The sequence below is a fragment of the Phyllostomus hastatus genome, unplaced genomic scaffold (genome assembly GCF_019186645.2).
Source record: "Phyllostomus hastatus isolate PE091 unplaced genomic scaffold, TTU_PhHast_1.1 phas_contig_209, whole genome shotgun sequence".
Taxonomy (NCBI): domain Eukaryota; kingdom Metazoa; phylum Chordata; class Mammalia; order Chiroptera; family Phyllostomidae; genus Phyllostomus; species Phyllostomus hastatus.
Window position 1 is genome coordinate 20,390,778 of NW_025333735.1, and position 226,723 is coordinate 20,617,500.

At 41.2% G+C, this 226,723-nt stretch overlaps 1 protein-coding gene across 3 annotated transcripts; it reads right to left on the reverse strand.

The window, feature by feature from the left end:
* Positions 1 to 2,519: 2,519 nt before the first annotated feature.
* On the reverse strand, positions 2,520 to 209,614 carry CACHD1 (cache domain containing 1). Of its 3 annotated transcripts, none has more exons than XM_045835535.1 (27): positions 208,758 to 209,614; positions 135,488 to 135,550; positions 96,656 to 96,804; positions 71,292 to 71,398; positions 57,376 to 57,502; positions 55,019 to 55,163; positions 53,953 to 54,169; positions 48,257 to 48,406; positions 43,587 to 43,820; positions 40,505 to 40,594; positions 39,742 to 39,865; positions 38,812 to 38,929; positions 34,452 to 34,620; positions 32,559 to 32,701; positions 31,735 to 31,916; positions 30,457 to 30,567; positions 25,126 to 25,248; positions 23,866 to 23,965; positions 23,661 to 23,777; positions 20,737 to 20,897; positions 20,455 to 20,541; positions 19,003 to 19,119; positions 17,692 to 17,843; positions 16,231 to 16,392; positions 14,917 to 14,994; positions 14,172 to 14,273; positions 2,520 to 4,273 (listed from the first exon to the last, which is right to left on the reverse strand). In XM_045835535.1, the coding sequence occupies exons 1-27, from the start codon at positions 209,001 to 209,003 to the stop codon at positions 4,035 to 4,037; spliced, it is 3,813 nt and encodes a 1,270-aa protein (XP_045691491.1). In that variant the 5' UTR covers positions 209,004 to 209,614; the 3' UTR covers positions 2,520 to 4,034. The 3 variants fall into 3 exon arrangements, with proteins under 3 accessions (XP_045691491.1, XP_045691490.1, XP_045691492.1); XM_045835534.1 differs by having other exon boundaries at positions 40,505 to 40,654; XM_045835536.1 differs by lacking the exon at positions 43,587 to 43,820 and having other exon boundaries at positions 40,505 to 40,654.
* Between the last annotated feature and the right edge of the window lie 17,109 nt (positions 209,615 to 226,723).

Sequence of the window (226,723 nt, forward strand, 5' to 3'; positions counted from 1 at the left end):
AAAATGCCAACTCAAAAAGTCTTACACAAATAAGGACCTTTTATTATCTGCCTAGTGGAAATCCAGAGTTAGGGTGGGGTTCAGATTAGGTCACATGTTCTCCCAGTCATCGGGAAGAATGCCTTATGGTGGTTGCCTTGACTCTGAACTCAAGACCAAGTAAATAGGATGAGTTTACGAAGACTGTGGTAGGACTAATGAGAAATACACCTCTGGGCATGAGGTTAACTCCTGGGATCACATTCACTGCTACACAGTGAAGAGCGGGGCAAACACTGTTATCCATGTACATCTCCACATTCAGGGAGAGAAGGGATTGCTCTGCTTAACTCATTCCCATGTACTCACAAGTCTGACATGTAGTAAGAGCTCAGTGAGTATTTGCTGAATAAATGAAGAACTGGAGAAAAGAGTCTGGAACCACCTGGATGTCACTGATTCAGTGGAAGATACAGACAGCTTACAACCCAGTCCCCCAAATGGAAAGGGACAGACAAATGCAAGGATACTGTCTACTCAAGGACTTTGGACTTGGCCACAGGCCAGATGTGAAACGAGGAAAGGAGATGAAGAAGTTCAAGGTAGTTCTGAGCCTGGGATCAGAGGCTTTGGTTTTAGCTCCTGGCCTCATTTTTAACTCAGTGCTCTAGCACCCCAAGCAAGTACTAAAAAGGGGGCTGAGGACAGAATACATTCTCAAATCGGGGAGATACTGACCACAAGAGGTGAAAATGGATTCTTGGCGGAGCAAAGAAATCAGATATTACAATGGTGTGTAGTCTTCCTCCAAAACTCCACCCTCTCCAACAAAATCTTATCTCCTACTATTTAATTTCTCTTGTTAGGATGAATTTAAATTAAATAAAAATTTTCTCCTTAGGAGGGGACAATACTGAATTGCAAAAAGGGTTAAGAAATACTGAATTCAAGGATGAAGAAGATGCTTTAAGAGCAGTGTAGGACTGAGGAGGGAGGCTGTGGGGAAGAGAAACAGAACAATCTCAAATGTACACACATCTATATGTATTGACACACACCTTAGCTATTAAACAGACCATATTATACAGTTATAAATAATAGCCATAGAAATATATCTTTCAACTTGATTCATTTTTACTGAAAATTTACAAAAAAATTCTGAATATGGCATTGTATTTCAGCCAGGAAAATCTGCACTCCTCCACTGAGAAACAGACCAAAAAGGACACAGATGGGACTGGGCTGGTCTGTTTTGATTATTCTACCAGACATACATTTAAAAAATGTAACCATTAGAGCGGGCCATTGCCAAAGGGAAGTGAGCTTAAGTAATCTTCCAGGATTTCTTCCCACACCTACCAGTTACTCTGACATACAAAATAAACCTGTCTGAGTAAATCTGACAAGGGCTTTCAAATAAAAATATTAATGAAGTTTAGTTGAGCATTCAAATTCAATTGAGATAGAGGAAGAAAAGAGACATTGCCCAAAAGGTCTAAAATAAACACATCTGGAAAGCAGATAAATACAGACCACGAGAACCAATATGGGTCGGAATCCTGTTTGGGCCACAGGCAGGAAATTTCCTTCTCCAGCTATGTAAAGCGACCTGGAACACCTTTAGCTCTCGGTGCTTACCAACAGTGACAAGTAGTGCAGGTTACAGGCATCGTGAGGCCTCAGCAAATGACAGGCAGGGATGGGTCCTCCCTCCAGGGTTTCAGGGAAGATTCCTGCTTCACAAAGCCCGGTATCAGGGGAGCAAAGGGGAACAATACTGGTCACCATGATAAAAAGGTGCAAAAACATATTTTTCCTTTTAAATAACAACAACAATACAAAACCAAATGTTTAAACATTATATGCAATCTTAGGGAAGAAGACAAAAGGTCATTTAGAAGATCAGAATTTCAATCCAAATGTCACAAACCTGTATGTCCTATTCTACAGGAACTGTAAAACATAGGTTTTCTTATTCAGGTGTAAGAATTCAATTGTTTGCCTCTAAAGTTCAAGATAAGTGAGTTACTTATCACAAAAGACATTTCTGTTGCTATAGTTGAGCAGGCTGTAACGTTTTTCATTTTTAAGCTATAAGTTTTGTGATTATTTTCTTCAAAGCACCAGGTCCCCCCTCATCCCCCATCAAGAAGCTAGCATTATAACACAAAGGTTCTGATGAACTTTAGAAAAAACCTACACGGAAAAGTCTGATTTTCTGGGAAGACAGGAAAGTCACCCATTCTCTCCAGCAGTTAGAGAATAACCATTTATTCATCATTAACGACACAACTTTAGATGTTCAGGAAGGGGAGCTACGTCCCACACACTTTAAAATATTTGCTTTTAATTTTTCCCATTATAATTTTAAGTTTCTTTGCATGTTCAAGATGGTCAAGAAGCCCCTGAAGTTGATGCCAGCCTTAGAAGGAGGTCTCCTTTCCGTGTGGCAGCCGATCTGCCAGGTGACAAAGTGAATGTTATCTGTTCTGAGGCACAAGCAGCGGCACATGAACAAATCACTATAACCACCAACACTGTCCATTCATACAGTTTATTCCACTAGACTGCAACTTTATACACAGTACGAAGGGGTGTCCTGATAGCACACATAGTTTACTTCCTGTGCTGCTGAGGAACCATTAATTTTTTTACATGATATCATAATACCCTATCATTAAAACATTATTCAGTGAATTTTTGCCAACTACATATAAATGGAGATTTACCACACACACGGTGCAAGAATATCTTTGTAACATATTGGAATCACAACATGTGAATCTAAAATACATCACTGTCATTAGAACACTACTTTAAAATTACAATGCCATGTTATATTAGCCCAATTTGATTAATCTCTGTATACATCACAAAGCAGTTTGGTGGATAACTTCTTGGATGACTGGCAGTAGCTTCGAACTATGATTTCAAAAGAAATCTTTAACACACAATCGAAATTTTGGATTTTAAAAACTTCTTCTTTTGGGTATTCAATATTCTTAGACTCAAAATGGGATATTTTCAAATTTCTAGTCTCTGAAACATGGAGAATAAATGCAGCCCTCCCTTAGCTGAAAGGCTGGGGTTGTAATATTAGGTTTCGTAGAAACCTAAGAAAAGCATTGTATGGGGAGTGGGAAAGTGTTAAAAAGAAACACAATTTCTTTAAGAACTTGTTGGATTTCTCTGCCTCTCCCATCTCTGTGAAACACAGGGAAAGAATACTGCCTGCAATACGAATAAAGGCGTGTGTCCACGAAATCATGTTCCAAAGACAATGTTTGTAAACAAGTCAGAGAGAAACATTTCTTCATTTTCCCATTTTGTGGAGTGGGGCAGTGGGATGATATCAGTTAAATAAGAAAGAGAACTCCTCAGTCAAAGAACCACTTCATTACACACAAAATAGCTAGGAATAATTGCTGAAAATTTCTCATGTTTCCTCTTCTTTCCCCCAAAGTTTGAGAATGTTTGAAAGTTCAATAAATAGTAGAAAAATAATCCTTTACTTAGAAATATTGAGATGCATCACTCAGAGCTGAACATGAGTTCCATACAGCAATTGTGGTCTCTAGGTACCGCTAAGAAACAAAGTGAAATCTTCCAAGCACACACTTGCCTCCGGCGTGCCGCGCTCCCAGTCTATCTCTAGTTCAGCACATTTCTCTCTCTTCCAGTTAAGGAGAGCTGGATGTTTCTGGCTCCTCGGGACATTCCTCTGGCTCAGTGTAACGAAGGTTCCCAATGTTTCATTTATAGGTTTTGTCTCTATGTTTGGAGGTTTGCCTTCTGTTCCGTTCCGTTAGGATCATGGCAGGTTCATTTATCAGGCTAATTTCCCCTCCATTCCAGAACCAGCCTGCCACCTTCCCAAGTGCGGTTTTGTTGTTTCTCCTGTTGTCAAACATACTAACAGGCAGGACGGAGTTAAGCCGCCCCGGACAAAGCCCAAACACAAGGGGTTTCTTGCTGTGGATTTCATGCCGATTCTTCTTCCTCTAGAATATTCTGTATCTCCCAGATCCCGTCTTCTCACAGAGGGAAGGGGACTGTTAGCACTCCGCATCCACGGTGTGAACTGTCACGGCCGCCTGTAGGTGGTGGCTGTGATGGAGCGTGGGGTGGTGTAAGCGGTAGTGGTGGAACTTGTTACTTAGTAAGGCTGCGGTCTGAGGCGGGGCATCCAGGTCCAAGTCCTCGTCGTGGTTCCCCACATCCACCCCTGCTGACAAGGGGTCGTTGTTGCACGGAGGGTTTTCGCTGTCCTCCTGCGGGCTCATGGTGCTGTAGCCTGGAAAGGAACACAACGAACACATCGCTGAGAACGTCCCATGCTGGGAGAGGTCGGTTAGGACTTCTGGGGCACCAGCAGGTGTTCCTGCCTTTGCGCCACACAGATGTGAACGCTTGAGGCTCTCATCAGACGGTGAAGTGCATATTTTTAAAGACATCTTTTGTTGACTGTTTCATTCTTAAAACAATTACATGAGAAACACCTAATCATTTCAGACAATGGAGAAGTCTAGATAAGAAAAAAAATATATACAAGAACCCTTTCCCTAAAGGAACAAAATAAAAACTAAAATTACCTCATGTCCCATCTAATCCATACATAACCACCAGGGACATTTGGGGAACTCTCTGCCTATACTTTTCCCTGAGATAAGATTAAGATTATTTTTTATTTTAAAGAAAAAAAAAAAGACAAAAAAGGCAGGTTCGAGAAGAAGACCCTGACTGGAGTCAGATCAGTTGGGGGCTGGTGGGCAAAGCTGGGCTTCAAAACGCCAGGATGTGATGCGACCGTGAGAAGAAACTGCCGTGGTGACCACCACATGCTCTGCGGCAGGCGCTGGTGGCACATGTTCTTGCATGCCGAAGGTGGCAGTGTAGGTGAACACGGCTCACCTCTGCGCACAACCACACCAAATCACAACTAAACTAGAGAACAACCATCACTCAGAACTGTCAGAAAGTGAGCTGAATGAGAGTCCTACAAGTACAGAATTAAAGAAGAGACTACAATGTGGCTGATAGGAGGGTTGGAGACATGGAATGGGCTGGTCCCACACCCACCTGTGGCAGATAAAAATCAGGAGTGAAGGGTCCCAGCCCCACACCAGGCCCCCAGCCGTGGGTTCCAGTGCCAGGAGGAGAAGCCACCATAACTTCCGGTGGTGAAAACCAGTGGGGATTCAGGTTGTGGAAGACAGAAACTGCTGGACTCCTTGGCAGTTCCTTATAAAAAGCCTATGCACAGACTTGGTCAGATTCACTCAGACTCACTCCCTCTGAGCTCCAGTGTGGGGGAGCAGCAGACTGAGAGGCATCAGAGATGTACAGGGAGGAACTGAATTGTCTGGCATTAGAGCAAGAGCTGGGTGGCAGCTTTCTCTAAGACAGAAGTGCTGGCAGAGGCTGCCATTCCTTTTCTGAGTCCTCCTCCCACAGAGCCACAGAGCCAGCAGGTGGGTGCTGCATCTGAGATTCCATCAACATGGCTCACACTGTTTGCCTTGTCCTGGTGATTCCCTGAGGCCCTGCCCCACCTAAGCTATTTCCAGTGATTTTTCCATAGGAATGACCTGTCTTGGTTCATGCTTTAGATATTCTTAAATGATCTCAAACAACCAGCATATGGCTTCAGCAGGTCCTGTACCTCTAAGTTGCCCCAAGCCTGGCACTAACAGCAGTGGGCCTTGGTTCACAGCTTGGCTCCACCCAGGCACCTGCCAGCCCCCCCCAAGTAGCAGCCATCTGCTGATTGCTTTGTAGCTCATACTGTGTGGCCCTGGACAGAACACAGGCCGACCTTGGATGTGCCAACAGCAATAAGGGCTCAATTAAACAGGAGGGTGCACAAAGCCCACAGAGCAGGTGTGCCTTGAGTACTCAGCTTGGGTAATAGAGGAGGCTATACTACTGGACCCTACAAGACACCTACTACATTAGGCCACACTACCAAGCCTGGGGGATGTAGTGGCTCTACCTAATACATAGAAACGTACACAGGGAGGATACCAAAATGAGGAGACAAAGAAACATGGCCCAAAAGAAAGAATACAACAAAACTCCAGAAAAAGAACTAATCAAAATGGAGAAAAGCAATCTATCAGATGCAGAAAAGCAATCTATCAGAGGCAGAGTTCAAAATGCTGGTTATAAGATGCTCAAGGAAGTTAGTGAGGCCCTCGACAACATAAAAAAGATCCAGTCAGACATAAAGGATACACTAACTTAAATAAAGAACCATGTACAGGGAAACAACAGTAGCATAGATAAAGCTGCAAATCAAACCAGTGATTTGAAATATAAGGAAGCAAAATATACCCAAACAGAATAGCAAGAAGAAAAAAGAATCCAAAAAATACAAGGACAGTGTAATCAGCCTCTGTGACAACTTCAAGCATACCAACATTTGTATCATGGGGGTGCTAGAAGGAGGAGAGAGAGCCAAAAATTGGAAACTTATTTGAAAACATAATGAAAAGAAAACTTCCCTAACCTGGTGAAGGAAATAGACATACAACGCTAAGAAGTGCAGAGAGTCCCAAACAAGATGAACTCAAAGAGGCCCACCTCAAGACACATCATAATTAAAATGCCAAAGGTTAAAAACAATGAATTTTAAAAGCAGCAAGGAAAAAGCAGATAGTTACCTACAAGGGAGCCCCCATAAGACTATCTGCTGATTTTTCAAAACAAACTTTGCAGGACAGAATGGATTGGCAAGAAATAATCAAAGCAATGAATAGCAAGGACCTACAACCAAGATTACTCTACCCAACAAAGCTGTCATGTAGAATCAAAGGACAGATAAACAGTTTCCCAGACAAGAAAAATCTAAAGGAGTACATCACCACCAAATCAACAGTATATGAAATGTTAAAGGATCTTCTTTAAGAAGATGATCCAAAATATGAACAATTAAATGGCAACAAATACATATCTACCGACAACAGAATCTAAAAAACAAAATAAGGAAGAAGAACAGAAGCAGAATCATAGATACAAGGAATGTTTTGGTGGTTGCCAGATGGGAGGGGTGTGGGGGAATGGGTGAAGAGGTGAGGAGATTAAAAAGCACAAACTGGTTGTCACAGAACAGTCATGGGGATGTAAAGTGCAGCATAGGAAATGGAGTAGCCAAGGAACACACATGCATGACCCATGGACATGGACAACAGTGTGGGGACTGCCTGAGGGGGTGGGTGGGGGTGCTAAGTGGAGGGGGACTAAGGAGGAAAAACTGGGAAAACTGTAATAGCATAATCAATAAAATGTAATTTAAAAAATTCCTGCATACCAACATCACATTATTTTAATATCCATTTTACAGGTGAGAGAAGTAATGCTCAGAGAGCTTAATGAACCTGCCTAAAGGTCCCATACCTAATGAAATACCAACCCCACATATACCCATAGCAACTAGCAAAGGAATCACCTATTCTCTGAGGAAGCTGCCTCACTGTATTTAAAGATTAATTTCTTTTGGTATTCTAAGTAATACATGTTTCAAGAGAAAATGTCCCCATTGATCAAAGGATTCCATTCCAAGAACCTTGGCATGTTTTTAAATATTGCAAAAATCCCCTTTAACATTTTTGAGAAGTGACAGCTCATTAATATTTCCGCTGCATCTACAGTTAGCATCAATCAGCACTCACCCGTGGGTAGTGCATGTCACATTTGTGGCTGCGAAACTGACGTGCTTGCATACAGCCAAGCAGGAATAGCTGGTGGTGGAAAATGTGTGCTTTGTGCAAAAATGATAAAGGTGATTCTGTTCTCGCCTTAACCACTTGGCTACCTCGTCCCAAGGTGATTCTGTTCTCAATGAAACTTTTCCCAACTGAGAATTAGTTAAGCCAGTCCAATGCAAGAAATATTTATTGGGCAGCCTACCTACTACGTATAAGACACCATGCTGGTTACTGCAGGAGGTGCCGAGATGAAAACCTGGACCTTGCACAAGGAGCTCAAAAGCCAGTGCTTGAGAAATATGCAAAGGTATAAAGATGGCTAAATTCAAGTATTCACTTATTGAAGTCCACTATGGGGCTGGAGGGGAGACTATAAAACATGAGTAAGAGATGTCTCTTTTCTTTAAGGATTTCATAACCAAGTATGAGACAGATAGTCATGAAGCTAGGCTTATTCTAACGCAGATAATGGTAAATGTTATAATTGAGGTATAATTAAAATTCAAAGCAGGGAATCCCTACTTCTGGCTGGGGTAATGAGGAAGCATCACAGAACAACTCATATTTAATTGGTCTTAACTGGAAGAGTAGGAGTTTGGTAAGTGGATATGAGCAAAAGCACAAGTGAGCACAGAGGGTGGCGACCTAAGGCCACTCCTGTACCACGGGGCCAGGACGAGTGCTGGCAGGTAGCTGGAGAACCGGGCTGGTAGAGGGTGGAAAGGTGAGTTAAAGTCAGCCTATAAAGACCATGCCAAAGCACAGAAACGAGGAGGTAATGCAAGATTCTGTAAAGACCCCTGCCCTGAAATATGACCTAATCATTTCTGTGTTTTAAAGAGTTCTGATGGCAGCCTGAATGATGAATATAAAAAGGGAGAGGGGCACTTAGAAGGTTATTGCAACAGCCAGATGGGAGATGAAGAACTGAAAGTAGGGGTATGGAATTGGGCAGATTTAAAATGTATCTTTGGGGTGGAAACAATAGAAGTCGGTAAATAATTACACATGGGACATTGCAGGGTGAGGGAACTGTGACTTTGAGTCAGGGTGATTAGAAAGGGTGAACCAAAGATTCTGAGTTTTGGGGAAGAAGATGAATTTGGTTTTTGTTTCCCTTGATTGTGAGTCTGTGGGTCACAAATGTGGGGACGTCGGAGCAAACGAGATCACTGATATATGTGCCTGCTATCAGTGAGTGGCTTTCGGGAGCCAGGTGCCAGGCAAGGGGCTCAACCGGAAAAGGACTGAGGTGAGCACCAGACTCTGAGAAGTCCACAGCCAAGAAGAGAAACACAGGTGCTAACACAGAGATTGACCAGAAAGTACACCAAGGAAGGATACTTGAGGAAGGGACACTTGCGGTGGCCCTCACAGGACAGGAGGAATTCATTAGGAGAAGGAAGGGGTGGAGGAAAGGTGCCGCAGGCAGGGAGATGAGCACATGCATGGACAGAGCAGCCCAACAGGCTCCAGTGGATTGGTGCACGGTGAAAAGCTTGGTGTGTGGGAAGGAAGGACATGGGAGACATGGCTGGACAACGAGGCTGGGCCAGATCAACAAGGCCGGTCAAAGCTATTGTACAAGTTAGGATTTAGGAATGGCCGAGGGCAGGCAAATGGCAAAGACATACTGTGTATTTTGAGGTGCTCCCTTGTGGCAGTGAGGAGGCTGGGAAGAAGGAAAGAGGGATCAGGGGCTCAGAAGACAGGGCTGGCGCATCCCCTGGAGGAGATGGTGAGGATGCAGGTGGGACAGCAGCAGTGTCTCCGTGGGGCAGCTGTGGTGACTCAATGGCGCACACTGACCAGAGAGTTGACGTCCTGGGATCAGGTCAGTGTTTCTAGGTTCAGAGGCTGAGGAAACTGTGACGCCTTCACACCAGACTAGGAGATCAGGCATGGCAGTGCTAAGTCTAGGATGTAAGAGTGGCCGCTAGGCTCTAAGACCTCAGTCACAAAGTGCCACACACACTCAAACCACCGCTGGCCTACCTGTAAGGGGCTGAAGCCACTTAGTAGTTTTAGTAAAAGTTCAGTGTGTGTTAATTATTTCTGGACAACTGTCAGAGCTAGGCTGTCTTTATCTTTCCTCCAAATACTCCTGGGCAGCCTCCTGTCTCTGCTCATTTACACACACACACACACACACACACACACACACACACACACACACACAGTAGCTGATCATTCACTTTCACATCCCTGATATAAAATTCACGGTGGGCCATCTGCCTGGCTCACCTTCCCACCTCTCCTTATCTTGCTGTTGTGCTCCATGCTTCAGTCTGAGGGTCTTCTCCTGGAAGTATTCCCACCCCAGCCCCCAACCCCCACCAGTGTCCCCTCTGTGAGTTTAAACAGCATTCTGTGCACATCTCTATCTTAGATTTTACCATATTATAATAAAATATAGGGCTATCTTGTCCATTACCAAATTCTTTCTAAAAAAAAAAAAAAACAACAAAAAACAAAAGGACTTATTTATCTCTGTACTCCTAATATTCAATGCAATGACTCACACAAGTCAGGCACTTAAAAAAATCATATAATATATGCCCAAAGCAAAGGTACCAGTGATTTTTTTTTAAGTTATCTATGGTGGGATTCACCAGCTTCATCTAAAAATGAAGACAATCTGAGGTTCACTGGGCCTGCCCAGGGACTCTGACGTAGGGTCCAGGGAAGCTCTGAACCAGACTGGCTACAGACCCAGGGCGGCCGTGATAGTACAGCTGTCCCAAGGCAACCGGGGGTGGAGGCACCCCCAATTTCCTGGTGCTTTCTGATGAGAACCCCAGCAGAGGCCCCTCCAAAGTGAACCCCACACTGCGGGGCCATTCAATTTAATTTGCTCAATCCTTCTGTAACTTACTCAGACCTCCTTCTATCCCAGGAATTAACGGAAATCTGAAGGAAGGGAGCAAGATGTGGAGAAGCAGGAGCAAGCCAAACACACACTCCCACTGAACATGTTAATTGTTTACTCAGTGCCATGCAATTCGGTTGGGCACCAGGAACAGCGATGAATAAGACAGACTCCATCTCTGACTCATGGAGGAGGAAGCATTGTTTAAAACACAAAGGGTATTTGCAAATACCTTCAAAGGCAAAAATTCTTTACTATCCAAAAGTGTATGCAGAAAAATCTCTGCAAAAACTATCTCACCAAGACAAAGGCTTCAGGGAGGAGGTCAGGTGTCTATTAATAGAAGAGTCGAGATTAATTAAGCTTCGGATCTATGGAAGTCTGCTTCTCTTCAGCTGATGGTTTCCAAGACACTTCTCTTGATGGTTGGGGATGTCAGGTCTCTCTGGGGACTACTCACCACCTTGTGGTCACAGAGAGTAACTGCAGGATAACATCTGCACCTCTAGAAAATGGTCTCCTGCTGCACCGTGCAGTTTTTGATCAGGGTTTCAAGGTTCGATATTGGCCTGTTGAATCTTTTGGAATCTGATTCACTAGTGAAAATTGGCCTGTTACCAAGAAATATATTGCTTCATATACCTATGCATAAAGTCTCTAATAAGATGGTAACCAAAACAGACTCATAACGAACAAATATATATTGGTAGTTTTTAAGTTAAAAATAAACCAGTAGATGATTAGATGGAACATGGTATTTTCACGAGGAATCATGGGCAAAGGCAGATATCTAATGGAAAGCACAGCTAGGTAGTAACTGTTTTTAACCTCCCGTGACAGTGAGAATTGACAGTGACAGTTGACAGCTGAGTGCTGACAACAATTATTTTATGTGGCCCTAGCATACTGACAAAGATCACCCTACTTTTGAAAAACCACTTCGAATACAGTTTTTTTAAGATACAAAAATTAGATTATTTTGAACTACAAAATTCTCTTGGCCACATTAAATATTTCTAAATAAAAAAATGCAGCCTGGTAACATTTAATTTTAATTCTAGGAATATTACAAGTCTGAACCAACCCACAAAAGTCTAGTGTGTGTGGTATTCATATATTTATCTATGCTGCTCTTTTGACTTTCCTTCTGTGAATCAGATCCCAAAACTCTGTGCAAATACGCTCACCAAGTAGCAAAGAACCACAGACCTCTGATTCTACCAGCTCCAGGGCCCGTGGATGACAATTCCCCCCAGGGTCTCCCACATCTTCCCACCTTCTTTGTTCCATTCTTTTAAGAAAGCTGTCATATTCAGCCTTTTATCCGTCTTAGGAAGACACTTTCGGTTTCCTCCTGGACTGTAAATTCCTTGAGGGCAGAGTGGGGATGGAGGCGGGGAGGTCCACCCTGAGCTCCCGTCTGCCATACATTATTGCATTTAATCCTCACAACAACACTACTGAGGAGGAGTTTCTAATCGTGTTGTAAGAACTGGGAAATGGAGGTCCAAAGCAGCCGCGCTAAGGCCTCACAGCCTGTAAATAGGAAGAGAGGTGAGATGCCAAGTGAGCTCTGCTTGACCCTCTCCTATAAGCCCTTTTGCACCATGGCTGCCTCCCATAAATGACACCTTCCTTTTCTGTGACTCCCTGCCCTGTGCCTACCAAAGGGCAGATGCCAATAGTCACCACATAGGAAAGCACACAGATGAGTAAGAAGCGTGCTGACAAAACAATCAGATTAGCTCCTTTCTTTAATGTGTACACACATACAGCTCATCCTCTGGGCATGACAAGGACATTCACTCGATGCCACCAATTTGAGTGACCCACCATAAGGATTCAGGGATATGAAAACATGCAGTTAAGTGCTATTGATTTTGTAGTGCATCTGGAATCACGTGGAATGTTAATATCTCCCACTTCTTTTAATGTTGCACTCTGTCTGCACAAGAAACTATTTTTTTATTCCTTGGGGATAACAGGGATCCAATTATTGTGAAAAATGAAAGAAACCAAGCCCTCAGCTAGATTCCTTGGCTTTCAGATACTGACACTGCACTATTCCTTTTATCTAAGCTGTTGCTTCACATGCCATTTTACTAAGACAATGGGAGAGCTAATGGAACATCGTCACCGTCACTCAGAATTGCAGTGGCACTCAGAGTTCCAATTTCATATTGAAGCAGTTTCTACTGGGGGAGAAAAAGGGGGAGGTGGAGGGAAAGGGTGAGGAAGAGAGAGGCAGAGGGAGGAAGGGAGTGGGGGAGAGACAGAAAGGACTCAGTATTTCTGCTGAATAAGAAATTATTTCTGTTGAACTTTAGTAGCCTCAAATCTGTTTTATTATTCAAAGGAGAAGAGGCACAGAACTGCCTGGCAGAATGCATTTATGAATGTTCAAAGGTTTTTAGTGAAAAAAGGCAGAAAGTCAAAGAAACTGGGAAAAAATTTTTGACTCTCCATAGAAATCCAACGTTTCTATTTAGTTGGTGGGAACAATGTCATTCAGAGCTCAAATTAACAGTCTCCAGTTTACACTCAGAGCTTTAGCTTCTATGTTCCAAAGGGAGTCAGAATACCTGGCTGGCTTGTGAAAGGCCGCATTGGTTGCTTTGACGAATATCCACACCTGCATTTTTTAGCACAGGTGTGGGAGCACCGTTTGAAGACGTGTTTTTTTCCCCCCCTCTCCAGGGTATATGTGGAGAAAGCAGAATTGAAGGCATGAATGCATTATTTATGGATTAAAAAGAAACAACCCGGGTTCTGAGAAGAAAATATTTCTTGAAAATTAAACAGTTATATGAAAAATAAAAGGATTTTACAATTACAGGAGAAGTCTGAACCCCCCGATTCTGTTTCTGTGCACCTGCGGCAGTGCTGTGACTGCTGTTCTCCTCGACGACAAGCTGTGTGGACCTAGGGGGTGGGGAGCAGCTGAGGGGTGGCCGGTCTCTGGTACAACATGTGGACTTTATAATCCACAGTTGGCTTGGTCCTCAGCACCTTTCCACAGTTCAGCCTGCAGCCCCCCTGAGCATCCTACAGGTGCTGTGTACAACTCGGTGACTGTATGCACTGGCCCTTTCGCCCTGACTTTCTTTCCTTCCTCATCCTTCAAGGCCCCGTGCCAATGCCTCTTCAATGAAACTTTCCCTGAGTCTCCCAGGCAAGGCTGGAAGGCAGGGAGGGGAATGTCAGAGTCCCCAAAAGTACGCACCTGGTAGAACCCTTGATGTTGTTGGGAAAAAATTTCTGAGTCTCCATAGAAATTCAACGTTGGACAGTAGGACCTATGAGGCTGCTGATCTACCGAGAATCAAGTGGGCTGGTAAGCAGGTGTCACTTAGACAATCTGAATCCCCATTCATGGAGAAAACCTAGGAAGCCCTCTGTGTGTCGAGGTCGTCTCACCTACATCCAGGAGTGCTGAGACACATGCGAAACCACCCCTGGGCTCTTTATAAAAGGGTCATGTGTGTTTTAGGAAAACCATGTCAAAATAATTTGTTTGAGCACAGTACAGGAAAGAGAGAGAAGAGAGGGTATGAGCACTGGTCCACAAGAGTCCATGGGTTCCTCAGGCCCCTCCTGTACAGGGAGCTGGACCTTACCGTGGTCACTTTCTGTTCCCGATCGGCCCCAGTAGCGACGCCTCCTTTCCGGACTGTGGGCATGCCGTTCGATGACCGCGGCTATGAACCGAGTATTGCTGACTGTGGAAGGCAAGGATGGTTAGTTACTCTCATGCCAGCACCCCTGTCGGATCAAGTACGTTTTCTCGGAGCAGGCTCACTCACACGCTGGGGTTATACTGTGGAGAGCCAGAATATGTAATTTTTAGAGAACCCTGAGGATTAAGGGAGTTGCTTTTAGAACTGGGGCAGGGAGAGGTCCCTAATTACCTGTCTCTGACATGCATCAACAAGATATGTTCCAAGTAGTTGAAGGCCAAACTATCTCAACATTAATGGAACTCTCTTTTGATAAAGAAATGCTCCTTTGCCCCTGACTTGTATCCATTAGTTTAGGGACTAAAAAATGCATACTTGAGGATTCCCTTCCTAAAATACTATGCGGGAAAGTAAGGAGGAGGAGGAAAAAATGGAAGAGTGAGGTGTCTTAGGCCAGAGCACTGAATTTAAAAAAGAACATCATGAAATCTTTTGAGATTTTCTAGAACAAATCAAACACCTACACTTATTCCTAATGAAAACGGCAGGGTGTGTGTGTGGGGGGGAAGGCCCCATCATGTCACATCTCCTTAAACTTTAATATAAGCCAACAGGATATAACCAGGAATACTGATTCTGGATTAGCCTCCTGCTGACACCTGCGCGGCGTGGCATGCATACTCACTGATGCCTCTGTCTTCATGGCTGTCATCATCCCTTTCATCTCTGTCGTTCTCCAGGTTGGACATACGCACTGACATTTCTGCCCATCGTTAGAAAGAGAGAAACATAACTATTTCATCACACAAAATCAACCACTTCAACACCCCGGGGAGTCTCATCGGATGGCTGAGTGACAGCTTCCCATCGAGAATGAGTCCAGTCTTGGAAAAGAATGAACAGATACCCCATCCTTTTTTCTTTTCCTTTCTTTCTTCTTCTTTTCTAATGGAGGGGAGAGCAGGACTCACAAGAGAGAGAATAGGGGGTCAGTCAAACCTGACACTGATTTCTGAAGAAACAGCAGAAGAGAAGTTGATAGACTGACAATTCTACTAAAGTGCCCGAAACAGGAGGAAGGGGCTGCACACCACAGCTGGCTGTGCTGATGAGATGGCGTCACATAATCTTATAAAAGGTCAGGCATCAGTGAACACTGGCTGGCAGCCGTCCTCAGTCTAACAGAACCTTATCAAGGGGAAAGAGCTTCGTGATTAGCCCTGCTGTTAAATCAGGCTGCATTATCCCATGATCCCCCATCAGGACCACGGCCAGAGCGAAACATGCCGACATCACCTGTCTTCACTGCTGCAGAGTGAGCTCAGTGCTGCTGGCCCAGTGCAGCAGGAAGGCTGAGTGAGCTCACACCAGAGAGCTCAGGTCGGCATCTGCCCAGGGGCTTTGAGAAAGGAGGGCGGTTTTGTGCCTCACAAAGGAACACATGCACCACATTCAACTTTTGGTGTGGAAGCCATGATTACAGATTAATCATCTTGTACCTGGCTTCATTTACCTGTCCTGTTCTAAGAGAGGTGATCATTCCTTTGAATGTGTATCCATTCACAATATATAATAAAATACAATAACAGCTGCGGTAAGAATAATTCATGTTCTTGCCAATAGTGCCTTGGGGTATCTTTGGTCTGCCAGTGTCTTTGGCGCAGCAAAGGCAATGCATCTGAGTCGAGGGAAGAAGAAAATTTCCCACTCAGTGTTCCAGCTCCCCAGCCGGCCTGCTCCAGAGGCAGCCTGTGGTGGGGGAATGCTATGTAAGAAAAGGGAGGACCCAGGAATTTCCTAGGGAATCAAAAGGGGCTGAGGGAGGAAAGCAGGCTTTGGGGGCTTCTGCATCCACTCCGGAGAGGCTGAAAATGCAGCACGGCTCTCATAACGGCGCAGAGACTCACCCAACTGGCCACTGTCCTCTGGCCCAGGAGCCACCTACAACAAGGACGGCTGCTGCCTGCTGGGGCAGCTCTGAGATTTGTTCTGAGCTCACCTTGGGCAGCCAGAGGAGACATGTGCTGATGGCTGCGGCGGTGGATCTGGTGGCGGTAGGCGTACACGGCGAGGACCAGGACCATGATGCATCCCATGATGCCTCCAGCCACGGGGCCCACAGGGGCGCTTTTAATCATGTTCAGGGTGACCACCTCGTCGCCTTCAGGAAAGCAAACAGACAGATGTCCTGTGTAAGGGTTTCCCAAGTGCAGTGGCAGGAGCAGGGATGGTGGTAAAATGGGAAGGAACAGAGCATGGCAGGGGTTTGGTGAAGATAAGAGGAGCTGCTTTAAGCTTTGACTTCCTCAAAATGCACCAGAATTCAGGAGCAGTGATTTCATTTAATTCCTGGTTCACAGAAGAAATGCTAATTGCTCAGCAGAGCGAGAGCATAATTAGCAAGACCTGGAAAAACCAGTGAGTAGATGAGAATCAGAAATAGGTGGTGGCCAGTGTTGGGAGCCCAAATCCCTGGGCGGGGTGTGGGGGGGGGGAGCGCCAGGGGAGGCTGCACTTGGAAGAGAAGTACAGAGGGGAGAACAAGGGGACCAATCTCACAGAAATAAATGGCACCAGGCTTATTCAATATGTGCTCAAAAGATTGCATTTCAAAGCTTATGGGTTCCCTTTAAAACACCACGTGCACTTTTTAGACAGAAAACTGCAGGTGGGCATATAAAGTGACTTTCTCGAGCAAGGTCACTTCCTCCATGTGCTAACCTGGCTCAGCAGTAACACGTGAGCTCAGAGCCCTGCCTCACACAGGGGCTCTGCTGCTGCAGACAGGCTCCTGTGGGGAGACGTTAATAACCGAGGTATTAACTGAGGGCTTAAATATTTGCCTCATGGGCCAGCTAAGCTTTAGGAGTTTGTGCTAACCCTGGGAAGACGCTGAGAAAATCTGACCATGGGGTACAGGTGGTACTTTTGAGGTCCTGGGGCCTGACCCCAGAGGCTTTCTTCCCTACAGTGTCCCCACATCCTCAGGCACTCCAGCTACACTGGGTAGCTCTGGCTTCTGTGGACCCCGAGGCCTTAAACAATGATTTGCAGCCACAAGACTTCGAGCTCTGCAGAAGTTGTGAGGGACAGTGGCAGCAGGAAATGGGTGTGCAGTGGTCCCTCCGCCCATCACGGGCCCTGTACTCTGACAGCTGGAACTCGCATTCAAACAGACTCTAGGGTTCAGCTACACAGAGATCAGGCCTGATATTTCTCAGAACAAGCTTTATAGGAATGAATTCCAGGCTTGCAAAATTTGGCAGGACAGAAGGCTGTTCAGTCTGCTGAGAATATCTAGCCAGCTTTGAAGGTAATCATCTGCCTTGGTTTTGTAACGAAAAACTGTTGGCAAAGGGATCAGGGAAGGAGAGGGTCAGTTTAAGACTTCTGTCTGAGCATTCAGACAGAAAAATGTGTATTCAAGAATCACATTACAATGGGTTCTCAACAGACATACCTATTGCTCCCATGTCATCGACGTAGGGACTTTTGGCTCCCACAATCCCCCCAAAGCATTCTTTCTGGGGCGCACAGTAGGATTTGTCCAGGTGAGTCTTTCCGTCACTGTCCACCATGCACCACTCACAGTCCAGCACGCCAAAACAGTCCCTGCCAGAGAGACGACGAGGAGAGTTCCAGGAAGCAGTGTCAGGCGGGGGGCACGCGGGCTGGGGCCTCAGACAGCACTCAAGAGATCCATTACCTATTCGTGCTGTAGCTCCCTGAGCATTCGTTTCCTTTCCTTGTAAAGTGAGAACAGCAGTGATCTGCTAGGGGAGAGCTGCTCTATGTCCCTCAACAACTGGGAAATGAGAGCTGAAGCTGCTGTCTCTGAGTCAGACCAGGAAATACACACAGCACGGGTGAGTGCAGGAATACTCAAAATCATCTTAAAAGACCAAATGGCCACAAGGTTTGTTAGACTCTGAACTAACATCCCCCAAGTGTACGGTCATTTAAAAGAAAAAAAAGAAAGGAAGGAAGAAAAAAAAGATCAAATGATTTTGGGAAATACCTGGGAAGTTAAACATTTTATTACTGTCAATTTCTTAGAACTTTTAATAAGCTAAGAGAACTATGACTCTCCAGAGAGTATGTGCAGTGTTTCTCAAACTTAATTCACTTTGGCTTATTGTATAACATCTCAATTTATCTGATGCCCTACCATTCCTTTGCCAAAATCTACACCAAAAGGAGAACTGGCTGCCCTTCCTACCTATTAATTCTGTCTCATCAAATGGTAACCTGCAGCTGTATACATAATAAAGAAATCACCCACTGCCACCCCTAGGGAGGAGAGGGAGGGAGCAGGAGACATGAAGTTTGTCATTCTTTAAACAAGCTGCTTTTCCAGGAAGAATACCGATCAGTTTCAGTGTACGCCAAACACAGTCTTCACTGCTGGGCTCTGGTTCTGGAGCCTTTGAGTTGCTGCTCCTTGCCCTTGCTTCTTCATGCCACGTTCCCTCACTCATTTACCTTCCTATTTTACCTCAAGAATAACTTTCTCACCTATTTGTAACATGGTACAAATGCCAAGTTGCAGTAACAAGTGAAAACCGGACAAGCTTAAACCTGGTGGATAAAGGACTTATGGGTATCAGTTTTGGATCTGGAAAAAAATAGATACTACCTTTTAAAACATCAAGAATGGGAGTGATAAATACCAGCTGGGAAAGCTCAGTGAGGATGCCAGTCACTGGACTTTACTAGGTTCTGCTCCCAGAACCATCATGCTGACATACAATAAGTGCTGGATGCAGCTTACCCACTTTCCATCCTTTGACTGCACCTGCTGTTGACACATTGGTGAAGAGCATCTTGCAGGCCAGGGTCCGTGGCTGTGTACGTCACTGGCTCCTGATGCACCTCGCAGCTTGGGTTTCTATTTGGGAATAAGTCTAGAGGTTAGGACCACATATATTCCAAACTCTTGTGCCCCTGGCCCCTGTGGTGTCAGGCAGATCTGGGTTTGAATCCTGGCTTTGCCACTTAGATATATAAAGTCTTAGGAGAGTCACTTAACTACTCTGAGCTTCGACATGTTCATCTTTATGTACAAAATAAATAAGTAAATAAATGAGGAAGTCATAGGTATTTAACAAAATAGGAAAACATACAGTCTAAAGCAGCTGCTACCTTCCCTCACTCGCCATTCTAAAGCTTACTTTTCAGAGGTGACCACTGTTAATAATTTAATGGAGTCCTTTTAGATATTTTTATATGCCTAAATAAACATATACAGTTGACCCTTGAACAACATAGGTTTGAACTATGAGAGCCCACTTAAATACACTTTTTTTTTTCCCAGTAAATTCCTGTCTTGTTTTTGATCTGAGGCTGGGAGTATGCAGATGCAGAGGGCTGACTCTACACATTATTCAATGCCATTTTACAGAGTAGCATCTGCGGATTCTGGTATCCACGGAGGGTCCTGGGACCAATTCCCTGCATATACTGAGGGGCAATTAAACTTCTGGGGAGCCAAAAGTTTTCCACATATTTCAACTGTGTGGGGCATCGCATCCCCTAACCCCCACTTTGTTCAAGGCTCAACTGTACTAGTATGCATGCACACACTTTAAGTTCTGGACAAGAGACTTATCATAATTTATTTAACTGGTCTTAAAATTTTCCACTAACATCAATAATGCTATGTTATGTGTGAGCATGTGTGTGTATGAAAGATACCTACATATTTATCACAGGTGTAATTTGAAAACTAAGTTGCTTAATGTGCATAAAATATCTGGCACATGTTAATGCCTGTAACAGTCTCATATCTTTTGTATATAGCACATTACTGTTAATTCTTCCACAGCATTTAAATTTAAACCAGGAAGTGGACTTCATTTTAAGGCACTACTGAGCTTGAAATATGGCTCACTGAACAGTTATATCAGTAGAATGAATTATCGCCTTATGTCTCTACCCAAAACAAACCTATAAACAAGACTCAAGATGCACCGGACTGTAAGACATGTAGGTTTTAGAGGAGGAAAATAGGAAAAAAATTTTGAAGCAAAAACTGTGGTAAAATATTTAATAATCTGTGTGACCTTGCTCCACTGCTGCCCCGCCACAGTGAGCCAGGTAAGCTACATTCAGACTATAAGACGCACCCCCCTCATTTCCATCCAAATTTGGGGGAAAAGTGCATCTTATAGTCTGAAAAATATGGTATATATTCTCGTACATAGTACATAATTTTTTTTTTTACCGGTTCTCTGCATTAGTGAGGTTGCCAGTACACTCATTGACCTCTAGAGGGCACTCACAGGGACATTCACATTCATTTTGTTCCATTCTGAAAAGCAAGAAGAAAGTTACTATGTAGAGGGTGAATAACAAATTATAAATGCTTCTGTAACCAGGGTTTTCCTTTTCTCCAGGACATACCCAGCATTTTGTTTATTTTGCAGATGCTACTTCAGAATGACTGGCATCAGATAAAATATTCAATGGCATGGTAAATAGAGAATATGACCCATTGCATTTTTACCGGTGACAGTTGAGACAGAGCCGGTCCACCATGCTACAAGCACAGAAGGCAAGAGAGTCGCACGTCTCATTGACGATGCCGACAAACGCATTGGTTCCCGGGATCCTCGCCAGTCTGTATTTGGAACAGTGGCTGCCATGCACAAGGTTCGTCAAATCCCCCTGTAGACAGCGGAGGTGTCAAAAGTGATAAGACAACAATGCAAGACTCAGCCTCACCATGGTGAACGCACCCCTCAGTCATGTGCTGAAAATAGCTTATAACAAAACTTAATTTCTGATTACAATAGTAGTACTGTTAAAAACCTAGAAGGTAAAATTCATTTATAATCCCATCATAGATAATTCTCATTGAACTACTGTGTACGTATCATTTATTCATTTATCTATGCTTATAAAAATAAAATTTTCATAAATGTTTTTGTAATCTCTTTTCTCCTTAACACCTAACAATAATCATAAAGTGGAAAAAATGCAACAAATCAATGAAAGACAGCTTTCTGATACGGAATAGTTTGAAATTTATTCAAAGGCAAACCTAAATAACCAGAAAACATGCATTTCCCTCTCCCCAAATAAAAACAACTGTTCTTTTACAATAATAAAATTATTTAAAAACCAAAGTCTCTTTAAGAGGCCAGTGTCCCGCTTCTAGAATATTTTAAAAAATCCAAGGAAAGCATTCTGTAACAAGAAAATGTGATAGCCAGTTTCCTGAATTGCCAAATTTGCCACCACACTAGAAAATCAGAGATTCAAAAGCGACATTGCAACACTCAGCACAGCCATTTTTAACTCCATGTGGGTCATATGTAGTAAGTAGGCCAGTTATTTAAACACATGCTTGTTTCCAAACCAGTACCCCCTAGATGTCCTTGGTTCAAATAAGCCCATCTCTGAGAATCACAGCTCTGAGTGGGTGCTGGAGGTCTGGATGAATTTCCCACTGCCTAGCCAATGCCTGCCTCTACAATATAAGCAACGATATGGGCTTTGCATTTTGTTAGCTCCAAGACCCAGGAATAGGAATGCTCCACTTCCATGTTGGGATAACTTACACCGCTAAGACATTATTCTAGTTCATATGGAGGTGGGCAGAAGTAGGTTTACAGTTGTGAGCACACGAGACAGTTTCTTGTATTATTTACTAATTACTGTATTATTTTCCCTATGAATAACCGTAAACCTACTTTTGCCCACCACTGTATTTCACTAATATTTGTGTTTCTGAAAAATTTCTGCTGGAGTATCCTGGTGTCGTCTCAGGAAATCATTGTACAAGTAGATCAGACACAGAGTAATTGAGACTTTCCGATGACAGACTTCCTGGCAGCCTCCCTCTGCCTATACTCGGGTCTCGCAGTGTGCTCTTTAAAGAGGACGTGGGGTCTGAACAGAGTAATGATGACTTTCCTTGCTTTGAACACACTATCATTTTAATATATTCATTTTTAAAATTATCCCCCCCCCAAACAACTTTTTTGCAATTACTTTTTTTTGGGAGGAGGGGGGTCACTAAGTTTAGATTTTCATTTAACCTATCATATCTTCAGAATTAATATTTAGTTATATATTTAGTGATACAAATACCTGTTTTTAAATAAAAAGCTTAGTTCTTTTTTTCTTTTTTTAAAATTTTAATCGTTGTTCAAATAGTTTTCTCCTTTTTACTCCCAATCCAGTCACCCCTCCAACCCTCCCCATTTCCCTCCCATTATCACCCTCCCCTTAGTTTATGACCGTGTGTCCTTTAAGTTTGTTCCTGTGAACCCTTCCCACTGTCTCCTTAAATTCCCTCTACTCTCTTCTGTGGGCACTGTCAGCCTGGCCTCTATTTCAGTGTCTTTGGTTATATTTTTGCTTGTTTCTTTGTTTTGTTATTTAGGTTCCTGTTAAAGGTGAGATCATATGGTATTTGTCTTTCACTGCCTGGCTTGTTTCGCTTAGCATAATGTTTTCCAGCTCCATCCACGCTGTTGCAAAGGGTAGGAGCTCCTTCTTTCTTTCTGCTGCATAGAATTCCATTGTGTAAATGTACCATAGTTTTTTGATCCATTCATTTACTGATGGGCATCTTGGTTGCTTCCAGCATCTAGCTATTGTAAATTGTGCTGCTATGAACATTGGGATGCATAGGTTCTTTTGAATTGGTGTTTTAGTATTCTTAGGATAGAGTCCCGGCAGTGGAATTGCAGGGTCAAAAGACAGATCCATTTTTAGTTTTCTGAGGAAGTTCCATACTGCTTTCCATAGTGGTTGTACCAGTCTGCAGTCCCACCAGCAGTGTACAAGGGTCCCCTTGTCTCCACAACCTCTCCAACACTTGTTGTTTGTAAAAGCTTAGTTCTTTTAAATAACCTTTGGCTTTGAATGTTGGTTCTGACATTACCCATTTCTGTAGTCTCCGATGTAGGATTATTTACAAATCATCCTAACGATCTTAAGAAAATCCTTAAGATCTTTAACCACACCCAGGTAAGTTTGCAGTCCCTCAAATCACACAGTGTTCGGCTGAGGCAAAGACAGTACTTTTGGAAGGTGTACATAAGAACTCCTGTCTTACATGGTGGATGACCAAGAACTGACTGAGGGTGGCTTTAGGAAATCCAGGAGACCGAGTGAGTTCTAGAAGATGAGAAGGCAGAAACCCACGGTGCCACATACATTTATACAAGAGAGTGGGAACAGACTTCAGCAGACATTTCGTGCCTGTGAACAAACAAAACTAAAAAATGCCATGTGTGAGAACTCGGGCTTTATATTCCACAACTGTCATACTGCGGAGCTGGACTAAGGTCCTGCCCTGTCCTATCGTTCTATAATTCTAATTCAAGGAAACAGCCAAGAGTAAAATAGACATTAACATTATTCTATTTTACATTCCACAGTGGGAAGGGATAGGAGAGGGGTAAGGAATCAACTTACCACAAGGCTCGTGTTGAATTTATAAAACCTCTGGACTGTCCTGTCACTGAAGCTGTTGCACAAGTTTTTCTTCACAAAGTTGGGGTGGTTCAGGATATCATTTGCCACCAGGGGCTCCTAACAAGGCCAAGCAGAAGACAAATGCCACGTCACCAGTGAGCTGCAGGCTGCTGGAGAACGGAGCCACCAGCTTCGCAACACATACCTTGTGGGTTATGTGCTGTTGTTCCACAGGTGCGTGTCCTTTGGGGTCAATGAGGGTGGGGTGTGCCACCAGATAACCCCTGTCCTCCATTATGAAGCACCTGCACCAGAACAAGTGACAACACGCAGTCACTGGAGCTCTTTTTCTGTGCTTTCAGACAGCATTTATCTTGTAAGCCCCAAAACAAACTGCGTTTATCTCAAGTTCTTAATAAATATTCATTGATAAAGTGAAGCATGACTGACAGGTAGACCGATACACTGTTCTTTAAGTAGTGGATCACCTGGTGGTACAAAGTTTCAGGTGAGAGAGTCACACTTGCCTCTGAAGTCACCTACATAGCTCATACACAATGGGGCCACCCTGTCCAAGTAGGTTGGACTTGAAGGTCTTTGGCAACGAAGTATAAGCACGAAGTTTATTCTTTATTTTGAGGAGGGAGATTCTCAAAAGAGTGGCCTTGAATATTTATGGGCACAAAGTTTAAGTAAACCATACAATTTCTCCTTTCAATGATAAATGTATCACATCAATTAGGACATTCAGGATATAAACAAAAATATAGTTGATGGAAATACGAAATAAGTAAAGTCAGAACTGCTCAAATCAAGACTACATTTTGCTCTATTTTACTCTACATTCTTCATAACAATTTGCCATGAATCCTGTTATTTCCCCTTTAAGGCCCAAAGTGAAATTTAGCTGTGATGTGAAACATGGGGCATGAGAGTGAAACAAGAAAGCTGTTTCTAAAAGGGGCCTGCATTAAATCAAGAGAATGTCCTTGCTTTCATCAGACATGCTCTTTTGAAATTCAGGCAAAGACTTTAGTCACACGAGCCTCTTTCTGGGGAAATGTAAGAGGGAAGTGTAAGTGCCTGAAACGCCTCAGAGAGACTTTGGTTTGATAACGAAGTTAACATCAAAAGTACTATCCAAGAGTACCCTCTGGTCCTTCTGGCACCCCAAATACAGGAAACCTCTGATTACTGACTTCTACAGAAACAAGAACTTTCAGAGAATTCTGTGCCACTGTTACTCTCCTGCTTATGAGCCAAGTCTGTTTATCTAAATTACAACTGGTAAGCAACTGAGAAAAAGATAAAAGCCTCAAAAACCTTCTTAATAGAACACCTAGAACAGAGACTCAATTTTTGGTCCCGACCTCCACAATGTGGCTGCCATTCGACTAGAGATATCCGGTGCTGTTTCCCTGGCATTTCTCAGCTAGAGAGGAAACGGTGCCACCGAAGGGCTCACCTTATTTTGTTGCCGCCATCCTGGTTACAAACTGGTAACAAGTCCATGAGAACTTTGTAGAAGTACCTGAGCGTGAAATCAATGCCCATCACGGCCACAGTGTGCCCAGACGACATCTGTGTGCTTCACGTGAAAAAGATCAAAGAGAAGAAGAGGCATGTTTATCTAAAGGTAAAGGTATGTTCAATAGTAAGAAGAGTGTATGGTATGAGACATACATGCCTAGAGTTTCCACTCCTATAAAAATGAACAACTAAATAACTGAGCTAGCATAACATGAGGATATGATGAGAGAAAAATTTAAGACTAAAGGTAGCACTTTCTTAAATTGAGCAGCCCATCTAGTGGGCAGGGATTTGGCTAGTTCTGACTATGGATGTTCAGACAATGACTGGATTACTCGTTAGCAAGAATATGGGGGCGGGAGGGAACAGGCATCAGGTAGGAGGTGGGATGCATAGCTACTATGGTTCCTTACAAGGAACCTTTAGACAAGGAGCCCGAGCGAGCCCCTTAATTATTTCCTTCATTTTACAGGTAAAGAAACTGAGATGTCCCCAAGGTTAACTGTCTAGTGTAAGGTCACAGAAAAATTTAGTAAAAATGTCTAGTTCTTTTTATAATACTAATGTTGGTTGCACCCATAACAGAGCTCATATTTTAGAACAACACTCTCCTGGTTCATAGGCCATTTCTTTCCTCATTCTACAATGCTGCTCTCAGAAACAGGAGCACCAAGGAAGACACAGTTGGGCAGTGCGACATGGTGCTTACCCTTTTAGCTCTGGAATCAAGTAGATCTGGGATCAAATCCTGGCCCTGTTGGTTTCTATCTATGTGGCTCCTGGGATAATACTTAACCTTTTTAAGCTTCCGTTTTCTTATCTGAAAATGGGGATAATAACAGTATCTACTTCATAATGCTGTTATTGGGATGAAATGAGATAGTGTGTGCTTAGCAAGCTGCCAAACATCAAAAACACCAGATAAGGTGTTATATAATGAGAGTTATTCTGAAGAGAACTAAATAGAGCTTAAAGTTCAGTCCTAGACAGAGAGGGAATCCATTATTCTTTTAGAGAAATTGCTAGATATAGCAGAAGCACTGACTTCTCACTTGGAATTGAGGTTCTTTTTAATCTATGTTCATGAGCAGCTGAAAGGGGTTGGTTACTTGGCCACTTTTGTGGCTGGGAATTTCAACGTTTATCTACCATGGCACGTTCCAAGAGCTCATCATCATCATCATCATTATCATCCACCCAAATGATCGCTTTATAAAGAAAATACCAAAAGAAAAATGACATTGTTATTGACCAACCCCCCCCCCCCCAAAACCTTAAAAAACTAATTGGAAAGTTCAGAAGTAATTTCCCCAAGTAAAACCCTATTTTGGAAAATCACAACTTGGGAGTAAAATTAGCTTTGCCATGTAGACAACTGGCCCTGTCCGGTCACTGCCAACACTGACACTAGCTTATATCACCGCAAACCCCAGCCTCATTCCACCACCCCCTCCAAACAAACAACCACTAGAGAAAGGGACCATGGCCCATACAAACATTTCTATCAGAGCTTTGCTGTCAGAACTGTGTTTGGTATGGCATGGGGGAAGGACTATGTTGTAGGATTATCTTTGAGAGGCTGTTGCCTCAATACGAGCCCCGTTTTTACTGAAGTAACTTAAATTCTACCATAGAAGAAATTCAAGACTTTATCACTTTACATTATGGTATTAGAACAGCTTCTATTTACTGAATGTTCACAATTTATAGACACTCTGGTAGGCATTTGTATATATCATTTCCATTATTTCTTCACAAAAAATATGGGTAATATCATTCCTAGAAAATTGAAGCTTGAGAAGATTAAGTACTTAGAGAAGAAAGTCACATAGTGAATAACTAGTGGAAGCAAAAAGCTAAACTCAGTGTCTTCATCTCCAGAGTTTATACTGCTCCTCATCATCAGGCTACACTGTCTCCTTCCATTTAATTCCCTGCAGAGACATCAGAAAGGAATTATAGTCACTACTTAAAAAAATAAAAACTTAGGTTTGGAATGGTTAAAAGACTTAAACAAGATTGATCACCTTTTATTTATGGTATATAGTCCAACATGCAAATTTGGCTCTTTCTACAATACTTCAGCTGCCTCCATTAAAAAACACAATTCTAGTTTTTGGGGACGAGTTAATTTGTTTCTAAACTTCCCCTGTTTGATTGCCATCTGTTCCAATATGATCAACAAGCTGAAGTAAAAGCATGCATATTGACCCTGTAAGTCTAATGTTCATATTTTACCTGCATTTCAAAAATGTACACTGTTACCATAACAACCCACAAAGATTATCATAAAAAATCAAACCAACCCTACATTTCTAAGTACAATAAACCATACTGTTTGTGAGATTTGCTCTCTGTTGAAGACTCATCTGATTAGTCCCTTAATCAATGACCAAACTTTATAATCCTTATCAGCATTATCACCCTCCCAAGAACGCACACCTGGATTCGCAGGCCGCTTATAATGCTTATGGAAGAACCACAGCTCTGTTACTATGAGTAACTGGTGGGTGCACAACGAACCAGAAAAACTCCTCCCCAGGCTATCAGCCAAACCACATATAAACCAGGGGTGAATGAGAATGCCTCCTGATATGGTGAACATCAGCTAAAGTTCCCTCTTCTCTCCGATTAAAATGTCAGAAATCGAAAGCAGGAATAGAATGATAATGAAAATAACTGTCATTTATTTGGGATTTGATATTGTTAAGCACAGCGCTAAGCATTTTATACACATCATCACTAATTCTCTTATCATTTGATATAGGGATTCTTATCTCTGCCCGGCACTGTTCTAAGGGTTTCGCATACACTATTTAATGTAGCCATGAAATAATCATTTGAGATAGACCCTAATATCCCTCTTTCATAGGTGAGGAAACCACAGCAAAAAGGAACTTGTTTATAGTCATACAAATAGTAAATGGCAAATCAAAATTTTCAGAGTAGAATCACATTTTAGGAGATTAGGTTCACAAGTTGGCACACAAGGCCAAAATCACTAGTAATTATTTGAAAAAACTATCTTTGCAGAGAGCCCGTCTACTAATACATCCATTAAAGCTGTGGATGCTTTGGTTGAGAACCAGAAGTGATGGCTGCCTTGCATTCTAAACTGTGTTGAATGAAAAATACATGGCTTTAAAATAATAAAAGCATGCTCAGCTAAGGAAATGTTCAAATGATCAAGTCCATGATGCTGTACATTAATCAAGGCATGAACAGATACTTATTCTTGGAATACACTCTCCCTGAGTGACTGGTGGACAGAATCCAGGATTTAAATGGCAACTGAACTCTTGTTAAACTTAACCAAACTTGTTTGTGTTAAACACACTATAAAAACTACCCAAATAAGGAAGCTGAATCTAGGTATTGTATTTTGCCATGTATAATGTGCACCCATGTTTTTGGCCCAAACTTTCAGGAAAAAAATCTTTCATTTTAATTTTTTAATTTGATTTTTTATTTATTTGTATTTAGAAACAAAACCAGTGATCATATTCTAGGGTATTATTTTGCATATGGATATCATTATTGCTTTCTTGCATTTTTAAGAGTTACACTTTTAACACATAAGCATAAATAAAAGAATTTAAAACATTTAAATAGATATGGAATTAGTACTACCCATGCATAATGCATATCCTTATTTTTCCCTAAAAATTTTGGTATCATACATTGCAAAATGCGCTATTTCTAATTTGAAAGCCCATCATATTTCCATCACAATATTTCATATTCCATCATGAAATATTTCCATATTTCATTTGGACTGATATCATAAATATTTATAAATAGGCTCAATGAAAATTCTCCCACCCATTCAAATTCCCAAAAACATGTACATGTACTGATGAATATGAGCATTAAAATCTGTACCTCCCAGTGGCGACCCTACTGCACCAATGAAAAAGAACACTGTATAGAAGGGAGGGGGAAAAGCTAATGGATACGGATGACGAGTGGCAGGTGGGAGAAGCCTGGAACACCAGAGACCAAGTAAGAAACACATGGTCATTGTTTTCAACCTGCTTCCCTATGATACCTTTAAGAGCCTGTTCCATTGTCATCAAAGTCCAAGGTAACTGCTGTCCCCTCAAAGAAATCACCTTTGTTTATTTTTCTCAACTGACTAGAATACAAGTGATGACAAATCTTGCCATTCAGACAATAGTAGGCGTATGCCTGGCAGATGGTCTGTTAATGAAAACATTGAAAAAGTCTGTTTGAAATGAGTATTTCCTTGTTTATATATGAAATATTACAGTGTGGGAGCAGCTGACAGAACCAAATAGATACAGTGCCCTGCAAAGGAATCAAAACTTGGCTGGTGGCAGGGCTCTGCTTTCTGCAGAGACACAGGTCACGATGAAATGCCACACAGCCCTGCTTCCCAATTCTTACTCCCAATGAACCTGCATTAGAAGAATTCTACTGAATGTCAATCACTCGATACATAATAAGCACCAGTGGAAATCATAAAGTTAAGCAAGGAAACTTGTCTCCCACAAATTTTAAGGCAGCATTACATGTACCAGTTAAAATATGGTCTTTCTTGGTTGCTAGAGAAAAAAATAACTATTTGTAAAATGAAGGGGTTAAAAATGTGTTCAAGGTGTTTGACTTGCCTCTCCACCCAACACTTCACTGACATTTGCTGATTAAATATGGAAACTTCAAAAACAGGAAATATAAAGCACTCTCTATCTACAGTTGACAGTGACATTTTGTAGCATTCCTGGAAAGTCAATTTTCAAAATGCCCTTTTATTTTTCAGGAGGCAGTGAGAAGACAAAGTAAAAACAACAAACTCCTATATAATTCTAAAGAGACCCCAATACAAGAGGTCATAAATTTGGTATCTTGATTCTTCTTTCCCTCCACCAAATATGTTCCTTTCCTTTGGAAAATACTCTAGTGATGATAATTGCCAGGATCCTATTGCTGTTTCTTGGATTGGTTTAAGACTGATATTTCTACAACATGCTCTACTGAGTCTAGTATCTTTCCTTTTCTTCCTCCTAAGCACCATCCTGACTGCCAAGAACAGGGCTATGAGCTCTTCATGACTCAACCCTGTGAGGTAGTATTATGCCCATTTTACAGATGGCAGAAGGAAGCATGGGGAAGCCAAGGTGACACAGCTGAAGAAAATATACCTCAACTTGCCTCACTTCAAAGGTCATGCTTTTGCCATCAGTCTATTCAAATTTTCAAAATACCCTTGCTATGTTCAAGAAAGGACTAAAGATTAAAGCATTACCTGGATGAATGGATTGTGTGACTGATGGTCACCACATATCCAGCTCCTCCAACGTCCAAGTAAGGGCCAGTCAGAGAAATCAGCCCTGGGTTAGCTACTGCATGGAGATACCTAATGGAGACCAAAGAGAGCCATGCTGTTTTAGGGTCTGAACAACTCTGTAAGTTTTAAAGAAAAGACAGCTTGCAACTCAAAACAATATTTATGGGGGACTGAGTGAAGAAAGTGAAAGGATTGAGAAGTACAGATAGGCAGTTAAAAATAATCATGGGGATGTAAAGTGCGGCACAGGAAATACAGTGAATAATCATGTAATCATGGGCCGGATGGCTACTGGAAATATCGGGGGGAGCACTCTGTAATGTCTGCAATGGTCTAGCCACTACGCGGTACACCTGAAACTAACACAATGTAATACTGAATGCAAACTCTGAATGACAAAGTTTTTAAAAAGGTCAAAAATATTTATTATAAATAGTGCCTATTTACAATAAAATTTGAAATAGCTCATATCTTTAATGTCTGACCATAGCATCAACACAGGAGGTCAGAAAATATAAGATGCTCCTTTAAAAACGATATTCAACTAAGGATATAACTGAACTTTTAATAGAATCTATTCTATAGGTGTCTTACAGGCTAAAATAAAGAGAAATGAATGAATGAAATAGAAACAAATACAATTCGGCACATAGAAACGCGTCCTGGGTTGGTAAGTGGGGAGGAACAGGCAGTAAAATGGATAGCTGACTCAGTAGTGACTTGGTTACCAAGTAGCACAAGACTAGAAATTTTGTTTTCATGCCCAAGTTGCTCCCCTGCTATAGCACCTGACCAGCATTTGTTTTTTGAAAGCCAGAGTACAAAGAAAGCCCAGAAGTAAAAAAAAAGTCTTTGAATTGATACATGCTCATTTTTCATAGGTCGTACATGAGCTGTAATTTGATGCCATAATGACGTGCAATGATGACACTAAGGAAACTCCCTGCAGACACCTTGCACACGAGGCAGGAACCAAGCAAATCGCTAGCAACTGAAATGGCTGAGCATAAAGCATTTCAGTTTCAAAATTTCAATGAAAAGATAAAACACTGTACACAGAGGAAACCCACAAAGCTGTTGTTAATACATTTTAAAAAACTATTAAAAAATGTGTTTTCAGTGCCATGAAGGTATCTTCTTTAATGTGACTGCCTGAAGTTGCTTTATAGTATTTACTTATCATGTCTCTCCAGGATTTGGGGGGAACCTTTGATAATGCAAGCCCCGACAACTCACCATTGTCTCCTAGTGGGATCAAATGCTTTGTCCATGAGGGAACCAGGATAAATTCTGAGGACACCATTGGGTGTTGCTATGTAACGGCGGACAATGTACGTGTTCAGGCTACTCATTTCCATTTGTGTCATCCATTCATCTGTGACGTGGCTGGTAGCCATTACTTCATTTCTGACAGAGAACTGGGCAACAAAGGAAGACATAGCAGGGATCCTTTAAGACGCACATGAAAAGAGAGCGGACTGCTGGCAGGGCTTCCCAAAGCTCTCTTGCAGAGAAGCCAAGCCCAATTACTTCTTAAAAATCTTTCCACAGCAGATGGATATAGCCAAACTTGGTGAAAACAAAAGCTTACTGAAATACAGCCAGTGGATGTGTGAATGTGTGATTTACTCCATTGTTCATCCTACTGAGGCAAGATCCTACAGTGAAGCAACACACACACACACACAGCCCAGCTAACTCTCTGATCCTTAAACTTCATCACATTTATCTAGACAGACAAGAGGGGCACTTTACTTTTTTCTCCTGGGAAAAATGGATCTGGGAAAGTTTTACTGATCTCCAAAGCACACGCCCCACCTAGAAAACCCCTAGTGCATCTAAGGTCCCCCCAAAAGTCTTCATCTGGCTCACAGGGCTTCTTAATCCATCAGAAGGGTCATCACCAACCAACCTCCCCAGGGCCACACACTGTCTTTCTGGCTCTGCAGCCAAAAAGGAAAGATCCAGAGCTGGGCTCCCACTTTGAAGATTCCCTGCCAGCATGCCCTCCCAGGCCTGAGGAGGGGCACACCAGAAATGGGCCCTACACCAGGGCTCACCTTGAGCCCTGGGTTAGCGATGAGGCGGGTGTTGTCACTGAGATAGGCTGTGTAGTGCTCCACCATACGCTTTGTCTCTGGCTGGCTGAGGTGCTCGTAGGGGGAGGAAAAACTGCCAGCAGACAGCATGACGGTTGGACTTTCTGAAAGAGAGCAGACAAAGCAGGCCTGAGAACGATGAGATTTCATCTCAGGTCCAAACAGAAGCATCCCTAAGGCTCTGCCAAACCATCAGCCGTGGTGGCACAGAGTCTCCCATAAGGAGAGCAAAGAACTTGACACTGAGCTACAAAGGAAAAATGCCACATTTCTCTCCCTTCAGGGAGCTTACAGTCATGAGTGAACCAGAAGAGAAACATGTACAAACACGTACAAGTGCCTGAAATGGCCAATGTTCAAGATACCTCAGACCTGCACATAACATACTTAATAGGACTAAGGAGGCAGCATGTGATGTGGAGTCAGATGGAGTTGAATCTGGGCTCTGCTGTGTCCTGGCTGGAATGCGTCCTACTTAGTCTGTCCTGGTCTTCTGATCTCATATCGAGAGAGAATCTGTAGGACAGTATTTAACCAGGGAAACCAAGCACAGGCTCTCATATGTCAGCACTGGTGGCTTCTATCCTTGATCCCCTTCCAGTCTGTGGCCCCTCTAATTCAGTTTGCCAGCTGTCTAATGACTTAGTTATGATTTTCAAACCCTCAGTATTTCAACAGTGGAAAAGAGAATACCTATTTTAGGGTACTGTGAGTGTACTGTGTTGTTTTGACAACATACACCACAAATGCCTAGCACGGGCCTGGAGCACGGCAGCAGGCACTACAAGAGGTGGCACTGTGGCCCGGGAGGGCCATTGAGTGACAGCCCAGCCTTGCTGCTTTCTGTGTTACCTTGGGAGCGGTCTGTACTTCCAACAAACCCAATGTCCTCATCTGTAACAGGTCAACTCCGAGGAGGAATGTAACATATGACAAATATAAATTCCCTTTTACTTTTTAAAAATCATTTGCCTATTTCCTAAACTTGTTTGAAGACAGGGACCTACAGTAGATACAGAATGCTATACAGATACATAGGTATGCCATTCTGGGACTCCTTTCACTATTTCTCCACTCCTACCCTGTATACCCCCCAGTCCCCATATCCCCTGACCCCCACATTTGAGTGCTTGCCTCTTACCGAGCCATATCTACAACTCTCTCTGATGGACTGTCTTTGGGCTACTAAAGCCTCTTCTGCAAGCACTAGCTGAAAGCCGAAAGTGACTATGGAATATGGAAGTCCAGCACCTTTCTTGAGTCCGGGCAAACTCTGCAGTATAATTAAACTCCAAAGCCCCCCTACTAGATTAGGTGAGGCTGCAACTTTACCTAAAATTAAACTCTTGCTTGCTTTCTCCTCCTTCCCTATCCTGTTTCCCTTACTTTGTTGCTGCTTTTTTCCAAGAGCCCATCCTTAATAAATCAACACACAAATCTTCACCGCAGTGTTTGCTGGAGAAACAGTTCCAAGGCAAGGTCTTAATTGTTTTCACGTTGGCATCCCCAAACTGGCAATGCAGACGTGCAACGTCTTTTTTTTTAAAAAGATTTTATTTATTTATTTTTAGAGAGGGAAGGGGGGGGAGAGAGAGAGAGAGAGAGAGAGAGAGAGAGAGAGAGAGAGAGAGAGAGAGAGAAACATCAGTGTGAGGTTGCTGGGGGTCAGGGCCTGCAACCCAGGCATGTACCCTGACGGGGAATCAAACCTGCAACACTTTGGTTTGCAGCCCGCACTCAATCCACTGAGCTATGCCAGCCAGGATCTTTTTTTTTTTTTTTAATTCAAACTGACATTTATGGTGAGCTGTTATGAGTAAGACCATAACGAAGCAGAGAAGTGCAAGGCCTTACCTAGAGTGGCCAGCTGCTTAAAGTGGAGGCACGCACTAGGCTGGCCCAGGAGGTCCAGCCGGTGGTAGAGCAGCTTGCTGCTCGGGACAGTGTTGAGGTTCTTCAGTTGTCTGACAGGTATTTCTGGTTGTATCACCACAATGCAGAGAATAAAGGAAGTGTCTTGTACCTGGAAAAAAAATCAATAATGAACTTCTAACACAGAAGACGAGGGTTCCTGGGAATAGTGACCTTGCCCTGCATTATATTCTGCTGTCTTTGTCCTCTGTCCCACATGGAAAAATATTTGATGAGTTGATGAGTGAAAGAAAAAAATGAAGATGGCACGACAGACAATATCTCTGGCAAAGATGACATTTTATGTTTTCTATTTTCCTTTCTGATAGAGGAAAATTCATGTGTGTAATAGAAAATCATGAAGCTAATGAAGGGATTAGAAAATCTAGTTCCTTTGAATAGCGACCCCAACCTCCTTTTGCTTATTTAAACTGGAACATGGCATGAGAATACAACTGTTATTTCCTATGGGGTTTGAAATGCAATTTAAAATACAGGGTCCAGCAGAAGTAACCCCTGCTTGGGTGTGGTTGGTAGGGTAATAATACGGGTGCAATAATTTATATTTTTAATTTGAAAAATTCACCCAAATGTCATATGGTGTGCTTGACTGTGATATTGTGATGTTACAGAATGCATGCTTATGATTTTGTAATAAAATATGGGACATTATTTGTGCTAGAGCCTGTATATAGTTGGTTTTGCAAAGAGGGTTTCAAGAAATGCCTATTTTAAAAGCAAATTATGAATCCACATATACAGCCCATACAGAATCTGGTTTATTCATTCTATCCAACCTTCTCTCTTCCTAGTTGGACATGACCAGGATTTGCCTGCCTGATGCATCCCTTTAGACCAGGACATGTGAAGTGCTGTAGCTGAGCCTAAATTGTTCAGCTCATATGTGGGAGTACTTTCAAACTCACTTTGCTCCTAAAAATGAATCCTTGTATAAAATTTAGTGAAAAAAAAAATGCCCACCAAAGTATCAAAAACCAAGCTGAGCCACTTAGTTCTAGCTCCTTGACTTAAAAACATAAGAGTGCCAATCTCCTTAAGTCCATTGTGTTAGGAGACGGACAGAATCTATTTAAAAGATAGTATGTAAATAAATGAAGAGTGATGACCAGCTGAATCAGAATTAAAGCAGCTCAAAGGATTTACTTAATGATCAAGAAGAAAATTTTAACTAGGCAGAGGTTAGAGTTAAGTGAAATTTTGGGTTTATGAGGATGGTGGCAGAATCTTTTTAAACACAGGAGAAATTTGCATCTTTTTGAAACTTCTTTCAAGAATTGCTACTGAGGATATTCAATTAGATTAGCAAATTTAATGCCCTTCCTCCACCCACCAACTGAGACAATGACAGGGAGCTGCCAAGTGGCCTTCGCTGTTTCCTTTCTTCCCAACTCACTGATTCATCCTTCCTCTTACTTTCCTGTGCTGCGTGTTCCAAGGAACCAAAAGATAAAAACTTTACCAGAATGACCAGAATATAAGTTTGTGATTGTGTCTATTTAGTAAGACAAAAATGAAGTTACCCCAAGTCCTGGACCTATAGGGGTTATCACTTAGTGAGGTATATAAATGTCTAATCATTATGTTGTTATACCTGAAACTAGTATAATATTGTACACCAACTGTCATTTAAAAATTTCAAACAATTAAAAACAAAGTTACCCTAGAATACTTTATAAATATTTATATTTATGAATAGTTCTTAGCTACAAGGAACCCAGATTTCAGTATAGGTCTCTCTATCATGTTCTTCCCGGAAAACCAGTTTGCTTTTGGACTATAGTGTCTCCAGAAGGGCTCTCTTGTGACTGAGGAGCGGATTTGTCACCGACTGCCCATGGGATCCATGTTCTGAAGTGAAGCATGGCTGTGTAATACAGCAACATCATAATGCCTTCTAAGAGTCCATACTTCCTTCCCTCAGAGCATGCAGCCTCCTCAAATGCTTGAAAATGGACTTGGATTACATAGTGATAGAGCAGTAATCTCTTCGGGCTCCTAACAGAATCCCTCACATTATATTTAAATTAATTCAGTGAAATAACCCATCAATATATGTTACATGTAAAGATGCTAAGCCGTTTAACCAATTATTCTCAAAATAGGCTAAGTCTATTTGGATTATTTAGTAGAGGAACCTATTTTATTCCTAAAAACAACTTGAGTACCTTCCCCTAAAGTAACTCAAGAAGGCTTAAAAATATTTACTCTCAAGGCCAGGCAACCAGGCCAGCCTTTTATTTAAAACTCCAATCTCATTACTTATTACTCTTTCATTTTTCACTTGATAGTGATGTTCTTGATAATTTCAGAACTCTGAGCAAGCTAATGCTTCTTCCTCAACTGATTAAATGATTATACCCATTTGGTGGAACAGAGCGGCCAGAATTTACCGGCATCACTAAACAGACAAACAGATAAACAAACAAAACCCCTATCTTAATAAGATAATACTTCTTTCTAAAATGTTAACATTGGGTTTATTTCTATACAAAGAAGGTCTTAAAAATGGCTACATTCCCTTCTTTCTCTTTTAATTCCAGCACATATTAAGGTAGATATTTTCCCAGGATGTAACTGAGTTGGCTTCAATCGGGATAGACTGGAGGTAACAAACCTCCAATTTCAAGTGCAAAAGTATTGGTTCAATCAAGTATTCTGGTTTCTGGCTCAAACTTTCTGATGTAAGAATTAAGCACTTCATCTTCATTTAAAAAACTGTTTAAATATATAAAAATAAAGGAAGATGATTCAATCATTCTAAAAAAATCCTGAAAATGAACTGACTCAGAGAATTTCAAAAAGACTTTGACCTTCCTCAAATGTGTATTATTGAACAATAAAATATCAGTAGAATTTAGCTTATAAATATAAGTTTCTCAAAAAGTTTCATTTATTATTTTGTTTTTGTTTGTTTTTGTTTTCATTGTAGCTATTGCTATTGTCATAAGATGCTTTAAGAACCAAATAACAAGGTCAGAGGAGGGAGAGTCATGTCTAAATCATCCTGGCTACTTCTAACTCTTGTGACTCCTATGCCAGACACGGGCACTGCACGAAGCTTTTTAATGGTCTGCATCCACCACTTGGCTGGATGCTCTATGAAGGCCGAGAGAGTATTATTCTTTTTAGCTCATAATAAATGTTCAATAAGTAGTTCATAAAGGGATGAATACATAGACCCAATTGGAGTTAACAGGTTAAACACCTGATATGGCCATCCAAGGAAAGCTCAAGTGTGACTGCATTTGAACATTAGTAATTAAAATTATATGATAAAAATGAAAGTCCACTCTTCTTTTGGTCAATTACAATACCAAGGGCCCCATAACAGCATGCATGGTGTACCTGGAAGAGGGAGTTAAGGACAGAAGCAGAAGTAGTGTGGATGGTGTGCGTTAGGCTGTGTTTCCCTGCGGCCCACTGTCTGAAGGAGGCTAGTAGGAAAAGCTGTAGTGGGCGCCACCAGTTATGCCTAAACTGCCAACCCACTTGTGGTGATTCTGAATTATCTAAATTTTAACGTAAAAGTTTCTTTTCTTGGGGATATGTTAGCAGAGGGCATTTATGCTTTCATATCTCTTTCTTAAATTCCCTACTTCCAAAATTTGAGTTTAAAATGATAAAAACTAACTGGGCAATACCTAAATGTGTATGAACAGGGAACTGTTACAGAAATTTGGTCCATCTATGTAATACCACGCAGCCATTAAACATGCATGCACATGAACATACACACATACACTGATACACATGCCTGTGTGTAGATAAGAAAATTTTAAATGACTTTGGGAAGGGAGAAAGAGAAGGAGAGAAACATCAGTGTGAGGGAGAAATATCGACTATCTCTTATATGAGTCCCAACCAGGGACCGAACCCGCAACGAGGCATATACCCTGACCAGAAATCGAACCCACAACCTTTTGCTTTGCAGGACAACACCCAACCCACTGAGCCACACCAGTCAGGGCTGGATAAAAAGTTTCTGAAAATTGACCAAAGTGGTTACTTCTGGGGAACAAGAGGTCAAAGCCAGGGTGGAGGGAAGAGTACAGTTTACTGTCTACTTTCTATCCTTTTATATGGTTTGGCTTATTCATCATGAACAATACCTGGTTTTATAAATAGAAAAGGGAAGAAGTTCTAAAACATCTGAAGCATCTCTTCTTTTTCCAACCACTTTAAAACCGATGAGTAACCTCACCTGACCTAAGGTCCCCAGAATCTCTGCGTGATGGAGTGCACTGCGCCCACAGCAGCCCGCCCAGGCGCCGCCCTCACTCACCATCTTCCAGGCGTAGCTGACGTTGTACGCCTCCTTCCCTGTTTCTCGCAGCTTGTTGATGTGCCAGGACAGGGATGAGTTCACAGGCACTGCGATAATCTGGCTGCCCAGAGGGAGGCTGCGTTGGCAAACAGGACGGAATATTTCAGGTGGAAGATAAAAATTAAGCACTTAATTAAAGGCTGGGGAGAAGCTGAGAGTCAATGACCACCTCCAGATTTTCAAAAGCAGTGAAGCTCATCACTTTTTAAAGAGATAATGCAAGATTTTCAATTTTCTAAAAGCATTACATCAGCTCTGCACTAAAAACATTCTTTACTCTCCACCTCGGTACCCCCCAATTCTAATTCTTTCCAGAAACTACGTTGTCTCAAATCACTCAGTTATTACTTGAAAACCAATGAGCACAAAGACCCATTTCTCTATAGGTTACCATCTGCCAAAACAATGTATCATGGTTGGAAAAAATCCAATCTGTTTTTTATTTCAAGAGAACATGTTGTATATGATTGCACTGTCAACTTGGAATGGACACTACCTTGCCAAGCGATTTTCTGGCATGCTACAGAGCTGGTCCTCCACTTAACCTTTTATTTCGCCAACATTTTTCAACTCAGTACAATGGGAGTATTCTTTTTTAAATGAGATAACATATATCTGATTTTACAATTAAAGGCAATGTAAACACAGACTTTGACTTACCAGACATTTCTCCCAAATAACAGTTCTGAGAGACCTTACCTATTATTCAAAGTAAACATGTTTTGGGCTATTATTAGTCTTAGGAAATAAATTAGTGAGTATACTATTGATAACATTAAAACAATTTATACACTTGCTTTGTATCCTGTAATAAACACTCACGCTTGACCTCAAAGGATCCTATTCTCAGAGAAAAACAAAATGCTACAACCCCCACCTTTTCCTTACCTGAGAATATTTTGCCGAACCAACTCAAATTTGGGGATATTTTCATAGTGAATGATGTCAGTATGAAGAGGGGGTTCTGACAGTAAATATGGCCTGGTGAGTGACGGGTGCATAAGTGTATACCCTGAAATAAGAAAACAGAAACACAGGCCATGGAAAACGGCTGCAGGCAGAAGGGGATGTAATCAAGGGAACCGTGGAACTCTCTGGGATGGCTGCCCAGCGCTCCGCTTCTCAGGACGGACTCACCGGCCCGACAAAAACTGAATGTGGTTCATGTGTTTTTGCACAAAACCCCTGAAGTGTGGAAAGATGTCTTAAATTATCAAACATCTGTCTAGTCAAGAATATGTTGGAGGTACTGGGTGCTTGGTCTTGTCTTCGTTTTATGCAATGTTATAATCCATCATATAAACCTTCATGCCAGTGAATCCAAAGACAATAATAGAGACCAAAAATGCAAAAAAAAAAAAATATCTACCCAAAGTTTCACATCCTATGTGTCATTCAACCCTCAAGTCCAATTTCCTGATGCTACAAATAGCTATTACCTAACCCTCAACACAACATAGGAACAAATGCATAATTTTAGATTCATTCTGTCATTTTTATAGTGTTGTACTATAAATAGTAGTCCTAGTCACACCATGTTTGTAAAAATACTATCATTTTCTACTTGGCTAGGATCAGAATATCTACAGGTTATTTTTTTCAGGTTGCTGAAGAAATGACTATTTCCCATGCTTAATTTTTAGCAGATTACCTTTGTCATCTATGAGAAAAGTATAGGAAGCCAAAGAGTCTTGGTAATACGTCACATCTTCAAGGATGTAAGCCAGGTTCACGTCCACACCTACAATTCCCAGAAGCAGGTTTCCAAAATAACAGGGTTTACTCACAGTCATTATCAAACCTACGGGTTAAAAAAAGAAAAATCCGAACACTAGCAGAGAAGGATGAGGACTGGAGCCGCACGCTAGTGAGCCATAAAGGCTGCTACCACCCATCTCAAGTTCGCCGGGAAGAAAAGTTTCCGGTGTGATCCAGTAACCAATCACTGCGTTTCCCGACAGCATGAGAGTACTAGGGAAATAGAGACTTTTGGGAGCTCAGGTAGCTCAGTTAAATTGAGGCAATGTGTATATTTTCCATTACTTTTCACCTTAATGGACATGATATTCCAGATCAATGCCAAGCATCATCAGCACTTCATACATCACTCTACTTCCTGGGGTAGGGAACATTCAGCTGAACTTGAAAGACACAAGGTATCAAAGTATCCGGGTTCTACCCAGCAGTGCCCCTTGTGTATCATGCATATTTCATTGGACGTAACTTCTCTGAGGCCTGATTTCCATGTGTGTTTAATGGACATAATAGTAACTGCTGTACTGATTTCTAGGGGCTGTGAGATGAAAAGACATTACGGATAAAGGAAAGCTTATAAGGCACTATGCTTCATTAATGTATCCTATCCAAAAGAACAGGAAGATGGAGAGAAAAACTTAGGTAGAGAATCTTGTTTTCTGACCACTTAGAACTCTGAGTAGCTAAAGGAGACACTACATTTCCAAAGAAACATATTTCTTGTCACTTGAATGAGGAATTTACAAACTTATGTAAAGAACTAGATAGTATTTTAGGCTTTGTGGGTTATACAGTCTGTTACGTATACTTTTTTTAAAATAAGGATTTGAATATAAAAAAACAGTTTTTGGATCTTAGGCCATATAAACACACTAGGACAGCTAGGGAAAGAGAAAAGCAAAGGGGAGGAAAATGTGTAGGCGAGAGCGTGACAGCAGGCCAATGCAGGCCCTGAGCATCAGGACAGCTGTGCTTCCCTGCTGGTTCCACTGCTGCGTTGGGTTCAGTTGTGCCACCTCTCAGAATGAGACTTTTTGTGTATCAGATGGAGAGCTGAAACAAAATGATCTCTAAGATCCCATACAATTCTACAATGCTATTGTTCTAAATAAAGCTCAAAACAAAAAAAGATGAACAGCTTCTCTCCATCTTCCTCTTGTATTTTCCTGGGCTTGATGGCACATTCATGCCTTAGCAGCACATCAGAAAGCCATCCTTCAATAAATATGCGGGAAAGGGCTTTGGACCCTCTTAAGGTTTTCTACAAGGCACGGGCTTCTATACAGAGAATTGGGTATGAGGTCCACTTGGTAATATCAACAAAATATTGCTGAGTTGCCATGACTGTCAAGGCCAATCACATGCATATCACAGGAGGAGGAAGTGGGCACAACATGCAAAACTTATGAAAAGTTATGCCCAGTTATAAAATGAGTATGTTTTGAGGATGTAATGTATAGCAGGTTGACTACTGTTAACAATACTGTACTGTATATTTCTAAGTTGCTAAGAGAGACCTTAAAAGTCTTCATTACAAGAAAAAAATATGTAACTATGTGAGATGATGGACATTAACTAAGCCTATTGACCTCTCTTTCTCTTATCAGACTTAAATGTTTGTTGTGGGGGGATGTTTGCTTTACCCACCACTGCCTGATATGACGCTTAGCTGGCACGCAGTAATACTGGTTAAATGAATAAAAGGTCACCCACATTTGAGGCTTGACATTCCCTATAAAAGAAAGTAACCTTTTCTAAAGGTGGGTGTTTTTACCCTATACATTTCCGTGGGGCCTGCCAGAAATAGGAAGCATAAAAAAAATCAGGGTGTACCAGCAACTACCATATTTCTTCCTTATAGGAAAAAACATGTCTACCTAATTCTAGAAAACACGCTCTCTAGAGGCTGTTACTTTTTATACACGAGTTTCCTCTGAATACCTGTATTTGTGAGCATCCCTAGTTAATGGAACATGAAAATCAAATCTTATGTGGTGATTTTGTCTGTTTGGCTAGTAATTAACTGCCTCTTCAATCTTTTCTGTCAAGGAAGAAGAGAGGGAAGGATGTGGGAAAAAGAATACGCAAGAGTATAAGAAGGAAAAGAAAAAGGTGGTATTTTTACTGAGCATCTACTATTGGCCTGGCATTTTCCTAGATGCTTTACAAATATTAGTGCAATTAATCTTCACAACTGCATTGAGGGAAATATTATCTTACCCATTTTATAGACCAATAAATTTAATCATGTGAAGATTAAACACTTCACCCAACATTAGGGTGACGTTAGGGTGATGATGATGATAATAATAGTAATAATAACAAAAACAAAATAATAAATTATGGGTAAATTGTGACATTAGGATGATAATGATAATAGCAATAATAACAAAGGTAAAATAAATAAATAAAACAAGAGCAGTAATTACTATTGAGAAGAATGCCAGGCACTAATAAATCTTATAATCTTGATAACCTCAAAAATTAATTACATGAAAAATGTTATTACACTTTTAACAGGTGACCAAATGGGAATTAAGAAGACTAAGTTACCAAGAACAGCAACTCAGCTGCAGAGTGGGACTCGAGATCCTCCCTTATGCCACGCCGGTATTTGTTGACTACACTGTGTTGCTTTGCCTTTGAGGCTGAATTCTAAGCACTGTTGAGCTTTATTTACCACCAGCTATGCAAAGGTACCCTTTAGTTCCAATTCACTAACTTTTAGATATGGGAGAAGCCTCACAATTAGATATTCCTGCTCATTGTGTGGACTGAGCTGGGGCCATGAGGAAGAAATAGGATGCCGTGGGGTCAGGCAACCCTCTGACCAGAGAAAGAAATGTTCACTCCCTCACCTGCCCAGACCCTCCAATGCTCACAGGCAGGTATTGAACAACATTTAAAATTATGCTCCTCGTGGACTCACATCCACTCCCTTTCCCTTTCTTTTAGCAGGAAGTTTCCTCCAAACTCACCATCTCCCATCTCATCAGAGAAGGGGAGGCTAAAGACAGCTTCGTCAATCATTCGGTTGGGAAGGTTGGTGTAGAACCTGCCGACTGTGGTCTCCAGGTTACTCAGCTGGTTCAGCACCATCATGCTTCCCTTAATCACAGGCAAGGCTGACCGGTCCGGCACGCCATACTTCCCTGAGTTCTGTTCAGCCAGATCTCTTAGAAAAGCCAGCTCTTTCAAACCAGTCACCCCATCTGAAATGGGAAGACAAGGAAAGACAATGTAAGGCAACATGGCACATATTTCTATAATAACTTTGCCATTTAGAGCTCATATTAGGGCGTGGCTGAGGTCTTGTAATGCCTCTGCCAAATGATGACCCCTCCACCAAAGAGGTCTTTGCAGAGACAATCTGGACTCAGGACACGGATACCAGCTCTTGCTGAGGAACAAAGCCTGATGTGTAGTCTTTCCTCAAATAGCCAAGACTGCAAAAGGGTTCTTTAAAAAGCAACAATGATGCCCTGACTGGTGTGGCTCAGTGGATTGAGTGCCAGCCTACAAAATGAAAGGTCACTGGTTTGATTCCCAGTCAGGGCACATGCCTGGGTTGCAGGCCAGGTCCCCAGTTGGGGGCACATGAGAGGCAACTGGTCAATGTCTCTCCCTCTTGTTCTCCCTCCCTTCCTATCTCTATAAAAATAATAAATAAAATATTTTTAAAAAGGCAACAATGAAAAACACATGAGTAAATAAAGAAGCCCCATTTAGCAAAGATATTCTTCCCTAAAAGTTTAATTATATGTAAAGTATTTTTTTTGCTTTTAACATTTGAAAGCCAAAGTCATGACTAAGAAGTCTGCATTTAATTTAAATTAGTAGATGAAGTTGTAAGAGTTTAAAGGACAGAGGTTTACCATTTCATTTCTTACCTCCTTGCCTATTAAATGCTCGCCAAAGTCTTGTGCAACTGAATGCAAGAATTATGGACTGCATTCAGGATGCCTCCAAACACTGTGTCTTTAAGCTCATTTTAATTACAAATGTTTTCATGCAAGATATTGTCAGGGTAACACTGGATTTGATGTATTTTATGTGCATTTTTTAAGTTTAGACAGTTTTAAAGCTTGTAAAAGATTCAGGCATATTGGGATGTACTGTTCTGCAACATCTGTAATCTATAGCACAAAATTCAATAAACCTTTAAAAATTTTGGTTTGCTATTGTTGGAACACAGTCAAGAGGATTAGTAACTGATCCCATATGGGTACCACTGTAAACAAATTCAAATGATTTCAATCACTACTGAGATCCTACCAATGAGTTTTCAAAAGGCTTTGCCTCATGTTCTTGAACTATTTAGTCATTAAAAAAAATCCAAAGAGTTTACGGCTCACCTACCTCATGTGACATTAGCACTGTGTAACGGGGGGTGTATACACTCTAAGCCTTGTGAGTTTATTTCTAAAGTCACAGCAGTATCTAATGGATATCATTTTTTTCTTAACATATTGTATTTTAATAACTTGGCTTTTGTTCCCCTCATGCAATGCTTAAGGAAAGTCAGAACCAGATTATTGTTCCCTATGTGTGACATAAAGTTGAGATGGAGGGGGGTGGTAAGTGGTACCTTTAGGAGTAAAAGGCAACACAAAACACACGAATGATCCCTGATCCCTGACCTTCCACACTTGAGAAGCTCAGATGCTCCCAGAGGTGAATGATAAAAGGAGACAAGTTAAGGCAATAAATACATTTTCTTTCTTTGTCATGTACTGCTCGGTGCTCTCAAAATGTAAAAGAAAAGTAATTAATAGGAATATCCTCTAGCTAAGGAAGAAAAGTGTGGGATGCAAGGCTATCAAAGATTGGAAATTTTATATCAGTCTATCAAGAAATGTTGTTATACAGGGCTGGCAGTAGAGGTGCCGACTGGTTTAAGTATGCTGGATGAGTCTATTATCAACACAGTCATGCTAGGAACTACATTTCCCAGAATCTCCTTCCCTTTATGCTTCCAGGTTAAAGGTGAACAGAAGTGAAGTACATGAGATTAAGGGGAGAAGTGAGAGATGGTGACAGATGCAGAAGGGCCAGAATGTCCTAGTTTGTCTCACTCGCTCTGATCCGATCCAGTTTCCTTCCCCAGCTGCTGGCTGGCTCACCGAGGGTGATCCCACTCCAGACGCTTCACTCGGAGTTCACAGAGGCAGCAGCCACGAAGAGCCAACAGCCTCCCATCGACTTCCACACCAGGCCTCCTAACCGTCTTCAGTTTGTCTAGGTTCTGGAGATTCTTACAGGCTCTAACTCCTTCACCCATACCAGAGCTGGATGCTAAACTTTGAATTGCCAACTTTTCTTTACTTTCCCAGTTTTCCCCGTCATTTTGTACACTGGAATCCTGATAATAAATCTGTTATACCAGAATTCTCAGAGTGGTCCTGCTTCTTTACTTGAAGCCTAACTGACAGAGCAAGGGAGCGGGTCAGTGCCCGTGAACGTGTGCAGAGACGGCACTCGTGAGGGGCACAGACGGCAGCGGGGCTGTGGGTCTGGCTAGGTTAAAGGGAGCAAGGAGAGACGGGTGGTTGGAAGGAAGTAGCCAGGGGTTTCCCAGAAGGAAACTATCAGGGGCAGAACAGGTACAGAAGATACTCTGGTGGGGAGATTTAGGAGCAGTGAAGAGATGGGTGAGAGCAAGGAAGCCTCTGTATTCAGCATCTGCCTGAGCAGACCTTCAGATCCAGCGGGAAAGACGCGATCACTTCCTTTTATGTTTCCTTACTCCTGTACTATTGCATTCAATGTATCTGCCTTGTCTGTCTATCTTTCTCACTAGGTTATAAGCTTCCCGAGGTCAGGGACTTTGTATGATACAGTTCTAAAACCTCAGTGCACTAGGTTACATTGTAGGCTTGATAAATTTTACCTCCCCTCCCCTCTCTTCCCCATTCTGACCCCTCCCCCTTTACCCTCTCTCCTTCCTTTCTTCCACACACCCTTCCTTATCTCTATCCCTTCCTTCCTCTTAAGAGTAAAAGAAGCTAGCCATATGAAAAAAGAGAGACTGGCACTCAGAGTAACACTGAAAGTATGTGTCCCAGGCAAAAAACAGGCCATCCCTACCTACCTTGGCTGTGCTCAGAATACACAGGAAACTAAAGCATTGCTCCTGTCTGAGAAGCTCAAGTTCGGTGGAAAGAGGAGGGAAGAGACACCAGTATGTATGTGAGCACAATACTGCAGTTAACAGGCAACATTCACACAGCACTATGCACACACCCTGGGGAGCGACCCAGAGTCGGGGAGAAGCACCTCTGCCTCGGAGCCGTCCTGGGACGGAAATCACAGAGTCTTTCATTCTTTCCTTCACCTGCTCTGAGGGACTGGTTGCTTACCAGGTGCTGTGTCAGGAACCTTAAACGCATCTTATCATGTTCACTTATCATCATGGCAACCCTATGTATATTTTATTCCTTCATTTTATAGACAAAATTGCGGCCTAAAGCAATGACGTAACTTGCAATAAGCCCCACGGCTAACAGATGAAGACTGGAAGCCGGAACCTCTAGACGGCACACCTGGTGCTCTGCCACGTGCAGTCCACAAAATACCTGGGGGAGGACCATGTGGCCCCAAACTCACATTCCAGGACCCCACCCAAGAGGGCCTGAAAGAAAATCGGAGGGCATTGCCTGGGAGTCTTCTTTTCACAAAAATAACTCCAAGTAATCCTCAGCACGTTAAAATATGAGAACCACTGTCCCTAAAGCCAAGTGGTTCTACATGGAACTCTGGAAGTGGATCAGAGAAATAAAGGCTATAGGCAGGAAAGGGGTGCTGGATTGAGACATGGCGTCTTCGAAAAAGGAGCCTACACCCACCTGGAACAGAGAACAAAGGGCCTGAAGATGTTTTGAGAGAGGGCAACACATTAACAGGCAGGGAGACCAGACACAGCAGAGAGGCCTGAACACTGAGCTGCAGTCGGACTGGAGGACAGGTTGGGACAGAAGGAAAGGTATTGAGCATTTCCTCAGATCTGCCAATGGACTAAATCCTTTCATATAATTAATGTCCGATTTAACAGCAAAAACAAAAAACACCACAAGAACTTTAACAAGTTTCTTGCAGGTGTCAGGCCACTATCCTGGGTGTTTAATACGTAGGGCAAATCTCCACAACAACCCTGCCAAGTAGACAGTACTTGTCTCTATCATACAGCTAAGATAGGAGGAGGAACAAGTAGCAGAAGAGGCTTCAGGGTGTGAGTCTATGGGGAAACGTAATATTCACAGTCTTGCAGAAGAATGCAGGTCAATGCCTTGACTTCCTTAAGTCAGAGAAAACTTAGTTGCCTCCATGCAGTATGGAATTCCAAGAATATGAAGGAGAAATAGGAAAAAAAAAAAGGAGTTGTGCAGACTACTCTGCAAGACCACATAACTAGAGAAGGTTTAGGAACGAGCAGTTGGCTGGAGAGACGAAGAGAAAGGACCGTCTAACACACATCCTGAATGCCCACATTAGACAGAGAAAGCCGGGCTCAGGAAGGAAGCTGCCTAGGTGCCCTCTCCTTACACCCTTCATCAAAGCACACCGTGAGGGTTCTTTTCTATTTTTATGAAAGCAGCATACACTTAGAGAGAACTTTCATCTGAAAGGAAAATCTCGAAACACTACCTACCGTTCATGAGGGCATAGGTGAGAATCATCACGGAGTTGTTTAGAAAGCTATTTTCTTCATTGATGATGCGGAGAGTCCCCTTTTTATCTTCTTCTGAAGAGTCCTTTGATGTAATGCCAGCTGACAGGTAAATTATGACCATGTCTGTATCTAAACAAAAACATACAAATTGTTACATTGGATTCTGGCTACAGGCAGCAGTTCCATTTCTTTGTCAAGTCCCCTGGACTTTCCCGCCTCGAGGACCCGCCTGGCCCACTGCTCTTGCTCCTTCGCATTTGATGTTGGGCTTTCATCTCCCCGCCTCTGCTTCTCATCCCTGCTGCCCTTTGTGGACAACGAGGCCTCATTCATCTGCTGTCAGGTAAAGAAGTGTTCCTAATAAATTTACCAGATAAAAGGAGATTTCCTTTAGGCACCCATGGTTCAGGTAATTTAGCTATCCGAAATGGAAGTCTCTTCTACCTTCTGCAAATGAGGCTTCAGAACCTGATTTAATCTTTTCCTTAGTGACTCAGGGTTCTTGCCAAGAATGCACATTTTCTTTTTCTTGTTGGGGGAGGGATTAGCCTTTAAAAATGGTGGTTTTTCCAGGGGCTCTTGAGATGTGTGCCGTTATTTTCCCCATACTAAGTAGTTCCAAACCATTTTTATTTTAAAAACTCGCCAGAGTAGAAGAGCAATAAAACATAGACATAGGAGCCAGGTTGCCTGTGTTCAACTCCCGGCTCTGGTACCTATAAGCTGTGTCTGGGTGATGCAGGCAGATTTTTGAACCTCCCTACACATCCTTGTCCACAACATGGGGATGACAGAACTTCACAGGGGTGCTGGGAGAACTGATCAGTTAATTTAAGAAAAGACTGAAAACAGAGGGGTGATGGCCAATAGAGGGCAAAAGACAAAAGAAGAAACCATAACATACACCCAAACACAAAACAAAACTCGTGTAGTGGTGTCAAGTAGCATCTATGACTCAAGATTAAAACTACTCCTACTAAGGCTAGTGGGTACAGTTAATTGAGAAGTCATTTTAGCTCAGTGTGAAGAACTCCTTTCAAGTGGATTTACTCAAAAACAAAAAGGATAGATTTCCTGCATTACAGACCCAGAGACCGAGGCTGAATTATGGCTTTAATGGAGGGAAGGAAGGAAGAGAAGTTGATTTTTACATTTTCTTTCTAATCTGAGATTCTTTGATTCAATACAGATTTGTAAGACATCCTGCATATCAGTTTGCATTTTTTATTGAGAAATACATATTTATACAATATGTGAAATGCTTATTTCTTCAGGCCCTAATTGCTGTCATCATTAGAGGTTGCTGCAGAGTTGCTGTGGCAGGTGATCCCCAAGCTGGTCCCCCAGTGATCCTACCACTGGACATTAGCATCCATGGGCAGTAGTCTCCCTGGGCGTGTGGGCTGGAGTTAACGACTCACAGCAGAGGGGATGGGAGAGGTTAGGTTATAAGAAGACAGTGGCTTCTACCTCCGGTGCTCTCTCACCCTGACAGAAGTCAGATGGCATCTAGTGAGCTGTTCTGTGGAGAGGCATGGAATCAAGACCCTGAAAATCAAATCCCACCAGCACCCATTTGAGTGAACCCAGAAGCAAATCCTCTCTGGGTTGAACTTCAAGAAAACAGCAACACTGGCCAATAGTTTGACTGCAACCTCATGGGACACCTTTAACCACAGGTACCCAGCTAGGCTGTGCCCCAATTCCTGACCTACAGTTGCCAAAATAATAAATGCTTATTATTTTAAGTCACTGAGATTTGGGGTAATTGGTCAACCAGCAAAGGATAATGTATACAGTTACTCTTTTAAAAAATTATCCTCACAATGTTGAGGATACCATGCTTAAAGTTCTTGCAATTTAAAGATTTCCAAATTAGACTTGGAAAGTATCCTTTATTATGCAGCACTGAATAGATCATTTATGTTGAATCAATGCTGCAGGCAAATGAACTGATTTAATACAATTTGACTCAAAGAAGTAAATCCATTCAAAGTTGCTATCCCTTAGTTACTACTAAGATTTAGCATATAAGCATGTCTTAAAGCCCATTTTGATGCTTGAATAATTCTCTAATAAACACTAACTTCAAACTTATATCACACTATTTATCAGAAATTAGGAAGTGAATACTGATGAAAGACACACAAAATACCCATAAGCTTAGGAATATCCCTGTCTTAAACTAGGTGATATTTTTCCAATGTTGCAAATACACACCTGCAAACATCTCACTTAAAGTTTCAGACTGTTCTAATGTTATGAGAAAATCCATTGCTCTATGGCAAACGTACCGTGTGATAAATTCCTGGATGCACCGGTAACACTGACTTAAAAGAAACCCCACTGAGTTTCTTACTTAGCTTTATGATTCTAAGTACGTTGTCACTGAGACTTGGTTTCAGGGCACAGACCCGTATTTGGAAAGCTAGGAGGCCTACAGCCCACAGCTTCCTTCAGCAGCCAGGGCATTTTCTCTCTATCCCCACAGTAAGATACACATTTGATGAGCATCCTCACTGCCTCGGCCTTATCCCTGACTCCATTCCTGTGCTGTCTTCAATCAAAATTGAGTTATTTTTCTATTCTTAGACACCACACCTGCAAATTTTGGTCTGATTTACGTATTAGAATATTCTGTCTAGTCACTCAGTAGAACTTTAAACCCTGTGATTAGTAATATCAGGGCTGAGTAATTATAGAGACTTGGGGCAGAGCAACAACATAGCATGTACCTAGAAGACAATGCAATGGACTCTCCACTTGGCAAGCCGCTATCTAGGCTGTCTGCATGTCTTAGGGTCAACATCAAAAATAAAGTGACCCACCAACCAATCATGCCAATAACCAACCCAGGACAAACAACCAAAATGTATTGATGGTATCAGTTAAAGATCTATTATATGACTGAAAAAGACCCAGCACTAGATAAAAGTTTTAGATTTTTCTTATTAGTGCAAAGCTACAATATTTTATGACATGTATCTTTTGTTTATATGGCTACTAGTACGGGGTCAATATTTCACTTTCACGCAAATTAATCCTCACAACAATCCTACTGGGTAGGTCTGACTCATTAGAATAATCCCACCCCATGGACTTAAAGCAGTGCCAGGAACAGAGTAGGTGCTAAATGATTTTCTGTGGAATGACCAGGAATGATATACAGTGTAAGCTCCTAGGAGGAGCACACAGACGCCTCACTGTGTTGCAGCCAAGGCTACTCATGGGCCTTGGTCACAGTTAGGCTTGAGGTCAATTTAGGATGCTTGGGGTATCTGCTCTAGGTTAGCTGGAAGTCTTGGAGGAAACTGAATATCATAATAACCACAGCTACATTTATTTAATATTTATGATGGAATCCTGGATCTTATTATCACCCCGTTTGTGGATGAGGAAATCAGTCCTGGAGAGATCAAATAATTTACTCAAGTTCACAAGGTTAGAAAAATTTCAAAGTAGGAATTTGAAACCACATTGGTTGAAATCCAAAACCCGCATGTTTAACCACTACGCTATACTGCTTGAGAGCACCTCAAATCTCTCCTGAATAAACTGGACAATGCTAATTCCTGAAGTATTTGTTTATGCAACCCCATGGGCTTTTTTTCCCCTCTCCAATCTGTCAGGAGAAGCTTTAAGTGGAGGCCTGTGAGCTAAACCTGAGAAACATGTTACTTGGCCTAAAAAAGACTACTCTATGCATTAAAAACAAACAAAACACATAGAAGACAAATGCTTCCCATTAAAGTAGCCTTCTGCTAATGTGCCGTGTAGGAAGATTTGTAAGAAGAGTATTTAATGAGCTCTCTACTCACAGTTTTAGAGCTGGAACAAATGCTAAAATTTGAAAATCAAGGGATTTCACATAAAAATCCAGATTTCTGGCTTCTCTTGAAACAGAAGATCTGGCAGCACTGGGCAGAAATTCCTTTCCGGAAACACAGGCTAAACAGAAGAGCAGCTGCCCTCCTGGCGGAGCAGGCGCTCCCGAGCTGATGATGCCCTGCAAACAGTCTTTGTCACCCTACCCCGGGCTCACTAGACTCACCACCTGGTCACTGCCAGGCTGACATTTCTCTCCATGATTTAAACAGTGTACTCATCAAAATTGGACTTAAACTCCAAAGCTGGTTTGATGGCCAAAGAATCAAGTAGAAAGAACAATTCCACTGAGGAATGCCAGCAGGTAGACGGCACCTGGAAGATGACACCTACAGGTAAATGGCATTGACCAACTAGCCAATCATGAATCTTGAATATTTAAGAGGTCAGCCTTATCCACTAGTCTTATTGAACCGTGGGGAACTTTATGCTTGGCCATCCTGTCATATTGGTCATCAGTAGCTGGCACTTTTCGGGGCTGGTTGGGGAAATTCTAAGATGAGCCCGAAGACCAACACTCTTGCATAGTCCCCTCCCTTCCTGAGTGTGGGCATGACCAAGTAATTTGCTTCTAAGCAAAAGACTGTGGCAAAGGTGATGGAGTGATTTTGCAGATGGAATTAAGGTCTCTAATAAGTCGATCACAAGGGAGCTCAACCTCATTAAATTGAAAGGGAGGGTGGGTCTGATTGATCTACAGACCAGACCTTTAAAAATTTAAAGCCCTCCCTGACGTGAGGAGCTAGAAGAGGAGACACTCTCCTGCTGGCCTTGAAGAAGCACGCGGACATGGATTTTACAGTTGCGGGGAAATTAATGATGTCAACAACTGAGCTCGGAAGAGGACTCTAACCCTCCAGCAAGACCACAGACCTGGCTGACAGCTGGACTGCGACCTTGTGTGATCCCAAACAGAGAGCCAGCCCGCTAAGCTCTACCTGGACTCCTGACTCATGGAAACTGTGAGATGATAATACTCGGACACACAGAACTCATGCGCCATCTACCATCACTAGTCACAATAATTAGAACAGCTTCCTTCTTTCAAGGGTCCCCCATGTGCCAGGCACTGTGCTTTGCATTTATCCATGCTGCCTTCCTTTTAATGCACACACAATTAAGAGCTTACAAAGATACTCTTTAAATTTATTTCATGGAGACATTCATTTAAAGAGAAACCCTACAAATAGATTTTCAAATACAAAAGGGAAAATTATGTACAGATTTCTTTCAGCAGTTTCAAAGCATGTGTCTTATTTCAAATATCCTTTCTTTTAGTATGCATCCTAATTCCAGATTTTCTTTGATACATAAAATTAAATTAGAGTACCTTTGTACATATGGAGGGCAATGCCCATCTAAAAGACAGCTGGGTAGAAGACGGAAGGATCTCCCTCTTCCAGGACTCCTGCTGCCCCGGTTATGTGCACTGGGCATAAGCAAGCATCCACTCTAAGTCAATGAGGAGGCAAGGCTGACAACCAGCATGAAAAAGGAAGTGGGTGTTCCCCTGGGAAATACATGGGGATATGTTCTTAATAAAGGGGCAGAAAGAGGAGGCTCTGGGAGTGAAGAAATTGTACAGATTGAGTAGCTTTGATAGGAAAAGAAGAGAAAATCTAGCAAAGACCCTAGCATGAGATGACCACTATGACAACACACGAACATTTTTTCCTAAGTCAATTTAAAAAGAAATCCCCCTAGACATTGTGGTGTGATCCATTTAGAATGTATTCCTATCGCCATCCTTTATCCGTTAGTTTATAAGTCCTCTGAGAAAATGCACTTACTCGCTTGGAACTTGGTGTTATTGTTTGTGCTTCGAATCAGCTGGAACGCCTTTTGAAACCCCACTGCGTGCTGCGTGGGGCTGTCCGAGGACTTGACGCTGCTCACGAAGGTGGACATTTTCCTTTTTGTCTCACTGGTGGCGGGAGACAGGAACGTCTTGTAGCACTGGTCCAGCGAGCAGGCTCTGACAGTGTCGGCCACAGTCAGCACCGAGATCTGGGGGAAAGAAAAAGAAACTTGTCATCCTACCACGTAAAGGTGTTTTTTGTTTTTTTTTTTTAATTTCAAAAGAGCCTAAGGAATGAGAATGCCTACAGATTTCTGAGAGTTTAAAAATAAATGCCTGGAGGCACACATCTATCAAATCTGAGAAGGATTAGTTAAGGATTGGTAAGAGGGAGGGATCCTAGAGGTTGATTTTGTTCCAAGATGAAGTCAGCGGCATGGTGTTCACATACAACGTTAAAAAAAAGTATTTCATGCAGGAAAAAATCTTAGGAAGTACTAACTATCTTGATTTTCCAACTGGAGGTTGGGGGAAAGATGTGGGGGGTGTCTTTTGAACAACTACACTAGTGAGTAAAACCTTAGGAGTTGGAAAAGTCAAAATGATGAAGCAGAAAATGTCCACAGGCAATAGATTACCATTAGCTATGAACACACCTGTCTCTGAGGTGTCCTAGAGATTTGTAAACCTCCAGCAGTCTTCCCTGCTCCCTTCCCTCCCACCCACCTTCAGATAAAGTCCAGCCAGCCACCAACATCCAAGCCCTCCCTTTTGCTCCTTAGCATAACTCCCAGTGTGAAAGTCACAGCTAATTAGAAGTCTTAACAGGCTGCATAAAGGAAGTGCAAGCCTTGGCTGGGTGGGGGTGGTTTGAAAAGAGACTTGGAATCAGAGTTGGGAGCTGCTTCCTCAAATACTAGAGTGAAAACCAAGCCATTCTCTTTCCCCAATGTCATTTTAAAGATGGATTTAAAAATATACGTCATAAGACATAAGTGCTTTTACAAATGTGCTCAAGGCCGAGCCAATGCCAGGTGGGTCACTGGGATAACGGTCACCTTATCATGTTCGTCAATGGCGCTGAGGATGACCTGGGCGGCGTCCTTGGCGATCTGAAGCTGGGTGTCCGTGACGGAGGCCCCGTGGTCCAGGATCACTACTATGTGCTTTGACTGCGGCCGGACTGTAGAGACGTAGATAGGTCTGGAAGGAGCAGAAGCTCTCTGCAGTCAGTCCCGGTTTAAGTAAAAGGCCCCAACCTAACACAGCTGTGAGCATGGCAGATGTGTGGGCACACTGATGAGTATGTGTTTTTCCACCGGGCACACAAACATGGAGAGACGGGCATAGGACGGGGAACTACACAGACGTACTGGAAACAACACCCCAAGACAACAGTGTGTGTCTGCAGACTGGGGATTGGTAATGTATGTCTTCTAAAGATTCAAGCAACCAGGAGAAGGTTTTAAGAAGCAAATCTTTTGAAAGGCTAGCTTTTCCTCAAAAGTCAACCATCTCAGCTGCTCCTGACAATGCTGCCACCATTACCTAACATCCTGCTACAAGGAAATAGACTGGGGGGGGGGGCCTTCAAGCTGCAGAGAGAGCATCAGAGGGAGAAAAAGGTCCGCTTGCCAGTGCAGGGTCTTCCTTGGCAGACTGACAGAGTGGGACTCAGGCAGCCCATAATCTGGGGGCATGCTGGGCTGCTTTGAATAGCAGGTTTGGTTTCTCTCCCCTCAAGACAAAGGCTAGTGCTAAGAGGGCCCTTTCCTTTCAGCACTGAAGCCATTCACATAGGTCAGCCACCAAAAGGCCCCTTATCTAAGCATTTAAAACCGTGCCATCAAATTTGTCCAAGCCTGTGATAGCCACTCTTCTTGCCAGGTTTTTGTTTGCTAACAGTAAGAAAAGGGGGGTGGGTGGAGCTCCAAAGGAGAAATGCCCCCCATCAAAGCAGTACAGGACTGTTTGTGCGAAGAGGTTTAATGAGGTCTCTATTCACGGTTTTAAAGCTGGAACAAATTAGGGGGAGCTTAAGAAAGCAAATCAGCCTCAAGAGAATGCTCTCCTTTACTGACACCCCTTGAACACTAGATTTTTCTGTGAAATGTTAGATGCCAGCTGAGTCACAAAAGCCTGGGCACAAATTAAGAAATGCAGTCTAAGTCCCAAACACCCTCAACATGTGGCCAAGTGGACACTGCCGTTCTCAAGCCCGAAGTCCTGCATTAATACTAAAGGGCCACTAGTCGCTACCATTGAGCCAGCAGGGAAATGGGATAAAAGAATCCAGGAGAAGTGGCTACAGAAATGAAAGAGGGAACCGAAAAGAAGAAAATCTAACTATCCCAACACTGACAATCATGTGAAATATTGAACTTTTTAGGTCCTCCAAGCTACGTGAACAGATTTTTAAAAAAGGACACACCTTCCTCTTTCTAACTCAACTCACATAACTATAAGTAGAACATGTGTTCAAGGTGCCACAGCAAGTTGGTGAAAAATGCGTCAGTGGGGTATATAAATCACAACTTCTTTAGAGCTGGGATGCATGAAACCTCCCAAGTGTAGGTGAATGCTGATTTGTGACAAGGTCCAGCTTTGCTTTTGGACTATCCCTCACAGGTGATTCATTAAAAACAGCATGCCATCTAATTTCTCTTCTGAGAAGCAAATGAAAATTTGATGAAGAGAAGCTCCAGTTAATTTAGACTCCCGAAAAGGGGGCGTGTTGCACTGACTGCACAAGTTCTGGATCAAACACCTGGCACTGCAAACGGAAGACCGTGGGGATTCCCAGGGAGCATATCTTTACCCAAGGGGTTTGTTCTGTAAATTGATGAGTCTCGTCATACAAACGGTATCTCCATCACTGCCCTTCTGGCTAAGTCGTAAAACCTCAAGTCATTTCCGTGTTAACAATGGATCTTCAATCCAATGTTTTCTAACAACCTTCACCCTTCTCGTAGCTAAGATTTAAGTGCACATTTCAAAAGGCTGGCCAAGTGTATCACAGAAAGGCAAGCTGGGCATCACACACTCTACTCTGAGACAGGCTATCAAGTCTTCGAGGGCTGTACTTTAGGAGAAGGTACAGTATCACCATTTCTGTCTCACCAAAGATGTCAGAAGCTCAGAACAGTTTGGGTGCTTGGATCAATTCAATTTCTTTTAGTAAACATCTTGTTTGACTTGGCTTGTTTGGTAGTTCTAGAAAAGCTCTAGACTCTATCATTTGCTCTTCCCTAACACTTCCGCATTTGACCTGTGTTCACAGGTGAAATCACTGCAGAACAAGCACAAGTCTCTAAAACCACAGCACAGCAGCAGAGCCATGTATGTAAATGAAGAACCTATATTTCATACAGATCAGTCTTACGCAATTAAAACTTTAGCAAGTAAGTGAACATACCTACTGCGATGCTCATAGCTGCCCTTACACCGGAACTTGTGTGCTGGGAAAACAGTGAAAATTCCTTCTTCGGAACTGAAATACTGCCACTTAATTCCAGGGTTGGATTTCAGGTTGTCTGCAAGAACTGGAGGAGGGGGTAGCATGAAATATAACTGTCAAGTCCACAGGTGCATGCTGGCACCACTCCGCAGGCATCTGTTTTGCATAAACTGCTTGTAGTATGAAGAGATCCCACTAGATATAAGGCTGTAAATTTTCTACTAAACATTTTCTTTGTGTCCCTTAAAAAATTATCCCATCTTAGAAAATGTAGAATGTTTCAAGTCAAGCGAAGCAATTACTCTCAATATTGAATGGTGACACTATATGTCCTGGATTATTTTTTCCAACATGAATGGCCCATTTGCATGAATCCCTCCCCTTGCTGGACTGGTCCCTGGCGGGCCAGCATATACTTACTGGCTTGTGGTATGTTCTCCAACTGTGGAAAACAGTGATGTTAATAGGCCTCGTCTCCAGAGGGACTAGATGTATGACCTTGGCCATGCTCACTCCATAATGAGGGAAACAGCACTGACAGTACTTGAAAGGCCAGACCCATAACCATTCAATAATAGCTTATGGAACGATTCTAATGTGCCAGCACGTGGAGAGAGGCTTCCTTTCTGTTATCTCATTTAACCCACACAGCAATGTTAGGATCATCATGCCCTACTCTTTCTTTCTTTTTCAAGTATTTTTTATCAATTATGCTATTACCGTTTTCCCAATTTCCCCTCCTTTATTCCCCCCCAACCCTCCAGCATCTTCCCGCCTTAGTTCATGTCCATGGGTCGTAAGAGTTGAGAAAATCTGCATGGAGAGCTTAAGGCTTCCTCAACAAATAGTTGAGTTGGAATTCGAGCCTGGGTCTCCAGGTTCCTGTCTTCTTTACCTCACACAGCGTTGCCTCCTTTCCTGTGTATACTGCACCCCTGTCACTGACCTGCAGCTGGAGTGACAGCCACCTTACTGTGTGCAATACTGTCCCCAAACCTCTATGAAGTCTTTCTTACCTTCTCTCCCTGGAATCGGAGCTGTCTCCCTTCTCTGACACAATTTATTCTGTTCCACACCAAACTCAGTGATGTGTTACACACTTACTATGTGTGGGGTACAGATTCACATGTTGCAAAATATACCAAGATGACCAAAAAACAAACCCTATTGTATTACCCAATATACTGGAAGAACTGTATACAGGGAAATAGAATAGAAGGCAATTCAACAGAGGAGGAGTCTAAGCAAAGTCAAAAAGAAAGAAAAGTGTGAGATGCCTTTGAGAAAAAACACATATAGAGCTCTGAATACCACATGGCTATCCTCTGGTCTGGCTCAGCAGTCGGCAAACTTCTGTAAAGGGCTAGTTTATCAATGATTCTGGCTTTGCCCATCACGTGGTCTCAGTTGCAATTATTCAGCTCTGCCACTATACTGTGTAAGCAGCCACGTACAGCCATAAATGAATGTGGACGTGTGCCAGTAAGAGCTTATTTACAAACATCAGTGGCAAGCTGGACTTGTTGAAGCATGTTCGGTGCCTCACACCTTCAGCAATTACCCTGCCCCCCACACACCAAGGAGTTGCAGCACATTTCGCCCTCATGAAAATCCTAGTAGTAACAAAATTATCATCCCCAAGGTACAGATATGAAGCCATGACCAGAGAGGTTTCTGACCTGCTTGAGGTTTCAGTGGACAAGAAAGAAGTCAACCCAGTGTGTGTCCACAACGCCTGTCCCCTCTCCGCTCTGCCAGGCGACGACCATCAAGGTCATCACCTGGACTCAGGCGACCACCATCAAGGTCATCACCTGGACTCAGGCGACCACGGTCTCTCCTGAGAGGGAAGGCAGATGTGAGTGTGTGTTCACATGGAAGAGGTTTTCCCTCTGCCTCTTCTCCTGGGGGTCCGGAGCCTTAACCTCGATCTCATATTAGCGCTGTTCTCCAGGCGGCCCTGCCAACCCAGCAATAAAAAGGCAAACATTGCCTTTGGAAGTAAAGGAAAGCTCAATGACCTCATTTAAAAATAACATCTGTAACAATAAACAGGCTACAATGAGACTATTAAAAGGGGAGCCATTGAGAGCAAGAATGTTTTAAAAATAAATCACAATTCATACAGTGCATGATACATTTGGTCTCACCACACACAAAAACTGCCACTCTGGTTCCCTATAATCACTGCAGCACGAGAGCTTAAGTATCAGGCTAGGTTCTGCAAATCCTCCCGCTGAGAACTTCTTTGGCATCTGATTGAATTTCATCCATTATTTGGTACTAGCAGAAGATGATGGATATGATGGTAATAAGGACCCCAGAGCCCAGAAGCAATCTTTCATCGTGGCATGCACCCCAGGTGGGCCCCTCACTGACCTAGATGTGAAGGTGAATGAGAGCCCTATTATCCACACAGGCAACCCAGAGGGGGCTTCTCCATTCACATGAGTCAGTTAGGTGTTCTGGCCAATGGAAAACTTGGCCTGGGGTCCTGCGTACTCCCTTTCTTCAGGAACGCTGGACACTATCCAGGAAAAAGCTGGGCAGATGCCCAGCCCGTCAGCCCATGATGCACAGCGTTAGCCCCTCAGCTCTCAATGGGCAGGTCCCGTATCTGTCAAAACTGCTCTGCACACCTACCTCAGACAGACACACGCGCAGGAGGCAATGAATGGTTTTTTCCTTGCTGGAGTTTATTCCCAAGACAGAAGTTATTGCACGCTCTGAATTCCTCCAGTATTTTACCTTTTCCCACCTTCTAGTTAGTATTATTGTTGTTCTGGGTAACTTTTCACTTCATCCCTAGATACTACGATCCTCCAGGGCAGGGTCTCTGCCTGAGTTGTCTCTGTACCCCTGAGGCAAAGCCCCCAGTTCTTTCCCCATCAAGTCTCTGTACCCCTGAAGCAAAGCCCCCAGTTCTGGCACACACTCCATGAGAGCAGCAGTGTTGACGGCTGCAGCATGCAGGCTGTGGACGGACAGTCTGCACAGTACTATTTCTCAACCGTTTTTCTAATACTGTTGTCTGATAAATCCTACAATCTTACTTGCCTCTAATGCTGAGTCCAATAAACAATAAATACCATGACTAATGCAATACAGAGCAATGATCATTCTAAATGTTTTGAAGGGAAAAAAAACTCCCTTCTCCCAACAGCACCACTACAACAGGTACAGACCAGACAGGTAAATGGAGGGATAAAAAGCCCGATCGTCTAAAGATATCCTAGGGCTAAACGTGTCAAAATGTGTCAACAGTATATTTTAAGCATGTAAGTTTACTGGATGTCAATGACAACCTCAGTAAAGCTGATGTGATAATAAAATTGTGAAAATTTATTGGGCAGTTTTATGTATGGTGTACTGCTTTTTAAAATGACTCTATGAGTTTATTATACCCATTTTACAGACGCAGAGCTTGCTCAGAGCCACCGGGGAAGAGTGATGATTTGATCTAGGCACATCTGTCCAAAGCCCTGCTGTTCCCAGAATACCGCGCTGCTTCCACATGTCACTGAATACACGCTGAAATGAGTTAGCAATCATCAGATAGAAAGCACACTGAGTATCTCTTGAGAGGCAGGATAAATATATTTGAACATGCTGGTGTTCCTCAATCAAAATAATCAGTTGCATTACTCTGTAAATAGACAATGTAAACAAATTAAGGAGACACGATGAAAAGGAATGATTCCACAATGTCACAAATAAGATGTAAGGCTAAAGTAGCATTTAATCTTGGGAGAAAAAACAAACTGCTGAATTGCTAAAAGTGGCACGCACCAGCTGGGAGTCCGACGTCATGGGGTTTGCCATTGACCCCACAAGCTGGTGTAACTAGAAAATGGCACAGACACAAGCTACAGCTTAGAGGGCAGAATCAACAGTAATTACAGCGCCCGTGACTCTGAGTGACAGCTAACAGACAACACATTTGGGATAATAGAAGGGGTTTTTGTTGAACTGAGACTATATAGCTGAGACCTCTTAATTACTTTCTAGGTTTCTTTTTTTTCCCCCGTTCCATTGGAGCAAGCATAAGTAAGCCATTTGGACATAAGCCCAATGCTATTTTGCACTTTCTACTTAATTCAGGTTGGTACTTAGGAACTAGAAGGAAGACCTGATTAATCAGAATGGGCTGGGAATAAGAAGCCATGTGCTGAAGTCTCATCTCTAACACTGATAAGCCCTCTGACCTTAAATTTACTTTTTATATGGCATGTAAATCAAAATGAAAATCAAATTCCACCATAGATATGCTTAAAACCCTTCAAGGGTTTCCCACTCTACCACCCCCAGTACTAAACCCAAACTCTGGGAGGCTCTATACGATCTAGCCCCTTCCTATTCCCTAACCTCACCTTTGTCTTCTTCAACTCACTATATGGTATACATTAAGAGCCTTTTCTTTCAGTTTTGCAAACGTGCCAAGCTGTTTGCACAAGATGATCCTTTGGTCTGGAGTAACTGTGGTCACATTCTCAGAGAGACTTTCCCTCAATTATCATCCTCTCTCAGAGCACCCAGTGCTTTCCTTCACAGTAAATGTGGGCAATGTTTGTTGTGTTTACCTTTGAAACAATGTGATATATGGCTCATGCAGAGGAGCTGTAAGCCTCATGAAGGCAGGAGCCCGGTCAGGTTTGTTCATCCCATTACTAGTCTCCTGGCACACGCCTGGTTTGCAGGAGGCAGTCAGCCAGTGTGTGCTGAGTGACCAAGTAAATGATGATCTTGCTCTTCACCTACATCCCCTCAACTTCCTCATCTGTACAGTAATGCATTTGGACAATGTGTTCCCCAAAACCCTCTTTAGCAACCAAAAGAGAACAGTGTTAAGACAGCAAAGAATGAAGACGAATAGGAGGGAAGTACACAGATTTACAACCAGAAAGAGTACACTTACAACTGGGTAGGTTTGGTCCAGTTTATGCAGAAAAACACAAAAAGGAAAAAAGAGCATCTTTACTCCCTACTGACTTGGGAGCTATAGGTCAGCACCACGAGATGCTAACACTGATCCAAGACTAAACAACACGTCCAAACAGGGCCAAGAAGCACTTAGGTGAGGATGATGGAGAAACTCGATACTGGAGTTTAAAGAATGAAGAACTACCTGTGACGGCACCTCGTTCTTTGAAGGCCAGCTTGACCCCTCCATCCCCCTCTGCACAGCCTTCAACAAACTATTTGTCTTTCTTACAGTTTCTATGTTAAATCTAAGCAAAGACAAATAACTTTGCAAAACACATTGGCTTATTTTTCTTCAACTACAACACACAGACTGCTATCACAAAATTACCTAAAAATGTGCCTTTCCCCTTTTCAGGCATTTATTTATTTTTTACAACTCCTACTTACTGAGTCTCAAAATCTGCCTGCATACACAGTAATTCTAAATTATAGGCCCCAGATTCCATGGCCCCTAAGTATTCACCTTCCAAGTTCACCATCTACATCTGACCTATTCTAAAGCCATTAACCTCATCAGTAAAAACAAAACCAACAACGTTCCCAAAGTCTTGCCCACCCTCTTCAGTGCTTAAATCGCCAGGCTGATGAGAAAGAGATGGATGACAAACTAACTGAGTGAAGCTGTGCCGACACTTCTGTTTTCCTCACTACTGTCCACCAGGGGCAGGAACAACAACAAAAAATGCTCTGTAATAGGCGTGTTGCCTCCCACCTCAAGGAACTCTGGACTTTCTGATGCCCAGTCCAACACCACCAAGCAAAACACCCAGAGCTATCTACCTCCCACAGCTTACCAAATACAAAATATAAAAGCTGTCCTAAATACACAAAGTTGCAGACATATAAAAACACACCTACTTCCCTAACAGACCCCAAATTACATAGTACCTTTCAGTAATATTCTGTGCAATAGCCATCATTTTGGAGGGGAATGAAATAAAATAACATTCTGATGGTTCCTCACAAAAGTTCTGGCACTATACCCTATCATAGCCTTCCAATCCCTGCTCCTTGCTCACATCCTGAGGATCACTTTACCGTGTATTCAGGAGAGACTCTATTTCATGGACCCCCAGGTAATGTTTACACTGCTCCAGAAGTGCTAAACATATTGAGCATTTAACCATGTCCCAAGCACATTACTAAGGTTTTCAGATATATTAGCTCAGATCATTTTCACAACAGTCCTATGCAGTTTTATCTACTATTCAGGCAGCTAACAAGAGCCAGAATGTGGAGGTTCACTGAAGAGATATTACTGTTCCTGTGATAATAGTTAAAGGCATTCTGACTCAGAAAGGGAAGAGTGACTTGAGTTCTGAGCTGAATGAATCCAGAGCATGTAGCCCAGTGATTCATCCATCACACTGCTTATATTAGCTGAAACCCACTGCCAAAGTAATACTAATGACCGCTGACCCACCTATCCCACTGTATTTATCTTAGTGGAATACTAAGTAGAGGACATCCTTAAATCTCTGGTTCTGTTCCAAGCCTGTCATGTCTCTTCTAGGCTAATTCTATAATGCAAAATAACCAGTCCTGTCCCTGATTCAGTTGAGAGACCCTGGTCAGGGGCTCAGAGTCCAGATAACTTCCTGGGGCCAGCAGTATAGGATCTACTGTTCTACCCTCTTCCTTTCTAGTAGGCTGCTCCCAAAGGACCCAAAGATGCAGGTGATCTTCCAACATTCATGGACGGAGTAAGAGAATAACAGGGAGGAGTTTTCAAGCCTGGCTGAGCATCTCAACTGGCTTTGAAACCTGCAGATTCCCAGGCTTTGCCCAGCCAATATCCTGGTTCACTTGGTTTGAGCTGGGGACCAAAAAGTGGTTATTTTTGACAAAGCACTCAGGTGACTCTGATGATCACTGAGATTTGGAACAACTGCACCAAGACACTAAACTTCATTGTCCCATTTTCTTAGTTTCACTTCTTTCTATACAGTCTGTCTTCAGTATATATATAGTCCCAAGTGTTCCTAACTTAAAAACTATCAGTGGCAGTAATAACAATAAAAGCCTTCCCCTGTCTGACCTCTACATCTTCAGCAACCTTTCTCCTTTTCTCAGCCAAGCCAACTTAAGTGTGGTGCACACCAATTCTCCACTTCTTGCTATCCCACTCCTCACCTGGCCACAACCTCCCCCCGGCCCCGCCCACTCCTGGATGACCTTTAATAGTCCGCCGCATTTTCTCCTTCCAGGCTGACGACACTTCCATCCATTCTCCACAGAACTCTCTTGTCTCCCCTGCTTAAAGTCTGTTGGTTGGTTGACATTAACCTAAAAACAAGTCAAAACAGAAACCAACCCCCAAACAAAACTCTTTTGACTGATATACAAATGGCCCATTAAATTCAGGTTTAGCACTGTCTTCATTTTCTGTTACTTATGCCCTCTTACACAGAGATCTGTGTGGTCTGCACTTTCTGCAGATTCTGAAATGGGAGAGGTGTTTGCCACCAGCATATCACCAGGATGATCCCTGCTGTCCTGTAAGACACAGCTCAGCCTCACAAGCCTCGAAGCCCTGGGTCGAGTGCCAGGGCTTAACTTACCACGATGGCACTTAGCACTGCATGGTAACTGCACTTGTTGATTTTTCTCCTCCTCTTCCTCACTGCCCCAACACACACACACACTCTCACATCACTTGGTTGTGAACTGTCTGAGGGTTGGAACTTGGTCTTCATTACCTTGGTGTCTGCCCTATCACACAGTTGTCACCTGAGAGAAGTCAGTTATGAGGGAGTGCAAGGAAGGAGTTAGGGTTCATTCTGGGTCTCAAGCTTCAGTGAAAAATAAAACAGAGCTGCTATGAAGTGACACATAAAACATGAGCTGAGGCGGAGATTTGGGTAGGAAGAGAGAAGACCGTAAGTTTGGCTTTAGACATAAGGGTTTGAAGTGTCAGGAGGCAGTGGTGGAGATGTACCTCTTTATCTTAAGCAGCCTGTTGGAGGGAGGCCACTGAGCTAGGAGTCAAGACACTATGTTTAGTCATGTCAAACTAACTGTTGTTTAACTTTAGACAGATTGGTTACCTTCTCTGGGCCTGTTTCTCATCTACAAGACAGAGTGGATACTCTTTGGTATCCAAGGTAAGGAAAAGACAAAAGGTTAATGAGGTACTAAGAAGTGATGGATTGATTTTCGTGTGCACATTGTATGTTTGGACTCAGTGTAGTTAGCTTCATGTGACTAATTTATCCACCTGCACAGTCTGGGCCACTCTACATACCTGAGACATTCACATGTGCCGACACGCTGCTAAGTGAAGGAGACCCATGCTACCTCACAGCAAATCACAACCACATTTCTTTCTTCACTAAGGTACTTCAAAAGTCTTGGTTATTCCATTACAAAAATGAGGTAACACAATTACAGAAAAAAATTCCTAGTTTCATTCATTCATTCACTTACTCACCAAGCATTTACTGCGTACCTACCTGCTATGGGCAAGGCATTGGATTAAGCAGTAAGCACACAAAAGCAAATTAAGTGGAGCAGAGGGTCAAATATATGTCAAATATAAGACACTAAAATTCTACAATAAGAATGAGTCATCCAGTAAAGTAATAAACTCAGCTGGGCCACCACAACTCGGATGGGCCAGCACAGCAGCGGCTCTCCTGGTGGCCCCCGAGGACTCTGCGGAGACTGTATCTCAGCCCGTTTCTCCCACTGCTCAGTCCCGCTTCTTTCCCTCTCCCCACAGGCTGCCGGTCCCCAGCTCCGAGTCTGCCTCCTGGTAAACCCAACAAGCTACAACAGACAAGGAATTCTTACCTACGGGAGTCAGAGAAAAATGGGAAAGAAGTTGGGCCCCAAGGAATGAGCAATATTTTATAAGTTGGAGAAGGCAGGTACTGATTCCATCACAGAATAAACCAATAATATGAATGAAAATATGAAAGAATGACGGAGACTGGTGATTTGAAGAAATGAGAGTGAGTCCCTGAGGGCAGAGCTCAGGACAATAAAGAAAGAGAAAGAGGAGCAGACAGATGAAGTTGAATGAAGTTGAAAGGCCTCCACCTTTATTGCCAAGGGAAAGGGGAGCCACCAGAGGTTTTTGAAAAGTGGATTTACAGAGCAGGCGTTTTCAAAATACCTACAGTATGTGGGATATATTGAAAAAAAAAACACCAAACAAACAGAAGAGAAGCAGGGTAACCTTTGGGGGCATCTCTACATTAATTATTTTTCTAGAAAGGCAATGAAGATCTAAGTTTGTGGCATTTGCAACAGAGAAGACAAAGGAGACTCAGGACACATCTGGGAACAACAAGCTCTGAGCCAAGTTTCCCCTTGCAATGAAGAGAGGACGATGAGACTTTCGGCACAATCAGTGTGACAAGCAAGAAAAGGAACACAGGTAAGTGCCTAGTGATGTACCTTTTACACAGTAACACCTGACACATATTCACCCACTCACACTTTCATTTGCTCACTAAAACCTGGAGCAGCATTGGGGGGAAAAGGTGAGGAGAAGTTCCCAGTGTAAGCAGGACAGGAAGTAAATTTAGAGGAAAGTTTATGTTTTTGATAGTTTTATTTCTGAGAGATGTGTGCCCTGAAGTTGGTTACCTATTAACTAAGCTCAGAAAGAGGGCCTGGACGAAGATAACAATCTGGAATTCAGCAGCACGTGGTGGGAGCTAAGGTGCTGGCTAAGTTGAGAAGGTTCAGGGAGATACCACGTAGTGAGGTAAGGAGAGACATCTACCCTTTGGAACCGAACAACGGAAAAGGAGGTCAAGGAGAAAAGGAAAAGGACTGAGCAGAGAAGAGGATAAATGGAAACCAAAGGATGGCAGTGAGAAGTTCACCCACCAACTGCCACGCAGCGGTCCAGTAAAAGTGTGGAAGGGTCATTTGAAATCTCCCAAGGGAGCAATGATGTAGTGAACAGTTGGAACTTTCTAGATGTTGAAGTAGAGCAGATTCATTAACTCAATACTATTATTTAGTCACTACTACAATGTTATAAAAGTATATTTATTTATGTATGTGCAAAAGAAATGTTCAGATACATTTGCCAAAGTAAAAAACAACAGGCTGTATCCATTGTGATTGTGTATGTGATGACAGAGTACAGATGAGGATGTATGTGGCCAAAACCTTGTGCAATCATTGTAACAGGGCTGTGAGAACTGTAAGATTAGACTGTGGAGTAGTTTGTAGTGCAGGAACACAGGCTGAAGGGGAGTCAAGGTGAAGAAAAGGACCCTCTGTGTTCTTAATTTTGTATATGTGTGTGTATATCACACACACCTACAGAAACTGAATCACACAACCTTGAGACATCTGGACTGCTAAGCGACTGAACAGTTTTTAGATATTACATAAATAATTACCACATCTTCTATGGCATTAATGCAGTCATGGAGCTGGGGTAAGTAGGCATAACAACAAACTAGAAATTCCTAGTTTGATTGATTTTTATTCTCGTTTTTAGGTAGAAGGTAGCTTTTCACTGCATTAGTGTTAGCATAGTTAACAGAATTTTCACAGCATTTTAGATAAAAGAGAAGAACCTATGGCACACAGCAAGTCTTTGCCATTCACAGAAGGAAGTGATGAAGCCACTAAAATAAGCAGCGCAGCCTCCAGCGCCCACCTGTACCTCCTGCACATTTACTGTTGTAACGTGACTTACACATGCCCCTGACACCCCATGAATCCCATTTCTCAATGAAGACTGCAATGCTACCAAGATCGAAGTTTGCAACTTCAAATGCTCTTTAAATCAAACACCATAAAGAAAGTCCAGACACTTTTTCTTTTGGTGAGAAAGACGAACTCCCAGTTCCACTCTCACCTCAATTGCGTAACTCAAGAGAGCAAGAGGCAACTTTCCTTGGACTCTTCAAATAAACTCTCTTTAGGGATCAGGTTACGCACAAGAAAATAGCTCAGCAGGAATTTTGAAGGAAAAAAAAAAGAAAGAGTGAGCAACTCGGGATAAAAGCAAGAAAGAACCTGAACAAAACATTACCAGCACCATAATATAACACATGCACTGTCAAACATTAGTTATTTGAATGGAATCAGGGACAAGGAGTCAATTTAGAAAGTAGAGATCTGGCAGCAGTGGTTTTAAGAAAAAGAATACACATGTGTGTTGGATGGATGGACACATGACCTAGTTTTGGATAAACGAACTTAAGAAATCATTTACAATTTATGTGAGTCTGTTTCCAGCTAGCCTTAAAGGCAACCTGAAACTGTTATCAATTAGGGACTCATTGATGGATTATACACAGTCTGAAAGAGCCTAAGGCTGGACATCTTACAGATGTAAATATCAGACATGCGATAGCCAGTGAAGTACATTAATTTTGCTCTGAAAAGGGGGCATGAGCTAGAGAGGAGGAGAGAAGGAGCTCTGAGGTCACCTTTCACCCTCTACCACTCCACTCCTATTACAAATGATTGCTCAAGAATGTGGACTTTGGGATGCAGCCACTGCCTGGTGGAATGTCACAAACTTGACATGTAAGCAAGTCAGTTCTCAAATACCTGAATATTGCCAAAAGCTGCTTGTAAATCTAGCTACGTCAACCGTGCTGAGAACAGCTCTTGTTAGGTAGTATGTTCTACTTGAGACGTGCTCTTAGAAACAGCAAAATTCAACATCTGATCTTTAACTATATACCTCCACCCTCACCACACTCTTCCTTATCAAATCCAAGGGAGAATGTTTACCACATTGAAGATGCTTAACATATATTTGTTGAATGAATTTTTATTGTACTTTTTCATTCTAGTTAGTAAGTGGGAGACCATTACCTGGCAGAATAAATGGCTTTTGCATTCACTAAGAAAAAGGCACAATAATATGACTATTAATGATGGAGATAGATATCAACAATGTGCTCCTTATTATACACAAACATAAAATAAGGCAGTGAGGATATAGCCATATCTGCAGTAGGTTCCAGATATTCTAAGATGTGGCCCATTAAGGTGAGTGACCATGGCAGGGGAGCATCGCTCTGGCTCCCAAGCGAGCGTGCCCCAGCCTCCGTCTGCCCCAGCCCACCCTTCTTACTGCCCCCGTCACATAGCCAGAAGGGTGACGGCAAGTCATCTAGAACCTCAACACTGAACAAGATATAGTACCAGAGACTTGTTAGTAAAGGTATTGTCTACCAGAAAAAGGTGAAAATACATTGGAAAGTAGTCTATAATTTCTTCTTGCTTATCCCGCCCCCCCTCCCCGGTTACAAAGAAATGCATGCTTAGTTTAAAATTAAGAAAATTAGGAGTAAAAATAGACCACTGTTCCACCACTAAACATTAACATTTATTATGAGTAAGTCCTTCTGGACTATATCTATATATCTATCTATAACTGGAACACACTGATTTTTTCTTATTAATTCAACTTGAAAAAATAAAAGAATGTAAAAAAATAAATGACAACAACAAAATAACCAAATAGCCCACAAGGTAACATGTACTGTAAAAATTTTAACTACACATATTGTTGGATTAAATTGTGTAGTCCTGCAGCACATTCAAATCTGATCCTGCTCAAGGACTGCTATTTCCACCTCACGTCTTCAGACCCAGCAACATGTGCTGTGTTACTGCGCACATTTGAAGGAAGAAGGATGAGTACTGAATTTGGGAACCAGGAGACTCAAGTTCCAGCTATGCACCTCCCATAATTCATTTCCTCTGTCCGTTCTATGCCCTGCTGTAGTCCCTCTGGTTATGTTTCTTATGAAAGTCATTTTCATTTAGCATCCTTTCTAGTAGTAAACCTCACCTGCTCCAGAAGGTTTCCAGATTTTCAGACCAATAAAAAAATAACTGAGGCCATTATATGAGTTGTTCTAGACAACATATGCCTGGCTGACTTGGGTTGGATCCCTTAGCTAGCAGCTATAGTTTTATGATCTTTAAGCAACATAAAGCTAACAGTTCTACCTTTTCAGATCTAATAGATTACCTAGCTTGTATATACAATTCCCAAAGACTGCATTCTTCCCCTGGACCAAGACTGGATGAGCCTCTAACAACAAATGTTCTGGTCCTCTGGCTTTTCTCTTGGGTTTTACATGTCTGCAAGAGACCTGGAATTTGGGAGATACAGTTCTTCATATTTAAGGATCAGATCCTTCATCTCTCTGGCAATACAAGAAGTCTTAGGACCCTTCTGAGCCTTTGATTTTTCCTTAGTAGAATCCGAGGATTGAGGATGGTAGGTGATTTCTAAAGCCCCTTCTGGCTCTGAAATGGTGAAGGCTTTAGGTTCTGAGGTTCATCAATCAGTAAGTGTGTATAACAAGACAGAGGGGTGAGACACATAAACTGAAACTCTGGGGCAAAAAAGTAGAGACACTAAGTCACTTTGGAGTTACGTGTACACAGGTACCCCAGGAGTTCTCTATATAACAGTTCCACTGAGACCAGTTCAAACCAAAGTTCAAACTCAATCTAAAGCACTATGACACTGTTTATTAGTTAGAAAAGCTCCCTCACCATTCTTCCAAAACACCCCCGACACAAATTAAAAATTATACATAGAAATACAAATGAAATTCAACACCTTCTATTGCAAAGATAACTGGGTCTCTAAAGTAACCTTTACAATAACAAACGTAAAACTCCTAACAATGAGATGATGGATAAAGAGCCAAGCAAGGTGCTTGGCACGTGCTAAAAACAGCTCGAGAGAAAGTGCTCAACGCATGTGGCTGATTTTCTCCATCCTTTCCTTCTTATGAATGTCAACTTTCCAGCAAGAAACATCCTATTTTAAGCATATATTTTTCTTCAAAATTAAAAGGAAAATGTCTAAAGCAATACATTCATTCATATACTTGAATGTGGTGCAATATAGTTTACTTTTATAAAGCTGAAAGAGCACTGACCTGAATTCAAGTCTCGTCCTGGATTGAAGGCCCGGCTGTTAACAGTGGTAGAAAGTCGGTCACAGCTAATTGTTCTAGATACATTGGTATTGAAGTTCCCATCGAATCTAGAAGAATAGGAGAAAATTAGTAGTATTTATTTGGTGGTTATTCAGTCTGGAAAAACAAACTAACAAAAATAAGAGTTTATACTATATATAAAATAGATCAGCTCATAACCGTAAACTTATGATTTAGATTTTAAATATTTAAAAAATCACTACAGAATACTTTGGGGGGAAAATTTGCATCTAGAAGGTCTTAGAAATCAAGCTCAATTCTCAGAAGATACATAAATAACCACCCTACAAACCAACTTTTTTTCATGAATCTGAGTCAGATAAAATCATGAGGAAAGTAAATTCAGACTAGAACTTAAAAAATTCAGACTTGAGCTCTAATGTTACATATGAAACAATTCTTTAAATTGCCCTATCTGAAAATCAACAACCAAGAACAAAAATAGATAGCAGTGAAGGATAAAGAATGCCTACAGAGCAGGACAGATCTAGATTGGAATCTCTGCTAGGTCACTTTTAAATGTTTGTCCTTGGACAAACTGTTTAATTTTTCTGAGTCTCCGTTTTCTTATCTAGGAAAAAAAAAGAAATAATAAAACTCATTCTCCAAAGCAGTACAAAATATTATAAATAATGTACACAAGTTCCTTTCATTCTACATGACACAGCTTGCACTGTCTAGATTGTAATGTAAACAAAGTCTTTTCTGCTTTCTGGAGTTAGCACAGTGCTAGTCCTAGAGCTAGAACAATGTTAGCTCCTTGGCTATACTGGCTGACCAATAAATACCACTACAATCAATGAGTCCTTTGCTAGAGCTAACAACAATCTTCAAGAAAGTAACAGTAAAAGGTACCAGCTCATTAGTCAATAAGAGTATTTTTAAAAGTGAATTTAATCCAGAAGTTAACAAAAGAGATTAAAGATTTAAACTTTTAAGTAACCTTTTCAGAATTTCAGGTACTAGGAGAACTCATGACATTTCTAAGAGTTTCCCCCTCCCCCCAAAGCTAAATTCAATCTGAAACCAGGTTTTTTAAAACTTGTGTTCAAATGCATACCTCAGATGATAAATGCCATTAATGAAATTCCATTAACACAGGCAGAGAGGCTGTATCCCCTGTATCACCCAGGAGAAACAATCCCAAAGCTCAAAACCCAACTCACTTACTCACATGAACTTTGATGATCTGTCGATTGGACCTCATAAGACCTACAAAACTGAACAGGCTGTATAGCAAGGGGGCTAGGTTTGCGCAGTGTGTGTTGGGCTCCAAGCAAAAGTTAAACATTCTGTTTTGAAACACAATCATCATTAAGAAGGTGGTAACTGGATTTTAAGAGACCTTTAGTCCAGCCTCTCACCCACTACAGAATTCCATCGACACTGTCAACTGTGCCTCCAAGGACACAGTTGCTTCACCACGTGGTCACTCCTCTCGGACCTGCTCCAATTTGTTTAGATGAGAAGACTGCTGCCTCGAAAGCCACAGATGGAGAGAAGAGAGGAGATTAATACATCAGCAGCTGGCTGTGTGCGTGCTGGCCATGCAGTGTCATCTCACAGTCCCTCTCTTGTTTTAGCCCTTGAACTTCTATTGAGCAACAGCAGCATTATACAAGTGACCCACTTGCTCTCCATGCTCCAGATGCCACGTTAAATCCATTCCCTCATGTACTTTTTAATAAGGCCAGACCATACGTACGCTTTTGTGGGTCTGCCTGCAATTCATACCTGGACTTCGCTGGTCAAATTACAAATCCCTTTTAGACCTCTGCACTTCATAGTTGGGAAACGCGACACCAAGGATCACAAAGAAAGTTGAGGACCTAAAACGAACTTGAATCCCATCACATGACTCCCCAGTCCAAGGATGAGCCACGTGCCACATGGCTCAATTGAGGTGACACATAAGGAAGAACCTGTTGAAAGGGTCAACTCAAGTGTTTCTAAAAAAATTTTCTAGATAAAGTGTTAAGTTTGGGGAGAGCCCCCTTTTTCCCAAATGGAAGTCTCCACAGCCAGGACCTGTGTTATCAGCCCCACCCCGCAGGAAGGCCCATGTCTAGTACTAGGCTCGCACGGATCCCCTGGGCCTTTGCAAAAGGAACGCTTGCTCCTGCAGACTGGGAAGATCAGGTAGTTATTTTTATAGATTGTTTTCTTTTCTGTATGAAAAAGATCAACTTTAAGAGCATTAAAGAAAACATCCTTGTAACATAAAAAATGACTCATTAACAAAAGTAGGCGCTCAGTAAATATTTGTCATCATAAAAAGGCTTCACGATGTGGAGCCTGTTATCTATCATCTACCCAACCTTCTTTCCCACCATCTCCCAACCCACCGTGCTAACCAGACCTGTCCTTCAACTGTTGGAGCCCAGCTGTGATGCTCTCCGGGGTCTACTGCCCCCGTGCAGAGCCCAGCTCTTGCCGTCCTCCTCCCTGAACATCCTGCTGTCGTTTCCAGCCTGCGATGGCCCTTCTTCCTCCAAACTGACCGGTGTCATTCTGTGTCTTAATCTGTGCTTGTGTCTTTTTCCTGTTTTTTATATTGTCTTGAAATCAGGTTTAACATAGTGTCGTCATGATTGATGTCCACAGATCAACCCGTTTTAGATTCCATTGATACCAACAAAATACTAATCAACAACAATTTAAAAATAAGATTTTTATAAACAAGGAACAAATTATCTTACTTATTTTGCCTTCTCTGATTTTGTTATGGAAGCCTTATGGTCTAAACCCTACCGCCAGCACCGGGACTCCCAGTGCTCTCCGACACCTGTCACATGTTTGAGAGGCCTCATTCCCCTGATGGGACTGTAAGTTTCTTGAGGGTTTATATTTCCCTCTCAGGTCTAGTACATTGCTGGGAAGTGTGCTCCATCAGTTCTCATCAGTGACTGACTAATGTGGAAGGGCAGAGAGCTAAGTCACTGGAAAGGGCTGGTGTTTTAGTCAATCAAAGCTGTATGATGAACACTTCTGGCCAAGATGGAGGTGTAGGCAGACACACTGTACCTCCTCACACAACCAAAGAAAGGACAACAACAATTAAAAAAAAAAAAGCAGAACTGACAAAAAATCGAACTGTATAGAAGTCTGACAACCAAGGAGTTAAAGAAGAAACATTCATCCAGACCAGTAGGAGGGGCGGAGAAGGGCAACCAGGTGGAGAGGACTCATGGCAAGGCTGTGGCTGGTAGGCAGACAAGGCGGCAGCAGGTGGACCCAGCAAGAAGGAGGCTGGTGGAGTGGGCAGTCCCATTTGTGCGCAGATAAACTGGGAAAAACAACTGGGGAGCGGACGGACCTCACAACCCAGGGTCCCAGCACAGGGAAATAAAGTCTCAAACCACTGATTGAAAACACCTGTGGGGGTTGAGGTGCCAGGAGAGACTCCCAGCCTCACAGGAGAGTTTGTTGGAGAGACCCACTGGGTCCAAAATGTACACAAAACCATCCACATGGGAATCAGCATCAGAAGGGCTCAATTTGCTTGTGAGAAGCAGGGGAAGTAACTGAAATCCAGCAGAGAGCAGAGCAAGTGCCACTGTTCCCTCTCGGATCCCTGCTCCACATATAGTGTCACAACCCAGCAACCTGGGTTGCCCCACCCAGGTGAACACCTAAGGCTCCGCTCCTCACTAAGAAATGGGCGTGTCAAGACAAAAAAAAAAAAAAAAAAGGCCCCAATGAAAGAACAGATCAAAGCTCCAGAACAAATACAACTAAGTGACAAAGAGGCAGACAACTTATCAGATGCACAATTCAAAACACTGGTAATCAGGATGCTCACAGAACTGGTTGAATTTGGTCACAAATTAGATGAAAAAATGAAGGCTATGCTAAGCGAAATAAAGGAAAATGTACAAGGAACCAGTAGTGATGGGAAAGAAACTGGGACTCAAACCAACGGTGTGGACCAGAAGGAAGAAAGAAACATCCAGCCAGCAAAAAAATGAAGAAACAAGAATTCAAAAAAATGAAGAAACAAGAATTCAAAAAAATGAGGAGAGGCTTAGGAACCTCCAGGACATCTTTAAACATTCCAACATCTGAATTATAGGGGTGCCAGAAGGAGAAGAAGAAGAGCAACAAGTGGAAAAGTTATTTGAACAAATAATAAAGGAGAACTTCCCCATTCTGGCAAAGGAAATAAGACTTCCAGGAAGTCCAGGAAGCTCAGAGAGTCCCAAAGAAGTTGGATCCAAGGAGGAACACACCAAGGCACATCATAATTACATTACCCAAGATTAAAATGAAGGAGAGAATGCTAGAAGCAGCACGAGAAAAGGCAACAGTTACCTATAAAGGAGTTCCCATAAGACTATCAGCTGATTTCTCAAAAGAGACCTTACAGGCAAGAAGGGGCTGGAAAGAAGTATTCCAAGTCATGGAAGGCAAAGACCTACATCCCAGATAGCTCTATCCAGCAAAGCTTTTATTTAGAATGGAAGAGCAGATAAAGTGCTTCTCAGATAAGGTCAAGTTAAAGGAGTTCATCATCACAAGCCCTTATTATAAGAAATGTTAAAGGGACTTATCTAAGATAAAGATGATAAAAAATATGAACAGTAATGACAGCAAACTCACAATTATGAACAACCACACCTAAAACAAAAACAAAAACAAACTAAGCAAACAACTAGAACAGGAACAGAACCACAGAAATGGAGATCACATGGAGGGTTAGCAACAGGGAAGTGGGAGGAGGAGAGAGGGGGAAAAAGTACAGAGAATAAGTAGCATATATGGTAGGTAGAAAATAGACAGGGGGAGGGCAAGAACAGTATGGGAAATGTAGAAGCTGAAGAACTTATAAGTATGACACATGGACATGAACTAAAGGGGGGGAGTGTGGGTAAGAGAGAGTGTGTAGGGTGGAGGGGAGTAAAAGGGGGAATAGGACAACTGTAATAGCATAATCAGTAAAATATACTTTTTAAAAAGCTACATGATGAGTAAGGCACTGCCATCCTGACAAAGCATGCTGATGTCACTGCAGGAGCATGGGCTTGAGAGATACACAGACCTGGACTGGAGAGTTTGGGTTTAAGTTGCTTACTGATATATATATATGTGTGTGTACACACACATGTATGTATATGTACACATATACATATATACATATATATATCAATAGCAATATATATATCACATGACATACATTTTCTAAGCCTCTCTTTTCTTCATCTATAAAATGGTACTAATAATAGTACCTATTTCATAAAGTGTTAAGAATTAAATCAGAAAATGGTTAAGAGCCTAGTACATAATAAGTATTTAATAAATAATAATAACCAGTATTAAAGGTATTACTAGTGATAACAGTTAACAGCTACTAAATGCTTATCATATGTCAAGTATATTTCAAGTGCTTTACATGGATTAACTCATCCAATCTTCTCAACCCTGAGGGAAATACTATTATCTCCTTTTAAAGAGCAGGAAACTGAGGCACAAAAATTTTAAATTAAGAAGCCCCAGGTTCACAGCTGGGGATTAGCTGAACCAAGATGTGAAGATACTATATTGGCGCTCTCATTCATAATGAATACATTACACTGTATCTCAATAAATCAACCAATAAATCATCACCAACATTATCTGAAACAGCAGAAGTAGAAGTCAGTTCTTTCAAAGGAACGGATTATGCTGAAAGACTGTATAGCTTAGGGGAAATCTTTGCTTTTTACTAAATAGAAAATGACAGTAGCTAAATATAAGGCTTCACAGTAGATAGCTAGACAGAGAACTCTATGGATAAAGATGTGGATGGGGAGGAAGAAGAAGACAACATTAAAGACAGGTGTTCTCTATTAAGTATAGACAACTTAGATTTTAAAGAATGTTCACCACTGGGATAGCTATGGAATTGGCCAATTTGAGTTACTTTGTTATTTCATTCTAGAAAAGCCCCCAGCTCCCTTCCCATTCACCACTGAAATCCGCCAGGCTTAAGTAAGAGACAAAAGAGCTGACACATATTCACTGTCTGCACGGGACAGAGATGCACGGCAGACCCGGGACCAGTTCACCCCTGTTCCTGCTTTTCCTGGTGCCAGCTTTCTCCTAGGAGAAGGAAACCCTGCCGTTCCGGTAATCTGAGGATCCTCAACAAATGGCTTATGTACAACAAAGATAATATAAAGTGTAAGTAAGAAAAGACCAGGGAAGAGAAAAACTGCACTAAATTCTGAAAAATTCTCACATGGGACAAGGCATACAGAATGCTGAGTGACGTAACAGACACTGGCCACAGTTTAAGTTTTATGTCAATGTGGGCAATACACAGGTCAGGGAAACGCCAGCTGATGTGGTGCCGTCCAGAGATCAGACTTGATAAAAAAAAAAACCCAAAAAAACAAAAAACCCAAAACCCCACCAAAAAAAAAAAAGCCCAAACAAACCATAAAATGCCAGAAGTTCTTTTTCTGAAGGAATCCATAGGATTTTCCCAATGTTTTAGAGATAATCAGTAAGCACCTTGCAAGAGAACCTCAGCCAGAGGGCAACTTGACCCCTCTGCTCTTTAGCTCAAGGACATCTGGGTTTCAAAAGTTTACTAGTAAGAGGTGAAACAGATTACTTAGTTTCAGAATATGATTTATTTTAATCCTTGCTTCCAGAGTAACCTGCATGTAGTAAATGCTGGTGGTTTTAAGTTAATGTACTCCTTTCAGTGCCCCCCACCCCACACTCTGACATTTCAAGAATTCAGAAACATGCCAACCACTCTCCTTCATCCTGCTCCTTGCTAGACGCTATTAAGTGGCAACAGACTCACTGTGGTCTCAATTGTCTGAGTTCCCTCACGTGCTGAGTCTTAGCCCTGGAGCCTGCACACCCCAGCTGAGTGAACATGAAAAGCCTAGGAATGAACCTCTGCTGCTATCCCTACCTATGCCACGTGCTGGTCAGGTATGGGAAGCAGGTGTTAACAGGGGGCTTAAGATACACAGGAGAACAGTGTGTCCCAAGCTGGTGAGCCAGCCAGGAGAAAAAATTACAGGAGCCAAAACCCTGTGATTATCTCTTCACCTACACTCACTAGTGCCTGCTTTTCTTCTGGACTCCAAAGATAGGAGGAAAACTTGCTTAGCCATTTTGTTACCTTAGCTACCTCTGGGCCCCCGAGGGGTTGCCTTGCCTAAGACAGGAACGCATTTTATAAATGTGTGCCATTTATAAAAAGAAACATGCCATTCACCCTGATTTGGAGACTCTGAGAAATATAAAATTCATGCTTATGATACTTTATCAAAACACATCACATACTTTTAGGGGTTACCTAAAAGATTTTTCATTGAGAAGTATATTAGCTGCCAGTCTCATTTATATAATTCTAGGTTTATGGAAAGGTCAGGAGCTGGTATAATAATATATTTTCACATAAAATGTGCAGGCAATTCAAATGATCTTTATATCTGTGCTTTAGAAAAGTATTAACAATAAGAGAATAATCCTTTCTAAATCTCCTGTAGATCCTCTCTGAAAAAAAAAGGAGATGCTGGATTATGATTGCTTTCTATGCTTATTTTTATAAGATAAAACCAGTGCCTGAAATTCAGTTTCAAGAGAAATAACTCCATCTTTCCTACCCCCTTAAGTTAAAAGAAAAACTTCCTTCTGGATTTACTTTCATGAACAACTGATCGAAACTGCATCCCGAGGGAGAAAACAGAACTGTGACTCCCACTTTGATCTCTTCCCCATGGAGAAATTCACTCCCTGCCTGGCTTGCAAGATGTTCATTTGATTGACGTTTGCTCTGATGTGCAAACTGCTTTGAACTTCAGACATTTAATTCCCATCAGGCTGCAGTCATTTTTATTCTCCTTCAACAGGATTTACAAGCAGGAGATCAGCAAATGTAGAAGATAAAATAAATTTGCAGAAGCTTTGAATCTTACATCAAAACTGTTCAAGTGAGTTCCAATTGGATTTCATTCAGCCTCGATTCACAGTGCAAATCAACTTTTCGGTGGAGTCCCAGTTTAGAAAGAAAAAGATATAAAAGGAAAGAGACACACGCACCAGTTGGGGTTTACTTCCTGAATATCTTTCTTGGTCTTTGTTTAAATTTCCTGTGGAAAGTGATTTGCCTGGCAAAAACCACACCCACGGCTCCGAGGGCGGTGGTGAAATGTGATGTTATTCATGGGCACATTTTTATGGTACTATTTCAAAAAGCAAATCCCTGTGGATATCTCAGAAGAGCAAGGCTTAAAACTGATAAGGGAGTCCATAAACAAAGCCAGTATGATGACAGCAAATAGGGTAGTGGATATTTTTCACTTGTTTGTGGCTTGTTTTGAATCACTGCTAAAATGCTGAGACAGGTGCAAAAGGTTAAAAAAAAATTCCACCACTTCTGGAAGCAAAACCTGATATCAGATCAGAAGCTGGTGTGGAGCAGATGTTCACAGAGCAAGGCAGGCTCTTGCTTCCAGGGTGAGCGCCTGCCTTGCCCTGGAAGCAAGAGCCTGCTTACTGCTTAAAATGGAAAATGGAACCTGAATGGTCAGGTTCCATTTTATGAGCACCACACATTTTCCTGGGAAGCCAAAGAGGCAAAGCCCCTTGACCAATAGCTGCAGGAGCCTTTAAAAGACGATTAAGACACAGAAACATCCATGCCTACCAGACCCTCCAGGCCCAGTAACAGCCCAACACAGTGTCTAGTTTTCTATGATATGAAGGAGATGTATCACTTCACCTCCATTCAACCAGGTTCCTGCTCATTCTTTCTGGGAAGTGTCTGCTCTCCAAATATTTGAGCAACACCCACTGAAAAGAATTAAACAAGAACGCCCTTATCTTCCACTTAACCACCCATGAGAATAAAGTTAAACAAAGAAAGAGCTAAGATAAAAATCAAACATCTGTACTGGCAAATATTTAAACTCTGTTTGAATGGTGGAGGAAGGGGTAAGAGTGGGATCACTTCAAAAAAGAACTATCACATTCATAAAGTAAATGATACTTGAACCCCCCCAACTGCGTTTACTTATTCAAACACCTAAATTAATGGGCAAACTGAAAAGCTGTCAAATAACGGCGTTCCAAGAACCCTGTTTCCTTCCATCTCTGCAGAGATTGGAGAGATAAGTCACATTCTTTTTGTTCTTATCAGCAATAAGGATTAAACCTTCAGGGTTCAGCAACTCAGCCAGAGTGGAAACAAGGGCTGCTTTCAAATACCCTTGGAAGGTAAGGCTTTCAGAGCAATATAGCATCTCTCTCTCCATTCAAGTCTAAGTATCACACGAAGCAGCCATCTTCCTTTTTCACTGCTTCCCCACCAAAACAGATCACTGAGGGGAGGGCCTGCTGTGATCTTGGATCTCACTCTAGATTCCAAGTATTATCCACTTAATCCGCTTTCTCACACAAGCTTGGGAGATTGTACAGGTGAACGGAAGGGGGATTGGAAGTGGATCTGAAACCACATTAAGCATTTATCCTTATCTTCCTCATCACCAGGTTGGGGCAGGGTGCAGGAACAAGAAAGAAGGGTATCTGGAAAAATAAAGGGGGAACAGGCAGGTGGGCAAAGGCCTGGGGAGGGTGGGATCCATAGGCACTGTCTGTGCTCCTCAGTAGCTCTTGTCCACCCTGCCACTTACCCTCGAAAAAGGACTTAACAGACTTTAAAATAATCTATTTATATACTTTTTCCCCTTGCTAGTTAATACACACACACACACACACACACACACACACACACACACACACACATATCCTTTCCTGTGTTTATCTCCAGGGCATAGCCCTGTAAAGTGCACAGATTTTTAAATGTCTACTGAATGAGTAAATGCAGAAAACCTAAGAGGCTGAGACTTCTAGGACTAAAGACAAGAGATTGCAAATTCACATGTTTTCTTCTTGCATAGTTAGTAAACAGCACACAACTGTGAGTGGTAGGACAGAGACATCAAAGAGACGCACTAACAATCTCAGAGGTAGCAGATGACCTTAAAGATGAACTGGCTCAATCTCTCAGCTCATTACCTCCTGAGGGAAGAGGCCTGTCCAGATATCCCTCTTCTCTAGAAGAAACATAAAACATAAGATATGAAATACTTATATCCAACAGGTCCTCAAAAGAAATTACTGACCCAGTATTAAAAAGTTAATAAAGCATTCCAGCTGGTGTGGCTCAGTTGGTTGGTCATCATCCCACAAACCCAAAGGTTGCTGGTTTGATTCCTGGTCAGGGCATATGCCTCGGTTGAAGGTTTGGTCAAAGGTCAGCATGTGTACGGAAGGCAACCAATTGATGTGGCTCTCTTATATCAATGTTTCTCTCCCTCTCTTTTTCCCTCTCTAAAAATAAGTTAATAAAGCTATGAGTGTGAAGGTAGATTTTTACATCATCATACCAAACAAGCCACACCCCCTGAAAGACATTATAGACAGCTTTTAAAATTTTGGCCTTCTTTGAAAACATTTTGAATTTTTGTACAACACAAAAATCCCAAAGGAAGTTTCTGGTCCTTTGCTACAATAGGGTCTATTTCTTAATGCTGGCAATTTCTTTTAGAGACCGTATTTTTGGGGATGAAGAGAGAGAGGGCAAGGGAGAGGAAAGATGGAGTGAAATAAGACCCTCCCTCCCTAAAATCCATAAAAGGCCACTGGTGAAATTCAGTATTCTAAGCAGAGTGGCAGGTCTCCTGTCCTTCCTCCAGTGAAGGTCACTCAGGGAGAATTCAGAAAGCAAGTCTGTCAGCACAGCCAAACACGGGTGCCTTTTGCGGTGACAGCGCTCATCAATAGTTCTAAAGATAACAGTATCCATCCGTGCACATAGACCTACACATACACATAAGTGACACAAATTGCTATGGGAACATGTTTTTCAGACTGAGAAACAAGCTAACCAGACTACCAGGAGCATTATATTCAGCCAATTTAGACACTTCAGAGGGTCATGCAATAGCCTCAAGTAAAATTCTTGGAAGAAATATAAAGTTTAGAATTTCAAGAGCCAGATAAACCACCCCGATTTTACTGCCTGGTGAAAACATTTTATCACGGAAAGAAAATTATCTGGAATCAGGAAACCTGGATTCCAAACCAAGGACCCTTGAGCCCTGACACAACCTCTCCTGAGTCTACATCCTCCCTGGCAAAACGGGGGTGAGGCTGGGGAGGGCAGAGTCTCCACCTTCCCACCACTATTGAGAGGGTCACACAAAGAAGCTAATGTAAGTAAAATGATGTTTACAGACGTAAAAGCCCAAGAAAGTATTTTATGGAAGTGTAAACATATATAGCTCTTTTACATAAGTTAAATAATGTAACTGAGTAGGCCTTCTGTAACGTGAAGCATTCTACAAAATCTTTGTTGAATCTTGAGCTCAACTCAAGTCCTTTAGGCACCAATAGCCAGAAAGGCTGCACCTGTGACATTTTGCCTGCCTGCAGGTAATAACAATTTTAAAGGGATTAAGAGGAGGAAGTGTGAGATAAAGCAGGGAGAATGACTTGAGAAACTAAGATTCACTGTATAGTATTATAAGGGCAAAATGCAAAACACATCTTCCCGGGGAAAGAATAGGACCTGAAATAAAATTAAACTTAGTGGTCAAGGACCAAGCTTGTCACATTATTTGACCTTGTGACACCACAAGTGTCATAAGTGCAAAAGCACCTGGCTAAGTCACAATGTTGTATTTTTCATGGGAACAGTAATAAGAAACAAATTCTCTCCAGGGTTAGACATGTTACATCATTTTTTAAATGTGTGCTACCTTAAAATAGGACTGGGGAAAAGTCAGAGCTCCCTACATGTGCGCCGGCTCTTACGTCTAGAAACATAGTTTTATATAAAACTCATCTGTGCATCAGCACATTAGAACTACACACTCCAGCTTTGTCCCTGCTTCGCAACTGCTAGGCACATAACAGGACTATGGGGCTGAAAACATTTGTGGGATAAAAAATAACACTATGGGCTAATCTCAACTGCCTGCCAGATCCTTCCCAAGCATGATCCACATGCAGTTCAAAATCAAAACCTAGATGTTTACACCAAATTCACCTTTGGCCTTGATGAACAAAGGAACAAGAGTCATAAGTACAAAAAAGTGTGTCTGAGTCAAAATGCTGTATTGTTTTTAAATAAAAATCTCCTTTTGCTCTGATTTTCACTCTTTCGTTAATTGATTCATATCCTGAGATGCTTAATTAAAAATTCAGAACCATCTTTTAAAATCTTCCTCCCCACCCAAATCCCCACTAAAAACTAGTTGGCAGATTCTAGTAACCACCACTACCCTGGACATCTTTTGTCTTCCTACAGTTCTTCCTTGACATGTCATTACTTTTCATTACATGTCATCCTAGACTATTAGGATGGTTCAACTTGACTAAAAGCAACATGCCTTTGCACCACAATTGATCCCTCACTTGCAACTAATTCATCTGCCCAAATCACAGACCTCCTTGCTTTAAAATCTACTGCTTGTCAAGAGGAGTTTGCCCATGCGATCAAGGATTCTGAGCCCATCACAGCTCATCTCTTATCCACCGATCCAGCTGTGTCTTCCACTCAGTGCTTTATGGATTCTTGCTGTTTTCTGATCAGGAGCATCCTTCCCCGCAGATCTATCTGCAGAGGTTTCACGCTTCAAGGCCTCAACTGCCACTTCTCTACCAAGCCAGAGTTTAAGAAGCCTCTGTCCATAATGCTTCTTCTCTAAAGGAGTCACTGGATTCCTTTCCCAACGCTTGACAGTCTGCCTTCGCTCACTCTGAGTTCCTGGGGGTACAAAGCACTTTATTCATCTTTGTTTATCAGACAGTATCTAGTACAATGTCTTGCATGTTAACTACCTTGAACATGATACAGACAAGTTGAGTAGAAAATGATATAGAGTAGCCCCCTCTTATCTGCAGTTCTGCTTTCCAGTTTCCATTACCTGTGGTCAGTTGCAGTCTGAAAATATTAAAAATGCCAGAAATAAACAATTCACGAGTTTTAAATTGCACACCTTTCTGAGGACCATGATGAAATCTCGTGCCTTCCTGCTCCTTCATATGGGACCATAGAGCACCCCTTTGTCCGGTGTACCCACGCTGTATATGCTCCCTGCTCATTAGTCACATAGGAGCCACCTCACTCATAAGATCAGCTGTCGCAGTATGTCAGTGCTGTCCATGTAATCTTTATTTTACTTAATAATGGGCCCCACAGCATGAGGGCCGTAATGCCAGCAATTTGGATATGGCAAAGAGAAGCTGTAAAGTGCTTCCTTTGAGGGACAAAGTGGAAATTCTTAACTAAAGGGAAGAAAAAATTGTAAGATTTACAGCAAGAACAAATCTTTTATCTTGAACATGTAAAGAAGGAAAAAGAAATTCATGCTAATTTCGCTGTCGTACCTAAAACTACCAAAGTGACAACCACAATGCACAACAGATGCTTAGCTAAGATGGAAGAGGCACTGGATTTGTGGGTGGAGGCATGAACAGAAAACATGTTCTGACTGATGGCAAGGTGTTGCACCAGAAAGCTTTGAACCTATACAAAGACTTCAGCAAGGGATCCCCTGGAACAAGTGGCCTCATACACAGAACTTCAATGCAGTACATTGTTATAATTGTTCTATATTACAATTAATTATTGTTATTAATCTCCTAGTGTGCCTGATCATGATAAATAATAAACTTTATCATAAGTATGTATGTTTAGGAAAAATACAGTATGATATAGGGCTCAGTAATTCCTTGGTTTAGATGACCACTGGGGTCTTGGACCATATCCCCTGTGGATGAAGAAAAACTATTGTATATAATACAGGCATTTGGAAATTTTGTGTTTTAAATTTACCCTGCATATAATTGGTTAATATTATGTCATAATAATTATTCATATTCATTATTAATGACTTAATTTAGCTGATAACTATAATAACTAAGTCAATATCAACTTCAGTTTCACAGCAGGGCTTATAACAATGGAATAATACTCAGATGAAAACAACAACTTTTATGAATGGATATAAAAGTACTTGAATTCCTGCCTGTAGGTGAAGTAGCTCAGTAATTCTGACATCACCACCACCATTTCTCAAAAACTAAAGACAAAATCCAGTTTGCTGCCACAGAGTAACACCTTCAGCAAGTATTTATTGAGGACCTGTTCAAGCAAGGTATTGAATACCCAGTTAAATCTGACAGGGTCCCTGAACTCAAGTGAAACTAAGAAGGATGAGAGGGCACACGGATGAGAATACGCCTCAGAACCTGCTACCGACCCCTCTTGCAGTTACCCAGAATTAACCCCGAACACCTTTGGATCCTCCCTCTTCCAACACCGAACACAGTGAGTGCCAACAGCTGCGTCCAGGCCCCCTCTTCTTCCGTGCCTACATAAATGAAGTCAGACTAGATCTTTTAGTCTCTACATGGTTGACAAGTAAAATCCCCTAAGAGTTCGTAAGTCATCATTTCATTTCCTTTTTCAAAAACCTTAAGTCAGTAATCTCTATCAAGAAATCAATATTTATTGGGTGTCTGCTATTTGTTATATAGTAACAATAAAGTAGCAAGTGAAGACATTGTCCTTTACTTTATTTTCAGAGCCTATATTCTCCTGAGCGAAGTTCGGGTTCTTCATTGGAGCATTTTTTTTTAAAGTAATTCACCTATTTTTTTTAAAGATTTATTTATTTATGTATTATTTTTAGAGAGGGAAGGGAGGGAGAAAGAGAGAGAGAGAGAAACATCAATGTGCGGTTGCTGGGGGTCATGGCCTGCAACCCAGGCATGTACCCTGACTGGGAATCGAACCTGCAACACTTTGGTTTGCAGCTCGAGCTCAATCCACTGAGCTACGCCAGCCAGGGCTCATTGGAGCATTTTTAAGAGTCTCTGTGAAATGCTATTCATTCAACTTCTCAGCCATGTCTTCCATCACTTGCTCCAGATGTCAGAGTGAATGGCCATTTCTAGCAATGGGGTTTTCTTCATATTGACATTTCTCTCTTGGAAATCACTTCCTCCATATTTTTGAATTTTCAAATCTTTTTTCTACTTACACACTCAGCTGAAATGCCTCTCCCAGAGACTACTTTACACATGAAAAAATTTTTAAATGAATGAACAAATCAGTGAGTGAGGGATTTAACATCTATAGGCCTTGCTGTATAATGTCTTTTTTCCTCCTAGGTGACTCTCAAAAAGAAGAAAACAAATTTCCTCATGAACTCCAGAATGCCCAACTTTGGGCAGTAGGAAAAGTTGCCTGTAATGGCAAATAGCTCCAGTTAAAAACAAACCTTCTGAGAAGGTTGAGGGAAATCAATGACTCTTGAGAGACGGGTCTCTGGAGTACAGTTCAAACTGCTCATTTTACAGGAGAGGAAACTGAAGACTAAAAAGGCTAAGTGTGCTTCCCACAGCAAAGTGTCAGAACGGAGGCCCATCCAGTCTTAGAACTGTATTAGTACAATAAAATGTGCATCACAACTGAACCTGAACGGAAAGGAAAACCGTCTTCACTGCTAGAGGTACTTCTTTCCACCATCCTAGAGACTGAGCTGATTTAAAAAAAGGAAACCAAAAGAAATAAAAATGTAAAAGAAGCTTGCCTTTTCTTAAAATGAAAGAAAGCTCATGTTTGAGTTTAAATTAAAGACAAAACAAAACATGAAAACCTGACCTGAAGCTAAATCCCTTGAGAGCTTAGCACAGGGAGTTAAACATTATGGGTCAAGAAGTTAATCATCAAAATTAAAAATAATTCTCTAAGTAACTTATTTCTGGCTCTAATGATGTAAATAACACTTAAAGAACCTGAAATGTGAATGGAGAAATTTGCACAATATCTCAATCATGACACAAAAGACACAATCAATTTACATGAAAAAAAAAATTACTCAAATGCTAGGATTCCCTTCCTTTCCAGGTAGCCCATTAGCATGAACATTAACATTCTCAAAAAATTGAGGAATAATTAACATATTAGCTTCAGGTGTACAACATAATGATTAGATATTTGTATATGTTGTAAATGTTCACTACAATCATGCTAGGTACCACCTGCTACCATACATAGTGACAATTTTTTTCTTCTGATAGGACTTCAAGATCCACGCTGTTAGCAACTTTCAAATATACAACATAGTGTTATTAATTATAGTCGCCATATTATACATTACATCCGCGTGTCATATTTATTTTGTAACTGGCCGTTTATACCCTGTGACCTGTTCGCTCTTTTCTCTGACCCCTCACCCCTACCAACCTATTCTTTGTATCCATGAGCTTGTTTTTTAAAAAATAAGATTCCACATATAAGTGAGGTCATATATTTGTCTATTCTGACTTATTTTACTTAGCTTAATGCCCTCAAAGTCCAACCATGTTGTCGCAAACGACCAGATCCCATTCTTTTTCATAGCTGAATAATATGTGATCCATTCTGTATAGATACGATGCTACTTCTAGGTCTATTCATCCATTGATGGATACTTGGATTGTTTTCATAATTTGACTATTGTGAATAATGCTGCAGTAACACAAAGGAATTAGTGTTTTTCTTTCTTTCAGGTAAAACCTAAACTGGAATTGCTAGATCATATGGTAGTTCTCATTTTTCAAGGAATCTCCATACTGTTTCCCACAGTGGCTGCACCAATTTACATTCCCACCAACAGTGCATGAGGGTTTCCTTCTCTCCACATCTTCACCCACACTTGTCATTCTTGTCCTTTCGATGGGAGCCATTCTAACAGGTGTGAGGTGATTTCTCATTGTGGTTTTGATTTGCATTTCTCTAATGATTAGTGATGTTGATCATCTTTTCATGCACCTGTTGGCCATCTGTATGTCTTTGGATAAACAGACGTCTACTCAGATCCTCTGCCCATTTTTAAATCAGATTTGTTTTATTGCCATTGAGTTGTATGAGTTCCTTATATATTTTGGATATTAAGTTCTTGCCAGGTACATGACTTGCAAATATTTTCTCCCATTCAGTAGGTTGCCTTTTCATTCTTTTGATGATTTCCTTTCCTGTGCAGCAGGCTTTCAGTTTGAAGTATCCCACTTGTTTATTTTTGCTTTTGGAGTCAGATCCTGAAAATCTTGGACAAGACTGATGTCAAAGAGCTTACCGCCTAATGTTTTCTTCTGGGAGTCTTATGGTTTTAGGTCTTACATTCAAGTCTTTCATCCAGTTTCAGCTGTTTTTTGTATATGGCGCAAACAGTGGCCCAGTTTTTTCGACACCGTTTATTTAAGAGACTATCCCTTCCCCACTGCATATTCTTGGCTTCTTTGTCGTAAACTAAGCGACCGTGTATGTGCGAGTTTGTTTCTGGGCTCTCTGCTCTGTCCCACTGATCTGCATGTCTGTTTCTGTTTGTTTCCAATATGTTTGTAATATAGTTTGAAATCAGGGAGATGTCTCCAGCTTTGAAAGCTCCACAGAATGAGAGTCTAGCGTCCTCCAATATAAACATGAAGGTTCATAAAAATTCAACTTCAACGTTAGGTCTTCCATCCCAATTTTCTTTTCTTTCTTTGAAAGGTGGGTATGATGATTAATTTTATGTGTCAGCTTGGTTGGGCCCCAGTACCCAGATATTTAGTCAAACACTATTCTGGGATGTGTCTGAGAAGGATTTTGAGGCAGAAATCAGTGGACTTGAGGGTGGGCCTCACCCAGTTAGTTGAAAGGCCCAACAGAACAAAGACTGACCTCCCCCAGGCAAGGAATTCTGCCATCAGACTGATACTGCAAGGCTTTCTTCAGCCTCCGTCCTGCTGTGTTGTTCTGCAGACTTTGGACTTACATCTCCACAATCGTGTGAGCCAATTCCTTAAAACAAATCTGTCTCTCACCCTATTGGTTCTGTTTCTCAGGAGAACCCTGAGTCATACAGAGGGTTCTAACAGTGGCTATTCATGGGATTGTAACCAGGAGCCCGTTTCTTCATCAGAACCCATGCGAGTTACTTTGCCTACAGCACAATACCCCCAACAGGTTGACTGATAAGACCTGACTCCTGAATCATATAGTTCTAATGGGCACCAGTTGGGGATGCATTAAATTTGGCTTCTCAGAAAATGACATGAGTCCTACCTGCCTTCCCCAGTGACTGTATCAATCTCAGTGGATGCTCCAACTAAAAAAAGCAACTTGTAAAATAGCAGGGATCCAATTTCATAACAGTTCCAAAGTTTCTTCATTTTTTAGAATCAGGGAAGCTTTTAAAGTCTCCCCTGGTGAATATGAGAAGTCTCTACAGAGCTACCTCCAGGTGGTTGGCTGCAGAGAGCCTTGGAAATAAGTTGCTTACTTATTCTAGCTTCATCAGAGTATCATTTTGTTATCTCAAACCTAGTCTAGATGCCTTAACACCAATTCCTACCATGATTAACAATTAATAAGCATGAACTGAGTGAAGTTATTAACAGCACCACTTGGAGACACACAAAAGAAAATCTAAGTTCATCTTCCCAGTACTCACCCTCAGATTTACTCCCTCCACTGTTCCCTTTTTCTTAAATAATGACATCAAAAATTAAAAATAAGAATGCTACTGGGCAGGAGCATCTATAGGAAAGATTGTGAACTGGGAGGAGAGAAATGGGTTAAGAGATGTGGCAGATAAAGTTGTTGATTGGCCTATGTAAAAGCCAAGTGTTGTCAGGGCCTGCTGGCTAAACAACAGCTTCTGATGCTCACAGCAGAGCCCCATCTCTGTGGCAAGCTAGCTTTCTGGGGTAGATGTTCTTGGTGTTATGCATAAAAGAGCTATATCCTTTACATTTGAGAGAATGAGAATGCGTGCTTAAGTTGCAACAGAAGGAAATGCATATGGACATTTTCTTAAGTGGAATTTATTAACATTTATAGTCTTTTTAGATCGTGAGTTGCAAAATCACATATAATGTGGGCTGAGCAGGCAATGAAAAGTCTGGGGAATGGGTGCATATAATAAATATGGACTTGTGGGAACTGTGGTGAATAGGAGAACGCACGTCCTGTCTGCAAAGGGGAGATGCCCTGTGGGAATGTGGACTCACTATTGCCAGACCTTCTTCTGAATTTTAGAGAAGACTTAAATTTGGATTTTTAACATATGCAACTACCTCCCAAAGTTTAAATGTTGGCAACAGACTTTAAACCATACCAATTTAAAAACCTTTAAAGCATTTTGTGGGGCCAAGATAAACACATCTGTAGGCTACATATGGCCTGTGAGTGTAACTGTGAGTCTGTGTGTCTGTGGGCTTTTTGTGGGACAGTCTAGGATCTCATGCACCCTCTTCACCTGACCCGGTACAACACAAAGGGAGCTGTTAATGAAATTACAGGAATGAATGAATTTTTTTCAAAATTATGTTATTGTGAGGCACTGGAAATGAATTTGTCTTAGATTAAGCCTTAACCTGTCTACTTTCCTCGATATTTGATAATGGTAATTCTTCAGATGATTCCTTCAGCAAGCAATGGCAGGGCACTCAACCACTGTGCGGGGTCCTGTACCCAAGCAATGGTGGGGCGCCCCACCATTGTGCAGAGTCGCCCCACCATTGTGCAGGGTCCTGTACAAAATAATTAACTTCTAGGGCTCCTGCATAAGAATTTTGAGAGTTGACTGATTTGAGAAGGAAAGTATCAAAATCATCTTAAAAATCAGATTTTCTGCTGCCTTGCAGGTTCTCTCTGTTGTCACCATAGTATAACCTTCAGGGTGTAATCTGTAGAATGCTCTATGCTTTAGAGCCCCCCATCTCTTCAGCACTGGGAGTTTATTTTTTAAAATATGCATTATTAAGGCTTAGAGAGAAAAAACAAATATTAATTATAAATCAGTAAAAATAAAAGTCTAGGCCTAAAACAAAAAGTGAAAAGTTCCTTCCTCATATTACTTTATGCATTTGAAGAAGAAGCAAGGTCAACAGGCCACAGGCGCTTAAAATGTTACAGTGTCACTGGGCCAGTGCTGAGTTTTTAAAAATGTTTATAGAGCCCACATATAAAAAATGGACAAGATCCAGATCTAAGACTAAAGATCCTTTATCTCAAGTCCAGTTGCTTATATATTTTTGTAATGGCTATATTAACACATATGCACGTGGCCAGATGTTGGAAGGACTTTAGCAACACTCTTGAGTCCATTTTTCATAAACTTTCAGTCATTACCATATCTATCACCTTTAAAATTTTGGTTACATTCAGTTGATATTTTTATTTCAATTAACTCACTTTTAATTTAGGTGTATTTATTTTTTAAAAAGAAACTTTCTGTTATTGCCATAAGAGAAAAAACAATATCCCTCGACATAGAGGATAATTTTGAAATGCGTAATGATCACATTTAAAAGTTATGACCGAAACACGCCTCCCAGTGAGGTGGGCACTGTCATTATTTTCATCTCACTGATGAGGAGATAACCCTGCACGGCAGGTGCAGGTGCGATCTCACTGAGAGATAACCCTGCACGGCAGGTGCAGGTGCGATCTCACTGGTAAGGAAACTGAAGGTCAGAATGAAGTGCCTTCCCGAGGTCAACTCAGGAGGGAAAAGGGTATGGTTCAAAACCAAATTTGCCTGGCATTTAAAATAATTATTTTTAGTATGTTTTTACATTACTTCCCAAGCCTGGGAGTCTTCCTTTCAGAATTTACCTCCAACATGAACTCCCTAAGATTCAAATTGTAGATACTTTCAGAGGGACTGGAAATAGGAGAAAGAGAGACTGAAAATGTGCAGGAGGGCGCCAGTCACAGGATGCAGAGAAAACTGCTTTGTGAGCGACTGGAACAAAGGCAGCTAAGTATTCTCACTCTCGTTTACCTACTATTCACTCTGTCCACTTTTGAATCTTCGTTTTAAAAGGTGAGAGAGTATTGCAATTTTAGAAGGTGTTATTGTTTAGCTAATGGCTAGAAAAGCATCAGCTCAGAGTTTATGCCAAAAATTCCTACACACAGGTTCCTGGAAAGTGAACTCAAATCACAGCCAAGAAGACTCAGTTAAGAGAAATGGTAGTCGTCACCTGCCACTTCAGTGGCAAACGGGTGTTATCAGATCTCTCTCTAATGTGCCACCAGAGGGGCCTGTCTTTTGCTCACCTGTACATCTTCTGATTACTCAGCGTTGGAGTCAGAACTACCCTGGTTTTACAAGGCTCATCTCAAATGGCAGTTCTCCGTTCTATCAACCACTAGTGAGGACAGAAGATTACCTCGGAGCTTTGCTGAGTCCCCACGCGACATTCAGTGCTGCGGTCTCACCTCTGAAGGAGGAATAGCCTCTCACACTAACCCACGTACTGAGCAGCATGTATCCTTCTAGGAGTACCATTAAGGTCTCTTGGACGCTAGACTGAACTAAATGAGAAATTCCTGGAAGGCAGAAACTAAATACATTTTATGTTTTCCTGTATTCACTAAAAGATGGACCACTGTGGTTTTGCCAAATATCTGAATGGCTATCTCAGACCTGCACCCTGATCTCTGTACATTCAAAATGGAAATGAATGTCCTTCCCCAAAAACATTTTGGTGTGACTCCTCCCATACTTTTTGTGTGTGTGTGTGTGTGTGTGTGTGTGTGTGTGTGTGTATGGCCAGTTTCACAAGTAAGCCAATACTCTTCTACAGCATGGCTGCATCTTATCATCTCACTTTTATAGGATACAATTTCCTTAACTAACCCCTATAGCTAGAAAGTTGGGGTCTTTACAATGTTCTCTCTTCTGAATGACACTATGATGACCTTTTTTACATGTTTATCTTTATGAATATGTCTGGTCATTTTCTTGCAACATTCCTCCAAATGACCAGATCAAATACCATGCCTATTTCTCTATAGAGTCTTTAGTGATGACACCCACCTGGTACATTTCTTGGCTTCAAGGAACCACAACACCTCTCAGCTGTGTCACATTTTGCCTTAACTATAAATTGTGTTCATTATTTGCTGCCCACCCAATAATTTTTAAATTTGCTGAGGAATTTCGGTGAGGATGGAGGTGTAGGTAGATATCCTTTGCCTCCTCACACAACCGTAAAAAGAATTACAACCAAATCTCAAAACTAATAACACCCAGAACCATCAGAAAATTGAGCTGTATGAAGTCCGGCAACCAAAGATTTAAAGAAGACACATACATCCAGACGGGTAGGAGGGGCAGAATCACAGAGAGGGGCAGAGAGGTGGCAGCAGCAGAACAGTCAGTTCCACATTCACGTATGGTAGATGAAAATCAGGAGGGATACCTTGGGAGTGAGTGATCCCAGCCACAGGCCAGACCACACAAACCCAGGGTTGCAGCACTGGGAAGATAGATCCCATTACCTCTGGCTATAAAAACCAGTGGGGTTTGGAGAGGCAGAAGAAACTGCTGGATTTTTGCTGTTTAAAGGGCCCGCATAGTCTTTAAACATATGCAAACCCACCCACTCCAGGACTCACCACCCAGCCAGCAGCTGGAAGGGCTCCAGTTGCACACAGGAAGAGGGTGAAGTGACCAGAAAAGGGGGGAGTGCCAGGCGAACCTCCAGAAGCCAGGGGGCAGCACTGTCCCCTCTCCAAGCCAACTTCACACAGACAAAAAGCGGTCATGTGGTGCCACACCCTTGAAATTACCTAAGGGCCTGCCACACACAATTTACAGGTGCTTTTTCTAGAGTAGGCCATGGTACTAAGATAGGGAGTCAAAGTAGCTCTACCTAATACACAGAAACTAACCCAGGGAGGCTGCTAACTTGAGAAGACAAAGTTATATGGCCTAAATGAAAAAACAGAACAAAACCCCAGAAAAAGTACTAAGTGAAAAAGAGAGAGCCAACCTATCAGATGCAGAGTGCAAAATACTGGTAATCAGGATGCTCAGAGAACTCACTGAGTATGGCGACAACATAAAGGAAGAAATGAAGGTTACACTAATTGAAATAAAGAAAAATCTACAGGGAACCAACAGAGAAGTGAAGACAGCTGGGATTCAAACCAATGATTTGGAACATAAGGAAAAGATAAACATTCAACTAGAACAGAAAGAAGAAACAAGAATTCAAAATGAGGATAGGCTTAGGAACCTCTGGGACATCTCCAAACGTGCCAACATCTGAATCTTAGGAATGCCAGAAGGCAAAGAGTAAGAGCAAGAAATCGAAAACTTATTTGAAAAATAATGAAAGAAAACTTCCCTAATTTGGCAAAGGAAATAGACATGCAAGTCCAAGAAGCACAGAGAGTCCCAAACAAGTTGGTCCCAAAAAGGAATGAATCAAGACACATCTAATTAAAATGCCAAAGATTAAATAAAGATCAAGACAGGATCTTAAAAGCAGCAAGAGAAAAGCAGATAGTTACCTCCAAAGGAGTTCCCATGAGACTATCAGCTGATTTCTCAAAAGAAACTTTGCAGGCTAGAAGGGACTGGCAAGAAGTATTCAACGTCATGAAAAGCAAGGATCTACAACTTAGACTACCCTATCCAGCAAAGCAGTCATTTAGAATCAAAGGGCAGATAAAGTGCTTCCCAGACAAGGTAAAGCTAAAAAAGTTCATTATCACCAAGCCCTTATTATATGAAATGTTAAAGGGACTTATTTAAGAAAAAGAAGATCAAAACTATGAACATTAAAAAGGCAACAAATTCACAACTACCAATAACTGAATCCTAAACAAACAAACAAATCAACAAAAACCCTAAAACAAACTCAGCACTAAGCAAACAACCAGGATAGGATCAGAATCATATGTATGGAGATCATTTGGAGAGCTACCAGCTGGGAGGGAGAAGGGGAAAAAGGTGTAGAGATTAAAAAGCATAATTGATAGGTACAAAATAGACAGGGGGAGGTTAAGAACAGTATAGGAAATGGAGAAGCCAAAGAATTTATATGCATGACCCATGGACATGAACTACGGGTGGGGGAACTGCTGGAGGGAAGGGGGGTACTGGGTGGGGAAGGTCAAAGGGGGAAAAATTGGGACAACTCTAATAATATAATCAATAAAACATACTTTAAAAAATAAAATGCAGAATATAGTAAATAAAATATTAGCTATAATAAGTATTATAAAGATGTATAATACTGAAGCATTCCAAATAGGAAGTATTTGTAATTGTTCCCTTTCTAGAGATGAAGACAGGGTGGCTCAAAGGCATTAAGTATCCAAGTCCATCTGAGTATTATGTGCTGTAGGTAGGAGTCATATCCAGATAGTCTCATTCCAAATGGTACATACACTTTCCACTTAATCTAGTAAACAACTAATCTGAGCTTCTTTAGGTCACAGACAGGGTAAGCCAGAAAGCTCATAATAATACCACATAAATGGAGAAATAAAATATCTTAAAGGTACTCTGCTACCAACGTAGCTCACCAAGAAACTGTATGTAAAAACTTGCTTGCAGAAGCAAAGCATCATTTAACCACTAAACAAAAAACCCCAAAACTATGTCATTTTCATCCCTTAAATAATCTTAGGAGTATTTATTGTGCAAAAGGGAGTAATACATACTAATTATGGTAACATTTACATTCACAATTTTTAAAGTATGTTAATACAGTTTACTCAATCTAAATAGCCCTAGAAAATTGGTATAATAAAGACTTCCATTCACTGGTAGAAAACTGCACATAAAAACAAACATTAAGTAACTTAAGATCACAGCTAATTAATTAAAGGCCAACTCAAATTGAAAAGTAAGTTCTTTGTACCTCCAGGTAAGTGTTCTTTCCACTACAATCTCCAGCATCACGTGACACTCTACTCTTCCAGGTATAAACATCACTAGCCCGATAAATGAAAATATCCTCAACCATACAGAAAACCATCCTCTTTCAATATTATCTGAAGCCACATTTCTCTTGGAAGCTTAAAGGTGGTATCTACACTAAAATAAGAAGTGGGAATTTTTGCTGCTCTTATTAAAGATGAAAAGCACTCCCTTAAATTAGGCGAAGTACCAGAATCAGAGAGATGACCTAATTCATGACTTACTAGTTGACACATGACAAAATGTTTGCAACTTTCTAGACTGAGTCAACTCTGCTCTCAAACAGGATCTGATGCTTCTAAACCTGAATTCCAGCCTCACAAAAAGGTGAGCTCGGAGGGTCCAGGAATTCCCTGGACATAGAATATAGAGTCACCCTTCTTTACAAATTACTTGTCTGTGTAATAATAAAGGACTTATTTAAGATACGAATACTGTATACACTGTGCAATAAACAAACACAGATATATTTTGAATATGAATGGAAAGCAATTCAATTCCTGGTTTAAACAATGAACAATCGTGACAGCTTACTCCATCATGGAAGGTGGGATGGTACAACAGTCCTGGATCGCAGTGAGTGGGGAGGTCAGGTGAGCTGTGTAGGATGCTTCCACAACTTGCTTGTTCCGGTTGACCACATCCAAGTAACGGTTGAACTTCTCTCGGATTTTTTTGGCTAGCTGTAGGACAACAGTAAGCATAATAAATAGAAAGTCCAAGACAATAACCCACTGTACTTTTTCTCATAAGCTAATTTATCACAAACTGCAAGTATTAAACTTCAGGTGAAACAACACATACCCAATTCTCTTATTCCATTGTGTTAATTGAGATTAAAAATTGCAAAATGCCCAGAAGTCACAGGAGGATACTCAGATAACAATAAGGTACCATATTTTGCCCTGTATGATGCATACTCTTTTGCCCAAATTTTTGAGGGAAAAATAAGGATGCACATTACGCATGGGTATAATGATTTCATACCAAGGGTATAATAATGGGTATGATAATCTCATGTACAATGTGCACAAAAACATGAGTGTGCATTATACACAGGAGTGTATTATGCATGGCAAAATCCAGTAATATCTTTTGTTTTATAATAGAGGATGATGCATTAAGAACTTTTCATGTGTTCAAATTCAAATTCAAATAGAACAGTTATCAGTCCATAAAATGCCTTGCTAGATAGGTAAACACAAACTTTCTTGATATGATTGTCTACATGACCGTGGGCATTGGCTGCTGCAGAGCAACAATAATGAGTGGAAGGAAAAATGCCACTGCTCATGGCTCTGGATTCACATAGATTTTGAGGGGAAAATACATCAAGGGAGTAGTGTCTCATGAGATGAGTGACTTAGTGTCTCATCCTACGCAACTTCAGGGGTCACATCAGACTTCTGTGTGAGGGGCACATCCCTGGAGTTGTGCAATGCAGACACCCATATAAAACAAAACAGTTAGAAACACACTTGGTCAGTTACACCTTTAAAATGGACAAATGTCTTTCTTAACTGCTGTGAACAGAATACTTCATCATAATTTACTTTCATGAGGGAATAACAAAAGCAAATTGATAAGCATACTGCTTTTTCCTCCATTGTTCCCATCAAATATCACAGCTTAATTACAGATCTCTAAGGAAAACTGTTGTTTTTCTTCCCCTTAAACAGAATGTTACCCAAATGAAATGACTGATAGAATTATAGCTAATTGGTTTTGTAGAGCTATTCATTATCAGCGTACTAGCAGAGAACTAATCATCTCCTTTGGGTCACACATCCCACACAATCCAATAGCTTACAGGCTAAGAACATGGAACCAACTCAAAATATCTTCATTTGTTATTTTCAAGTCAATTTTAAAATCTGATCTGCCTCCAGTGGTATTTGGGAACTTTCAGTTTCAATTAAATAACTGAGGCTCTCAGCCTTGTTAAATACTGCACAGACTATAAAGTTTAGAAAAATTTGTGAACATAGAGTATGGATGAGTGTAATGTTTAACTTGATAATGGGTTGTCCAAATTCATTTCAGCTTTTTCAAAGGAGGAATTTTGTGTCTCAAAGATTAAGAAGTCCACCTGTAATTCTACTTCCTGAGCTAGAGTTCTTACCATGGAAAAGAAACATATACTTCTCTCACTGGGGCCTTCACAATAAAATGTAGAGAGAACAATTTATTTTCCCATTAGTGTAGGCCACTGGTGATTCACCGCCCCCCCCCCCGCTCAGGAATAGTTGGCAAAGTCTGGAGATGATTCTGGTTGTTCCAACTTGGTAGAGTGTTCCTGACACCTAGTAGTGGAGGCCAGGATGCCCCTACCAGCCCACAACACACAGGGCAGTCCCCATAACCAAGATTTCTACAACCCAGAATGTCAACAGTGCCCCATTTGAGACAAACTGATAGAGAAACGTCAGAGACAATTATCCCAATTTTCTATACAGTCTGTAATTCCCAAACTGTTTTTCTAGGTTTGTTCTCCACCCATAACAATGGTACCCTAAGGAGGAAAAAAAATGGAACAAGTTTCAATATTTACAACGTTCTACTTTGTTCTTTTTCCTTTCTCAAAGCAACAGGAAACAAGTTTCACATATGTCTACAGTTCTTTAAAATGTAACGCAAATACAGAGACACAGGACTCTTCCCCCAGTAGCGGATGTGCTCACGTGTTTTTTAAACAGCAGGTTGCACTACTGTAATGATCCCTGTTTCCTAGTCTCTCACACTCAACGGACAGTTGAGGATGAGAGAGAGTAAAAAGTTCCCACTTAATGCCTAGTAACACACACTACACTTCAGTGCTACCGTCTAACATCTGGTTACCCCACTAGACTGGATGCACCATAAGGACAGGCGATATATACAGATACTTGTTCTTCTCTCTATCTCCAGCACCTAGCATACTGCCTGGTATTTTAGGTAGACAGGAATTACTGAAGGAGTTAACAAAGGCCCAAAAAACTTTGAGCCCTGAGGCTGAGTCATCAGCCTTATCTTTTGGTCTAGGGATCCACAACCTCTTTAAAAACATGGAGTGCTGATTTTAAAAATATATAATGATACACAGTTCTGGAAACTCCAAGACCAAGTCCTATCTTTTCTCTTTAGGTTCTGACAGAAATGAAATATCATGAGTTTTCCACCTATGAGTATCAAGAGCCCTGGAACGAAAATTCCACAGCAGGATAAAGATGGAGCATACTTGAACAGACTGAAATTCCAATATTTTCACAAACTTATTCCTAAAGTGAAAATGGAATTTGCAGTCACTTCTTTCTCCCACATACTTAGAAACATACACAAACACTTGAGAAGTATCCACATGTTTCTTCTACACATTTGGAAAATTCTGGTTTAAAAAAAGTCAGATCTAGCTAATCATGGCAGACTAACCTGGCTCACTGCCTACTTTTGTAGGAGCTAAGAATGACTGTTACATTTTTAAATGTCTTTTTATAAAAAGGCATTTTGTGATACTTAACTATTCAAAATTCAAATTTCAGTGTTTGTAAGTAACAATTTTATTACAACGGTCAATTGTTTAAATAACAGTAATGGCTGTTTTCATTTATAAAGCACATCCTTAAGTAGCTGCAGCAGAGACTGTGCGGCCTGCTTGGCTGTGTGTGAAAGTCAGAAGCCCTGACATGTCCCCAGATAGGAGCCATAATCCCCGTATTTTTATACAACTTTGCCGAACACGCCTCCACATTGAGAAGTGGGCCTTAATGTTCCTTGTCTCCTACTGCTTGAATCTGGGTGGGCTTATGATGGCTTCTACCAGCGGAAGAGGGAGAAAGTGACACTAGGTAACTTCTAAGGCTAGGCCATAAAGGGCCATGCGCTGCTTTCAGCCTGTCTCTCCTTTGGAATGCTCTCGGCTGCCCTGCTGTGAAGAGGTCTGAGACCACAGCTAAATGCCTGGTTGGCAGCTCCAGCTGAGCCAAGTCTTCAAGTTACCCAGCCCAGGCTCCAGGCTTGAGTCAAGAAGCCTCCCGACAACTTCAGCCCCCAGTCTTCCCTCGATGAAGCTCCAGATACCACAGGCCAGAGATAAGCCCTCCTTGCTGTACTTGGCCCAAATTCCTCACCCAGAACATTCATGGACATAAAGGTGTAGTTGTTCGTGCCACTACATTTGGGGCAGTTGGTTATGCAGCAACGAGACACCGGCACACGCAGGAGAGGCAGAATTCCATCTTAAGTTAAATGTACTGAAGCTGAACTAAACAAAGCTGCTCAGATCTATGCAGTATATCCACATCATTAGAATTACCAGGATAAGAGCCTGTGTGTTACAAACCCATCGTCAAGAGAGCTCAGGGTCCTTCAGAAAATTCTAATAGCTACCATATAGTGGTACTTACCATACCTTAGACACAAAGACCCTGCAGTGCAGGTATTATCAATTTATGAAAAGGAGGTTATTTTGTGGCCCAAAACTGCAAGATAAGCAAAAGAACTCACTCACTTATTCAAAATCAGAACTGTCTGGTCTACAAGGTCTGCATATTCATCTGCTCAGCTACAGTGCCCCAGACAAACCCAACTTAAAAGAAGCTGAAAAGGTGGCTTGAAATAAAAATATGACAAAATCACAGACTCTGAGGAATGGAACGTCCATTAACATAGTCAGCTAAGGCCCAGAGCCACGGGAATGTCTGCCTTTGGCTTCCTGGCCAGGTTGGGCCTCAAGAGTCATTCTTCATCAGTGGGGGCAGTGCCTTGCATGCAGAACCCAGACACACATGACAATTAACAGAAGGTCTCAAACACAAGCTCTCTCCACTTCTGTCAGAAACTCCTCGGCTTTCATGTTCTGGCACCCCATCTCGCCGTATTTACAAAAACATAATTGCCAACACTTGCTGACTGCCAACTCTGTGTGGGGTACCATTCTAAGCACCGTACACTCATACACCAAGCCTTCAAAGAACCCTAAAAGACACACATCTCCATTTTCCAGAACCAGACACTGAAGGTTACGTAACTTGCTCAAGGTCACAAAAGCTAGTAAGTAGAGCTGGGACTCAAACCCAGAAGTATTCTAACTTCAGAGCCTAAACCTTCAACCCTTATGCAACTGTTCTCTTTGCAATACAGAGATTGACAACCTCCTCCCTCATTTCTTTTCAAATCTTAATGCAGTGAAACTCTTGGCAGAAAACCCTAGCCACACACAGTCTTATTATCTTATAATAAGAATTAGATGTTTTAAAATTAATATTTCACTTAGAATTCTTCATGATTTCTCTGAAAATCAAGATGTTGAGGAAGTTTAGAACTGCTAAATTCTACTACCAATAGAAAAAAAATGGGATAGGGCCGAGTTAGAAATAATGTATTCTCCAAAAACAATGCCTACCTGTTATACTGTGGAATAAGTTACATCAAACTAACTTATACCATTCTAATTACTCCAGGTGTGTGTTTGTCCACTTGTTCATAACCTGGAAAGAGAACAGAGTAAATGTACTGTTTCTTTCCTTCAGGTAGTGAATTTCAGAATTTAATATTTTCCTCTGGATTTTCATCAATCTGCCATCAGTGTTAAGATGAAATTGTAATTCCCATTTTACAAGTGAAGACACTGAGGCACATGGGGAGCACAAGGGTCTCTTGGCTCCCAGGGGGTGAGCTGGCCTCCCTTGACCCCACTGCCTGAGACGACCTCCCAGTGCCCTTCAGACAGGCATGTGATAGGGGCTCACTATGGAAACCTCAACTCGTGCTCCACTGCGGGGTATTTTTTCTCTCTCTGAAAGCAATCTCTTTTAGCACGCTAACCAAATCCAGGTTGCTCGGCAAGCGTAACAGAATCTATTAGAGGAAAGATAGCCCACAGAGAGATTAAATCCTGAATGTATCGGTTAAACTGAAGAGGACCGGCTTCCAGCGCGGACCTTTCCCGAAGGCCAGACAGATTCTGGGGCTGCCGTGATCTCTGCAGACAGGAGAAAACAAAGGACATTCTCGACAAAAAGCTACAGGTGGACCCACAATCCTCCTCAGTGTAATTAAAAACATTTTTCTTTCCACAGCTCAGCTTTCATCTTTTATCCTTCTTTATCCTCTCCCCTTCATCCCCTAAGGGGTTCCTGAATGCTGATGAGACAACGGGACTAAAACCATCTTGTCATCTTTTGGGTCAATTCTTCGGCTAGCTAACACCCAGCCATGGGTCAAATGATCAGTAGGTACTGCATCGGTCCCCATGGGAACGGATTCTAATTTGTCATCATCTCCAGTGACAACGTTTCATCACAACATCAATGAATTTCTTTCTTGCTGAATTTCACTTCCCTTAATTTTCCCATAGACAGTTCTGTCATTTGCATACTTCCCCAGAGCCCTTTTTTAAAGCTCTTTTTACCTTAGCTTTCTACTTCTGAAGACTGGGGGTGGGTTGGGCACACCGTTAAAAGAAAACAAAAATGCAAAGGCACAGTACACACTTTATTTATGTCCTCTTCCTAAAAGGAAGGGCTGGAAGGAGTTTCGAGTGCAAGGGGAAGCTTTATTTAAAATACAAAACAATGAAGCTGACAGGCACAGACAGGAAAGGTACCCTGGGGGACCCACGATTCACAGCAAAATTCCTATCAACTGTGGAAGAGTTTAACATTTGACATTCAAAAACCTTGTGCCATGATTAAGAATTTAATAGCTGATCCCTGCCCTTCAGTTCCAGCCTTATTACTCAAAAATAAACCTTTTGCTTTCCAGCAAGTTCCAGGATTTGGTTATTAAAATGTATGTGACAGAGAAATAATTTTAAGTGTAAGCAAGCAGAAATATTTAACATCGCTGAATATCACACCATGGCATTCCAAATGTCCAAGTAGAAAACATTCACACTGTTTCATGCTGCACACTGTATATGGGATGTAAGAATTGCTCTACCCTTGCTACTATTTTTATTAGTAATAGTTGCAACATTTCAAACAGCTCTCTCAATTACTGGCTGGGAATCTGGGCAAGTTCTTTGCCCTTAGCTTCAGAGCTTCAGTTTCCTCGTGAGTAAAATAAGAATAATACCCCTTTTCAAGGGCTTTTTGTGATGATCAAATGAAACAATGAACACATAAAGCCTAGGATAAGGACCGCCGTTATTGTTACACCCCAGTCTCTGGACTAGAAAGTGCATGTGGTGCTGATGGAGAAAAATAATGTGGGAGGTCGAAATTTTCCAACAATAGAGCCGTAAGTAACAGGAGAGGGGCTACCTGAACATTAACCATTTTATTCATTTAACTCATATCCATGCCTAATCCTCCACAGGAAACCTGGCACAGGTCTGGGGGTAGGGGAAACATTTTTTTCTCCCTTAGATGAACAGCAAAAGGGGGCTTAAGCCTTTGGAGTCAAATAAATGAGTTCAATCCAGCTCCATCAGTTTATTAGCTAAAGGGAACCAGATAAATTATTTCTCTAAGTCTCAACTAAATTACCTCTAAAATGGAAATAATACTAGTTGCTTCATGATGTTGCTTGAGAAATAAGGGATACAAAGTTTGTATTTGGCCCAGTATCTAGCACATGGTAAGGGCCAGAGAAAGAGTAGCGGCTGTTGCTTCACTATTGTTGTTACTGCTATTTGCTGCTGTTGTAGCTGTTGTTATTGTCTGCGGGTCTTTACACATTGACTCAGGTACTCTGAGTGGACATCCTAAGAACATATTTTCAGCAACTGGAGAGGTGTCAGGACGGATGTGTTAACAGTGGGTTCTGACCTTTCTAGGGCTGCCAGTGCCTCTTCCAAAGCACTGTCACTCAGGCCACATAATGACAGTCTTAGGTAACCAGGGAGCATTTTACCATGGGAAAGCATTTTTACATAATTCATCTCACAATATCCCTGGGACCTAAACGGAGCAGGTATTCCTCAGCCCAGGGTTTGTTGTTGTTGTTGTTGTTGTTGTTTTAACTCAGGAAATCAAGGCTCAGTGGTGTGCCTAAACTCACGCTGAGTAAACGTAAAAAACAAAGAGACCATTTCTTCTAATCCCTACTCTATTCTCTTCCTGCTACAAGCTCCCCCAAATTGCAGAAAAATGTAAACTCTCCCAGATCAAATTCTTTAAGTTCTACTCATTCTTCCAGTACCGACCCAATTTTTGCCTCCTTAAAAGCCTGTCAGACCCTCCTATTCAGAAACCACCCAGGACTCCCCATGGGCGCCACTCGTACCCTGACTCATATTGTTGTCTTTCCTCATTTAGGGACTTTATTTTCCACCAATAAAACAGTAACATAATAATTAGCATTTATTGATTGCTTACTATGTGTGGGGAACTTTGAAAGTGCAACTTTACATAATGCCTTTTAACTCTCACAGCTCTTGGTAATTGCTGTATGCTATCTTTACAGATAGATGGTTCTGATAAATTGCCCAAGGTCACTCAGCTAATAAATAGAATAATTAGATAAAATCAATACTCTTGAAACACTGTACTATGCATTTTTTAAAAATGTATTGATTTCAGAGAGAGAGAGAGAGAGAAGAGGGGAAAGGGGTGGGAGGAGGGAGAGAGGAAGGAGAAACATCTATTTTTGTTGCCCCACTTAGAGTATTATGCATTCATTGGTTGAGTCTTGTATTTGCCCTGACAGGGATCCAACCAGCAACCTCGGCATATGGGGACAATGCTCCAACCACTTGAGTTACCCAGCTAAGCCTTGCATTTTTATTTAATATAGTGCCTAGCACCTAGAAGAGACTTAAGAACATTTATTCCTGTATTCATTTGCTCCCCATACAATATACTATTATTTGCCACACCGGAAAAATCTGAACTTGAATCTGAAATCTGAATCTAAAACTTTCCAGTTTTAGAAAACAGTAGATAACCTATGAATACTGCTTATATCTAGTTCAAGTCGATCAGAAATTCTGGGCTTGTCTAGTTCCCAATTTTGACCTTCCTCTGGGGTAGAATTAGCTGCTCTGAAGTAAGCCTGGCCGACAGAAAGAACAGTCCTGATGGCAACTGGCCGTAGTTGTGATGTGGCTGCTCCTTCACTATTAGTTTGGGCTTCATGAAGTCGCTCAGTAGAGCAGAGCCTGGGCATGGCAGGCAATGAAACCGGACAAGATATATGAAGACCTCGAGACAGAACAGGGCTGGTCTGAATTTCCGATGGCCTGCAGAGCCTTCAGGACTGTCTGAGGCTGTGTGGGAATAGCACATCCAGCGGAGAAGCGGGGCAGCTGCTGACAGATGAACTGCAGGTGGACCAAGAAGATTTATGAGCAAGGCTGTCTGGGCTCCAGGGTCACACACCCCAATCCTGTGAGAGGTGAGGCCCTGTGGCTAAGCTGGGGAGGAGTGCAATGGAAAAAACATAAGGCAAGTGCTGACGTGCCAGAGAACCAGAGGAGGCTGAGCTCTGGGAAATGGTTGAGAGTGGCAGCTTTTCTCTTGAAGCAAACAAAGTGCAAGGTTTGCTTCAAAGGTTACACTGGGGTTTGGTTTGGGCAGCAGTTTATATTAGGTGTTCCAGGAGAGTCATGGACACACACACCCATGTCTCCTAAAAGCCAAGGTTATCAACTCAAGGGCTCATTGAGCTCTTGCCCCGTTTTTCACCCCACTCTACCCTTAACAACCAGATCATAACAAAAAAAAAGGGAAGGGCAGGCATCAACCCACTTCTCCTCACTTTACTCTGTAACTGGAGCCCCTGAGCTGGGGTTCCTTTAAACCAAAATAAGCAAGCACTCGGGCCTTGAAAGTTTGCAGCCTGTTGCTTCACAAGGAAAAAGTAGTCCAACCTAGTCCTGATCTCACAAAGATCGAGAGGCTTAGAGAGCTGCCAAGTGGAGGAGAGGCAAGAGCCACAGCATACAGAATAATCTCTACCATTTAATTCACAACTTTTGAAATAAGTTTGTGCAGGATATTAATCAAGGAGGAAAGGGGTAAATGCTCTGGGGTCGAGAACTTAGGAATTCACCGGTGGCCTCTGAAGTACCCAACTGTGGAAAAGGAAAGACAACCCAGTCCTGTTACTCTTACCATGTAAAGCTCTTATTTAGAATACAAATATCTGTACATGTAAACACCAAGTGTAACTTAGAAGCAGTCCAAATAAGGGGCAGAGGCACTTGAGGAACCAAGGAGCAGCTGGGAGGACTCTGGGAACATGCAGCCTATTTTCCCCACACCCAATGCAAATAACACCCCATCTTGAACCCTGTTTGCAGCCTGGGCCAGAGCCTGGCACCCTGCAGGGACTCAGGAAGTGTTTTCTCTATAAATGAACGAGGAAACCTGACCTACTCTCCAGTTACAGGCCAACTGACCAGAGCGGTTTTAGGGTTCTTCACAGGCCCTTTGAAAGCATATTGATCAAATACTAGCCAGCAAGTATCAATTTGCTCAGCAATGAAGTGGAAAAGATGTCACTGTCAGGGAAACACATATCTGCTGTCACTAACCACTTCCTTACCCTCAACTTGGCCAATAACTATTAAATCCAATTCCTGTAAAGACAATCTTGAGACAACATAATTTAAAGAAAAACCTAGATATTTCCATTTTTCCTTTCTTAATATTGTTACCTGCCTTACTTTTCCAAAGGAAGATAATAGGTACTGTGCCATTAAGAGCTTCAATGCCACACAGCCCTTGCCGTGGTGGTGGAGCTTAGTTATAGTAAGTATAATGTCACTCCCAGTTCCCCACTGCAAAAACATAAGTCACCACGAGACAGCCTAATGCACAGTGCATTCATATTTGGAGTAACACTTTTTTAAAACACAAATTCCCTTTAAAACTAAAAGAAAATAATAGTGCAAGAGAGAGCATCTTGTAAACACTTGATTTCTCCAGCTGTTGAAAAGTGGCTCTGAATATCCACAATCATCTGAGTCTGGAGTATGGCAGGACAACTGCAGGAGGCAGGAGCACGCTTTCTCTCCTTGTCCTACCTTCAAACAATGACGCCAGCTTGTAATGTGCTTATCTCAATAGATAGAAAAGGCACTTCTTGGCTTTCGTTTCAACATGCTTGAATGGTGGCAAAGCAGCGCCTGGGATCAAGGGGCCTTTCTAATGCAGGCATGCAACTGTAATGCAGAGGTAGGATTTTTTTGGTTTTGTTTTTTGCGACCAAGAAAAACAACAACACTCACAAATCAATCAGATGAGGTGCAAATGTTCGATGCTAGCAGGAAACGCACTGCTATTAAGACTTGCTAGAAACAACACCACCAGTAATGTTTCCCATGTGGGTTCCAAACCAGAGGAATGAGGATATTTGCCTCAACCACAACAATTTTATTATATCCTCCTCTCAACTATTCTGTGTGTTCCCTTGCCAAGCGGCATCTGATATCATTCTCTAACTCACAGTTGGATTTAGCAAGGTCTTCTCATCCCAGATCTGATGACAGGGAGGATTGCAAACAGAAGAACCACGGCACGTCTGCTCTCCATTGGCTGTTTTGTTTCCACAGGATTCAGGGCTAACGCTTTCCCTGGGAGGGTGGTGCCTGACATGGGTGCTGGTGTCTGTGGCAGTGACACTGCTCAGTGACTCTGAAGGACCAGTATGTACTTTGCAGCATATAAAAGACTAAAGACTGCTTAAGTACCAACCAGTGTGAATGCCCATGAATAGCTATTTCAATACAATCCTGCCTGCCAGAGTCTTCTAATATTAAAATAATTTGTAATTCTTGGTAAGCTTCCAAGCTGATCATACCATGTGTTATTTCATGGGTCCAGATTTTCAAAGCATTTAACTGGTCCCAGAGTTCTTGATATTAGCAACAATCAATTCCTCCACATCATTACCACAGGTATTTCCTATTGCACTGAGGAATATATTAGGGATGAGCTGGTCCCTGTTCTTAACTTTCTTGCCAAAATTTAAAATACTCTCTGAGTTGAGTTTCTGTTCATGCATTCTGCCAGTGCAGATGATTTGAAGTTATTTTCCCAGTAGGAGCAGCAGTTTTGGTGGAAGATGGAGTAGAAGTTGGGGGTGAGGGTGTGGAGACTTGGAGAAGACTTGACTGGTGCCTTTTCACCAGCATTTCTGGGTCCTCTCCAACCTAAGATACTGGAAATGTGTGTAAAGTGAGCTTGTTTCCATTTTTAGTGGAATATTCATTTCTCGTGATGAAGACTTCCTGGCTTTTAAAATGACAACTCAATCTATTTCCTCCTAGTGAACTGAAGCTTTGAGGGCTTGAGTCAGAAGCCTGGGCCATATTTTCAAGGGTCTGCTTCACTGAGCGAAGGTATGTGCATACATGTGAATTGCAGAGTTATGTGAGAAGCTTATGTTCCAGCTGGGGCAGGGTGCAGGGAGACTGCACACCATGGTGGGAGCTCGCATGCCTTTTCCTGCCCTGCCCCAAAGGTCCTGCCCGTCCTCTCTGCTGCTGTAGCCTCTTCTGCAGCTGCGCCTGCCTGCAACACCCTACGGGGGCACCCCTGTCTTTGCTGATGGAAAAACAGTACCAGCCTCTTCATTTGTTCCCTTACCAACAGCAGAACACAAAGTATGGGAATCAAGGGAATGAGCGACATGGACTATTCTGAGTTTTTTCAGAACAACAACACAAGAAGACTATAACCAGAATTTTCAAGCCTAAAGTATTAGTGCATGGTGGTGGTAGGGGACATAGAGATTTCTATCTTCCATCATTGGTATAGGTATACATATACAAAATGAATACTGTTATAAATACTATGAATATGTGCATAGAGCACAATTTACATATGTAAACAATAGGTATATACTGCATTTTTATGTGTTCAAAGAGAGTACATTATATAAAATGCGTGAGTATACAGGAGGGGGAGGGGGTGTGTTAGCAAGATTATCTCAGCTTATCTGGACACCAGGCACATACATTGGCTAATAATGTACAATATGTGCCCTTGAAGCCAGCTGGTCTATACTTAGTACAGGAATTAAAGCTTTCATGCACGCATACACATGTACTTTAGCAGGCAGGCAGAGCATATGCTGCATATATTTTTCCTTAAAATATAAACAAGATAGTTAACTACTTTAAATTGAAAATTGTTATTTATTAAATAGTGAGCTAGGTAGCTGTCAGACTGCTTCCTCTCTCCTGGGCCACCTCGCTTTTTCCCCAAGAAGCCGGCTAAGCAGTTTTCCAAGTATCCTAGTTATTGTCAAAGCTTTATATTGGAAGAGAACCGCAGAGTTCTGAGAGGGGGCTGACGGTCCGCTCCATTCCTCAGGGAAAATGCATTAACAAAAGCTTTACCAGCCACCGTTCTACATTACGACTGACAGAGTTCAACTTTTCCTTGTGTGAGACAGAACAGAAGCTCACTAGGTTCTACTTCCACCCCATGTGCTGCCGGACCAACGGCCACAACTTCTTCCCAGTCGCTGAAGTTCTTATTTGGGAGTACTTACTTACTGCAACAACATCAAATCCCAACAAAACACAACAACAAAAAGTCAACAGCCCCAGGAAATTTCAAACTGACACAAATTAGAACCAACTGCCTGAAGTTATATATATTAATAATAGAGTAATGATAAATTGTGAAAAAGACAGAAGAGCCTTGTCTTCAAATACATCAAGGGCTTCATTTGTTTTTGTATCTTGTTTATGTTCCTGCAGGGATGATCCATTAGTATTAGAGTGCCCTCCCTCCAAAGGCACAACTTACATCTTTTTTATTTACCGGAGCTAAAAGGCTTTTCCCCAATAGCACAGAAGGTGCTCCCCATCACTTTTTAACCCATGTCAACTGAGCATTTAAACTCCATCTTTTCCTCATTTAGCAGCTAAGTTTTCATCATAGTACTTACAATGTTTAGACATATTATTTATATTACTTTGGTTGATGTGCAATACTCTCAGGAGAGAATAAACCACCTTCAATAAAAAAACTGAAAATGCAGAAAAATTGGCAGTGGAAAAAGTATGAAAAGTAACATAGCACAGTGGTTAAGAATATGGGCTTTGGAGTTAGGCCACATTGACTGAAAATCTGGTCCTACCTATATCACCTAATTCAAGAACAATTTTGGGACTGGATTGAAGACCTGAAACCATAAAACTCCTAGATGAAAACATAGGTAGTAAACTTTTTGACATGATCTTAGCAATATTTTTTTGGCTATGTCTCCTCGGGCAAAGTAACAATAAACAAATGGGACTACAGCAAACTCAAAAGCTTTCCACACAGCCATGGACAACAAGAGCAAATGGCGAACTAGTGAAGAGGAGACAATATCTGCAGATGATGTATCTGATAAAAGCTTAATATCCAAAATAGATAAAGAAAGAACTCACACAACTCAATATAAAAAACCAAAAACCAATGAATGATCCAATTCAAAAATGGACAAAAGACCTAAGATATTTCTCCAAAGAAGATATACAGATGGACCACAGACACATGAAAAGCTGTTCAACATCACTATTCATCAGGGAAATGCTAATCAAAACCACAACGAGATATTACCTCACAACTGTCAGAATGGCCATTATCAAAAAGATAACAAATAACAAGCATTGCCGATGATGTAAAGAAAAGGGAACCCTTGTGCACTGTTGGTGAAATTATAAATTAGTGCAGCCACTATGGAAAGCAGTATGGAGATTCTTTAAAAAAATTTAAAAAGAACTACCACAGGATCCAGCAATTCTATCTCTGGGTATTTATCCGAAGAAAACAAAAACAATGATTTGAAAAGATATACCGTATGCACTCCTATGTTCATTGCAGCATTGTTTACAATAGCCAAGGTATAGATGCAACCCAGGTGTCCATCAACAGATGAATGGATAAAGATATTATACACACACACACACACACACACACACACACACAAGAGAATATTACTCAGCCATAAAAAAGAATGAAATCTTACCATCTGTGAAAATATGGATGGACCTAGAGAGTATTAGGTTAAGTGAAACAGGTCAGACAGAGAAAGACAAGTACCATATGATTTCACTTAGATATGACAGCTAAAAAGCAAAATAAACAAACATAGCAAAACTCATACAGAGAATGAGCTGATGGTTGCTGGAGGGGAAGATGGTTGAGAAGTGAGCACAAAAGAAAAAAAGGAAATTAACAAGTACAAGCTTCCAAAACAAGTCACGGGGATGTAAGGTACAGCATAGGTACTTGTTACGAAACAAGTCATGAGGATGTAAGGTACAGCATAGGTCACTGAGACCATAACATCATAACTAAGCACTATTACAGATGGCTACCAGACTTACTGTGGTGATCTCTTTGTAAGGTATGTGAATGTTTAATCATTGTGTTGTACACCTAAAAGTAATAGAATACTGCATGTCAACTATAATTAAAAATAAATTTCAACATTTAAATAAAGGCATCTGAGCCTTCTGTTTAAAAAAAGAATAATTTTGAGAAATTAATACACCTGATTCTGAATTCCTTGGCTCTAAAAACAGGAAGAGAAAATGTATTTGTATCACAGCGTTGCATTAAAAAGTTAATGAGATATCTCACATGAAGCAGTAGTTGTTGAAGAAATATAAACTGTCATGTTAAATAATCTTTTATAAAAATATAACACAATCCAGATACATATTAGTTCTTGTACCCATCCCCCATTTATAAACATTTCAGAAAACACAGACATAATTTGAACATAATCCAAAGTACTACCACACTGAATGGGATCTACTGTCTATTTAGACTACCAATCTGCTTCTCATAAATGCCCAAAGAGGGCATTTCTGCCATTCAGGGCATCACCTGCAAGGGATTAGCAACATATACCACAATAAGAACAGGTCTTATTCAGTCTTGTGACTATACTATTTCCTTGGGTTAGGCTCTTTGTTTCTCTTCTTACAATGCCAAGAACATAGTAATTCCTAAACAAATGTTTGCTGAATTAATCAACTGCCTACCACTTACCAGAGGCATGACAGAGCCTAATTTTTATTTTTGGGAGAGGTAACAAATACCAAAAATGTTCTCTCTGCCATAAAAATTTTTATTTAATATTTTCTTAGTCCTCCCAAAAGTTTAAGGACCATCCTCTAAACACAATATTGTTGCATTTCTTTTAAAACAAATTCAAAGTCAAACTTGCATTTTTCTGGGAAAGCACCATGATGAAGTATAATGACATAAGTATTTCCTTTTTCTAAAGCGATATACCATTAAAAAAAATCTCATACTAAACTCCAGTATACTAATCAAGTAAGGTGAATTGTTAGAAAAGGGGTTAGAAAAAGAACAGAACCTGGTTCCTTATGTCCTGTAATACATTCTGCGCCTGCCCAATACCTTAGAGCAAAAAAAATTTGAACATATATAGGGAAGCACTGAATCTAAATACACTTGAATTCAAAATCAGGTTCGCTAACCAATAGTCCGCTGACTTTGGATCAAATATTTTCTTTGTTCATAGTTTTCTTCCTCAGTAAACCTTATAGAGTTGATTTTGAGAATTATTAATTCATGCAGCAAACAATGAGTTGTCCAAAAAGTCCATTACGTTCTTTTCCGTATGATGACTCTAGTAGTGCTTAGTTGTCTTTAACTTCATTTGAAACCATTTTGTTAGACTGTATTGTGACAGCTGTCATATCAGCGTGCATTAAAAAAAAACCATCAAAATTGGTGAATTTCTGTGCAGTCATGTTAATACTGAAGATGGAAGAAATATACATTTTTGCTATATTATGCTTTATTATTTCAAGAAAGGTAAAAATGCAACTGAAATGCAAGAAAAAGATGTGTGCAGTGTGTGGAGAAGATGCTGTGACTGACCGAACGAATCAGAAGTGGTTTGTGAAGTTTCTTGGTACTATTGACATTTTGGCCAAATAATTCTTTGCTGAGGGGCTGTCTTATGTAGTGGAAGGTGTTTAGCAGTACCCTTGGCCTCTACCCATTGGAGGCCAATATCAGGAGATAGCTGACATACTCAAAATATCCACATCAATAAAGATATTGGTGAAAATAAAAAATGCGTCTTTTATTTTACGAAAAAATTTAATGGGCTTTTTGGCCAACCCAATATTTACTAAGTACCTACTTACCACACACCACTTGAGATACTTTTTCATGGTACTGGGGGCATGACAAGGAATGAAACAGACAAAAATCTTTGCTCTCAGACAACTCATATTCTATTAGAAAGGATACACAATGAAAAAGATAGACACATATGTAAGTCCTAGGTGATCAATTTTTAAGATTTTAAAAAGCAGAAGAGAATGAAATAAAGAGGGGTACAATTAAAAAAATTCATAAATGGGCCCTGGCTGATGTGGCTCAGTGGAATGAGTGTTGATCTGCGAACCAAAGGGTCGCCAGTTCGATTTCCAGTCGGGGCACAAGCCTGGGTTGTGGGCCAGGTCTCCAGTTGGGGGCGGGCAAGAGGCAACCACACATCGATATTTCTCTCTCTTCCCCTCTCTCTTAAAATAAATAAAATCTTTTATAAAAATTAAAAAACTAAAACCATTTTAAAAACCAAATTTTATAAATGGGTGTTCAAGGAGGGCTTCACTAAGTGGTAACATTAAGCCAAGACTGAAAGGATATACAGAAACAAACCATGTGGCTAAGAGAAAAGACTTATGGATAGTGCTTAATTAGTATTTATTAGTAAAAATATATTCAATAAATGGTGCTAGTTATTATCATAGCCAATAAAATATAAACAGGATTAAAAATCTGTCTCAAACACTTCAGCGTTTCGATGAGGCCTTAACCACTTACTATATCTCTGAGTTTTCCCATATGAAAAGTGAATTAATAGTACCTGCACTATTTACATTATTAAGATGCTAAAATGAGAAAACATAAGTGGCAACACTAAGAAAATACTCACTTAACTATTACAACAATCACATCCCCTCTGGTAGCATCTTTCCTAAATGAGAGACTACCATCCCATCTTGCTAACAAGGCATGCTAAGATTTGATAGGTACTCCGGGAAGAGGGTTTTCTGAGATAAAAATTAGCTTGTCTTCTAGAGAGTCAGACCACGAACAGTAAGAGCTGAAACAGACCTAGATTGATTTCCAGTCAAGGAAACCTAAACACGAACCAGCTAAACTTGCTGGGGCTGTGGTTTGACAGAACAGTCATTTGTTTGCTCTGATCCTTCGTTGATTCATTATAATTCCCCACCTGGGCAGCTTCAATACCTCTCAACCTTTCTTTCGCCTTCCTTCAGATTTAGTGCCTTTCATTCACCCACTCAACAAACATTTAATGAATACTTACAATAAACACAGTTCCAAGTACAGATTTGAGTAAGGGGTGAACTAAACCAGGACTCAGCTTAAACAAATCCCCTGGGAATAGATGGGGGAAAGGTTGAGGGCAAAGAAAGAATGGAATCCATCCACACCACCTCCGGGATTCCTCTAGTCTGGACAAGTCTAAGCCTTGAACATACTTCACTAGGTAATTGTAAACAAAATGAGAGCCTTCAGGCTACCACCACATGAGTTACACTTGGCAAGCCAACACTAAAACACACCTAGATACTGAAAATATGAATATTGAGATGCAAGACTATCTCCTGTCACTCACCTTTGCCATCCTCACTCCCCCCAAAATGTTTACTAACTTCCTAGCGAGTACCAAGCACAGGAAGCCAGAAGTCAAAGACAAGATTCCGAAGTGCTCAGCTCTTCCACGCCTTCTCTTATCTAATCATTGTCCCTTTCCTCCCGGTGGTTCAGTGCATACTTTAACAACATACCTAAACTTTCCTACAGCTGGGTGTTTTTAGGCATAGAAATAGAGTGAACACAGACGCATAGCCAGTACAAATCGCATGTCCAGTCTCACATTTCTTGACTATTGACAGGTCCCACCAGTCCCTCCTAGGGCCTTTCTGCGATCATTCTCTCTTGGAAATTCTCCTAAAAAAGTTTACAGATCTTTCCTTCCAGGCATAAGTTACTTAAGAGAATTAAATAAGACTAAAAATAGAAATCATCTCACTAGTGTACCCTTGTATTTACACCCTACCACAATGTTTGTATTCTGAAAGCAGAACACAAAATACTGAGAGCCTACTCTGAGCCAACCACATAATCTTTTAAAGAATCTTGCAAAATACACTATTTCACGTTTTGTAGATGAAATTGATGTAGATGCTGAGTTAAACATCATGCCAAAAGTCAAGAAGTCATGACAGAATCCTGTCCGAAGCTCAAGTTTTCAAATCGAAAGATAAAGTTCTTTAATTCTCCATCCCAAGCTATAAGGCGGCTGTCCAAAAAAAGGCTGTCCACAAGTTCCCATGTGGGCTGAGGGAAGTTTCCTAACCTTTCTGGACTTGTACCCATGGTCTTTGAGGTCCCTTCCAGCTTTATCCTACAGCATCACATTAGTGAGGATCAATTCTTTACATATTAGCACATAAAGAACTGCCACTTTAGGACTGGCTTGTTATTCATAATCTCTTTTTAAAATATTTCCATACACATTTATTTATTTAAAAAATAGTTCGAGTATATTTTATTGATTATGCTGTTACAGTTGTCCCAATATTTTCCCTTTGTCCCCCTCAGCTGGTATCCCCCTTCCTCTAGCAATCCCCTCAACCCCCTTTTATCAATTCCATGGGTCATTTGTGTAAGTTCTTTGGATTCTCCATTTCCTATACTGTTAACATCCCCCTTTTTTGTTCCCACCAATTATGTTTCTTGATCCCTGCACCATTTCCCCCCCCTTCCCCCTTCCAGCTGATAATCCTCCAAATGATCCCCATACCTATGATTCTGTTCCTGTTCTGCTTGTTTGCTTAGTTTGTTTTTGCTTTTAATTTTTAGATTTAGTTGTTGATAGCTGAGAGTTGGTTGTCATTTTAATGTTCACAGTTTTGATCTTTTTCTTAAGTAAGTCCCTTTAACATTTCCTTTAATGTCTTGGTGATGATGCTTTATCTTGTCTTGGGAGCACTTCATCTATCTGCCCTTCCATTCTAAATGATAGCCTTGCTGGATAGAGTAATCTTGGTCATAGGTCCTTGCTTTTCATCACTTTGAATACTTCTTGCCAGCCCCTTCTTGCCTGCAAGGTTTCCTTTGAGAAATTGGCTGACAGTCTTATGGGAACAGCTTTGTAGGCAACTCTGTGCTTTTCCCTTGCTGCTTGTAAGATTCTCTCTTTATCTTTAACCCTTGGCATTTTAGTCACGATGTGTCTTGGTGTGTTCCTCTTTGGGTCCAAATTGTTTGGAACCTGCTGTGCTTCCTAGACTTGTATGTCTATTTCATTCACCAAATTAGGAAGTTTTCTTTCATTATTTTTTCAAATAGAGTTCCAATTTCTTGCTCTTTCTCTTTTCCTTCTGACATCCCAATGATGTGAATGTTGGATCTCTTGAAGTTGTCCCAGAGGCTGCTTGTACTACCCTCTTTTCTTTTTTTCTTGTTATGATGGGTTGCTTTCGTTTCCTTACGTTCCAAATCGTTGATTTGATTCTTGGCTTTATCCACTCTACTGTTGTTTCCCTGTAAATTGTTCTTTATTTCAATTAGTGAATCCTTCGTTTCTGACTAGTTTTTTTATGATGCTGAGGTCCTCACAAAACTCTTTGAGCATCCTTATAACTAGTGTTTTGAACTCTGCATCTGATGGATTGCTTGTCTCCATTTCATTTAGCTCTTTGTCTGGAGTTTTTAATCTGTTCTTTTATTTGGGCCATGTTTCTTTGTTTCCTCATTTTGGCAGTGTCCCTGTGTTTGTTTCTATGTATTAGGTAGAGCTACTTTGACTCTGTGTCTTGGTAGTGTGGTCTAATATAGTAGGTGTCTTAGGGTTTAGTGGCATAGCCTCCCCTATCCCAAGCTGGGTATTCAAGGTGCACCCTCCATGTGGGCTGAGTACATACTCCTCTTGTAGTTGAGCCTTGGTTGCTGTTGGCAGATCAGTGGGAAGAATTTACCCAGGCCAGCCAGATTGGTGATCACTTACCTCCAATCTCTGCCCTCCGTGGAGGATCAACTGCACAGGGGCAGGGTGGTGGCGCTCTAAGTGGTCTGTAATTATCCCCTGGGTGTGCTGGCCCTGGGATTTCCTGGATGGTTCGGGCCAAGGGCAGCCCCAACTTGTATTTTGCCCGGGGCTGCCCTTCCTGGGTTATAAAGCAATCTGAGAAGGCTACTACTTGTGCTGGGCTTGGAGACTTCCAGGCAAAGCCAAGATGTGAAGCTAGACTGGCTGCTGCTAGTGCTGGGGCTCACTGAGGCCAGTTGTTGCTTGTTTGATAGGATTTAGGAAGTTGTGAAGCCTGAGCCAAGACCAGCCATTCATATGGAAAAGCAGCTTCTGTGAGTCCTTATGTTGGATGGGGTGGAGTTTCTGGGGATCTCCAAGGTAGGTCAAACAGCATTAGCCAGGTTGATGTAGTCTCAAGTATGGCAACAGCCTGTCAGTTCTGTGGCTCTGCAGGGCAAGGGCTCAGAAAAGGGACAATGGCCTCTGCCTACATTGATGCCAGACACTCCAGTCTCTCCCTGTATACCATTGGTGCCCTTCAAGCTACTACCCCAGCGCTGGACCTCACAGGAGTGAGTCTGATTAGGATAGTCCGTGTGGCTTCTTTAAGAGCAACTGCTTGGGGCTCCAGAAGTTTCTCCCACCCACTCAATCCCCACTGTTTTTTTGCAGCCAGATGTTGTGGGGACTTCTCTTCTTGGCACTGCAACCCTGGGCTGGTGGGCCTAGTGTGTCTCGTGTAGGGCTGAGCTTATGGTGTAGGGCTCCTGAGATATCCCTCCTGAATTTTTATCCACCACACATGAGTGAGAGACCAGGCTGTTCTGCATCTGTACCCCTCCTACCAGTCTGGATGGATGTGGTTTTTTTAATTCTGTAGTTATCAGACTTCCATTCAACTCGATTTCTGACCGTTCTGACTGAAGGTTGTTCTATGTTTATAATTTTGATGTGGTTGTTCAAAGAGGTGAGCCAAGTCTGCCTATGCCACCATCTTGATAAGAGTTATAATCTCTTTAAAGAAAGAGCTATTTAATGGAGGCCACAAGTAAATTGTTCTGCTACAGAATATCTTTCTACTCCTATGCATAAAGAGATATAATTTTGTGCAGGATTCCAATCTTGCTTTTAGATGGCTCCTAATCCATTGCTTTGGACTCACCCAAATTCCTCCTGACTACGGCTTTGAATTCATATTTATATAAAATAATAATTTGGAATATTAGTACCTAATAAGTATCAATTTCCTTTTTTAAAAGAGATGTTATTTATTTCTTTTTAGAGAGAGGGAAAGGAAAGGAGAAAGAGAGGAAGAAAAACATCAACGTGTGGTTGTCTCTCAAGCACCCCCTACTGGGGACCTGGCCCGCAACCCAAGCATATAACCTGACTGGGAATCAAACTGGTGACATTTTCGTTCGCAGGCCAGTGCTCAATCCACTGAGCCACAACAGCCAGGACAGCATCAATTTCTTATAAAACCTATATGATTCTCCTTTACTCTGTCCCAGTAAATTGTAATTGGTAAAGTGAAACATTAAACTTTGAATTTTGCAGGTAGAACTGTTAGTATCAATAATTTATAAAAACAATTTTAAAAGCTAGACTTCTATCATAATGTTTTTTAAGTGCTAGAGTGTTTGAAACACCTTTGGAGGCAGAAAAATTCTTAGATCTCTAAACTATAAATGTATAAAGTAAACCACATCTAAATAAACTGAGCTGAAATTTGAGCTATTGATGCAGACACAAATTATTAGTTTGTGTCCAATAAGTTAATTGCCTACTAAAACAAACAAAATAATCAATACTCCTTACAGGAATATAACAAAATCCAGAGTTCTTCACAATTTCTAATTTTTTTTGACATATAAAGAAAAGCAGAGTGTGACCTAAACTCAATTCAAAAGACAATCAACAACAGATCAGTTTCAAAAAATTCACAGATGTTAGAATTAGCAAACAGGATTCTAATGTAGTTATTATAACTCTACTAAAGGATACAAAGGGAAATATGCTTGCAATGAACTGAAAAGAGAAAAAATTTCAGTAGAGAAATAGGAATCTATTTTTTAAAAAAATGCAAATCCTAGTGCTTAAAAATATAGTATCAGAAAATTTAAAAATATGTATACTTGGAGAGGTTAAGAGCAGAAAGAAAATAATAAGACTGAATTTAAAGACAGACTAATAAAAATGATCTAATCTGAAAGTCAGAGGATAAAAATATTAGGAGAAGAGGGTATTATCTCAGGAACCGGTTGTAAAATGTCAAAGGATCTTCCATAAACTGAAGTCCCAAAGGAGAACACAGAATGAGTAAGGAAAAGTATTTAAAGAAATAACGGTCAAAAGTCCCCAAATTTGATGAAAGACATAATTAACAGATTCAGAAAGCTCAACAAACACCAAGCAGAATGAAAATAGAGACTCCTATGTCTAGGTAGTCATAGCCAAATTGTTGAAAATCAAAGATACAGAGAAAAATCTTGAAAGCTGCTAAGAGGTAGGGGCGGGATGATTACACTGTAGACAGAGTAAGAACTTCAACTGACTTCTTATAAAAAACTATGTAGTCCAGAGCACAGTGCAACATCATTAAAAAACTGTCAATTCAATGTTCAATCTCAAGCCAAAACATCTTTGAAGAGAAAAGACAAAATAGAGATATTTTATGAGTAAATACTATGAAAAACTAATATAAGCCTCCGCAGCCTCAGCTGTGGGCCCACCTCTGCTGCCAGAACTGCGACTGCGTACCTAACCCTGGCCCCAGCGTTGGAGGGTGCCCAGCCGCATCCCCGATCCCAGAGGTGCACCACCAATCCAGTCGCCCTTTACCTTGTCCCGCCGCCGCTGCAGCGGCTTCACACTCTCACCCGAAACCCCAGGGATGGCACACGCTGAAACCCCGCGCCCCAGTACCAGTCCCACTCCAGCTGCAGAGGCCAAACACCAGTGCCCATGCCCACAGCACGGAGGGTGGAGCACGCGTGATCCCGCCGCGTGCTCACACCTGAGGCCCGAGAGACAGTGCATACCCAAACCCCCAGCCCGGCGGCTGCCTATCTTACTTACCTAAGCAGAGGAGGCCAAGCGCTCACAGCAGCAGCCCCAGGAACAACGTGCCCCAGAACCACGGTCCAGTGTCTGCCAGTCCCACCCTAGCACAGAAGGCCAAATGCTCACGCCAGCAGCCCCAGGGACTGTCCGCGGCTGAATCCGCACTGTAGTGGATACGGGTCCCACCCCAAAAGCAGAGGCTGAGAGCTCACACCTCCATCCTTGGGGACGGAGACAGAGTGCAAGTAACCCGGTGGCCCGGAGGCACCACGCGCCTAGCCCCACCAATCCCCGCTCAGCTTGCTGCAGCTGGGAAGACCAGCAGAACTGGTTTGGCTTGTTTAAAGCCAGCACAAGGCTTCCTTTTCTTTTTTTCCTTTCCTTTCTTTCTTTCTTTTTTTAATTCCTTCTTCCTTCCTTTCCTTTCTTTTTTAATTCCTTCTTCCTTCCTTTTTAAATTTTTTTATATTTTAATTCCTTCTTTCTTCCTTTTTAAATTTTTTATATTTTAATTCCTTCTTCCTTCCTTCCCTTTTTTCTTTTTCTTTTTGTTTTTATTCCCACAAGTGAGATGATAAAACTTGGAGCTGTGACAGAACCAGAGTTAGACCCAAAGAGGGATCATCCCAACAACTGAGACAGTGAGACAAATTTCACTTTGCTACTCCAGAGAACTTGCAAGTTTATTGTATACTTGTATTATTATTTTTACATCTTTTATTATTATTATCATTATTTTCTGTTTAGTCTTCTTTGCTTGGTTTCTTAAATTGCATTGTTTGACTGGTTTCCCTTGTTCTCTCTTCTGTAGTGTATTTTAAATTTTCTGTCTTTCATTTCACTTGTGTTCCAATAGCATACTACTCTAGGTCCTGTACTTCCTATTCTTGTTATTCAGCTCACATAGATTCTGTCATGACTGTTGCTCCATTACCATTGTAAATAATTGCAGTTCCATGCAATTATAAATACTACACAGCATCCCTCTCAAACCTCATTTCACTTCACTGTTTCCAGAACTTCAATACTGTTGTGGTCAACTCTATTCTCTCATACACTACACCTATTTTTTATCCTTTACTCTCACTTCACCTCATAATCTGACCTCCCACAAGCTCACTGCTTTCTAGATCCAACTCACAATCCTTCCCCCCTCGCCCCATAATAAGAGTCTTACCTCTTTTCCACCCTTTCTAAAAAGTGGCTACTTGGGTGAAATATCACAGTTAACACTACACACATCCAAAGGATTTCCTATCTCTTCTCTATGAGTTGGTAATTTAAATACCATAGAATACATTCCCATTGTATTGAACCATTTTGCCTCCCCCCTTCAACTGAATACAAACAAACAATGAAAAGACAAAGAAACAACCCACAAATGAAAGGAAAGGAAGAAGCCTCAGAAAGAATGCTAAATGAAATAGAGGCAAGTCAACTATCAGATACTGAGTTCAAAGCAATGATTGTCAGGAAGCTCAATGAGCTCACAGAAAATTACCAAAAACTACAGGGAAACTACAATGAACTCACTGCAAACTATATCAACAAGAAAAAAGAAACAGAAACTATCAACAAGGGTCAAGAGGAAATGAAGAACACAATTTCTGAATTGAAGAACACAGTAGAAAGAATCAAAAGCAGGCTACCTGAAGCAGAGGATCAGATCAGTGAGCTGAAGGACAAGGTAGAAAGAAACACCCAAAAAGAGCAAGACAAGGAAAAGAGACTCAGAAAGAATGAAGAGGGGTTAAGAGAAATGCAGGAAAACATGAAACATAATAATATCCATATAATAGGGATATCAGAAGGAGAAGAGCAAGGGATAGAAAATCTGTTTTAAAGAGTAATGATGGAAAACTTCCTTAATTTGATGAGAGAAAAAGTCACACAAATCTGGGAAATACATAGAGTCCCGATCAAAATGAAAGAGGCCCACTCCAAGACACATCATAACTAAAATGGCAAAATTTCAAGACAAAGAATCCTACAGGCAGCAAGGGAAAAACAGAAAGTAACATACACCCTGGCTGGCGTAGCTCAGTGGATTGAGCGCGGACTGGGAACCCAAGTGTCCCAGGTTCGATTCCCAGCCAGGGTACATGCCTGGGTTGCAGGCCATAACCCCCAGCAACTGCACATTGATGTTTCTCTCTCTCTCTGTCTATCTCCCTCCCTTCCCCTCTAAAAATAGACAAATAAAATCTTAAAAAAAAAAGAAAAAAGAAAAAAAAAGAAAGTAACATATAAGGGAGCCCCAATAAGACTAGCAGCTGACTTCTCAATGGAAACACTCCAAGCCAGAAAGGAATGGCAAGAAATATTCCAAGTAATGAAAACCAGAGGCCTGCAACCAAGACTACTTGATCCAGTAAGTCTCTCAATTAAAATAGAAGGCTAAATAAGAAGCTTCCCGGACAAAAGAAGCCTCAAAAAATATACCTCCTCCAAACCAGCTCTGCAAGACATGCTAAAGAGTCTGCTTTAAGAACAGGAAGAAAAACAGTGAGAGGGAGAGAGGAACATAGATATGAAAAAATGTCAATGAAGAAGAACCTATCAGTAATAACATTAAACGTAAAAGGATTAAACACCCCAATCAAAAGACATAGAATAGCAGAATGGATAAGAAAGCATGACCCACACATATGCTGCCTACAAGAGACCTGCCTCAGAACAAAAGAACACAGATTGAAAGTGAAGGGCTGGAAACAAATATTCCAAGCAAATGGACAGGAAAAAAAGCCAGTGTAGCCATAATCATATCAAACAAAATAGATTAAAAAAAAAGCCATTAAGAGAGACCCAGAAGGTCACTCCATAATACTCAAGGGAAGAATTCATCAAGAAGACATAAACATTGTAAATATATATGAACCCAACAAAGAAGCACTCAAATATATAAAGAAAATCTTGGAGGACTTAAGGATAGATATTGACAGCAACACAGTAGTAGTAGTAGTGGATTTTAACACCCCACTGTCAAAAACGAACAGATCTTCCAAAGAAAATATCAACAAAGATATTGTGGCATTGAACAATGCCCTAAATGAAATGGACTTAACTGATATATATGACAGAGCCTTTCATCCCAAAGAAACAAAATACACTTTCTTTTCATATGCACACAGAACATTTTCAAAGACAGACCACATGATAGGACACAAACGAACCTCAACAAATTCCAGAAAATTGAAATCATAACAAGCATTTTCTCCGACCACAAGGGACTGAAACCAGAAACTAATCTTAAGGAAAAAACTCAAAAGCACTCAAAATCATGGAGACAGAATAGCATGCTATTAAACAATGAATGGGTCAAGAATGAGATCGAGGAAGAAATCAAAAAGTGTCTGGAAACAAGCCCTGGCTGGCATAGCTCAGTGGATTGAGCGCGGGCTGCAAACCAAAGTGTCACAGGTTCGATTCCCAGTCAGGGTACATGCCTAAGTTGCAGGCCATGACCCCCAGCAACCGCACACTGATGTTTCTCTCTCTCTTTCTTCCCTCTCTAAAAATAAATAAATAAAATCTTTAAAAAAAAGTGTCTGGAAACAAATGAAAATGAACTCAACAACAAACCAAAACTTATGGGACACAGCCAAGGCAGTCCTGAAATTTCATAGCGATACAGGACTACCTAAAAAAGATAGAAACATTCCAAACAAACAACCTAACCCTACACCTACAAGAACTCAAGGAACAACAAAGACAGTCCAGAGCAAGTAGAAAGAAGGAAATAACCAAGATCAGAGCAGAATTAAATGACATAGAGTAAAAGCACAATTCTAAGGATCAATAAATCCAGGAGCTGGTTCTTTGAAAAGATAAGCAAAATCAACAAGCCTTTAAGCATATTCATCAAGAAAAAAAGAGAGAGGACCCAAATATGCACAATCAAAAATGAAAGAGAGATTACAACTGATACAACAGAAATACAAAGGATTGTGAAAATTACCACGAACAACTATATGCCAAGAAATTTGAAGACCTAGGTGAAATGGACAAATTTCTAGAAAAATATAATCTTCCAAAACTGAGCCCTGGCTGGCGTAGCTCAGTGGATTGAGCGCAGGCTGCAAACCAAAGTGTCGCAGGTTCAATTCCCAGTCAGGGTACATGCCTGGGTTACAGGCCATGACCCCCAGCAACCGCACATTGATGTTTCTCTCTCTCTCTTTCTACCTCCCTTCCCTCTCTAAAAATAAATAAATAAAATCTTTTAAAAAAAAACTGAATGAAGAAGCAGAAACCCTGAACAGACCAATTACAGCAGATCAAATTGAAGCAGTAATCAAAAAACTCCTGAGACACAAAAGCCCTGGAGCAGATGGTTTCAGAAGAGAATTTTACAAGCATTTAAGGAAGAGCTAACCCCTATCCTTCACAGATTATTCCAAAAAATTCAAGAAAATGGAAGACTCCCAAATTCTTTTTATGAAGACTTCGGGAGTCTTCCCAAACTCTTGAGAAGGCATCATCCTAATCCCCAAACCAGATAAAGACATAACAAAGAAATAAAACTTCAGGCCAATATCACTGATGAACATAAATGCTAAAATCCTCAACAAAAATATTGGCAAACCACATCCAGCAATATGTTAAAAAGATCATACACCATGATCAAGTGGGATTCATCCCAGGGATGCAAGAATGGTACAATATTCGCAAATCAAGAAATGTAACACATCACATAAACAAAAGCAAAGACAAAAATCACATGATCATATCCATACATGTGGAAAAAGCATTTGATAAGGTACAGCACCCATTTACAATAAAAACACTTAGGAAAGTGGGAATAGAGGGAGCATTCCTCAACATAATAAAGGTCATAGATGAGAGACTTATAGCCAACATCATACTCAACAGGCAAAAATTTAGAGCTTTCCCACTCCCACTAAGGTCAGGAACAAGACAAGGATGCCCACTTTCACTATTCCTATTCAACACAATATTGGAAGTCCTAGCCACAGCAATCAGACAAGAAAAAGAAATACAAGGCATCACAATTGGAAAGGAGGAAGCAAAACTGTCATTGTTTGCAGGCAACATGATAGTGTACATAGAAAATCCTACAGACTCCACCAAAAAGCTATTTAACCTAATAAGTAAATTAGGCAAATCAGCGGGATACAAAATCAACATTCAGACATCAAAGGCATTTTTGTACATCAACAATGAAATATCAGAAACAGAAATCAGGAAAAATTCCCATTTGATGTAGCAACAAGAAAAATAAAGTACCTAGGAATATACCTAACCAAGGAGGTAAAAGACCTGTACTCAGAAAACTACAAAACACTGAAGAAAGAAATTAAGGATGACACAAACAAATGGAACCATGTACCATGCTCATGGATTGGAACAATTAACATCATCGAAATGTCCATACTACCCAAAGCAATTTACAGATTCAATGTAATCCCTATTAAAGTGCTGATGACATATTTCACAGCTATAGAACAAACATTTCAGAAATTTATATGGAACTATAAATGACCCCCAAATAGCTGCAGCAATTTTGAGAAAGAAGAACAAAGTAGGAAAGATCACAGTATCTGACATCAAACTGTATTACAACACCACTGTAATCAAAACAGCCTGGTATTGGCATAAGAACAAACACATAGATCGATGGAACAGGATAGAGAGCCCAGAAATAAACCCATGTCTCTATGGTCAATTAATATTTGAAAGGGGGGAAGAAGCATAAAATGGAATAAAAGTAGCCTCTTCAACAAATGGTGTTGGGAGAACTGCACAGCTACATGCTAAAAAAAACACACAAAAAAAACAAAAAATGAAGTTTGATCACCAACTTATGCCATACACACAAAAAAATTCAAGGTGGAAAAAACACTTAAATATAAGTCGTGACATCATAAAAGTCCTAGAGGAGAACATAAGCAGGAAAATCTTAGACATTCCATGCAACCATATCCTCACGGATACGTCCCCTAAAGCAAGGGACATAAAAGAAAGAATAAAAAAGCTTCCACATGGCCAAAGAAAACAGCATTAAAATAAAAAGAGAACCAACTATATGGGAAGACATATTTGCTAATGATACCTTGGACAAGGGTTTGATCTCCAAAATATATAAAGAACTCACACAACTCCATTTCAGGAAGACACAAAACCCAATTAAAAAATGGGCAAAAGACTTGAACAGATACTTCTCCAAGGTGGACATACAAAGGGCCCAGAGACATATGAAAAGATGCTGAGCATCACTAGCCATCAGAGAGATGCAAATTAAAACCACAGTGAGATACCACTTCACACCAGTCATATTGGCCATCATAAATCAACAAACAACTGTTGGAAAGGTTGTGGAGAAAAAGGAACACTAGTGCACTATTGGTGGGAATGCAAACTGGTGAAGCCACTGTGGAGAACAGTAAGGAATTTCCTCAGAAAACTAAAAATGGAACTGCCTTTTGACCCAGAAATTCCAGTGCTGGGATTATATCCCAAGAACCCTGAAACACCAATCCAAAAGAACCTATACACTCCAATGTTCACAGCAGCACAATTTACAACAGCCAAGTGCTGGAAGCAACCTAAGTGCCCATCAGTAAATGAGTGGATCAAAAAACTATGGTACATTTACACAATGGAATACTATGTAGCAGAAAGAAAGAAGGAGCTCATACCCTTTGTGACAGCATGGATGGAACTGGAGAGCATTATGCTAAGTGAAATAAGCCAGGCAATGAGGGACAAATATCATATGATCTCACCTTCAACTGGAACATAATCAACAAAATAAAAAAGCAAGCAAAATATAACCAGAGACATTGAAATTAAGAACAATCTGACAGTAAACCAGAGGGGATAGTGAGGGGAAGGGTTTTCAGGTACTATAAGGGATACATGGACAAAACGGGGTGGAGGGAGGATGGAAGCAAGGGGGGGAGGTGGGTTTGGCTGGGGTGGCAGGGGGAGGAGTGGCGGGGAGAAAATGCAGACAGCTGTAATTGAACAACAATAAAATAATTATTTAAAAAAACAAAATATAATTTGTCACCAGGAAATCTGCACAAGTAAATATTAAAGGAATTCTTCAGATTCATTATCAGTTGGTACTTTTAGAAAGAAGTGATTGAGCACTGGAAACCTTAAATATATAGAACTTTTCTTTTAATTAGTTAAATTTATGAAATTCATATGACAATTTAAAGCAAAAACAGTAACACTTATGTGCAGTTTGTAATATTTGTAGGTATAACATATACAATACCCTTAGCAAAATGAACAGTTAAAGACAAATGGACCTTTAAGGTTTTGAGGATTCTATATTTTACATAGTGACAAAATATTAACTCTAAATAGACTGAAATAAGGACATATAATTTCTAGAGTATACACTTAATATATGTAAAGAAATAAAGCTAAAAATAAAATATATGGACATGATTTTTTTTCAAATATTCAAAAATCCATAAGAGGGCAGAGAAGGTGAAACCAAGAAACAAAAACCAGAGGGAAAATGGAAAACAATAAAATTGTTCACCCAAATCCAACAATCAAAGTTAATATTAATTGACTAAATAATCCCAATTTCAAGACAGAAACTGTCAAAATAGCTTTTAAAAAGTCTCAACTATATTCTATGTAAAGAAACACAGTTTTAGTAATAGAGATATGGAGAGTATAAGCTTATGAAAAGACACACCATACAAATGGCTTACGCAAACAAAGACTGGAGTGACTCTATAAATGGCAGGTAACATAGACAGACCTCAAGGAAAGAGCATTATCACCAGAGATAAAGAATGACATTTCATAATGTTAAAAGTAAGTCTCCAGAAAGGTCTAACAATCTCATTTGCCAAGATAGAACATATGCTGGGTCATAAACCCAAGTTTTTAAAAAGTAAGGATTTAAATCATACAGAGTTATGTAACAATATTTGAGAAGACCTGAAATGTTTTGAAAACTACACAACACTCTTCAAAGTAATAAATAGGTACAAGAAGAAATCACAAGAGAAATTAGAAAATATTTAAAAAGCAAATGATAATGAAAAAATATATATCAAATTTTGTGGAATGTAATAAAGCAGTGCTTAAAGGAAAGGTTAGAGCTTTAAACTTTTGTATTTGATATAAAGGTATAAAAATCAGTGACCTAATTTTCCAGTTTAAGAAGAAAAAGGACAAAATTAACTTAAAATACAAGGAAGGAAATAATAAAGAACACAAGTCTCTGTGAAACAGAAACAAACAAGAGAAAACTAATGAAGCCAAGTTTGAGTAACAGTTCTTTGTACCAACTTGCCCAGTTCAAAAGCATTCTGATTGATGTCTTCTAAAATTAGCTGCTGCCAACAATCAATACTTTATGAAATACTGCATTAATTATAAAAATATGCTTGCCATTTCATTGAATAAAAAATTACTAGAGCATTTCAGAAAAAGTTAGAGCAACCTCCTGAGGTATTATGTCCACAGTGACTGACTCCTTTGGGGATCCAATCAAGGGTCTCTAGAGGCTATTTCTCTTTTTGTTTCCTCTCCACTGTTTTTTTTTTTTTATGGGCTATGTTTTGCTATCTTCTGGGGCTCTTGATCAAACATTTATTTTTCTTGATTCAGGTTCAATTTTATATAATGCTTTCATGTGCTCACACAACTTAATTTCCTAAAGTACTGGAAAACGGAGTCTATGGGAGGCGTTCCGCACAAGAATGTGTGCATGGGATTTGTATTTTCCTGAGGCTGTTGCCATAGTTTTTTGGCAGCACACTATGTATACTGAACTAATTAAAGATTCAAAACACACTGTTAAGCAATTCTGAACCACATTCTGAAGGTTAATTTAAAAGAAATAATGAGAAAAAGCAAAGAAAAGTCTATACCATAGAGAGTTTTGTGGTAAGAGTCAAGAATCACAAAATGTTTTTTATTAGTTTTAATTACTTTGCTCCCCTATCCAGAAGATATAAACAACATGTTAGATTTAATGCCAACTTATATAGAATGCACAAGTCAGATCTAACTCTCAATAAGATTTGATTAGTAAGGAGGAGGGCAAGAACCCACGGAACTCTAGTTTTCATTACCCCAAATAAGAAATGATGGATAAAAATCTCAAGTCAGGATTCCACATACTACAAAACATCAAAAACCACGTACAAATAAGTGCAATCTTTTCAACTAAAGATTGTGAACTAAAATTAAGAGCACATAGGTCAACAATCTACTTTGAATAACTAGTCTCTTTTTGGCTTATCAAACAAATTGTATAAGCAGTTGTAATTGTTCTTATAATTGTTAAGAGGCCAGTGTCCTGAATGAAAACCAAAATAACTGTTAGAGACACTGAGTCCCCAAACAAGGGGAGAGCCAGAATCTGGGAGATAAACCAATGCCAAACCCTGCTTTCACCCTGAGAATGTGTGCATAATCCAGAGACCTTGAGCTTCCACTTTGATGACAGCACAAGGCACCAGGAAAGGAGATGAAGTTTTAGGGCTTGGCCAAAATGGAAAAATCTGATATTGGGTTGGCCAAAAAATCCATTTTTTTTCTGTAAAATAAAGACACATTTTTCACTTTCACCAATAACTTCATTGATTTGGATATTTTGAGTATGTTGACTATCTTCCATGTCGTATAACATTGATTGTTCTCAGTTCAAGTCTCCATTTGATCACTATCAACTTCAACTGGTCCACCTAACTGTAGAGCATAATCCAGGGAGAAATCTCTAGCACAAAACTTTGCAAACCACTTTAGCATGTTTGATCAGTCACAGCACCTTCTCCATATTCTGCACAAATCCTTTCCTGTGTTTCAGTTGTGTTTGTACCTTTCTTGAAATAATAAAGCATAATATGCCAAAAATGTTGCAAATTTTCTTCCATCTTCAATATTAAAATGGCTACACCAAAATTTACCAATTGTGATAAGTTTTTTTTAAATGCACACTGATATGACAGCTGTCACGATACAGTCTAACAAAATTGTTTCCAGTGAAGTTCAACACAACTAAGTGCTACTAGAGTCACTGTATGGACAAAAACAAACAAACTTTTCGACCGACCCAATAGAAGACTCTGCACAGACCTGTAACCCAAAGAGCTCAGTATAATGGGAGAGTGTAGAGAGGACAGCTAGTTTAACTAGGAAGACTGTACAGACATTTGGAAATTTTAAAACACACTTCTAAATAACAGATCAAAGCAATGATAATCAAAATTAAAATATACCTAAAACTAAACAATAAACATAATAGATATCATGTTTTGTGGCCACTGTCACCATACTTATGCAATACTTTTCTAGAGGTCAGTGTAGCAAGACACAGAAAAGCAATGAAAGGTATGAGAATTAGAAGGAAAGAATCAAAACTGCCCTATGTGAATAAATGACTATGTACACAGAAAATCCAAAGGAACCTACAGGTAAATTATTAGAACCAATATGATGGTTTAAGAAGATAACTACATGTAAAATAAATACATAAAACACAAATAGCAACAGTTAGGAAACTATAATTTTTAAAGCTATAGCTTATAATTGAACTGAAATAGCTAGAAGTAAATCCCATATACATGGATTTTCAGGTCTTTTGTAAACATATTACAAACCCAAGCTGAAAGACATAGCACAGTAGAATTACTAGGTACATGGAGAGCTATACATGTTAGTAAAGATATTACCTTCAAATTGATCTACAAATTCATTATAATGCAAATTAAAATCCCAATAGGATTTTCTTTCATAATTAGACAAATATTCTAAAATTCATATGTAACAGCAAGTGGCCAAAAATTCTTATGTAAGAACAAAGAGCCACAGATACTCTCGAGAAAAATAAGTGAAGGGGTGGGTCACCCTACCAGACATATGGTACCGGCACAATGAGAAAATTCACCAACAGAACCAAATCAAACTCACACATATGTGGGAACTTAACTAATGACAGAAAGCACATTAAAAACAAGTCAGGGGAAAAGATAAATTGTTCAATAGATAGTGCTAGAACATTTGGAAATACATATGGGGGAAAAATAAGAAATGAGATACCTACTTCATATCTAACGCCAAAATCAATTTCAAGTGGATAAAAGTCTTAAGTGAGAAAGGCAAAAGTTTTAGAAGGTAGGAGTTCTCTACCTTCTCTACCTTCTTTATATCTTTGGAGTACAAAAGAATTTCCTTAACAAAACATAAAAAGCAGAAAACAAAAGGAAAAGGCTGATTTTAAAAACTATGAAAATTAAATATGTATTCTTTTAAAAGGTATCATAAGTAAAGTGAAAAGAAAAGCACAAATTGGGAGAATATATTTATCAAACAGATCTACAAGGGAATCTTATACGATAACCACTGGCCGGCCATGTGTGGCTGAAAATTAAATAAAAAATTGAATTTCTCAGTAGCTCTACCCACATGTCGGCTGCTCAGAAGCCACATGTGGCTAGTGGCTGCTCAGTTAGCACCGATATGGAACTAATCATCTCAGAAAATTCTCTTGGACAGCGCTGATGTAGAATATGTATGGAATTTTTAAACTCTAAAATAAACAAGCAACCCAATTTAAAAAATGGACAAAAGACATTAGTAGACATTTGACAGGAGAAGAAATACATAAAAATGTATCATAAATATGCAAAAAGTCATTCCAACCTCATTAGTAATCAGAGTAAAACAAATGAAACTCATTAGACACCATTTCAAACACTCCAAATTGATAAAAGATTCAAAATCAGTAATACCAAGTACTGAAGAGGATACGGAGCAGCACGTTTTTAATACCCTGTCTGCGGGAAGGTAACCAGTGACAGCCACTGCGGGTTTGGCAGCATCCAGCCATCCTGCTCCGGAAGGGGTTCTCCATCTGAGCTAAAGCCCTTCTCCCCACCCAGGGCATTTGGAAACTGTGCAGATACACCCACCACCACCACTACCACCACTTAACTGGCAGAGGCCAGGGATAAAAATGTCCTTTCAATTAAAATAATTACTCCACTTAAACTATGCACCAGAAAATAGGAACAAAAATTGTAAAAAATTAAAACACTAAAATAGCCAGATATCATCAATAAAAAATGTATACATACACTGCATTTAATTAAATAGCATGTAGAATTGAAAACAAATACACCTTACAGATCTCAGCCTAGGTGATTCTAAGGAAGATAACGCTGAGTGAGAAAGTAAGATACATGAATATAAACAATATAGTTCAAATTTATATAAGGATATAAGGAATAAAAATAGTCAAACTGTATAATTATTTTCAAGAAGGAGGGAGAAACCCTCTGGGAGGGTCACACAGGCTTTTCTACTCGCGGTCATGCCGTATTTCTTTAGCCGGGTAGCAGCAGGTTGAGATATTCATCTTAATTTCTTTACTGTCTGTGCATATGTTTTATATACTCTTCACATGTTTAAAAAAACCTTAAAATTTAAAAAAAGCCAGCTTAATTACATAGTAGCTAGGACCCCTTGACCTTTCTACATTAAAAACAGTAACTCCATGGACCTTACAGAGTTATTCTGAAATTCAAAGGAGATAAAAGATGTGCGAGTATGAGTGACTGCGATGGGGGACCTATTCACACAATAATGACCATAAGAGATAAACATTTCCCTAAAGATTTCATCACAGGTACTAACCAGCATCTCAGGGTCCAGAGTTCCTGGGTAGTTATTAATCAAGTCAAGCAAGATATTAGGGGTTTCTGTTTCCCCACTACAAAATATGGATAACTCCTGCCCAATTGAACCCACAGGAGTATCACAGTGAAGTGATAGCAAAGTGCTCAGTACATATGCAAATATAAGCTTTTATTATTGGTAATTGTTTCAGTGACCACAGAACTGAAAGGAAATGAAAGTCATGTCAAAGAAGAAGAAATTTTTTGGACCTCAGGATTTTCTTTCTATTTTTCTTCCTTCTAATTTCATTTTGTATTGGTTTCAGGTGTACAGATTGGTGGTTAGATAATTATATATTGATACTTTACATAGTATCCCCTTCGATATATCCAGTAGGCCCCATACACAGTTATCACAACATTATTAACTACATTCCCTATGTTTTACTTACATCTCTGTTGACTATTTTGTAACTACCAATTTCTATTTCTTAATCCCTTCACCTCTTGCGCCCATCCCTTCTGATAACCACCAGTTCCTCTCTGTGTCTATGAGTAGCCCCTGAGTACTTTTAAATTTAGGCTAAATGATAATGATAATGACATAATTATCTCCAAGTACTGGATGCAAAAGAGGCATAAGTTCTGTGTGTTCAGGGCTCTTTCAGAGGACGCTCTGGACAGACTGGAGACAGAAGTACACTCGGGGTCAGTATCAGAGAGAACTCTTTGGGTGTTCAGAGAGAGGAGAGATAGAACTGAGTATGTGGGTAATTCTCCTTCATTTGAATTATTCAGACAAAAACAAGAGTTAGAAGAGACTTCTATTTTGGATGAAAACACAAATTGTTAAAATAAATTCTATTAAAATAAAAATACAGATACCTCTGTGCCAAACTTATTTTGAAAACTAGCTTACTTACTAGTCCTGAGGCTACAGGTAACTTGTCTTTTGGAGTTTCAGTTTCCTCATCTGTAATAAGGATAATATCTTTCCTACAAAGTTATTCAGGAAAATCAATGTGATAATAAATTGAAATTGCCTAGCACCAGTGTCCCATAAGTGCTCAATCAGCTGCTATCATTTAAAAAAATCATCACTGAACACTTCCAAATTTGTTCACAGGTAAGTAAAGCAATGGCATCAGTACAAGAAAACAAAACCGCTTGCACACTTGAAAACAGCTGAAGGAAGACCTTGTATCTGTTACTTAAGAGAAAGTAGCAAAACTGATATCCCTGGATCAGTTTCTCTAACAATGTTATCAAGTAGCTGTTGGTCTCCCCAAAAGTTTCCTTAAACATGTTTTGTGCTGAAACCCTCCCCCTGCAAAACCCTTTTATATTTCATGATCCTGAAGTGCTTTTCAGTTTGCTGGAATAAAAATAACACAGGAATTCTGAAGATAGCAAGTCATTTCATATTCCTTATAATTTCAGGTCATTCATTTTTTTAAATATCTAAAGCTAAGGATATATATATATATATATATATATGGCTGCTTACATCCTATAAATTTAATCTGAAAAAAAAACAATAAAAATATTTTAATGTCTATAAACAGGAAATGCTGAACTTCAAGACTAAACTTCAGGAATTCATTGTAAATAACTATAACTATCCTATATATAACTTCAGTCTAATGACACTTGCAAAGCTTTTACCTCTTGTATGCACTTCCAAAGTTCAGATCAAGTCAAGCTGTTTTCCATGAATAAAACAAAGGCAGCATCTCAGAGAGTTTAAATTGTTATGTGTTTTCCTATAGTGATCTCTTTACTCTGTGGAAGTACTCTGCTACACTCTGGTTTTTAGCCTGGTGCTGTTTATTACTTAAATTTCCAACCCAGCATCAAATTACCAGTTGATGGTCACATCGTGTAATGAAGTGGGTGGATTAGCTGAAATTAAAACCCAGAATACTCTTTACCACCCTTCTTTTCAAGTGCAGATCAATTATTTATGACCAAGTTCGCTAACACTATGTTTTAATTTGGGAAGCAGTCCATTTAAAGCCAGCTATAAATAAAGCGAATAGAATCTGTCCTCAGAACTTTTTGACCTTACAGAGCATTGAAAGAAGATGGAAGGAAAGAAGCAAAGGAAGAATACAAGAAGAGGAAAGAGAAATGAAAAAACAAACAAACAAAAACAAAAGAAGCCAGTATTTACTGAGCTGCTGCTGTGGCCAAGCCTTCCACATAAGGATTTCATTTACGCTCAATGTGACATTCCTTTATTTAATTCTCAGAATCTCATAGGGCAGATATTCTATTCCTCTTATGTGAGACTGGGAACCTGCAGGTCAGAAAGGCTCAGCTGCTCACTGGGGGTCACGAAATAAGTAGACAAACCAGAGTCTGGCCTGCGTTTGTCTGATTCCAAACCTGGGCACTTTCTCCTATCTCAGATGAAATAATTTCCTAATATTTTAAAAAATGAGTCATTTAGGAATTTCCAAAGCAACAAAAGGGAATTCAATAATGTTTCCACAGTAACATATAACAGGAAACCATCCATATGACTATTATTTCAACTGCCTGCAAGAACCTGAAGTGAGAGGCTGTCACCATTATGTTTAGGATGTCTATGAATTCACACTCAGAGGACAGGAAACCCCACATGGAGATGGTGTGGAAAGAGGAAAAAAGCCACATCCAAAAGCCAAGACAGAATGCGAAGCACTAAATAGCTTCTTACCTGCTGCACTTCACTTTCTCCATTTGAGATTTTCTCAGTGTAAACAAAGGAGTTGAATATTCGCTGCAACAAAAAGAAAATGAACACGCATTAGATTTTCTAAATAACACAGCCAATTTCTACACTAGTGTGTGTATGAATAATTTGTTTACACCATAAACACAGTCAAGCACAAAAAATTTAACTGAAATAGTTATTTTTCACAGAAATATCAGCCAAAGTCAATCACACTTAACATAAGCAATACCCAGGCTCCTCTGTAGTGAAATAAACCAGATGTTATACTATATTTTTCATTTTCAAAAATACATTTAATTATAGATTTCCGGAGCCCATGCCATTTTATCCGACCAGTATAATCTGACAAAGTTGTGTTTCTCATTTAAATCTTGAACTCCCTCAATGCTGTAATTGTTTACAGACACTAACATCCAATGTAATAAAGCCCTTTCAAAAACATTCTTTCCATAGTCTCTCATGTCCCTGTCCAACCAGTACCTACCCAACATTATCCATCACCTTCGCTATCTAAGTACCCCCTCGGAAGAGTAACAGAATAGGGCTTGCCAACTATGCGCGGCCTTAAGAGAAGATCCAGTGCTCACACACCAGGAAATATGGCCGCCGTGCCAAGACATTAGTCCACACCGTGACACACAAGCACGCATTCTTCCACTAGTGGGTCCTCACTCCTCCATCCATTGCCTGAATTTAAAACATCTCTGTAGACTTAGGATTTTATCAAAACCTGTCATTACTAAGCAATCACAAGAGATTAACATGCAACAACAACAACAAAATGAGAATCCAAGATATGTATCTGGTAGAGACACCAAAAAAAAAAAAAAAAAAAAGGAGCAGCAGCCTCATCATTTATCCTAAAACTTTAAAGATATCTCTGGAACTCTCCAGGTGAGTAAGGAGTCAGACCTGGAGACGTCAGCCAAAATTTCCCCTTTGCCTTTCTATCTTCCTGCCAAGGGTTTGTCAGCATCTGGGACAGCTTCCCAGACAGCCTAACACACCTGCATGGTTGTGATGAGGAAGACAAGTGCCAAGTTCACCAAGTATGGTGCAAATGGAGGAAGATCAAGGTACTAGGGGATAGTGTTGGGGAGGTGGGAAGCAAATAACCTTGGAAAGAATTGAAATTTAATAGGATGGAACTGTAGTCCAGAAAATTCTAATTATGAATTATCACTTTCTAATGCTCTACTCATTCACTGAACAGATATTTATTTTCTCTCTCTTTCCTAAAAATGACTCTGATAGGAAAGGTACAAACTTTTAGTAGTGGTGATAATAACAGTGATATTGGCTACTATTTACTGAATGCTGATGATGGGGCAGGCACTAGTCGAAGCATGTTATACCTATTTACTTACAAGTTTCATAAAAACAAGTTTCATAAAACATGTTTGTGACAGGCATTGTCACTATCTATTATAGAGATGAAGAAACTGATGCATATTCATTGAGTGCCTAATGTAATACATACATTGTGCTTTGCAAGCAAACTATTTAATCTTCATAAGAAAATGACTGCAGCTCCACAAATGAAAAAATAAGACCCTAGAAAGTTAAATAATTTACCCAAAGTCACTTGGCAGGGCTAAAATTGGAACCCAGGCAGTGTGACTCCACAGATGGTGCTCCTGACTCTCTTGTCTCATAAGAATTTGCTACCTGCCCATATAAAAAGCACTCCAGTCAGGAGCTAATACCCAAACATAAAGCACACCAACAATCCCATCTGTGGATTCCCAAATTCAACAGATACTGAAAATCAAAAGCTTTGCGTGACACATTTGTTAGTAAAATATGACATGACCTGACCTTATTTAGCAGAAAATCCTAACTTCAATGGATGTGTATTTATAGTCTTCATTAAACCATTTAGTGTGAGCATTCATTCACTTTGATGCAGACGTATTAATGTATTTGATTATAGGGTTCTGCTCCAGATCTTACTGGGGGTGTTTTATCATTAAGAGGAGCTGTGAATCCTAAAACAAATCTTATTTCAGGAAAGGGATTATGAACCTGTATATTTCCATCCCCACAGCTCTAAGTTCCCAGTTTTCTGGGAAAGACCTAGTAACACTTTTAGAGGCTGGGTCAATATCACTGCCATGCACATTCCCAGACCACATTCTATATTTTTATAGAATTTGATTTTTAAAACCTGCTCAATACCAAGAAAACACTTTTATTAAAAATTAACCTAATTCCTGTAGCATCTTCAGGTTGTATTGAACGTGGTTAATTCCTGATTTCATTTCTGGGGTGATGTTCTGATGTTAAAAGAATGATGAATTTCTCAGCAGTTAATAAGGAATATATGGGGGAGTAGTGTTTGTGCAGCCGCTCCAGTCACCGTTCACTCATTTACTACCCTAACAATGATAAATAATGATCACTAAAATTCTTATGTAGGCCTTTTTATGGCTTGTAAGCATTTCTATATTCTCTACCCCTAATAAATGTGGGTAGGTAAAAGAAACATTTAAAGCAAGAAAGAAGTTCTAGACATGGGCAGCAGTGCCCCTGACTGCCTAGTTTAGGCAGCCCTGTAACTCCTCCTCCAGAAGTGAAAGATGACCTGTAACAGTTCAGAGCTCTCACCAAAGCAAAAATTTTTGCCCATCTCCTTTCCCCTGTGGGAAGGGGTGTTAGTGAGCAACCAGAAGAATCTAGACAAGTAACGCATAACTAAACAGGTCAGCCAGAGGCATCTGGTGCAAGGTTAAAAGTTCAGGCTCATGTGTGTGCACAAGTTCTCGAGGTACAGTGGGGGTTTCCTTTACACTCTCGGGCAGCGATTTTCAGCTGAGGTGTAGCAAGAATGTTTAAAACCTTCGGTGCCTGACTATTTAGTCAGGGGCACTGACCTCTTTCCCCTTAGACTGTCAAAGAAATAAATGACAATAGCTTACACAATAGCCATCTGGGATGACGGAATCAAAATTATACCTATTTTTTTGTCAGATTGGCAAAATGTTCAATACATATATTTTTGGTGTGCCACAGAGAGTAATCACTTCATGTGCTATTAGAGGAAAAAGGTAGAAAATCGCTGCTCTGGGTCAATGGGTGGTGCTCATCTTTCTTAAAACACAGGGTCTGCTAAGCCCAGCTCTCAAAGGTTTAGGTTTAGCACTTTCAGTTTATAGTGCCACATAAATGGTCACATTTGATCCCCACAGCAACCCCAGGTGGTAGGAAGGGGCCAGGGATCTGAAACCAATTTTACAGATTTAAAAACTAAGGCTCAAAAGTTAGAAAATGTATCACAGGTAAAAAATTCAAGTGCTGAGCTCTGAACCTATGTCTGGAGTTAAAAACAGGCATTGCTTTTAGCGAAACTATTAAGTTTATTCAACTCACCTTTTTGTTCCAGATTATCTAGGAACCCTAATGCCTATATGTAGGCAAAAAAAAAAAAAATAAGGATTTGGGTTTTTTCTTTCCATTTCATTTTAAGCAAGATATAAATGTGCTGTTATAATCTTATACATATGACCAATGTCAGGAGTAATTAACAATTCCAGACAAAGGTTTTATTTTTTTAATGACTTTCTATTGTTATTTGAAACTGTGAAAGGAATAGAATACAGGCTTTGAGGAGCTTTTGTTTTTATTTTGAGCCAAGAATTCCAAATGATATACCTAGCTGACATTTTGTTGACCTCAGGGTAAAGAGTTTCTTGCTTACTAGAGGACTTGGAAAATGAAAGTGGAAAAGTTTTCCTGAAATATGAAAATGATGAACAATCCCAAAAGATCAGCTTCTGTGGTCCTCGAGATGATTTATTCACAGTAACAGGGTTAGGGAATGGGTGGGTAGGCATCCTGCATTCTCTTCCCAAGTTGTCACACTCCCTTACACCAGATCCCTGGAGGAGCCAAGGAATCCCAGAAATTTGAACTCTTACTTTGAGACTCCCTAGAGGGAGTCTGAACTCTCTCCTCCCTGTACAAATCCCTCCAAAGAGTAGCCAAGAGAGTGCCCACCTTTGCCCATTACTCTTTCTCACTCCCGTCGAATACTAAAAGTAAATATGTTTTACCGCACAGTGAAAAGGTACAATGGGTGAGGAGTTTTAAAAAATTTTTTTAACTAGAAACATGTCACGGAATCCTCTTTATTAGTTAAATTAATTTCCACAATAGAAAGAAAACATCGATGGCAACACGAGGCCTGATTCTGCTGCTCGTGAGAACTGAGTTCTATGATCTAAAGACAAACTGACCTTTCTCTCATTCATACTTTGGAAATGTGGCCGTAGCTTCTAAAGTTAGTTAATATTCATATCCCATGACCCAGCAGTTCCCATCCTTGGTATAAACTGAGCAGAAACATGCTCATACGTTTATCACAAGAAAAGCATAAGACTTGATCATAATGGCACTACTCATAATAGCCCCAACCTGGACAACATCCAAGTGCATATCCGCAATAAGACAGACAATTTGTGATGTATTCACACAATGGAATACTCAGCAAAGAGAATGAACACACAGTTGCACCATGTATCAATGTGATAAGGCTCACAAACTTAATATTGAGTGAAAGAAGCCAGGTACAAGAAGACAAAGTATATGACTCATTATATTAAGTTAAAAAAACTGGCAAAACTAATCTCCCCCTAGAAGTCAGAACAATGCTACCCTCTGTGAGACAGTGAACAGAACAGGGCATACGGGCTGCTTCTGGAAGTTTGAAATGCTCTGTTTCTTGATCTGGGTGCTGGTTACAGGGATGTGTTCCATTTTGTGAGAACTCATCAAGCTTCACATTTATGACTGTGCATTTTTCTGTGCCATACTTGACTAAACTTACTTTAAACATGCATTCTAGGCAATCTCTTTAAAATATACCCTGGTCAAATGTTTTTGTATGTTTTTTGCTGCTGTTGTTGTTCCACTTATTTATGCATTCATTGGTTGATTCTTGTATGTGCCCTGACCACGTATTGAACCCACAACCTTGGTGTATGGGGGAAATGTTCTAACCAATGGAGCTACCCAGCCAGGGCCTTGTATGTTTTTAAAACTATACATTTTTAGAAAGGACAAGACTCTGTTAACTGGGTTATTATAAATACTCAAAGAAAAATCAATACCCCAATCTGTACTCCAGATGAAATAGGGACAGTACCCACTCAAGAGTCACAAAGGAATTCACAGACAAGGTCTCATGAGCCCTCCCTGAGGCTACATATTAATTGCTCCCTCAAACTCTAAGTACATAACATTACTCAGTTCTTCAGCTTCCCATCCAATGGTACCGCACAAACCTCAATTTTCAGCAGGAAAAAAAGGTGTCTTTATTAGAGTTTCATCCAACCTGGATGGTCTAAACTTATATAACACAATTTAATCAAATCTCCTTGTTGCATATGCTGTTCCTTTATTCGCTAAGCACTGCCTTCCCCCATCTCCCCACAAATGGAAGTTCAACTCAAATAAAGTTAAAAATTAAAGAGTTGTGTACCAATTGAATACAATCTCCCCTACCTCCACTGCAAGAGAAGAAAAGACAGTCTGCTCTCTATCTGTGTGTGTGTGCATGCGCGTGAGCTCTAGGTAGCCTGCACCACCTTTCTCTCACCTCCTACGGGCTGCACCACAGTCCTTCCCTGTCCCCATGACACGAACCTGCCTCCCCTGCCCCATCACCTTCCCTCCCACATCTCTCTATTTAATTGGGCCTGCTTAACAGAAGGCATGAGAATCCCACTTTGCTGGAATAGGAACGATTACGTGAGTGTTTAATAAGATGGTCAGTCCAGACAGTTGGCCTTACCTTCACTCTTCCAACAGCCCTGCCAAATTCTAACTAGATATTTAAATGAACGATATAGCACAATACTGCAGTGAATAAATAAATACCTTTATAAGCCTAATGAGGTTCTGTTGGTCTCCCTCCCTGATCTCTGCTAAGAAAATGCAGGACTGAATTTTCATTCAAAGGGTTATTCTCTTGATGTTTACAGGTCTCTGTCCCAGGCCAATTTGGCTGACAGTTCACTAATAGCTTAATTCTGCTCTGGATTTCTTCCTATGATCTAGGAACTGTGCCCAAAGAGGAGGAAAATCTAGATTACCACTGTTATCTCAAGAAGCTAACACTAACCATTAAAAGAGAAAGTGCTGTCACTAAAACAAACTCCAACAATCGCAGCAGAGGGGAAGAAAGGCAACTCAATTTAAGTGTTTTGGGAAAGAAAACATGTGCGTGTCTTTATTCTGCCCTAAGCATGCCCCATGAATAATCTTTTACTAGCTTTTAAGGGATCCCTCCTGCTCAGATTGGACATTGTCTGATTTTTAACAGACTATTTAACCTCACACAGTTAAACATATGGAATGTCCACAAAATTACATTATCTAAAGAGACTTATCATTCTGCATTCAGAGGTCACAAATCTGGTGCTATAAATCTCAGCCATTTTTTAAAATTTCTCAACTTGTTCATTCTGAATACAGGTGGCTCAAGAAAAGAGCTTACTGAGAATATTAGAAAGGGTGCCACTAAAAAGAAAAATAAAAAATAACCTAAATGCCTTACAATAGGGGAAAGATTAAATTGCTCTTCATCCAATCAAGAATATATTGCACAGCTTGTACAATAATGCTGTCATTGTTAATATTTAAAAGCAGCATTTACATACACACACATTGTTCTAATTATGTGTGTGTATGTGTGAGATGCACTACATATAATAATGTTACCATGTATATTATCAAGGACCAGAATGGATTCAGGTGCTTCATATCACATCTCATTTAATATTCACAACAACCTTCTATTTAGTTACTTTGTCCTCATTTTGTACATGAGAAAACTGACATTCTGAGAGTTGTAATGTGCCCAAAGTTGACCATAATTAAGTAAGTGGCCAATCTTGATGCAAAATTGGCCTTACTTCCAAGTTTATGCATCATCTTCTATGTAAACACAATATAATAGAAAAAACTTATGTAAAACCTAGAAAGTAACCAAAATAGTAGCCACTTGTGACTAAGGAATGCAAAATGTATTTTCTTTCTCCTCCACCCCCCATCTCAAAATAGAGCATGCATTTCCTTTATAATGTATAGTGGCAAACAGTTTTCAAAGGGATGTCACACTCAAAAGAGGGGGCATACTTTTGGAGTTACAACTAAACTCTACAAAGAACCATCTGCATTAGATCCCTACCTGTACAGCTTTTGGAGGTAAAAAAATAAACGCAAGGGCTTATGGCTGATCCTCACTATAAAAATTAAACCTTGACTATCAGAGTGACTTGCGAGAAACTGGGCTATTCCAGTTTCATGACAAAGGGAAATGTTTAGGTACTAAAAATCATGGCAGAGGAAGAGGATTACATTGGAAATTTAAAACAAAACTAATCAGTACACAATGGATGACCTTGTGCAAATGGTACACAGGGCACCCATGTCCTGGTCTAGCAGATTTCCTTGTTCTGGTTTAAAGGTTGCTATATACAAAATGGTAACAGCTATTGCTTATACAGTGCTATCTATCTTGCATTAGGTACTTTACATGTATTCACTCATTTAACCTCATAAAAACAAATGTGAGGATGAATTTATTACATAGAGTACACTAGAAACATTATGAATGTATTTCACATACCATTATAATAGTTACTCAAACAGCCTTGATAATTATTCTATTATTATTCTATTACTGCCAATCTTTAAAGACTATTCTCTTTAGTTATTCTATGATGGAGGTATGGGGAGAGAGCATACATATCTAAAATCTACTTGCCAACTCCAGTCCCTCCTCATTCTTAAGCAACCTCCCACAAATGGTAACCTCATCCTTTTCTGAACTTCTGTAGCAAAGACTGTCTATGTTACAATTAAAACAGTATGTTCACTGTAGAAAATTTGAAAATATGTAAAAGAAGAAAAGGGAAAAAAAAATCTACTACCTGACTACTCACTAAAAGTCAATTACTATTTACATTTTGGATTTCTAGGTCCTAACTTTGTCCATGCCACGATTTCTTACCACCGTGCATTGTACATAGTAAGCATAAGTAACCATTTGTGTATCCATTAATCTAGGCATTAAATCATTCAGATCATTATCGTGGTTGGTAACTCAACCAGCTAGGCACAAAAAGGAGGAAGGTATCCTTTCTCTTTAAGATAAAAAAAATGTTCCCCCCTCACCCAGTTTTCCTTCCCTGTCCTGTTTGGCTCTAAATGTACACAGGCAGCCTTGCAGATACTTCAAGTTCACAAAAGAATCAAACTATTAACTCCTTAGTCTGATGGCATTTAACTTAACACCCTTCAAACCACCACGAACTCTGAATAGTAAGAAAGCATGTGGGAGAGTCACACGTCGTGACAAGTGTCACCTTTACAAAGAGCTGCCTGTTTTGGCCCACTCTACCCCTCAAAAGAAATTACCGCCAAAAAGGAGTAGTTTGCAGTCTTGATTTAGCAGGGAAAATCTAAAGCAATAATCTCAGCAAGCAAAGTTTCTAGTCTTGATCACTTGATTTCCTGTTATAGCATTCAAACCCAGAAGAGTGGTGGGTAAATATAAACCCAGAGAACAAAGACAGGCAAAACAAGACAGAAACACTTCCCTAGATGCAATAAAGCTTCAGAAGGGTTATTGGATTTTTTTCATGTGTGTGTCGTTGTTGTTTTGGCTTTCAAAGGGGGTAAGAGGGAAAAAGGCAAGCAAATCAGTTCCACATGTTGGAAAGATTCCGCCTTTAGCCAATGTAACTTGACTATAAGTAATATTCATGACAATGCACATGGCAACTTCTCAGAAAAGGAAAGCTGAGTTGCCCAAACGCTTTGCAGATGGTGCCAAATTTCCACTCCCAACTCCCCACTCCCAAGATTTCCATTAAAGCTTTTTTTTTTTTTTTTTTAGTTTCACCTTGAAAGAAAAAAGGGAGGGGAGTTATTTAATGGTTTTGAATTTATTCTTGGGTTGAGGGAGGCACTTCAGGTGTATAAGCCTTCAATATTTAGTGTTCTGTGTGTGCACAAACCCACACAAATGCTCGGGTCTTAGAGAATCCATCCATTAAGGACAAAAGCAATTGGAAATCCTGAAATGCTTAACCATCCAAACTAAGTGACAATGTTTAATTAGTAACTCAGTCAATCAATCACGTCTTTTCTGAAAGAGTCAGAAACCATGTAAAAGAAGGTCCCGCATTCTTAAGAAGCTCACACTCCAGTTAGGAGAATAAATTAAAAAGTAAGAAGTAATAGTGAACAATACAATACAGAACTTGGTATGAACTCAGTGTGTTTGGCGGAGGCTCAAAGTGCTGTCAGAGTTGGGAGTGGGGTAAGAAGAGGGAACGACTACTCTGAAGAGATGGGACTAGGGCTACACCTTGAGGTCAGATTTAAGTGGGAAAAGAGAAAAAGAGCTTGGGTGAGAGCATTTCACAGCATTCACAGAGAGGGTCTGAACGGAGCACTTTCAACTGAGCACTGTTCTAGATGATAGGGATACAAGAATGAGCATAACAGACAAAAACCCCGCCCATGTGCATACACGCTACATTCTCTCGGCCTCAAGAAAAACCTTATAAAGGACTTACTAAGCACTGGCCTGTCTACTTGCAGGGGTGTTCAAAGATAAGGACATTGCTTCTTTTTAGGAAAAGCTCACACTTCTGGAGAAAGATGCCGAAGTCAATAATTACAATACAAAGTCAGCTTCATAAGGGGAGCTTTTGGAACTAAAACTGAACAAAATGGAATAGAGATGATGAGGCTAGACCGTGGAGGTATTTCAAACCAGAAAGAAGGATTTCATGCAGATGGTAGGCACTTAGTAGATATATTTTGAATGAGTATATGAATAAATGAATATTTGCCAAAAATAAAGCACTGTTAAAAGGATTCTCAGCTGGGAAGTGACATGATGAAACAGGAGCTTTAAGAATGCTTATATTCCACAAGCTCAGAGCCATGCACCCACTCTCTTAAAACTGTTTGTCCATCTAGGGACAGTCTCCACCCCAAGGAGCTGTGACAACTTAAGAACCACATGAACTGGATCAGTTTCTAGAACGACACTTGAAGGACCCTGGATCTGAGGTTTCCCATGTGTCTTATTTCCTCTGTAAAATTATAAAATCCTCTGAGGGACTATTTCACTCAATTTTGCATAAATCCCTACAGCACTGGGGCAATGGTATGGATTGAGACGGAGAAACACTCGTTAATAATTTCGAAAGAACTTAATGAAAACCAACTGCTGCAGTTGGAAGCACAGTTGCAATATTGCATTCTGAGATAAGAATTAGTTAAAATATGCTACTGTGAGGCTGTTTGGGTGTTTTTCTTTCTTTTTTTAAGATTTTATTTATTTTTAGAGAGAGGGAAAGGCAGGAAGAGAAACATCAATGTGCAACAGAAACATTGATTGGTTGCCTCTTGTGCGCCCCCAACCGGGGACCCAGCCCACAACCCAGGCATAAGCTCTGACCGGAATCGAACTGGCCACCTTTTGGCTTGTGGGACATCACCCAACCCATTGAGCCACACCAGTCAGGGGTGTTTGGAAGTTTTTCAAATTAAATATTCATTTCTACCATATCCAAATAGAAAGAATTTTTAGAAATGCACCACTGGTATATCCTTCTATTTAAAGAGATACTTATTTGTACATAAAAGATACTTATTTAGTACAATGATTAAGTACAGAAACTATAAATCAAAACTTATCACAAAATTAATAGTGTCAAATTACAACTCTGTACAAACGAACTCTCTGCCTGGTGAAGTCATTTAGCCTCCCTAGGCCTAGTTTCCTTCACCTATGAAATGAAAAATGGAGCTAGATTATATAAAAACTCAGTGATCCTAGAATTCCCACTCTATTATTGTGCTAGAATTTTATTGAAATACCTACTGCTAGACTTTTGAGAAGCCACTAATGCTGGGTCTCTCTGCCATCTGGCTGGATATTTCAAGAAAATCATATTTGTTGATCTAATCTGAATTGTTTTTAAAATGTTATAAACATGTCTGTAAAACACTGCAGAAGGAGTGGCCAATTATTGGAGGGATAAATTTTTTCAAATAACAATTTACATACAGAGAGAAAGCCAATCTTGAGAATGGTGGGTTTAACTGTGGACATTTAGGACATGAATCAAAGCAGTTTGCTTTTCTGCAATCAATGTGATACTAACACGGATGCATCAATGTCTCCCTAGTCCTCCTGGCTATTGTTTTTCAGGCTCTCACAGGCAGGGTGCTTGTCACACACATCAAGCACCATGGCAACAGCCCTGGCCTGCAAGGGCTCCAGCAGGACATGCCATGAGTCTCAACAATAATTAACTCCCATCTCGATGAATGATGGCTCTCTGCACTCACATGCACAATATAATTTTAATAAATACGTAAATGCTGTCTAAAATGTGTCTTCCAGTTTTAGGGCTAAAAAAATAGAAATGTGAAAGGGGAGTTTTAAAAAAATCCTATTGTTACCTTAGAGAGGTTAGATTTGCCCCATTTCTGCATTTGTAAAATAGAGGTGATAGTAATAGGCACCTCACAGGGTTTTTGGGAATTTCAATACATGTACAGCACTTACTCCTTACATACAGTAAAAGCTCCATATATAGTAACTTTTATTACTCCTTCAAAAAGAACAATGATTCCCAGGAATAAAAACTCATTTGAGAGGATCAGTGTCCGCATTCGAATGCCAGAAACTTTTCCAAGTCAGCATTTCTGAAGCTTTCCAAAGTGACAAAACTTGGTAAAACTGTTATTTCCAGGAAATGGTTTTCACATGAGTTCTCAGTGCCTTTACAAGCTTGGCTCCCAGTCTCAACAAACTGACTTCTTTGAGGTTCTTTAGAAATCCATATACAAGCTGGGTTTTTCAGAAAGTGACCTTTTCCCTTGATAGGACCTGGTGGGGTACCCCTTTCTGAGCACACCCCTAAATCTGCAGTTTACTTGAGCACAAGGCTTTATAAACATACCCACAAGGCCCAAGGAGTAAATTGAGGTTGGAAAATAGGTTGCAGAGGTGCTTGCCGGTGCCTCCCGATCTAGTACTGCTCAACAAACAGGGTTCCTTACCTCTTGCAGAGCAATACCAATGCCAATACCAGGAGAGGTAAGCGGTCCCTAGAAGTCAACCTGCACATACTAAGCAAACAGGACCTGCAGGAGAGGGGGAAATGCAATCACCAACTATTACCTCCAACAGAATGCAGGGGCTCATCTGAGACACCTTCACAGACCTACTCAGAGACAAAATGATTAAAGCCCCTTTAGTGCTGTCACTAAATATTTACTTTCACATAGTACTCCACAGATTTGCTTATAAACATCAGTAGTGACCTTGCAGAGGGCAAGGCCAACTTCTGCTCCCCTGGCAGAGGAGTGTGGAGACGAAGCTCCGCGCCCTGGGATCATCCAGACCTCAGCTATCTCAGTTGCACAGCAAATTATTTAAACCTTCTGAGCCCACGTTTCCTCATGGGAATTTAAGCAAAATGCCTCCGACTCCACAGAGACAGAACAAAGTGATAATCACCATCTCTAGGTTTGCTGTTACAATTGCATGGAATGACAAGCTAGGACAGTGTCTGGCATATTGTTTTTGCCCAATTAAACATAGCTGGTATTAAAATTTTTATCACTCTCTCTAAATATGTAACATCCAGTATAATCACTATTCCATGTCCAATAAATACTTAATAAATAAAAGATTTTCTACAACTTCCTCATTTGACAGAAGAATCACCAAGTCTCAAAGAAGGAACGTGACAGGTCACCGACCAGGGACACAAACACAGGGTTCTCCCAGCTTTCAGTCTTCAGCAGGCATATTTTTTAACATGCTGGTTTTTCATGTAATTTAAAAAAATCTGGCTGCCCTTTATACAGAACTAAAAGCTAAGCCCTATTTATTTACCCTACAATGCCAGTTGGAACAGAAAAGGAGACTATATTATCTAAAACTACTGAACAAGGATAAAACCAGAACATCAAATTATTCTCCCCCCCAAATAAATATTTAATTTGGCTTGAGTCCTGGAAGGGAGCATGGTATAGTGGAAAGAGCATGGCTTTGGAAGGAAGGAAGTTGGATTATGGCCTTCAGCTCCCTACTGTGGGGTGGGAGGGTGTGCTGTTCAAATGTCCAGAGCCTCCATTTTCCCATCTCTAAAAATGGGTGTAATAATACCTACCCTTTGGGCAAGGACTACTAATGCATATAACGTTTCTTTTGGGGATGGTGAAAATGTTCGAAATTAGGTTATGGTGATGGTTGCATAACTCTGGAAATATACTAAAAACCATTGAATGATACACTTTCAATGGGTGACTTTATGGAATGCAAACTTATCTCAATAATATCTTCCTTATGGTCATAGCAGTGAGGATGTAGTTACTATCTATGTGAGGACTATCACAGAGAGCACATAGTAGGTGCTCAACAAGTTATGTAAGGCAGATTTCTGTTGCTTAGGTACTAATTATCAAACGTGAGTAGTACTAAACTAATCCTGGTTGGCTTGTTATGAAATGCAGGTTCCTGGGTCCCTACCCCCATAAGATATCAGTCCACTAGCCCAGGGAAAGCCAGTCTGTACAAGAATTATCAAGGATGTCCTGATGGAGGTGGCCTACTACTCACTGCTTAAAAGTCCTACACTAGGGAACCTTTCAAATCATTAACGCTTCTGTGAGTCTCCTTGATATGTTGGTAATGGTCTCCCCTGTACTGAATTTCTGTAGAAATCCAAATTTCCATTAAGTATACTTTAAAGTATGGTCTGGATAAAAGAAATTTATTTTTTAAAAGAAGAGAAATTAAGAAAAAGAGGGGAGGAGAGGGAAAGAGAAGTACCCACTACTGCTCATCACTCAGAGGGAGGCAAAGGGGCATTTTCTAAATCTTCAGGCACCAACAGCTGCTCTCCTCCACTTGCAGCTGATATTCAGAATTAAAGATGAAATAAGCTTTGGGTGGGACTTCCTGAGAGGACAAGAGGAAGAGAGGCAGGAATGGGCCCTTTGATTAGTCAGGCCTCTGCCTTACCACCCCCTGGAAAGGTATGCATTAGTATGCCTGTTTCACAGATGGGGAAACTACAAAAGATGCCAATAAACAGAAACAAATCCTCTCCTTCTTATCTATGACTGCTACTGCTGCTGCAGCTGCTGCTACTATTACTTTACTCCTAATTACATAACCTTTCAAGGTAAGAGTAATAAGCCTCATTTTATTGATGAGAAATCAGAGTTTTAATGAACAGATTTGCTCTGCATTATAGAACTAGTTGAATGTGATATACAATTAATTGCTAATAAGATATCCTCAGACTTTTTATTTTAAACAAATTTCTGCTTATAGGATGAGGCTTAGGGAAGAAGTATTTTATTTTTATTTCATTCTTCCAATAAAAAGGGGATGAGACACTAACCCTCAAGTGAGCTCATTCTTTCCCATTAACTGTTCAAGGGAAGAGTCAAACCAATAATAACGGTGGGAAAAACCCTACATCACTCTTTACCTTGATGTGGTAAGGCCAACTGTATATCTCACTCTATATCTTCACTAGTTTTAAACTTGGTCTTTCTCTAACTTTCCTTTACAGATGCATGCAATGAGGATATCTAAGATCTTAGCAATGGCTTTGATTTTCTTCTCAAATGTTGTTTCATAAACATAAGTTTTCACTTCTTTAAAAGTTGCTCTTCTTAAACCTGTAGGAATGAATATTGAGACTCACTGTGGAACCAGGACTGGGAAAAGTCAAATGACCCCAGGTACTGAATGCCACACTGCTCGAGTCCTGGGCAGCAGCACTGGCGCGCCCAGGGTTCTCCCATTTAAACCCCAAAGCAAAATGTTGAACCACATTTTAAATTTGAGAAGAGTTCTGTGTTATCAGACACAAGGGGCACCTGGCTCTTCCTGGCCAGGCACTGCGCTGCTCCGGCAGATATGATGTGATTCTGATTATAGAAACCTGTCCATGTTCCTCTCGAAGGCCTCTTTCATATTCCGTTTTGTTTTCATTCTAGCTAGTCAATACTCATTACCATAAACAATAATAGGGATAAAAAAAGTAGATTTGGGCAAAATCATGAAGGACCTGGAAGCAAAGCTGTGAAGACTCAGAAGTAATAATGTAATATTATAAGCCTTTGAAGTAATGTTACAGAGCAAGGGAATGAGTTGATCTGATCTGGATAAGTAGTAGAATAATTTGCCAGCAATAGAGAGAAGACCCATTATTACTGATAGCAAACTGAACCATAATATGGGGTTGAATAGGGATATTAGGGTCAGAGGCTGTTGTGGATTCAAATTCCAGCTCTGTCAATTACTGAGCAGCCCAGGGCACATTACCTAACTCCTAAGACTCCCCCACTCTGTGCCCAATTTTCCACTCCATAGGACTATTATTAGTAATAAAATAATTCATTTATAATACAGTATAAATGTGGTAATAGAGTAGGCAACACATGGCAAGTAATCAGTAAAAGATAAGTTTTGTTGCTGCTACTGTAATAAGCCAGAGGGAGAAGGAGAGGGAGGGAGAGGGAAGGATGGGCAGAGACAGACAGACAGACAGACAGAGACAGAGGAAGAGAGAGAGAGATAGAAAGATTGTGATGGTTTAGGAACAAAAATAAGGAACATGAATGTAAGGGCCATTTCTGAGCTCTCAGTTGCTAATTAGTTGTGGGGTATTGAGAGAAGCAGCAAAAATGCCAAAGAAATTTGAAAGCCGGGTAATTACAGGAACAGCAATGACAGGTTCCATTTTTAGTGTGTTAGTTTTACCTAGTCAAACTGAAAGAAACAGGAAAGAGAGAGAAACAAAATCCTCCACAATCACTGCAAAAGCAGAAAAAATTTAAAACTTCATTCCTGAAAGTTACCCCATCCTTTCAAACAGATAGGATACAGAGATTAAGCCATTTCTTTTAGAAAAGGGGTTTCTCAAGAAAATCTCATGGACTTTAATTAAAAACATTTTTTGGAAACATATATAACTTATACTCTTACAAAAGTGAGCACCAGGATTATACACTCATAAATCAACCCCCATTTTCCCAATTCATAACTGATACTTGCAATGACACGCAACGAGAATAGAATAAAACCCTAGGAAAGGTAGACAGGTATGGTAAGGAAAAAAAGGTACAACTTTTAAAAAAAATGTCAGATGTCAGCATTAAAAAATAAATCCAAGAGTCTCCTATCTAGCCCTATGCCATGAAATTTAATAAAATTAGGGGAATATCATCAATTATTAGAATATTTTTAAAAGATAAAAATACATTACAAAAATCAATGTCAATATAGTTATTCTTAAATAATAGTAATAATGATAATGCTTCTTTTTAGACATCCCACAAAAATGTTTATAGTACTCTAAATCTCATGAGTCTACAAAAGCAAATAAAGTACTAGTTTTTAGCAAAGCAATAAATGCAGGAAATTTTTTTTCCTGACAAAGGCATTTTCTCTGGTCATTTGATTTTACTCTTAACTTTAAACAAAAATAAAAAGGGGGTAGAGTTTTGTCTCTGGAGACAAAACTAATAATTTATTCAAACTAAATCTCTGCTGTGATATTATGCAGACAGATCCTATTTATATTAACTTCATTATTTAGGATGTCCCATGCTGATCAAATATATAATGTCATCTTCATTAAAAATAATTAAGATTCCCTAGGCAGACACTCATGGTTGAAATGGGATGGGGAGGGGGAGTCTCATTTTTTTATATCACTGCAAGCTTTTCTAAAACTCATTCATATTTAATTTTTAAGAATGCTTTGCAGCCCATTAAATATTTAACAGTCAGAGGGATTTCAAACCAGAATGCTAAATGTCAACCGATTCCTCCAAAATACTTTTTATTTCATTTGCAGTAAATTAGCTGGACCTCCCTTCAGAAACAGGAAAGAAAGGAAAACAAGCCTTCAAACTTAACTCACATTAGGACATTGAGATAATAATATCTATCTACATAATTAGACCATGTAAGAGATTTGATTTTAAATACCAGGCTTATTAAGTATTGCAGAATTCTAAAGTAGGGCAGCTCACATTATAAATGGAGATAATCTCTCAGAAACTCATCCCCCTCTCCTTTCCAGAACTCATTCTGCATTGTGCAACACCCATTAACACAGAGAATGGATGTGATAAGTCAGCACTAGCGGGAGCAGAGACAGTGAGATTCCACAGCCCTGAGCCAATTAGCAATACAAAATGACAACTGAAAAACACGGCTCACCACTGGACCCTAATTCAGAAGGTGCCTTAGAAATCCATTTTGATTTTTGTGAGGAGTTAGTACTGTGAGGTCACAGACCAGGTGGTGATCAATACTTGCTAACCTGTTACAAAAAATAAAATATCATCTTTTCATATGTTTGTATACTCATTCCAATATTATAAGTGATAGTAAAACCTGCTTTACTTAAAACAGAAGGAAGGAAATTAGTTTTAAGCCATGATGATAAGGAAAACAGAAAAAAGGTATGTAAAAAAAAGGAAGAATGGAAAATCTCTAAGACCCAGAGAATCCATGAGACTGGACCATGTTGGGTCAAAATTTAGTTCCCCCAGACTTAAACGCTGGGCCCACGCCATGACACAAATAATTCCACACCCTGGCCGAGTAGTTCAGTTGGCTGAGGTGCCATCCCCTACACCAAGAGGTTGTGGGTTTGATCCCTGGCCAGGGTGCCTATGGGAGGCAACTGATGTTTCTCTCTCCCTCCCAAACTCTCTCTAAAATCAATGGACATTTCCTCAGATGAGAGTTTTTTTTTTTAAACTATTTCATAATCACACTGTGTTGACAGTGTGCTTCATACTGTTGGTCCACAAAATACACGATGACAAAACTTCCTGAAGAAGTCAAGAGGAACCCAGCAGCTTCACAATGTGTCCACAATCAAGGAGTGCTGTGTAGACGCTGCACGGGCTGCACTCCATGCCCCACCATTCGGGTGCCCTTGACCTAGAACAGTTTCTGTACAGATGGAAAGGTGGGCAGGGCAACAGTATTCCATCCCCACCCTGCTCCACTCTCCTGCGCTCACCAAGAGAGAATCAAATTATTTTTCTGACCATTTTGGAAGATGTTCTTGAAAAACAAAGCCTCCTTTCTCTCCCTGCGTTGTTCTGGTGTACCCAAGAAGAAAAATCACAGAGGACCTACTGATGCCAAGTTGATTGCTACACCAAAGGTTTGCCGAGTGCTTGGAAAAGTCCACCAGTTAACCCACACGCGGACCTCTAGCTAAGTGACTCGTGTGGCTGTCCTCTTCCTTGGCAGGAAAAAATCATGGTATTAAACAGAGGCCTATATTCTACCGCCCAGCAACGTACACCCAAATCCCAGAGGGTGTCGGGGAAGGAAGGGGGAATGAAGAAAAATGGCCTCCTCTAGAGCTGGAGCTCTCACATAGCAGGGCTCCAGACACCCCAAAGGGAAAGAACAGGTTTCTGACTTACATGGAAAAAAATAAATAAATCTGGAGAGCTTTCTGCATTAGCAAGAATGGGAAATTGCTTCACTTCATCAATTTTGAAACTTTAACTTAATTGCTTCTTTCCCTAATGCCCTTCTCCCACCCCAGTCTCTTTTAACTTCAGAGTCTAAAAGAAACCCTGTTACACAGCAGTCAGGCGGCCCTCTGGGAGGTTTTCAAATTCCAAAACAAGTCATAGCAGGCTAGAACTCTTCTTCCGGGAATAACATTATTATTGTTATTAACTACATTTGTTTGTCTCTCAAACCACTTCAAGAAAAAAAAGTCACTTGAGGTCCTCATGGTCCCCATAGACATGGGACATGAATCATTTCTTAAAAGTTTCACCACTGACAGATGAATGGAAAAGAAAGGGGCAGCTGGGAGGCGAAGCCACCCATAATTTGGAGTCCCGCACATGTCGGAGGCATGGCTCAGCTCAGGAACCCATTCCACATAGAGTCTTAGAAATAAAAACACCCGACAGCTCACACAGCCTCTGTGAGGAGCAGACACCATGGCAATGAGGCCCATTTTACCAACCAGGACATGTGGGCCCTGAGGGGCCAGGGCTTGCTTGAAATGAGTTGAGCTCAAGCTCAAACTCCCACCTTCTGACCCTAAGTCCCAGGGAGCTGCATAGTTCATGAATCAAATACAGCAATGCTGGCACTGGTTTATATTTGGCCCGAAGAGTAGCACTTAATAACGATTCCATTTTTCCCAGTTCCTAGATCATCTATCCATTTGAAAGCAAAAATAATTTTTAAAAGTAAGCACACACCCAGAACAAAAACAAAAACATTAATGCTTTCATTCCTCAGATTTTTTATAACTACATGAAAATGGAGTAGGCAGTGTCCTCATGCTCACCTACAGCTTTCTGGGAGAGCAATCAAGTCAGCGGACAGCCAGTGGCCCACTTAGCGGGGTTCTCCTTCAGCCCCTTCCCTTCTGCACACAGGCCTCTCTGTGTAGTCACACAGGCAGGCTGAAGAATGCAGTGTGGCCCTTACCCAGTGACACCCCAGAGTGTCCAGAGAGAGAGCTAACCGGTTACAGAGCACAACCCATGTGGGCTCAATTAGGTGAAGGTGACCTTTGCATTTAGGAAAATGCTAAAATGCCAGCCACCCTCCTTCATGTCTGACCTACATCTGAAACTAAATAACGCTTAAGATACGAGCACTTCAGGCTACTGTATTTGGTCGGCAGTAACAGTGTTAGGAGGGGGAGAATCCAGGGGAAGGAATTACGTGAGCTGCATTGAGAACCAGCATGCCAAAACTGGACAAGATTTTTCAGAGCATCTAATATGAACCACTCATCTTCAAGGGTAGGAAAAGAATGCTTAGATAGGTTATTATTTTCTAACTGGGGGTAAATATCTAGTTGACATTCTTTGACTATGTATTAATCATTGAGAGATTCTTTACTATCTGTCATTTTAAATCCTTGGAGGATCCCATTTCCTTCCCTCTGTGTCTGATCATGAATACTCATTTTTCAAAGCCACTCTCGACAGGAGACCTAATGCCAAGCTTTTCTTGTCTAGGCTTTTAGGGGTTTCAGAAGAATTATACAGCAGAATACAAAAATAACATTATGACTTTATAATTTGGTAATATTTGTTCATGGCAAAGAGAAATGAGTGAGGGTGTACTGGTCGAGACTGCCCAACAGTGGAGGGACGGTACTGGGTGCAAAAACACGGGACAGTCATGCAGGCTCTTTAGCCAGAGGCAGTTCAAACCCTGCCTCCCCACTCACTTACAATGCAGTCTTGAGCTTGCTAAATTTCTTCATCTGTAAAATAGGAATAATAACTTGCTCACCCATGGGATTGCTGTATTTAAAAAAAGTTACACAGAAACCAATCAGTAGCCAGGATTATAATAATAAGCACAATAAAAGAAAGCTGTGGTCATCACCATCACCACCACTGCCACCATCATCAGTCTTATTTCCAAATATTTTGTTGCATTGGACACGTTGTTTTTGTGTTTTAAAAACATGATTAATTTTTTCAAGGGCGATTTCTCCCTAATGCTGGCATTCAATCGTTCTTACAATACAGAAAAGTCAACTCTGAAATCATCCCTTTCTAGAATTCTGCTCCGGGCTTTGGTAGTGAAGTATGAGCTGTCATTACTCTCACAAATTCAGTTGGGTGGGTAGGTAGATACAGTGTATTTAAAGGGCTTTTTGCATAGTTAGGTGCGAAATGGTATATTGTTCATATGCTCCTCCCATGAGGCCAACCATGTGAGCGATGGCACACAGTCCGGCGTCGAACGCCAGTGCACGGTGCTGCATGGTCCTGAGCCCCATTGCATCACAGCAGAAATGGAGCCAAATATGACAAAACACTCCAGTGGGTGTTCTGGAAAAGGGGGAAATTCTTCCTACACACCAATCATTCCCACAGAGGTCAATATTCATTCTTACACTTGCTTATCATTATTCGAAACAGTAAAATAACCTAGAGCTGCTCAAAGCTGCTCCTTTCAGCGAAAACAACACAGTTTCATTGAAAATATGTAAAAACAAAACAGAAAAAAGTCAGCAAAGGCTTTACAAGCCTTTTCAGAGCCTGGCACAATTTACATCACAAAGTTCAACAATCAGGAGAGAAGCTGGAGTGTGCATGTTTTATTGTACCAGCAAAACCGAGGAAAAAGCAGAGAATAATGTCCAGATGGTGCCCTTTTCCGTACAGCTTTTTCAGCTCAACGTTGTTCTGAAATCTTTAGTCATGTGAATACAAAGCTGCAACAATTCTGTGCAAGAATTTTGTTCCTGGGTAAAGACTTACATACTACATTTACTGGGATTCCTAGCCATTAGAAAGAGGGCAAGAAAAAAAATAAAGCATGTGAAAATCTCTTCTACCAAAGCAGAAATCAATGACTAGAAAGAATACAGTTCAACGCCAAAAGGACCAAATTCTCTATGGACTATTTCTGACTTTTTCTAGTTATCAAATGTATACTCATAAGCAGACATTTTAGACAAAAACTTCCATTAAAAAAGTGCCAAGATTTACAGAATCATAGGTTTAAAAAGCTTCAGAAAAATAAACTCACACAACTGTGAAACAAAGGGCATTGCGGATTAGCATCTAGAACATGTAGAGAGAAAAGGGCACCCTAAGCAACAGATGAACGTCATTAGGGCTCTGCGTCCTTCAACGGGGCCCAGAAAGGCTCTGTGAACTCAGGTTTGCCTGGAGAAGCGTGTGTGTTCGAGTCGAGGGTCCCCAGTGCTCCTCCAGCCAGTGTAGGCAAGGGCATCCAGCTCACAAATGCAGCTCCCAATGAAAATGCCCCTCAAATCGCCAATGCTACATTAAAAATGAACATGCCCATCCAAAACTCTTTATTACAGAAAACTATAAAAGACAAAATAGCATAACAAACTGCCACACAACCATGATTTAGCTTCAAACATTCGCAGCTCACAGTCTGGTTCATCCATATGTCCACTTTCCCCATAATATCATCCACAAATAGTTCATATAAAACTCTAAAAGATAAAAACGATTTTTGTAAAAAGAGAAAATCACAATGCCATAATCACATAACCAATTCCTGAAATTATCATGTATCCAGTAGGCTTCAAATTCCACTGCTCTACTGTACAGATGCTTGGCTGAAAGGACTGGGAGCAGCAGTGAGGAGTGGGACATTGCAGGAGTGGGTGCCTTCAGGTTCAAGCTGTGCCAGCACTTTAGGGCATATCGTGGACTACTTCCGTGGACACATCATCCCCAACTTTATTGTGGGTCCTCTCTCTCTCTTACAGCCAAGACACAATGTTCTTTTATTTGGAGAGGAGGCCACATCAGAATAAAATACAAGAAGCCACTTACCTCACTGGTATTTTCATAATTAGGAAGAAACTACTAGATGAGCCCCAATCTCTTGGGTTTTGCCTATGCCCCAAGAACATTTTTTAAAATGTTTTCTTTTAGTAAAAAGAAATCAGACTTACAGGTTGCAAATACAGTACAATGAGTTCCCACGTACTGTCTACCCACCTTTCTGGTGATAACGTCTTACATAACATAACTTTCAGAAAACTAAAACTAAAAATGGAACTGCCTTTCAAACCAGCAATCCCACTGCTGGGACTATACCCTAAGAATCCTGAAACACCAGTTCAAAAGAGCCTTTGCACCTCATTGTGAATTATTTACCTCAATGTAGCATTATTTACAATAGCTAAGTACTGGAAACAGCCTAAGCGCCCATCAGTAAATGAGTGGATCAAAAACTGTCGTACATTTACACAATGGAATACTACACAGCAGAAAACAAGAAGGAAGGAGTGCCTATCCTTTGTGACAGCATGGATGGAACTGGAGAACATTATGCTAAGTGAAATAAGCCAGGTGGTGAAAGACAAATACTTTATGATCTTATCTATAAGTGGAACCTAATCAACAAAGCAAACAAATAAGCAAAATGGAACCAGAGACTTGGAAATAAAGAACAAACTGACAGGGAGCAGAAGGGAGGGGAGAGGGGGATAATGGGAAAAGGGGGAAGGGGTAAGCAAAGGAATACGAAGATAGGACTCATGGGCACAGACAATGGGGGAGGGAATTGATTTTGGGAGTGGGGGGGATGGGGTAGGGGAGAGCAATGGGGGAAAAGGCAGGACAACTGTGACTGAACAACAGTAACAAAAAAATAAAATGAAAAAAAAAGAATCTGTACCAACCCATTTATCTATGGTCCACTGATTTTGGAAAAGGATGCCAAAGCCATTCGATAGTGAAAAAAGGGTCTTTTCAGGAAATGGTGCTGGGGCAACTGGAGAGTCACATGCGAAAGAATGAAACTGGATCCTTATCACCCTATCTAAAAAGTAACTTAAAAATGGATCAAAAGCCTAAGTGTAAGAGCTAAAACCATAAACCTTTTAAAAGAAAACATATGGGCAAATCTTCATGATTTCGGCATTAGTAAAAAATTCTTAGCTATGACACTAAAACTATAACAAAAGAAAACAATATAGGACTTTATCAAAATTTCAAATTTTGGTGCTTCAAAGGACATCATTAAGAAAATAAAGAGGCAGCCCATACAACTGGAGAAAATAATTATAAACCATGTATATAAGAAGGAACTGGTATCTAAAACATACAAAGTATTCTTACAACTCAATAAGTAATTCTAAAATAGGCAGAGGATCTGAATAGACATTTATCCAAGGAAGATATACAAATAGCCAATAAGCACATGAAGGTCTCTTCAACATCATTAGCCATCAGGGAAATGTAAATCAAAAGCCACAAGGAGATACCACTTCACATCTACTAGAATGGCGAGGCACAAAAAGTCAGATAAGAAATGCTGGTGAGGAAGTAGAGAAATCAGAACCTTCATACAGCACTGGCCAGAGCATAAAATGGGGCTGCCAATGTGGAAAAGAAGCCTGGTGGTTCCTCAAATCCAATCATACGTATACACCCAAGAGAAATGAAAACATATGTCCACACAGGAGCTTGTACACAAATCCTTATGGCAGCATTATTCACAGTAGTGATAAAGTAGAAACAATCCAAATGACCATTCACTGAAGAACAGACAAATGTGTTATACCTGCACAATGGCATAGTATTCAGTCATGAACAGAAATCACACACTGATACATGCTACAACATGGATAAATCTTGAAAATTTAGGCTAAGTGATAGAATCCAGTCACAAGAGATCACGTATGATCCTATGCATATGAAATGTTCAGGGCAGGGGATTCTACAGAAACACGAAGTAGACTACTAGTTGCCTGAGGCTGGAGGAAGGAGAGGAGGACAGGAAGGTGACAGTGAGCAGTGCGGAGTTTCTTTTTGTGGTGATGGGAAAAGTTCTAAAATTGGCTGTGGTGATGGTTGGCAACATTTGTGAATGTACTAAAACCATGGAGTCGTGCACTCTAAATGGGTGAAATATATGGTATGTGAACTATATCTCAATAAAGCAGTTTAAAAAGTAAAATCCATATATATTTTAAAAGATGATTCTACACTACTGGCTTCCAGTTCTTAATTCTGTAGGTTTAACAAGTCTTTCCTGGCCTCAGTCGGGCACACGTCACTTCACTGCCCTACACAAGAAGGGGAAGAGAAGTGCAGATGGACCTTAGAGATATCAGCGCTCTTCTGAAGTTCTGAGGAGACAGACAAAGGGCAACATCTAAACTTTTCATTTACTACTTCAAAAAAAGAAAAAGAAGTACCTGAAGTTTGTGCGCGTGTGTACACACACACACACACACACACACACACAAGCCCTTTTTCTTTATATGCTGTACAATCAGATATAACAAAAATGCTCTGCAAGGGAAAAGCAACCATCCTCTGTTAAAAGTGACATATATGATATGAATTAAGTACTCTGTGTTATTAGACTGATTTGGGAACAAAATTGACTTGGGACAGAAAAGCACCAATGGGTGTTCCAGAATCTTGTACAGGATGGTATCTTGTACCTAGGGCTGCCTGTAAAAATGGCCCACTAGGAAGACCTCCGGCCCAAGAGCACAGGCTCTTCTGGACGCAAGAGCACACAAGTGGGGATTAGAAATATGTGTTCTCCTGGCTGCAAGGAGAGTAAGTCACAAGCTCTCCTTCCTCTCTGGCTCCCTTGTCTCTTTCTGTGAACCTCTGGGAAGAGGACATAGCTGGTAAGGGGCACAAGGGAGCCTTCAGGAGTATTGGAAATGCCTATTACCTTGACCTAAGTGGGTTGGTGGGTTACACAAGGATATAAATACGTAAAACTTCATCAAGTTATATACATTTAAGATTCACGCACTTTATCTTGTATCTCAATGAAAAATAACAAAACAAATAAAGGTTTATGAGGAAACACTTTGTAAACTGTCAGGCTTTATGTAACTGAAAGACATTATCATTTGAGAACACTTTGAATAAGGAAGGAGTCATGCATTCTCCCACAGTCCTGACAGGTGTGATTTTCCTCCCTGTGACAAGAGATGGCGATGAGTATGTGAACTTAGGCAGTGCTTTGTGAACAAAGGAATCCTGACAAATCATTTCAAAATCTAACTCCTACAGAGCACCACTGGTAACAGTGGTTTCCACCATGGGGTTCCCAAGGCAGTGTTAAGATGCTTAATTAACTTAGTAGTAATTCAGTATAGGTAATGTGGTATCACGTGTGAGTTAATTAGGTTAAGCTACAACTCCAATGCAGTTGGCATTACATTCAGGAAGGCCCCCTCCCAAGGGTAGGCAGCTCAGGCTCTGATAGTAAAGCTCATGCTTCACAAAGAGGCACTGCAAGTGTTTCTGTTATCTGTGTGAATCAACACCAGACGCTTTGCCAACTGAATGTCAGAGGTAGATTGGGCAGGGTGAAATGAGTGGCTTATGAACAGGCATTATACATATCAGAAATGGTCCTCACTGCTGAGACAAAGGATATAGCCAAGCTATAAGAATGGCCAAAATATTTCAGAGCTATCCCTACCTGTGAATGAACAGAGTGCAGCCTTGATGAGCTTGGAAGGTTGTCGGTTGCTTGATGCTGATTATTGAGGATAACAGAATGCTCCTCTGGAATGTTGTCACTTTTAGGAGTAAAGGTTCCATGCAAGGCAGTGCTCAGAGCAACTCAAAGAAGACAGCTGAGTCTTAATCAAGAATGCAGGGTGATTCTGTGTGATCTGTTTTGTGCCCACTGGCTGATGTATGGCTGTTAATCAACATCGGTATGTGTAGCAATCATGTCTCAGACTTGTTTTAGTTACAACCAGGTGGCAAGGTTGTGAGATAGTAGCTAAACCTCACTCACCTCAAATCATTTGGCTGCTATCAAAATCTACCCCCGACACACCCCCTAGGAGTTTGTGCACAACTAAGCTGGCTTAGGTCAGTTTGCAACAGGCAGCAATGATTGAGAGCTGTTTGCGATTTTCTTAAAAAGTCAAAATTTGCTTGTCATAAGATTAAAACAACTTCTTTGGTTTGCCCTGGAATTATACCAATTTAGTATTATAACTGTTTAATCTGAGCTGCTCAGAGGATCTGGTTGACAGTTAGTGGCAGTCACTGACAACTTTTTGCTGGAAGGAAAAAAAGAGTTAATTTAGACTTAAAGAGTTTGGTAGGTATTTTTAAAGTATTAAGAAATAATAATGATCTCCCTATCACTGGGTTAGTCACTCCTTTCATTTTAGAGATAAGGAAACTGAGGCTGGGGCAAATGAATACTAATTTTTCTGAGGTGTTCCACATGTTTCCATTTCTGAAGTCAGAACTCCTTGGGGAATCTGATGTGACTCTCTCTAGTAGAGATTCCTGGCTGTGCCTCAAACAAAAGGTCCCACCACCTTAACCTGCTGGCCTCAGATTGTTCAACATCTGGAATTTTCTTCCCCCATTTCCATTGCTAATGGCAAAAACTTTATCAATCAGGCCCGAAAAGCTATTTGAGTCTCTTTGTGACTTCTGAGCAAATTCTTCCATTAAGTCTGTTATCAAATGGTAACAAGGGGTTAATGAGATAAAATACTATTCCTTCACATGAGTACCATCGCTCAATTGTAAAGCTTTAACTCAATTAAGTGATGCTTACCTCCAAAATTACCCCCAAACAATTAACATAAAGAAAAAAATAGGACCACTAAATAGAGAACAAGTCTTGTTAGCATGTGGATTGGAAGGCACAGGCTGATGGCCTGGTCAAGGTCATTATCTATAGGGTTCTAGAAAGCAATAGTTTGTAAATAACCTGAAGAAAGCCAAAAGCTTCAACTCACAGGGAATGAGGCAGTGGGGAAATGCCCAGGCTTGACGAGATGTTGTCTACAAGAGGTTAAACAATAACCATCCCTCTCTGTTCCCAAACAATAATTTCAGCAGAAAAGTTGTTACCAACATTTGGCATCACAATACTAGTAACTTGGTGACATCTGTATACCTCATCCTATGAAGCATAAAAGGCACGTGACCTTAATCCACCGAAGATGGGGAAACTCAGGCTCAGAGATGTCACAGTAACACAGCTACTTGACAGAGCCGGGCACGAAACCTGGCTCCTCAGACTCCAATCCCACATGCTCCTCTGTTAAATTCTGCACCATGACCCGCGCCCATCCCATCTACCATTCCCCTCACATCACCACATTCCCGGGCATGCATTAAAAAAAAAACCAGATTACATATTAATTTGGTTGAGAGTAACAGGATACAATTAGAACAGTGGAAGACTGTCCTGGATGTTGAGAGCCAGGTTTAAGAATCGTTGATCCCCACTGGAGACACTGTACAGAAACCTCTTCAGTCCCTGGGTGTGCTGAGGGTCTGTCTGCCTGTTATCTGGGAGGAAAGCAGTTAAGCATGGGTCATGAGCTGACAAATGAGTACACTTAAGCTCTTCCTCCTACCCCATAATGGATCTTCCTCACTGTAAAAAGATACAAACATTTAAAAACCACTAAACCAACCAACACCTCCCAGGATCCTCTACAAAGATTTCCTGGTTCAGCGCGGGAAGCCTGGAAGACATCAAGTCATGTTCAAAGAGGATCACAAGCTGTGCTACCACAGGATTCTACTTTCCTTCCCTCTTAAAATCTAATCATTTCCTTTGTTTCCCAAGGAATACAACCCTGACAGCCACAGGACTGCCAAGATCAATCAATGACACAGAGTACGCAGGGCAGCTACCCTGGGGTGGTGGAATATACTTCCCCCCATACATTTGAAGTGTAAAAGGTTAAGCTAATAGGAGAAAGAGGAGCAAGGAGCTACACTGCTCAGGGCCCTCCTCCAGATGAGAAGCAGCATGGTGATGGCGATGGTGCCACTCCTCTGCTGAAGACCCCCCAGCAGCCCCCTATTACTCTTGCAATGGCCTCTAAGGCCCTAAATGTCCTTCTCACTTTCCTTCTGCCACCTTGGTCTCCTTACTGTTCACCCCCACCAGCTCTTCCCAGAGACCCACATGGCAAATTCCCTCCCTGCCTTCCTGTCTTTGCTCAATTAGCATTTTCTCTGTGAGGCCCATAGTGAATGCTCTATTTAATGTCAACCTCAACGGCCACCCCAGGGCCCTACAAATTTTCTTGATCCTCCTTACCCGCCTTTCCTTCCTTTTTGTTTAATAGCACTAGCCACTCTCCAACACACAATACAATTTACTTCCTAATATGCATTATGTCTAGTGCCTAGCTCTTCACTGCTGGAATGCAACTGGAATGTAAATTCCATGCAGAAAGGGGTTTTTGTGTGTTTTCATAACTGATGAATAAGTAGGACCCAAGATTGCCCTCCATATAGTATGCATTCAAATATTTGCTGAATGAATGAATGAATAAAACATACCCCTGTGCTAATGACAACCACAGCAGATCGCAATTCGGAAATTATGTCTCAGACACACAGGAAGTGCTTCACCTCCATTATCTCACATGATCCCTACCATCATATGAAACAGGTACCAACAGTATCCCTAATTTACATAACACAAGCTGAGACATAAGGGACTTGCCCAAGATCACACTGTTAATAAACAGAGAAGCCAGAATGAAAACCCAAGTCTTGCAGACTGCAGTTAACTCCAGTGCTATGTTTCCCATTCTAGCTTTGCTTGACAAGTTTCTGTGGTTTTGTTTTTGGTGGAATTCTACTAGTCTTTATTCAGGGGAAGGGTTTAAAATATGAAAAAGAATTGCTCTACTAAATTCAAGGAGAGAAAAGTGTCTACAGAAAAATTTTCCTGAAAGATTATTCCTGTATTAGAAAATATTCTCCTGTGGTATAATGGTAAGAACAATAAGCAGAGGATGAAAACCTGGGTTCAAATCCAGACTCTTCTTCCTAACCAGACCTGAGATAGATGTGGGGCTAATAAATAAGACAGGGATGATGATATGATGCCTATTGTACAAGACTGTTTTAAGGATTAAATAAAATAGCGTTCCCAGAAGTGTGTGATGTGTGTGGGGGGTGGGGAGGGAGAAATCTGGCTCGTTATTTAGTTCTTCCATCTTTCCAAAGTTGATAACCTCACCGATGGAAACTTTTGCTTGTTTATAAATTTATACACATTTATTAAGCACCCAGTGTGTGCTAGGTACCATGCTGGATGCTGTGGTTACAAACATGGTAAGATAAAGCCCCCAGCCCAGAGATGAAGCAGACAGGCAAACCAGCTACTCTAGAACCACATGAGGAATGATGCCACCAAGTTATGCGCTGGATATCACGAGACACGTAATGCTGAAATGAACTGCTTTGGCTCCAATGAGGATGGACAGATACTGATCATCGCCAAGTCACCAGGAAAGAGATAAGAGAATATGAAAAAGATAGGTATATTAAAAATTGCTACCACACTGCTGAATAAAGGACCTATGCTACATTATCCTTAGCTTAGAATACATCAAAAAATGTTTATCAATTTAATTTAACTGCTACTAATAAAAAAAGATTACTTGAATAAAGTGTTTTCGTAGATGTCTGTATTCTGTATGTGAGAATCCTATCACAACAATGCCTTCTACCACTCCTCTAAAAAGCACACCCCCAATTCCAAACACCTAGAGGTCTCAACATCGCAAGCTTTGTACATGCTTTATATTCAGAAATGGAGCCAGGCAAGGGGTGAAACCAATGCTCTTCCTAATTTTCCAAACTAAAACTGATAGAGTTGGAAGTATGAATCCCAGCTACTTTTCTTCTAACACAGAAAGATTAGCATGTTAGTTTAATTTCTGTCTACCACTTCAGACCACCTGCATCCCCAAACAGTACCAGAGAGCAGGCCTTTCTTCGCACATTAATTTTACATGACCCTCTCTCCCAGGCAGCTAGGGAGCTAACAAGCAGTCCCCGCGGCTCAATCTGAACAGGACTGGCATGCACTCAGGCGACACAACTACAGCTGTTGCATAATAGCATTTTTCATATGAGGAAGCCATTCCACCACAAAAACTAATAGTCAAAATGATTTAAGAAGGAAAAAAATGCTTTGAGGCACTCTGAACTTTCAAGGATAGAAACTCATTTTCGTTTTTAATTGCATAAGCTTATATTCCAAAGGTCCTAGACAAATGTCAAACCAATCAGATGGGAAGTGCATCTGGTTGGAGGAGACTCTCAGGGTAATTTAAATTCAGTCTCTCACAAGCAATGGTAGGGTCTGTATTATTTCCTAGCTGTTGTCATTATAGCCTGAAAGTCTGTAACTTTTCCACAGCTCCACAATTCTGTTTTCCAAAGCGTGTGACAAAGAAATTAATTTTTAGAAGTATGCTGTGCCACTCAGGTGAGTAGATGTTTATTGTTAAATTGTTAAATAGTCTGTATTTAACAAACTATTTGTAATAAGAGTTCAGGATTCTGGAAAAAAAATCTAAGAATTCATACTATCCAGATTAATCTAGAGCCCTTTTTAGCCTTCTGTGTCATGTGTGTGTGTTTCCCTCCCAAACCACCCCATACTATACTGTGGCAAAAATGCCATGGACACCAACATGCCAGTGAAGAGCTCTGAAGTTGGGAAAATACCTCCATTATGACCAAGGAGGAACATATGAGCTGCAGAGCTTATGAACTAGTCAACTTCGTGCTCTCTCTCAGCATAATTTTAGAATAGATTAATTATAATTACTAAGGACAAGTCAGAATTCTGTAACAACAAATTAGGCCAAAGTACTCCATTTACTTTACTAAACAAGTAGAAAGTGTACAAATTAATACATATCTTGATTTCCTCAAGGCATCTGACAAAGTAATTTCATGCTTCGTTCTTAACAACAAGATGGTGTACTGAGCTTAATGGCCAAACACAAAACTGGGATGCCATCATAAAAAGCTAAACTACCTCTGAAGACTCAAAAGAATATAAAGAGGGGTTATCACTAGCTTTGCTGCTGAGATAAAAGCCAGTAACCCTATGGTCAACTACGAATCTGATTCAGCTGCCTATAAACACATTTCTTCCCCACCCCATAGTTTAGGTTTTCAAAACCTAGGAGTATGAGGAGGAGGAATTCCTTCCCTACAATGTTAAAGCTAAAAGACTATTATGTAAAGCTACAAAAAAAGGAAGAAGAGGAAGGAGGAGTAGGAAGAAGAAGGAAGAAGAAGGAATAAGGAGGAAGGAGGTGGAGGAAGGAGGAGGAGGAGGAAAGGGGAAGGAGGAGGAGGAGGAAGGAGAAAAGAAAACTCACAGTCAGGCTGGCAAGAGTCCTTTTTAGCTAGTCATATGGACACCTCTTGAAGAAAGCCATATGGTTATACTTGTTATTTTTGGCCTCCTTACCTTTAACTTCTTTCTTGTATATAGAGGCCTCCAGTTATTACCACCAAGTGATAAATCACTTTGAATTTCCAAGGCTACAAAAGGCATTTACTGGCAGCCATTCCAGGTTTCACTTTTAGTTGAGGGCTCAGGGGAATTCTTAAGTGAAGGATGCTCACGCTTTCCAAAAATGTTGTTTTATTTAAACTAGGTCAAAATTTTAGATCTAAACTTTATCTTGCTCAATAAGATTCAAATGGAGAAAGTAAAACCTGGATAAAAATGAAGAGTATACAGTAAGAGCAACATACCAGTTTAACATTTCCTCTAATAGCTTTTTAAGTGAAAGAATGAAAAAAAAAATCCCTCCTCCCTCCACCCTAAAAACATGACCTGGAACAGAGGCTGTAAACTGGCAACCTAATTTGACCTCCATCAGTCTTTGTTTGACCATCACATGTTACTGTTGTTTTAAGTTGAGTTAACGTTTAAAATTTGGAAAATTTCACATTTTACAAAAATCTGCATTTTAGCATCTTTTAATACACTCACTGCAAGCTCTGGCAACACCAGGCTTCCATTGAACAACTGTCCCATTTAGGTGGTTAGCACACTCTCCAGTTTGACAAGTGTATTTAAGGCCTACTTCTCTCATTTCCGTCTTCTGATTGTACCTTGCCATCACCTTCCCCCACCATAGCTGCTTGGAAACAGGTGGTTACTGTATCTTTTCTTCACAGCACTGAGCTTTACCTGAAGTAGATACTTCGTGCAATGTCTAGTAGTTACCTCATAGCTCTTCAGCTTGTCACAGGCGTTTACATACAGAACAGAGTTCCACCTCATAACAGTGTTTCTCAGCTGGTAGTCAACTGTGTCCCCTCCCAGGGCAGATTGGACATTTTGGGTATCACAAATGTTGTGGGGAAAGGGGGAGCCACTGGCATCTCATGGGTAGAGACCGGAGATGTTAAATATCTTAAAATGCACGGGACAGACCCTTTTCCGCAACACCACCAAATGTCATTAGTGTCTAATTTGAGAAAGCCTGCCTTCGAATCACTTTGGTAAGAAAAATTACAAGAAACAGTACAATAGTGCAGACAATCACAGGCTAGGAAAGTCCAACTGAAGGTAAACTAGTTTGCAGTAGAACCAAGGGTTTGAACTCTGGTGCCAAGCTCTTGGATTCTGATAGCAATTGATAATAGAAAAACTGGACCCATTAAGGATAGAAATTTGTGCCTCCAGCATGAACTGGTATTGAATATTCAAGGCCAGAGATCAGCATTCAGCTAATATAAAGTGTCCCTCATCTTTTGTGAAATACGTAATGTGGCCCGATAATGGTAAAGTCTGGGGCACAGCTGGTAGAAACAAACCTAACAGTATCTTCTTACATTTACCTCATTCCTATACTGAAAAACAAAGTTGTCCTCCCAAGAGCCTTTTTATATTAGCTATTCAAAACAAATATATTAAGTGACACCTAATCCACGTGTAGATGAACATAAATGAATAAAACAACACTTTTGAAAGGAAATGCCTTTTTATGAAAAAGAAAAAAGGAAGGCATGGCAGTTTGAGGTGTGGAAGTGTTGGACTTAGATGCAACTGTCATGTCTGCTGGATGTTTTGTCTCGTCTCAGGGACTCCGGTCGGTCTGCAGCCGTCTTTCTCCATTCAGAGTAGGGGAGTGACGGGAAGTGTTCACAGGGAAAGACCAAAAGTTGAGTTATTTGCTCCTGAACACCACGGCTTCCATTTGCTTTTTCTATGACTCTCAGGAAGCTCCATTAGTTTTCATGACCTGGAAAATGGGCATAATAATTTCTATCTGAGACAGTTGTGGAAAGGAATAACTATCAGTAGTAGCCTTATAAAACTTTATAGAAAGTCTACATGCCAGTGACTGTGACAGACGCTTTATCTCATTTGATCCTCCTAACAGTGTGAGGTGGCCACCATTTACAGATGAGGAAACCAGGCCTTAGAGACTGCATGTGAGTTGCCCAAGGCCACTGCTAGTAAAAGGAGAAACTGGGAATCAAACCAAAACCCTCTGATTTTAGAAATCTGGTTCATGACCACTTTGCTGTCTAGCTTTATAATTAGTATTTTTAGTTACTAAGAGGTTATGACTAGTAGACAGGTAAACCTGGAGCCAAAGGAAATCCTTTGAGATTCTGGAGAGTAAGTTTCTAGGAGCCAGAGCTGCCCACAGATGGAACAGGCCATCTAATGAGGTAAGACGCTCCCATCACAGCCGCAGGAAGAGGCTGGGGGACCGTTTTGATAGACGGGTGATCAGCTGGGGAGGATGATGAGTCTTATTCCTTCACAGTCTTTTCTAACCTTGCAATTTTATGACTCCTTGTCCCTTGATTTCTCAATAATCTATGTCTGGAATCTAATGCTTATTTATTTTCCTAGATAACCTCTACTCCCTCTGGTCTTTCTTGCTTCCACTTCCTTTTTTATTTTCCCTTGATCCTAGCATGCATAGCATGGAAAGTGTCTGGGTTTTGAAACAGAGAAGGCCTGGATTGAAATGTTCAGTCTCCCATATAATAGCTAATTGATACTGAACAAGTTACTAAGACTTCCTCTCAAAGAGGGCCCATGAATAAAGGAAGTAACATCAAATGAGAAAAAAAAACAGATTAAAGTACAGAAGCTCAGTAAATATGAGTCTTCTTCATTTGCGATGTTCTCTCAGCCCCATCTGCTACACTGTCATACTCTCACCATCAGCTTTATGGCATCCTAGAGAGCCTAGAGAGACTTAAGGTACGCAAAAAATAAGTACAGTCACAAAATAAGCTATGCATTTAACCTACCACATAGTGATAAGCAAAAGGAAAATGTCCTGCTTTCTCTGGCTCATTGCGGACTCAACTCTGCAAGGGCCGGACCATCGCCAAATTCTGTGTCCTTTCTTTGACACTGTGAACCCCAATGTACCCTTGGCCATCCTAATCCCATAGGCTTCCCCCTCACTGGGGGCATGAATGAATGCATAGGACTTTAAAGGTCCCACAGCTCCAACATCTCATTTAAATCATACAACAATCCTGCAGGGAAAATTACAAGAACACTTGGCGTTTACCTGAATTTATCTGAATCTTAGACACAATAGGCCAACTCTTTGCCAATTTCTGGTTTTTATAGTTTAAAAACTGTGCAGTGCTAGAGGATGAATACCACCAGCAAAAACAATGTATCAAGATGACAATTAACTTTATTGGAAAAGAAAATGACCAGAAACAGTAAGAGGCAGAAACTGAGCGTGGTTAGATAGCTAAGAACATTCCCCAGGGGATCAAACCACCCAAACGGCTTCACTGGATGGCCACCATGGACACTTAGCTGTCCTGTCCCTAGAATCCCTTCTCCACAATCATAAATCATTAACTGCTCTTGTCAAGTGCTGCCTGAATATTTAAAATCCTGGACAGGAGTCCCTGGGGGTCACCTAGTGTGGGTACCACAACCATCACCCTAGCTGTTACGGAGCGGGGAGAAGAACCAACTGCCCTACCTCAAAAGGGGTGACTAAAATGCAGGGCAGCCCAAACAGCAGCAAATGTCCAGAGTCACTGAATCTTCATCACAACCCCAACCCTATGGGAGCGAGTCTACTGCACCCCCCACTCCTTTTTTGACAAGAGAAGGTATTAACTTGTTCAGGTTCATGCAGCTGGTCAAGTACCAGCATGAGGTTCTATCCAAAACTCCTGATTCTGGACTTCCAGTAACAATCTGTTTATCATAGGCATAGACAGCAATATGATGGTTACCAGAGGGAAATGGGGTGGGGGTGAGGTCGAAAAGGGCAAAGGGGGTCAAATATATGATGTAAGGAGATATGATTTTGGGTGGTGAACACACAATGCAATATGCAGATGGTGTATTACAGAATTATATACTTGAAACTATATAATTAACCAATGTCACCCCAATAAATTCAATAAAGTTTTTAAAAAATATGTTTAAAAAGCAGTTTTAACAAGCTCCCTAACTTGCCCTAGATATAGCTTTTTTTAATGAATGATCTTCACTATTCTGTAAATATACATTATGCAAATATCCAATAAATATGACCGTGTATATGTTGTGGAATATGTGCTGTCTAGGTTGTCAGTCTTTCAGTACCTTTGAAAAATATTTTTTTCCTGAAATCCATCATTTCTTTATAATCCTGAACTTAAAAATCTTAATACTAATTGTACAAAAAAAAAACATCTGTCGAAGTTTCTGTTTGAGAACCATCTGTCTCTACTAAGTCTTAATCTTTCCTATTATTAATAAACAGAAAAATGCAAATGTCAATAATATTAAAACAAGTGTATATATTAAGTTTTGAAAAAAAAATATGTTTTCATAAAATCCACCTGATAGTTTTGTTTTAACCTGATATTTATATATAATGTTGTAGTGGTTTCTTCTATCCTTGGGGATTTAACAAAATTTCTCTACTTTAAAAAGCCCCCTAGGGCTGATTTCACGGTCAAAGAAAAACAAAGCCTTAGAAAAGAACTCAATAACTTCAGTATTTTGCCCTAAGACCCTTTTCCTTCCTACCCATTTTTTTAAGCCAAGAAAGATAAATGAACTAAGCCGTTCATCTTTAGTTGATTCAAACCTACCATTTTAATAGCAAGTGGTTGATGCCAAAAAAAGGATTAAAGACTGTGTTCTTTCAACAATTCCTTATTATGGCCTGGGATTTGCTGTGCAATTAGTCTCTCCTGGACACAGCCAAGGCCAAGTGAACTTGTTATTACTCTGTCTGGAGATGTCTAAAAAATGAGAGCTCCCCATTTGCTAAGGGGCGGGTATGGCAACCATAAAGGTGCCCTGGTAGAGGAAGTCGTGAGGTCTGTGCTGACAGCAGCAGTTCAGAGAGGTGGAAAGGCCCAACCCTCAGAAGTAAAAGCAGAGACCACCTCCCGTGATACATATAGTTATGAACGAGGAAGCACAGTAAGTATGAACTTAAGTAAATTTTGAGTCTTGTATAAGTCTCAGAGTAATTTTTCTATGATGCCCTATTAGTTTTTCTCTTATAATTAGCAATAAAGGCCTTAAAGGGGGTAGGGATCTTTCTCCTTTATGCTTGACATCTGGTCAGTAAAGATGCAGGAGCACAGCCAATCGTGTGAGGGAAGAAGAAGAACCCTGGGGGGCGGAGAGAGAGAGGGAGAGAGAGGGGGGAGAGAGGGGGAGAGAGGGGGGAGAGAGGGGGGAGGGGGGAGAGAGAGAGAGAGAGAGAGAGAGAGAGAGATGGCAGGGGACACTGAAGGAAAGGCAAGTGGCTGGGAGCCCAGGGACCTTTCCAAGGTTAAAAGTAAAAACCATGGAGGCAACTTATCCAGGCTAGAGAAACTGTCTTGGTCTTAACATTAAAAAAAAAAAAAAAGGGTTTGCGGAGGTTCACCAGTGTCAGATCTAAGAGTGTTAGGTCAGAACACTAGGATGGTTCTCAAGTCACATCTGTTTTACCTAGTCTATTTTTTTTAATATTTGTTTATTGACTTTAGAGAGAGAGAGAGGAAGGGAGAAAGAGGGAGAGAGGGAAGGGGGAAGTGAGGGAGGAGACAGACAGACAAACAGACAGACATCAATTTGTTGTCCCATTTATTAATGACCGAAGATCCAACCCGCAACCTTGGTGTATCGGGACGATGCTCTAACCAACTGAACTATAAATGAGGACAACAACAACAGCTCACGGACTCAGTAGGAACACATCTATGTGAGAGAATAGCACATCTTTCATGTCAATCACTGAAACAACTTTTGTGTCCCAACTCAAATACGTTTTTCCTAGCAGGTCCATTACATGGAAGGTAGGCATTACCATCCTCATTTTACGCACAAGGAAACTGAGCCTTCACATGCTCTCAAGTCCACTGAGCCTTAATCCAACACTCTTTCCTCTCTGAAAGTTCTCTCTCAGCAGGATTTGTGCTATGCTTTACACTGAATAGCAGAATGCTTCTGTGGGCATCCTTATGTAATTCCTACAACAATGTGTTAGGGGGCCCCAACTGTAAATTACTTGGCTAGCAATATACTAGGTTACTCTTTGAGGCAGGCTCTTTCCTTTAAATATCACACTTTTGACATATCAAAAAGAAGTTATTTCCCATGGAGCTCAGGTTCCAGACTCACTCCCAGCTCCTGAAAGCTCATCCTTGTCTTCTTTCTGGCTCATCTTCCTAATTCAACCTGAGTTTCCACATTCCCTATTTGCTGGGCTGTCAGCAGATTCTTCCTCCAGTTCCCCCATTCCCCTGCCGCACCTCTTCCCCAGAGGCCTTCGAGCCTTTGCTTTCCATGTCTATGCGTGATGTTCCTTTTCAACCTCAGAGAGTAAAAGAACAGCAACACAAACTAAAACCATCACCTTTCATCTCAACATTACCCTGGCAGCCCATCAGTTTGATTTGATCAGGACGTGCCGTCTGCAGTCTCACACACAGAAGCAAAGCTGAGTAAGGGCAGTGCCTGACACAAGGAGCCCATAATCTAGTGTGGCAGGCAGAATGCACACACCTGGCTAATGCAAGACTCTGGAAGTGGCAGAAAAGTAAGAGGAACTGTTTCTGCCTGGAGAAATTAAGAGAGAGCACTGACCCTAATACTTTGTTTCTGTCTGATTCCAGCACATCAGGAACAACCTCCAAAGCAAGATGCATGGACTCGTACGGACTTACAACTAATGCTCTCACAACACTGTTCTGCCTAATCTCTTAAAGTACCCACATCTCACAAGAACAGCTGGCAGAGTTATTACTAACCCCATTGTACAGATGAGTAAGATGAAGTGCCTGCCTAACAAATGGTCATAAAAAGAAATGAAAAAGCAAATTCAGCTCCTATCTTTCAATGCTTCAACCACTTTGGAATTATATCTTTCCTAACTGCTCCAATAAAACATGCTCTAATAGGGGAAGTTACTATCATAAAGAGCAGGCAATTTGAAGTATTCATTCAAGAAAATTCAAAACAAAATACTAAAGAGCTTTATCTCCATCGGAAAACATTTTCTGGGTATCCTTCAACCTTCTTCTATAAACCAGGCACGAACACAACCACGACACACAAGCTACACCAGACCACCAGCCACTCAACAAAAGCGTCCTCTCTTCTGTGAATCTTCTGGACACATCACCCTGCTCCAAGCAGGAAAAATATACTCCCCCCCTCCCCCACTGGAGCCACTTACAGTCTGCCTGGCTCTGACTCAGACACAGCTCTGCTGTCGTTTGGACATGGCCCTCTGAGTAAAGTCACTTCATCTTTGCCCCTCCATATCTTCCTCTGCATTAAAATAATACCAATAGTACTTACACTTCATTGGTGGTTGGGAAGGTTAAGCATTAACCTATTAATATGCAGGACACTGCCTGACACATCATCACAAGCACTCAGTATACTGCACCACTTTATTCGTCTGGTTTTCTGCAGCAGTTGAGAGCACCTGGGTTTAAGTGCTGGCTCTTCCATTCATTAACTGTCACTTGAAGGTCAATCGTATTATCTACCTGGTAGCAAAGTGGTGAGGGTTACATAAGGTAGGAGTATTTAGCACCTAGTAAGTTTTCAATACATGATAGCTACATTACCTGTCTGCATTAATGAGGAGCTTCAGCCTCTGAATTTTTTTTTTTTGATTCCTAGAGCCCCACACAACACCAAGCACAGCATTAAGCACTTATTAAATGCTATAATGAATGAGTGGCAGGCAGCAGTTGAGTTCAGACAGGTGAATCTGATCACTGGTTCCTTCTTGGCCTTGTTTGTCTGCCACCACCTGGCATTTAATAGGAGCAAAAGAAATAATGACAAACCAGAGAAGGGCCGCAATTATCCCGAGTGCCTCAATTCACCATGGTGTTTTGCATGGAAAGTCCACCCCCATTTTAAAAAGTGCCTGTTTGTTTGTTTGTTTTGTTTTGTTTGTTTGTTTTTATTGATACTGCATCAGTAACCTTAGGTTTAAAAAAAGAAAAAGAAAAAAGAAAACCGCAGTCCAAAGAGGGGAGGAGTGGCAGGGCACTGGAGGTGGCAAATGAAGAGGTGCCGCCCGGGAGCAGACCCAGGGTGCTCTAGCAAAGTTCGGCGGGATCTTCAGGAGAAGAGCAAGCCTGGTCTGGGGGTGGAAAACAAAGAACAAAGCACTGAGCTGAGGAAGGAGTAACGCAGGGAGTGCGGGGCGCGGGAGAGTGCTCTGGGCCGGTGGTGGAGCTGCACAATGCCCACCGTGGGGAACAAAGAGCTGGGACTCCGGACGGGGATCCCTGCGACCCACCACCCACCGCGAAGCCTGGGCTGAGGGAGGGTGGGGGAGGATTGGAAGGCCTGCGAGGGGACCCTGCCAGGAGTGATGGGTGGTTGGCAGGGGGCGGGGACGCAGCGTGGAGGTGGGGCGACTGGGGTAGCGGGGAGACGGAGGTGGAGGCGGTGGAGACAGGGCCCAACTCCCAAACAAAGATGATCTGCATCTGGTAAGGCTTTTTCTGGGCTGACACCCTTCCCTGGCTCACAGAGGCCCAGGACAGTCGAGCTTAGGGGACAGCCTTATCAAGGGTGCTACGACTAGAGTCCCCCCCCCCCTCCAATAGTCATGGTTGGGAGAGGGACAACAGGATGACAGCTGCCCGCTGCTTTCGGGAAAGGGGAGCAGGAGGTCTCTTTGGTATGATTTGGGAAAGGGTGTCAGACTGGCGTTTGTTAAGGTTCCGGCTCTCATTTCAGGTACACGGGCTGCCGCTGGCCTGGCACTAACACCTGCGGCTCCCCTGGCTGGGTTCTCCTCTGCTGGGCTCACCAGTGGCTCCTAACTGTTCTGTGTTTTGTCCCTTCCCACTGCACTCGGGATAATGACACTAAGAGACCCAAGGGCTACTCTTGCATGGACACCCAGAGCTTGAAACTGTGCAGTCTGTAATAGAAAGCCCTAGCTCCGTATCTAGTTAAGATGCAGGGATAGAAGAAATCTGACCTATACTCAGAATAGAAATGCTCTTCTAAGTGAAAAAATGTTTTTCAGAAAAAAAAATTGAGCTGTCTTAGTCTCAAGAGTCGTTTTTTGAGACCATTAGCCTCACAAACATCAAGTCATGGTAATGAAACCGTAAGAGCTACTACCATTTATGGAACAGCTACAGGGTGCCTCCATCTTCCCCATCAATCCGTGCAAGCGTCCAATGGGGGTCTTCCATGAAGAGGCACTGTGCCAGGTGTCTGGGATTATAAATGTACCCAGGGAGGAGGTCCCAGGCCTCTGGGAACTTGCAGTGCACCCCAAAGTGGGTACAATTTGCAGAGGAGGAAATATACAATAGGTAATTTGCCCTTGGCGATGCCCAGAACAATCTATGCACACTACCACACCCCACCTCCTAAATGCAGCAGGATTTCCATGTTAACGTCTGCTTTACCCTTCGACTTAGGGAAAACAAAAGGAAACCAAGGACTGGTGCCTACAGACAAACTGAAAAGAACAACCCCCACAGGTAAATCGAATGTAAAACTAACAGAGAGGATTCTGGTAACACACACAAGAGAGGTTAAGAATTACTAGAAAATTAATTAACTCAAAGACCACATTCCTCAAGATTCAAGTGTAAAGATACCATTAGTTATAAGATGTGGTAAGATACAGCATCCTTTAAAAAATAGAGATATTTTCTCTATTTTTTAAATTTTAACCTTTTATATGCATTTCTATTATGCTCATAACTATTAACTTCTATTATGTTAGGAGTTGTCAAAGCTTGGCTTACATTCCAAAAATATGCAGAATAACAGAGCTCTAAAGGACTACCTCCAACCTCTTCACTTCCAAGAAATAGGGAAAGAGTCCCAGAGAGGTTCCCATCACTGGCAGATGGCTGGCTAGACCAGGAATCAGAGCCTCAATCTCCCAACCAATTATCTTCTAAATAGTATAAGTCTAACAAACCCCTGGCTTATTCACATTTAATTCTCCAGAGAAGCTCTTTAGCTGCAAAATACAACTGAAGCCTAAATTTGTGTGTGCAGGAGGACTGGTCAATAAAAACATTTCTAACTGAATGTCTCAATTTATTTAATGTAAGTTATAGGTATTTTGATGCTCCCAACAAAACTCATCAGCTCTACCCACTCTACTACCCAAAATCATGTTGAGAAAATGTGGGCTGAAAAAAATATCCAGCAGGTAGTCTCTCCTGTGACATGCAAGAGTGCATGAAGACATCTTAAAAATAGTAAGTCATACTTTGCGTGAACAAAGATGATTCCTAAAAGGCATCACTCCATACAATTTCTTTTTTCTTTTGCTTGTTTTTTCCACATAAATATTTTCTGTACTTTCTTTCAAGTAAACCCGTGCTTTCAGAGTGTTTAGATTTTTCTCCTTAACTAAAGGCACTTTTCAGTTTCAATGTCCTTGGAGTGTTTTATCTGGGGATTAGACAACTGTACCAAAACACAGCTGTTCCAGTTTTTTCTCTTTATTTTTCACATTTAAAAATTCTCCCACTATCAGCCAGTCCAATTAGTTACTCACTATCAAAAGCCGGCTTTGGCCTTTCATGTCCTGGAAAACTGGATCCAAGTGACAGGGTGTCATGGAAACTGTATCTCGGGTCATTTCCTGTTTCAATTGTTTAGCCACCCACAAAAAAAATTTCAGCTCTATCAGATGGAAATTAATGAATGCTTGCTGTTGCCTTTTGAAGTGCATGCAACTAAATGAAAAAGTAATTATCCTTTTTGACCAAGTTTTCCCACCAACACCAAGGAATAAGGGAAGATCAGTGCACGTAAAATGGGAAAAGCAAAGTACTTTGACTGATGCAATGAACCCAAGCCTTTTCCAGTTCAGTTCCATAATTCAGTGGTCAGTTTTAAGGCTGTTACACTTGGGTTGGAGAAAAGTAATACAAGGTAAGTGCTTTTAATTGTAGCTGTGTTCTTACCCTTCCACTTGCAACAAAATTTTACCTCTTCACCTCAATTTTGGCATTAACTAGATAGAGCTGGTGTTCTCCTCTTTACCTGAAATCCCCTCAATGTAAGGGGAATGTGTAAATGAAACAAAAATTATAATATAATCTGCAAAGATGTCTTGCTGTACTTATTCTCTGCTAACGAAAGGAACACATGCGCGCGCATGCGCGCGCGTGCGCGCGTGCACCCACACAAGGGAAAAGCAGAACTTAAGGCCTACAAGCAATACCAGACAAGCACATGTGTTTAGGAAATGAAGCCCTGGCTGGAGTTCAGTAATAATGAGCCCCTTAGTGATCTAATGTACACCAGCGTACTCTGCGGATGGAAACGGAGTGCCAGACAGGACAACAGGGAACTCAACTCGTGCTTAATACATTTCAGCTCTGTCTAAATAACTGTTGGCAAAAAAACTGGGAAGCAATACAACAAATCAATTTTAGGGCTCCAGAGGATTTGCTCAAATACGAGAGCTATGAAGTGTACGTTACAAGAGATGTTCACAGCTCCATTGTGGGGAAGGTGCCTACTTTGCCTTGCTGTCCTTTTTAGGTTATGGTGATATATCCTCCCTTTTTCAAAACAGGAAGTGCCTGTGCTTATTTTTCTTAGATTTAAAGAAAACAACTGGAAAAATATCCCCCAAGCCAATTAATGTTCAATGTTATCAAAGTAAGCTAAGCCTTCTATTACTTATATCCAAATTACTATTTGGATAATTTCTATAGAGAAGGTGGCGAAGGAAAGGAGGAACACCATTTAACAGCAACACCAGAGTTCTAGACCTTTTATCTGTCCTAAAGTCACTGTGTGTATTTAATCAGTGCCAGCAAAGACACATCTAGACCAAGCTTGTCCAGTTTCTCTCCTAGTTCCTCACACATGCCTCCCGGCTTCTCTCTCCAAATCTACACATGCGCCCCTAAAATACTATCATTTATTAAAAGTAAGGTGAAGTTGATAATTTCTAACTGGAAATCACTTCTACTTCTTTTTTGTTAGCCTTTGAGGAAAGTAGAATATCCATACTTTTACACTTTGGGAGGAGAAAAGTCTCTAATTTAGGAGAAAGTTACTGGCAGGCAATCTTTCAAAGTGTTTACATTATTCTCACCATGATTTGGTCTTTCTGTACACAAAACACCAGAAGTAGAAGTAATTTCACCAGAGGTAATATTTGCCAAAAGTAGAGGTTATTTCTAAAAGCCATTCGGATAGTATTTTCTTACAGAAAATATGGAACTACTAGTTAAAATATAGAATTAACTGCTGAAGGCATCAACAGAAAAAGGCATAGATCAGTTCAAAGAGATAGTGAACCTAGACTAAAGTAAATCCAACAATACAGCTACGAACGAGATTTGAAGGCCTCTGGTCATGATGAGTGAAGCTGGTTTTATCCCAAGAGAAACAATACATAAAATAAAGATGCAGGTAGTACAAGGGGTTGTGAACTGTGAGAGAGGCAAGAAATACTGTCAGTGTATTAAGACAGACCATCTTTATATTCTGGTCATAACTTACTGTTTTTCTTCCAATTTTTCTACCCTAGAAAATGCCATGTTAGTGAGCTCATTGCACTTTCTACCTTATTTACTAAAATGGAAGGGGAAGAAACAGAGACTCTTCATTTGTGAGCAGCAGCTCAATTACAGAAGAATTCTAATAAACATTCATTATCTACATAGGAATAGGTTAATTTTTAGAATCGGTATATGAACTTTGATACTGAATTTTGTGAAAATTTCAGCTCTGGGTTTTGTCTGATTTGTTTGCATGCCCAATCAAGGAGACTATTTAGAACACAGACATTTATCGGGCATCGTCAATGTTGAAGATACAATGCTCTAACAGTTTTGGACAATGAAAGCATATTATTGTGCAACAGATATGCATGCTGCCTCCTGGACATCCCAAGTGCTCTACCATACACCCCAGGTCCTTTGCGGTCTGGTGGGGGTCCTACGATCAAGTGTGGCCAATGGGTTGTGATCAGAAATGATTTATGACAGTGAACAGACACCCAAGGCATTAAGATGGCATCAGTGATACTAGTAAAGGAGAAGAAACTCACAGACATCAAAAAAGGGGGAGCTGCCAAGCTGGATACTAATGCAGGATTTCACCCCTAAAGGCATCATTGCAGTGTTTCAGAGCTGCTGGTACCAGTATTAAAAGTATGTCAATGTGGAGAAAGGAGACATTTCTGGGGTTTCCAAGGTGCTGGCAGCTCACGTTTTAACTGTTGCCTTTCTTATAGGAACTCAGATGTGAATAATTATGCAAGTACCACCAGATTCCTGACCATGACCTTCTTTGTTTTGGTACCCCTCCTTGAGGGACATGATCATAACTGAATCCTTTTGTAGCCTAATTGAGAATTAGGGGCCCCAGAAGAGGATTGGTGCATGTAACAACAACAACAACAACAAACCTGTGTCACTACCTAGCCAAAGCCTACAAAAATGAGTGTAAGTTCTCCATGCCTGTCTTTTCCCGTTGAGGCAAACCTGGAAGTCACAAATTGAAGCGTTGAGGTCTCAAGATAGGGGAAAGCCATGTCAACCCCTAAAAGATACTAACTGAACAAGAAATATGCATACACTGAGATGCAGGGACTTTTTTTTTCATTACTGCAGCCTGCCCTAGGCCAGGGATCCTTAGTTTTGTGTGTGTCGTAAAGCCCAGGGACTGTGGGATCAAGTGTGGACCTCTTTTCAGAACCAAGTATGTAAATGCATAAAACAAAACACACAGGACTATAAAGAACACCAATTATAAAATGTTTTTTTTACTTACATAGGTGTGCTTCCTTATTAATACATTAATCAACAAGATTCAGAAGTAGGTCTAAAAACGACTGTAATTTCAAAATAGTAAAGATGTTATTTCAACTTATCTGTGATACCTACAAAAAGTTATTAAAATATCTGTGATTTGTTTTGATGATAAAATCTCAGGTACTGCCAACACTGTTGGGATTTATTGTCTACATCATTATGGAAAGAGATGATAAATTTCTGTTAGAGGTTTCTGTTAGAATTCTATGGAGCCCAGAACAAAAACCCCCAAGTTTTCCCCTTTTCTGAGTAATACAACCACACTACAAACTCTCCAGCAGAGCTCTGTGGGGCTGTCCACTGCAGGACCCTGACAGTAGATGACCCAGGTGACAGTTAAGTGTACTGCAACACATGTGGCATGTTCCTCTGGGACTTTTCTTCTGCCACTGAGTTTCGTGTTCTTGCCATGTTAAACATGGCCAGAGCTGACTAAAGGAGGAGTATCATTCAGGTTGCTAAAATGCACATTTACGGAGGCTTAGGTGCCTTCAAGACAAACATCAAGAAAACTGATAAAAATCAGCCCATAAAAGGGGTCTAAGTCAAGTCTGTTGACATCGTGAACAACACCCAGTCTGGGAAAACTCACCAACAGTTGTACAAAAGGCAGCTGGTCAAATACTCTGTCCAGAGACTTGTCAGGACTTCAAGAAACGAAGACACGTGGAGATGGCCAAGAGAGGATGCTGGGTCACTGGGTCGGAGTGCCACCCAGACCTCAGCTGGTCTGTTCCACGCACTATTCCTGGAAACACACCAGGAATGTGGGAGGTCAGAACTATTTAATAAGCCTCTGAAGGCTGGGTAAAACAAGACAAATAACTCATACTTCTTAAGGTATTCCTCCATCCTATAAGTTGCAGAGAAGGAAATGATCAAGGTATGTTAACGTAAACCATTATTGCACTTTCTTCATCAGCCTAGCATGGGAGTCAACACCTTACTCAAGAGTATGTGAGCCCTGGTCAGGTGGTTCAGCTGGTTTGAGCATCGTCCCATGCACCAAAGGTTGGTGGGCCCAATCCCCGGTCAGGGCACATACCTTCAATCCCTGGATCTGGTGTGTACAGAAGGCAACCAATTGATATTTCTATCTTACATCAATGGTTTTCTCTCTCTCTCCCTCTCTCTCTCCCTCTCTCTTTGTGTGTGTCTCCCTTCCTCTTAAGCAATAAACAGATCCTTGGGTAAGAATTAAAGAAATAAAAGAGCATGTGACACTGTAGATAACTGAGCTCTTGGCCCTGATGAGGAGAGAAGGATCAGAGAACCAAGAAAGCATTTTAACTCAAGTAACAAACCCTGCAGACATGACTTGAGAACCAAGAATTTGAGGCCTGGGAACCAATCTTGTTTCATGTGTAAAATACTAAGTGGTGGTGTACTATGGTAGAAGCACCAATGAATGGAAAGTCAGGAGACCTGGCTTTTAATCTAGGCCCCATCTCCAATTACCTCAGCAAACCGGGTCAAGGAACTGCACTTCTAAGAGCTTCAAATTTCCCTTCTTTCAAATGAGGAAATTAACTTGGAAGGTACCTCTCACATAAAATTAAAGATTTGGTAACTTGAAATCTCAGGAAGATGATAAAATAAGTGGCATATACTGTAAAAATATAATAAAATACAGACTTAAACTGAATGTTTTGTAAAGCAAAGAGTATTTCCATTTCAAATGGTGAGAAAGTAAATAGGAGAACAGAACAGTTCAGTTCCCAAATACTGAACCACAATGCGGTGCTGGGCCCTGCATTGGGTCCTGTACAAACGTGAGTTTACAAGTTGCACCAGTCAATATCCAGATGCTGTTGTGAGGTCCCTATGCTTCCTCTCCGGTAGCCCTGTCTGTGCTTATACACCTAAACCACTAATTTAATTGTCTATTAGCTTCTTGAAGGTGTAACACAATTTGGTTTAGGGGTATATTCTTCCAGCATTAGAAGAATCAGGGAAAAGTTTTCTGGAGAAAAGAAGAACATGTGAAGGCCGGTCAAAGGGTCTGAGATGTGGTCTACACTCATTCTCGGTCCTTGTCAATGTCCCCTGCTCCTCTATGCTGTCTTGTGCACCCTGTTGTTATTTTGATTATTTTTCTCCCCAGGGACTGACCCATTTACTAGCAGCAGGGAGCTCTTCAGATAAGCAAGACAGTAAGTCAGGGTTTAATGTCTACTGATTCCAGGCTCTTTCCCAGGTATTTTCCCCTCTGAACTATATAATTACAAATTGTCTTGGTTCTCATAATCATCATAGTAATTTCACCAGATTTGGAAACCTCTTTATTTTTCCTGGCTAAGGGTCTCCCTCCCCGCCCTTCCCTGTTGTGCTGGTCAACCACTGCAGGCTGTCATTGTGCAAGTGAAATTTCCCAAGTAGGAAGGACCCACAGATTTTGCCCAGCTCACCAGCACAGGAGGAGGATGCATGGACTTTGTCCTTTTCTACTTCCACCCCGGGGCCTCTGGAGGCGCTACAGAACACACAGCAGTGTGTTCTGAATTGTTGGCTAAATGAATGGATGCTCAGAGGACCACAGATGGCCAAAGCCCTGCATCATTCCTGGCTGATTTAAAAAAAAAAAAAGACCAAAACAAATACTCTACCTTCATATTGGGGAGAAAGGCACTATAAAATCAGATTATTTCTCTTTCTCTCTTTACTGCAAAGCTAATAACTAATTAATAGCCAGTGGGCTGATTACTCCTTGACCCTCAGCATTTGGGAAGAGAAAGCCAACTTGTTCACACACACACACACACACACACACACACACAATTGGGGAGCCGGTGGGGGAGGGGTGTAGTTGGGGAGGGGACTAAATTTCAACCCTGCTTTGATACATAAATCCTAAGGCTCCCCAGGTTAAAAGTGACAGCTAGAGTCCTTTAATCTTGAAAATGTTCTCTCCATGGAAACCTTGAGGACAGGAAACCACTTAGGCAAAGCTCTCTCTCTCTCTCTCTTTTTTTTTTTTTTTGAGGCAACTTCTAAGGAAAATCTAGGTTTTGAGGAAATTGAGCTTTCATGCACAACTATCATGTATGAAGACAGTCCAGGTCATGTGATCTCATTGATCCATGAATCAGCCCATAAATAGGGCTTTCTGAGCTTGGCTCAGCTGGAAGAGAGTGCCTCTCTTCATTCACTTCTGATTCTTGTTCTCAGTTCCCAGTGCACCATCTCCACCATTACGATACCAATTAGATAGAACAAGGGTTCTATACTATGGTCCACCCCAAAGCCAGCAAATTTTGTTAAGCAGTAATTTTCAAGTTCATCAAGCACCTAAATGTGATGCTTTTGACTTCAACAGACCAGGGAAATGTGAGCACATAACCCTAGAAAATGAGACCTGGAAGATTACAGGAGGAAACTACAGCACAGAGAGGTTAAGGGATTAGCCTAAGGTCCTGCCAGATGCAGAGCACAGTTTACTAACACAAAGGTTCCTAGATTTCTCTCAACTCCCTAGCATACCACCTTTTAGATATTCCAAACTGGCTAAACTTAAAAATAATAATAATAAAAAGCAATAAAAATATTTCAATAAGAATAAGGTGGGGAAGTTGTGCAAAATCTTGACATCATTTATAGAACCTGGAGCCTATTAGTAGGAGTGAAATATTCCATATATTTCAAAGAATAAGTCGAATGTAGTTCAAATAAGCTCCAAACCTCGAGTCACTTTCACAACCACCCAAGCTCTAAGATGTGTTGTCTGGGACATCAGCCAGGTTGGCAAACAAATCATTATAAAATGCAAAGGTATTAAGTGCCCTCTTGCCTTTGGCAGTACACTCAAAGCTATTCAAATGCATTACAGTAAAACTAAAATATAGCTACCAAGGTCTTAGCCAAAAAGAGGGAGTGAAGTCTATGCATGTCTCTTTTAAAAAATTTGTTTAGGTATTCCAACTTTTGTTCTAGTTCCTTGTGAAAGACAAACCTAAGAAGAAATGGAGAAGGAGGAGATGCAGCCATGGGCTTGTAGAAAAAAAAGAAGGAAAAAGGTTGGCCGTGATGAAGAAATTTGAAGATTCCAGAGCTAAGGGCACTTTAAAACTCAGGTTCAAAATGGGTCAAAAAAATAAAAAAGCTGATTCTCTTATGTCTGAGTCAATAAAAAGGAAACTTTATTGTCTCTGTCTGTGCATGTATATCTATCTCTCTTCCAACCAGCAACTGAAGGACAAAGCCCTTCCATCAAGCACATGGCGAACACACTCTTTTGTAGGGTAGATAATAGAGAACTTAACAGTCTTTCAAATATATGAACAGACTGTGTGTACAATGACAGCAGCCACTTTATCTCTTTCAACAGAGGTAGCCAAGAAGAAGAAGTAAACTTAAGATTACATAGGGCAGTTTTCCTAACACATCAGGAAAGAATTCCAAAACATAGGATAGACACTGTAATACTCTACACCTGAGACTGGAATTCGACATTCTGTTGTCAGGTTTTCCTCGCTCCCGCCACCCACCCACCCAGTGATGATGACAGTAACACTATATTTGTGTCCATTTCCAGTTTCCAAAATACTTCTACATATACTCTGTTCTCTCCAAAAGGTGGGGGGTCCCCACAGAGGAATGAACTAAACAAATGTGTCTTCGATGACTGGATCTGCTCAGTATTTCCTGTTGTCTGAGCTACAAAATGCCAGTTTCTCCCATTACCGACTCTCGTATTCTCTCAAGTTTCCTACACAAAGAAACAAGATTTATCCAGACAGCAAATAAGGGGCTCATTAAATGCCAAATCATTTCATGTAACTAACCTAAGTCTCAAGCAGAAGCTGACATAGACTTGAATATAACCACTTCCATTCTGTGACTTTCAAAACTTCCACAAGTTGTTTACACTTTCTGAAGTCAGTAACTGCATTGGAAACAGAACTTTAACCCTTAGTATAAAAGCCTGGCATGTAAAAAGAGCCCTCAAAAGTATGCTATTAAAAGTCCTACTTACCTATAAAATATTGTCCTCAATAGATATTTTTTTTCCTTTACTAGCAATTTAAGGAACCGTATCAGGCAAAATCCTGTGGTTCCACTGGTAGTGAATAAAAGCAGCTTCCATTTGGTTAAATTCTAGATTCAAGCTTACAAAATTAATGAAAGAAAAAAGACAGTGTACATCCTTTGTCTAACAAAGCTTTGGGATGCTGTCTGGGAACTTGAGAATTGCTATCCCTTATAAGTAAATCCTCTTTGTGACAACTGCTCACGATATGTCACTAACATGGCTCGACTTGTCCACAAATAAGAATCTAAAAATTCCCTTCGAATTAACAGAAAGCAGGGGGAAAAGACATTGGAACAGATGCAAAAATTTCAAGTGTCTTACAGGGCAAAGCCAGAGTCACAGCACCACATTACAAACCCCTACCTGGTCTAAAAGAAAGTTATCTAAAGCATTAACTAAGAGGATAAGAAGCCACCATTGTTGCAGGCTTAAAGTGATCCACTTTCACTAGGGCTCAGGGTAGTGGGGCCCTCATTGAAAATGCAAAATCCCTAGCTGGGGGTAAGAAGAAGAGAAAATGTTTAAGATGCTCAGCTCTGGAGTGCCAAGACCAAGGGTCTGCACATTCCAACACTCAATCTCCTCCCTCAGCACCCCCTTTGCCCCCCATTATTCTGGAGCAGGTCCTTCCCAGCTCTGCCATTCAGTGTCAGGGAGACTTGGAAAGTGCCCGGGGAACTGCTGAGAGATGGAGAAATACACAAAGGCTCCCTTCCACAAAGCATTCTTTCACAGACGCAGCCGTGTCTATTAAATAAGGCCCCTGAACGTGCATACACTTCTATAAGGAGATTATGAGGACCACGAGCTCACTCAATTAGCCCCACAAAGTGTTGTTAAACCCACTGCAGGGAGGAGAAAAAGGTAATGCATGGCAGGGAGGAGGGAAGACTTAAAATTAGTGGCAGGGGGCCTCCCCTCTCCTTGGTAGTTCCCAGGGGAAAAGAAGGTTCACACAAAACTGTCCAATAAGGCTGCTGCAGCTCCTGGGCTGAGCCAGTTGGCGCCCGAACAATTCCTTTCCTGCACTTGCATTCTCATATTGCCAGCTATGGGCCATTACACATTCAAAGTAGTCCTTCCTAGACGTAAGTCATGAGAGAGGCACAATTCCCTGTGCAGTAATATGTGCTTTTCCAACTGCTCCTCAAAAGTTGGAAGTACAAAATGTAGTAATTAATTTTCCAATAAAACTTATGATACATTTTCTCATAGTATATGACAGTATTAATGAGGTGCCCCATGTACGTGTAAATTATTAAAGCACTCGTGGGCCATCATTGGCTGAACGAATGAGTAAGTTTCTCACCTCATTATTTCTTCATTACTTCTTCCTGGAGACTGAAGTGGTCACACAAAGAACAAGTTGACACTCAGCAATAAATGCAATCAATGTCCTTTTATCTAGATATATGAAAGATAAATCTTTCACTCAAAAAGTATTTTTGAACTCTTAGTGTAAGATGTGTATTATTTTATAATTCATGAAGGGATTTTAGAGACAGTTGTTTGATATAACAATAGCTCTGGGAAGTGTAATCTACTCTCATAAGTGAAAGAAGAGACTCACATGAAAACCCTGGGTCTTTGCTTCCAAATTTATCCATGCATCCATCCATACATCTACCCACCCACCCATCATCCATCCATCCATCCACCCACCACCCATGCATCCAGCACTCATTGAGGGTCTATTCTTGCCCTTAGGCACTATACAAGGTATTAAAGATTCAGGGAAAGCAGACTTAGTTTCTTCCTATAAGTAGCTCACAAGGGCAAGTACAGAGTTCTAAGGGGTAACAAAGCAGCAGGTTTCAACCCAAACATAGGTGTAATAAAAGAGACAACTTTCTAGAGTTAGAAAGTACACTTGGTTGTCTAGTATAGACAATTAAGGCAAGGCCAAAATTAAGCCCTCAAGGACAAACCCAGTGTTCTCTTCACACCACTATGCCTTCCACTACTCACCAATGTTAAACTGGGCTGACAAAAAATGGACCTGATGATAGTATTTGTTCCAGAAGATAAACAACTGCACAGGCAGTCCCAGCAGCAGGGCTGTCTTTGACACCTATAGCAAGTCTGAAAATAAGATAGGTGAAGTATAAGCGTCGCTGGGCACAGGAAGGCACTCCATTAAGATTCACGTGTGACAAAGAATTTCAGAACAGGAGAAGTTCCCTGCTGTGAGGAGCAGAAACACTCATTCCTGGGAGATGAGCCTGGAGAGCCCTGGAGCCAGGGTCCGCTTGGTCCAAAGGCACGAAGTAGACACACGGCGTGGGAAAGGGGACAGAGGCCAGAGCCGCTGGTCAAAGGCCCATTCTAAGAAAATAATGGAAGACACCTGCTCCATGCTATGAGGATAAAGGCTAGTCTTTCCTATATTTTTCTGAAGTTATATAAATGCCCGTATAATTCAAGCAACAAAGATTTCCAGTGACCTTTCACTGGGGGTAAAGCATCCCTCAAATACAGCTGCTGTTCATACTGCAGCTGTAGAATATGTTCTTCAGCCCTCCATTTTCTCCTCAATGAATAATGCTACCCAGATTTAATATTTTCATTTTTGAATTCCAAACTTCCTTTTAAAATCCCAATCTTTCTAAAACCATGGAGAAATATTTTGAGAGTCCTAGGGTTTCAAACCATCTTTAGTCAAAAAAGAAAACTAAGTAAAGGTCTTTGAAGGAAATCAAGGACAGTGTATAATTTTAACACACACACACAAAAGCTAGTTTCTCGCTGTTAATTTTTAGTGGTAATCTCACAAAATGAGAAAGGTACCTAGTTTCCCACTGCTTTAGGTCACTGAACAGAGGACCTTGACATTCATGGGCAGAACCTTTAAAGTTTGGACCACTTGAAAGCAAACCCTGCCCAAGTTCTAAATCATGGTAATAAATTAGAATCATTAATAATATCATAGTCACATCATACTGGTCTCTACGGGTTATTAATAAGAAAGTTTGATTATGTACTTGCTTCTTAAAGTTATTTAAGCAAAGTTTTTCTACAATTCTCTTCTGTTTTTACACAACGACCTAATAGGGTTGATGGTATAGGGAATATAAATATGCAGGAGCTTTCAGCCCTGCATTTTGAAAATGTTACTCCCACCACCATTTGCTGTCTCTCCCGTGAGTAAAAGTTTATACCCAAAAAGCATGATAGGAAGAAGTTTTACATACACGCCTTCATTTGGTCTTCACTGCAGTGCTCTGAGGAAGCTAGTACTCCCCATTTTACAGACGAAGAAATTGAGGCTAGGAAGCTACATCACGCAGCCTTTATACAACTGCTTTGTCATTGTTCCTGAGGGACAAAACAGTTTTGAAACTCACTGAATGGGACCTCTGTGGGAAGTGCAGGGGTTTGCTAACACAAAGTGTGTTCCCTCCCCTTAGATGTCTGAAGGACACACACATCTTCCGAGAGATGGAAACTCATCAGTTTGAAGAGAAAATGCCAGGTTTAAAGTGAAGCTTGTTAGAGAGGGAGCTATCACAGATTATTAATTTAGCCTTCTCTCCCAGTGAGTGTTTGATGTAAATGGCAAGGGTTCAAAGGTCAAAGAGGAAGAAGTATGTGCTTTAATTTCTCCCCCCTAGAGGTGCATGAGTGTTTTCTATTAACAAAAACCCTGTAGCCAACAAATCCTGGGCTAGGATCAAACAACCCCTCCATCTTTTAAGTTATAACATCACAGGGAGGCATTTCAAGAGGAAACCAGGCCCAGGCAGACCTGCACTACCAGGGAGAAGGCTGTTCTGCCCTTTGGGAATTTGAAAAGCGTCTTTCTTTTTGCTGAAATTGCTTAGTGGCAGACAAAAATGTCCCCAAATAGTCATTCTTGATCTATAGATAGGGACTAAGTTGAAAAAAAAAAAAAAAGCAAGAAGTGGGCAGGGCCTGAAACAGAGCCATTTGTACCTGAAGAACCAACCCCTTTGGCCAAAGCTTTTCGGAACATTTAAGCAGCAAGCTGAGTCCACGGAGCTAGGTCTGAGTTAAATGAAAATAGCCAGTATGTAACCTCTATTACAGTACATAGTACATAGCACATAGCAAATGCTCAATCCATAGTAGGTAATACTATATAACCCTTCCCCCTTCCCAGACATTAATAATGTAGGAGAATCATCCTACTTCATTTCTCATCCCCATCCACCTAAGACCCTCACTGCTGCTCAAAACCCAGAAGTGAGGGGTGGAGTCCTAAATTCTGAATCCCAGCAACGAATCCCTTCATAAAGAAAAGGCTAACACTTCGTGAGACCTCTGACATCAGGCTTCATGCCAGATAATCTCACAGACTTTCTTATAACCCTACAACCATGGATGTACCCCTGATTCTCACAGTGAGAAACCTGAGGCTTTGAAGGACAGTGAGAGGGCTTGCATTAAAAATCCAAGTTTCTCAAAACAGGCTTTTTTGTGAGTTGGCCTGGGTACTGGCTGCGCTTTTATAACCCCTTTGGGTGAATGTTGTTTCAATCAACAGACTTCAAAATGAGTTTTGGAAGCCAGAGTGTCATAAACTGAGGATAGCTGGAAGCGTTCAGGCTTTCTTGTCACCTTTCAGGATGGCCTCTGTACTCCTTAAAAACGGCTTTTTCTTCTTTCTTTTCTTCCTCCCTCCCTCCCTCCCTCCCTCTCTCTCTCTCTCTCTCTCTCTCTCTCTCTCTCTCTCTCTCTCTCTTTCTTTCTGTGCAGCACATCCCCAGAGCCTCCAAGAAGGTAAGCATTCCCATTTCCTAACAGGACAGTCCTAGGAGACTGGAGAATGAGGTAAGTCTCAGAAAGCTCAGTTAGAAAAAAGAAATAAAAATCCAAGTTAAGGGTTTATAGGAAACACACAGAAGAATAAAGCACAGTAATTGTTTACAGGCCACTTGTGAGTCTTTGAAAAATGCCATAAACAAGAAATGTGGCTTGCGAGAGACTAGCTTAAAGGGCTTATCCCTCAGAATCCCTCAGTCCGTGACCCCTCCGCATCCATCCAGCAAAAGTCTTGATCGCTGCATGTGCATAATCTCCGGGAATGACCCCGGTCCCCCACTGTTCCCAGACTGCTTCCTCACCTCCCCAGGAGAACGTCTGCTCCAGGAAAGCAGGACTGGACTCTGCCGACAACGCTCTCCAGTGTCTCCAAGAATGTGTAACGAGCAGCAGACGTTCATGTGTGTGAGATGAGAGGTTACTATTTCATCTCTTACTTAACTGTCCCAGTTACATTGTTTAGATACATGAATCACTTCTAAAATTTTAAAGATGTGACTGTTTTATAGTGGTGTGACTGTTTTAAGAAAAAGTATTTTTACAGAATTCTAATGTGATCATAAAACTAACAAGGAATGGTCCAATGTCTGTCTCTACGGTTCTGATCTTAGTCTCATAACTAAGAGAACCAGTGCATAAAAAAAAAATTCTAACGAAATGAAAGATACCAAAAATTACAGAATGAGGCGCACTGCTTGGTAGCGTGTGTGCACGCTGTTCGTGTGTTAAAAGAATGGCTGGAGGAACAATAATGGTTCTGGTTGCAGGCTTCCCACCTCTTGATTCAATGGCAGATATTATGGGAAATGGCACCACATACCTTCACTTCAATAACCTATAAATGTGCTAAGGGAAAATTGTGTCATATTCAAGTCCTGAACTCTGGAGTCAGATCAAATAGACAAATTTTTGGAGGGTAAACAGAAAAGGATATTTATCATACTCCACCTTCTTGATAATATTTTACTGTGTCAAAATGAGATTCCCTTAACAATGAATTCTTGTGAACTCTGTCCAAAATAGATGGCAATTATTTTTGTAACTACAAATCTCACAAAAGTCATTTATTAGAATCCAATAAAATGTGTATTTATGTTTGTTTGGAAATGTATTAACCATTCTTTAGTTTTAGTCACTAAATGAACTAAATGCAGGCTGTTTAATAATCACACCGTAACACAGCAATTCTCTTCATGACTTTTCAAAATGTCATCATGAAATAGACACAGACAAACAAAAGAATTAGGGATGGACAAATGGAGATTGGTCAAGAATCTAAAATTTGCAAAACACAAGTTATAAGGTATCTCTCATCAGGTGCTTAGAAACATAATTCTGACTGAAACATGTTATGTCAAGAAACATATTATGTTATTAGGATGCATCTCTAATAACAGGTTTATAAAATATAAACTCCCCTAGCATGGGTAATTCCAAACCATAATCATCTCATATGAAGCTAAAATTATATTTTAATATATAAATTATTAGAATTGCCTCTACACTAATTGATTTGGATTCTCCACTAAGCAAACAGATTAAGCAGTCCCAGATTACTGTGCTAACATAACACCATCAAGTGCTTCCTATGTTTCATGCAGGAGCTCAGTAAATAGTTAAAATTTTACAGCGGGGGAGGGAGAGTCCAACAAAACTAAGAAACCTGCCAAGATGATCCAAATCATTCCCATATTCTACTGCATGGAATGATGACGATGATAACTGCATGAACACCTGTGTGACCTCCCTGCTGCCCAAATCACTAGACTGCGCACCAGTCGTGAGATGCAGGTGGCATCAACCCCCTGCCCAGCTGTAGGAGTAGCTTCTGACTGTCACAAACTAATGTAATCCCATCCTCCTGCATTCCACTCACCACAGTCAGGTCCAAACAGGGTGAGCCCAAAGGATCCTACAATGAGTGGAAGAGGGTGGTATCCTCTTCTGAAGAATACGACATGCCCGAGTGGTCTAGAATGACTGCACTCATTTTACCACAGGCAAAACCAGCCTGAGAATTAGCTACTATCTACAGGGTGACAGAGCCCCAAGAGTAACAGGGAGGAAACATGGAGCCAGGGCTCTGATCAAACTGTGTCTGCAGCTCACTCACACTATATGGAGACCTTTCAGTTATTTAAGCCAATAAACTCTATCCTTAAAGCAGTTTCAGGTGGGATGGGTTGTTACTTGCAATTCAACATACCCTATAACAACAACAATGATAACAATGAATCTATGACATCCGCTGTGACCCTTAACCCAGGGTTGACACAGGTATGATTTTTCTATTTATAAAGTGAGGAAAAAAAAAAGGAAAGGACTTATGAAAAGTTATATTGCTGGTAAACTAAGTCTTAACTGCCTTTAATCAACAGCTCAGCAGAGAATATCTATAAGTATGAGGATTATCAATGCTGTCTCGTATTTTCTATATTGACCAGTCTTATTTTCTTGAATCTTTATTCTGTTGCAGCTATCCTACCTTCTTTCAAATCATAGCCTTGGCCCAGTGGGCCCTTGCTGATGTGCATACAAATAATACAATTTCATCATATTTAAATGAAATCGCGAAAGCAAACGTGAAGCATAAATACCCTCATTACTCTCTCCACCTCCACCCACACCCCATACAATGAGGGTTCCCAATAGCCAGAGGGGATGTTTCTAAAACAAACGTCAACCAGGTCACTCTTGTGCTTAAAATCCTCCAAATGCTTCCCAGTTCAGTCAGAATAAAATTCAAACTCTGGTCTCCACAGTGATCTTATCCTTTCTCGTCTTCCTCCACCTCCACCCTCCTTTGGTGCCCTCTCTCAGCCTCCTCCCACACACCAAGTCCGTCCTCCTCTCAGGCCTATGGCTCCTACTCCTTCCCCCAGTGCGTCCCAGGCCTCTCAACACCGTTCACGCCTCTCAGCTCCAAGAGCAGCGCCCCCCGACCCTCAGGAGGCCTCCTTTGAAACAGCACATTAACCTCTATTACCTCCCTCATAGAACTAAGCAGGGTCCAATGTTATATTCAATTTCTGCATACTTAACTATCTACCTCCCTGTTTTAGAAGGCAGGCCCCTCAAAGGTAGGGACTCTGTTCTGTTATCACTATATCCTCACACACAGAGCAGTTCAGAGAGAAGTTCAATCAGCAGTTACTAATAGATCAACTAAATCTAAAAATCCACACAGGCCACGTTAACCAAAACCTTTTTTTTTTTTTTTTAAAGAGAGAGGGGAATAGAGGGAGAAAGAGAGGGAAACCTCAATGTGTGGTTGTCTCTCATGTGGTCCCAACTAGGGGACTTGGCCTGCAACCCAGGCATGTGCCCTGACTGGGAATTGAACCAGAGATCCTTTGATTTGCAGCTCGTGCTCAATCCACTGAGCTACACCAGCCAGGGATAACCAAAACTTATCAAAAATGCTTTGTTTTGAGCTGAAAACAAGAACTGCAAAATCTACAACTCTCTCTTAGAGATTCTGATCTATCCTGGATTACACATTAGTCTTTCTAATCCTGGCGTTATTATTAAGCAATGAAAGCAAATTTCTTGTGAGAACAATGTCACTTAAAAAAAATACTTAAGAGTAGTAGAATTGGGCACTCACAAGGAAAATAAAAAGTGCATCTGAATAAAAAAACACCTCTCAGAACTCAACAATAAAAAGCACAGAGAAACTTCTGGGGAGTTACAGAAATGTTATATAATGGAATGGTGGTGATCATTGTACAAATCTACAAACTTAATACATTGTTTTTTAAAATCAATAGTAAGGAAACAACCCAATGTCAAAATGGGCAAAGGTTTTGACATTTCACCAAAAAATACATGTATAGAGGAACGGCAAACAGGCACACGAAATAACACTCAGCACCATTAGCTGCTAGGGAAACGTTTGCTAAAACCACAATGAGATACCACTAAGCACATTTCACAATGACTAACATTAAAATGACTGACTGACCCAGGTCCGGTGAGGGCATGGAGCCATCAGGACCCTCACACACTGCTGGTGGGAGGACAAAACGGTGTACCACCCCTTTGGAAAACAGACTGGCGGTTTCTGACAAAGTTCAGCATACACTTAACATATGACACAGCAATCCCAGCCCTAGAGATGGGAAAGCATACATTCCAGCAAAAACTTGTCCATGAATAAACATATAGGAATGTTTACAGTAGATTTATGACCTCAAAAAATTCCAAATGGTTTTCAGTTGGTGAATAGATAAACTAACTGTGGTACACCCACACAACAGAATTCTACTCAGTAGCAGGAGGAAATGAACTACTGATATGCACAATATAACTGAATCTCAAATGTATTATGCTACATTTAAATAAAAAGCAAGGCTCAAAATGCATACCATAATGCATCCATTTATACACCATTCTGGCAAAGGTAAAACTGCAGAGCTGGAGATGATTTCCAGGGGTTCCAGGTTAAGGGGGCACGGGAGCTGACTACAAAGAGAGTTTGGGGGACTGATGAAACTGTGATGTGTTTTCACCGGGGTGACAGTTACATGGCTGTGCATTTAAAAAACGCTAACCATCAACTGAGTATGTGGGGAAAATGTCACCCAGATTTGCTCAGTGTGGGGTTGCCACAAACTCTCAATTTGTGAAAAATGCAATATTTGCAAAGAGCAACAAAGTATAATAAAAAAGGTATTCCTGTACTGTATTCAGAATTGGCTCTAGAAATTTGGTTGAGTTTTGTGGGGTTTTTTGGCCAAGAAACAGAAAAATAACATGGAAACCATGATTTTTTAAAAATTCTAGATAAAGAACAATAAAGCTACATTTTAACATTTTTTTCTCTGCCCTGGCTGGTATGGCTCAGTGGACGGGGTGCCGGCCTGCAAACCAAAAAGGTTGCTGGTTCTAATCAGGACACATGCCTGGGTTGTGGGCCAGGTCCCCATTAGGGGGTGCTCAAGAGGCAACCACACAGAGACATTTCTCTCCCTCTCTTTTTCCCTCCCTTCCCTTCTGTCTAAAAATAAATAAATAAAATCTTTTAAAAAAATAAATAATTTTTTTTTCTCCATGATATATTTTAATGAAGTGTAGTTTCCCTTCTCTCTCTACTGGAAGAGAAACAACTGGCCTGCACAGACATTCCAACTTCCAGACTTCCAGACTGTCTACAGATCCAGGGTCTTTCACCAGCATCTTCACCCTTCTATGGGTCCTTATCAGTAAGGGCATGGCCAAGTTATTAGAAAACAACTATACTTGCATTGATTAGGAGTAAGAATCCAAATTCCTCACTTGCACCACCCTTCTGCTGTCATGCTAGTTAGCTGCCTAGCTTTCTTTCCGTTCTTCAAGCATGCCTAAGTCCTGCCTTTCCAAGCAGGCTCTTCCCTCTGTTGGAATGCTCATTTCCCCAACCCTTGGTAGATTCTCCCTTTTTCCCTCCGCTAGTCCCCAACTCCTCCCCAATTGGCTCCTCCTCCTTCTGTTAGCCCTCCAAATCCACCCCTGATTAACTCCTCCCTTCCATCACACCTCCTCAGATTCCGTCCCATACCACCCAGTATAGACTCATCAATCCCACTCACCTTTGTCCAATAAGCATTTATTGAGTGATTCTCTGTGCCAAGCACCATTCCACTGGAAAACAGCTGTGAACAGAGTTACCTGGGGTGGGTATGTGCTGGGAGTGTTGGAAGGACAGCATCTGTGTGTGTGGAAAGGGTGGGAGCCTGGTGATCGAAGGGGAGAGAAGCCACAAAGGTATCAGGGGCCAGATCATATCTGGCCGTGAAGACCACTGTAATTTGGGGTTTTACTTCAAGTCAGATGGGAACCTTGAGTGAATTTTAAGCAGAGAAGTAACATATCTGACATATATTTTTAAAGGCTCTCCCTGGTACTTGGTCCTTTATAACACTACTCAAAATATGCAATGTATATTTATTTGTATGTTTATTTCTTTAATGTCTATTTCCCCTAGTAGGTGGTGTGCTCCGTAAGAATAGGGATCATGTCTCTTTTAATTAATCACTGACTCAAATCCAAGTGTAGTACTACACATACAGTATGTGCTCAATAAACATTTGCTGAGCAAATTAACCAATGAATTTAACCTCTAGGATAAAGTAGCTCTAAGCACACAATTTGCAAGTATACACACGTTTCCATTGTTTCATATTCCTCAATGTCCTCAATATGAATCCAACTTTCTCTAATATGAAAAAATTAAACATCAGAAGCACCTAATACTTGGAGTTCTAATATGCTTGATACACTAGCCAGACACTTTCACTCATCTTAAACATTTTAAATCTTTAGTAGCAAGTAAAAAGGCTCAAGACAATTCACTCTAAATCTAGAGTAATGAAATTAACACATGAAACATAGTAGTAAAAGTTTGCTATAATAACTTTTAGAGAGTTACACAGTCTGCTCTTTAAAGATGGGCACACCATTTCTGTAGTCCAGACATTTTTGAGTCCTCACCACATGCCAGAGATAGTGCTGACCACACCAGGCCCACAAATGAATAAATCTGGGCTCTTTCCTGTACGAGTTCATACTCTAATAGCTTTCATCTGTGCAAAGCTTTATTGTTTCCAACTCTTGCCCACATTTATTATCTGAATATACACGTACACAAATGAAATTATCCAAGCCCCCTTGACAGCCATCTGAATTTACACTATCTCTAGGGATTTTAACCCAGAGCAAATAAAATTGCTTCACAATCAACACTGAGTCTAGTCCCTTCCAAGGCTATGGAGGGGCAAATATCCCTGTTTCATGTAGGGTCACTGAAAGCAACTCTGGATCCAATAGCCAACATTGCCAAAAACCTCAGTTCTCCCAGCTTTCTCCAAACCTGCCCAGGGCAGCAACAACCCAATGACAGTTTCCTAGGGAGGGAGCAGAAGCAGCAGCAGAGCAAAAACCTGGCTCTCCTGCACTGGCCACGGGCAGCTCTCATTCAGAGGACGCTACCCAAGACAAGCACAGCACCCACACTGCAGCACCTCCCGTCTCTGGACTGCCAGGGGACACACTGGCTTCGGAGAAAGCCAGTCAACAAACATGCCCAGAATGAGGACAAATGAGTCCAGTATGCTGGCAGGGGCCAGCAAAGTTCCGTGAAGTTTCATCTGAGTTAGCAAAAGATTGAGGATGGACAAAAACCCCCAACAGGTCCTTCTACACCTCTTATTTCCTAGAGATAAATGTGATGATCACAGTAAAACTTTTAAGACTATCTACATAGTCTAAGGCCGAACCACGGTGAATGCACCTGATCTCATCTGATCTGGGAAGCTAAGAATGTCTATATAATGCACATATTCCACCAATAAGGCCATAAAAGTATCCTCAAGCCATTTATAAATATTGTAACCCATATCAGGGAGGTGATGTCCTTCAAAATTTCTCCTTCAAGTCGTATTGTGGTTAAACATAGCCCAGTAATTCTCAAGTTTTATGGCTTCCCTGTGATTTCTTTTCTAGATAGAACCCTCACTTTATTTTCAAGTGACACAGAAATAGGAAGACTATTTTAAATTTGTTATTATTTTATATATGGAGTCAGAGCAGACCGATGAATCTGTGCTTCAGTGTACTTACGGATCATTAATTTCTGGCCCTTTCTCCTTTTAATTATTTTTTTAAAGAAAATTGGCCATCATATACTAGACTCAGTTTGTCTTGTTTCTTAAAATACGCCTTATCAGCTCTGCCACAGCTGAAGTGATTTCAAATTGCTTCATGACACACTTGGATTTTCTCCCCCTAATAATTCCTCCTTCCTGGCCATGACTGGCAGGCTTCCTCCACACTGCAGTAATGTGGGACAGCTAATTATCTACCAATCCACCTTGCTATTCCGCACTTGGCAACTTTTATCTGCACAGGACAGCTGCACTCTCCCTGTTTGAAGTAAAATGTCAGTCTCCGCTAATGCAACAAGACTTACATCACTAATGATGTCTCCACACTTTGAAGAAGTAACTCAAAGCCTAATTAAAAATTCAGATTCATTCTCACTGGCTTGCTGATTTTCACTGCCCTTCCACCAGGGCCTTGGAGTAGCTTTTAAAATACTCCATGCCAAAAAAAAAAAAAAGAAGAAGAAGAAAATTTCAGGAACTATCCAAGGGGAATCAAGGAAAAAAATGCTGCAGTCTTGGTCTTTGACAGAGTCTTTAAAATAACTGTTATGGTTGGAAGAGAAACAAGCGTTATCACATACAACAGATAAGAATTTCCTCAACTGGCTTCCACCCTGCAGTCTCAATAAAGCACACTATTTCCAGGGAAATGATGGACCAAGCCACTCTCCAGTCGATCCACTCCAGTATTTAGGTATTGGAACTTTTCTAACTGTAATAATTCAGAAATTATTTAACTGTGTAAATGTACATTAGGGGAAACGTCTTTTGAACTCAGAAGAGGGCAAAGTAACAAGTCATTCACATGACATCATCACATTTTGTTTCGGTATCAAGTCATACAACACTTCCAAAGTAGTAACACTGTTGTAATTTGTGAAGGAAAAGGAGAAGAAGGAAGAGAAAGAACAAACTTACTTCTTACTCCTAGGGACTATGAAGAGAGATGCAGGTCCTGAAATTCAATAGAGAACTTTGCCTGAAAATTACAGGTGGAATTTTCTTCTGTGGTTTTTACAAATCACACACACACACACACACACACACACACACACCACTGTTCCTCCCCAACATTTTTTTTTCTTTTTAGTCAGTACCTTTGTAATAAAAAATTAATTTTGGTGGTACAAGCTCACAAATATAAACAGCTATTGACCATGTGCTCTTTTAAAAAATATCTAAAAACATTATAGTAAGTCTGAGAACTTTTGTATTTCTTCAGTGGCTCACTGACTTCTAGGTATTTAAATAACAACTTTTTTTTTATCCTCACCCAAGGACATTTTGTTTTTTTAGAGAAAGGGAGGAAGGCGGAGAGAGAGACATCAACTGGTTGCCTCCATAGCACCCAGACCAGGGACCAGTGCCGAGACTGAGGATCATACATGTCTGGACCTGGAATGAACCCACAACCTGGGTATGTGACCTGCCTGGGAATCACACCCACAACCTTTAGGTTATGGGATGATGCTCCAACCACTGAGATATACTGGCCAGGGCAGTAACAACTTAACTAAAACAAACAGACAGACAAACAAACAAACGTAGTCAGCTGCCAAATGAGACTATCAGCTTTAAGTTTTCAGCCATAAAATAACTAAGCCAGACTTTTTTTTTCCAGAAGAGGAATGTAAAGGTTCTTAATTAAGTCAAGTTTGCTTTCCATTTTAAGGCAACCTTCCTTTGGAAAAATGGAGCTCCCACAGTACTGTGAAAAGGGTCAAAGCAAGAGTCCTAAGACTAACTTGAGTTCTAAGTCTACCACTTACTGCTGGTATGATATCCAGACGGCCAATTTCCCACAGGGCCTGTTTCTCATCTGTAAAATAAGGGAAGTAGATGTGACTTTCTCTCCAGTCCTTCCCAGTTCCCATGGCACCCAGTGATCTGTGGACCTGAGAGGTCAAGAAGAAAAGGCATGCCAAGGGCAGCACTGCTGAGCCTGGATTTGTACAAGCCATGAGGGCAGACCACAAGACCACAGTGGGAAGCTAGCCAGCCAGCCAGCCAGCCAGCCAGTCTGTGAGCCAGAAGCAGAAAGACCACAAAGCAGCCCCTCCTAAACTGAGCTTGGGGAGGCAGAGTCTAGATATGGTTCAGGCTCTGGCTGCCGGTAGCTGCTGATGGTGTCTGAATTCTAAATCCTTCAGCTGAGTGACAGGTACCAAGCTTTCTCCAGATTTCTATGTCCTCTCTCCCAGAACACATCTCCAAATACAAGAGACTCAGGCACAAGCAGCAGCTAGCTCCCAATTCAAACGTTTCTGAGCTACTGCTAGCCATGTTGAAACAAAGGGGAGAACCCCGTTAAGAAAAGTGGGCATGCAAAGAGAGAGAAATGGGGTACTGACCACACTGTTTGAGCCCTAATCCAGCCCTGCCCAAAAATCTACCCTGGATTGTTCACTTACATAAGGCGGTAGGTTGCTTTCACCTTCAAGATAATAAAAATTGGGTGTTCTATTACCTGCCATGTAAGTTGCAACTGACGTGAAGGATCCAAGGATCTCATGGTGTGACCTCTTCTGCACCCATTCTTCCCTGTAGCGCTCCAAACTCCAAACCTTAATACTATCTTTCCATCCACAAAGGTGCCACTACAAAGGAGACCTCCGAGAACTACATTCTTTGACTAACCAACTCCTCTTCATTCCCCCTTTTCCAGGAGGATTTTCAGAACCCCTTTCCACCCCACGGAAAGGTCAACATACTTTCTCTAAGCATCCAGAACCTCCTTTCTCATAACCTTCACTGCATCTGAAATTAACTGATGGTGGATACCTCAAGACAATCATAGTTGCTGAATGTTTATTTGGTGCCAGGCACTATTTCTTTAAGTAACTATGATGACAAGAAGCTCATCTTCCAAAGCAATCCAATTTAGAGTTCCATCAGAATGTTTTCCTTTCTATTACCCAGAAACATCCTTCCCCACAACCTTACACACAAGCACTGATTTCACCTCTTGGGACCCACTGAATACTTCTAGTCACTGTGAATTGGTGGCCTCTGGCCTGATGCAGTCTGCGGACATGTTTGGTTTGGCCAAAAAAATCTGAATTAGTTGCCAACATGTTAAGAATCAAGAGATTTCATCTAAAAAACAGATATCCAGCTTCTCCTGAAAAAACAGAAGCATGTGGCAACACTGGCCCCGCAATGACAGTGGCAACCATAGGAGGTGCCTGTGCCTCCCGCCAGCCTGGCACGAGCCCTCCTGGACAAAAGCATCATCGGTCTTTACTGACCCACGCCTGGCCCCCATCACTCACTTTGTCTAACTGACCCCTGTAAATGTTCAGTTCAATAACACTCAGTGTAATCTAGGCCCCATATTTTAGAATTTCTTTCTATATGGTCTCGACCTGTACAAGTTAGGTAGCCTCCCTGATAACAAGGCGTGAGGTCTCGGAGATGTGGATGTCCTGTACTTCTGCCCTCCTTCAGCCTCCAGTTCTGCAAAATGAGGCACCCAGCAAATATCTGCTGACTGGCTGATTAGTAGACAAGTACGTATGCAGTCTGGCTTTTCCCCTCCCACCCTCTTCTCTCTCCCACCTACAGTGCATCTTGCCTTGTCCCTTTCTCACCCCTTCCTCCTCTCGGAGGGGGAGAGAACAGGCGGTAGAAGACGTGGCCCACACGGCATGGCCCTAAGAACACACGGAACCTCACGGCTTTGAGCAGAAAGCCAGGCCTGAAATCGAGGGCCACATGGCATGTATAAGGGAGAGTAAAGGGGTTCCAGAGGAGCTTCCCAAAGGAAGCTTGGGCATTACTTCTGGAAGGCTAAAGAGGTTGCTGAGCAAAAATACTAACTATTTGTAAAGGGCTAAGGGGACTCAGCAGTGGTGGCTTTGCTCGAGCATATCATCATAAGAACTAAGTATATACCCTCCAAAATATTTGTGTTTACATGTGGATTACAAGTTCTACATGCTGGTGTATCGATATTATGTATATTATAAAGCATTTAAAATACAGAAATTAAATAAGAATGTAATAAAAATGTTATGGATAAAATGATGTGGTATCTGGAATTAGCTTCAAAATAATCAGGGGGAGGGAAAGAGTGGGTAGGGGCACAGACGAAGCCAGCCTGAGCAGGAGTTAATACTGCTGAGGTTGGGTAAGACACAGGGGCATTTTAATGTCATGCTCTCTACTTTTGTGTGTGTGTTTTTTTTCAAATCTTTGTAATACAAAACTTTAAGTAAATAACCATGAATAGCACGTCTAATATTTTCTTCATAAACCTCGAAGGATGGTTTTGCACCACATCCTTGAGGCTGGTGCACCACACTTTTGTAACCCCTGGGACGGAGGGCTGACCGCAATGAAATATGCAGGTTCTAAAAATCAGATTTCGGATTCCTTCAGGCCTGGGATCCACATGTCTGTTGACTTCCAGGTTCTCTGCCCAGGTACTAAATAGACTGTCCCATATTTTTTTCTATTTACTAACTGTTCCTACGTTATACCTTGTGCTAACCACTTTTAAAATATATTTCTCTCCACTCACCAAATGAAGCATTAAAACACAAAAGTTCAGAGCAATTTAGTAACACAAAAGTTACGCAGTTAAAACCAGCTAAGTCAAAACTGTCCCTGAATGTCAACTGTAATTGAAAAATAAATTTATTTAAACTGTTGCCCCTTCATAGTTTGAATTTCCACACACTTTTACACCAGGTCCAAACAGATCCAAAATAAATCCCACTGCACATAACACCAAAATTCCAGAGTTCTGCAAGGTTCCTGTCTGCTCATCCACTTAAGCTCAAGGAAGGAACTCCTCAAGCAGCAACCAGAAATAGCACCAAGTTATAAAGTGTGAAACGCTCTCTTTCCCCTCCCCCCTACCCCTCCAGACTCAAGTATGACTGGCATGAAAAACATTAAGCACAGGCGAGGATGCCAACTATAAGACAGGTATTAGTGGAGAGGAAGTGAAGGAAGTCCTAAGCACAACAGGGATAGTCCATCGGAAATCCTTCAACGTGCTTTTTCTTGGGCTCATTCTCACCGAGTTCAACTGAGAGTCATCCATCAATGGTCGATTCTCTTCTACTCCAAATATTCATTTTCAGCAGAGAACAAGTCAGCGGGTTTTCTATTAGGGCTTATATTGGACACAAGGCATAGACTCAAACCATATTATTTGCAAATACGGGTGATTTCTCACCTCTGAAACATTCTATATTACCTAAGTATACATTCAAAGCATCCTCAAACATGCCATTCCTGGTAATGATGGACACTATTTAAGGGAACATACAAACCTTACCTAAATGTCACTGCACATCATCATGCAGTAATAGTAGAGCCACCAAGATGTTTATGTTCAGTAACCACACAAGCTCCAGGGGTGATGGAACCAAGACACGGGGCCATATAAAGAGGTACAGGTGTCACAGCCATGCCCTATTCAGGCATTCAAAATACACCAACTACCTTGTCCGGTACCATCAATGGGAATTAGAAATGTCTGATGAAGTACTGATTTGGCTACCCTTCAATTTTGAGGCGGCTGCTGCTGCTTTCAGAATTGGCCTATGTGTGTAGACAGTTCACTGAACAGGCTGAAGGAGGAATAGCCACCTTCTGTGACCTCATCAGATGGACTGGGGCAGCCATTTTCCGTACTCACACAAGGCCCTTTTCCTCTGTCTACCATGGCACTAACCCACTGCATTCTACTACCGCCCTGCCTCTCACTAACCCCAGTATTATCAAACCTGTTTTTGTATGTCTCCATCATCAGCTGAGAGCTTAAGCATGAGTAAGAACCAGGCCTTATACTCACCTTACCTATCCAGCTTAGTCTAACCAGAGGACCCTCGAAAGCAGAAGACCCCTCCTCCAAAGTTTGCTGAACATTTGTTGCAAAAATGAACAATGAATTTAGGCAATGCTGTTCAATTGCACAGAAAGAGGGCCTCCCTTTCACTTTCAGCTGCAGTCATTATTTACAACCTTGCTTCACATTTTCAGTCAACATCTCACCCCACTCCAGTAGAGCCCTTCAGTTCCTGATATCACATCTGTCCTGGCTGCTGCTCTTTCTTCAATTTGACCTGAAGCTCTAGTTTTTGCTTCTGTTATTTCTTCTGCCTCTACTAGAAGTACCCCTAACTCCTTCCAAGCCACAGCAGCTGTCTGACCAACTTGCTGGTGTGTCTGCCAAGTTCACAGTGACTATGCCCGGCCCCGCAGAGCTGTGTTAGAGCTAACTTCAAGGAGGGCACACTGGCTGTGTGCCAGGCTCTCGCTGTTAGGAAGCCTGTATTGTCATATAATGTTAAATGGGCCTTATAAGTGCCTGGTGAAATGGCTCCCAGAGCCAGATATGCCTTCTAACAAGCAGGCATTGTTACTTTACCATTTTACCTGTGCAATCTTACCTCCTCCTCCAGATTGTAAATGTAAGGAGCTGTGCTGGAATACCCCCTTGTAAATCCCCTGAACACCCAGCACAGTGCTCTGTGCACAGTAAGCATTCAATGAATATTTCTCCATTCAAGAAAAACCACATTCATCAACATTTCTCAGTTCCAGCTTCACATTAACGGGTGCCTTCACATGCACTCTTTCCATTAGGTCTACAGAGCAAATCTCTGGGAAGAATCATCATTCCCAAATTTGCAGATGAAGGTCATGCAACTTCAAGTGCATGATCTTCATGCACTGGAACTCTCTATACTGGAACCAAGTATAGAGTTCTTTTCCCTCCCCTATGCAGCTTGATAAAAACTTGTCGCATGAATGAATAAGCAAAAGCTCAAGTCTCCCTGGACACAGCCACTCTCTGTTCCCCAGACCATGATGTAGATGGTTTCACTGCACCAGACCCCCAAGGAGACAATGATTAGGTTTTTGACTTTTACACATGATGTATGATGTCCTCTGCCAGGGGGGCAGTATTCAGTGACAGCTTTCCCAGGGCACTAGCAGAGTCAGTTGGTGCAATTTTTTCAAGGTTTTTTTCAAGTGTCTCCATTACTAAAAAGGAGCAACAACAACAACAGAAAGAGCAAGCAGCCTCCAGGAGAAAGCCTTTCCAAGAAAATCTTTAAGATGGACCACTTTTCAGACTGTCTCCTCTATCAGCGGGCACAAAACCTATGTCATGGGAAACTCCAGTGCTGAAAGAAGGCTGGGGTTTTGTTTGTTTGTTTGTTTGGTGGGGTTTGGTGGGGGGTTTTTTGTTTGTTTGTTTACAAAATTACCACCTGCAAACTCCTGTGAGCAGTATGTGTTGCCATTCAAAATGCTGGAACACGCCTTGTTTCAGGACTGACTTTGCAATTTCTCAAAATTAAAAAAAAAAATCTTTGCAGAATTTCAGCCACAACAGCGTAAATTAAAAAGTCTGAAAATAAGCTCTTTACATATATGCTGACTTTGAAAGTTTTTCGTCAAATAAGATGCTGTCCTGAAAGGTCTGCATGAGCTGGAAATGCTAAGGTCAAATGAACGAAGTGGATCCCTTCACCAAGGGAGGACATTTTTCCTCCTGCAAAGGGACACAACCTTTCCCCAGCCCTCTCATAAGGAAGTCCGACCTGCTCACCTTAACGTCCACTCGAGGCTTCCTACCTCTGAACAACAATTAGCTCTACAGATATAAAATTCAACATTCCACAAGGGAGGCCTGTATGATCTGCACTTTAGGTAACTAGCCCCACAAAATTTCAGGCCCACTGAACAAGTTCCTGAGGATGAGAGGAAAATATGAGGCTCGCAATCTTTGTTCTAGAGGTCAAAAACCTAATCTGCCTTAGACTTGACGTTCCAAGTACTTCCACCCACCCCCAGCCCCCAAAAAGCTGCCACTCTAACAAAATTCATAAGAGACTCGCCCCCATTTTCCCAGGTGAAGGCAAGTGGCAGATCAATGTACAGCTCAAGAAGAGGAATTTAAATATTAAATACAGTGTGTGTTTCTCCTTTCAAAAAAAAGGAGAGAAGCCACTTCACATTTTGCCAGACAAAAACCCTGTCCCCCAGGAGGCCAGTTTCTACAATGAGGTTGCAAAGGTGTTAGAAAGAGGCCAGTTGGGAGGAGATAAAGGGCCATTTGGGCACAAACCCCCCACCGATCAGAGCTTTTTTCTGAAGTGTCTCCTTTTCAACAGGGAAGCCTTTTAAAACTACATTTGCTTTGGATCCCTACCTGAATGACAATGTGTTAGGATCCAATTTCACCTTTTGTCAAGGATCGGGTGAGAAACAGAAAAACTGCTGTCAGTATCTTAGAGAAAGCAAACCCTTAGCTTAAACCAGGAGGGGAAAAAAATCCTAGTGTCCCTTGTCCAGACCTAGTGATGAGGTGAAGGTGACAAATGCCTGCTAATCTTACAAGCAAAGTCCAAAACAGCAACATATTAAATTTCCTTTATTAAAAGAGGTGTCTCTATGCAAAAATACAATTGTTTGTGCTCTGAGTTGAAACATGCACCACCGGGGGGTAAAAGTCCTAGTTTTTTATACTAACGTTTTAGTTCTATTTCCTCTAAAAGTCACTTCACTCCTCAGAACTCTGTCAACAGTCATCAGAAATCACAAAGTGCATATGGAAAAAATTATAACTGGATCTAACCCTGAAAGATGTGCATGGGAAAGGACAGTTAAATGAGGTAACTTAAAAGCTTGTCTATTATTCTACAGAGAAAGAAGAATCCGACTCTATTGCACTTCATGGCCGGATGTCTGCAAATAAATACTGTACAGAATTATCTTTCCAGCAAACCAACCACTCTTCAATTTCACCTCACTGTTAAGAAAAAAAAATCCTAATCGTCTTCTACTTTAGTGTAAAAGCTCTCTGTTAGCTGCTTTAGGAAAACTGCACCATCCTGGGAGCTGCTTGAGGAGGTCATAGAAGGGGGGTTAAAAAAAAAAAAGACGTCAGAAACCTGAATCCTACCAAAGCAACTCAAAACACGTCTCCCTCCCGGTAGGAGGTGGACCAGTGGCCACAGTAAAATCGAATTCTGAAAGCTATTGCAAGAACACATTCCTGAAAACTTCGTTCTTTCGAAGACCACATTCATCTTCATTGTTAGAAGGCATAAGAGAATGAGGTTGTTTTCCCGAAGAATGGTACAGCAAAGGTTCAGGCTCCTAATGTCATCTCAACCTCTCCTAATCCAGGGGGCCTTTCCGACCAAGTAGGTTAAAATACCGGCAGAATACAATCTCCAGGTGGTTGCTGTTTAGCCATTTTTACTACTGTTGGTTATTAGTCACCATCTTCAGGATTCCTAATTAGCCCCGCTCATTTTTTTTTAAGCCCCCCTCTTCTAGGGAAGAGGGACACGGTAAACAAACTACATAAATAGGAACCTTATTCACTGTGCTCCCCTCCCCGCCCCACCCCCCAAAAGGCATACACAAAACAAAACAAAAATCGTACAGCGGAGAGCGCTCAACGGACAATGGCCACAGCAAACAGCAACAACAACAAAAAAACTCCCACACAAGACAAGAGTAAGGAATCTACCAGGAATATACCAAATCATCCCCTCCCCCAATGCACTCGGGGACAAGGAGCGCGAAGTCTGCTCCCGCGCCGCTCTCTGCCGGGACCCAGGTGGCCCAGAGGCAGCTGCTGGTGCCTTCCCTCTCGGCGTCCATGAATGAGCCTCGGTCCGGAGGGACACGAGGAGGTGGTGAGAGGGTAGGCTAGGGGCTTCGGAAAATCGTCCGAGCCAGACGCGGCCGTCTGCCCCGGGATGGGTACACAAAGAGGGAAGGGAAGTTTGCAGGGGCGTCCGGGTAAAAACAAGACCGCGGAGAAGATTCGAACAAATTAGGGGAGGAGATGCGAGGGAACTAGAGAACCCTTGCTGAGCTGAAGGCGCTGGGCGGGAGGGAAAGTGGGTTCCGTGCAAAGGGCAGGGGCTTCTGCAGAGGGGTGGGTACCTGCGTGCTAGAAAGAGTTGGTGTGCAGTTGGGGGTGGGGGGATCCTGTGCAGAGAACAGAGGTATTCGGTGGAAAGCTTGTCGGGGGTTGGTCTGTGCATGCCAGAGAGGTCGGTGTACGGTCAAGGGGACCTGTGCTGGGAACGGGAATCCGCGCAGGAGACACAGGGTGTCTGGCAAGTTGGGGGGCGCAATGTGAGCCACTTACTTGCATGGTGACGACCCCCAGCTCCTCGGCCGCAAGCCTCCTCATCTGGCTCGCCAGCACTTGTGCCTCGTCCAGGATGGAGAAGTCGGCGTCGGCCACCGCGCCCAGGAGCCAGCATACGACCAGGCAGAACAGCCAGAGGGACGGCCGCAGCGCTCCGGCCCCGGCCCGGCCGGGCTTGCCTCGGCAGCGGCGGGCCAGGGCGGCGGTCCTCGCCGTCTCCTCTTCCTCCGGCTCGCGGGCCATGCTGCCTCCCTCCACTCCCCGCCAACAGGCTCCAGGCGCCGGAAAGCGGGGAGAGAGCAACGGGAGGTGCGCCCAGGGCCCGCTCGGCGCACCCCGCAAAACTTTCTTCCCCTAGTGCAGACTCCTCTCCGCGCCGCGGCGGCTTCCAAACTTAGGGGGCGCCCGGCTACAGCGCGGGAGCGCAGGCGGCCACCATCGCCGGGCTCCCGCGGCCGGCGGGAGAGGAAGCAGTCGCCCGAGCGGTCTCCGGGACCCGGGCAGGGCCCCCACGGCGCTGCGGACGTCTCGAAGCGCGGCGACGCCTGCACCCGGGTACGCCAGCCGCGCGGCCGTGGGGCTGACAGGCGGAGCGCGAGCTGGGAGCCGCAGAGCTTTCGCTTCCCGGAGTCCCGGCGCAGGGAGGCGAGGGCGGCCGGCGGCACCCAGCGGAGGCGGAGCAGCGTCCCGGCTGCTGGACTGGGGCAGCCACCCGAACGAGGAGGGAGAGGGGGAGGCTTGCGGGGTAGAAAAATAATAATAATTACTGAAAGAAAGACAGAAAGAAAGAAAGCGGTAGGGGGAAAGGGAGGTGTCTGGTGCCACCACGCTGCGCTCCGGCTCCGCGTACTTCCCGGCTTGGCCGCCGCGGCGGCTGCGGTGATTTATGGAACAAGCAAGAGAGGCGGGGAAATTCCCCCAGTGGCCCCTCCTCTCTTTGCCTTGCTCCCGCCCCAGAACTGGCCCTCGGAGACGCCAGTGCCGGAGAGCAAGGCTCTCTTCTCGGGCACCAGCCCTGCCGGGGCTGGGGTCACTCGGACCCTCGGGTTACCGGGGACTGTGCCCCACCTCAGCTCTCGCCGCCTCTGCCAACGCGAGTGACTCCGGGGTCCCACCCGTTCAAGGTTCCACCCATCGAAAGTCCCCTAAGTTCTAGGACGCTGGCTTTCTGCCTGGCAGAGATTTGGGAAGGAGGGGACTGCCGTTTAAGCGTCCACACTGCTTTTCTTCGAGGTTATTCATGACAATAGCGAGCACTGGTTGGATCGACAGATTTCTTTTTTTAATCAGCTACTCTGTGCCCTGCAATGTGCTCTGGGGTTTGTAAAATTATCCTTTAATCCCCGCCGCATCTAGATGAGGTACACATCTTTATCCCAAATTTTTAGGTAACAAAGACTGAAGCTTAGAGAGGTGGAATAAATTGCCAGAAGATCACCCAGGGGATAAGAGGCAGATCCAGAATTTAAGCACAAGTCTGACTCCAAGGCTCTTGCTCTTAAATACATCATTTTTTCCTGTCTTTGAAAAGGAGCAACCTGATCCCATCAAAAGCAAAAACAAAACCAAAAACCCCACAAAACTGCTCAACTGGAGTTTGCCCCACACATACTCCCTGGAGCATGAGAGGGAAGCAAGATTGTTAACCTTCCTATTTTCCCCTGATTCCTGGCTGAGGTCTCTGAGAAATCACCTGTTGGAAGCATCTGGAATAAGTGGATGGGGGAGGGGGTTGTTAAAGGTGCCATTCTTCTCCCAAACCTTGTGACATTGCTATTTGCAGGTTTCTAGAGAACAGAGCCATGCTCAGGACGATTAAGGACTAGAACCTGGATGTAGTACCCTCTTCACTTTCCAGAAAAACCTTCTGTTTTCTTTCTTTGACTATACTGTATTAAAGACGCACTTCCTGTAATCTCTCCCTGGCCCATTTTACCTGATTGGTTGTTTCTCTATTCTGAATTCCCTAGTCAGCCTTGTCTCTGCTATACTATGCTTTCATTTTGTGATGACTCTCCACTCTGTGCCCCTTGAGAGGGGCAAATCAGACTCTTGCAGCATTTAGTATCTGCAATGTTTGTTTTATGGAACTCACATATCAGAACTAAGGTAAGCCTATTGCCAGCAGGGACCAGTCCATCACCACCACAGTTAGCTCCTCGATACCAAACAAAATAGGTACCATAAAAATGATTCTTGAATTAATAATGGGATAAAAAGATATATATGTTGTCTTCTGTTGCCAGAGTTGAAGTGACATTTGGTAGATGATCCTGTAACTTCTGTTTTTCTTTCTTTCTTTTTTTTTTTTTTGCTATATCACTGCACAAGATAATGAACCAATCAGTGAAGCAAAATATATCAGCCATGTGGTAACTGAAGGAAAAAACCAAAATATCGTCCTGGCTGGTGTGGCTCAGTGGATTGAGCACCAGCCTGCAAACCAAAAACAAAAATAATAATGACATCCAGCATTATTAATTTTTTGTATTGGATTCTTCAAGATTATTGTCACCAAAGTTGTTATACATCTCCCAGCTATCCTAAAACTCCTTTGACTATTTTTTGTATATTGTTATTATGAGGGGACCTATTTTTCACTATTCTATGTTCCTTTTCTTCATTCTCAGATTCTTTTTTGAGGACTCTCAGTACACCTATGCCTTCGATTATCACCAAGACATCAGGGTTTTTGCAAATTTCTAAATTTCTAAGCTCAGTCTCCCTTTGGAGCTGGAATTTTATTTTCCCAATTATCTACTGGCTTCTCTACTAGATATACCTGAATTAAAACTCATTCCTGCTTTCCCCTACTCTCCGCCTCAATCTGTATCTGACTGCAAATGTCAGGGAGTGTCACCCAGTCTCCAAGCTAAGTGCCTTACTCCGTCATCCACCACCTGCAGATCTCTCCTGTCCATCCCCTGCTCTCCATGTGTATCCATTCTCTGGCTTCAGCTCCTCATCACAGCTGCCCTTCGATTATGACCACTGTTTCAAGTCTCCATGCAGTCTATCTCACCTCCAACATTCTGTGCCCCACACTAAAACCAAAATCACCTTTCTAAAAGTAAAATCTGAACCCATCTCTCATGAGTCTAAACATTTCTGATGCCCCATCTCAGAGAAATAAACTTACACCAAACAAGGCTCTCTGTGCTCTGGCCTATCCACCTTTCTTGACTCATTGAAGCCACCCTGCCCTCAAAATCCTCACCATCTAGCAGACAACACCTTTGCCAGCAGTCTTGAATGCCCTCCTTCTCTTCCCCTGGTAAGTCCCTACTGAGCTGGGAGTCACCTCTGGGAAGCTTTCTCTGGCACTCCCCCCCCCCGCCCCCCCCCCCCACTACTTATTGCTCCCCCTCTGGGGCTCCAAAGCTCTTGGTTCTTCTCTCAGCACTTAATGTCTCCCAGCAGTTAATTAGCAGCATTGTGATTAGCCATTTGAAAGTCTTATTTTCTCCTCCCTAATGCTTCTCATGAAGTCCCCTGACCACCTGCATCCTTAGGGCACACCTAATAAATGGCAGATCCTTTGCTCCCATCCCAGTCGACTAAAGCATAACCTCTGGAGGTGAGCTAGGTCCTAAAATGTGAATTTTATAGACATGCCCCCAAGATGAATCTTATGAAGTACTACTGTTGGACTGCAAACGAGCTCCCCAGGATGGTAACACACTCCCTGGGAGCTCTAGCATTTTAGCTCAGCCCCTACAGCCAATAGATCTCAATACCCAGAAAGGGCCATGTGACATTTATATCACCAGTGGAGAAAAGTTTTCAAAGAGATAAAGTCATTAGCCCTGGGTAATATAATTTGGGTGCCGGTGTGCGACCCAGGTCTTCAAACAGCAAGCTCTGAACTACTAGTCTGGTGTCTGGGAAAATGATTTACACACATAATATATACTGGTACATGACAGACCAGTAAAAGCCTGCTGCCTAATAAACTGCCAACCTTAATGTCCCCAGCCCATATAAGTGAAATCACCCCACCATCGACCTCAGTTCAGTATTAGTTTGTTGTTTTCCAGAGGGATAACTTATTGAACCAGGGTGGGCATGTGACATGAAGGTAGCCAACCTATAGCACACAAAGCATGGCAAAAAAAAGATCAGCCGATGAAGCAAATTTTTGTTCTCAAAATTTTTAGTTATGAAATACCAAGGGTAAAGGCAGAAGTGGTCATTGAAACCAAAGGGACATAAGAAGGAGACATAGGGGCTGCAAGTCTCACAAAACATATTGTAGGGAATATATAGCTATATGTATGCCCATATAACCCCGAGATATGTATGTAGGGCTACATATTCCCTGATGTATGTTTATGGCTCTCTCTACATAGTCATATAGGTATGGGTAAGCATATAGCCATTAAAAGCACGGATCTTGGAATCAGAAAACCTGGGTTTGATCCCAACGATAATATTTATTAGCTGTATCATCTCTGTAAAGTTTAACTTTTCTTACCCTCAGTTTCTTCATCTGTACAATATGAACAATAATATCCAGAGGTTTTGTGTAAAGGCACATAAAACACTGAACATAGCACCTGTTACATACATAGAAGCATCCAATAAATAGTGGGTATGATTCTGCACACAGAAGCTAAGAAAGCCAATCAGAGAAAGCGTAGTACATAGAGCACGTGGCCTGTGAGAGACCATCGCCAAGAGCCAGAACCAATTTTCCCATTCCAGTTCCAATCTACACATTCTATTAATAACAGACTCCTTTTTTCTCCCTTTGTCTTGATGTAATTCTCAGGATCAAGTTCAGTCATTCATTCTACACAGAGAGGACACTATTGACTGTGTAGCTATTTGAAATACAAAATAATGAAAAGATTGGTAAGTGGGTCATGACTATCCCTAGAAGACAATAGACAACCATGAAAATTGCCTATGGTCTTGCTTGTGACAGAGTTGGACACCTGTTCATTATCTGTTTCCTCTCTGTAAGCCCAGCACTTAACATGTGGCCTTGTAATTGTTCATTTGTCATTTTCTTTTCTCTATCTTCATGTTTGTCAAAGTGTGGTCTATAGGCACCCACAGCAGAATCACCTGCCAGGGACTGTGTCTGCTTTATTCGCTACCACCACAGAATCTAGCAGAATTCCAGACCAGAATGGATACCTCAAAAACTGTTGGACCAAAGAAATGAGAAGAAAAATAGAATGATTCTTGAATCATTAACTGTGCAAATAGGGGCACAAACAACTTTGTTGTTTGACTGCTAAAGAAGGACAGCCCAATATTCCTCACCAAGTTGGCTGCTCTTTCATTTTGGGGGGTACAGATTCACTTCGGTGACAGACCACTTCATGGTACTTATTGGGCAAGATTCTCACCACAGAGGAACTCCATGTCAAACTGCTCTCGGAACTCTAGTTCAGATTTCCAAAAACGCAATATGGCATTTCCAAGCCACTGCAATTCCCCTTTCCATGCTCTGAGTGGAAAACAGGGCCAAGTTCACACAAATTATCAGCCTAATGCTGCTGGCAGACCTCCCATTCAAAACAATAACTGCCTGCAAATGATATTGAACCTGTGAACTCAGGGAGCTCAGGAGACTGGAACCACTAACTCCAAGGGCAGAAATTAGTACTCACTCATTAACTTGTACAATAATTCAAATCTCAGCAAGTGTGCTTTACTGTTAAATACACAGAAATGACTATTGGTCTAAATAAAATTCTAGAACACAGGTCTCCCCTGTTTTTCATATTCTTTCTACTGATTTCAAAAGTTATCAGATTTCCCATTCCCTTTCAGATTGAGAGCTATCACAGATAGAATAGCAGTATGAGATGTAAGTTTCCAACACCCCAGCATGGGTCAGGTACTATATACGGCAAACAACATCATTTTTTGAACTTTTAGTATATTTCCTATGTTTTATCACTTAAGCATCAGAACAGAGAAGACAAGATTATTAATACAATTTCATGCACAGGCAAACTGAGACTCAAGGTTATAAGTTCATGAGCAGCAAAGCTGGGATGGAAACCCGAACTCTTTTGCTGCTCTATCCATGGCCTCTGTCTGAATGAGAGGATAGGAAGGAATGGTGATAACTGGCACCCATAGATCCCTGCCTAAGAAATGTTCTTATTTCCAAGGCAACAACTATTTTTTCCCTGTTCATTCCAATAAACATCTATTGAGAACTTGCTACATACCAACAATTTTACTGAGTGCTAGGGATACGCAGATGAATAAGATGAATTATCCGTAAGAAATTTATAGTACTGCAGAAGTCAGAGGATTTTAAGACAGATAATATCCATACAGCAAGTGCTTCAGGGCCTTTCCACTTGCTGTTCCCTGTGTCTTGAATGCTCCTCTTCCAGATATGTGTATGCCTTTAACTGTCAAGAACTTTGAAGTGTGAGAGACTTTTCTTACTTGCAAGCCAATAAGTCAGCCCACCACAGCCTCAGGGATGCCTGCAGAAGAGGCAGCCTCCTGGGTTAGAGACAAAGGACTTAATTACTCAGCAATAGCAGTAGCCAGAGTATCAGCATTTGTGCCAGTTCCCCAAGCCCCAAGCCCCACTGGCAACGAGATGAGGGCCAGATGGTACCAGCACACATCAGGTAGCACTGAAGAAGAGGAATCCAAAGCTTAGAGCACGCATGTCTCATTTATGATGAAATGCAAACAAAACTGCCCTTTGCCCCAGAGGAAGATCTCTTTAATATACTGGACAAAGAGCAATTTTTCCCTTTGCTCCAAAGAGAATCACTATTTCTGCTTGCCAAGGCTGTTCACTAAATAACTCCTTGAAAATGTAGTGCAGAACAGTAGGGCAGTTCATACCTTGCTCACAAGGCATGCAAAAATGCAAGAAACCCATGTATGGAGAACTATCTCCCCACATCACCTTCTTCTAGTCTGGATTTAAATATGAGGGGAAGCTTTTCTTCGCCATTTCATTTAGGATTGTAACCCCAGGAATTCCCTATATCCTACCTCTCTGATGTACTTACACCATGTAACATCATATATATTTGCTTACTTATTTTGTCTACTGTAAACTCCATGAAGTCAATAGTTTTTGTGTGTTTTGTCAAGACATCCTCAGTGTTTGAAATAGTACCTGGTATATAGTAACTACTCAGGAAATAGTTGTTGAATTAATAATTCCAATATGAAATGGTCTAGAGAAAGAGATTGTGCGTTAGGTACAATGGGAGCAGCTCTCGATCTAATTGAGGGCAGAAGTCAGAGAAGGCTCCGCCTGAGGAATGTCATCAAGAATAGGTAGGGGTTGCCCTGGCTGGTGTGGCTTAGTGGGTTGGGTGCTGGCCTGAGAACCCAAGAGTCACATGTTCAATTCTCAGTCAGGACACATGCCTGGGTTGCAGGCCAGGTCCCCAGTAGGGGGCGTTTGAGAGCGAACAACACATTGATATTTCCCTCTCTCCCTCCCTTCCCCTCTCTAAAAATAAAGAAGTATATTTTTTAATTAAAAAAAAAAGAATAGGTAGGGATTACCCAAATGTACAAAGAGCAAAGTAAAAACAATGTGAAGAAAGGAACTAGAAATTTAGGATTTCTATAGCACTAAGTGGGCAGGGGCAACAGATGAGAACTTCGGTGAAAACAGTAGCCTTGGTCCTTGGCTAAGTGACTTGGACTTTCTCCTGGGAGGGATGGGGATCCACCAGAGGATTTTATGCAGAGGAGTGACATTTTAGAAAGATTACACTACAGTTGTGTAGAGGATGGGTTTAAGTCAAGGACTTTTTACTTAGATTCATTGACTGAACTAAATAACGTCTCAAAAGTATCTAAATGGTTCTATCTAGTACCTTTCTAAGGGAAACATGTAAGTTTTCAGTTAAAATAGACAAAAAATAAAAAAGTACCCTGAGCTTTAGCAAAATCCCTCATGATTTCTTTATAAACATGATATAATAGCTTAAATATAACAGGGAGTTTTAAAAAGCACAGAGCAAGGATCGACTGTCAGCTAGTCATTTCTTTACACTGAAATCAGATGACCCTTTCCTTTCATGAGCTTGGTGACCCCTTATTGCAGGGGTGTCAAACTCATTTTCACCGGGGGCCACGTCAGCTTCGAGGTTGCCTTCAAAGGGCCGAATGTAATTTTAGGACTGTATAAATTAATTAACCTTTAACTAGGGACAAGGAGCTTGGCACTGCTGCTGGGTAGAAACAAGGTGCCTGGCTGGATAAAACAAGGTGGAGGGCCGGATTCGGTCTGTGGGCCTTGTGTTTGCTGTCTGTGCCTTATTGGATATAAGCAGCCTTGTTTTCTCATCTTACCCAAAGTTTTAAAAATTTCTAAGAGCTACTTAAGGGTGATAGAATTATCAATACACTAAATGAAAATAACAGTAGAGTGAACATTTACTATAGGCAATGGACCACACTACTTGCTCTGAGTTCATACTCTAGCCAGGGAGGCAAGAATTAAAAACATAAAAAATAAAATCACAATAAGAGATTTAATCACAGATCAAGGCTGCAACAGAAGAGATGGAACAAAACAAATGAATTAGGCAAACAGTCATCAGCATGGTGAAATGGTGACTATATATGGAAGTAAGTTAATAGCTAATACTCCAAGTTAATAGCATACTCCATATGCTTATAAGGTTCTAGGCATGATGTTCTGTGTTTTAAATGGAATTATCTCATTTAATCCCCAAAACTATCAGTCACAGTAGTAGCTAATATTTATTGAGCTCTCACTAGATTCCAGGAACTATGCTAAGTGTTTACAATTTTTTAAAGATTTTATTTATTTATTTTTAGAGATAGGGGAAGGGATGGAGAAAGAGAGGAGAGGAACATGGATGTGGGAGAGAAACATCTATCAGCTAGTTGCCTCTTGTACCCACCCCAGCTGGGACTGAACCTGCAACCCAGGCAAATGCCCTCACTGGAATTGAACAGCTGAACCTTCACTTTGAAGGATGATTGATGCCCCACTGGTCAGGGCACTATGCTAAGTGTTTTAAATGGATTATTTTATTTTATCCTTGTGAGGACCCTATTTAGCAAGTATAATCATCCCCATATTACAGATTAGGAGACCAAGGCTTAGTGAGTTTGAGTTCTTTGCCCAAGGTTTTACAAGTACTATGTGATGGTGTCATCATTTAAGTCCAGGCCATCACTCTTTTTAAAAACAACTTTTTAATCTTCACCCAAGGATATGCTTTATTGACTTTAGGGAGGGAGATAGAGAAAGAGACAGAGAGGGAGAAACATTGGTGTGAGACAGCAACATCAATTGGTTGCCTTCCGTACATGCCCTGACTGGGGATTGAACCCTCAACCCAGGCATCAACCTTTTGGTCTATGGGACAACACTCCAACCTACTGTGCCACCAGGCCAGGGCCAGGCCATCACTCTTAGTTACAGTGCTCTCCTGCTTCATAATAACGTGTAGGTATTATTATTGAATCCATTTGCAATGAAGGCAACTAGTGCTCAGAAAAGTGGAGCCATGAACACATGTCCACATAAATGACAAAACACAGTATCTTAACCGTCTTGAAGGAATAGATTTTACGTTATCAATGCCATCCAGCTGACTCGCACTTGAATTATTATATGAGTGACTTAGTGATAAATGGGGCAAATCAGATTTTAAAATCTTTGCCTTTCACTCACACCAGGCACTTTGTTATACGCTAGAGAGCAGAGATGAGGCAGGCATACTTCATACCCCCAGGAGCCTACACTTTGGTGGCAAAGACAAACACTGAACTAGCAATTGCAAGAACAAGTAAGGAGACACTTTCATATCAGTGGGGGATTTTGGGCGGTTTGCTTGTTTGTTTTTGATGCTGATGTCCCCACAATGCTAGGGAGTTCTAGAATTCCTGCCGCAGTGGACGTGGACATTTGTACAGAGCATGTAACTTCACCCCATAGTCCCAGGGGTCAGGAATAGAGAAAAGAAAATTCATGCCTATTTGTGTTTGCCCCCACTCTTAAACGCTCAAATAACCTTTACTAGTGTTGTACCGAAATTTTGCAATGGAAGCCTCTAAAACAAAAGAGAAGAGCTCTCATTTCATTTGCCGTTCATCGCTCTAGTTTTCCCTGGTCTATCCAAGCCCACTCTTGACCCCAGATTCCCACTTTCAGTATCCCTGGGTTTGAAGAGCCATGTTGGCCCCCTACATCAGCACGTCAGCTCAGAGACATTTGGACCATTCACTCTCTGGCACGAGTCATTTGACTTTAGGTGTTGTTGCTTTCATGTCACAGCACTGACTGGCCAGACCTCTTCCTGCCTGCCCTCAGAGGAGGGGCTCACACAAGTGCAACCTGATAGTGTCAAGGTAGAAATGAAAAATCCACCCTTGAAGTCTGTATTTTTGAACATGGTTAAATCACTTCATGTCTCCAACATTTATGCATCACTGATCCCACATAAGCTTCAGGATGAAATGGAGATTCTCAGCACACAAGGACTTGCACAGCCTGCATCTAGACACATCTCTGCTTCCCTGGTGCCCTTCCTCCCAGCATGCACCTATATCACCAATCAAAACAAGTCACTTGAATGCCTGACACAAACCCTCATTGCTCTCTCCTTCCCTGCCTTTGCTCTTTTAATTTCATCTGCTTAGAATGTCTTTCGCCATCTTCCCACCTGGATAAGACAAGCTTATTTGTGCAGGTTCAGGTGGAATCACCTTTAGCTAGGACACCTTTCCTGACCAGTCTGCCCTCTCCCACAGGTGGAGGTCAATGCCTCTTCGTGATGCTCCCTCAGCCTTTTCCAGGCGTCACCTTCCGCATTCTGCATTGCAACTCTCAGCTCTTGACTGTCTTAATCAGAGGACAGTCACTCCATTGAGGGGAAAAGCAAATTGTTTTTAATATCTCACTTCTCAGCAGTAGATGGCACACACTGGGGACTTAATAAACATTTGTTGAATTGGTGAACACGAGTCTACTATTTCCTACTTAGCCTTTTACTAATTTGGAGGCTACTAAGTGTTTGTAGAAATATCACATTCAAATGCTTACAGAGACTAAGTAGGTAGTGCAAATGCATTAACTAGCCATGCAAGACACATGTCCTGTCTAAAGTGGCCTCTGGTTTAGGCACAAGGTGTTTCTTGGAGATGAAGAAGGAACCCGGGCAAGTCATCCATTTACTCCTTCTGCCAAGAGATGAAGGTGTATCTTTTTTTTCATATTTCCAAGTAGAGTTTCACAACTTTCCCTGAAAGTACTATGCCAATAAGCTTAATATTAAAATATCATATTACCTTCATCTTTCCTACTGAGTTTTCTCCCAAGTTTCTCTGCCTATCACCACAAGAGCAGAAACTGTATTGCTCACATGTTTTGTTTACCACTTAGCACACAGTGGGTGTTTAATTAGTGTTAAAAGAGTAATCATAATATGCTGAAGGTGAAAGAAAAAGTTATGTATTTATAATAAAAGAGTGTGACAATTATTTTCCTTTTCTTTCAATTATTTTCCTTTTGAATATGCATTCAACTTAAATGTAATCAGCAATGGGAGAGAAAAAATAAGTTTATGTCAGAGTAAAAGAAAAGTATTTAGCTCCCATCTTCTCTATTTTGGTCATTCATTTATTCATTCAACAAATAATCTAGGCTACTCTGTGCCAGGCACCGTGATTATTACTCCGTTGCTTTTAGTTCATGCCTCAACTTCCTCCTGAAAATCCCAGGTGTTCACTGCTCCTTGTTGCTGGCTGATATCCCATTTCTGGCGAAGGTCCAGCTTGCTGCTGTGAACCAGAGCTTATTTCCCATAACTTTCAGTGGATGTTGGCTGGACACAATGGGCCACTGTGAGGGCACCCTCCCACAGACTCTGCCTCTGAGCTCCAGGGGTGGCATTTGTACCCAGCATCCCTGAGCTCTTCATGGGTCCCACATGCTCTGCTAAACAATCGACCCTCATCCTCTTTCAGCCCTTCCCAAAACTTGATGACGAAGACACTATTATTATCCTCATTTTATAGACGAGAAAACTAAATGACAAAGCAAGATTCACACACACACCATGTGGGTCCAGGCACCAAGCTTGTCATCACTGTGTTAAACTACCAAGAGTCACCCTCCCAGTAAATGGCTCTCTCAGTCAATAGTAGTCAATAACAACAATAACAGCAGACAATAATAACAATGACTTGGTGTGTGGTAGAGACTCCTAGTTGTTTTTGACTATTGATGCTCCCTGTCTTTTATGATAACATCTTTCATTTTAGCCAGGCAAATGGCTGCCTGTAAAAGAGTATATTTTCCAACCCTTTTTGCAATTCTCTATAGCCATGTGACCACGTTGTAGCCAATGGTGTGAAAAAGAAGTAGAACAGTTTCCAGGAAGTTTTAATTGCTTTGAATTCTTGACAGCATTTGACAAAAGAAATACATTTTAGGTTACATTATGTGATGTTGTGTGTGTGTGTGTGTATTACACTCACATATAGTCCTGAAACAAAGTTTCATGTAGAAATATTTACCTCCACTACATGGTAAACACTCTGATATCTTCTGTTCTATTCTATTTTATTTTTTTAAAGTTATTCTTTACATCATTTGATGACTCACCAGTGAATCACGACCCACAGTTCAAAAAACATTGTTCTGTCAGACAATGTATATATGCTCCTCTCTCTGTTTTTTCTTTGTCCATTCTACCATCCAGACGCCTGAAACACAAAGCCTCTGCTTTGGACCACAAGGTCAAGGCCACACACAAAGGAGTATCAAGATAGAAGACACCTGGGTCTCTGATGTTATAAAATGTCACACTAGCCCTAAATTACCTGCTTGGGCTTTTATGTGAGAGAAACACGAGCTCTTCTTATTTAAGCCACAGCTATTTTGAATTATTTTTTTTTCCGTCATGCCAAACTAATCGTCACTGATAGTGTGAATGAGTCGAGTATTGCTTGCAGACCCATTTCTCTCTGTTTTTCTGCTTTGCTTTTTATTACAAAGGGGCTGAGCTACAGGTTTAGACAGCAGGGGTGCTAGTGGGAGACAGAAGGGCAAAGGAAAAAGAAGTCCAAGTACTTTGCCTCAGGCTCTCTGCCTTCGAGGGTGTCTTCTGCAGCAAGAGCTGTATCTCCTGTCTTGCCAGTTCCCACTAAGTGGGGTTTCTGTTGGGTGACCTCAGCTCTTGGTCTCTGGCAACACTGTCCTCTCCCTTTATCTCTGCATTGTAGGGATGGTAGCTTCCTGCTGTGGCTGATCTCTGGATTTCCTCACCTTCCCTCTTTAGCTTTCAGTTCTTCTAGCCCTTATTTCATGAAGTCCCTTCATTAAATTTCCTCTGTTCTCAATACAGAAACAGTTGCAGTTTTCCTGACAAGCACCTGATTCACACTAATGTATCATACAAAACTCTCCAGGTAAATTTCTCATTTCCTCCTTACCCTGTAAGATAGGAACTACTCGCCACCGCTGCTTCCCTCTCCTCACAAATGATGAAAATTTCAGAGAGCTTGACCTTCGTTTCATTTGGATTTTCTGACTTTCAAAAAGTAATCACATTTTATCACATGAGTTTTCACAGACACAAAAGCTGTTTGCATGACATCACTCCACATTACCCAAGTAGGTGGTCTCCATCCCCAAGTACCTTCCCAAAGCTGCCAATGCCCTGTAACCTCTCTCTGCCTCGGAAAAATTTCCAGCCTTCCTCCAAGTCCCTTCATACCCTGGGTTAGGGGAGAGCTTTCCATCCCTTCACATCAAATTATTAATTATTATTCAAGGACTGCATTTACTTCATCATAAAATGTTTATTGAGTGCTTAGTGTGTGCCTAAGGGCTAGGGTCTGGAGCAGAGCAAACATGAATGAGACTCAGTTCCTGCACTTGAAGAGCCCATTGTCTGAGAGGAGAAACAGGTACATGAAATAATGAAGGCTTACACATAAGAAATGCTTTGGTAAGATCCAGCACAATAGCAGCATAGTGGAAGAGTGGATCTTGAGTTGGTTCCTGAAGAACAAGTAGGAGTTGGGGAGGTGAAGGAGATTAGAGGAACATTTTAGGCTGAAGGAATCAACATATGCAGAGGTTCAAAGGCATAAAGTATTTCACAGCTTACCTTTCAATATGAACCTTAGCACTTTCACATTTACCCAAATAAATGTTACATATTTGCATATAAATATACATAGACATGTATACATATATTTGTACTCTTATATGTAAATATAGACTTATATTTTCTCTGTTTTTTCTTTTCCTCTTTGCCATTCCATTATATTAACCTACCTTATTTCATAAAAGCATAAAGATGAACAGGAGAATTAATATATTACTAAAGGAAAGAAATCTAATTGCCTGGGTTATGTATGTAGCTGTGTTCACCACACTAACAAATACCCCAGGAAAAATGATTGAAATATAAGCCATAGCCACAGAGCCTTGCACAAGGACATTCTCTCATAGAGAGAAGCCTAAATGGAGCTTGCAGGCTCAGGTTCCTTTCTGGAACACCATTAAAGAATGTGTTCTGCACTCGCTATGTTTCGGCTGAAAATAAGATGCGAATAATAAAAAATATTTTCCACTGGGTTGAGGTTGGTTCACATTTATCAGTAGGCAAAATGACATCTGTCCAAAATTCCTTTTGCTCAGGGCAGTACGACTCTGGCAGGGGAAAAAAAAAGGAATTAATATAATGCCGCCCAGAATTCTCCAAGGACCTTTTGCTAACCTCCTGAATTCCTCCCTGTTGTTTGCCTGGTCCTCCGTTACCTCGGTGTTCAGGGAGGGGCTGCCAGTGCCACTCTCCAGCCAGCTGAGCCAGCCTCTGGGAGGACTGTAACATCTGCACACTGGGTCGTTTTTGCGTGATTGTCTTTTTTACATATTGTCTTACCTCTCCATTAGCTTGTAAGGTTCCTGAAGACAAGCACTCTCTAAAATACTGTGCTCTTTGGGAATCCATATATTGTTTTCTAAAAACTTATCTCCCTTGGTTTTCCAGTTTCTTTTGCCATTCTGGCCTCAGGAAGGGGAACATATGAATCACCTTGGAGAGGAGGAGAAAATGATGTAGGGGAGGCCCTTTTGGACTGGAGGAAAAGAAAAGATAGTCCTTTAGACATCAAGAAGTAGGACCTTGGAGGAAAGGAGAGTAAGAAGGGGAGGTGAGACATGTGTGTCTTCTCTGGCCTACAACCCCAGTAGATAAGAGTAGGCAAGGACTTGGAAAACAAGCAGACACATTTCACCCAGGCAGCACTGATCATAGTACCACTGACCTGGAAGTCAGAGAGGCTTAGCCAGGTGGAAGGACACAGATCTCTCCAGTTTCTTAGGGTCCCAGATTGGAAAGGAGAGGATTCCTGGGTTTGCTATAGACCCAGAGAAGGCTGTGGAAGACAGACAGATGAGGCATGTATACCAGCTTTTCAAGAGATTGTGGGATGGATTTGACACTCAAAATCAGCTAATGCTTAGAGGTTAGGGAGGAAAGTCCCCAAAAGGCAACTGAAAATGGGCCATCTGACAGAGCTGACAGAAATATGCCACCAGCACCAGACACATGAACATGTGAGGACACCATCACCTGGAGCCATCACTTGAATAGACCACATGTTTCTTCAGCTGCAAACTATAATGGTGGGTGCCAGCCAGATGCCAGGGACGAGAGCAGAGTAGGTGCACTGCATCAGAAGCTGGCAAAGCCCCAGAGCACGGGATGGAGACCAGAGCTCGTGATGGAGCTCTGAGACCAGAGCTCACCAGAGCTCTGCGACAACCTAGAGAACAGGCAAGTTACCTCCTGCCAAGTCTAACCTCGAGAGAAGGGGGAAGGAGGACACCCCTGAAAGGTGAGTAATTACCCTAAAGAGAACAAGTTGAAACTAAGGAAATGAATGTAACTGAAAAAGATATTGCTGATCGATTATTATGTATATTTTCCCTTTTACTCAATGGGATGGAGGGTACTGAGGATTTTTAAATTCATTAGAGAAAATTAAAAAAGTTATTGATTTCCACATGTTTAGAGTTCTGTGCTATGAACTATTTGAATTGGCTACATTTTCTAGTAGGTATTGTCTCAGGGAACCTTACACACAGTAGGCATGCAATATCTTAATAAATGAGTTGGATGGATAAATAAGAATCCATAATTCACTTTGCCCAAGTAATTGTTAGATGGATATCAAATTTACTAACCACTTGTAATACAGATTCCATGGCTTTCTAATTAACTACATTTTAATGCCTGAAGATAATCATTGCTTAAGTCTACAGTGGAATCTACAAATGTACAAATTCTGCATTTACTTTTGCATCAATTCCATTTCAAAATCCACTTCATATGTGTTTACTGCACTTGTCAACCACTCACAGACACTTACTATTAAGGAGCAGAGGGAGAAAAACAAACTACTTTTGCAACCTTAATGTGTTCTTAAGGTTTGCCTCTGTCAAGGTCTGCCTGTTGGCTGACCGTCTTTATTATCTACCAACCATTCACTTATCTATACCAACAGGCCTTAAGTATTAAGGTTAAGTACTTTTTGCCATAGTGATTAGTTGTAACAAAATTATCATACATTTACCACTTTACAATTCACAGAACTCTTCTAACATTTCATCTCTTCTAATTTTAACAACTCCAAACCTCTCTATGACCCATTCTCATCAGGCCTTTGTAGCTCCTAGTCTGCTGATAACGTTCTCGTGGAGGTGGCTGGTGACCTCCATCTTGCCAAATTCAGCGGTGAATATTCAGTCCTTATCTTACTGACCTCTCGACACCACTCAAACACTTTCTGAAAGCATTTTTTCACTTTGTTTTGGCTTATCTCCTGCTTATTTTTTTCTAAGTTAGTGGCTTCTCTGGTTCAATATTCTTTCCCTTTTCTTCTTTGAAAGGAAATATTGAAAGGCTCCATGTTTCAGTCCTTGACTTCTCTTTGACTTTCTGGAGGTCTTATGAAATGCCATGTCTTTTCATACCATGCTCATAAGCTCTAAATTCACTTCTCCAGTTCCATCCTTTTCAGTCTTGAATATCCCAGTCTACTTGGCATTTCTGTTTGAATGTTCAAGAGGTACTGAAAACCTAATTACATCCACCTGAACCAGTCCTCCCAAATGTATGTTTTTCTGGCTCCCACCTACCTTCCTAGGATTTTGTGGGGGTGTTTGTGTGTGGGGGGGGGCAGGGGTGGTAATCTAATGACTATCCTGACTCTACTTCTTTTGTGTCCCTGTTTTTGGCTTCACTATGTGGTCTGACTTTAACCTTAAATTGACCTCTGCTTATGGTCTTGTCCTTGCTTCAATCTGCTCTACACCTGTAGTCTTGCTTTTCCCATTGGCTTCCAGGTTCTGCCCCTTGTTTACTCCTTTTCTGTGGTAAAAGGCTCCAACTTCCTTCAACCAGAGCAGCCCTTCCCCTATATCCAAGGCTCTGGCTGTCAGTGATTCTGATGTTACTGTCTGCCTGACAACTTACTTTTCTTCAAAGGCTGGTACCTTTTAATAAGCAGTAAATCCTGGCTCGTTTATACTTTTTCCTATAACAAGGGAAGTTAATGACATGGCCAATAGGCTATACATCGTTAGAGCATCACCAGAGAAGGTTTATCAGGCACTCAACTGTGTATTGCCTTGATCTTGCCTTTTAGGTGATTATAGTCAGCACTGGCTGAAATGTTCATCTCCACTACCATTTTCACTTGACTGGTATTAGCTATCTGGAGTGCATTTAGGAAGCCTGTTAAAGTCAGTAAATTCAGCAGAAAAAAATGCTACGATCAGAAAGTAACGCCTACCATTCGCACTGTACAAGAGAACCTGCCATGTATTTGCTGTCCATGTATAATCTATTATTCGTTTTCCCAAACTCTTTTCCTGTTCCTGTAGCAATGGAAACAATTCATTAATAAAGTTAATAGTTCATTGACGTTATTAACAATACTAGTGCTATTATTCA

What these genes read in the sequence shown, in the direction of transcription:
- CACHD1 (XM_045835534.1), bottom strand. Translation starts at nt 209,003, where the DNA reads ATGGCCCGCGAGCCGGAGGAAGAGGAGACGGCGAGGACCGCCGCCCTG. An exon ending in CCATTGACGAACATGATAAG is followed by an intron (nt 54,170 to 55,018) that starts GTGACCGTTATC and finishes TCTTTCCCCCAG; the next exon opens with ATCTCGGTGCTGACTGTGGC. An exon ending in TTTTCTCATAGATGACAAAG is followed by an intron (nt 39,866 to 40,504) that starts GTAATCTGCTAA and finishes TTCTTATTTCAG; the next exon opens with GGTATACACTTATGCACCCG.